At 32.9% G+C, this 288358-nt stretch overlaps 2 protein-coding genes and 1 long non-coding RNA gene across 7 annotated transcripts; 2 read left to right on the top strand and 1 right to left on the bottom strand.

Annotated features, from left to right (window-relative positions):
- Window positions 1–1320: 1320 nt before the first annotated feature.
- On the bottom strand, window positions 1321–11829 carry LOC143231521 (uncharacterized). Its single transcript, XR_013016963.1, has 3 exons — window positions 10832–11829; window positions 5308–5393; window positions 1321–2371 (listed from the first exon to the last, which is right to left on the bottom strand). It is a non-coding gene; the product is annotated as an uncharacterized LOC143231521 (long non-coding RNA).
- Window positions 11830–58645: 46816 nt separating this feature from the next.
- Window positions 58646–134105, top strand: LOC143232415 (protein timeless-like). 4 transcript variants are annotated; one of them, XM_076467860.1, is made up of 23 exons: window positions 58646–58969; window positions 79149–79243; window positions 80085–80146; window positions 80833–81016; window positions 81584–81750; window positions 82746–82806; window positions 85361–85414; window positions 90739–91550; window positions 92137–92206; window positions 96849–96961; window positions 98176–98292; window positions 98482–98588; window positions 99032–99224; window positions 100967–101029; window positions 103089–103224; window positions 104328–104443; window positions 104921–105095; window positions 115062–115136; window positions 116403–116589; window positions 117666–117722; window positions 122161–122361; window positions 122919–123051; window positions 131526–134105. In XM_076467860.1, exons 2-23 carry the CDS (start codon window positions 79163–79165, stop codon window positions 131602–131604), a joined length of 3243 nt encoding a protein of 1080 aa, XP_076323975.1. In that variant the 5' UTR covers window positions 58646–58969; window positions 79149–79162; the 3' UTR covers window positions 131605–134105. The 4 variants fall into 4 exon arrangements, with proteins under 4 accessions (XP_076323975.1, XP_076323974.1, XP_076323972.1 ...); XM_076467859.1 differs by lacking the exon at window positions 58646–58969 and adding an exon at window positions 77199–77574 and having other exon boundaries at window positions 104924–105095; XM_076467857.1 differs by lacking the exon at window positions 58646–58969 and adding an exon at window positions 77199–77574.
- A 19188-nt stretch (window positions 134106–153293) lies between these two features.
- Window positions 153294–263933, top strand: PolA1 (DNA polymerase alpha catalytic subunit). 2 transcript variants are annotated; one of them, XM_076467855.1, is made up of 38 exons: window positions 153294–153431; window positions 154393–154499; window positions 155137–155233; window positions 155548–155619; window positions 156352–156476; window positions 160432–160577; window positions 161259–161584; window positions 167321–167341; window positions 168008–168134; window positions 171334–171488; window positions 173551–173663; window positions 174610–174726; window positions 184437–184511; window positions 185214–185352; window positions 187506–187543; window positions 190946–191065; window positions 191369–191453; window positions 192001–192155; window positions 194648–194764; window positions 194878–195062; window positions 198627–198756; window positions 202005–202118; window positions 207642–207741; window positions 212154–212275; window positions 213209–213352; window positions 214714–214836; window positions 215207–215239; window positions 215983–216075; window positions 219056–219261; window positions 220667–220799; window positions 221178–221309; window positions 224941–225016; window positions 225381–225479; window positions 225868–226049; window positions 226225–226350; window positions 226717–226833; window positions 240489–240570; window positions 263464–263933. In XM_076467855.1, exons 1-38 carry the CDS (start codon window positions 153416–153418, stop codon window positions 263610–263612), a joined length of 4497 nt encoding a protein of 1498 aa, XP_076323970.1. In that variant the 5' UTR covers window positions 153294–153415; the 3' UTR covers window positions 263613–263933. The 2 variants fall into 2 exon arrangements, with proteins under 2 accessions (XP_076323970.1, XP_076323971.1); XM_076467856.1 differs by lacking the exon at window positions 167321–167341.
- The last annotated feature ends 24425 nt before the right edge of the window (window positions 263934–288358 follow it).

The raw sequence follows: 288358 nt of genomic DNA, 5'->3' as shown, positions 1-288358 counted from the left end.
TAAAAACTAACGTGACAAACACGTAAAAATATACCTATTGGGCACAAGACGTATGAATTATTGCATCGAAAATACATGGTGTATTTACATGTTCAAATAAACGGTAATAGCCTATATCTGATAAAAATTAGGTTTACGGCCTTCTAAAGACTGTAGAAGATAAAAGAACTGCGAATTTATTTACATTACAAATATATGTATATTTCATAAACATTGATTTCTCATATAATAAAATGTAGCACGAAAATAAAAAAATTATCTTGGTATAACTAGATTTTTTTTCCCCTGTCTCTGTTCCGCCTTTCTTCTTTGTTCTGGTTTTCTGGCTGCGGCAGGTGTAAGTTGTAAGTAGGACTTTAAATCTTCTGTCAGATAATGTTAAAAATTTTGAATTTTTCCAATTTGCGTTTCTTACTGGTTTTTGAAGAACCTTCTTTTTTTTTTCTCTGTACTTTTATTTGTCCAAATTTCTGGTCGACAATAATATTGTTTGTATTGATCTGTTAATATAAAGTCTCCTCTGCCATTTATTGCCCTTCCATTATCCTTATATTATACAATATACTCCATAATAGCAACATGTAATATAACTTCAAAATTTTCGGGTATTTTTCCAAGCAAAGAAACATAGTATATAGAACGTATTCATTTTAAAGGTGGAAGAATTCTGGTGCAACTCGAGGATATCTGTAGGAAAAGGGTGAGAACTGAAAACAATAAATAGTGTTTTTTTTTGTCAATAGTTTTAAATAGATCAAATTCTTCTTTGTAGAATAAGCATGTTCACATTTGTTTCTTTAAACAGCATACTATGACTTATATATTGCTCCATTTGTACTAAGTCACGAACCACAACGTTGCTAAATGTGATTTTTATTATTATTTTCGCGACGTGACCGGTTCCTGGTGTTACCTATTACACAAATACATTTTCCTTTAATCCAGAGATCCACCATCTACGTATGTTTTGAGATGTTGCAGAATAATATGTGTACTAAGAAACTTCCCATAAGCAAGCATTCACCTGTGATGCTCTGCAGGTAACTGGAAAGATACAGTATTGGTGGTGCCATGATCAGCTGTGTCTGAAATACTTTAAAGGTTAGAGTCTTGATCACGAGTACAATAATCTAACATTGTGTCTTGTGGAGATTTTACGTCTACTTTATCTGTGTTCGTATTCTTGTGATTCGCGTTATCACCCAGATCAATAACAATTTCAGTAGAATATGACATAGATCACAAGGTTACGAAGTGATTCGGTTTAAAATTATAAATCCTGTCTGGGTTGCTCAGTTGAGACCACATTTTTGTAACATAGGGGTGTTAGAATTATTGATACTATCTTACAAGAGGATGGTTCGTATAGAAAATAATAAAATGCTGCAGGGGACAAATATGATCTGAGCTGAATGCATAGCTGCACTGAGAGCATACGTATAAATCAAATCAGAGAAACAGTCCTGTATCTGAGAGAATAATACACAACATTTTTATATGGTGGGATAAAGACTCGTATATCTTTGATAACATCAAGGTAATTAGAGAGATTTTCATCACAAGATTGTGGGTTGGAAAGCAATCCAAAAAAGTCAATAACTGTAAGAAGAGATGGTTATTTTGATGCTCAAAGAATCTTCACGGTATAAGCAGCTCTCATCACGAGGTGAGAAATCACGAAGCACTACAGAATGAAACGTATAGAGTACTTCACTAACAACATTGTCTTCTTAACCAGGTCCCTGGCATGACCTGATGGTTAACGCGCTCGAGTCGCAATCTGATGGTCGCGGGTTCGAATCCCCGTCATACCAAACATGCTTGCACTTTTAGCCGTGGAGGCGTTATAATGTTACGGCCAATTCCACTATTCGTTAGGTAAATAGTAGCCCAAGAGTTGGCGGTGGGTGGTGATGACTAGCTGTATTCCCTCTAGTCTTACACCGCTAAATTAGAGGCGGCTTGCACACGCAGACAGCCCTGATGTGACTTTGCGCAAACATTCAAACAACAGCAATAACAATCCTCAATAGGCGCTGAATTGACCTTACTGTATTTTTATCCAGCAAGTTGACGTCATACGCCTCCAGTAGAAGAGTGACTTCTTTCAGCTGTTCGAAATCTCCAGTTTATATATGTATATATGAATGTATGTGTATTCACATTTCAAGGCATTTGGCAATGAGAAAATGTTGTTCGGTTTGACACATGATGGGCATTGAAATTTTATATCAGACATCAGAACACATCTTATGTGGACACATTGTTTACATGAAAAGCATTCAACACTTTGGGCACATTGTGTATAGATACCGTGCTTTAGCTGTTGGCTTTCTTAGATTTTCGTTCATTCTCTTAAAGTTTCTGACATCTAAAAATAAATTTTGATTAATAAACTTTTCATAATATCATTCTGTTACAACACTAGATAAAAACGGTAGCAAAGTACAAAGTATATCTATTACAGTAAATATATATATATATGAAGGTTAACAGTGTATAAAGTATATCCATTAGAGTGTTATATAGAAAGATTACAAAATATTATGTGAAAATGATTTAAGATAAAAATAATGCTTAAAGATCGAAGTTTTCATGAATGTAGCATTACGTAATACAAATGTGATATAAAATCAATTTCATATATATATATTTCAGTTTATTTTCGGTCTATTTTAATGTATTTTTGTTATATTTTTGTCGACTAGATAAAACGTATAGTCTAAAACGTTACATACCTGCTCATTACATTAACTCTTGCACCCTATGCAGCATATAAACCCAATTTTCTTTACTAGAAAACAAAACACACGACTGAAAATATTGTGTTGTCAAGGCCCGGCATGGCCAGGTAAGTTAAGGCGTGCGACTCGTAATCTGAAGGTTGCGGGTTCGCATCCCCGTCGCACCAAACATGCTTGCCCTTTCAGCCGTGGGGACGTTATAATGTGACGGTCAATCCCACTATTCGTTGGTAAAAGAGTAGCCCAAGAGTTGGCGGTAAGTGGTCATGACCAGCTGCCTTCCCTCTAGTCTTACACTGCTAAATTAGGGACGGCTAGCGCAGGTAGCCTTCGAGTAGCTTTGCGTGAAATTCAAAAGCAAACAAACAAAACATTGTCTGAGGCTAGGCACAAACTTACATAATGGGTTATCTGTGTTCTATGCACCATAGGTATCAAAACCCAGTTATTTAAGTAGTAAATTCGCAGGCATACTGCTGTTCCACTGGGGACCATGAGTGAAAATATGAAGCAAATTCAAAGTACATAAGGATAGTTAAATATAGTTCAACTCAAATGGATAATTTGGAACTTAAAATGGACAGGAAATAGACAAGATAAGCAATAATAATGGTAAAACATGCTGTTATTTTAATTTGTTTTAAATTTATTGTGAAATGTAAACTTAGTTTTATCTATATCTCCAAATAGCATAAATTGTTTAAAATTATGGATTTTTTATTGCTTAAGAATTCTTATAATAATTGTTTGCATACATCAACTTTAGAAAATGTATATTTTTTATGAAAATAACTTGCATAGAAACACTGTTTTTAATACTAGATGATAATTTCATTTCACAAAATATCACGTACAATTGAGCCAACAATAATTCATCTTCTTCATCATTTTCTTTCGAATTTCAGTGTGAATACATATCTAAAGCAAAATGGTTCAACCTACACTTTGAAACAATAAAATATTTTTAAAATTTTCCGTCTTAACAATGTTACGTATTACAATTTAAAACAGCCTGAAACTGAGTTGAATTATAATTTAAATTTAGAAGTTAATTGAATATTGATATGTATCATATTTATGATATTTGCCAACAATATTTTAACAAATTAATTGTTGTACGTTTATTATTAGTGCCCACGTTTCTTTCAGTAGTTTTCTTTATTGTCTGTGACGTGTATTCTTAACTATATATTGAGCAAGTCCCGCCTGTTCTCGAAACAATACTTGTTTGACGAAAGCGCGATAGAACATTTTTGAAAATGTTAGAGGCTCACGTGACTGGAATATATAAAATGCAACGTGCCGTGAGACAGAGATCTTATTATTAAAAAACTGCAACCAGTACGCCATAGGCTTAGGAAGCTATAACTGTCATTAACGTCTATTAATCGGAAAAAATACAGAATTGGAAGTTCCCAATTTCGAGATTTATAGTATGTCAGCTATAGCAAACCAATAATATATACTGCGTCTTGACACTTTGTGTCGGTTAATTTTATAAGCGTGAGGCGTGTTTCTAGAAATTTCAGCTTGCACAAAATATTAACGATATGTATTTACAAATGCATATAGTACATTATTGATTCTTATACTCAAGAATCATCTACAACTTTTGTGAATTAGCGGGAATTTCGCAATAGAGATCTAATAATGTAAGTTACGTACATTCCTAAATAAAAATGTAACTTACAGAAACATCAATATTAAAATAAATATATGATAATAGCTTCGAACATTTGAATCAAACATCTTCAAACTTATTTTGTTTCAATATGTTTAGTTAAAATTATATCAAAAACAAAATGTTCTTCGCGTATTTTATTAACCCTATGGCCCGGCATGGCCAAGCGTGTTAAGACGTGCGACTCGTAATCTGATGGTCGCGGGTTCGCATCCCGGTCGCACAAAACATGCTCGCCCTTTCAGCCGTGGGGGCGTTATAATGTGACGGTCAATCCCACTATTCGTTGGTAAAAGAGTAGCCCAAGAATTGGCGGTGAGTGGTGATGACTAGCTGCCTTCCCTCTAGTCTTACACTGCTAAAGTAGGGACGGCTAGCACAGATAGCCCTCGAGTATCTTTGTGCGAAATTCCAAAACAAACAAACAAACAAAAATTAACTCTATGTATACAGGCTCAATTAGTCATTTTACCTACTTTGTATCCAATAGATAAAATATTAAACACTATAAATTATCCCTTATTTCTAAAACAGCTGTAGATTATAACAGAAAATTGCAATTATTTATAATAATGTGGTTTCAGAAGTCCTTATACTTCAGTTATTCAGTTTAGAATAAGAAATATTTTCACACACACATAAAACAGAATGCACTAAAACTTATAAAATTTCTTTCCTTTCTCTAATCTTTTAATTGGTCAGATGGACCTTTAGCTTAAATATTCATTGTACATTAGCACAAAAAACGTGTACATAAGGTATTGACGAAACTTTGAAAGAGTGAGTAACACTTTTCATATATGAATATTCTTGTCGCTAAAAAAGTTTTAATAATTTGTTAGTAAGGACTACACGGTATAAAGAAACAGAAGCCAAACTTACTTTTGAGAGTTTCTTACACTGATGTTATTAGGAGATGCACGAGGATCGGAAACTGTGGAAACATACTTTGTCATTCAGTATCGTGCCTGTACTGGAAAACGGAGTTCCCAGAGATTATTTGAAAGGTTGCACTAGGTTTTTCCTGAAGATTAAACATAACTTCATGATGTGTGTGTGTAGGAGGGGTAGGTTAAAACACAAATCTGAATGTGAGGTTTTGTGTATATTTATGAGCAGAATTCATTACAGATGGTGTCTATGACTTGTTTAGCGATAATAAAACGGCAGCATACAATTCGCTTTTTCAACGTAATATATTAAAAACATGTCAAACATATATATCAATGTTACTTACACAGTTAAGCACATCTGATGTATCCAAAGTTTTAAATTATTGTTTCTTTTCGTCAAGCGTCCACACATGTTGGTTCAATTACTTTAGAACCCAGTTGATATGGCGAATTATTTTTCTCTACTCTGTTCTATACAGTCAGTGATAAATTTTCGCTACCCCACTAATTACCGCATTCGTATTCAGAACTTTAAGTAATTATCTTTATGTCAAACGTCCACACAGGCTGGCTAAGCTACTTTAGAACCCAGTTGACAATAATTATTATTCTCTAATATGTTATTACAATATGATTTGTGATTATTACACTTTAAACGTCGCCAATATACACTCTTTATGGCTAAACTTACAAGTATAGTACGGATCTTTTTTACTCTCTGTCTTAAGCTATGTCTTTGTTAGGTATTATAATTTATTTTAGATGAGTTTACAATTTATTATGTTTCTTATGTTAGCGTATTACTATTTGAAATAACGGGAAATTTGAATTTAGAAGTTAGTTAAATATTAATATGTATTAAATTTTGGTATTTGCCAACAACATTGATACACACAATTTTCTTTTTGAACACAAATATATTATAATATACAAATATAAAATAATACACTTTATAATAAGGGTTATTACTAATACTTATTACAAATGATGGTTTATGTACAAGAGTTTTACGAACTTGCAAACAATATTAAGGCTTATATGTGGTCTAGAACAGAAAATTTTATCGACAGAAAATTAAGATAGACCCGTTGTGGGTGCGTAATAAGATTGACAGCCAAATTCTACTAGGCCTGGCATGGCCAGGTGAATAAAGCATTCGATACGAAATTTGAAGGTGGCGGGTTCGTATTCCTGTCATACCAAACATTCTCGCCTTTTCAGATGTGGGAACGTTTTTTGTTACGATCAATCCCCTAATTCGTTGGTAAAAGAGTATCCCAAGAGCTGGCGGTGGGTGGTGATGACTAGCTGCTTTCCGTCTAGCCTTACACTACTAAATTAGAGACGACTAGCACATATGTCTCTTGAGTAGTGCTGCATGAATTGTCTCTGGAAAGGACAATGGTATGTATACAGACTTACAACTTTAAAACCCAGTGTTCGATTACAAGCCATGGACAGAGCACAGATAGTATATAGTGTGTCTCTGCACTGATAAAAAAAAATAATAATAAATGTAATGTGTTCACAGAAGCATTTAACTCATATTTCACATTATCAGAAATTAATGTGCGGTGTATTTCGTACATTTCGCTTTCTGATTACGAAATATCTGTTTTGACGAAAACGTATTTTGAAACTTATGTAGATGTCGTTAAGATTGTAGACACTAGACACTACAAAGCTCCTTGGCTGAAGAAAATGAATTAATATGAAATAAATTGAAAGGTCATGAAAATAATAAAGCATAAACAACATTCTAAATCCACTTATATTTTGAGTGTTCAGACCAATAGTTAGTAGGTGTCTACATTATGTGATCTTATGCTATACAAAGGTTTTAAGACTCTTAAATTATTTTTCTTTTTTCAATACTAAAAATAAATGGCCTCATAACACCAAATTATTGTTTTCTTCGGTAATTGGATACTTAACGTTTCGCTTTTTAGTTTTTTTCAGGAGCTTTCACTAAAACGTAAACCGTGACTGACATAGTAACGTTTCAAATAGTTTAAATAATAAATTCTTTTCGAATGTATAGTGTGTTTTTATACCGTGTGCTTTCGACATATTAAATAGAAAAGCGTGTTATTCAAAGAAAAGTATTGTTGAAATAACTACTTGCTATTTGTAGTAATAAAACCTTATATCAAAGTTAGAGATTGAAAGAACAAAAAGGTGAAATAAAATATTATAATGATAATTATAGGCGACATCCGTTGTTCCTATTTATTTGTGATCGTATAGTCGTTCGACAAGAAGAGCTTTTTTGAATTCTGTGTCAGAGTACGTGGTGGCTTTGATGTTTTCATGTCTAGGTTACTTGTAGGTGATTAGTTGAGAAATGTTCTACAACTGAGCTTTTTTCATGTTGTTGTTTATAAAGGGAGTAAATATGTTTTTCTGACATAAATGACAGCACAAAATAAATTGATAAGTCCAAGTAAAAACTTTTTCCAGTTTATTTTGTGCGATGTTGCAAGAAGATGCTCTTTATCAGGCAGTGAGGACCATGTTGGTATCATTTATCCAAATTTTTCGTCTCACGTCCTGTAAACTGACACTGATGCATGAATATGTTTCCCTCTTTTATGTGTAGGATTCTTCCGGTTTCCTTTCCTCTAAGTACGTATGGTGGCAGATGTTATATTTGTTACCTATTATGAATTATCTCGGATCAGTCTCTGATTTATTGTATTACGTATGTTACGTATTACGATTTCAAATAGCCGGAAATTTTAATTTTAATCTATAAGTTAATTAAATTTATATATCAAATCTATGTTACTTGTAAACAGGATTAGTACACAATTTTCTTTCCTAACACAAAAATATTTTAATATACAAAAAATACAATTTATAATAACGTTTATTACAAATAGTTAATACAAATAATTATTTATACGCAAAAATGTTACAAAATCACAACCAATATTCAGTCTTCTATCAACGGTCTAGGTCCACAAGACATAAATTACTTTCATATTAATAAACAAATCCCCTTAACTTGACGAGAATGCTAACTAGTTCTATTATTGTGTGGCCTAACATGGTTTACAAGTTCAATTTTTATCTAGGAAGATATCTAATGCCCTCGTAGAAATACTAACGTCTGAAGCTAACTCTATCAAGTTGAAAGCTACATAATGTTCGAAATCTACAAAGGTTCCTAGACAAATACTGTAGTTTCCCGATTAATAAGCATTGATCACAATTATAACTCCTGAAGCTTATAGTACAGGCTGTAGATGACCAATAATATTCTAAAACTGTGTCTCTGCTAGCTTTTATACCAATTGCGCAAGATTCTCGAACGTCATCAATGTTTGAAGACACGCTAATATTTTCGTAACCTACGTATGGTTTATTCTAGCTCTCAAAATCCTCTACAAATTTAAAAAACAGGCGAGTTGTTTTTGTTTTTTTGGAATTTCGCACAAAGCTACTCGAGGGCTATTTGTGCTAGCCGTCCCTAATTTAGCAGTGTAAGACTAGAGGGAAGGCAGCTAGTCATCACCACCCACCCCCAACTCTTGGGCTACTCTTTTACCAACGAATAGTGGGATAGACCATCACATTATACACCCCCACGGCTGGGAGGGCGAGCATGTTTAGCGCGACGCGGGCGCGAACCCCGCGACCCTCGGATTACGAGTCGCACGCCTTACGCGCTCGGCCATGCCAAGCCGAACAGGCGAGACTTGGACAATACGCATCTAACAATATACGTAACATACATCAAACTAAAACAAGCCTAGATATTAAAATAAATGTATAACAGTAAATCTATCAGACATTTTAGCTGGAAAATAACTTTGGACACAAACCACACGTTTATTTTTAAGACAATGGGTTTTATTACATTGTATCTTTCTTTAGAGTTGGACCTGGACGTTCTATAACATTAATAGGCAGTTAAAATTTCCTGATTGTAGTTGAGAGGTATTATTGTAAGTTAGAGGTGTTTTCTTTGAAAGTTTTCCCTTCTTGTTTATCTGTGTTTTTTTCATGATGAAAGTGCGATGCTGATATTTTGTACATTAGTTTGATGTACAAATCTAGAAGTGACTTTAGTTAAGAGCATGTGCTGTTCTTGCACTGTAGTTACGAATGTTTCTTTTTAAGTATCAAATAATTACGCTTTTATTGGAAGCTTTAGAAAGATAGGGTTGAAGTTAAGTTGTTTGTTTTTGAATTTCGCTCAAAGCTACACAAGGGCTATCTGCGCTAGTCATTCCTAATTTAGCAGTGTAAGACTAGAGGGAAGACAGCTTGTCTTAACCACCCACCGTCAACTCTTGAGCTATTCCTTTACCAACGAATAGTGCGATTGACCGTCACATTATAACGCCCCCACGGCTGAAAGAACGAGCATGTTTGGCGTGACGGGAATTCGAACCCGCGACCCTCAGATTACGTAAGATGTAGTAATAGCGATGTTCTCGATGAATGCAAACTCCTATAAAATATAGTATGGTTTAATATTTAAACAGTTATTTGACATTTGTGAGTACTTGCGTCCTCTTATAATTGTCAAACCGTTGGACCGATTCTCACCTAATTTGGCATGTAGCCATTGGCTGAAAGGGTGAGCATGTTTTTGGTGTGACGACGATTCGAACCCGCGACTTTCGGATTTCGAGTAAAGTGCCTAAATCACCTGAACATGCCGGGCCGAACGCGTAGGTTACCTGGTTAATAAATGTATGTCATCAAAGCTGACGAACTTTTGAAAACAGAAGTTCTGTCTCATGTTTAATTTTTACTCTTATTTTATTCTAATGTATTAAAAACACAACATTAAAGAAAAGTGGTGTCGCAATTAAACAGAAACACTAAATAAATATTTTTGTATTAAAATAATTACTCCCACAGTAGCATGTCTGCGAACTCACACCGCGAGAAACCAGGTTTCGATACCCGTGGTGGTCACGATAAAAATAGCATATTATGTATCTCTATGTTGAAGTCCAAAAAATAAAGTAATTATTTAAGGAACAAATGTTACTCCATCTAATCTTTACTCGCCGTGGGAGCGGGTAGAGTGCACCGAACGAGAAAAGAGGCCCTGGCATGGACTAGCGCGTTAAGGCGTGCGCTTCGTAATCTGAGGGTCGCGGGTTCGCGCCCGAGTAGCGCCAAACATGCTCGCTCTCCCAGCCGTGGGGGCGTTATAATGTAACGGTCAATCCCACTATTCGTTGGTAAAAGAGTAGCCCAAGAGTTGGCGGTGGGTGATGATGACTAGCTGCCTTCCCTCTAGTCTTACACTGCTAAATTAGGGACGGCTAGCACAGATAGCCCTCGAGTAGCTTTGTGCGAAATTCCAAAAACCAACCACCCATCTAATCTTTCATTACGTAAGCACCTGTTAATAAGAAAATAACATTTTCTAACAAATAAACTCCACGTCAGACTTTCTGACACGTTGCGACACGTTTTAAACAATTTAATGATATATTTAAAAATTAAAAGATTAGTGTGTTTTATTTCAAAACAATGATTATTAATACCAATATATCTGTCTTCTGGTGCGGTATCGGTCAAGTATACGGCCTTACAATGCTGTATTCCGAAGTTCTGTTCCACGAGGTAGTAACCTTTGGATTTTTTCTAGGGGGGGAAATACTTTTATCACAACATGTATGAAATCTTCACAGAAAAAATAAACTTCTTGAAATTATTTTCAAACAACAAAGCATGTAAATAAATCGTAAATGATAACTTTTAATCCACATGTGAAGACTCTCCATTTGTCAAGCCAAGATTTAGCAAACCAAATATTCGTTTATTTTTTCTCTGAGCGTCTGTATAATTGTCACCAAGTGGTTAGTGGCAAATAGTCTTTGACAGTGAGCTTTTCGCTCGTAGCTTTAGTGACACGCTTTTCACGCTTGGGGTGTAATTATCATTAATCAAGCGTTAATTTCGTAGGAGAGCAGAGAAATTACTGCATTTTCTCTGTGATTTTCAATTAATTAATTTGCAGATTTAAGCGAATTTCATAGCTCAGTGATTCTAAAACTTTTAATAAAAACTTTAAACAGAAAAAAAAATTAAACCCTGGAACTTCATGTTTGAACTTTAACATTTCGCTAAGGTATACTCAATGAGCGTAAATGTGTGGGAGTTCAAAATATTCTCTATCTTCTAGGTACGTGAACACATAAGGGCAATTGTATAACGATCGTTTTCAGTGAGATTTCTTTTATCCACTCAGATGTTGCAAGGTGGCCTTTTCAGTAACTCATATACTTGAAGTGGAAATGCTAACTGAAGATAATTTATTACACATTGTTAAATAAGTCCGAGTATATTTCTCATTCTCCACGCTAAAGTCGGTTCTTTAATTATCGTGTTCAAATTTCGTACGATAGAATTTTTTAAAGCCATCAGTTCAGTAAAAGACACTCTTCCACTTAGATTTTCGTTCATTCTCTTTAAGTTTCTGACATCTAAAAATAAATTTTGATTAATAAACTTTTCATAATATCATATTACTTTTTGTAATATCTTACAACACTAGATAAAAAAATAGCAAAGTACAAAGTATATCTATTACAGTAAATATATATATATATGAAGGTTAACAGTGTAAAAAGTATATCCATTAGAGTTTTATATAGAAAGATTACAAAATATTATGTGAAAATGATTTAAGATAAAAATAATGCTTAAAGATCGAAGTTCTCATGAATGTAGCATTACGTAATTGACGATTCAGGTCTACGACGAGCAAATTCATTCTGAATTGATATTGTCGCACACCTCGCTTGAGCTAGCTAGTTCAGTTGGCCTAACACCGCTTATAATCTGACTTTTACCGTTGAAGATGTTTAATGTCCTCGTAGAAATAATAACGTCAAAAGTTAAACTGAAGTTAAACAGTTTAGCATTGTACAAAACCTATAAAAGTTCCTGGTCCAATTCTGTAGTTTTCCAATTAATAGGCGTTAAACGAATTATATCCTTCCGTGGCCTATAGCACACTGACTGTAGCTGTCCAATAATAGCATTATTAATACTTGTCTCTCAGCGCTTTGGTTTCTATATATCGATCACGCGAGTTTCTCGAACTTTCAACAATGATCGAGCACGCCAGCGTTTTCGCAAAACAAGTATTCTTGATTCTTATTCTCAAGACTCTTCTACAGATTTCGAGATCATGCGTGACTTATACAATACACAGCCAACAATATACGTCGCAGGCAAAAAAGAAAACTACACTGAAATAAATGTAAACAGTACACGTTACGTTCACCTTCAATATCTAACTTACTTGCACTAACTTTGTCCCTTATATATATATATTTAACCCAACTGATGCCTAGAACTTTCTACAAGTTACGAAGCGTTAAGATGTAGCAATGTTCACTTAAATCAATGAGAGAAATTCAAATGGTTAGAAAAACATTACGTCAATTGACACTAATTTAACTACAGAACAGTTGTCATAACTATCTCATCTAAAAACATCAGATACAACACTCGCGGTTTATAATTATCTAAATCGTGGCTCTCGTATTAAATTTAAATGTCGTGTACATTTGACACTGAATAACTAATGTATCAGTGCAAGTCGATTTTTAACTTCCCAATTTTAGAGACATGAGAGAGCTGGAATCATATCATACTGCTAGATGAGGCAAAGATCCTGATCAAGTATTCCCAAATGACACAACATCTTATAGTTTCTGAATTTCAGCATGTTCTTCTATGATGCATCAAATGTAAAACACTTGATGAAGTAATTGTGTATATTAAATGTTAGCACCTTCATTGTGTATTTAAGTAAGTCTGGGAAATATTTCGGCATTAAGATAGACTCGTTGTGGGTGCGTAATAAGATTGACAGCCAAATTCTACTAGGCCTGGCATGGCCAGGTGAATAAAGCATTCGACTCGAAATTTCAGGGTGGCGGGTTCGTATTCCCATCATACCAAACATTCTCGCCTTTTCAGATGTGAGAACGTTTTTTTGTTACGATCAATCCCCTAATTCGTTTGTAAAAGAGTATCCCAAGAGCTGGAGGTGGGTGGTGATGACTAGCTGCTTTCCCTCTAGCCCTACACTACTAAATTAGGGACGGCTAGGACATATGTCTCTTGAGTAGTGCTGCGCAAATTGTCTCTGGAAAGGACAATGGTATGTTTACAGACTTACAACTTTAAACCCAAGTGTTCGATTACCAGCCATGGACAGAGCACAGATAGTATATAGTGTGTCTCTGCACTGATAAAAATAATAATAATAATAAATGTAATGTGTTCACAGAAGCATTTAACTCATATTTCACATTATCAGAAATTAATGTGCGGTGTATTTCGTACATTTCGCTTTCTGATTACGATATATCTGTTTTGACGAGAACGTTGTATCTTGAAATTTATATATTTCAGTTTATTTTCGATCTACTTCAATGTATATTTGTTGTATTTTGGTCGACTAGATAAAACGTATAGTCTAAACCTTTACATACCTGCTCATTATATTAAATCTTGTACCCTATGCAGCATAAAAACCTAATTTTTTAATAGAAAACAAAATACACGACTGAAAATATTATGTTGTCAAGGTCCGGCATGGCCAAGTGTGTTAAGGCGTTCAACTTGTAATCCGAGGGTCGCGGGTTCAAATACCGGTCCCACCAAACATGCTCCCCTTTACAGCGGGAGGGGGGGGCGTTATAATGTGTTTGGTCAATCCCACTATTTGTTGTTAAAAGAGTAAACCAAGATTTGAGTGGTGATGACTAGCTGCCTTCCCTCTAGTCTTACACTGCTAAATTAGGGACGACTAGCGCAGATAGTCCTCGAGTAGCTTTACGCGAAATTCAAAACAAACAAACATATCACATTGCTAAATGGGTAGTCTTTTAGGCAAAAATCAAGGAACATCACGTGATTATTTTATAAAAATCTACAAAACATACATCAGACCTACAACAGAATAAGCATCTCCTGCCTGGATAAACATAACACAAACACAATTACAGAAACTACAAAGAATACAAAACTCAGTTTTAACTTCAGCCTATAAAGTACCACGCAGAACTTCATCGACATTCATGTACAAGTATGCAAATATAGAAACAACATATGAAAGCCTCTTGTATAATGCACTGAACTACTTAATAAGAATTGGCATAAAAATGACTTAATGTGTGATCTCGACAGATACTACGCACCTCTCTCATATAAATATATATTTAAGAATTATAAAACAAGCTGACCACCACGCACTAAATACTTAGAACTAGTTTTATTTTATTGTACTTTACTTTTTATTCTCTTTAGTAATTCATATATATGGAAAAAAAAAGATTATATACAAGTGAAGGAAAAAAAACACAAGAAAACGAATAGAAATATAAAAAAACTTTAAATAAAAAAGAGGGCAAATGAAGACTATACATGGGCATTGCCCTAAAAAGGGCCTGAGTACGGTGTAATACTCTGGCCCAAAGTTCTACTCAACAGCATACTCCAAAGAGTAGACGACAACAAAGTAAGGGATGGAGGAAGAGGTCTCGTGCACCTGACCCTCCTGGGTATTCAAACAATTAACACACCCAATTACCCACACAGAAGAAGCTAACTAGGTAATATTTATTCTTTAAACTTTCTTTGACTTCAGACATCTGCAATATGCAAAATATAAAACAGAAATATCTTAAAATTTGAATATAACAATACTAAAACGTTCGTTTGAATTTCAAATGATTTTTAATATATAAAACAAACGTTTAGTTTTAGTTCCAAAGTCAATAAATTTTAAAATATTCTTGAAATTTTTTATAAAAGTTTTTCTTTTATCTCTGATTTCAAACTTTAGAATTTAAACGACATGTCAGGGAAATGATAACAAAGTTTTATATGAACTGCTTTTGTCCTCTTATAGGTGATTTTAATTACAACAGTCTTTAATATCTTCAAAGATTATAATGTTAAAAGTTTATGTTTTAAAATCGTTTGTCTTGACATTACAAAATTAAAAGTTGAATAACTTATAAAAACGGTAAATAGTTTATAGTGTATGTATTTAAATATTAAGTTATTTTCTAACACAGTCAATCTTTGAATGAAATCTGAAACTGTATGTGTATACTCTTTCTTTTAGTTTCCGTGCTCTTTGATGTTACGCCTTTGTTTCGTACTTTCATTTCTTAAGCACGTTCTTAATATCTCAGTGTATTCAGTGAAATCAAACTACTTAGAATCATTCTTAAGACTAGAGAAAATTCATTTTATAATACCAATCTATTCACGTAAACAAAACAGTATGAAATACTGCTTGTAGAAGACACTGGCTGTTTAGTAGGAAGAGAAGCATTAATACATAACCTTAAGATTGCTTTAACGTATTTAACGTAAACATCACATACTTTTAAAAGACATTCATTCCGAGATTTCTACTATTTAGTTATTGCTTAGATTTACACTCAGCGGAATGTTAGTGGTTAATATTAATATTTTTATATCAATGAATAGATGCACTTGTGTACATACCGAATCGTGGCTTCAAAATCTGGTGGAACACGCAGACTCTTCAAACTATCTCTCCTTCCTACATGAAAGACGATAATGTGCGTTTCCTTTGGATTTATTGAATCCTGCTTAATTGATTTCAGGTCTAGTTTCATGCTAGCAAGACAAATAAAAGTACCCCAACCACGTAGTAATAAGTTGTACACCAAACAAGGACACGTAACTTGTATTAGATGTTTTCTTAGTTTTATTTGTTTGGTGAATCAAATTCCGGACTTTGGAGTTGTAATTCTGTAAACTAACCGCTGATCCTCTTGTGAAGTATTAACCATTGGATGTTTCTGTTTCAAACTGTACATATGAAATTAACTCTTGTAAACCTGAACTACACTAAAGTCCATAGAGAGAAAGCGGAATTTAAAGTGAACGAGTTATCTTCAGAACGCTGGAGGTGATATAGGTTAGAAAAAATTGAAAACATATTTCGTTAGCCCATACTAAACGTACGAGTTCGCGCCCATACCAGCCTGTATCTTATTATCTGCTCACTAAGAATTCAGGGTAGATCTTCTCATTATTAAAAAGTTAGAGAGACTCTTTGATCTTACTTCATCCTTGTGAAGTGCTCTCTTTATAATAACCCATGTGACCACAGGGGTGAAACAGTTTCAATTCAATTTCAGATTGCAACCTGGAACAGAAAAAAAGTTTTCTGAATGTAACTCACAAGATTGGTTTCTCTGAAATACCTCTGAGTAGCTAACATAACGTAATTAGAGAAATTTCTAGATTATTCCGATTTTTTTTATTTAAAATATATTTCCCACGTCACCGAGCGTCAAATTACCTTCCCATGAGTATCATAACATTTAAAGGGTGTGTGTGTTTTTCGTATAGCAAAGCCACATCGGGCTATCTGCTGAGTCCACCGAACCCCTGACTTTAACAGTATAAATCCGTAGACTTATCGCTGTACTAGCTAGGAGCAGCATGTAAAGAGCTCAATCTCAAACATACATTGTTCGTAAATGTTCTTCAATTTCCAAAACGTATATACATAATTTTAATTAATAGAAGAGGTCCAAAATCATAAATACATTAAAGATGCTACATAAATTAAAAGGCTCATCAGGATACGAGTTATAATTTGGAATATAAAACAAAGTATTAAAATGAATCAAACATATATATATACAAATATTCTTTACGCTGTGTGTTATCACAGTTGTATCTAGAACTTTAAATATTTGTCTCTTTTTCATCACAATCCACAGAGTCTGGTTTAGTTACATTATAACACAATTTGGCAAGACGAATCGGCTGGGATGACTAGATGTTTAAGGCACTTGACTCGTATTTCAAGGGTCGTTGGTTCGAATCCCCGTCACATCAAACATGCTTGTCCTTTCAGCCGTGTTGGCGTTATAATATAACGTTCAATCCCACTATTTGTTTGTAAAAGAGTAGCCCAAGTGTTGGCGGTGGATGATGATGACTAGCTGCCTTCCCTCTAGTTTTACACTGTTAAATTAGGGATGGCTAGCGCAGATAGCCCTCGTGTAGCTTTGCGCGAAATTCAAACCAAACCAAGACGAATTATTCTTCTTGATCTATTACAGTGTTATTACAGTACTTTCTGTGATAATTTTACTTTAAAATTTACCGTAATACGCTATTTATGGCTAACTCATAATCGTGCAGTCTATATCCATATGTTTATCAAACCTGAACAACATTTTGGACCCATATTTATAGCCTGGCAGAAGAACAGAACATTCTACACCAACACTGCGACATATACTTATGCAATAATATTCAATTAAAACAATGAGAAAACTTAGAAGGCTTAGTAACATGAAGCAGTAATACAACAATCGCTAATTCACAACAACTGAACTTCAAGCTATGATTCAAACAAAGTTAAGTAAACCAATCTGCGATAAGCTATCGCTTCTAAAATAACTAAATTTAACACTAACACTTCAGGTATATTAATCATAATACTCACGTTAAAAGTAAATTGAAACTTTCGTATATATTTAACACACATGTTGAAGAAAATAAACAAAAAGTAGACTTTATCTAAACCACATTCTTTTTAGACTTGCCTTCTTGTATGCTATTCATAAACTGTATAAATTTCCAATTAAATTTAGATTTATTTCCAGTTCAGTGAAAACAATTATTTAAAAAATCGGCCATTTTACTGAATATTTTTTTAAATAATAATAAAAATAAACATATTTTGGATAGTAAAAAATAATAAACATTTTTTAGGCCACCTAAATAACTGTCAACAAGTGAATAATATTCAAACATTTTACTTTAATTCTCTGTATACGACACAAAAAGATTTAATCTCAGTTAAGAATTCATTAATAGAACAATATTCTAATCCTTTAGCAGTAGTGTAAAAAGTAACTTACCTCTAAAGTTTGTGTATTTAGAATACTAATTTTTTGTCTATAATCAGATGTTTGAAAAACAATTGGAGCTCCAATGGGATATAACTATTTTACTTATAGAGCAGATTTATCTTTGTGCTTATGAAAATAGATTTATCGAAAAATTCATAAATCCCAAGTTTTTGCTTCAGGTTATAAAGATATAGACGATTTAATTGGTATAAATAATCTTGAGACAAATATTTTTATTAACGATATATATTCAGTACAATCATTAACAGAAATTACTTCAATTCCAGTCGTAGAGACACATTATTTAGATATAGAACTTAATATAATCGATAATGATATTAACTTTAATCTTTTTCGTAAAAGATATTTTCCAATATACGACCTACCTTTCTTTTAATATTAATATCACACTCATCTGTTATAAATGCTGTAACTTTACAATTACTGAGATTTTGTAAAATATTGTAATAAATTAAAATAAATCATTATTTATGTTGAAATATTGAATCAAACATATTTAACGGATTCATTGAAAAAAACATGAAAAAATATTAAAATATTTTGTGATAAATATAATGATGTATTAAGTAAATATAAAGAAGCAAAATGTACAATTTTTTATTAAAATTTCAGGAAAATAAGCATTTTCAGTTTTTAATAATGTCGTTTTAACAACTTGACACTATTTTTATGCATATATGAACACCATTATCGCATATACATATAACGACTCAGCTAAAGTCTAAATATTGATAGTTACAGTAGATTGAAAGTAAATTTCATTTAAAAAACTGCAAATAGGGATAATGAACAAGATAAGCATACAAGGTTGAAGATATTATAGACATTATTTCTACTCAAGCAACAAGAACCTATTTTGACTACACAAATACAATTATAGCTAACAGCATGAAATCAAAATAGGGGTTTGTAGGTTGAGTAAGTAATGCTTACAGTATCTTTTGCTTTATATGATTACTTTGTTTACTATCCCTATTTGCATTATTTTTAATTTTCAGTTGTTTTTTTATTCACTTTATGCTTCAAACCTTAAACTTGCTCGTTTTCGTTTTTGCGCCTGCATTTTACTTTAAGCTAGCTATCTTTTTAATTCTATATATTTTTGAAAATAAAAAATATTCTTCTTTTTACGTCCATCATGGAAATTTATCTGTATAATAGCAAAACACACCTATTTGAAACAGTTTAGTTTCGTTAAATACTAAGTTAGTGTACGATGCTCTCTTGCGAAACAATGAAAACCTTTGGATTGGCTTCTTGTAGATTGAATGGCTATTGCACCTGATATCATTACAAGAATGTTATTATTGATAGTGGTATTACATGTATAATCGCTGTGACGTATGGTGATCAACAAACCATGTGTTTGGTATATGTTTGTAAAATGGATATAGCTACTATATTTATATCTATATGAAGAATCTGTAAATACCGGATTGAAGAGACTATTGTTTGTTTGTTTTAAATTAAGCACAAAGCTACACAATAGGCTATCTGTGCTCTGTTCACCACGGGTATCGAAACCCGATTTTAGCGGTGTGAGTCTGCAAACATTCCGCTGTGCCTTTGGGAGTCAGAGAATACTAAGCACTACTGGAATGGTATATAGACTGGATTTTGATTGTAATACTCGTGCCTATTTTTGCTGTAGATAGGCGGAACAAGAAGAAGAAGTAAAATAACAAATGAACGATCACTATTACAAACCATGGTTAATTTAGTGATTTAAGACTTTACGAATTACCATCAGGAAAGCTGGAATGCGAACATCAGGAGGTAAAGTTGTATTACATACCCAAGATATGGAACCTTATTTTATTCTGTTTTCATATTTCTTTGGAGAGCAGTCTTCTTCTTATCAGTGGCGGCGCCAGGATATTTTCATTGGGGGGCTGAGGCAAACTGTGGAGGGGCTTCCCAAAATGCCATCAATATGAAGTATAGATGGTAAATTATAATAATGTAAGTACCAAAGTACATTTCAGAAAGGTGTGCTATTTTGAACTGCGTTTTCAATGCAGTTTTCATTGGAAACTCATACTCTGATTAATAATTCATTATTACAAATCATCTGTTTATGAAAATATGCGTATATGTAAAAGAGGAAATGTTTTCCATATTTTATGAATATATCTAAGTAACAATATTTTGGGGCTGAGGGGGGCTTGGCTCATTTGGGGGGCTCAAGCCACCCCAAGCCCCCTTTTGCGTCGCCACTGCTTCTCATAAATATGTGTAGGAAACACCCACATCTTACTCACCTACCTTATTTTATTTTTCTTAATTTGTGTTAATATTCTTTAACAATAAAGACTGGCGAATAGAGGTTAAGACTGAGAGACGTTTGTATTCCCACTACATTGTGAGTCCTACTTCCGCAATTATCTCCAATAACCACGGCATAATTTATATACTAAATTTTAGCCTGTACCTTGCCAATCTAATTTATGCAGTGCCTAAATGTCTTTCATCACACGTTCTAACTTGCTCTTTTTAACATTGTTCTTCATTTTGACGACAACATTTGCTTAACCGTTCAACAAGTAATTTTCTAAACAAAATGGTATTTCTCAACACTATCAATTCTCTCATACAAGAAATTACTCGTAGCGGAGGTAATGCATCTTTAAACACACTATAAGAGAAGAAAATTATATTTTGTTAAAGTTTTAAGCTTATATAGAATTACAGAAACTCTATTCATTATTAACACTTTTGTTTTGGTTAAAAATAAAGAAAAATAATTCAAATGCGCTAAATTACATGATTGCTCTCGTTGAAATATAAAACCTAATGCTTACCTCACTATATTAATTTTCACGTAAAATTAACACGAAAAACAAAATAAATAGAAAGTTGACCCTCCTTTACCGATCTAAATGTTGAGATATTATTAATATACTTGAATCATTAAATTCGTCAGATTTTGATAAAGAACTAAGTGTTATATAAACACAATATATTATCAAAACGACAGATAAGAAATGTGAACAGTCAAAAACTTAAACAAACGCAAGTCTTAAAAACAAAATGATTATGAATTCAAGAGTGAGAGAAAGGAATATGGACAGTTAAAATAAAAGTAAGCAAATTTCCAAGTGTAGCTAAAATTAACATTCTCCCTATAACGCAGCAAGTATCTGAGAGTGTCTGAACGAAGGAAGATATTGTAGGCAAATAGAATCTAAAGCAACTTACTTTCTGAGTAATAAATGAAACAAAACTGTACAGAAATAAAACTAAAGCAGGCAAATATACAAAAAAACAAATAGCTAATAATAATAATAATAGCTTAAACGATGGAACGATAGCGTTAGCAATTAAAGATAAAATGGGCAAATTTCTAAAACAGATCGAAATCAAACGTAATTAGGCTACATTGCTTAGGCCCGGCGTGACCTAATACATAAGACACTCAAGTTGCAATGTGAGGGTTGCGGATTCGAATCCCCATACACCAAACACATTCGTCTTCTCAGACGCGGGAACGTTATTTTGTACGATTAATCCCACAATTCGTTAGTAAAAGTGTAGCCCATAAGTTTCCAATGGGTAGTGATGACTAGCTGCTTTCCGTCTAGTATTCTGTACCATCCTGCAAAAGAGCAAAATAAAATTGTTGTTATGAAGAATAAATTTATTTGATCCATAACTAATGTGCAAGAGTTTCATGCAAAATATTTTATATATGATATTTTTTCTATACTATTGGAAATTAAATAAAAATAAATTAAAAGATATTCAAATTTTAAGATGTATAAAATTTGTATAATATAAAATCTTACAATTCAAACAAGCCAAAATTGTCCGTCTCATCTTCTAGACTTTTTTTGCGGCTCGCAGGTAAAATGAAGTGCCCAGGGTTTGTCTTGATCCCCGACAGGCATTCCGGAATATGTCTTCTAGGCTTCACACATTTTAGCAGATGCTGTCACAGAGTACTCTTTCGCTCCTGTCTTGATACATTGGCCACATACATAGCAGAATGCATCTGGAGAATGCTTTCAGCTTCTTGATGCCATCTCTGATAAAATCAAATAGGTGTATGTGTTCACTTAAGTAGCCAGAGTGGTAAGCCCCAGTATATATATTACTATGGAAAGTTCTAGAAAATTCTAAAAGGTTCTTGAAAATTCTCGTAAGTTCTATAACATTCTAGAAAGTTCTTGAAAATTCTTGTAAGTTCGAGAAAATTCTCTATCAGCTACTCAGCACTGAATCTACCTGGAATGTTCTGGAAAATGGGTAAATTTGAAAATTTCATTGCCCAGGTCACAAAAGCAAAGTTTGAAAAGAAAATTAGGTCTTTTCCATTTACGTTAGGCATAAGCAATTGGGAAATAACACATTCTGCTCAGGAACAAGAAAAAGTAAAAATTTTGTTACACAATGTTCTCAATCGCGCATCTTTTCGCGCAACCAGAAACATTTATCGAATTACGTGGATTGAGATCTTTTTGTTTTATAGGTATGAACTAATTATTAATTACATTCTTAGCAAACTAATTTTATTATAATTCTCTCAACAACACGTTACTACAATAACATACACCTAATGATTTTCTCTGAAAACAAATATATATGTATATATGATTTCTTTTTTTCTTTGTTTAAGCACATACTTACGTAAAGGACTATCTGCGATCTTTTCATCTTGAGAAATCAAACATCGAATTTTGGAACTAACACGTTGAGTGACAAACATAAGGTAACAATAACAGTTTACACGGACTCTGTGTACTGAAGTAACCATCGTTTTCGATCATGAAAAGATTATTAGTTCAATCAAAATGGTCGTGTCAATTCTAATAATTTAGTAATGCCCAATAAAAGCTGAAGTAAATGAAAAGCGGCCCAGCATGGCCAGGTCCTTAAGGCATTCGACTCGTAATCTGAGGGTCGAGGGTTCGAATCCCCATCTCACCAGACATGCTCGTTCTTTCAACCGTGGGGGCGTTATAATATTACGGTCAATCCCACTATTCGTTGGTAAAAGAGTAGCCCAAGAGTTGGCGGTGGGTGGTGATGACTCGCTGCCTTCCCTCTAGTTTTACACTGCTAAATTAGGGACGGCCAGCACAGATAGCTCTCGTGTAGAGAATTTCTTTGTGCGAAATTCAAAACAAACAAAAGAAAAGCAGTACTCACCAGATTGTCAAGATTACGACATTAGTATTGGGCGTACCATAAAAAAAATAGTGTTGTTAAAAGTAACATTCTCCTTACTGAAAATCTGTAGTAGACAAATAAAATAAGGTTTAGTTGTAGCTTCACTTTGGTTTACAAAACATTCATACGCACTTTACAGATGATATTTTGCCACCTTCAGCACATTACAATATGTAAAAGTTTATATTCTAAGTAATATTAATTTTATGTATAGAAATTTTTAGTTCGCGGGCTGCTTGCCGCTCTCTTTCGACTTTATATCACTTAGGTTTTGGTGTTGCGTTCTAGAATTTTTTTCATGACTTTGAAAATTTGTGTTTTGAGTTTGTAATCATATTTTTATTTTTAAGTTCTTTTCGCACATTTTTGTTTTGTTTTTTTTAATTAAGCACAAAGCTACACAATAGGCTAACTGGGCTCTGCCCACCACTGGTATCGAAACCCGGTTTCTAGCGTTGTGAGTACGCATACATTCCGCTGTGCCACTGACGGGCGTTTTTGCACGTATCTCCTTTCTTCATGCTATTAATCCTTTAGAATTCACCATCTATAGGATCAATTTAAAAACAAAACAATCGTCCTGGGACACAGTCAAATGTTGCATAAATGCAGTATTTTACAAATTACCTCAAAAGAAAAGTGATTAACTTCTATTGTGTGCTATTTTGTCATGTTGAAACCGGAACTTGTTACAAAAGTCTGATTTTGCAACACAGGAAACGTATTTAAATCAATACAATTCTGAAACGAAAATGGAATTGATTTGTGTTATTAAAAAATACAAATGCTTATAACGATACAACAATCAATGGTATTAGAAATCACACATGTCTGTGTTTGGGCAACACTGTTTAAAATAAAATAACACAGTATTTGTGTCAGTTTACAACAAAACGTATAGAGCACAATAAAATTCCTACAAATTTGCAAGATAATTCAGAAAAACAGAAACATTGCGATATACGACAATGAATTAAGTTGGAACTCAGGTTTGCAAGGAAATACGGGCTATTAATCCCTTAGTAACCCAAACAGATTTACAACAGTTGCACTAGAATAATTGATTTCGTGCTCGAGTTGTGTAAAAGCATCATTTAGAGGAATCATGTTCAAGGTAATCCAATCTTTGGTGAGTGAATGAACACGATTTTATAATGTAAAGTAATTATGTGATATTTTTATATGTTTAAGTATTAAGCAATCAATTTTAAAGGAAATGCAAAGCAAATGGGAAAGTTAATAGGCTTAAGAGAGATGGCACGACGTACTCGCGCCTAAATGCATCTTCACATTAAAACATGTCTTAAGACATCAGATAACATTACAATCAACTAACAGTTCCAAAGTATAATCAATTGATGAATGCAGAATTCCCGATCTTAAATACTTCACAAAATTATTTTAAGATATAGAAAGCAGGTGGGGTTAAACAGCAATTTTGTTTAAAAATAAATAAACAGTTTACATTATTAACGTTTTTAGATGAAACATATGGGTCTTCAATTATTTTTTGGTTTGTTTTTCACCTCAAATAAACTATGTTTGATTTAAACACAACAAATAATTTAGGTCACATGAATAACAAACTAGCCTAAGGTTTTTTGATGCGTTGTCAAAATCCAAATAAATTAGGAAACTTCCTTTACGTTTAATGCGAACTTGACTTGACTTTAATAAAACTAGTCACAGATGTCTTACTCCCTTGAACTCCCTTTCGTGTAAGTTTAATAACACACAAACTCAAAGTGGCATAAAACACGGCTTCAGATTGATACGAGAAACTCGTGATGAATGAAGTTACTTATAACTGAAGCTTCAAATTAAACTATATAATTATCTTATACTACTATCTTTGAGATGATAATTCGTATATATATCTAAAATAATGTTATTATCTGGGCCTGATTAAGACGTCAATGGACTTATAGGTAACGTCAGTTCTGTTTATCTCCTTTATCTTAAAATCCGCTTTTTCTTAACCCATTAAACTTTCATATAGAATTGTTTTTTGTAAGATTATTTTAAAATACTACAGATTTTAACTTGAAAAACTTGAGTAGGCCTGTTAAGAAATACTATGGGTCCCTTGACACTGACTTATTTTGATAATCCGGCCTCTGTCTGTTATCGAATCAAGCACATATACACATATAATATCAAACCCTTACCTTAGGTATATCAAGTATGACAGGTGAAGGCAAAATACTCCGTTGGCTCAAATTCCTAGTTATTGAATATTATTGTTAAGTAAATTGTACAGAAATAAAATGCACTAATAAAATAACTTAGCATTTATTGAAAATAAACTATATTTATTATTTATAAATTTATCTCGACCAAGAATATTGTTGGCAAGTGTTAACATACCTATTCTCATAAAGGTAACAATAAAGTCATTTTTAAAAGCAGGGTTATTGGTCATCGATAAACATTTATTCGCCTTTGCGCCATTGTTTTTTTATGTTCAATAAACCTGAAATTGCGAACACTGTAATAAAATAAGACAGCAAAAAAGATACAAAAGTTGGAATCAAATAGAAATTTCTAATCATCAAGTTATGAGGGTGACGGTCAAACTCTACCATTCGGTGTGATAATAGAAGCAAATAGTTGGTGGTGTGTAGTATTCACAAAGTGTCTTCCCTCAAAACTGTCACTTCAAAATCAAAGACGGCTGTCACAGACAACCTTTACCCACCGTGGCCAGGTGGTGAGGGCTTTCGATTACCAATTTGCGGGTCGTGAGTTCGAATCCAATCCCACTAAATATCGCCATTTCAGTAGATGGGACATTATAAATAAAGTATATTACAGGCCCAGCAGGGTATGGTAGTTATAAGATACGCAAATCCTACTATTCGTTAAGGAAATAGTAGTTTAAGAGTTGGCGGTGAATATTGATGACTAGCTAGTTTCCCTCGAGTTTTTCATTGCTAATTAAAGATGACTGGGACAGATAGCCCTCGTGTAGGTTTGCGAGAAAATTCAAGCCAGACTGTCCTCTAGTAGTTTATCGCGAAATTTAACAAGCTAAACAAGCAAGTTGATCAACAACAGAAAAATAAATTCTACAACTAATGTATTCTATTTTGAGCGTCAATACTTTACGCAACAATAAATTTACTATTTATTATTGTGTGAAGTGTTGACCAGTACCACTGATAATGACAAGTAATTCTATAAGTGAGCTTTCCTATTAGAAAGATAAATCTGTCCTAACTAATATCTAGCCAGTCTTTTCTGGATCAAGCTTGTGTACTCTAGTTCTAATATCTTCATGATATAGCACAATGATAACAGTCTCTTATTCTATCAATTTCCTATAGTCTTATGAACTTCAATCCGATCATTTCTTGATTTTCCTTTATCAAGAAAAAGTAACTTAGGAGATTATCTTAGCCAATCCTTTCAGGAGAAGCTCTTCTTTCCTGTAAACCATCTTAGTTGTCTTCTTCTGAGCCATTTTCAAGATTTCATTATCCTTTACTATAAACAATAAACAAAGTGAAGCCTAACAAGTGATTTGACTTGAAAACGGCGTGTCTATAAATACAACTTAAAATTCTATTAGCTTTCCTACTAGCAAAAAACATTGATTGAATGGCTTCAGTTATTTATCCACTACTATACCAATACATTCTTCTTTAGCTGTGCTATTGAAAGGATTCCGTCTATATTAAAATTGTGAACGAGATTATGGTAAATTAAATGCACGAATTTATATTCTCAGCAGTTAAAGATCGTTTGTGAAATATATTTCCAGCTTACCAATAAATTAAAGTCATTTTATAACATCTCAACATCATCAATAGAGCTAGAAATACCTAAATGTGTAATGTAATCACCAAACTTTATTAATTTGACACGTGCTCGTAACAATTTTTATACCAAAATTATATACTGTTTAGTAGATTTATTTTAAATTTAATGCAGTTTGGTATAGTATTTCAACTGCAGAAAGAACAGATCAGTGGATAACAAATCATATTAAAATCAGTGGACCATTTGACCTTCATGACAGTCCTTCTGCCATCGCTACTGAGAAGATAAAAAAAATTAATCTACTATTTGTTACTCTAGAAATCATCGATTCTTCTTGTGAATTTTCTTATTAGAGAGATAAAGCTGTTTTAACCAGCCTTAGTCAGTTTTTTGAGATCTGAAATTAACCAGAAAGGTACACAATGAACCATCAGTGCTATGCCCACCACGACTATCAAAACCCGATTTCGAGCATATAAATCCGCAGACTTACCGTTGTGCCACTGGGGGCCATGTGAAACTGTGATAGACCAAGTTCACAACCTTCTATTTACTTTAGACTCGTAATTCGAGGGTCGCGGGTTCGCGCCCGCGTCGCACCAAACATGCTCGCCCTCCCAGCCGTGGGGGCGTTATAATGTGACGGTCAACCCCACTATTCGTTGGTAAAAGAGTAGCCCAAGAGTTGGCGGTGGGTGGTGATGACTAGCTGCCTTCCCTCTAGTCTTACACTGCTAAATTAGGGACGGCTAGCGCAGATAGCCCTCGAGTAGCTTTGTGCGAAATTCCAAAACAAACCAAACTATTTACTTTAATAAAAGGTAATTTCCCAAATATTTTTCCACCTTACCAATTGGTCCAAATCATTTTCTAATCTCTCAAAATCTTTAACACAACAGGGTTCAATGAATGTATAAGTAAATCTCACTACTTCACTAATTATGTCCATAATAATGTTATAAATATTATTAAGAAAAAACAATAACCCAAGCATTGATCCCTCTAGTAATAAGGCTCTTATTAGACTGGACGTCATTAACAATAATTTTTTTACTTTTGTTTTCCTCATACAATCATTTACAATTCAATTAACTTGTCTTTTCTTGATCACTACTGACACCTTATCCAATGCATTTTGAAAATCAAAGTATACCAAGACCACGTAATTTTCGTTATAAACATAACGAGTAATATTCTTGAACAAAGATAATAGATTAATAACTCGCAATTCACCTTTCTGATATCATATGTCAACAAACTTGTTTGTGAAGCTACTTGTATCGTACTTTATAGAATTTTCTTACATAAAAGTGTTACTAACTGACCTACAGTTCCAAGGCAATTTCTTTCAATGCCTTCAACATAAGAATAACATTAGCTACTTTCCAATCCACACGCACCTGCCCACTGTATGTTGATTTTCCATAAAGGGAGAATTTCGTATATTTGACCTTTGATCTTTTTTGAAATGTGTGTGAGAATCTTGTCTGGCATTGATTATTTATCTTTCTCAATATCTCACTATTTCTATTTCCCACCAAAGTAGTAATATCTTAAATATTTATAATGGAATGCATAGTGTCAGGAATATTAGAAATAACTAATATTCTATTTTAATAACATCTGAAAGGAAATACATTCAACATAAGTCTTGTGAACATCTCCTTTTAAGGCCACAATTCCCAAGTTAAAATTTTGTTAGCCTTTAAAATACTTAAAGTCCTGAATAAAAGTTTTAAATTTATCGTGTAGTTATTTCGCACAAGTTATAATTTCTTTCCTTCGCCAAATCCCTAGCTTTTCTATAGTTTTAACTCTTCCGGTTTATCTTAAACTTAATAAAGTTATCTTTATTTATCTCCTTAAATTTGAATTAAGTTTAATCTTCTGTGATATTCTTTCTCTCTTTTTATGAGTATGTCTATCTTGAGTTAAAGTATATTTGATTAATCTATTTAATATGACATTTTAACTAATTCATCAAGTCCAATAATGTAAAATATTGTCTCATGGTGTTAATATTGACTCACCCATAGTTACAGCACTTCAACTCGCAACCATATCCTAACAAAGCTCTGTATACCTTTGTAGACAAGAGCATCGTCTACAACACTCACAGTCAACAACACCAGTGAAATTAGTAACTTAAAAAGAGACAAAACAGGTTCCATTGGCCTGACAAGAAGACTGGCACCAGTCCAGAAGTTAAGATTTCATAGAAATATTTGTGTATTACTGAAATACCAAATCTTAGTTAAAGTGTATTTCGCTGAAGATCCAATAGACTTACTTGTTGCTCTAAGCATATCTTAGTGTCTTTCACTATTAAGTAACTGTCAACCTGTTCTCTAAAATTTAAGTTCCAAAAATTTCCATTAAATTAAACTATTTCAACTAGAGCTCTAAACATATTTATCTCTTATATTCTTAACATTATAAAAATAACGTTTTATCTTATTCTTGTATCTGTCATTATGTTAATGTTTAAATTTATCTTTAAACTGTTATTTAACTTGTTATGCTACAAGATTAATTCCACACGTCTCTTTGATCTATCTGTCCTACCAATTTCTTTCCTTTACTACCTTATCAAAACCAACTTTAATTTAATTAATAAATATACTTAAGAGGTTCCCCAAATATACTATTATTTAACCTGCTTAAGTGAAGCTTATCTTTAACACTTGATCCAAACTTTTCTCTAAGCTATCCTGCAGATCCAACGAGTCTACTTGTTGCTCTAAGTATATTGCACATGGTCTTGGATCCTACCAAGTTAATCGTTCTTTAATCAAACCCAAGAGAACACATTCAAAAGGGCTATACGTCTCTTACCAATCCTCAAACTGTTAAGAGCTTTAATAAAGTTTTAATCAGTTCTTACAGTTTATAATTTCAAAATACACTCATTGATATTCAGTTTAGTACCAGCAACTAAGCTGTGTGTGTGTTTTCTTATAGTAAAACCACTTCGGGCTATTTGTTGTGTTCACTGAGGAAAATCAAACACTTGATTTTAGCGTTAAATCCGTAAACGTACTACTGTTCAAGCGGAGGACAGAACTAAACTGTCAACACTATCATATTTTATAATTTAGTACCCGAAAAGCAGAATATAGTCCTAAGCTTTTTTTTCTCCCTACAAGAAATAAGTTTCAATACATTCAGAGATAATCTCTCACTGTGTATTTTTATTCATTTAGTTTATCATTACAAGATTCAAAGCTATATACAAAAGTTTTACAAACTTAAAAATTATACTAAGTCTCTATCAGGTTTAGCACTAAATATTGTATTGACAACCCTGCTCCACGACGAGCGGTTTAATTCTGGATTGATAACCGTACACTTCTCTTGACGGTTAGCTAGCTTGAAGTACACGTAAGTCTTTCACCGACGATAATATTTAATGTCTTCGTAGAAATACTAACGCCTGGTGTTAATTTACTGAAGGTAAACAATTTATACTTTTCAAACCTATAAATGATCCTGGTCAAATTCTGTAATTTTCCAAATAACAAGCGTTAATTACAATTACTGCTTCCGCGGCTTATAGTATACTGACTATAGCTGTCCAATAATATTCTTAAACAGTTTCTTCGCGCGTCGACGTATAATCTTTAAGCGGAGTTCTCGAAAGCTCAGTTGGCCTAACAGTACTGGTAATCACTAGCATTTTACATACACCCTGCATTGTTGATTCTTACGCTCGAAAATCTTCTGCAAATTTAGAGAACAGGCGGGGCTTTCATAATACACAATTAACTATATACGTTACATGCATTTTCAAAGATATAATCAACTCAAACAAACATAGATATTAAAATAAATGTATAACAGTAAATCCGTTACAACTGATTCTGGCACTGTGGAAGTATGAAAAGGTCGAATTGCTTCTGTTGTTAATCCAAGCCTGTTTCAAATTACAAGGACGACATGTAAAATACATTCTATAAGATTCGTTGAAACGCCTATGTTTCCAGAGTTTTCGAAGACCTTATACAGAGAAAGATGTATATAGGACACATTTAGAGGGGAATCTTCATTGTTCTATGTCGGAACAGAAAAACTATCACAGCAGAGCGCTTGAGGCAGCAATGGGCACCAGATTCAGAACTGGTGTTAATCAGAAACAACATCTTCATTCACAGTTGTGGTTTTCCTACGACTCAGAAACTGTTATGATAAATATCTCCTGACAAAGCAAAAATAAAATAAATAAGTTTTTTTTTAAGTTGAAGAAAGCACATAAGCTCCAGGTACGTCTTGGAAACCAGAAATCTCATCTGACAACCTATTTCTCAAATCCCTTAAAACACCTCCAATAGAAGTTTGTGTCTTTGATCTACTTAAAAATGCATTTGTATGTCGCAGACTTGAAACGTTATTTAGTTTGGTTAAAGATTCATTCATGGAGTAGAATAACACAGAAATAACTGTTTCCCGAAGAATTCTAATATCCTGGGAAAATTTCTGAAGATCCTTTACTAAGAAACAGTTAAACTGGTCTTCCAAAAAACAATATTTTTAGTACTATGATCTGTGAAACTTAAAAAGCGTTTTCAAAAAGTGTAAACAGCCTTCCATACTTCTTTCATATAACTATATATAAGTTGGTATTCTATTGTTAATGCTGTAGAATTTCCGGATCAAACAAATAATCTGACAGCCATACTTAACTTCGTTAATAATGTCTCAAATAAATCCACCGAAAACACACAAAGTTCTGCTTGTTTATTGTATTTCGGTCATAATACTATAACACAAGGTTCAAAGATCTATCTGTAATTCGTCGAACAAATTTCACCTGTGGAGATGTTATAGTTATGGTCGTAATTGTGAATTAATTTTTGTAGTAAAGAATAGTTGCATAAATGGTAGCTTTTGTGACTGGTTGTCAACTGTCGATAGTCCTAATTTTGAGATAACTAGGTCTAAACTGCTTATAGTGTTCTATGAACCAGTCGTTTAGACTAAGTATCACAAAAAATATCATTCACATTAAAAGTATTCATACCTAGCTTCCCAGAAATGCACGTTATAAAAACTGTAAAGCAGTTGTTTGTTGTCGTTTCACCTGTGCATCCTTAATACTATTCGTATCTAGGCTTTATGTTTAGGGTAAAATTAAAGTTTATACTTTGATTCCTTGGAAAGTTGTTTAGAGTCGAAGTAAACAGCTTTAGCGCATTAATCACCATTAGTTTTAGTTATTGTCGTAAATAGTTGCTTTCAGCTGAGTTTGATGTATTGACATCCATAAGCTGTATCAACCGTTAATTTTTGGTTAAGGTCGTATATAGCTATTATTAGCTAAGTTTAACATTACAACATTTGTTAAGTTATATTATATTTTTATATTTACTTTCTTTCTCGTATTACGCTTCGAGTATTTGTGCACACACAATGCATAAATGTTATACTTATGCTATATATATAATGTTATAACATTTTATATAAATGTTATATAAAAGCTCTTCCGGCTTTTAGAGAAGACTGAAATATACTTTTTACTTCCTACAGTAATCTTGTGTGTATTTACTACAGGTGTTTCTTGGGTAATTCTAAGAACACATGAGTGAAGTAGAGGGAACTATGCTAAGGCTGGCTGTAAACTTTTTAAAAAGAAGCTACGTTTGGCTACTTGTTTTCTTCTTATTGCGTTTAGCTTGTTAATTATAATGACCAAATCAGGTATTATATGATTTTATTGTTTTTCATTTTTTCCATTCTTTATCTTCATGGGTCTCAGATCTTAGTTGTACTGAGAAAGTCAATACATCTGACTAGTCATATCTGTTTACAAAACATCTTGTATTAATTGTTACACCTAAGTGTACATTGTTTCTATAGTAAAGAGCCATATATTATAAAGATTGTTAACTTAGAATTTGTATTTAGGACTAAACCCAAATACCTTAAACTAGCCAAACCGCGGTGAGATATTATTAGGTTTATGGCAGAAAATATTGTTAACGGCATGGGTACCCAACTGAAACAAAGGCGTTCCAGTATTTATGGGTATAAACGCAAGAAACGTATGCTTAATTATCTATTCTGATGGTCAGGTTAGGTTTCAGTTTATCTTAAAGTGCGTAGCTTACTATAATCAGAAGATATTATTACTTATTAACCTGATGAGTAAACTGGAATGAACAGCAATTGCCTCTTGTACAAACACAAGTATAGAATATAGAGTTTAAAAGTCTTCCGTCTTTCATCTTCGTCTTGAAACGTCGTTTTGTTTTTACAACAGGTAGTTGCCATCAATTCCAGTTTACTCATCACGAATACTCTGCCTAAACAATCTTTGACAGAATACTTATTCATCTTTAAAAAAAAAAAAAAAACACTTCAAATTAACGAAGAAATGTCAAAGTTCAAGAAAATATTCAAACTCGAAGACCACAGTTTAGACATAAATCTAGTATTCGCTCCTAACACTTTTGTAGCTTGCTGCGCTAAAATCGCAACTTTTAATAATTTAAATATTCTAAAGTTTAGTTTGCACAAAAAAGAAGTCTGTATAAACTAATAACAGTAACATTTGAAAAAGGTTTCACTGACGTACCTTTTGAAGCCTACGTATTGCATCATTTAACAGTTAAAAACACATAAAGTTGCCATAGAAACAGCAATCAGAGATTGACGTACGAATAGATAGTCACTGAAGCTGTAGCTTATTGCTTCAATGAATCACTTCCTTTCCGGATTCGTTTCGTGACGATAAACATGAAATTTTATTTTATTTTATGAAAATGTAAAGAACTATACATAAATAAATTAACATCAATATAAATTTATACTAAAACAATTATTTTCATTAAAAGTTATCAACTCTTATGTAAATAATAAACAATCGTCTAACAGAATTTCTCTTTGAGTTTGATTGTTTATTTAGAAATTTCGTACAAATCTACAAAGCTAATATCTACGTATAGAGCTGTCACTGTCCTTGATACTAATTAGAAAGCAAACAGTCAACAGAGCTGTCACTGTTCTTAATATTAACTTGAAGGCAAACAGTCAACAGAGCTGTCACTGTCCTTAATATTAACTAGAAGGCAAACAGTCAACAGAGCTGTCACTGTCCTTAATATTAACTAGAAGGCAAACAGTCAACAGAGCTGTCACTGTCCTTAATATTAACTAGAAGGCAAACAGTCAACAGAGCTGTCACTGTCCTTAATATTAACTAGAAGGCAAACAGTCAACAGAGCTGTCACTGTCCTTAATATTAACGAGAAGGCAAACAATCAACAGAGCTTCACTGTCCTCAATATTAACGAGAAGGCAAACAATCAAAAGCATCCACTGCCAACTCTTGGCTTTTTTTTTGGTCTTGTCCCATATTATGATTTAACCGTCACTCTTATAACACACACACAGCCTAAAATTGGAGCAAGTTCGAGCACACTAACCACTTGTCCGCGCACAGCCAATAGGTACACTGAAACATAATTACGTAATTTTCAACAGTTCTGAGCCATACTATACAAACCAGTTTGAAGTTCTTTGGAGAGAAATATACAAAGAAACTACAAGTAAAGAAAATTTTTTTTAAAAAAAAAGGAAGTAGCTGAAGGGATGGCTAATATCAGTCCTTCAAACAGTACAAACAAGATATAGCATTTGTATCATATCAACATAATAGCACAGACAAGAATTAGCATATAGTAATATATATATAAAACTATTTAATCATTAATAAGCTCAATTTATCTTATTTTTATCTATTAGCATTCTACTACACTATGTGCCTGTGCTATCATGTAGGGATGATGTAAGTGCCATGGGGTTCCGACTGTAGTATTCATTAAGTATCTATTATTCGCTTGTAATTCCTGTTTCACTCTGTACTTAAGCTTTTGCTAAGGAAATACATTTTTCCGTAAGAAAATAAAAAGCCAAACTAACTTAAAGGAGCAATGCTAACATTGTTTACACTAGAATTACGGGTTTTTTCTTACTAGTAGTTTATAATACTGAAACTATGTCTTTTCAATGAATGCGGTCGACATCATTGTTTTGATTATTGAGTTTTCAAGAAATTCAAACATGTTGTTATGATATACTTGCAAATGTTGGCAAAACTTATGACTCAGTCATTACATATATGTAATTGTAAAAGAAAACGTTGAATAGTATTGCGAAGTTCTAATGACCTTTTGATGAAAAATCAAGAACATACCTAAATAGGTAGGGCTACTGTCTGTCTGATTATCACTAAATTTGCTCACAGTAACTTTTGTGTCCACATATAAATATTACTTTGTGAGTCAACCGATCTTAATATGCATATATAATATAGACATTGAAAAGTAAAAAGTATGTTATATTTTCATATGGGGTTCATTGTATTCCTAATATACAATTAACAGAACTTGGAAATCACGTCAGTTTAAATTCGTGCACAATGATATCTATGGTACAAACTTAACATTAGTTTTTCAAAGACGAACTTCTAATGTATTATTTGTTTTAAGGCAGAAAATAACGTTAAAAGAGAAGATACCCAACTGATGACTTGGTGTAAGTTCGAACATTATAAGTTTTAGTGTTCTTGTTACATGTACATGTTGGAAATAATCAAAGAAATTTAGGTGTAATTCGCATACAGGAGTCGTAAACAACACGTGGTCGTAAACATCTGAGTGGTCAATTTATTATTAGTAATATTACAAAAAATAAAAAACAAAAGTAAATAAGTTTAACAAATACACTAGTAATTTCTATTTGTTTTAAACAAGAAATACGCATTGTCCTTATACTGCAACAAGTTTCTCAGATTGTTACAAATGTTATATATATTACTTTCTACAAGTCATATAAGTTGTTTGGTAGCCATTTAACCTTATTTTCCATATAAAGGCACAAGCTATTTCGTGTCGACAATATTCATATTGAGACTTTGTACAGGTCAAACCGTGGTTGCAGGTGTTTCATAAGCCTCATTTACCATCCAGAGGTTGATTAGCTTGTTTGTTTGTTTTAGAATTTCGCACAAAGCTACTCGAGGGCTATCTGTGCTAGCCGTCCCTAGTTTAGCAGTGTAAGACTAGAGGGAAGGCAGCTAGTCATCACCACCCACCGCCAGCTCTTGGGCTACTCTTTTACCAACGAATAGTGGGATTGATCGTCACATTATAACGCCCCCACGGCTGGGAGGGCGAGCATGTTTGGCGCGACGCGGGCGCGAACCCGCGACCCTCGGATTACGAGTCGCACGCCTTACGCGCTAGGCCATGCCAGGCCCGGTTGATTAGCCACAGTTACTGCATGACGATGAATTAATCTGTTCAACTGTTCTTTTTCGTATTCGAACCACATGTTGGATAAGAACCTGTTCGTATCTATCAGTAAAGGTTTTCGACTCCACTGAATGAGACACAGCCTACACTTGTATTTGTCCCCACTAGATGTTCTGTAATAATTATGATAAAGTTATTCTCTTTGTCGTCAAACAAACTAACATGAATTGTTAGTAAACAAACTGAATTTTTATCCACCTGTAAGAAGGATCCTCCTTACCTTTACTCAAGCCATTGTTTGAAGTCTAATGCCTTTTTCAGCCTTTTGATTGATCATTTCTCATAAGCTCTTTTGTTGGTTTTTTTGTTTGTTTGTTTGGCAACTACACATCCAGTAAAGTTATTTCATAGTAAAATGTACCTTACTGCTCAGGAGGTAATTTTTATATTGGTACTTACAACTACAAGATTTGTACTAAACTGTCGTATGTATCGGCAAACGTATATCCTGAGTTACTTAAGATCACTTTTTCAAAGTTTAGCATTTCTACTTCGATATATCCTAGTATCAAATATATTAATTTCATTCACCCAGACTTTGGTATTTATACGTTTACGATGCGGTATTCCTGCCTTTGGAGCCATGAGTGCATTCATTACATTATTGACACAGGATATTAAAGCAGCATTATTCTTGTGTAGCACTATCTTCTTGGTTGTATGTCATCCGAACACAGTGTGAATTATCAACATATGAATGAGCACCTGCGACATTAATTTTCATAATATAGGCGAAGCAGTCTCTTTATATCTACTACTTTATATCTTATACTAATTTTGTTTATTGTTTCAATTTTTTTCATGCACACTGAATGTTGTAAGTGTAAAGTATATAAAGTTTGTCTACAGTTTATAACCATATGTATGTGTATATCAGTAGTAAAGTCAGTGTGGATGCATATTAATAAATCGTTGAGAGTCTTTCAGAAACCTGTAGCAATAATAAGTAATTTTATTCCATTAGTTTTTTTTTACTCTTGTTTCTTTGTCTCTGAGTAGAATTCTAGTTTCTTGAAATTTTAATTGGTCACAAATAATTTTATTATAATACATGAGCTCATACTAGCTTATAAGACAAAACTAACAATCTGTTCAATGCGATCTGGAAACTATTTAAATGTTATAATATATTTAGCAATATACTTCATGCAGTAAGAAACGCATTTCAAACTATCACCATAATACTTATTATTAAAGTAAGTCGATCAACATCAAAACAGCCTTTTTCCTCTTTCTTATGATCTCACACATGCTCTGGTCTTCTTATATTCACAAGGGGTTTCTGATTCATTCTACTATTTCACTCATGAAAACAGCTAGCTGCTTACTTCAAGGAATGTTTGAACTGTGTGTTTTCAATCATTTCTAATCCTTACTTATTACAAGAGAGTTTCCTAGTTTCATAGAAAAGCGTTTTGTAATTATATACTCCTTTGTCTCGAACCGTTTAACATTCTTCTGTATGAGCATCGCTTTTTAAGATATCACTGCACAACAATTTTTTTTAAGTTTTGCTTCCTAAAAAGTTTTTGCTGATTGTGACAGGTACCTGATGGATTTGCACAAATATGGTTTTGGTTTTACTTCACCACGTAGAAACACTGAGAAATAGACAGTTAACTGTTTACCGGCAATAACGTATTTAATTGCGTTTATGTTTCTAATACGCTATTAAGTTTAACATAATTAAAAGTGTTTTACTCCTGATTTTCGTTTGTATTCAATGTCCGGTGCATCACGTTGCAGTGTCCAACAGTAGTGAGCAAGCATTAACGGATTCCAGTTGTTCTGATATCGTTTTTCCATTGTAGCAATGTCCTGGTGAAACCTTTCACCGTGTTCGTCACTGACAGCACCAAGATTTGCGGGGAAGAAGTCCAAGTGTGAGTGGAGGAAATGAATCTTGAGTGACATGTTGCACTTCATTGTTTTGTATGCTTTGAGAAGTTTGTCTTCCAGCTGAATGTAATGTGTGGCTCTGTAATTGCCAAGAACATTGTCAACAACGTCTTTGAAGGCTTTTCAGGCAATTTTTTACGGCCCAACTAACAGATCATCGAACCGCTTGTCACTCATAATATGTGTGATCTGAGGGTCAACGAAAATGCCCTCTTTGATTTTGGCTTCAGTTATTCTTGAAAACATCTGTCTTAAATAACGAAAACCTTCGCTTTCTTTGTTCATTGCTTTCACGAAATGTTTCATAAGTCCCAATTTTATGTGAAGAGGAGGCAAAAAATCTTTGACGGGTCGACAAGCGGTTCATGCCCACATTTTTCTGTCCTGGAACTAACTTTTTACGGAGTGGCCAGCTTTTTCTAGAATAATGTGACTCTTTGGCACGACTGTCCCATTCACAGATGAAACAACAGCACTTTGTATAATCGAGCTGCGGTCCTAGTTACAGAGCAACGACTTTCAGATCTCCACAGATATTCCAGTTGTACTTGCTGTACTGGATGTGCTTCAGCAAAATGTTCATGCTGTCGTAGGTTTATTTCATATGTGCTGCATAGCCAACAGGTATTGAAGGATGAGCGTTGTCATTGTGTAATAGAACAGCTTTGAGGCTTAACATTTATGGATTAGTAAAGAGACGCCACTCTTGCGAGTCATGGTCACAACCCAAAGCAGAAAACAATCCTTTGATGTTAACACAGAAATAAAGACTGTCAACTTGTGCAAAGAGTTTGGTTATATCATCTTGGCGGCTTCGAAAAACAGAAATTTTCGTACTTGATAACAGCAAACACCATTCCTGCAGTCTCGAACCCAGCAATTCGTCTCTTGCTTTTAACAGACTAAAATCTCTGACCAGATTGTTTAATCCTGACTGTGTTATGAGATGTGGATCGCCTGGGGAACACGGTTCAAAATCCGGATCAGTGTCACTGTCAGTTCCCTGCATTGCAGTTTCTTCATCTGGTTCGTCTAAGGTCCATTCCTCTGGTGGTTTCGAAATTGGAAGACTGTCGTCATATGGCACGGGTCTCATAGCTGAAGGCAGATTAGGGTATTCAATTGACTTTTTTGTTTTTGGAAGAGAAACCAGACACATTAGTCAAACAGAAGTAACAGTCCGTCACATGATCTTTTTGTTCCCGCCGTATCATCGGGACAGCAAACGGCATTGTCTTTTGAGTGCCTTTGAGCCAAGCTCTCAGAAAGGCAGTACATGTCACACAATAAATGTGAGGCGCCCATTCCTGGTCTTGATCACCAATTTTACAGCCGAAATACAGATGATATTCTTTCTTCACAAGAGCAGTCATTAAGCGTCTCTGACATTGACGAGACATATTGCCCGACACCAATAGTCCTGTAAAACGTCTATAACATCTAACTCACTTGTAACAGTGCTTCTGAGCTAATGCTATATTCCGAAACAATACGTACACACTATATGGTCTATATTAATCCAATGAGCAGCTGAGACAATGTCAAGCGGGCTCAGGCTTGCCCAGGCATGTCCTGACTTCATACTTCAACAGAACAGATTCCAACTTGGCCTGATTTCACAAAACATTGTTCATAGGTCTCCTACAGAAACGAACCTTTTTGGACACAAATATAAAAAAAAAACATGACAAAACTGAAGATTTCGATGAAACGATACGTGATGGGCAAATATGGATGTGATTTTCGTGATCAGCAGCCAAAAATCTATAAGGAACACCCAACAGTGTTCAAAAAGCAAAAACTTTGTTGTGCAGTGTATTCGTTCCAATCATAAGATTTCTCATGCACTAGTAAATATTTAGAAATTTGCTATGAATCAACTGTGACTTTCAAATCTTACAACACGTTACTTTATTAGAATATTAGTATTGTGTGTATACTATATACAGTGTACCTGTTATTCAATACGTATAACTAGCATGTCAAAACCGACTGAACAAGTACCACTAAACCCACCTCATAGTATATTCTAACCTCACATTTCGTAGCTAACTGAAGTAAATAAATTTTCGAAATCAAACTTGACCAATGAAGAAGCAAAACAAGTGCAGTGAGCCAGCCAGACGTCGGAAAGTTCCTTTGTAAACAAATCAAAATTAAGATAATTCATGAAACATGAAATTCGTGGCGTAATCATAGAATAACTATTGGTAAGTACCATTTAGATTAACATGGAAAAGCCATTGCGTTTCTAAACACTACGTTCTAACAAAGGCTTTTACGTCATGTTGCTCAGCAACAAAAATATAACCTAGTATTGTTTTTTCAGTCTATAAATTGGAATTATAAAATGAAATATATATATATACAACAAAACTTTATTATACCAACAATCACAACACTTATAAGATTTCATGGTACACACACCCTCACGACTCCCTTGCACCATTGTCACTAAAATTGTAATTTTACAAACAGTCATTGAATATTCTATCTGGATAAATACAATTTGGTCTTTAACACTCCTCCTATTTCGATAAATCAAACGACACCAACGTTGTAACTGTATACGATATAAAACTGAGAGCACTCGCCTTCAGTATTGTCGGTTCAAGCTTTCAGAAACTTCCTGTGAAGCTGTTTGTTAATACAGATAAAATTCCTGAAAATCATATTGTTAATTGAAATGTTTAACAAACCTTCATGTTAAAACTTCACAAATCTTAATGCTAAAACTATGCTCTAAAGGCTTTTACAAGATTTTTATAATCCTTATTTGAAACTGTCACGAACGCAGAGATAAAGGCCTTGAAAATCATATCGCTAATTAAATTAATTAATAAGCCTCTATGTTGAAAAGTAAGAAAACACTAATATTCTAATGGTGGAAAGCATGCTTTTTAGACTGTAACAAACGGATTTGTATAATTTTTTATACTTCGAAGACATGTGTAAAACAGATACAGTATATAAGTAAAAGCTTAACATTTAATTTGTTTGTTTCGAATTAAGGTACACAGTAGGCTATCAGTGTTCTGCCAACCACAGGTATCGAAACTCGGTTTTTAGCGGTGTGAGTCTGCAAATATACTGCTGTGCCACTAAGGTGCTAACATTTAATAATTTTACTGTAGTTTTAAAAACTTCCATTCCATTATCATAACCTTATTATCAACAGGTTTGTAGAAAAAATACTCTGATATTGTTTGTTTAGTTTGTTTTAGAACTTCGCGCAAAGCTACTCGAGGGCTACCTGTGCTAGCCGTTCCTACCTTTGCAGTGTAAGACTAGAGGGAAGGCAGCTAGTCATCACCACCCACCGTCAACTCTTGGGCTACTCTTTTACCAACGAATAATGGGATTGACCATCACATTATAATGTCCCAATGGCTGAAAAGGCGAACATGTTTGGTGTGACGGAACGCGAACCCGCGACCCTCGGATTACGAGTTGCACACCTTAACCCACCTGGCCTACTCTGATATAAGACGAAAGAGAATCTCTAACATTTCATATTTTCATTACAATGAAAAAGAAATTTCCCGACTGAGCTTACGAGTTCTATTTAAAGTTTATAGTGTGATAATTATACTATCCTGATTATTCAGTGCAGTCAGTAATTATAACAGACTACGACTGTGTAGATATAGGACATTACTACCGTCGTAAACAAATAACACTCTTTCAATGCCATGCATTCCTATGGTTTCGTCACAACGCTACGAAGGTACAGTCTTTGATGCGACGCGTGACGTTTTTTTTGCTGTTGTTGATTAAGTGCAAAGCTAACAGCTGAAAAATAAGGATCGTTGTCGTTTGTAGTTATGTACAAAGCTACATAATTGGCCATATCTGTCCACCACAGGTATCAAAACCCGGTTTCTCTCGTTGTAAGTCTGGGGAACAGAAAAGAGAGAAAAGCAACTGGAAAATATGCTCAAAATACTCTAATCATGTAATTCAGAATACCGTAAAGCAAGTGCTAACTTGAGGGTATAATAAAGTGAAACTGAGTTCGACCGTAACCTACTGACTAAAGAAAGTCTTTGTGTAAAGTGTATACTATAACTGTTTCGAAGTTGTTGTTTTTACCGAAATTAGTCGGTTTTGTTCATTTCTGTGGTGTACCTTTATCTACAGATACGTTTCAGCTACCTGATTGTTTGTTTTTGAATTTCGCGCAAACCTACTCGAGGGCTCTCTGCGCTAGCCATCCCTAATTTAGCAGTGTAAGACTAGAGGGAAGGCAGCTAGTCATCACCACCCATCGCCATGGGTAACCCATTGGGTTACTATTTTACCAACGAATAGTGGGATTGACCGACACATTATAACGCCCCCACGGCTGAAAACGTGAGCATGTTTGGTGCGACAGGGGTGTCAACTAACTGGTGTAAGATCTTGATGTAATGTAAGGATATCAACAGACATATTTTATCTTCTAGATTAGCCCTCATATTAACAGTTTCTTTTAATATCAGAAGATAAATACGCCACATGAAGTAATTTCATATTTTGTGCCCGTTATAAAAATGAGACTGAAAGAACTCATTTTCTGCATACGATACATAACCATAATTAAGGGAATTAATTGTCATATTGTTGATTATTTATTATATTTTAATTTTTACTTTAACTCCTATATTTTTAGGAACCATTTTTAAAAAAACAAAAAGTTGATAGGGTCCTCTATTAAGGTAATAATTTATATGCTGGGTGTTTATCACTACCCAGCCCTCCAGTGGATCAGCGGTATGACTGCGGACTTACAAGGCTAAAAACCGGGTTTCGATACCTGTGGTAGACAGAACACAGATAGCCCATTGTGTAGCTTTGTGCTTAACTCAAAACAACAACAACATCACTACCAAGGATAAGTGTTTTAATATAAATAAAAGCCATTTATAAATTTATGTGTATGTGTAACAGTCATGAATCATTTTTGAAATTCTAGTTGAACCATTCTTTCTGATTTGATGAGAATCTACTTGAAGATTGTTTTCTTCTTGACGTACGATTGTTTTTATTTTCCAAAAAAGGGGAGGAAGTTTGATGAACAAATCTTGCTGGAGGAAGAGCGTGGACCCTCGGGAGCGGGCCCCCTTATACTCTAAGCCCGACTTGGCCAGGTGATTAAGGCACTCGACTCGTAATATGAGGGTCACGCGTTCGAATCCCTGTCACACCAAACATGCTCGCCCTTTCAGCCGTGGGGGTGTTATAATGTCTCGATCAATCCCATTATTCGTTGGTAAAAGAGTAGCCCAAGAGTTGACGGTGGGTGGTGATGACTAGCTGCCTTCCATCTAGTCTTACACTGCTAAATTAGGGACGGCTAGCGCAGATAGCCCTAGAGTAGCTTTGCGCGAAATTCTAAACAAAACAAACCTTGTACTATAATAAACACTGCAAGGCGAGGTGGAACTGTTGATGAGGTTATACTGATATAATCTATCGTGATTTTATCCCAGTCTGTCACCATACGACGCTGCAATTCATTACAATAGCTATTTCTGGATCATGGTTAGTAATTTGCTGGCTGCGTTCTACTCAGTAGTTTTCAATGGAATTAGAATCTGGAGACTTTGCTGGCCATGACAGTCTTGCAGTGTCCTCCTGATTGACATAACCTTATACTGTGGGCAGTGGCATTGTCATCTTGGAACACAAAGTTATCGCTAAATGTTACCTTAGCATATGGCAGAAATAATATTTCCATGAGATATCTGTAGAAGCCACCATTGACGTTTCCCTAGAAAATAATGATAGCAGTGAATAGATGCCCAAACATGTATTGCATCACTTCCTGTGCATTCCCTGTAAGAAATACAGTCTTTTTTTTATCTATTCTCCAGGCAGATGGCAAACATAAATCCTATCATAAGCTTTAACATGCCGGAAACAAGATTCATCTGAAAAGATGACAAATTACTAGCATCCTAACACCAAGTTAATATACTGTCTTTCTTAAGTAACATAGTGACAATGGTCAGTTCTGGTTAATATCTATTTGTAGGTAGCCTGTTTTGCACGATTACCTTGTTTGATCAGTCTCCTAGACACGATTTTTCTGGATACCCTGAGTTGAAGTTATTCATGTCATTCGTGCCAAAAGGCGTTCCAAGGCTTCTTTCGACCTTGACATATTAACCTGGACAAAACATGGTAATCTTGAATAGTAATATATCGTCGTCTACCAGTAGATTTTCCTGGAACAACGTTTCCTGTAGTCCGATGGCGTTTCCGGATTCTGGATACAGAACACTGTAGTTACCGCACTGTTCCGGCTTTATACCATTTCTCGGCAGTCAAACAATTTGACATCCTTTCACTTCTAATTCTATAACCACAGAAAAATTGTTTGAACAAAGAGTTGATCTGTTTTGAAAAATATTTTACCAAACTACTCTCTTTTATACAAAACAGGTGTATGTGTATTTTGGCAAACAAATGCTCAAAACAACTTATACAGACCAGAATAATAACTCGTACATGTTTGTATGATTGTACCCTATATTCTACTTGAGCATTTACTCAGTAACTACTTCCTGCATGTAGACAATAACGTTAATATAGAACAGTATGCAAACATTTTGGCCAAGATTGTACAAACATACAGCAAGAAACCATATCGGGAAAATTACATGAATCGGTATATAAACTTACACCAGTAATGCGGAAGATTCGTAAAGTGGATTGCGTGAGTCATTCTATAAAATATAAATGCGAATTAAGAAGCTTTATAGGGAGGATCACCAGAATTGCTTTATAAACGTAGATTTAAAAGACATATAGGAATGACTACCTCAGTCATTCTATAAACGTAGAACCCTACTGCAGAAGTATTACATCGATGAGTCATTCTATAAGCGTAAAACGCGAATTCACGAGATTTACAACGAGTATTACCTCAGACGTTCTAAAAACCGAAATGTGGGTCTAAAGAATTAATGGAGAAGATTTCTTATGTCATCCTATGAATTTCCAGTACGAATTCAGGAACTTTATATGAAATTTGCATAAGACGTTCTGTAAAGTTACAATACGAAGTTAGAAGTTTTTTAGTGGTAATTATTTTAGTCTTTCTATAAATTCAAAATGTTAATTCAGAAGATTTATATGAAGATTACCTGAGTTATTCAGTAAAGTTAGATCACGAATTTAAAAGCATTATAGCGAGAATCACCTGATTCATTCTATAAACTATCAATGTAAAATTACAAGAAATTTTAGAATAAACTTAAAATAAACACAGAAACTCTACAGGGAGAATTATTTGAGTCATTCTATAAGCTTACAATAAACTCAGAAACTTTACAGGGAGAATTATTTGAGTCATTTTATAAACTTACAATAAACGCAGAAACTTTACAGGGAGAATTATTTGAATCATTTTATAAACTTACAATAAACACAGAGACTTTACAGGGAGAATTATTTGAGTCATTTTATAAACTTAAAATAAATACAGAAACTTTACAGGGAGAATTATTTGAGTCATTTTATAAGCTTACAATAAACACAAAAACTCTACAGGGAGAATTATTTGAGTCATTTTATAAACTTACAATAAACACAGAAACTTTACAGGGAGAATTATTTGAGTCATTTTATAAACTTACAATAAACACAGAAACTTTACAGGGAGAATTATTTTAATTATTTTATAAACTTACAATAAACACAGAAACTTTACAGGGAGAATTATTTGAGTCATTCTATAAGCTTACAATAAACTCAGAAACTTTACAGGGAGAATTATTTGAGTCATTTTATAAACTTACAATAAGCATAAAAACTCTACAGGGAGAATTATTTGAGTCATTTTATAAACTTACAAAAAAAACGAAGCTGGAACCTATATAAGTAGGATTACCTCTGTCGTTATATAAACTTACAATGCCACTTCAGAAAATTTATAGATTGGATTACCTCAATTATTCTGTAAACAAACCTACGATGCAACTTCAAAAACTTTGAAGCGACGATTACCTGAGTCTTTCTAAAAACTATCACTACAAGTTCAAAAGCTTTATAGAGAATACTATCCGATTCACACTACAAACATACAACCAGAATTCAAAAGTGTCTTGAAAGAGATTATGTGAGTAATTCGATAAACTTAAATTACATTTTCGAAAGCTTTATAGAGAGGATCATCCAAAGCACTCTATAAACGTAAAATAAATTCGGAAGCTTTCTATGGAGGATTACTCGAGTCATTCTACAAATTTTCAAAGTGAATTCGAAGCTTGATAATGTTGATTACCTGAGTAATTCTATAAACTTACATCGCTAGTTCCATAGCTTTAAAGTGAGATTACCTGAGTCATTCTGTAAACTTACAACTGAAATTTAGAAGCCTAATGGCGAGCATTACGTAAGCAGTTCTATAAAATTAAAATGTGTGATTAAAAGCTTTATATGGAAGATTACCGGAGTCATTTTACAAATTTGCAACACGAACTGGTGAGCTTTGTAGTGATTATTTCCTGGTTTATGCTATAACTTACAACCCGAATCCCGAAGCTTTATAGAAAGGATGTCCTGAGTTATTCTATAAACCAACTACTCGAATTCAGAAACTTTATGGGAGGATTATCTATATCATATTACAAACGTATACACCCCCTTCTGTCCCTGGTGGCTCAGCAATAAGCTTGTGAACATATAACGTTGAATATTCTGTTTCGATACCTGTGGCGGGCAGTGCACAGGTAGCTCATTTCATGGCTTTGCGCTTAACAATAAACTAACTATTAACTTATAATGTTCTCTCAAAATTAATATTCTGTCGGGATACTTTGACTAACTGTAAATTTTAGACGATCTTTAAGATGGTTTTGTATTATTCTATTTCGTGTGCCATACGTTTTTCACTTATTCAATAATTTGTGAAACATACAACTAAATTTTTTTTCAGTGTGGGAAAAAGCATTTTACTTTTAATTTGTTACTCCATTTGAATGACTATTTTTTTAATTCCAAGAAGTTTATCAAAACCACAATGATTTTTTACATTTGCTTCAACTATTTTGAAAATTTGAATATTGAAACAATAGAATGCACAATGAATACATAATATTTATAATATCTACAGTCAGTGTAGAAATAAACATCAAAGTAATAATAATTTACGTAACTAGAAACATAAAATTACGTCAGTTTTTTTCTTTTAGGAATATTTTGCTGGTATGTGTACATATGAAATAAAACCTCTCATCTCTTTATGTTGAAAACCTGCTCTAATTAAATTTCATTATTGTAAAAAGAAACCGAGTGAAAGTTGAAAAATCAAAAGATACAGCAAATTGTAATACATTTATTCGAATGACGTCAGTATCAAATATTTAATATTATTAGATAAGTTATATAGGATCTTATTTCGTTTTTTCTTTGGGTGTGTGTATCATATACAACCCATGATAAAGATATCATTTTCTAATGGACTTCACAGACAGGTAGGTTAATAACGAATAATTATAAATAAATGAAACTACCGTGAATTACGGAGAACTTTCAAAAGTGTTTTATTTGCTTTAACTTTCAGCTTTACACCTTCATTAAGAGTACAAATTTACTGTAATAAACTCTATCAGTGTTATACCTGATGACTCTTGTTATTGTTATTAATATTACAAAGTTCGTAGCACATACGTAAGCAATATAATATAAGCTTTATTGTTATATAGAGAAAGAATATTTTACATAGTAAAGGGGAACCCTATGCAGGAGATTTTAATATATTTATTCAAACTGAGTAAGTTTTTGACTGAAAAAAATTATTTAAATTTTAAAAAATAGTCATACACTTTATTTGTGCGTTATTTGTTTATATTTTTATATGATTCCTTGATTTTTCGATTTCAAAAATCTTCGAATCTTGTGAGATTTTAAATTCACTCCTGGTCTGTATGATTTTAGCTGAGAGATCGGTCATTTTCACTGTTTCGTGTAACTGTTTATAACTGTTTATTCAGTTAATTCTCTCTTAACGTACCGTATCACCCATGTTGCTGGAGAACACTTGTACCGTATGGTTCTGTTTTTCTCGATAATCTCAGAAGGTTCATGGTATCCTTCTTTCATTGAGAGACTCCACACCATAAACACCTTGAATGTTTCATGTAGTTTCTGCTGCACTGTTACCTTTTCAAAGTCATAAAGCATTATGTGCTTAATGTGCTCCTCAGACACATTCTTCTTCATAAGGGTTTATTTGATTAATGATCTGAAAAAGTGGAGTTTGGTTAGTTTCTTTAATTTGTCTGAACATTTTTATACACGTCCTACTACATATTTTAGTCATTAAAGCCTTCTATAAAGACAGGAATGATGATGCACTTTCTGATGATTATTAAATTTTCGGACATTACTTATGGGATGACCTGATAGAAAAGCGTAAATTAAATACAAACGATGTCCTGTCTTTCTAATTTTACTAAATTACGTACAGGTTATTACTTAAGTACAACTTGCTTGGCGTTTTCGATTTTATTTAATGTTCCCGCATAAGATTAACTTTTACTATGTAAGTTATTGTTTTTTATATAAAAATAACGCTTACAAAGCATTGTTATAATAGAAATGATCAATGCAAGATAAACTCTTGTACGTGGTTTAATTATTCAAATACAATTATCGTAATTGAATATACATTTCGTAAGACTTTATCATTAGGCTTACCATATTTTAGCATCACATTTTCTTATCGAGCCCCTTAGGGATTTTCAAGAAGAAGAAATGTGTAATAATATTATTTCAACCACATTATGTTCTCCATATCTGTTGCTGATAACGCGTTCTGTTTAATCTAAAGTTCATCAAGCCGGCTTGGACACAAAATACAGTGGTGATTAGAGCACTTTTTTATTTTAGGCATTTTCACAACAACTGTTATGGTGTGAACACCGAAAAATGGTTCTAATTAATTACACTTGTCACAAAATGATTGTATTAATCTTTGTGTTCCCGCCTCCCTGATGAGCTCTGGATTGAGCGAAACATATAGTCGACAAGAGTATAGCGAAAACATTGTGGTTGAAAAGCTGTAACTATACTTGTCTTAGAAAATAATCAGTGATGACGAGAAACCCAGTTGTTGAGAAATTTATATGCAAAAACGGCTCGTTTGGGCTGAGAAAACACTTTTACATAGAAGAGCGAACAACGTTTCGACCTTCTTCGGTCATCGTCAGGTTCACAAAGAAAGAGGTAACTGACCGGAAGCTGACCACATGTTTGAAAGGGGTTGTGTAACTGTGTGTCGAAATGTAGAGGGCGGTATTAGATGTTTGAATATATAATTTTATTTATTTTATTTTATTAATATAGGTATAAAGGCGTTCCTTTATATTGGTTTATTTTGGGTTTAAGTTGTTGTATAAGTAAGGCTTCTTTAATTTTGCGTTTGTTTATGCTTGTTTCTTTATTTAGTATTTGAGTGTTTTCTATGGTTATGTTGTGTTTATTTGACTTGCAGTGTTCGAAAACGTGTGAAGGTGACTTTTATGTTCTTTGAATCTGGTTTCCATTTTCTACTTGTTTCTCAATATAGAAGTCGTGGCAGTTATCACATTGTATTTTATAAATAATGTTGGTGTGGTGTTTGTCAGTGTAGTTTTACATAGTATAGACCTCAGTTTTGTGCCGGGTTTTTGAATAAATTTGGTATTAATTGGAATGTCATATTTTGTTACTAATTTTTACCAAATGTTGGTTATTTGTTTGCTGATGTCAGGAATATATGGTATACAGCAGTATATGGTTTCGTGGTTTTTGATTCGTGAGCTGTATTTACTTTAGTTGGTTGATTTTGCTTTCTGTCTAGATGTGTGCGTATAATGTTTTCTACGGTTTGTGGAGGAAACTTATTGATGTTGGTGAAGTATTGTTTTTGAAGTATTAGACAAAATAAAATTATATATTCAAACATCTAATACCGCCCTCTACATTTCGACACACAGTTACACAACCCCTTTCAAACATGTGGTCAGCTTCCGGTCAGTTACCTCTTTCTTTGTGAACCTGACGATGACCGAAGAAGGTCGAAACGTTGTTCGCTCTTCTATGTAAAAGTGTTTTCTCAGCCCAAACGAGCCGTTTTTGCATATAAAAGTCTTAGAAAAGATGTTCACACCATAACAGCATAGCTTTCTTAATTTGAGTGATGGAATTCATTACAGAAAGTGTATACTTTTGGTGAAGATGTAAAGCCGAACCGTCTAGCAAATGAAACAACTTTTATAAAGAACTTCTGAAGTTCACAGTAGTTTAATTTATTCACACTTATATGAAGTAAATTATGGACAATACTAAGTACTTAAAATTAATAACACATAACATGAATATTTTTAAGTGTTAAAAAGCAATAAAGTGAAAAATTTAACATGTATTTCTGATAATGAAATAATTTCTTCACGGTCATTCAGAGTTCGAATTTTTTGTATTGCAAAATGACGCATAAAACTTCATTTCTAGTGGAAAATATAGGTTACGAGTTACAGCAACTAAGAAATTTTTACAGGCATGTTCTTCGAATATTCTTCGATGGCTCAGTTATGAACTTGATAGCCTCTAACGTTAAAAGTAAGAATTAGATCCCTGTGGTAGGTAGTATATATATCCCAGTGTGTAGCTTTGCGCTTAATAGTAAATAAACCTTTCAATAATCTATAACATTCTGATATACTTAATCAGATCCAGTGTCTAAAAATAAAGAAATCACTGGTATTTCACCATCTTTAAAAAAGAAATATCCTCTATTCTTTTTGGCCAGGTGGCTAAGACACTCGAATCGTAATCTGAGGGTCGCGGGTTCGAATCCCGATCTTATCAAACATGTTCGCCCTTTCAGCCGTGGGGGTGTTATAATGCGACGATAAATCCCACTATTCGATGATAAAAGAGTAGCCCAAGAGTTGGCCGTGAGTGGTGATGACTAGCTGCCTTCCCTCTAGTCTTAAGCTGCTAAATTAGGGACAGCTAGTACAGATAACCCTTGAGTAGCTTTGTGCGAAATTTAAAAAAAAAAAAATACTCTGTTGAAAAGTCGTTAGAAAACATTAATTGGCAGCTTTCGAAATTTTGGTTGGTTATAATTAAGTACAAACCTATAGAATGAGCTCGAATCATCGCGAGTATCGAAACCTCGTTTCTAACGTTTTAAGCCCGCAGACATACCACTGTGCTACTGTGCTAATTTTATTTTTAGGTAACATATTATTTCTATTCTGATACTTATAAAATCTACACTTTTATAAGTTAAGAAAAGAAGTTGAAAGATGTAAGCATATTGGTGCCATTAGTTTCTGTTTTTACCTTCAATTTCATTTATAACAATTGACATTACGGCTAAAACAATGTCAAAATTAACAGATTTGTTATCAGATTTCTGCACTGATAAATTTATCTCATTTGTGTTACTTGTGTTTGAGGTTACGGTTAAAAACACTGTGTGCAGAATGCTTACCTAAATGCTACATTATCCATGTTAAACAATTTACTATTTTATATCACATTATTACCGTAAATCGACTTGAATAATTACATTTTCAGGCCATACAACGCAACGTAAGTTACTTCACTAAATTTTAATGTTCAATGGTTAACGCTGCTCAGTTATCTTCACTAAAATAATGTTTTCTTAGGTTAAGTCCTGATTAAAGTTCAGTTCATTTGTATTCGGGGATTAATTATATTGAATTTAGGATGTTACTCCCTGCTTTCTAATTAATGTTTTTTTCATTGGGAAGTAGGCGCAAGTCAAATTAAACTGAGCTTATGTTCTGATGCTGAACACGTTTATCTTGAAACTGTATCTAATATCATGTATCTCCTGTAAGATATAAATATCAGATTAAAGAAACAAAATACTGGCGTTAAGCTAGACAGTATTGTGGTATAAATAACAAAATAATTGTACAATGCATGAATAAAATTACTAAAGAATGATTATGAAATATCGATTTATGTCGATGTTATTTGTTTTAATACATACATGTAAACTTAACTTGCACTTGACTATTTCATACAGGGTGTTTTACAAGCCATGTAACTACAGCTTTTTAGGAAACATGAGATGTAAGTGATTAAAATCTTATCATCCAATGTCAAGTAAGTTAGATGTTTAATCACAAATCTTAGGCTCCAGAAATAAGAAGAAATATTTGTTTTACGTAATGTAATAAATACACAACATAATGTTTTTGTAATTTCAAGGAATCTTGAATAAGACATAATTATTTTCAGTTGGTTAGTTGTAGCTCGGTATTATCTATGTTATTTGTTAATGAGACTCAACTGATTAAGGTCCACTCCTTGACCAAACTACTGTGTCTTGGAAAAATATTCACCTCTACTCGTAATGTCACGTGCTGATGAAATACAAATAATTTAAATATTTTTGTTAATGAATTTGTTTTCATTCACAACTTGTCAAGTAAATAGGACGCTCAACTCGTAATCTGAGGGTCGCAGGTTCGAATCCCCGTCGCACCAGACATGCTCGCCACTTCAGCCGTGGAGACATTATAATGTGACGGTCAATCCCACTATTCGTTGGTAATACCGAGGTGCGTGGTTATGACTAGTTGCCTTCCCTTAATTTTACACTGAAAAATTAGGCGGCTAACGTAAATACCCCTCATGTAGCTTTACGCGAAATTCAAAAACTAACAAACAAGCTAAAGCAGATAGCCCTCGTATAGCTTTACGCGAAATTCAAAAGCAAACAAACATTATTCACAACTCTTATGATCAAACTTAACACTGTTAGGTGCAAAGGAGATTGAATGTCAGCAAAACCTGCAAAAAATACATACATATATTGAAATTTGCAGATTTCATAAGTATTCGATCCACTAAGTACAAACTTAGTGGAAGCGCCTCTGTCTCCGATTACTGCTGTAAATCTTTTTGGATGGTGTAATTTTTGCCTGTTCTTCTTGGAAAAATTTCTCCAAATCTGACAAGTCTCGCCGTAAAATTTTCATTGGATTCAAGTCAGGACTCTAACTGGGCCACTTTCGTCTTTTGAAACCATAGACTATAGTTTCTTTTCAAGCACATTTGCTTATATATTAAGAGTAAAAAAAATAACGAGGTTTTGTTTAAGGCACAATGAAAGGTAAGCTTTAGTATTAGTTACATCTGTCAAATTTGGTAACAAAACTACCATCGTCAAAGCTAATGACTAGCCCTAATGGTGACAACTGTGTTACTGAAACCAGGTGGCTATAACAAATTATAAAAGGTTTACTTTTCACTGTGTGGTGAAAAAAACAACACTTTTTTTTACAATTTTACTCTTTATACACAGCGATGTTTGTGGCACCCAATTTAAAGCCATGTACTCTGTTTGATAGATAACTCTGTTCTCTATCAAGTCAAAATTATAATGCACCTTTGCTTCAATGACCTCCCAACTCCAGAGTTGGTCATCTTTAAGATATTTCATGATACTCGGTACTAAAACATCCAAGTTAAGTAGCAACTGTTGCATCATCTGGTCCGTGGTACAGAAATTTCATCCACAGATCAGCTTTCTCTCTTCCTCTGTATCATACATTTTGCACAAGAGAAAAATACTTAAGGAATCAAACAATAAATATTGGTGATTTGCAATATTTCAAGTCTCTAGATAAATAAAAAAAACAGTTACCTAATAACCACAACGATGAGAAACTCACCTAGTATATATAGTAGCTGTAGCTGTGCCACTGTTTGTTTGTTTGTAGTTAAGCACGAAGCACACAGAAGATTATTTGTACTCTGCCCGCCAGAAGTATGGAAACCAGGTTTCCAGCGTTTAAGTTCGCAAACGTACCATTGTGCCACTGGGGGGTAATTAATAGTACCATCATCACCTGGTATTCCGAGATTGTCATCCGTACAAGTACCAATCAGGACCAACATAGTATATTAAAGAACAAGATTAATGGTTTAGACCAAGTAAAATAGACCGATGTGGCTTTGCTATAAGAAAACACATACACACAAGTAAAATAAGAGAGAGGACACGTGGTGTAAGAAAGAACAAAACTGAATGGTACTTACAGAACACAAAACAGATAACAAAAGAAATATTTGTTGGTGTTCTAGTGTACGGAGTCACTACTGCCAAAGGCTAAAAGAAATAACTCAATACACTGCACTTGAATAAAAAAATCATTATATGCAAGGTATTCAATAAAATAATAGAAAATAAATTTTACTTGAAAACTGGGGGTTCGAAAAAAATACAAAAGGGAATTACACCCACGATAAAGAATTATAAACAAGTATTCCAAAAGATATTTGATTTTTTTTAAATAGAAACCAGGATATTTTGTGCAAGTTCGTTGGAATATTGATATTTTCGCGGTAAAAGATTGGTTTTACTATTAATCATTACAGTCATTTTCAAAGTTATAAAGTAAAAAATATAAAAATAGACTTGAAATGTGATGGACAAATTACAGTTTGAAAATATTTCAAGTTCACGGGGTAAGCCTTTATTCTTTATTAGTAAAGTAAGAGTGCAAAAGAAAATGAAAACATTTATCACATGATCTCTATTATCAACATAGTTTGCCACAGTTCATCGCCCTTACAGAACACAAAAGGATGATAGTGTGACATCCTGTGGAAGGCCAAAGAAAAACAAAAAAGATAAATAACAAGGTAACAAAAAAGTATGAAAAACAAGTGAGATAATTACGGAAAAAAAGAAAATATAAATAAAAGTATTTAACGGGAAATTAATAGGGTTAAATCCCTTAATTAAAGTAACTTTTGAAAGTAATCGTGGAAACAAAAGCTAGAAACTACAACTGCAGAATTACTGAGTACGAATAAATGTTTAAATAAATGGTGAACAAATTTAAAAGGCTCGCAGTATTACAACAGTATGTCTGTGAACTTACAACGCGATAAACGTGGTTTCGATACCAGTGGTGGGCAGAAAACAGATAGCCCATTGTGTAGCTGTGTGCTTAACTACGAACAAAGAATAAATAAAAGTGAAACCCAGCGTCTGAGACAAAATTTACGAAAGAAGGTATAATAAATTTATAGGTGATATAAGAAAATAACTAAAAAGACATAACAAAGACATAATGAAAACATCAGCCAAGTAAAGATTTCTTATGAGTTTAACTATCAGCTTCTTCGTGACTTTTATTATAGTAAAATATATGGCATTCTTTTTGTTCAGCTACGTATCTTTTATTCCTTCACGTCAGTGACTCAAGGATACGTTTAAAGAGATTACACAACTAAACAGTGGGTTTTGACACATACGGTGAGTGCTCATTGTGTTGCTCTGCGCTTAAGAACAAACAAAAATCTACGCATCAAACATCTAGTAATTAATGTCATTACTGATCAACTAGTAGTTAAATGAAAGGTTACTGTAAAATATAACATTACATTAAGATGTTTAACAATAATTACAAATTTACTCATTCACAATAACACCCAAAAGAAAGAAAGACAGCTACACTATGTGTGTGGTAACAAGTGAAAATTAAGAATTCAGTTTTCAGCAAATTTATATATTAGTAACTAACTAAGAGGGTTGTTTGTTTGTATTAAAGCAATGCCACTTTGGATTATCTGTTGTGTCCATGGCAGGTAATGGAATCTCGGATCGTATGTCTCACCGGAAAACTAATCAATAGGAAAAACTGTAAGCCACAGACTTTCATATTTATGAGCCTATCTCAGATACACAGCACCTATCATACCCTGTCTCTCATTAGGTTGATAGCATAACAAAAAGTCAGACGAGCCATTCCAGGGAAATCAAGTTAATTGTTTTCTGACAATTAAAGTACGGTCAATTATATGCCTGTACCCTGATGATATTTCATCTTTTAACTGCTTTAGATTGTCTTTAGTCAGGTGACACTGTATAGATGTTTTATGTAAGTTTTCTGCATGTAGTGTGACATTCTTGCTAGCCAAATGTCAAAAGTGAAAGCTTAAACAATGCCATCGGCTAGAAACGTTAAATCCTGTGTATGATACCACTACGGAGAGTCGAGTCCGTCTCAAGGGATGGTTCAGGTACATGTACGATTTTGACTAAGTTTGAATTGTTTTCTCTACCATAAATGTTAACTAGATTTGTTCGTTAAATTTCGTTAAATAAAAACAAACTGAAGGCTAGTCCCTAATTTTGTAGTGATAAACTTGAGGGAATGTAACTAATCAACACCGCTAACTCTCGAGCTCCTCTTTTAGTAGTGATAAACTTGAGGGAATGTAACTAATCAACACCGCTAACTCTCGAGCTTCTCTTTTAGTAGTGATAAACTTGAGGGAATGTAACTAATCAACACCGCTAACTCTCGAGCTTCTCTTTTAGTAGTGATAAACTTGAGGGAATGTAACTAATCAACACCGCTAACTCTCGAGCTTCTCTTTTAGTAGTGATAAACTTGAGGGAATGTAACTAATCAACACCGCTAACTCTCGAGCTTCTCTTTTAGTAGTGATAAACTTGAGGGAATGTAACTAATCAACACCGCTAACTCTCGAGCTTCTCTTTTAGTAGTGATAAACTTGAGGGAATGTAACTAATCAACACCGCTAACTCTCGAGCTTCTCTTTTAGTAGTGATAAACTTGAGGGAATGTAACTAATCAACACCGCTAACTCTCGAGCTTCTCTTTTAGTAGTGATAAACTTGAGGGAATGTAACTAATCAACACCGCTAACTCTCGAGCTTCTCTTTTAGTAGTGATAAACTTGAGGGAATGTAACTAATCAGCACCGCTAACTCTCGAGCTTCTCTTTTAGTAGTGATAAACTTGAGGGAATGTAACTAATCAACACCGCTAACTCTCGAGCTTCTCTTTAGTAGTGATAAACTTGAGGGAATGTAACTAATCAACACCGCTAACTCTCGAGCTTCTCTTTTAGTAGTGATAAACTTGAGGGAATGTAACTAATCAACACCGCTAACTCTCGAGCTTCTCTTTTAGTAGTGATAAACTTGAGGGAATGTAACTAATCAGCACCGCTAACTCTCGAGCTTCTCTTTTAGTAGTGATAAACTTGAGGGAATGTAACTAATCAACACCGCTAACTCTCGAGCTTCTCTTTTACCAACGAATAGTGGAATTGACTGGCACATTATAAGAAATACAGGGTTGAAAGAACGATCGTGTTTGGTTGTGGGATTCGAGCCCGTGGCCCTTAGATTGCGATTCAAGCGTCCTAAAACCCCAGTCTAGCGCTGAATTCTGAACAATTAATGGTTTGTTTGAATTCTGGAAGTAAATATGTAATCCTCGACTCTTTGTTCCATTTGGAAGTACGCGGAATTTTACATATCTTTGTCTTCTCTCCCTAGTGGCTAAACGATAAGTCTGCATACTTACGACACTAAAAATCGTGGTAGACAGAGCAAAGTTAGCCCACTGTGTAGCTTTACGCTTTAACAACAACCAACATCATCTTTTTCCTGTAAAAGCTTTTTACAATATCTCTTTGAACCCAACGGCCAGTATAAGTCCACCTGTAAAAAGTGGAGCCTGCAATGCATTTTGGGAAATAGATGCGATGTACAAGACATTTGAATAAATGTTTTGTTTACTTATTTAATTATCTTTGTGATTTTTTTCCCTATGTTTTCCGTATTCGATGTATTGTCCACTTTGTGTGGTTACTTTTACACTTATATGTTGGTTATCAGTGACCCTGAATACTAAAGTTTTAATGGCTCACATTGTTTATATTCCCTGTTGGTGTGTTTATTACAAATGGGTATTTGGTTCCGTAAAGGACACTTACCTCTACACTGTAGTGGTTTGTTTAACATCACGAAATATTGATCGCAGTCCCCGCTGTGAAGTATCTAGTAGTAGAAAAAGAGCGTCACGCGAAGAAAATGTGAGATAAATCGCATATGAAGTTGCATATGCGCAGTATAAGTTGTACAAAGAGAACAAACTGCGCACGTGTAACTTAAACGCTCTTTGGTTGTGAAATTGTGTTGCGCATGCGTCTTACAATTATTATGTAAACATAAAGTGTTTCGTACATGTTACATTGATGGGCTGTATAAATAATTATATTCTCAGTTGTTCAGGAGTAACTTTTCCGTTTTTTGTACAAGTTACTTTTTAGTTTCTACGAGTTCTAGAAATGGTCATTTCTCCACATGTCTCTTTTAATTTAGTTAAAATGAATATTGAGCTCAAAACTTTGTCGCATACTGTATCTCAGGTTCAGTAGAGTCATAGAAGTCTTCACCCAAACTTAGGAAAATGTATTGACAGTAAAGAATTACTTTATTTAGTAATACAAAATTTGCACAAAACTATATAATAACTAACTGCGCTAGCCGTCCTAAATTTTGAAGATATATACTAGAGGGAAGGCAGATAGTCAACATCATCCATTGCAATTCCTAGGCTGCTACTATGTGATCCAGTAGTAGAATTTGACCGTCACCCTTATAATATACTTAAATCTTCAAGGTTCGGAGCGCAGTTGTTGTTTTGTTATGCTAACGGAATGCGAACAATGAACCTCCAGATTCATAGTCCAGCACACTAACCACTGGATCACGGTACGCCTAGCACTTAGTGAAACTGTGAGTACTGTTTAGATTATGTGGTCATTAACAAGTGTTAATTGAGATACGCATTTGATATTTTGTCACATTAAACTTGTAACAAATATATTTCAAAATATCGAGGTTGGTCAACTCTGTGACAGGCAAAAACTAAATGTGAAAATAAACCTGTTATTCATTTGTCGTTTTATGTATAGATACATAGTTTTAAAAATATATGGAAAGTTTATTAATTCTAATGTTATTGCTCTAAAATTTACAATTGAATAATACCGTATGTAAAATAAGAACGTAGGGCTAGAGTTTATCTCATTTTTTTTCATACACTGTTTTGCTCTAAGCAGTTTCCAGTTTTTGACCTCAGTGGCACATATGTCTGCAGATGTGTACTTCTAGAAAATGGGTTTCGATACCCGTGATTGACAAAGCACAGATAGCCCTTTCTACAGCTTTGTGCTTAATGACAAACAACAACAATCTATTTTTAACGGTAGGTCTTAATATTAATAACTAGGTGAAACTAGATTCTCACTAGATTTCAAAATGAGAAAAAAAAATATTAAGTACGTTCAAGGCTTCAGTTCATTCTTTATTGAACGGAAGCGGAAATGCGAAGAGAAATATTTAAAATATTAGAAACAAATTCGGATATCTTGAACTACAGTCATTGGTCATACTTATACACTGTGAAAGAAAAGATCCAGGCCTTTCTCGTGTATATTTTTATCTCCTGGACGTGAAATTCATTTAACTTAAGATTAAGTCTGAGGCCTTATATTGCTTAAGATCGGGCTTCAATACCAGCGGTGAGCACAGTACAGATAGCCAATTTTGTAGCTTTGCGTTTAAAAACAAACAAACTTACTCTCTTGTGTGTTTTCCAACGGGTCAGTGTTAAGTTTAGGAACTAAAAACGCAAAAATCTGTAGTTCCATTTCCCACGGTAGACAAAGCCCAAATAGGACATTGTGTAACTTTGCACCAAAAAGAAAACAATAACTAACTCTCCTAGGTTTACTAATTTGTGGGAAAAGTTACAGTTTAAAGTTACTTACAACGATATCTTCGATTGCAGTTAACTATTTTGATGACAGTCGTATGAATGAAAATGTTCCCTTTCAAATTCTTAAAACCAAAACATCATCAAAATTATTAAAAATTTTTGAGAATAATACAGAGGTCCACATAAAATTACATAGATCACCACCTTAGTTTTAAGAACAAACTCATGGATTGACAGTTTTAATAGGAGCTTAAAAAATATATAAATTCAGATAGCGATGAATTTCATCTATTGGTTGCGCCTACCAAAAATCAGGATCTCAATTTCTCGTAGGCATCAAAACGTTAATAGTCTACTGTGTAACTTTAGACTTTAAAAAAAAATTAGTAAACACAAAGACATGTGTATTGAAGCCAGTAAGAGACTGGTAGTTTTAATACAATATTAGTTGAATTCCTCCTTGGCTATCGGGCTTTGCTTTCACTAGAATATATAACTTTGAAATTATGTTAATAAACTGTATGCTTTATACTATTGTATATAAATGTGTTGGTGTTTGTTTTGTTTTCTTTGGTAGGGGTATAATTACTTTTAGAATATTCAATGGAACAAGTTATCTTGCATTCTATGAATTAGTGTTTAGTATATAAAAGTGTATCGTTTTTAACCATTGACGTCGTTTAATTGTGTTATTTCTTTTGAGAATACTACTGTTATTTCCCTTTAACAGTTTTGGAAAGTTTGAATTTGCTATTTTAACACTGCATTGAATAATCCCATGCAGTCTACTTACTATTTTCTAATCCTGGTCAAAAGCAATTAACTTTCTTCTAAGTGAGAAGTTTCGTAAAAATACATTTATTTTACTACAAGTCCAGATTTCTGTGACTATTACTTCTTAGAAATGGGACCAAAGGCCACCTGGAGGGATCACCTGTTTTAACCACTCCCACCACTTTGTAGTAGTATGTTGTCTGTTTGTCAGAATACAATAAAATGACGTCACATAAGGAGGTTTAACGTTGCAGTTTGTACTGTCGTGACGTCAGTAAAACGTGTACATGCCGTGAATTATGTGACGAATTATGCATTCCATGAACCACAACACAGCATGACTTACGAGCTTCAAAAGCAATAATTTAAAATATTTGTTACTTTTTATTTTGGTTTTATCTACTCTTGAAACAGAACACTTTCTTGGACCATGCAAAGTACATCCATGTTTTGCATATGATAATATTCCATATGATGTAGGATCTTATGCTCTTTGTTCCATAAGTATTAATGAGATATGTAGAATGCAGTGTTGTACTTTAAACAAACACCAGTGATTGATGTTCACGGTTTTATTCAGCCTCTGAAAACTGTTATATTAAAGCATTGAAAAACAACTGATAACACAGGTAACTTATTATAAGATTTTATTATCCTTTCAGCTCTAATACCTATGCTTTGAGACATTTTCCAAAAAAATAACTTTACAATTTTAACATAAACGTAAGAATATAATGAAACTCGCCAACTTTCGTTTAATATGTTTTTAATATAGTAAAACCTGTCTTAGCCATACACTACATAGAACGGAAATTTGTACAAGTCAGAAATATCAACATTTTTCAGCATTATCTTAAGATTTCTCTTATAAAAAGCCCTCTACATGGCGGAACCTGTGTAACTCGGACGGAAAACTATCTTTCACCTACCTCATCTTTCAACAAGTAGGATTGGGCAAAAAAATGTTTTTGATTAAATATTAATTTCTTATTTCATTAATAATTTCTTTAAATATAAATAAATTTTTGTTTAATTAATAATGTCTTTAAATATTAATAAATTCTTGTTTGATTAATAATGTCTTTAAATATTAATAAATTACCGGACATTTTGTAACGGTACATAGTGGTTAAATAAATTCTGTTCTTTTTTCTGCCGTGATTATTCTTACAGTTGCACCCCGCTAGTACGGCGATAAGTCTACAGATTTACAAGGCTACAATCAGAGGTTCGATTCCCTTTGGTGGGCTGAGCAGGTAGCCCAGTGTGGCTTTACTATAAGAAAACAAACATTTTTTGCAGTTAAATTAGATTCATGACTTGTAGAAATATATTTGTCTTTTAAGTGCAAAATTCTACTCTTCAAATAATTCTCACAAGAAAAATAAATTCCTATCTTCCCTAATTTTAAACTTTAGGGAAAATTTAGCATGAGTAATAGGGAAAAGTGAAAATCCGCGCTGTTTCAAAAATTTAAGGAAGAATCAACTTCCTGTGTAATGGAAAGCGAATAATAAAGCTTGGATGACAAGTGCTATATTCGAGGAATTTTTGAACAAATTAAACAGAAGAATGGAACAAGAAAATAGGAATATTCAACTTTTTCTAGATAATGTAACTTGTCACCCAAAATTTTAACTTTCAAATGTTCGTTTAGTCTTTCTACCTTCATGTACAACATCAATTCTACAGCCACTAGATAATAGAATTATACAGTGAAAAAAAATTGTAATACACAAAATTGATGTTTCAGTATATTATTGTAAACATGGACGACTGTAAGAGAGCATCTGAAATGACCATGAAAATTGACGTGTTAGATGCAATTGCATTTTTAAGTCATTCAATCAAATGCGTAAAAGATAAATGTGATATAAAGTGCTTCCGAAACTGTGATTTATTCTTGATAATGGCGGAGTTTGTGGAGAAGTTGTTTGTTACGACGATTCTAGTGAAATCCAAACTGATTGAGAAGATTGATGCAGATGATTCTGTGAACGTGGAAAGTTTTGTGAACGTTGACAAGAATGTTTTAACAGAAACTGATGATATTGATTTAAAATCTATAATAGAATCGCAAGATGGTAACAGTGTGAGAGATTCAGATGAACAAAATGGAAAAGATAGTGAGGAAATAGAAATTCCTTCGTCATCGCAAGTGTTAAGTTGTATTAATGCTATCAAACTCTATGCAAAAATGAACTTCATGAAAAGACCGTAGAATTTGCGTTCTCTTTTAACCGCAATAAAAAGCCCATTAAAAAAACGAAACAGTTGAAATTGGACACTTTATTCAAATAAATTTGATTAAGATTTTGTGTACTTATGTATATTTTGAATGTCTGTTTTTGTGCTTATTCTAATAAGTATAACATAAACAGTATAATAACTTTATTCACAAACATCTTACTTCCCTTGAGTCAAGAAAGTATAACGTTCGGCTCAAAAATTATATATAATTAAGGAAATGCATGTTCACTATGTCTAAGCCGGAAACTTTACTCGGTCCCGTGCGATTCCGCCTTAGACAGGTTTTACTGTATATACATATATATTCAAATGTATTAGAAAAGCACGATAACATCCTGTTCCCACATTGTAGTCTTACTAAATTCTAATTATATTTCCCAGAACCTACATTTTAATGGTACACACGCAACGTAAATGACTCACGTTATTTTGTAAATTATTTTAAAGTGTAAGGAGGTTATTTACGTCAAACTGCTGCTGAACATGACACGTAGTTCAACATGGTTTGTTATCATTCCATAAGAACTAATATCCTTACCATACACGTTTATCAGTTCTGGTACCTTATCATTTTTCAGAATGTCACAAGACACTCGTGGCAAACTAACTATTACCAGCAAGACACTCGTGGCAAACTAACTATTACCAGTGCACCAAATCTAAACCATTTAAAACAGACCCACAGCTCTTCATTCGAAGCATGTTGAAAGTGAACTTCATGTTGTCTTAAACTCAGTTTTTTTCATTCACAGCGAACTATTAGTAGCAGAAATGATGACTGTATATGACACTCTTTTCCACTATTCTTCATCTCAGTTGCAATGATTGTAAAACTGTAGAGGATGAAGCCGTACATCATTCTTGGCTTTGATGAGCAGTTTATGGGTTGCAACACTTTTTTATCGGGGGGTATGAGGATGGAGGAGCACTTAGTCCTGAAATATGTTGCGTAAAAGTGTTTTATCCTCTTCTATAAAGTTGTTTCCTAATATCAGTTTTGCGTAATTATGTCATAAGTTTCAAGTGTAAGTTTTTAATACTGGATAATAATTACAAATACATTTGACAATTAACTTGCGCTGCTTGGTCTCTCAAGTTTTGTTTTGTATAACAGTTTGAAATTTTATCTCTGAAAATTACGACTTCTGGATCTTGTATCCGGCCATGTGACCAAGACACGATGTCATTATAAGTTAATCAGTGAATATACGCATATGATCTCAATGTCTCTCCCGCTGTAGTTGATTGTTTATTTATTATTAAGCACAATGTTACACAATAGACTATCCGTGTTGTGCCCACTGCAGCTATCGAAGCCCAATTTTTAGCATTATAAGCTCTTTAACTTACTGATTGGTCACCAGAAGGCGTTTTGATTGACTGTTATTGATAATATAAAATACGTAAGAAAATGTTAAAAAACGTTAAAGTATTAAATACAAAATGTTTGTTTTAATTTTTAAGTATGTTACATACATTAAAAATAAAGACCGTAATAAATTTTATGACAGCACGATACAAGCTTCACATAAATGTGATACCTTGTAGTTTGTTTCCTGCTAAGCACAAAGCTACATAATGGCTTATTTGTTACGCCCACCGCCGTGACTGAAACCTGATATTTGGCATTATAAACCTTCAGACTTATCGCTGATCCGGCGAGGTGGGTGAGGAAGCTAGTGCTATATGTTAGTAATTACTGTAACACAATTGTTTGGTGATTCTCATAAAACAACAAAATTCATACTAGGTACAGTTTACATTTAGAATCTACAGATTATTCAACAAGTTATCCAATAACTGTCGAATTTTTACAGCGTTAAACTGAGTAAAAGGCATAGATTTACAAAGAATAGATTAAGTTTACCAACTACAAAAGCTGTAGTACTGTGCCATTTAAGTTATTGATCGATAAATACGACTGAGGATTAGCGCGTGTGGTGGGCGGAGAACATAAGAAGAAAAGATAAGGAATCATGAGCTCTGCGACACATAATTGTGTATTTCGTGGGTGTCTTGGTTGTGTTTCAAAACTTCTAAGTTAAAGACAATTTCTTTCAAATCATGGAGGAATACGATTAATGTTCGAACTATATAAATAATAAACACTTGATATCACGTGGTAATTCAAACAGTTATCTTGAAAATAGATATTTTTATGAATGCTTTGTTTGTTTGTTTTGGAATTTCGCACAAAGCTACTCGAGGGCTATCTGTGTTAGCCATCCCTAATTTAGCAGTGTAAGACTAGAGGGAAAGCAGCTAGTCATCACCACCCACCGCCAACTCTTGGGCTACTCTTTTACCAACGAATAGTGGGATTGACCGTAACATTATACGCCCCTACGGCTGGGAGGGCGAGCATGTCTGGCGCGACTCGGGCACGAACCCGCGACCCTCAGATTACGAAGCGCACGCCTTAACGCGCGAGGCCATGCCAGGCCCGTTTTATGAATGCATATAAATCACTTGTATCTTATTTAAAAACAAATTAAACTTTGTTTTTGGTTTCTTTAAAAAAAAACATTCGGAACGTGTGGAATGATGATTTTCTCTATCTTTTAGTTATTAGCCTAATTTCTAATTTTCCTTTAGATTCTAATTTGGAAGATTCTCTTCCCCTGATTTCTCTAGATCAGTGCATAATCAATTGCTGTTATGTTTGACCGGTAATCTTAGTTAGAAATGTTATGTATACTTGCGAGAGGTAATGAAAAACCAACAAGTTTCGCGTGAAAATTGGTTTGTCTTATTCACCCAATATCTTTTTGTTTAAGATAAGAAACATAGACAATTAACAAGTGATAAGAATTTCGTATGCAGAAGAGTGAAAAAGACGGAATCGCTACGTGAATGTACAGGTATACAAATTCCATAAAAAAAACCTAGCGTGGGAGCAGTTTCATTTTCTCCCAGTTCGTGCTTTCATTGAAAAAGAAGGAAACCTATGACGCTACTCCTTGTTTATTGATTTTACTGTTTTACGTTCCTACAGGCGGATACCTAAGTTTCGCTGTAGTCTCCTTTTCCTTGATACACGCATCTATTGAAATTCTTGCTGGCACATAATCACACGTGACTATCAGTCACATGTAATGGGAACGTGAGTCATCAAACATGTACATATGTTATGAATTTTGTGATCACATAAATATGTGTATGTGGGACAAATTAACATGTATAAAGTTGGCTAAAGTACATCTGATGATCTGTTCTAATGTATTATTCTGATACAGGAGTGTGTTTTTTTAAAACATTTAGGAAAGCTATAACAGTTTTTATATTTGTGTTTTATGAAGAATTTTGATAAACGACGTTTAAGTAAATAAACAAAAGCTATACAAGAACTATCTCTCATGGCGATCCCTATTTACAACTGAAAGAATGAAGAAAAAATAGCTTGACAACACACCTTGAGCTAAAGGCGTCATGCAGCTAAATCTTTTGGAGGATCACAGTTAGAAAACAAAATACGTTTATTACCAGTATTATCAATATGAATATACCAACAACAATAAGTGGGATGTCTTTTACTTTTCACATTATTACATCTCCTCTGTTACTTTGATTAACTTATCTAACACAGATGAATACTTTGAACATTTTTAATCAAAGGCTCGTAGATGGATTTTGAATTATTAAAGTTGTATATCAAACACTGGGAAGAGGCACTAGTCTGTGAGCATAACGCCAGTACCGCCGGTTACTCTAATCGAATAGTAAGATTTGAACATCACTCTCAAACGCGCCAGTGTTTTTGTTTCTAAGCATTTGTTTTGGAATTTCGCACAAAGCTACTCGAGGGCTATCTGTGCTAGCCGTCCCTAATTTAGCAGTGTAAGACTAGAGGGAAGGCGGCTAGTCATCACCACCCACCGCCAACTCTTGGGCTACTCTTTTACCAACGAAAAGTGGGATTGACCGTAACATTATAACGCCCCCACGGCTGGGAGGGCGAGCATGTTTGGCGCGACTCGGGCGCGAACCCGCGACCCTCAGATTACGAAGCGCACGCCTTAACGCGCTAGGCCATGCCAGGCCCTATTTCTAAGCAACAGGATGTAAATCTTGAAGAGTTAGGTCACATTCGGCGGTTACAATCAAAGGTAATCACTAAACCAATTATAATCTTCAAAAAGTGTGTGTTTGTGTGTGTATTTTCTTATAGCAAAGCTACATCGGGCTATCTGCTGAGCCCACAGAGGGGAATCGAACCCCTAATTTTAGCGTTGTAAATCCATAGACTTATCGCTGTACTAGCGAAAGGCCTGCAAAAGTTGAATGTTAGCACCTTGAACTAATTTGACCTCTACTGAATTAAACAATGTATATAATATTATACATAATCCATTGGATGCCATTAGTTTAACAAAGATCATTTGTAATTGCTAGGACCACCGTTTGCTATCTTATAACGTGTTGAAAAGTAAGATATACTTTTCTATACTTTTATAAATGAAAGTTTTCAGGTTGGATATGTAATCCAAGAAACGTTATCTAACAGTAATTCTTTTGGTTTTTATCTAGTTATTTGTGACTTCTGCTATTGCAGCACCGAACGCTGTGCAAGAAAAGCATGAACAAACACATTGTACATCTTGATCGTGTTGATATACCAATGAACAGTTTCTGTTGTAGCTAACAAGTTACCGATTGCAGCAGTTTTCTGTAGCATTTATTTTTTCTCGTAGCTTGACTTCTGAGTATAAAACATAAACTTCGAAGTAATAGTAGAAATGAATACTGACATCCTTACTCGGTGAAACATTACAGTAAAATCCCTCTCTGGGGTGCAGGATTTGATTACTTTATAAACACATGTGTGGTTTAAATCAGACGTTTTAAGACATCGGTCATTTAGTTTCACAAATATATATGTAAAAACGGCTCGTTTGGGTTGAGAATTTTTTTACCTTCGAAACGTTGTTCTCTCCTTTAGGTAAAAAATTTTCTCAACCCAAACGAGCTGTTTCTACATATATATGTGTAACTGCGTGTCGGAATGTAAAGGGCGTGCTCAGATGTTTGAATATATAATTTTATATTATTTATTATATTATTTTTAATATAGGTATAAAGGTGTTCCTTTGTATTGGTTTATTTTGGGCTTGAGTTGTTGCATAAGTAAGGCTTCTTTAATTTTGCGTTTGTTTATGTTTGTTTCTTTATTTAGTATTTGAGTGTTTTCTATGGTTATGTTGTGTTTATTTGACTTGCAGTGTTCGAAAACGTGTGAAGGTGACTTTTTATGTCCTTTGAACCTGGTTTCCATTTTTCTACTTGTTTCTTCAATATAGAAAGTCATGGCAGTTATCACATTGTATTTTATAAATAATGTTGGTGTGGTGTTTGTCAGTGTAGTTTTTACATAGTATAGACCTTAGTTTTGTGCCTGGTTTTTGAATAGATTTGGAATTAACTGGAATGTGATATTTTGTTACTAGTTTTTGCCAAATGTTGGTTATTTGTCTGCTGATGTCGGGAATATATTGTATGCAGCAGTATATGGTTTCGTCATTTTTTAATTCGTGAGATATATTTACTTTTGTTAGTTGATTTTGCTTTCTGTCTAGGTGTGTGCGTATAATGTTTTCTACAGTTTGTGTAGGAAACTTATTGATGTTAATGAGCTATTGTTTTATTTTGTCTAATACATCGTTAATTTTATCTGGTGAGCAAAGTTTTATGGTTGTGTTTATTTCGTTTCTTAGTATGTTGAGTTTTTGTTTTATTTCATGTACTGAGTCCCAAGGAATATAGACCAGTATGGGTGATTTTTCGGTGAACTTCTGTTTTAAATTGTGTATCGGTTTTTGTAATTTTGAGGTTGAAAAATGATATTTGATTTATTTCTTCCTGTTCACATGTGAAGTTAATGTTGGGACGTATAGAGTTAATGTGATTGAAAAAATTAAGTGTGTTCTGTAGATGTGAATCCCGCAATCGTGTCGTCTACATATCTGTACCAGTATAGTGGTGGATGTAATGCTGTGTTAATTGCTTGCGTTTCAACTTGTGTCATAAAAATATTTGCTAAAACTGGTGATACTGGGTTGCCTATGCTTAGGCCGCACACACCTATACAAAAAAAGCAAAATCAACTAACAAAAGTAAATATATCCCACGAATTAAAACAATCACGAAACCATATACTGCTGCATACAATATATTATCGACACCAGCAGAAAAATAACCAACATTTGGCAAAACTAGTAACAAAATATGACATTCCAGTTAATACCAAATTTGTTCAAAACCAGGCACAAAACTGAGGTTTATACTATGTAAGAACTACACTGACAAACACCACACCAACATTATTTATAAAATACAATGTGATAACTGCCATGACTTCTATATTGAGAAACAAGTAGATAAATGGAAACCAGATTCAAAGAACCTTAAAAAGTCACCTTCACACGTCTTCGAACACTGCAAGTCAAATAAACACAATATAACTATAGAAAACACTCAAATACTAAATAAAGAAACAAACATAAATAAACGCAAAATTAAAGAAGCCTTACGTATACAACAATTCAAGCCCAAAATAAACCAATGCAAAGGAACACCTTTATACCTATATTAAAAATAATATAATAAATAATAATAATAAAATAAATAATATAAAATTATATATTCAAACATCTAAGCACGCCCTCTACATTTCGACACTCAGTTACACAACCCCTTTCAAACATGTGGTCAAGCTTCCGGTCAGTTACCTCTTCCTTTCTTTGTGAACCTGACGATGACCGAAGAAGGTCGAAACGTTGTTCGCTCCTCTTCGTAAACAATTTTTTCAACCCAAACAAACCGTTTTTACATGTATATTTTTCTCTAAAAGTGGGTTTTCTCGACATCACTGATTAGTTTCAAAAACTTGAGATTATATACAAAACAAGAAGTATTGAATTTCAAGGAATCCCTATAAAATAATGACCAAAACAAGGAATTTGTACATTTAGGATGGCATGGAACAAAATGAGTGGTATTGTATATCCAGGTGTATGTTAACACCAGAACAGAAAGCATTGTATATCAAGGATATTAGAGAAGATAGAGACCAAATCAAAAAAAATTGTGAATCGATATTTTTGTAAAAGGAATAACCAAAAGTAAAAGAATTACACTAACTAGGACGTTATTAAGGTAGAACACAATGAGTACAGTCTGTCCAGGATGTTACAAAAGACAGTAGCAAAGAAAAAGAATAACCCTCTATTACCACTATACTGTAAAAACTAGTAATTGTTTATAATGCCATTCATCATATGTAACAAAATATTAACTAGATTCTGATCCTGAAAGTCAAGCTACAAACATATTGCATGACTGTTTCTGAAAACTATGTGTACGAAGTCTAAATACTGTGCTTATCTTTAGCGTTATAAACCTATAGCAAAATTTATCATTTCTTTCAAGATAATAATTGAAAAAATATATTTCAACGACGTTTCGCCACTGCAACCTCATTGTGGCTAGCTAATACAAAAGCTTAATGATATGAAAACTTGTTAACTTATTTTACTTCCTACAAAAAGAAAATGGTAAAAACAGATTTAAACAGCATGCTTTCTACAACAGTGCACAAAAACAGCAGTATACTAATAGGAATCAAATATCTCATCCAACCACCAACATGTATATAATAAAACTTCGAAAAGAGAAAGTAATAAACGCCTTTCGTTTTTTTAAACCATATTACGAGACGTTATAGATTAAATCTGCCATACGGCCCGGCATGACCTGGTGTGTTAAGGCGTTCGACTCGTAATCCGAGGGTCGCGGGTTCGAATCCCGCTCGCATCAAACATGCTCGCCCTTTCAGCCGTCGGGGCGTTATAATGTGACAGTCAATCCCATTATTCGTTGGTAAAAGAGTAGCCCAAGAGTTGGCGGTAGGTGGTGATGACTAGCTGCTTTCCCTCTAGTCTTACACTGCTCAATTAGGGACGGCTAGCACAGATACTCCTCGAGTAGCTTTGTGCGAAATTCAAAAAACAAACAAACAAAACAAACCATTTGCCATAAAAACACATTATCAGAAATTATTAGAACAATATAGATTTATGATAGAAAAAAATAACAGATCCGTAGTTTCAAAACTGACTTAACGTCACAACGGCAAGGAAGAGATTGACGAAACTGTTCGTATGTCAAATAAGTTACAAATGTAAGCTATCAATTGTGGTTATAATGAAAAGTAAAACATTGTTGAACAGTTACGAAAAGATGCTCTAATAGCTTTCCAAAGAAAATGATATATATCTTCAGGTCAACGCTATGTCACTTCTAACGAAAGATTCAAACATTGCCTTAAGAAGAAAGGCAACAGATAACATTTGTATAGAAATTTTAACATTGCTTGAAAAGGCTATATACAGTGTCTACTGGAAACAATGTCATCAAACTAAAGAAAAATTAAATGCCTCAAAACAGCACTCAAAATTTATAAAAGACACGAATGAAACCTCTGAAGATACTCTGAACGATGTCAGTCCATCCATTACTAAATAAAAGTCCATAGAAGATATAAGTCATTAGAAAGAAAACCGGAATTACCTATTAACCAGCAATCATTCATTTGACTCAAAGAAATATTAACCACCAAAACATCAACGGGCACAGGATAAAAAAAAATCTTTCTCTAACAATAGATGAAAAATATCGTGATTGCATATAAAATCATGAATAAAAGATAACATCTCACCAGCAGAAAAGGTTGTTGTAAAAGAATGCCAAACATACAACACTTTAATCATACGAAAATTCGAGAAAGATAAATATTTGGTAATCTTAACTACAAAGATTTACTTACGTTAAAATAGAAGAAAATCTTCAAGATACATCTACCTATGTAATTTTAACCGAAAGTCCGACCAATATTGTTGAAGAAGAGGTCGAAAAGATACTCAAGCATCTTAAACAAGATTTTTTTTTCTGGAAAAGAATACAGAATTAAAACCTTTCCATAATCACATACCAGAACTATATGGAGTCCCTAAAAACCAGAAACAGAAACATTATTGGGATTATTGGCTCATTTGTTGAAACCTTATTTAAAGTTCCAGTAACACACTTATACAATACAAAAGAGCAATTAGAAAACATACGTTTTTCAACACCAATAATAAGCGACGACTCCATCTTATTTACCTTAGACATAATCGACTTGTACTCATCCATATCTGTAGACGAAGGCATATATGGCGTTATTAATTTCATATCTTCACTTAATTTTTTTTTTTCAGAATAAATCATCTTAGAAATTAGCAGCATAAAGCTTAATTTTGTCTTGTCCAACAGCTATTTCAAATTCAAAAACACTTTGTATGAACAAAAAGGGGGAGATACAATGGGTAACAGAACGGCAGTCACATTTAAAATAGCATTCTAGCATACACTAGAAACAAAAACCACTGTCATATGTAAAATCACCACAGGTTTAACTCCAAAAGTGTGGTACAGATACATCGAAGACATATTTGGTATATGGAACCATGGAAAATAGATAAACTACTGAAGTTTTACCACTTCCCAAACAACTGAACACATCAAACAAGTTAACTCTACAACTACTTAACTCAGAAAGAAACTTAGCCATCTTAGTCATAACCCTAAAAGTTTAAGTCGTACAAATACAGAGTTCTATATATTACAAAAATGTAAGAACACGATGTTTCTTCGTTATACATCACATATGCAAACCAAATCAAAAAAGGAACAGTAATGGAAATAATGCACAGAACAAATCGAAACTGCTTCACGTTTACTGTCACTCAGTCAATATAAAAATACTTTAAAAATTTACTATTGGAAGACGAATATCCAGACAATTACATTGATATAATATCTTCAAGTTGAGAGTAAACAAAAATAACACCACAGCAACATACTCGAAACAAAATTAGCATACAAAATTATCTCTACAGCAAGCATTTCTTTTCCAAACAACATAAAAACAATCAGTATTTGAAAAGTAACTAAAGAATCCTAACTTACCACCAATATAACACAAAAATCAAATAGAACAATGAAAGAATTATTAGTTTACTTTTCGTGTTCACAAAAAAGTGTGCTTAGATATATATTACGCATGAGGAAACGAAGAATGACAAAATAAATCCACAACATAAAGATAGAATACCCAATCATACGTAATATATACGAGAAACAAAAAGACTGTACACACGCGCGCGCATCTCGGAACGTATCAATGCGTTATATTTAAATATGAACAACACAAAACCATTATAGCAGAACACTTCCTACATAAAACACGGAACCTCATATATAAACAGTTAAAATATATTTACAGCTTCTATCTGAAACAAATACCAAAGATTTTAAAAAATAAACTATAAAGAAGCTTTATACTCATGAAAGAAAACTAATCACAAATAAAAAAAAAAAAAACAGGGGATGGCAGGTGTAACTAAGCTCCCATTCGAACACATACACAACCATACCAATTATCCTTAATATTACAGCCCGTACATCAGTACTTACGTACGTTAGCATATTAAACAATGTTACAAACACTTTTCGGGCCCGGCATGGCTAAGCGTATTAAGGCATTGGACTCATAATCCGAGGATCGTGGGTTCGAATCCCGATCGCATCAAACATGATCGCCCTTTCACCCGTGGGGGCGTTATAATGTAACGGTCAATCCCACTATTAGTTGATAAAAGAGTAGCACAAGAGTTGGCGGTGGATGGTGATGACTAGCTGCCTTCCCTCTAGTTTTACACTGCTAAATTAGGGACGACTAGCGCAGATTGCACTTGAGTAGCTTTGAGCGAAATTCAAAACAAACAAACAAATAAACAAACACTTTTCAGCACTGTACTGCTCCATCTTATCTTAGATATTTGCAGTTTCAATAACAAGATATGTAACTGTAGCTCCTTTTATATACATTGTTAACACTGATAGTTAAATGTGCATCCTTTTAACATAAGGCTGTATTTCCTAATCGCCTCAGTTTTTTCATTTGTGTATTTTGCGATAAATCATAAAAAATATTTAAAACTTTTTTTCGTTTTATTTTTTTAATAAGCAATAACTGTTATGTGTTAATTCATTATTCAGTGTTGTTCTGCAACAAGTGAGAAGAAAAACGTTAATAAGTAATAACAGAAAATAAATTGGCACGTCTAAATGAGAACGTTTTTACTTTATTTTGTGCGATGTTTCGAACAGACGCCCTCCATCAGGCAGTAAAAATTACCATACTATGGAATTGTTTTCACTTAGATCTGTGTCAGTTTATTATTTATTAATATGTATCCGTATCAGATGTTAGTACAGTATTATAATTAATGGTGATTTAAAGTCTTTTTCACTCACCAGTAAAGTAGCTTAAAATAATAGAGGTATTTAAATAATGTCAGAGCTGTAACATGTATATGTAATCATTAAATATTAGGTTGAGGAATAATTCGTGAGCGTTTTTAATAATTTCATTCAAGCATTACATGCAAGACTATACAATACTTCAATGCATGAACACATTACACCCAAAACATTTATTATGATACTTTATTTCATGTAATACCTAGGTATATAGTGTGCATTGTTTTACACGAAATTGCAAGAAATTAAATGCGAAAAGCAGATGGTGTCGAAAATGCTCGATTTTGTCCACTTGACATTCCATTTAATGAGCTGAAAATGAAAGCAAAAATTAAAGACATATGAAAATCAAACACACCATCTATTAGAGCAAAAATTTATCTACCAAATGACATGAAATATTTTGCGAAAGCGTTTCATTTATGAATATATTTTTTTAACTTGAAAAAACCCTCACGAATTATTCCTCAACCCAATAGTAAAAAGAGGCCTAGCCGTATTGGTTTGATTTGCCAGTCTCAGCTGTGCTGGTAAGCCATTAGTAGGGGAAACGGCTGTCCACAGCAAAGGATGCGGCTTAACATTGAAAGCATTAGACCTGTGCGTCACAAACTCTCCTTTGAATTTTACCTTTGGTGAGATTGAAAATTAAGTCTGTAACATATGTAATCAGTATTATAGTTAGTATCATAATGTTAGATCAACTGGGAAACAACAATAACATTTTGAGTGTTGTAAAACCTCGTTACAATAGACTCGAAAAATATAGCATCAAAAGTCTACGTATGTTTTCATATCGATCGGTTTTGCTCTAGCCTCGAATAATTTGGAGTGGCGCAACGTAGTTTAAAATAAAAACAGTTTTTTTTTAATTATCTGGAGAGTGAAGGTAGATTTTTTCTAGCTTTATTTCCAATATAGTAAAACTAAATTACTGTAATCTATTTTTTTTTCATTTAGACTCTTAAAATTAAAGATTACATTATTTTGAAAAAGTAGCATTTTGTAGTCTCTAGTAACTTTGAAACTTAATACAGCCTGGATAGAAGTAATAAAAACATGAAGTGTAATTTTACATGTAATTGTATCAAAGTGAATTTTGTTGTACAGTTTCACGTATCAAATGTATACTACCCATTTTAAAAAAAATTTGTTAGTTCATGTATTAGCTGGAGATATCTGAAAATATATGTAAGGTCACCCATGCAGAAAATTATGTATAATCACTCATGAAGTAATAAACTAAACAAAAACTCAGTACAGCATTTTACAGTTAGTTTATGTAAGTAGTTTTTACATTTTTAACTTAATTAAAAACTTAATTATTTAATGTATAATTTAACTAAAGTAACCATTGACATTTATTGATGAAAATGTAATAAATTTCAACAATGTATAAAAGATGACACTTTACCAATGAAGTGAAACTTATGAGAGAATATAAACGCTACTTTATCTTATTGGTAAGAAGTTTGAACCAAATCTGAACATTTACTTACAATCGTTATTACACGAATCCATACGTTTTTCATAGGGTTAAATTTTGATGTTTTGTAAACAGTACAAAATCATTGAGTTTGCAACTGGGGTAAAAATGTTGTATTTACATCTCCTTCTCTATTATTTTTAACTCGTATCACAATGATCGTTTGATATCAACTTGGTATATTTTAAGTATCTTATGTTATCACCACTAAAAGGCTCCCAGTTTTATTTTTATCATTTAAAAAGTAATTATTTTTACCTGCTTTTTTAAATTTAAGCTAAAGCCTATTATCGTTACATTTTCAATTATTATATTACTGATTGTGAACATGGTAAAGTTAAACTACTCAGGTATCCACATATGCACACAAAAAGAAAATCTTTTCTGTCGCTGCTTACAAACTACAGCTAATCCAAACTGCATAGCGAAATCACTTACAGTTTTATGTAAAAAAAATATGTTAAGAATGTTTATTTTAAAATAAAAATAATACATACGAATTAGTATTGTCGCAGAAAATGTCTTCCATCATGATAAACGTAAAATTTCCATAAAAATTATGTTCAAGAACAATAAAAGTCATGTTAAACGAAAACACATGAACACAGTTGAAAATGAGATATGCTATAAATATAATATGATACATACTGAAAGAAAGTGTTATTTAATGAGTTCTAAGTAATGAAAATGTAGTTTACAAACTACGACTAACGCAGACTCTTTAGCAAAACCACTTATTTTTTCAACTTTACTCATTTTAATTCTTTTAAGTTACCTTTTAATTCAGTACTGTTATCATATTAGATATTCCACAGATAACAATGTAGCTGATTTTAAAGTATGTGTAGTACACTGAAACTGCTTTGTTTTCACTCGCTGCAATCTACTAAAAATAAGTAATATGGTGAGCCTCACAAGTAGAATTACTGAAAATCTCTACAGTGTACACTTTCAAAGTATTAATTTAGTATGTTGGCCAACTGGAACTTAGTGATAAAATGAAATCCACACACTAGTAAGTTGTATTTGTTTGTATGCGGAAACTTATATGTATCATAAGTATATTTACATTTCGTTATTTAAAATCTTTGTTTAAAACAAAATTCCATTTTTCTTTCTTTTTTTTTAAAAAAAGAAACAAACATCCCTCTGTAGTGCTAGCTGAGCCATTGAGATATAATACCGTTGTTGACATTTTTTATTTTCAGTAACTATTAAAAGACGCGAAGTTTCTTACATTCTCCTATAGATGGCAGAGCTAAATCTGTCTTACTCCAATTCGCTACCTCTACCAATTTATCCCATTGGCTACTGAACATTAATCCGACGTTGAGCTTGATGCTACATCCAATCGTCTTTTAGACGCTTTTTTGTGGGTGGAATAACTATGGATACAGAAACAGCTTCAAAATCTGTTCTGTGTTGCTATAAGATATCAAACTGGCCGGAATATAGCTGTGATTATTCACAAAATTAGGAAGTTGTCTAAAACTACCGTAGAAATCTAATGAAGCTAGTTCAAATTAATTTAGTTTGTAAAAGTGAAGTATTCGAAGTTTTAAATATTTTCCATATCATTCCAATATTTAATATAATTTGAATATTACTACTTTATAGTAAATTACTGTAAAGTTTGGTAAAAGGCAAACTGATTGACAAAAAAACAAGAATTTTACTAAAATCGTTTGTTTTTTGAGAACCATATACTGATGGTTCAGAAGTCTGGTATAAATATGACAGGAGTTAAAGGTAAGAGTTTTTTTTTTTCAAAATAGCTTGAATGCTACTTTAATCCGTCGAAAACGTGTGAATGATTGAAATTCATACAGTTTTAATTTAGTTTGGAGGATGGGACGGCTGGGATGTGGTCTTTAAACATTGTGTTACTCTAAACAGAAGATACTAAGCTATCTTTGAGAGTGATTCTTTAGGATAGATATTGTTTGTAGTTCACTGTATATAAGAAATTTTATGTAAAATTGTTGCAAGTTTCGTATTCCAAAGGAAAATTAATACAGTTTTTTTTTTGTTACACTATCAATTGCAATACATCTTGTTTACTTCTTACATGAAAACAAAATGGAAAATAACAGAATTCTGAGGGTTTATAGAGTAACATTTGTTCAATTAATAGATTTCTAAATAATTTTTGAGCAGGAAGTATTATTTTTTCATCCCATTTCTTATATCTCTAGCAATTTTAAAATTTGTGTCTAGCTTTTATACTGGCCTATTTTGAACTTAAGAAGCTTGTAGATTTTCTTGAAGGTGATCAAAGTGTATTTATCTATTATATATTATTAAAATTTCATAATTGTTTTTTTATTGACAAGTTTTCACTTTGGAGGTGCTTTTCTTCCTGTAAAACTAAAAATAAAAAAAATTTGTCAGTGTTTTATTTTGTTTTATCCAGTAATTCTAAAAAATTACTTATAAAAAGTTTCTTATATTTGCTATATAGCAGATCTAGTTTAGTGTACTCCAAACTGCTTCACCTGTTCATCTCATTGGTCACTGAATATTAAATCCAATTTCATGCTTTATGCTTTATCCATACATTTTTAAGTTGTTTTTTTTGATGGGGGATGCATTATTATGGATGTAGTGACAGTTACAAAATTTCTGTTTTGTTGTTTTGAACTTTGAAGCTAGCTGGATTTTAGCTGTATTTATTCATACAAGTAGGAATTAGAGAACTTCATAAGAATTCTCTAAAAGCTGGTTATGTTCTTTAATTCATGTTGTTTGTAAAAATAAAAGGTTTTACGAGTCACATTTTTTATTATTATCATTTTATGCATCATTTATATGTTACTACTGAGGCTTCAAGTGTGTTTAGAATATTGGGACCCCTCTGATGTCAGTAAATTAGTTTATGCGAAAATGTAAATTAATATTGTAAAATTACTGCCAATTTTCTATTGTAAAATGAGTGTGTAGGTGGTCTGTGAAAGGCAGTTCACTGGATTTTTTAATTGGTTGATATTTATAGATATTTAAAGACAAGTTAATTTTTTTTCTGCTGTCTAGAACTTGCTTGTCATTTTTTTTGGTTTTTTTTAGTTAGAATATTTGAAATTTGTTTAGTGTTAAAGTTATTGAACATTTTTAAAAGTATACCTACACTTATGGGACTCTAAAATAATGCTGTAATATCTCCATGTTAAAACTCTCCATTGTAATAAACCGGTTATTGTGTAATTGTCATGAATCCATCAACAAACTTGATTTGAAATGAAACTTGTCCTTCAATTTTCTTTCCCAACCATAAGTATTTTGTATTGAACTTTCATTTATTTGCTTGTATTTTTGTCTGATTCCAGAATCATTGGAAGCAATGGAACAAGAGCTTCATCAAGAAGAATTAGGTTCCAGGAATGTTCGCCTTAGTTTTGGCATGTCATGTGTTGTCCAAAAGGTATGATGATTGGAGGTTTTGGAAATGGTTTAAAAGGACACTGTTACATTGTGAGTGTTTTTAAAGGAATATATTATTCAATACACATAGTTTATTTGCTATATTGAATAGTTCAGAAAACAAGTTTGGATATCAGTTATTTTTATTAATTTTCTAACAGTCCTCATGTGAATGAGATCAATATCTGTAGTAGAAACAATAGTATATGTTTCTATTTTATGATGCATTTCAAAAATAATTACCAAGGACAAAATTTACTGCAATTTAGCATGGGGGGATCTAGAGACTCCAGTGGCCCAGCAATAAATTTTAAAGCTTATATGGGTAAAAACCAGGTTTCAATACCTGTAGTGGGCAAAGCAGAGATAGCATATTGTTTTGCTTTAATCTTAACTACAAACAAATGAATAGATAGAGGGCTGAATTTTCTGACACAAAAGATACATGTACATAAGATCATTTATATTTTAAATAAATATAAAGTGGAATAAATTTCTAATTTTTAAAAATTTTATGCAAGGTTATTTGGAATCAAAATTTGTCTCAAACATTAATTTTTATATACATTTTTATTCTACAAAATTATTTTCAAACTGGGAGCTGAAAACCACATCTAACTGTACCCGTGTTTAAAATGTAGTGTAACAATTTATATCTTTACTACTAAAATATATATGTTTGTTGAAACCTTTAACTTCATTATTATCATTTAGGCTAGCTGTATATATATTGAATTTTCTGAAAAATTTAAAAATGAATTCAATCTAAGCTTCTTCACTACATAAATTAAATTTCATATTTCTTTTTTGTGTTTTACTTTGATTTTTTCATGTTTTTATAGGATTTAGTTCCAATTTTAGTCCATGAAAAATATGACAAGGACATTTTTAAAGTGGCTGTGAGGTGGGTAAATGCATATTTAACATCCTACAGAAGTTTCATTCCTTCTGAAAGCTAACATTAATTAAAACATTAAAATAATAAGATTATTTAACTTTGTTAAAAGTTATGTGTAACATACAGATTTTCATTACCCTTATTGGAATATTTGATAACTATAGATTGTTATGGAGTTTTTATTTTGTATTTCTTTACACTCTTTGATCTTCAGAAAAATGTTGTAAACTGTATTTTTAATATTATAATTTGTTTATTAGCTAAAGGGTAGAGAATGCCTAAAAATTTCTAAGGATGTGACATTGAGTTTTATCTTGTATATTCACAACTAAGTTATAAATACAAGATAGTTGTCAATTGTAAAGAGCAATTTCAACATAAATAATGAATCAGTAATTGTATTAACTGTTCTGGTTACTTTGTACAAGTATGGTTTATTTGTTTCACGTTAGTTAATGTAATTTATAATCTAGGTCTACAACAGTTTATGGTAGTGTTCAAGTTTTTAGAAATGTTAAAGGAGGAAATAAAATAATTTATTATAATTACATGAACTACACATGATTTATTTTCAACAAATTACAATAAGTGGCCAACAATGCTACAACAATATAACAAAAGTTCTTATAACTAGAAGATGTTTAAATATATTTCTTGTTCTTAGTTATAATAGTTTATTCTTTTTTTGTCAGGTTGTTGGTGAATCTTACACTTCCTCTTGAATGCTTAGTTCCTGTTGACATAGCTTCCAAAACACCCTCAGGAAAAAGTACCATAATTAAACTCCATCACTGCCTTTTGGAAGGAAGAAAAGCTTTCCTTGATGTACGTTCCACTGCTGCAGTTATCAAAAGCATTAAGGATACACTTCTTACGGTAGGATTTTTTTCACTGGCTTCTTGTTGGCCTAGTTTAAAATTTGCTCAATGTTTTTTTTTCAACTTCATTATATTTTATTATTTATTATAGATAATTTTTATTATCTCATTCCTGAATGAAAGCTGATTGGGTAAAAAAATAAACTGTAAAACACTTGAGATTCTTGCCAGTTTGATATATTTTTAGAGCCATATAAGAATTCTGGTAGTTATAATGATGTTTAACTTGTATTACAAAAATTTATTTCTGTCATGTTACAAGTAACTTAATTTTCATCTTTAGTGGCAAAATCTGCTTTCAAAATATTAAGTATAAACTTAAGATGTAAATTAAAATAAGATAGCTTTTCATGACAGATAAATAAATAAATTATCTATGGTTAGATTTCATTGGAATAATCTTAAACATTGTTTTTTCTAAATGTCACTCACAAGTACCAAGAAAAAGCAAAAGGTTTTACTTTTATTGCAACCAACATAGCAAGCCAACTGTTTAGTAGCTGTCTTAATAGTTTGCTTAAGAACAATGCTGCTTTTCCATTTTTTATTTTGGACTTTCTGACAGGAAAAAGAAGGCTCATCTCTTAAAGAATCTGGGTCTACCTTTGTGAATAACTGTCTTCTGTTACTGAGAAATATTCTTCACATACCCGATAAAATTGACACTGTTAAATATGGTGTAGATGAAAGTGTATTTCTGGAATGGCAGAACATTCAAAATAAGCTTGTGTGGTAGGTAACAAGTTTTGGTTATGTTTTGCATCATTAACTTTCAAAGAAATAACCAAACCAAAATAAATAAAACACCTAAATCTATTTTGATGGTTGATAACAAGATAAAATAACATATACATCACAAAATACAAAATGTTCCTTCACAATTATTTAGTGAAAGTTACATATTTTGTGTATTTTTTTACAGCCTCTTGAAGTCATATTTAATAGATTTTGAAAAATAACTGATTTGAGTTGCTATTTAATAAAAAATTAATTATAGGAACTGTTGCTCTGAGTTTTCCTCCTAACTTATAAGACAAAAGGTATAGTGTTTTGTATTAATAGATTTAGAATTGCTGTAATAGTCTATGCTACAGAGTATGCAAATCCTAATCATCACCAGCTTTGTTTATTACATTATAGGGTACTTTATCATAGCATAATAATGGAAATTCCTAACTGGTCATGGATCATAATTTTCTTAATAAATCTTTTCTAATTGTGAAGCATGAAATTTTAACATGAAAGTTAAGATTTGTAGTAGTTCATTGTTCTTTTGACATGAGAGTTTGTATTAGAGAAATTTAAAGTTTGTAGACATATTGTACACTTAAAGTTACAAATTTAAAATTCCTGCAAAATATTTAAGATTGTATTTTAATATGCACCACAATTTCTTATTTGCATGGCTTTTGATTTGTAATTCTCTGATTTCTGAAAAATCATAAGGTCAGTAACATATAATCAATGTTGTTGGGTAACTTCAATGTTGCAAAAAACATTTGCCTACCCACATTTAATCTATTGGAATTAGTAAAATTTTGAAGATATAACAAATAAGAAGGCCCAAAGCTTATGTATGTGCTAAAATGTTATTGTTTACATTAGAGTAGTCAGATATTCATAGCCCATTGTATATAATTAGTCCATTTCTTAAGTTTATTAGAAAATGCTTCACTTTTAGGTGAATACTTTGAGAGTGTTTAATACAGATTGAAATTATTTTTTAGGAATTTATTTGTTCAAGGACTGGATGAAGCTCTGTTGTTGCTGGTGAACAACAAACACAAGGTATGGAATTAAAACATTGCTGTGTATTTTATTTCTTCATGCAAATCTGTAAAATAATACTATCTACATGATTGAAAAGCTTTCCAAAGCTATCTTGGTCATTTCATTGAGAATATTGTTTTTATTCTAAACTATAGTATTTTGTTTATTTCGATGTTTTTTATTTATCTTTCCATTTATGTACAATGTATTTGCATTAAGATCTAGGTGGCAAATATAATTTATAATTCAGTGTTTTTCTTATTACATTCTTAACTTTGTTAACATGTATGTCACTAATACTGTTTGTATTTATATTTTCATAATGTAATTTATTAATTTCAGCTTCTTTACACATTTCCCTCATGACCTGTTGACCTTGTTTATTTTTTGTGGGTTTCTTCAGTGTTTGGTTTACACAAAAATTGGAGTTAACTCATTGAGATATATTAAGTAACATTAATAAGGCACATTGTCCTTTCTTTTGAAATCAATGATCTGAACTTCTAAATTAAAATTTATTTATAAGATTGTATTCAGTTTTACAATGTTAGTTATATTAAAGAGACATCAACTGTTCATATCCTTAGAATGAACAACCTCAGAAATTTCTAAAAATGATGTAAAATAACTTCCAATAAAAATACTTTGTATGACAGTGGTTCAAAACGTGTTTGAAAGTATTCATTGGAAACAAAGAAATGTCGACACATGAAACACAACTAAACAAAGTGCTAAAATGAAAAAAAGCCAACACAATTTCAAAAACACTTTATTCCTACCTACGCAAGTTCGACTCACGCATACCACAAGTATATGGTATCCCCAAACCTCATAAACCAGATTGTCCATTATGACCAATAATGTCCTCATATGAATCGTTTAATTATAATCTTGGTAAATACATAGCATGGGCATTCTCCAAATATGTAACATCAGCCAGCACATTTATCAAAGACTTTAAATTTCAAGTCTAATCTTAATCAACTTGATCATAAAGCCTTAATGGCCAGTTTCAATATTATATCCCTCTTTACAGAAGTCCCAACAGCTGAAGCCTGCAAGACAGCCTTAGAACTCTTTATCCGAGACCATAACCCATCAATAGACATTCCCAGCAACCAATTATCAACCCTCGTAGAATTCACCACGATGAAGACAAACTTCATGTTCAACAACTACAACTATATACAAACAAATGGCACATGAAACAACACAAAAATTCAACATACTAAAAAACCAAATAGACACAGCCATAAAATTATGCTCACCAGATAAAATTAACAACGAATTAGACAAAATAAAACAATGCTTCATCAAGATCAATAAGTTTCTGCCACAAACCATAGAAAAAATTATATATACACACTTAGACAAAAAAGCAAAATCAACCAACAAAAGTAAATATCTCTCACGAATCAAAATATCACGAAACCATGTACTGCTGCATACCATATATTCCTGACATCAGCAGAAAAATAACCAACATTTGGCAAAAACTAGTAACAAAATATGACATTCCAGTTAATACCAAATTTGTTCAAAAACCAGGCACAAAACTGAGGTCTATACTATGTAAAAACTACACTGACAAACACCACACCAACATTATTTATAAAATACAAAGTGATAACTGCCACGACTTCTATATTGGAGAAACAAGTAGAAAAATGGAAACCAGATTCAAAGAACCTTAAAAAGTCACCTTCACATGTCTTCGAACACTACAAGTCAAATAAACACAACATAACTATAGAAAACACTCAAATACTAAATAAAGAAACAAACATAAATAAACGCAAAATTAAAGAAGCCTTACGTATACAACAATTCAAGCCCAAAATAAACCAATACAAAAGAACACCTTTATACCTATATTAATAAATATAATCAAACATCTAAGTAAGCACGCCCTCTACATTCCTACACTCAGTTACACAACACCCTTCGAACATATGGTCAGCCATCAGTCAGTTACCTCTTTCTTTCTTTGTGAACCTGTCGATGACCAAAGTAGGTCAAAACATTGTTTGCTCCTCTATATAAAAGTTTTCTCAACCCAAACCAGCTGTTTTTTTACATATTTAGAGAAACGTCTTACTCTTTTAATTAATTTCTACCTATACATGTATAACTTTTGATTCAGCTAAAGAGCTTTATACATGGGTGAGCTTAGGAATATTCTTATTTTCCTAAATTGAATTAGTTTTGCTGAAAAATTATTTACTGTATTATGCACATAACAAGCTTATCCTGCTAATTTATTCCTGATAAGCTTTAAAGTTTTAACCTGTCTGAAGTTTTATACAATGCATAATATTACAGTTGTTTACTTTTCTTCAAACTTTAATTTTATTATTATTTAAATGTCTGCTTCAGTAACTATGTATTCCTAATTTAATATAAATCTGTTTAACTGTTGACATTACAATGTCCTTTAATTTAAATTAAATATTAATATCTGAATATTAACATCTATGATATTTTTGTTGTTTTAATCCACAGTTCCAAAATATAAAAATGCTAATTTCATTTTGTATTATCTTTAAAGTAAGTTTATGATATCCATTTTCAGGAGAAATGGACTTTATCTATTGTACAGCTGATTGCTCTTCTATATAAGGATCAGGTAAATTTCTCTTTTGTATTTTAATGTACAAAGTATGCAAGTTACCACAAGGAACATCATTTAAATCCCAATAGAGGGGTGGCAACGTTTCTTGGTGTTCCAGGGACCAACTGGACACTCTTGGGTTTTTTATTTTTTGACTGCAGCTGCTTTAAACACATTCAGAAATTTTGTGAGATGTGCATTTTTTCAGCACATTTTCATTCATCTGCCAGAGATGCACTGTACTCTGTATGGCAAATCAGCAGTCAGTGGTTTATAAGTGAAAACATAAAAATCAGTCTATATTGGGAGCATTTACTCTGCTTATTTCCTATATTACTTAATAACCATTCAGATAGCTTAAACTACACATTTTATGTATATAATGTTCCCAAAATAAACAAATTATATTAAGCATGAACAGGGAAGCTGTGTCATTTTCCCATACCTAAATGGTTTTCCCTAACTATCACCCTATTTCTTGTTAGATGAGTCTACTAAGTTCCAAAACACACTTACCATCTGTTGACACTATAGCTATTCTTTGACATTGACTTTGTTTGTATAAGCATTGATCTTGTATGCTCCAGTCTTTTACACCTCATTTAAATGCTTTTAGTAACACCTAACTTGCAAATTTCCCCACCCTCGTCGATGTGCCCTCTATCCTGGTACTGTATATAAGAGCATTACTTAAATAATGTAATTGTGTTCTGTTGACAAAATGTTAGTCACAGTTTTCTCTGGCAAAGTGTTACTCGATGTTTGGATTGCTATTTTTATGCTACCTTGTGGATTCAGTTTCAGTATAATTATAATTAAAAAAACAAACTAAAAATACCTAAAATCAGTTGGATGTGATATTTATAGGTATGAATTCCTGTTTTCACCAAGGCACAAAATCTGACCTCTCCTCCTTTGTTATCTAGTGTCTCTCTATGGTCAGGAGGGAGGATCACTTATGGTAGGAGCTGTCCATGTTTTGATCCATTGAGAAATAGAAACCTTCATTTGGCTTGGAGTGTTTTGTCCTGGGCTTCTGAAGTTATCTTTTTTGTTGATCTCAGGGAGATTTTCAATTCTATTTTCAGATTACTTTCTTTACTAAGTCAACTTCTCATGAGTCTGGTTTGGATCAAACTCCTACTTCTTTTCTTCAATTACTCATATGGGTTTGTGAGAGTTTGGGGCTTTTGTTTGTCCACTTTGAGTTTACTACCCCGTTGTTGGTGGAAAAGTTGGGAGAGATCATTTAGTTTCTATTCCTTTACCCGATTTTCCCAGTTCAGACTGGGAGTTTCAATGTTTTATTATGAGACAGAATAGGTAGACCTTGTTCCCTTGTTTGACTGTTTGCCTGTTTTGATTTTATGCCTTTTGGTGGAAGTATATTTTTTGGCTGCTAATATGTTGATGCTATCAGTTGCAGCTGTTGGCATGCTTCTAGAACATTCTCCCCTTAGGCCCTACCATATCCTGATAAATTCTTTCTTTCTGAGTCTGGTAATTAGAAAGGAGGATACATCCATATCTACAATTCTTTTGACATCTAATTCTCACCAATGCAATTGATTGTACTCTGGTAATTTGTTTTGTACTGTCAGGCTTGGAAATGTTTGTGATCTGCTTTACCTTCTTTTGTAGTGATCAACTGGACTCTAAATTCATTGAGATTGTTAAGCATCTCTTGATTTTCCCCATTTCTTTAGAGATGGATTCACTGATATCCATTTTGCATATTTTGTTCTTTACAGATGAGGTATCTTCTAAATTCATGTCATCAGGTTCAGCACATTTTTCTTTTGCTGTCCAGTTCTTTTATTCAGTGGGGAACATTTTATGGATTGGTATTCAAACTTCTCCAAAAGATATTCTCTCACATTATTTACATGATTGGGTAGCTTTCTTCTGGGAGTTTTCTATTACCCTATGGCTGTTTTAACATCTTCTGGATAACAAGGAGGGGGAAGTACTTTTGTCACAATCTTGTCTCTGTTTTCAAGGGTCCCTTAAATCTTGCTTTCACTGGTTTCTTCCCACTTTGTGGTGAGTGCTCCCCAGACAGTGTGCTTCTTTCAACCCTGTTCCACACTAGCAACCCATTTGATTACTCTTACTGCTGGTTACAACAGACTCTGAAAAATTGATGTGTTCTATAAGACCATCTAGGTATTTAAAAGATGGTATTAACATATTATCATGGATAACCACTCATATACTGCCATGAGTAAAACTAAAGGAGATTCTGCCTGTCCCTTCCAATCATCAGATTGATTGAATAAATTGGGATTTGTCTGCTTTTAAAAATTTATCCCTCACACAATATTCTACTTTTGGAGCTAGAGAGTCCTTACTACACTCAGTTTCCAGTCACTGAGGTGGTGGATAAAGGCTTTTCTTCCAGGTTGTTAGAATGGGTTCGTCCACTCTTGGAGAAGAAAGCAAAATTGGGAGCCCTCAAACTTTGGTCCCTGGTTTCTCTTCCCAAATATCAGTCAGAGTGGCATCAGCCTTCATGGGATTCTACTAGTAGTCAAAGGCATGCAATCAATGGAAATAGTGCTTCTCCTAAGTATGGTTTAAAAAAATTTAGTTTTTAAGTATCAACTAAATATGAGATTATGAACTTGCAGTTGATTCATATGGAAGCACTCTACTATACCATACATAATCAGTAATCATTTTGTATGGGCAAAAGCACTATTGGGAAGAATCTGGACTAGAAATTGCAAAATGCTTTTTTTTTTTAATTGATATTAGCTGTTTTCCTACTAGAAAAGACTTTATTTCTAACTAAAAACATTTTTGTTACATAATATAGTCTTTAACACATAAAATGCTTCTTACACAAATAATTTTCTGAATAAAAAAAATTCAAATTCATACTTGTATTTAAAAAAAACAACATATATTGAATGTTACATTGGCTTCCTCTGTGACACAAAGGAAGCTCATCTTACTTCGGAATACATGCAAAATTGGAACTTATTAACAATTTGTTATCTGTGTATTAAATTATTTAAATCATTATAAAATTTAAGTGAAATAAATAATTTATAAATAAGTTAGCATTTTGTAATTACTATTTTATAATTACAATGTACAATAAACAACTTAAATAAGAGAAAAAATAATAATTTATAGTTAATTTTCTTGTGATATTTGGAAACTTATTTTTTTTATGACCTTCACCTCACACTTGTGACTGTTTCTTACCTTTCTAATGTAGCATGATGTGCAGGTACTTTGAGCATTGTATTAAATGATACTGTTATTTTTTGTATTCATAAATTTTTTGTAAAGTGTCACCCTTCAAATTTCAATATGGATTCATAGGAAAAATTGTAACTGTATTATTGAAAGCTTATTACTGAAGGAGTTTGGTATAAAACGTTTTGGTGATAAAGAAAGCATCATCAGAAATGGTAGACAGATGACAGCTCTAAGCCTGACTGGAAGAATTATGCAGTGCATTCAAAAATTCAGTGTAAACCAATATGACAGGATATCTTGGTTAACTGCTTGTCCTAACTTGCAGAAGCTTCTCTGCTGGCCGTGTTTATTATTTTTGTATTCCCCTGTTCTATGAAGATGCTTTCTTTATGGATTGTGCCTGCAATGGCCCCTCTATCTTTTCTATGTGGGATTATAGCTATAGTGTCAGCAGATGGTAAGTATTATTGGAAATACATTTTTGGTTTAAGAAAATGCTATCTTCCTAAACATACTTACCTCTGCTGACACCCTGCCTCCTCACTAAGAGCTGGTGTAAGTCAAAAAAACATTATTGCAGTATTAGCTGGGATATTAAACACTGGAACATGCAAGACCAATGCTTAGATGAGCAAAGCTAGTGTTGAAGAATACCTATAGTGACAGTCAAGATAAATATTAATGTTAACTTTCCTGAAATGATAATCTTTATAAGTGGCACTGATGTTGTGTAACAGTATAAGGATACTCCAGCAAATTAGCTAGTATAACTTTGTACTTATAAAGTGTTGTGTTGAACCTATTGAACTCACTGGTGAAATAGAATGTAAACACTTGTTTTCTAGTTCACATCAAATTTAATTTGTTGCCACTGTTATCATTCTTCAGTTTTATGAAATGTAATTTTATTATTCTTGATATCCTCCTGTATAAATTGTTGTTAAAGAATGAATGATTAGTTGATCATATGGTTAAAATTGTAGTTGAGATCCAGTGTTTAGGCAAAGTCAGTGAAGTATATTTTGTTATGTAGAACTGTATACCAAATTTTCACATGTTAGTATCAACTGATAAATGTGTCACCTTTCAGTTATGTGAAATAATAGTCAATAGTTTATATCTGTAAATTATACTATTGTACTTCACAGTTGGAAAAAGTGTAGTTGATTTAAAAGCAATCAGTTTAAAACTTGGTTAAGTTTTTGTTGCTTAGGAAATTTTATTGATGAAATGGTTGTAATTTATGTTTAACAACTTTTTTGACAAATCATGATTTAGTGCATTATTAAGTGATTTTTATTTTCACAAATCATGATTTAGTGCATTATTAAGTGATTTTTATTTTGGCAAATCATGATTTAGTGCATTATTAAGTGACTTTTATTTTGACAAATCATGATTTAGTGCATTATTAAGTGATTTATATTTACCTGTGTTGCCTAACACATTTATTTTTCAATCTGCATTTTACAAATTTATAATTATTAAACTTAAAATAATATTTTAATTCAGACAAGTCATTATGTTTGCAAAAACTCTTCACTAGATTGTAGATAGAAATAAATTTTGATAACAAGTACACATGATAAACAAAAAATAACTAATTAATAATTAGACATATATACATATAAGCCCAATGAAATTTTGTATATGCTTATTTTAAAAATAAAATATAATGAGAGGGTTATTTTAATTAAAATTTAAATAGATTATTAATTTAAATCATAAAATATGACTTTTTTAATTATTTTAGATTACCTAATTGTCTTAGTCAGTAAATGTAATGTAAAATAATGTACCTCAACCAGTAACTGTAATGTAAAATAAAGTACCTCAACCAGTAACTGTAACATAAAATAAAGTACCTCATACTGATTAACAGATTGCATATTTACCATTTACAATAATTTCAGCTCCCTCTGATCAAGCAAGTTCATTGAAAAGAAATGTTATCCAGTGGAACAGATTCTTATGTTTTTACTAGGTGTAGGTTCATTTTCTACATGCAGTGTTATAATCTGTCATTTGAAAATTTGTGTGCAAATGAAATTTAATCCACCTGTTGTAATACTTCAAAATTAATGCCATTCATTATTTATGCTCTTCTTTTTTTGTTGTTTTTCCTAAAGCACATTTCCAAAATTCAACAACTCCTTACATTAGTGTCATCAGGATCAGAGAGTTCAGGGGAGGAAACAGAAAGTGATACTTCAAAGCATTCCTCAGTCACTCTGAGCAGTGAATCATCTAATAAAAAATCTAGTCATAGTCACAGTAGCGACTCTGGTTTTATACAAACTTCTGATGCTTGTGCTACTGAAAGCTGCACTTCATCACCCACCAGCAAAAACAGTTTGTACAAGTGGGAATCTTGTAGTTTTTATGATGAAGAAACAAATAAGTCAAGTGGAAGTGAGCAGCAAAACTTGAAAAATGGTGTTGATCATGCAGAAAATTCGTTGGCAGAATGCACAGCTGTGTTGTTACCAACTTATTCTTCAAAGGAAGAACAAATTGAAAATACAGACAGCTCTTCATCAGGCTTCTCTAATGGCCGTTCATCCTCTGATGATGAAAACAAGAAACAAATGCCACAGAATATTCAAGTAAATGATCATCGTCGAGAAGCACATCCAAAGGCAACTGCTAAACACAGAAGTGTACACTCTTCCCTAAAAGAAGCAGAGAGTGATTCCAGTAATGAGGATGAATCTGTCGTCAAGTCAAAGCAGCGTAGTCACCCACCTGTTGGAAGAAAAGGAAAAAGTAACAATCCAAGTTATGGAGTAAAATGCTCTCCTTCTGTATGCTTTGAAGCTGCTCTTGCAGCGGCTGCAGCTAAGGGCAAAAGTTCTCTGAGGGATTTAGTCTGGGACAAAAGAAAAGATGTGCGAATCCTACATGATATATCAACTCATAGTCCTTCGGACGATGACATCAGGTTTGAAATACTTTGTTATAATATGTACTTCTTAGTCAAAAATGTTATTTCTTAATTTCTGTTGAATATGTAAAGTAAGATTGTACTTTTTTAAGAGGTGAAATTAGTCATTTCTATAAACAAAATTGTGAGATTTTACTTTTTGAATGGATTAAGAAGTTGTATTTCATTTTGGAACTTGATTCAAAGCAACCTGTAACTCCTTTTTTTTATCTGTTACAAATCATTATGCAACATTACAGTGTATTATAAAAACTAATGAACAAAATGTCTCTTTAGTTCTGTGATTGATGAAATGTGTAAAATGAATACAAAAGTAAAAAAGGATAATTTGTTGTACACTAGAAATAGCTTATCTGTAAATGAAATTAAAGTTAGATATTTTTAGTAATTAAATGTTTAGTAATATCTGTGCTCTGAAATGTAATAAGTACATGTATATGTAGCAACTGTTTCAACATTTTTTGATATTCTACATACCAATATTTCATTTGAAAAAGTAATATTTCCTTTTGTGATTCAGTGCTCATAAGCAGTTAAACACATTGACTGACTAGATGCTAAATATGCTATTTTTCTGTTTCAGTAACCTCATGAAAGACTTCACAATAAGTTTTCTTCATAGTGGATTCAACATTTTGATAACAGACCTGATGGTAAATCTTCTCATTATTGTAACATAATCAGAAAGATACATTATATATCAAAGTTTCTGTAGTTAACTACTTGCAGTACACACTCATTTTACATGTTTCTGAATTGAATGATTTAAGATGGATATTCTATTCATTTTAAAACAAACTAAAGATAAAACTGTAATGAAAGACAGTTAAAAGTTTTTAAATATGTAACAGTTGAAACTGTACAGATATAGCAAAAAATACTTGTGATCTTGTTAGGTTTTCAGGGATGAAGAAATGCTACTCAGTTACATTGGTTTAATAGCTCTTCTAAGCTATAAACTAGTCAAAAAATTGTATAATTTAAGTGTATGTGTTTGACAAATGGAAAGAAAGCGCCTGTATATTTCATTCACCACCTGGAACAGAAACACAATGGGACATCTTGTGATGAAAGTTGATTTGTACCATTTGAACTGTACTGTAACTACTGAGCAACTACAAAGTAACTTGCATAGGTTTGCTAGTAACTGGCCTAAACTTATAATGTTGAATTGTTGTAACGCATTTATTAAGAATATCGTTATATGTTTTCAAAATAACACTTACACTGATATCTCAAGTATATTCAAGCACTTTAACAAAATATTGTTTTAACATTGTTTTTGCACTTAACCTTTTTTTAAATGATTAGGTAAAAATTAGTGAATGTAGCAATAACAAATTAGTTTATTTCTTCTTTAATTTTAGCTACTCCCAGAAACACATTTACACAGTGGTACATGTAGGCCTAAGCTTATGAATGATAGTCACAAAGACAGAATAAAGATGATTACTAATGTGCTGATTTTGTCATTTACATTGTCACGTCCATCTGCCACAGTGAAAGTAGGTTATCTTAACTGTAAGATATGGCCATACTTTCCCAACCCTTTTGGATGTTTCCAGTGTCAGCAGTTCGATCACTCAAAGACATCGTGTCATGGTTCTATAACATATGCTCATTCTGGTAGCAAAGACCATGACACTTACAAGTGCAAAATGGAACCATACTGTATCAACTGTAGTGGTTCAGACCCCTCTTACTCTAGTTTTTGCCCTAAGTGCAGGAGGAGAAAGAGTTGCAATGCTTGAAGACTGTGAAGAATATATCCTACCAAAAGGCTCAGAAGTTATTGTTCCCCCCACTCTATCTCGGATATGTACTGATGCACTCCAGTCCACTTTCACAGTGGAAGTGCAGACAGATCTCTCCATGCCTTCACCAGAGTCATTTTCAATCATCTGAAAAATCTTTTAGCTTTCATGGTTAAAAGAGTTGACAAGTATACATCTACTCCCACCTCTATCCCCACAACTCCTTCTGGTAGCTGCCTAGCTCCACTTCCTTTGGCTTCCAGTTTCGGTGTTTCCTTGGGTCCATCCTCTTTTGTAGCCCTAAGATGTAAAATGATTATTCTTTCATGCCCTCAGTCACTGGAATATTTGTCTGCAGACAAGGATCTGCATAATCAACCCAGGGCAAGATAAATGGAGGTTGATAGACTTCTGTCCAATAAAGAAAAAAAAACATGATTGAAAACAGAAGGGGTACCTGCTCCATTCTCCCCCACATAAATAAAAATGGCCACTTTGATACAGTAGAACAGTTGGGATTTTCGTTCGAATATAGATGACATTAAGAATTTGTTTCTTATCATCCTGTAGATAGTGGACAGAGGCTGGACATGCCATTAGTAGATTATTTCTGCAAAGTCAGAGTTGTCTGCACAGAAGGTGAGACAATGAGTACCCACAGGTTAAGAATTAAAATTCATGGACCAATACACCATTCAGGATAGAAAGATTTCTGAGGTAATACAGAGCTGTATGATGGGTTGCTGTGAGTATATGTCACCCTGGACCAGGGACCAACTACTGAGGTCAAATAAATCATACTTTCAATTTTCAATGCAATTGCAAGAGAGGGCATGGATCAATTTTTGAAACCTTCACAGCAGGCAGGTCACTGTTTGGAATAGATGAATCCAAGAGCAGACTGTGCCTAATTTTGAGTTTAAGTGGTCTGTCTCTCAACACAGTTAACCATTTGGATGATATGAGGTAGTTAGTCATATGCTCATGGCTTATGACAGCAGATACTTTATGATGAAGAAATACTTGCTTACTGTGGCTGTCTTTATTAAAGTGCCTTTGCCTTTGTATCACAGGAGGATCACCATCCAGCTAAACAATGTTTTGCTGTAATTGTTAGTGAAGTTTTAAAAAATATACAGGTGTTTATAGCATGTTGAGTAATGTTGTTGGAAGAATATGACTTTGTCATAGTTCATTGCCTGAAGTGTGGGTGGACTATTTCAACACACAATGTGGCATTGTCCATTCATGTAATATCCTATTCGTAGAAACCATATTGGAGTTGAAACCATGACCATCTCAAACATAGTGAAAACCAGCCATGATATAAACAACTTCATTGAAAGATGGATGCTGAATTTAACACTTTAGGAGCTCCAAGATAAGCAACTGAAGGGCCTTGACCTAGCAAAGTTTTTACTCCTTGATATCTAACAAGGTTAAGACTGGCCAGTATTAGTAGAGGAATTTAGCACAGATGCGCATAACCTGTAACAGTGTTACCAGCTCACAAGGTGTGGCTCTCTAATAGTACTGCAATTAGAAGTTCCCAGAGTTTCTTGGCAAAATATATTCTGGAGTTCACAGAAGACAAAGACCAAGACATAACTTGCACTTGTACTAACATTTGATAGTGACTTTTCTGGCCACAGGTAAGTCAAGATATTTCAACACTGGTAAATAGCCTTTGATATTGCAGGTCTATTCCTAGAGACTGCAAAAAGTCACTATAACATACTCATGATCAATACTATTTCTCAAGATGGGCCAAAACCTATCCACTTATTGATATGGTAGCATAGATCACTATGAATGTATTAACTGAGAACTGGATAACATGATTCAGAGTACTAGAAAAAATCCATATCAACTATTTGCTGGGTTATGTAAAGTGTTGGGTGTGATGAAGACCCATACTGCACTGTATGACCCCAGTGCACAAGTATGTATACAGAATTTCCATTTTGTTTACTTGACAATAAAGATCATTGTAATTCTTGTTACATTTGTATAGTCATTAGACATACACTCTATAAATACTCAGTTATCTATCAGAAACACTTTCCTTATTTCCAAAATGAATCTATAATTACTTGCAGATCCATCCATTGGAATCTTGTTGGAAAATGAGCAGTTTTTACCTATATATACCACAAGCTAAGAGTTAATATTGACAATCTGTATATCAAAACATACATATTTAATTAGGTCCAACATGGCCAGGTAGTTAAGGCACTCGACTCATAATCTGACGGCCGTGAGTTTGAATCCCTGTCACACCAAATATGCTCGCCTATTTAGATGTGGAATTATTATAATGTGATGGTCAATCCCACTATTCGTTGGTAAAAAGAGTTGGCAGTGGGTGGTGATGACTAACTGCCTTTCCTCTAGTCTTACACTGCTAAATTAGGGACGGCTAGCATAGATAGCCTTCGTGTAACTTTGTGCAAAATTCAAAAAAAGAAACAAACATTTGATTAAATGCCAAGACCAGTTTTCTGTATTTATAAACACTTATTTTGTAAGAAAGCATACATGTAATTGCTTCTGTTGACTTTGTTAAAATATATTTATTTTAAAATATAATGAATCACTAGAAATTGGTAAGCAACTGTATTGCATAAACTTCATAATTTATGTTATAATGCTATTTTTATGACATCACATATTAGTTATTTTTCAATTAAATTTGATAAAAATTAGTATTAAACAACATTTATTTGATTCATGAACTAAACTAAGAATAAGGTGTAGGCTAACTTCTCTTTTTCACATAAAAAAATTACATTGGAAATACATTATGTTTGTACCACAAGATTTATGCCTTACAAATTATTTTTGGTCTGAATAAAGATATATAAATAGTTCTATATGTTACTGCTTAAAGTTTATTAGCATTAAATATCTCAGTCATTTGGATGATGACAAGTAAGAGGATTGTATAAAACCACCAAAAGTTAAAAGAATTGAAAAGAAACACATCAAACTTACAAAAAAGAAAGGAACTATTGTACTAAAGAGAAATATAAAAGAAACTAAATTAAAGTATTTGAATATTTGAAATAATCATAAATGTTCTAGTTAAGCTATGATCTATATACAGCAGCTGCAATAGAAATGTAATTTATATAGGAGTACTTAAGAGGAAGTTGGTACTGTTCAATATCAATATTTATTGGATAATGGCAATAAAATGCCTCACATTTTTCATACGTTGAATTTAGAGAAGAACAACTTTATCTGAAGAGCTGAATATTTAAATCCCCCAACTATAATTCAATTGCTGTTTTAAAACTGAAATATGTTGTTTATAGAATACAGTAATAATTATTAAAATAGTTTAACATATAAGGTTTATGAGAAATTTGTTTTCAAGTTTAAAATTATACTTCATGATCTAGTAAAGTAACACATATCTTTTTATGACAAAGTTAGGCATGTGACTCTATAGACATTATAAGATATTTTATACTTTTTATGTTAAAATAATTTATGTTCAATTTTCTAATCATGTTGTGTTTCTTCTTGTTATATTTAGAAAGTGCTGTTGAAACAGGATGGACCTGTTCTAGATAAGTCTCACTTTCTGTGGCTTCTTACCTACTTTCTTCGTCTAGCCACAACCCTAAGTCTTGGACTACATCACATCAGGTCAGCATAGAAATGATAGTAATGAAAACCTTAAAAGTATATCATTAGTCAAAACATAGTAACTGTAAAAATGATGAAATGTGAAATGAACAAGTGGTAATTTTAAATTTAGAATTTTAAACCATTGTGTCAGTTTTTCAAATAATGGTAAGTAGTCACACTTTGTGCAAACAAACTTCTGTTTTATCAGTAAATTACAATTCTGTAGGAGTAGGGCACTGTGCATTGCTTCATCAAAATTGAATTGAAATTGTTAATTATAGTATATCAACATACCAAATACAAATATGTTTCTTCTAGTGCAAAAGAAAGTAAATTTCAGTACCATTTAAAATAAATTAAAAAACTGAAGATTTTTTTAGTTTTAACAAAATATTCATGAAATAAACTTATAAAACTGTTATGACTTTATATTAATATTGTATCACTGAAATTATAAGGCAGATTACAATCATTTTTACAGATTAGTTATTTTTAGTAATAGGAAATCATGGCTTTCATCAAACTTTACTTCCTATGGATTATGCTGTTTCCATGAGTGTGTTATTCAAAGTTATATATTAAGCAGATAGATTAGCAGAATGGCTTAAGTACCAGCCTTGTTGGTAGAATGATGAATTATTATTATTACACATAAATAGGACTGGCATGGCCATGTGATTAGGGTGCTCAACTCATAATCTGAGGATGATGGGTTAGAATTCCTGTTACACAAACATGCTCACCCTTTCAGCCATGGGGGCATTGTTATTTGATGATTAATCTCACTGTTCATTGGTAAAAGAGTAGTCCAAGAGTTGAGAGTGGTTGGTAATCACTATCTGTCTTTCCTCAAGTCTTACATTGGTAAATTAGGGATGGCTAGTACAGATGACCATAATTCAGCTTTGTGCGAAAATTCAAAACAAATAAACATATAAACTGAGATGTGGACAGACGTAGCTAATAGTCGGTTTAAGTGATACAGAAATAATGTACTAATTTGGAAATTTGTGATGTACTTTCTAGTGTCAAAGTCATTTTACATCATCTGAGAATTTACCTCTTGATTTGTTACCATAATCTATGCTGAAAGATTTATTTATGTATGCATCTTTTTCCAAAAGGTATGAAAATAAATTATATTTCAGTGCAGTTTGATTTAGAAAATCTTAAATATTTTAAGATATCTCTCATTTTTAATCAGATATTTATAATTTTTATAACAATTTCAGTTCCATTTTGTCTGTGGATGTCATTGGTTATTTGGCTTTTGAAGGTGTATCAATGTGTGAAGAATTGCAGCTTCTCTGTGGAACACAAAAAATGGAGCTCAGGCCTCTGTTAAGACGGTAACTTTGCTGAAATTACACATGATGTTATTTCTTTGACACTGTATAAAGAATATGGAAATGTGATTTTCAAATTTTATGTAATAGCTTAGTTGAAATAAATTTTAAAGTATTATGACAATGCAATAATTAAAAAAATTTAATAAAACTGATGAAATTAAACAAAAGATGTTCATTTGGATTCTTCAGCATGCACCTGCTTGTTACTGCCTTACGGGAAATGATAGCGACAATTGACAGTTACTGTCGGAAGCCTATTCCTCGACGAGAGAAACTTGTTTTTCAAAAATTGAAAGGTGAGTTTGATTTTTTTTAATTTTTATATTTTTCCAACTTTAAAAGAAAGTACTGGATTGTATTTATACGAGTTAACATAAGTTTTTTTTGACATTTGTATCGAAATGAGGAAATAAAAAAACATTAGTTTAATCTCAAAAATAAACCTCAGAATATTACACTTTGATTGTGAAAACTACTTAGTATTTTCCTGGTATCAAAAGAAAATTATCTTAGTTTCTATAATTAATTTATAGTGCTTAATCAACTATTTTAGCATTAAAAGTACGTGTGCTGTAGCTTTTGTTGATTTACAGATGATATATAATAAAGTTTGCAATGCTAAAGATGGTCTTGAAAAGCTGCTCTGTATTTCTTCATACATATATTGCAAACAAAAAGCAGTGCAGCTTTACTGTAACTGATGTCTTAATGCATAATAAAACAAGCTTTATTTTTGCAGGACAACTCGTAAAGATGAATGACCTACGTCAACTTTTACTCCTTATGATTCGAAACTACAGTCCGTTTATTCACACCAAGCAATATTTAGTTGATGTTGTCACAACCAATCACACCCTTCTTGTACTATTAGAAAGAGCTGTTAATGACGAAGAAATTCAAGCAGATTTTGATCTTCTTGGTCATTTGCAACAGTAAGTAAAATTTACACCAGAGTCAACTTTACATTTTGGAACAAAGTTGTTAAATTAAATTAATACATCAATTTCATCCTATCATTGAATAAACATTAGGATTTCAACTGTTGTATCTAATGTACCTGTTATATAACAATATAGACTTTAGCAAAACAGTATGTTTCCCTTATATAATAGATATCTCACTGAATGATATAATATTGGAGAAAGTAAGTAAATATACAACACTGTGTAAAATAAAATAAAGTTTACATCTACTGTTGTGTAAAATAAAATAAAGTTTCAGTTCAACTTTTCCTCGCTTGTTAGTTTAAAAAAATGCCAACTTTCATCATTACAGAAAGTCACTCTAAACTGAACCCCCTTACTGACATCACATGCACTCCAGAAAATTGGAGTGGTCATTATAAAGTAAACTGAATGTGTTTCTCTCACTCAGTTAGACTGAAGTGTCAAAACTTGTTTTCATACAAACTTCTTGTTTCAGCAGTATTGGATGGAAATGTAATTTAGTAGTGAAGATGTTTCATGATCATTTTGAAAGGTTTTTAGTAACACATGAGTCAAGTAAAAAAAAGGAAGCACGATTACTGTTTTGAGCATTATAATTAACAGTAACTTAGAAAATAATTTATTTATCTGAAAAAACTGACAATTTGTTATTTCTTACAATATTACTTACCTTAATAAATGAAGCATTTATTGCACATTTTCTGAGCACCAAGATGATGAAGACCTTGCTTTTGGTAAACCCACCTTGAGTGGCATGAGGAATGTAATGTCTACAGTGATCATTTCATGTGCAAGACTCATTTGAAGAACAAAAGACAACTGATAAAAGAAATGTAAAAAGCTCTTAAATCGTGTGACATATTTAAAATCAGAGCAATCAGGGCAACACACCGATGGGCCCATCATATTGCAGGTCTCCAAAGTAATATAAAAAACTTACATTTCTATACCAATAACTGATCAGTATTGGTAGGCTTCTTAAGAAAATTGCACTGAGTAGTTTGATGTGTTAAAAATGCTTTTCTCTCAACCATCTTCCCACTGTCAAGAAGAGTTAAAGCATCAACAATTATGTTTGTGGCACAGTGATAATGATAAAGCCTGAAAAACATTCATTTAAGCTCAAGCTAAGTGTTGCACATAAGGCATGACTCAGCTGAGGCAGGGGATGCAAGAATTGCACAGAATAAAACCTGCACTATTTATAGGTAATGAGCTTCCAAAATTTAAGACATAAAATGGAATGGCCTATGTAGCAAGACCAATCTCACATGCACATAATTTTGGTGCTTGTGTAATCTTATTGCTGGCACAGGAACGTAAAACATAGCAATGCTGATCATTTACAGTAAAGATAATACACTACTCTGTATAGATTAACATGCAGGAGAGGCTCAACCTAAAGTAATCTCTATATAAGCTATAATTAAATGCAATATGGAAGTAATCTTTAGCTTGAATGTGATACACAGAGTCATTCATCTAAGAATGCAGCTACAAGTCCAAATGGTATAATAATCTCCACCTTAAGAAGCTTACACAAACCAACTTTATTATTATTTAAAATAATAATATTTTATGGTCCAAGAAATGTAAGAATAACTCAATTTTTTAGTTAATATGGTTTAACATTTGTAATTAAAGGAACATTATTAATACAATAAGATTATGGACATTTTGTTATGTTCACTAGTACTATGAATGAAGTATGTTTTGTAATCTTTTAGATTTTCTACTGTTAAAGTAATGGAACAGTATGGAAGAGTGTTAGAAGATTTCAGAACAAATAGGTGAGTATTTAATAACAACTTATGTTTTATGTTTTCAGTTTATTTACAGGATAGTTTTACATCAAAGGCATATCATATAACTAAGTAATGCTTAGTATGTAGAAATGAGCCAAGAAAAAATGCTGCATTCAGTCTATTACTAATCTATGACACTTACAAATAACTGTTAAATATGAGTTATAGCAATGTTTGAGCATCTAATTGTCATTATCAAGTACTTAACAGCTTGTGTAACAGTATGTTTGTCATATTCTTCTACCACACATATTTTTTTGGAGTAGTTAATAATATGGAAACCTACCTACTACTTAGCATTTATTATTTCCATATTTCATAAATAAGCTACATTTCAGGTCACTAGATGGCAGTGAAAAATGTTCATATATAACGACAGTTTCTGACTTTTCATTACTCAAATATTATATCTGTCAAAACAGTATTCGTAGAACTAACTAAGGAAAGAAAGAATAATTGAAATTAATATTCAAAGTATTTATACAACTGGCTGATGTGTGTTCATATTATTGGTGTCTGAGTTTAAAAACACCAGTTTGTTAATTATCAAAACAATACATTATACAGTCATCTACTTTTCTTCAAATACTCAGTGGGTCCAAGCTTGGCAGCTGTGTGTGTATGCTTTGCCTTCGATCTGCATGATGTTTTTCCTGTTAATTGATATAACTATGGTACGTACTCATGTCAGTTGTGTGCACATGCAGTAAGATGGGGTGAAGTTGGAAGGTGTGGGTTTTGTACATTTCTCTTTAATATTGGTCCATAACTCATGGGTACTTGTACCATGCTGAAGGAACCATTTCAACTTACCTTGTCCCCACTGTAATATAAAATTAGAGAAACTAATAAAATTAATATGTATTACCATTGAATTATGAAAATAGACCAATATTCTCTTATCAACCTATCTCAATTAAATTGTTTTAAGAGAGAGAACAAACAAGAAATAAAAAATGTTAAAAATAAAAAGAATTAAGTATGATGTACGGATGACAATGTGAAAAAATACAGAAACAAGGGAGAGAGGACTAAACCAGACCATGCAAAAATCCCTAACTAAGTAGCCAGTAAGTACTTAGTCAATCTAACAAGCTTATTTCTAGCATTATTCAGTTTAAATGCTTTTATTCAAACCTGAGTTGATGCAACTGACAGGAATTCAACACTTAGTTGAAAATTAAAGTTATTCTTGATAAAATTTGACTAGTTATATAGTGACTTTGTATGTGTTTTCATATTCATCCTTACCTTGTTTTTGGGCTTTTAGCATCACCATTTATAGAGCATATTTAATTATTGTAAAATTTATTTTTTATTGTTTGTATATAAATAACAAATCTGTTTTTTATGAAAAGGGGTTATTATCAGAAATATTGAGTGGCCTATGTGAACAAAGCCTAAATATAAATGGATAGAATTTTATAAAATTTTCTCTTGGAAATTTCTTCCTCTAGCATGCTGTATGTATAAAATTATATTAAAATCTGATGATCTCCATCATATTAAAATGAATGAGAAGCAGGCTATTATTTTAAGTTTTTATATTCGTTTATGTGATGTGAATGTTTACTTTATATCCACAACTGTTCTCTCTGTTTATCTCTATGAATATATCTATCTAACTGAAAATAGAATTGATTTTTTTTCCTAAAGAAAAAATGAAGTTCTTTAAATTGAGACTGCAGTCTTACCAGCTTAAAGTATAATTAATCTTATTTCTCATCTCGGTGGTTGTGAGATAATCCAACATTGTTGTCAGTAATAGAAACTAATTAATCTAAATGGTTAAATAAGCACTAAAAATACTTTGATTCCTACAATAGTTAGCTTGTTTGCAATTAAGCATAAAGCTACACAATGGGCTATCTGTGCTCTGCCCAACACAGGTATCAAAACCCAGTTTCTAGTAGTGTGAGTCTACAGACATTTCACTGTGCCACTGGGGTGACTGATAGTTAGCTTGCTCAGTCTTGAGTTTATCTATGTTTGTATGGACATGTATAATAAAATTATAAACATTGTGAATTTACTTTTCTTTTAGTGAATATGTTAATGACTGTGTCTTTACAATGATGCATCACGTTGCTGGTGACTTGAATTCTCCTGAATCACTTTTCCATCCTATAATTCTGAAAACCTTCTCACAAATCATAGAAGAAGATTGGAACATTTCTGAGGTTAGAATGCTTACATTTGGTGTTAAATAAACAAAATATTGAGAATATTTCTTGCTAGTGTAAGTATTATGTAACCAATGAGTGGTGTACATGTAATGCTTATTCAAATAGAAAATCACTGAAAAAATATAATTACTGTAGATTAACTATTTCTGTAAAAGCACAGTATGAATTCTATAGATATTGTAATTCTTATGAATTTATAGTTTATCAGATATGGTATTTGAATGACGATATTCTGTTCTTGAGCTATGTTTGCTTGTGGTCTTTGTATTAATGTAGTTGTATACATTTTCTTGTAACAATGTGTTTACCATATTTTCAAAATTAATTCATTAATCATTGTCCTAAACTTTTATTTACATTGGTAAGCATAATACCTTTGTATATGTATATTTTTGTTAAACAAGGAATTAGCAAATGAATTAGACAAGATTTGTAGAATTTTATTTAATAAAAATTGCTAATTTATTTCATTAAGCTGGAATTTATTCATTAATATAATAGTGTACATTAACCAATAATGAGTTTACTAGTTGTTATATTCTGTGAAGAAATATCTTAAATAAGGTTATTTATTATAAGCATTATTGTATGAGAGAAAAAAGTATTATATTTATGTATATATACACACACAGTAAAATTTAACAAAAATTACAAGGAAAACCATGTTATATTTATTGTATTTTTTACAAGCAAAAGTTGGGACACTACATGCAATATACTGAATAAACCATCACAGTTATAAAATTAACAATTATTTTAATACTTTAACTAGTCTAATATAGGTTACTTAAATAGTCCTTCAAGAATATTTTGTTGTAAACGAATCTTCTTTTAATATTAGCATGTTGAAATACTACACTTAAAGTCTTTATAGAAGAAGTGTTTAGAGCAGTCATGAAATGTTAAACAAGACTGTCAAACAAGGAAATCTTTATGCTAATATATTAACAGAAGTAATTCAGACAATGTTCTCTACACAGTTATGAAGTCTCTGTAAAAGAAAAAGGTCCAGATTTTTAAATATTTTATGAAATGTGCTGTTTTAACTCTCAGCAGTATTTCAGTTTTTGATTGAAAAACATTTTATTCACATTTAGTACCAAAATGACCTGATGAGCTATGTCATGAATAAGTTTGTTCGAACTGCTCAGCGTACTCCACAGACCTGTGTACATTCTCTTTTTGGTCACGATATCAATACTAGAGATCAAAGGTAATTGAGTTTCTAAGTAGAGTATTTACTTTATTAAAACTTGTATTATTTCACAGTATTTTAAAATGTTTGAACTGTTATAAGAATAATTAATCTCAATAAATATTCATACCACATTGAAATGAAAAATTTTAACTCAGTACAAGAGCAACAGTCAAGAGTTGCCCAAGTGCATACTTTAGATTCAAGTACATGTTGATGCATGTATGTATATATGTATGTACAAGAAATCAGTTCTCTTGGTTATTTATAGAGAAAGTAGTATGATTGAAAAGGGTTCACACATGAGAAAAGAAAAACAAAGTTGTGATAATTATTCTGTAATTTAGAATTTTTTCCTATTTTTGTTTATAATTTAAACTTATCAATTTTTAAGAATACTTAACTGTCTAAAGATATTTATATTTTGGTTTCAGTGGGTGTGCTTATTTAATGATTTTGGATTTCCATTGTGATCTTTTAGTGATTTTTTTTCAGTAGTAGTGGAGATGAAAGTGATGAAAGCAGCAAATCTTCTGACTGCAGTCAAAGCAATGATGCTAACTCTTTGTACTGGTATTACTTACAATTTGAAAATGACCCAGACCCTATAGGAAGTATTGTGGAACATTGTGCTGACAAGGATAAGAATTTTCCATGCAGTAGAGAACAGGTCAGCATTTTTGTTTTTGAATTTCAGTTGTTTCCCTCATTAAAAAATAATAAACATACATCAGTGAAACTGTTCCTTTTACTTCAAAACATTTTCATGTTAATAATTTATAAGATATTTCATCTCTACATTTTTCCCTACAGAATGTTGTAAACAATAGTTGAAGAACTGTTATCAAAATATTTGATAGAAAAATAAAAAGTCATAATTTATAAGATATTTCATCTCTACATTTTTCCCTACAGAATTTTGTAAACAATAGTTGAAGAACTGTTATCAAAATATTTGATAGACAAATAAAAAGTCAGTCTTTGGAGTCATTGTGGTGGTTAGTAGCCTGTACAATTACTTCACTCTGACTAGCTACTAAATTCCTTATTACTATTACTAGAAACTAATTACTAATCAGTTTGTATCCTACATTTGGCTACTAATCTGCTGCTACTTTCAGGGAAGTCCTAAGAACAGCTGTTTAACTCTCTCAATATGGATTTGGTCAATTTGGTTGACCATGTGACCTCTTTGTACTTGTTAAGTCTTTTTTTATATTTGATACTTCAAATATTCAGTATAGTGTGTACATCTTCACAAACCTTGGCAATCTTTCAGTTAGTATTGTATGTCTTTTACATACAAAAAATCATATTTTTAGTGAAGCATTTTTAATAAAATAAAGATTTGTCCATGAATATATTGAATAGTTCATGTGCAAGGTAATTTTCAGGTTGAAATTAAAAATACTTTCTTCATCTAAAAATCTTAAATTTACTTTGTGTAATCCCTAAGACCTCCTAAATGCATTTCAAACTTGTTTTTTTTATCAGTAAATCTTTATAATTTATCTTTTATTTTCTGTACCATATCTCAAAGTATAATTGGTCAATTTGACCACTATTGTAACCATGAAAAACATTTTCTGCTGATGGAACTCAAGCTTGCTCTTCATTGGTCAGGCAGTAGTTCAGTTGGACCTGATAATATTGACTACACAATGTTGCGCTATCCCTTTCCTGCCTCTCTTGCTATTCTACTGGTTGTTTTTAACTGGATCTGGCAGGAGAATATTTTTCCTGATGCTTGGTGCCATGCTATTGTCCTCCCTTTTCCTAAGCCTGGGAAGGATCCCAAGATTTCTTCAAACTACCGACCAATTGCTTTGACAAGATGTCTCTGTAAAACCTTAGAGAGGATGGTTAATGCTAGTCTTGTTTGGTTCCTCAAATCAAACATTCTCCTCTCACCCAACCCAGTTTTGGTTCTGACAACATCACTCCACCCTGGACCACTTGATTCTATTTGAAATGTCAATCAAGGAAGCCTTTCTCAAGCAATAATATCTTGTTTCTGTTTGGGTTTTTTTTTACCTGGAGAAAGCTTATGATGCTATATGGGGTATGACATTTTGCAAGACCTCCACTCATGTAGGTTGCACGGCCATTTGCGCATTTTCATTTTAAAAATTTTAATGTTCTAGCAATTCCACTTTTCCTTTCTTTCTTACAGAAACTTGGAGTCCCTCAAGGCTATGTCTTGAGTGTCACACTTTTTATTATAAAAATTAATGCCATCAGTAGACAACTCTCCCTACAATTGCAAATAGTCTCCATGTCGATGATTTCCACATCTTGTGTTAGTCATCAAGCATGAGATTTATTGAACAGCAGCTACAGACTGTCGTCAATTGTTTTCTTAAGTGGACCACAGAAAATGATTTTATCTTTTCTCAGTCTAAAACTGTTTGCATGCACTTCTGCACCCAACAAGGTATTCATCCCAGTCCTGAGCTCCATTTTTTCCCATGATTTCTGAGTCACACTTCTTGGGGCTTATCTTTGATCATAAGCTGACCTTTATTCCACACATCAAGCAGCTATGTGTCAAGTGTAAAAGGGCACTGAATATCTTCCGTGTCCTCTCTTCCACCTCTTGGGGAGAAAATCGATGTTGTATGCTAAAAAATCTATCGTGCTCTCATTCAATCGAAACTGGACTGTGAGTCTCTGGTTATGGCTCTGCCAGGACCTTGGTCTTGAAGATGTTGGATCAAGTTCACCATCAAGGGCTTTAGCTCTGTACAGGAACCTTCTGCAGTTCTCCAGTCCAAAGTTTGAGTGCTGAAATTCACGAACCTCCTGTGCACCTTTGTTGTTTGCAAATGTCTTTACTATATGCTTTAAAACTATGATCCTTAACACAGCATCCAACCTGGGGTTGTGTTTTCCTTCCTCAGTTGGCCCTGTTTTTTCAGAACAGACGGTCTGCCATTGTTTTTTTGGCCTTTGTATCCAGGTGCAGTTGGATGAATTAGATCTGTCTTTGGATAACATTGCTGTATTCACAGGTTAGTTCATTTCACCAATGGACTTACTTCCATTCTCAACTGTAACCTTTCTTTGAGTCATATGAAGAAGGCAAATGCTCTTGATTGGAAGTACTGCCTTCTTTTTGCCAAACATCTTTTGAACCATCCTTTCATTCCCATTTATACAGATGGTTTGAAATCAGTTGACTCTGTGGGATCTGCTATGGTTTATTGTGGTTCAATAGTTGCACACAGATTCCCCTCTACAGTTTCTGTGTTCACTGCCAAATTGTATGCCATTTCTCATGCCCTGGATCACATAGAAGCTATGAACTGTACTGTTTGTTCTGACTCACTTAGCTCTCTATTGGTCCTGGAATCACTTCATGTTAGTTCTCACCCTGTTCTCATCAATATTTAAAACCGACTGGCCCATTTCTCTTTATCTTCTACTTCTATCATGGCCATACCTGTCCCATGCAGTCCTGTATTCAAGGCTTGGCTCAACACCAGTTTACAGTTGATTTGGAATGAGCAACATGATTACAAGCTTTTTCAGATCAAACTTTCTATTGCTCTTTGGCTCTCTTGCTTCCATAAGAATCAGAAGAAGGAAGTTATCCTGTCTAGGCTACACATTAGTCAGTTTTTAATTCACCATTTTCTTTTATCTGGGACTGATGTACCAATGTGCGGTCTGTGTGACACTCAAGTTACAGCAGCCCACATTTTACTGTCATGCTGTCATTATGTCTGTGAGTGACAGCACCATTTTACACATATTTTTACCATGGGATCACCCTTGACGTTGGACAGTGTCATTGGCAATGGTGACATGGTCTACCTCACTTGTATTTTTAAATGTCTAAGGACCACTGGCCTTTATAACGCTATTTAAGTTTTTAATTCGAAAATTGGACTTTGTTTTGTTTTAATGTGATTCTTTTTTATGTATTTTAATAATTTTTTTTAATTTTTACTTTTTTACCAGTTGTTTGGTGCAGATGACCTAGTTGCTTTGCACCATTAAACTTCAAACAACCAACCAACTTCCTTCTACCATCTAAGCATTGGACTGATTTATTCTTGCTTACTCCAGTTACCCCACATAATTGGCTTAGCAATATATGTCTATTTACACTCACCACCTACATCAATGCACCCTCTATCCTGGTACTGTAAAAGAGCATCTCATTCAGATAATGTTATCACTTTTTCTCATCAAAATGTCACTTATGGGTTTCCCAGTGTTACAGTCGTTCAGAGATACCTTGGATTTTTCTATGTTACCTCGGTGATTTTTGTAATAAAAAAATTCATTTGGCAAGCCAATTTTTGATATGAAAATCCAGATTATTGTTTCCAGCACATCCCTAACTGCAACATTACCCCTCAGGACATTGGTACACAGTATAGAATCTGTCAATTTCCAAGAGTTCTGCTGTTCAGTCATATTGTCACCAGCAACATTTGTGATTATTATATGCTTTTGGGATCTGCAAGAGCTTAGTTCCAAGAATTTTTGGATTTGTGGTAATATTAACCATAAATGCACGAGCACTACAAGTCCTTAAGTAAGAATTAGTCATGTAGTTCACGTCTTCACCACCATTATCTATCTAACCTGTAGGGTTTCCATCTAATACAGATTCTCAGGTTTTAAACCTTAGTTCTAGGACTATCAGAGTTTGATCAGTCTGGGAGTAGTGAGAACATCATGCTATGTTCTTCCAGAGTTTTATTTCTCCAAGTTGTTAGACCTAAGAAGATAGAATATTGATGTCTTGTCATCAGTCTTTTTAATGTATATCAATGCCTAGATTCTCCAAGATTCACAAATTACTCATTCTTCAATCTGAGTGGCTTATATATACATACTGAAATTGTGGATATCCAAGTTTTTTGTATTTAGATTCTAACTACACACTTCTATAGTGGTAGCATCCCACCACGATCAGCATTTTTGTGCACAAGGGTCAGGTATTGGAGTTCAGGATTTATACCTTAAAATTAGCATCAGTTTTACATGGTTTCTGCCAAATCATATGAGTTTTTTTCCCTGTCACCTTAATTCCATATCACTATGAACACACAATTTCACAGATGACTGATTGCTGTTGGCACCATTTAGTCAACTCTCAGAACATCAAACCCTAATGCTACTTTCAGAAACATCCAAAGCAGGTTTCATTTCCAGATCTGAGACATTTATTCTTGCTCCAATTCAGCAGATCATCAGTCTGCTTTTTGTTTAATCATGTCTCTCAGTCAGACTCAGCTAACTTCTATCCAGCTCCAATTCTTACTCACCTCTTCTTTTCCCACTGCACGAATGGTTCTTTTTCTTTTAGGAAAGTAGGCATCACTCATAACCATTGTATCTTTGGGATAAGAGCACAAGAGATCCTTTTAGTGGTCTTTATGTGACCAAGGAATAGTAAACACTGACTTACTGGGTTACCCAGTTTTATTATTCAGGATCATTCTTCAATCTTAAGGGGTTGCTAATTTGGGATATTAATAAGATATTGGTTCCTCTGCCACCTCCTCATCCAGAGTTCCATCTTCTCATGAATGCTTCACTTTAGGGATAAGGTGCATATACCAACAATCTTGAATGCAAGGTCTACACATAGACAATGAGACTACTTCAGACAGTTTTAGTCCTTCTTGTTCTTCAAAAGGCAGTGCCTTATGATCTGGGCTTATTAAGGGGAAAATCAAGACAGGATGAGATTGCAGTTCTAGGCTTCCTTCCAATTCATATGTTACCCATGTTACTAACTATGATTTATTTAAATCCATTGTCGACTCCTGTTGATAACAACAAATTGACAGCTACACCCTGGATTCTGGTTCTGCAGTAAATTTAGGAGTGTCCATCTATTCCACTTCTTAGGCCATCTCTTTGGAGGCTGTCATGATCTGACATGGTACACCCGGATATTCAGAAGCTCAAGCTTCAGGCATAGAAGTTATGCAGTCTTTTCCACAACATCAGGGTTTAATTTCTAAGGTTACCATGTTTTTGGCTCAGTCCTGCAATGGATATTTATCAATGGACATGACACATATATCAATAAATGGTATATTGAGAAGGGGCTGAACTCACTTCAGTGTGCCAACTTGTTTTTTGACCCAGCCCTTTGGCAAAGGCTTTTGCATCTTCCACAGTTGCTCTGTCTAAGACAGTCTTATCAACTACCATTTTATACTTATGACAAAATATTCTTTGAGTCCCCAGTATCCTTTGTATTCTTCATGTTTCTTTAGGTTCTTTGTCCCATATGACCATTCCAGTTACCTAACTGGCATATTGGGAGTGTCCTGGTAAGTGGTGAGTGTCATGAGACAGATATTGCTAAGGGAAATGAAATGGGGGGTATAAATGACTGAAGCAAGTGAGAAAAGTCAGATCAATGCTTAGATGGGCAAAGGAAGAAACTCTAGCATTCAGGTAATAGCTGTAGCATAAGAAGAAGTCAGTATTATTAGAAAAAGATTTTCAATTTAAAAAAAATGTTAACTTTTGTATTTCATTTTATTGTATATAATTTATATTATACTTGTTTCTGTATTATCCTGTTTTATTGTATGGTCTTTGTTTTTGACATAAGAGGCTACTCTAGCAAGATTATCATAGAGACTTCTACGTCTGTTGCCCACTCAAGTGGCTAAGCAGTAAGTCTGAAGGCTTATAATGCTGAAACTTAGATTTTTATAGTTGTAGTGGACACAGTGTAGAAAACACATTGTATATCTTCATGCTTAACAACATGCACATATATATCTGTTATACTGTTGGATTTCAACTTTTATTGTAAATTATGTTTTTGCTCTTTGTTGGATTTTCAGATCATTTTCTATTTACTAATTACCGTTATACTGTGTTGTAGCATCTGAATACTGTTCTGGCTTTATGTTATTTGCATATCCTCTTTACTTTTTTTTGGGGAGAAACTTTTGACTTAAAAGAGTATAGTTATGTGCTTGTAATTTTGTTTTTGTTTATTCATAATGTTTATCTTGTTTATGTTATTTTTCTACTTTCTTAGTATTTGCAGTATTACAAATCTTGTTCACTCTGCAGACTAGGCTGTCAATAATACCAATCTTTACATTGTTTAGATCTATAGTAGAAGTATTTATTAGTATCTGTGTGTTTCTTGTAAACCCCTGTTGTATTTGAGCCATGTGTCTTCATAAAATTACATGTTGGAATAGGAGCTTATCTATTTTTCTTTCTCTTGTTTTAAATTGTATTGTCAGTTGTTGTATGTTCAAGTATTTCATGAATTCTGGAACCTCATTTGCAATATATGATCATATGGCAAATGTATCACCAATACATCTAAACTAAATTCTGTGTTTTAGAATCCTCGAGTAGCTATTTTAATGGTGTCATCTGCTTGAAATGTTCCATTAACAAGTTACTTATAACTAGTGACAAGAAAGAACCCACAGATAACCCTTTTTGTTGTTGTTAGCACTGAGTTTAATATTGGAAGTAACTTGTGTTGATGCAGAAAGTTATGTGTTCTGCTATCATACATGTTGTCAGATGGTTGCATTCCTTGATGCTTATGTGAATTTCAAGCTGTTTCTAGAGTATTTGTGGTATTTTAAAGGTTGGTGCATTAATTAATAGGTTGAATACATTGAAGGTGATCATTATATCTTGTGATTTTATCATAGTTGCTTCTTAATTCAGTAATAAGGTTTTTAACATGTGACAGTGTTTTACTGATTAATGATAATATTTATATGTGCAAGATGTCCAGTTAAGGATGTACTAAACAATGTATTCTCCATCAACTACAATCACATTGTTAATGTCACAGTTTGATCTTATAAAAATAATGCTTAATTGAACTTTCTCACAAATTAAGTAGGATATTATAATTTGAAAATACCTTGCATGGATTTTTGCAAAAGACATAGCCGATAGTAAAGGTTCTATTCTCAACAATATAATCTTCACACAAAAACATAAGAAAAAAAACAGATAGAAAAAAATACAAAATGCATGAAATATTATAAAATACACTTAATAATAAAACACTTTCAACTTCTGATTATTTATAAATCACAACACTTATGAGTTCTTGTTGGATTTCGTAAACAAGTTTACATCTCCATGTTCTTCAACATTTGGCTTTTTAATCTTTAGTTATCTTTTATTATCAAATCAAGCACTTATAATTCAATGCTGGATGATTAGTGGTATTAACAAAACATTTGATCAAAGTGTATTTGCATAATGACTATAGCCACCAAGACAAAATCTTATTGACACCCATTATTAGTCATTTATTTTGTTATGAAAATAACAGTACACTTAATTTTAAAGAATTTGTCCTACCATCATGTTTAAATAAGCTCTAAAGAAAGCTGAACTAAACAATAGGAGAAAACGTACATAATACTTAGGCATAATAATAAAATTACAAATATTAATGGATACCATCTTGCAAGGGGTGTCATGATGAATTTCTGTAGTTATCTATGAGATGGAAAATGTAGCCTAGTTTTCATATTGTAATATCAGGATGTACTGTATGTTTTCCACCCCTGTAGTTTAAATTATATATTTTTAATATCCAGATTTTCGTTATTCTACAACTTAGAACACAATGGGTCTTGAGAAAGTTATTAACTTTCATTTTTTTCCAAGGGCAAACTAGTTTAAGAAAAGATTAGGCACCTTTTTGTCTGGTTTTTCTGTAGGACTAAAATGAATACCTTTTAATTAGTGAGCCTAGTTACTTTTGTCAGTAAATAAGACAGTAACAGTGAATGCACTCTCTTTGATCTTCATATTCTGTTGGTCAACTGATCTGTCTTGAATCACTATTTCTTATGTCAAAGACTGAAATGTTTATTGCCATATTTAAAACAGTGTCTGAGAGATTTTTTTCTTCAAAAATACTGAGAGACTTTCAGCAAATGTCTTTTATTCATTATCGACACAGAATAGAGCTAAAATATTTTACCAAGGAATAAATATGAAGTTCCATTTTTATTTAAGCAGTGAGAACTTTCAATGTATTTAACAGTTTGGTGTATTTTTATGTTGTATTATTTTAAATTCTCATGCAACATTAAAGTTAACCTTCATTTTTATAAAAGTAGGAACTATTTGACTTTTGCCATTAATTTTTTAGTTAAGTTTAACTAAAAGAGTGAGCCTTGTATAAGATAAACTTGGTTTAACTCTATTGTTTTGTACTTTAAACTTTGGAATATTTTCCTATTAGCATTTCTATTTTATGTTTTTTTTTTGTTTGTTTGAAGTTAAGTACAAAGCTACACAAAGGGCTTTATGTGCTCTGCTCACCACAGGTGTTGAAACATGGTTTCTAGTGTAAAAGTCCACAGACATACTGCTGTACCATTGGGAGGGCTTCTATGTTTCACCTACAGGACAAATAACTTGTATTATCAAGAGATCGTTGTTCAATAAAGCCTTCATCATTCTTACTAGTCTGACACCCTTGTTACAGATACAAACACACAATCACTAGCTCTACTCTAAACTGTAGTACTCTTTATTATATTGTAATGCCTGGTTGTTTGAATTATAAATTGTGCAGTTTGTTATTAAGTGTTTATACTTTGTGTACATTTATGACAGTTTTATTCTTTGTAAATCAACCACTACAACTTGTTGGAAAATATACACTGAGATCTATGAAGTTCCTGGTATTAGTGGGCCTAACTCCTCTTCTTTGCTGGTCATTCTCAGGATATTACATTATGAGTTTTCTTTGATTATGTGTGAAGTGGTGCTTTGATGTATTCTTGTTTATTTGCATATTTCTGTTCCAAGTTCCTTTTGATATTTCATAAGAAATAGTTTCATATATTTCTCTGGTTTGACTGTTGAGAACTCTGGTTAATTGCACAGTAGTTTTAATAAAAAGTTTCAGCATGTAATCCTAGTGACTACTATCACAAACAGTTATTATCAGATTCTCAGAACTTCCTTTAAAGCAGTATATTATCAACTAAAGCATAAAATATTTGGAAATTAATATATTATAATTATAATAATATAAATATTTATTAACTAGTGTAAAATTTATATGATCATATAGGCTACTAATTATGACAACAGTTGATATATGAACATCATAGCCTTGCTGTAAGTAGTTCATTGGAAATAATGTTGTTTGTGTTTGATATATGGGCCCTCTTTTCAATAGGAAATCTTAGGACTAAGAAACTCAAACTTATTTGTCTTTAAAATAGTAATTTTTGTCTAGAAAACCACAATCGTTTCCAGTATGTTAATTAACAGCATAAAAACATAATTCAGTTAACCAATATTTTAGTACTGATGGCAACAAAATTATTAATACAGGAGTTCATGTTAGAATTATAACTATATTGATGCACTTTATTTGTAAAAAATCAAACCTTTAGTAAAGTTGTTATTTTTAATATGAAAAGTTCCATTTGAATAGGCACCTTCATTTGTTTTTACTTTAAATTTAAAGACCAAAACACAGAATATTTCTGTATGTAAGATTGTGATATGTCATTTATGTGGAATTCTTTGTGAGATGAACATTGACAAGTCACTGTCAAACTTCAGCAAAGTATAAGTTGTTGATATACAAAATGCATTAGCAGACAGACATTAAGCATTTTTTATTCCAAAGGTCTTGTGGCACTTGTACAGTAAACGTATTGTGAGCCACAGTGTCTATGAAGTCTTGAAAGAAAAAGAAACAAAAGTAAGTCTTGGTTTTATTTTTCAGATTTTTTTAGAAACATTGGATATGTTTCATAAAGGACAAGGGTAAGACATCCTAACACAAGGTGACAGCAATCATAGTGAAAAAAATCCTGTTAAACTTTTTTTTTTAATCTAATGTATTCAGGTATTTATTACTACATTTTTGTGTATGGGTAGCCCTAAAATTGTCATGTGCAAATGTAAACAGTCATTTTTCTAAGAAATATGTTGTACCTAAAATGCAGAGGTGACAAATGGAAGCTGTAGGTTATACTTTATATAAATGTCAGTGTTGCATGTTGTATGTTTTGTGTTTTACTCTTGACATTAGTTGAAACTCCCATGAGTTATTTTGTTTGGAAAAATCAAGATTATTCTGTCAACAACCAGTGAGCTAATGCATGTAGTCTAATACGTGGAATAAATTATTCATATAAGCTTCATGCTTCCATATCCTCTGTGTATGTTAAATCTTTAGAAACCCTCAGAAATATTTTATAATATTTAATTATTCATTATTATTTCTTTATAATTATAAAAGGCATGTTTACAGGCAAAAAATATTTCTAAAAATCTTCAATGAAATGATTAAGAAAATACAAAAATAAAGATATACAAAGAAATTAAGAGAAATACAAAACAACCAAAATTGTTTTAGAGCTTTTTTTAAACAAATACAAAACACTTAGAAAAGACAATAAAAAAGAAAAAGTGGAAAAATGGCCTTATCTTGGTGGTGAAATGTAGCCTTACCTCACTGAGAAAAACTAGCACCACCATTGCAAGAAATAAGTCTCTCTTTTATATTGTTCTTAAAATACACTTGTACATAAATATGAAACATATATCTATATATTACACAATATTTTAATACATTTATGTATCATGTGAAAAATTTCCTCTTATACAGATAAATATATATATTATTATTATAGTTTACTTCTCAATATTTATCTGTTTTTATACAAGTATAGCATTCATAGGAACCCTTTATTACTAATTGTGATTTTTAGATAATTATATTTCTATTAAAGTCAGTTCCATCATTTATCTGTGATGATTTTGATTTATTCATTGCAGATTTTCAAGGTTTAAATTATAGTAACTGTTCTTTTAATTTCAACATTGGGTATTGCAAGCTGTCACACACTGATGGTTTGAGTATTAGAATAGCTAAAGATGTGTTACACCACAGAATGTATTAATATGAGCTGTTGCAGTGTTTAGAATATATATGTAAAGCATTTGTACTTGGATGATTCAGTTTGGAGATCAGCATGATAACTCAACAAAAAATATTGATGTGTGGGTCAAGGAAAAATGCAACTCTGATGAAGGTTCTGATACTGATGAAATTAAACAACATGTAGCCAAGCTCTGTCAAGCAGGGTTGAAACAACACGTTTTATGGTTGCAGAATCTTCTACTAGAATCATGTTATGTTAAATTAGGTAAGTACTGAACTTCTACCATTCAGGAAGAAAACAAGATGACCTTAAGGAAATTGTTTTTAATGTAACACATGCAAAAAAGATTTAAAAATTAACTGAAAGATTTAGTTTTAGTTTTTAGAGTATAATGCATCTGCACATAAATTTGATGTCTTCTTTTTATATGTTAGTCCTGATATCTCCATTTATAAATACAAAATATCCCAATTTCTATTTTATTTCATCCTGGATGGATATTTTAACATTGTAATGCATAAAAAAACACTTGAGTGAGTAGAATCATATGCCAACTTGCACTTCAAACACACCAAGGACAATGGGCAAAGTTTAATCTATATTATCCCTTATAAAATACATTTATATATTAATATGGGCCTAAGACAAGCAAGAATTCTTTTTAAGCCAAATATCAATAACTATTACTTACTACAGTTGGTTTCTTTTTCTCTCTTACATTTTTATTTTTAATGAAAACAACTACCTGTTCTGTTTTTTTCATAACCTAGAATCAACATCCATTTTTCTAATTAATCCCACTGACTAAAAGTAGAAAACCTGTACATACCATACTTTTGGTCATTCGTACTTCATGGCTGTTAAAAAACTGATGTTCTCACAATCATTGATAATGATACAGCATCAGCTTCCAGTACAGAAGGTAGGTGCACCTCACTGGTTTTTTTTTTTAAATGCATTAAAACCTGGATACTAGTAATTTAAGGAACTCATTGAGATCCAGTCATTACAAAAAGACTTACTTTGAAATTTCTTTAATTATTTTATTACTGGGGTTTCTTTTTGGCAGAGCAAAATTTTCCAGCAAGTAGCAAAAAAAATCTACACACACAGCTAGTTGAGAGAAAGAGAGACCTAAATGTATGTTAGATAGGCCGAAAACAGCAAGGATACCAAACGACTTAAGGCAAAGTGGCCTTAGAAACTGTCTGTGGTTTGCTTATTACTTATATTTAAAACTAACTACTGTTAGTTGTAATTTTCATTGAATAATTTTGATAGCTCTTTAGGTAGAAGTTATTACATAATTTAAAAAAAAATCTCTTTGTAACTTCCTGTAGCTTTATGGAAAAACAACACTTGTGATATTGAGCATCCAGTCCCACTATACTCAACATGTAAGTACATTTTTTTTCTTCATAGTATAGCCTTATAAATATTTTGAAACTAACGAATGTTTTAATAGTTATAACAATATACATCTGTAATTCATAATTATAAAATATAAATGTAAGTCTCACTTAATGAAAGTTCAACTGCATCTTATAAAATTTTGTCACTATCATTACGTACACAAGTGGGGTAACATTTTTTCATACATTATTATATATAGTTTAAAAATGTACTCAGCACCAAGACAAAAAACTTACAATTCGTTTTTTTTCACTTCAAGGGAAATCTTAAGAATGTTTGTGTAGCAAAAGTTGCTTAAATTGAATATCTTATTTTTAAATAAATTACAATGAAATGTTTATTTAAAACTGGTTGGTTTGATCATTATACATAAAGTGCCTTTGTCATTCTAAGTTGTGTAAATAACACATAACTAGAAGAGGCTTATGGAACACTCTTATGAATCTTGTAGTGGGGGACATTTCAGATTCTACAAGGATACAATTCAGGAACAACCTGTAACAATTTCCAATGCCTCTTGAAATATGTAGTTATGTAAATTTGATTTCATATTAGAATTGACTGTGAAAGTTAGCATTTACTTTGTCTGAAAACATATTTCAGGTGGATATCTCACTGCAATACAAAGAGCTATTTCTTTACACACACTGCCATGTTCTATCCCTACAAATAACATGTATTGCATCCACCTAAGATATGAACATAAGTAGGCTATAGCTTTTCACCAATAGGCTAACACATCCTCTAAGCACAGTAATTCCCATAAGCACTAACATATACACATATACTAATTCTTGATGAGGCAAATGAAATGCATTGGAAGTGGGGTGGAAATTTCTCTTCTATTCCATTAGAAGAAATGTGGTACAAGGAATTTGCATGGAGTAGAACATTAGAGGGATGCTTGGATTGCATCATCAAGCAAACTCATGTGGAATTAGGTCCCACAGTAAGAGACAATGCAGTGGATTACTGTAGTTAAAGACAGTGTGCATTAGCTAGATGTGGTGCAAGTAATGAGATACTAATGTGTCAGGGGTTGTCCACATCCCTGCCAACAAGATCTCATACAAATAATATTGGTGGCTAGAGACAATGTAGGTCATGAGGTAAAAAACAGTGTTTGGAGACATGAAAAATAAGCAAAGGGTCATAACCCATATAAGAAGAAACTAGCCTGTTGGGGTGTATAGCCTAATTGGGAAAAGTGAAAAAAAATTGCTGGAGGAGGAGGAACTTCACAGCATGAAAATGTATTAACATGGGCAATGTAAGTGAGATAATAATGAATAGACTGTACAGAACAGTCTGGGTGAGAAAGACCCTATTGTAAGGATAGAATGAATGGAGCTGTTAGGGGAAATGACGGGCTTTTTTCATGGTAAGTAATGCAGGTGAAGGCCAAAATAAAAGTGAGTGGCAGGTTTTGCAAGGGAAAAAGGTAAGAAATATATCTGAAGCGTATAAAAGAAAGTTGAACCTCACAAGACACAGAATATCCTCAATCAGAAATGTAGAGGCTGGGATTGAATATAAAATGAATGAAGTGAGAAGGATGAGGGGAGTTGGAAAGGCAATGATTATAGGACAGTCATAATGGAAGTAAATATACTAAAGACATCAGAGAATGGAGATACTACTCTGTGGGAAGAGTTCCAGTCTAGGGAATATAATCCATTTATTACTGGAGCCTAGGTTGTTACAATGATAGATTTACAACTGAATCTGATGGTCCTGGGCCCAAAAGAAGATGGCTAGTGCCAAGAAAACGTAAGTCCCAGGAGTGAGTACCTTCCTATCAAGAGAAGGAAGAAACAACAGAAAAGATGTCTGAATGGATCATGGTATGAAGACCAAACAGACAAACTAAAAGGTGATGGCAAGTTTGAGGATGAAGAAGCAGAAAAATGACACTCCTAGAAACTAAATGCTGGAAATAGATCAGGCATCCAGAACTGCTCCAGAACACATGCAGTGTATAGGTAGGGTCATAAAATTTACTATTGTCAAGTGCAAAGCCTATACATGTTGCCATCTGTGCTACATTTACCACCACAAGAAAACCCATGTATGTAAACAAAATGTGTCCCTGGACTGATTTCTAAGAACTGGAGGAATCCAAGCAGATGCAAGTCTAGGTTAAATAGGAAAAGCGATATCCAAGGTCATGTGGAATCCAGTGAGCCACCAAAGCTGTCATAGGTGAAAAGAAGACAGTGTATTTCTGGAAATATCTTCCTTAATAGGCCAGGAATCACTAAAGAATACATGTCTGAGCACATCTAGTGGAAATGAGGGACTCAAGAAGAGAAAGATTTTCCTAAAAAGACCCAAGCAAGAATTAAAGAAAACATGAGAATTCTGGTATCAAACACTTCTTACCATCAAGACAAAGAAGTAGGCTGAGCTTGTCTTGCATATGATATAAGATAGAAATACCTAAGTTAATGAAGCACGTGTTTCATTAACTGTAAAATCGAGCCAGCTCTTCCAAGTGACATGATTTCTAACAAAGAAAGGAGATTACAATGGAGGAAGTCACATAAGACGAGAAAGTAGAAGCTAAAAATCCATAAAGAAGAAAAAAGACCTCAAGAATATAATAACTTTGAGCAGAAATGCATAGGACCCAATGGAGAAAAGATGGGGCAGTAGCCAACATAAAAGGAAGGTCTGAGAACCAAATGTTTGACCATTGTAGATATACCAAAAAACGTAAAAGGCAAGCAGACAAGTTGGGATGTGGATAAAATATCTAAGGCTGTGAACTGTACCATCCACCATAAGGGAAAATATCCACTAAAGAATAAAAAAATGCTCATCAGGATACACCAAAGTGGAGTCAATAAGGATAGACTGATGTCTGGTTGACAATCCCCCATCCAAGAGTAAAACCTCAGAGTGGGATTGATAAATTATGGCATTTGAAATGCATGAGGTAAAGAGGATCATGGTTAGTAACAAAAGTTAGAGACAGAAATAAAGCGACCCCATTAGTTCTTTTACAATGAGAAACTTAGTTGGGCTCCCAATCATAGGGGCAAAAAACACCATGAGCACAGATGATCCAAGAAGTTTAGGATAAAAGTGGAATTAATGTAAGGAAGAATAAAAATATGCATGGAAACAAGTGTTGAAACACAAGATTGGGCAGGCTCAGGTAAAGGAGTCTCTCGTTGTCATTACAGTATTGTATGACTGATGTAAAGGTGTTTCAAAAACTGTTGGAAATGCCAAAAATGTGGTAACATAAATGCATATTCCAGTGAATTCACAAAACTAATGTTTTAATGATCTCTTTTTGGAAAATATGTAGAAGATGGTCTGTTTTTATTTGATTATTCCTTTTTATTAGTTGGAAAGAAAATGAGCCAGGTATGGTCATGGTGCATAGACTTAATCAAGACCTTGAATAAATATTAACAGATAGTTAAAACAGTAAGCACAAAGATTGCACTAAATCTTACGAAAACAAAAGATAAGTCTGAAGACAAGTAGCATCAATAAAAGAATGAACCTGTGTTCATATACTAGTTCTCATGGTGATAACTGTGCATGGAGGATGTGTCATCTGATTTTCTACTGAGTGGTGCTATAGTTTAACAATGATTACCTCACAGTTTGACAAATGTAGGTGTGGAGGCATTTTTCAAGGCTCGTAGAATGTGCAAGAATTAACACAGCAGTGCTCATGAGTTAATACCTCTTCATGGTGCAGATAGATTAGATGCATTTGTGAATAATCTTTTTTCAAAACAAATTATGTTAGTAGTATTGTTGTATGCACATATGATTTTGGATTTATAGTATAATATTGCAGAAACAGTTTGTGTATGATAATTTTACTAAACATTAGTCAAATGAGAATTTATCTCTTCATCTTAAAAAATGTTTCCAAATTAGTTAAAGATGCAAACTGAAACATCATTATTTTCCTTGAGTGTGGAATAAAGTAATTTAGAATAAATATATAACTCTTTTTAAACTCAAACAAAAATAAAAATGTAAATTTTATTTTAAGATATTTTCTTCTTTTTTACCAGTATACCTGTGTCATATAAATAAATGTATTATTTTGATAACAGATTTATTGAAGAGCTTGAACAATTAAAAAAAAAAGAATTTTCCCCAAGCTGTGAATTTATATTTGTTGCTTTTTATTCAATACAAAATTACACAATGAACTGTTTGCACTTTACCTGTCACAGAAATCAAAATGTAGTTTTTTAGAGTTATAAGCCCACAAACATACAGCTGAATTACCAGAGAGCAAATACACACTGAACAGTGGTGAAAAATACTGCATAAAAATGCAGCATATACAGAAATTTCCATAATAAATTGTCATTCTGTGAATATGTAGTTTTTTCTATGTAGGAGCTGTTTAAAACTGTAGACTGATATTTTCTCCTTTATTTCTAGTATTGAAACAAAGCATTATGATCGTGGCCTACAGTGAAGCTCAGGAAGCTGCTCTTCACTCTGATTCATTCATTCAACTGTTGCATAAACTAGGTTTTCATCTTCCTGCTGATGTGGGGCGTGCATATCCCAGAATACCTTGCTTTTGGACAGCTGATGTCTTATTCACTGTAGCCACCAGACTTGGGCCTGTAGATCCTGGTTGGTAAAAGTTTTACAAAGTTAATTAATTATGTTTTTAATGATATATGTAAGGGGAAAGAGTAGTAATGTTTAAGATTTTGAATATCTGACCTCACCAGCTATTTTAAATCTTAAACCATATATTGGCAAGTGATGGAAAAACTAAACTGTTTGAAATCTTTTGTCATCTAAAACTATGCAAAGTTGTAGAATTTAAAAACACATTTTCCCATGGTAAACAACAATAACTACAGAGAGAAGATACAATTATAAGAAAGGTTGATAATAATCTAGTCCAATTCTAGAGAGAGATGTGAAAGCAGGTATTAATGTCCAAATTTTGGCAATAATATTCACAAATGAAACTGATATTAATTGGTATTCATATTCTAACTTGAGTTTTTCATTAATATTTTGACTTGCTGCTTAATGTTCAGAGTTATCCTTTAAAGTACCAAATTTTAATGTGAGACTTCTGTGATATCCTATGTGGTATTAATATCTTTTATTTTCTATAAGAGCATATTAAATAAACAAAAAAAAAGACAAACTGTTTATCAGGATTTTGTCTCTAGGTGGGATAAAATTTAGTCTAGATAGCTTAGAAGACTACATTCAAGAGCTTCATGGTTCTGAATATTTTCATCCATCATCTAGTCAGGAATCCTTTAACCCTCCAATCAATCATCTCTCTTCTGATAATTTAAGGTGAGACACTCTGAGAATTAAATGCTTGTCAAATTTAAGTATTAAAATTTATAGTATTTCCAAATACCAGTCTTCTATATCAGTTCAAATTTTTCTAATAGACTAGAAAGAAAAGTTTTTCACGAAAAATATCACAATTTTCCAGTAGTTTGTTTTATAACTGTTGGTAGTTTTACCATTGCATACATACCCATGCTACATGTATCTGTTATGCAATAATAAAACTGGTCTCTTCTCCATAAAGAATTTATTTAAGAAATGCACATCTAGTTTCTTCTGACAAATTTTCTTTCAACAAACTATATACTTATTTTCATGTGTGTTAAAGTTACTTTAACTCTTCACTGTAGCAAACAACAGTATGACTATAGCTGTGGCACACACCACTGTTTAATCACGTCTTATCATTCTCAGAGTGATACTGTAACATATATTTTACTTCAAATGCTTGGCTTAGCATTTCTAGTAATATATTACACTTGCTGAGCTCAGTTTCATTTTTTTTTCAGTTTCAACTTTGTTTAGTGTCATGTTATAGATTTTAATATTTACATTTTAAAGTATTTGTTATTATTCAGATAAAGTTTACCTTAACACTACTAGTGAAGTTTCATCACCAAGTATTTTTTGAAGCATAGCAGATATTGCTATATGGATTATCTCCATAAAAGAGATACAATTCTATCTAGAAATCCAGTCCAGTCGTATTGGAGCTGAAATACTATATTTTGTTTACTAATTTGTATTGCACAGGAAAAATAAAAATAAAAAAAGTAAAAAACTTTTACTTCACATTCAACACTGGGTAGTCTGATTTTTGAGACTAGTCATCTTTCACTTATAGATAGATACATGGCACAGCATGATAGTATTACCTCTGTGACTGTTTTTTCTTTATGTCAAAATTGTGCTGATGATCAGCTCACATGATTAAGTTGGTAATGTTAAGGAAAATAAAAATAGAGAGTAGTTAAATCTAGATATGTGTTTCTGTCCATCATATATGGCAATAACAGTCTTTGATGTCCTAACATTATTTGACTTTAGGAGATTCACTTCCAACAGTTATTATTATTTCAAGTTATTTACACATATATGTATTGATTAATGTTTTCCTTATATTTCAAATACCAAAGTGAAAACATTATTCAATGAATAGTATAAATAATTTTAAAAAAGCATTATTACAAATGAAATTAAATAAATAAATGAGTGTTCATGATATCATTTTGTGTAAAAAGAATTGTATTATTCATATACAATAATAAACTTATCTCTGTAATATATTTTAATTGCAGAAAATAAGTTTAATTTTAACATTCAGGTTTGTCATATTTAAAATTGAAGTAATGATTCATGTGAACGTGTATTACGTATGCTTTAAGTATTTTTTTTAATTTTAGTGATATAAATTAATAAGGAGTATACATGTCATTGTAATTTTTAGCAACTTTGAATAACTGGAACATATTTCAAATGTTGCTAAATTTCTTAAAATTTTATCATTTGTAACAGCATCTATAGATAAATCTTAATGTCTTTATTAAACTGTGATTATAATGTTATGTAGTAAGAGGTAAAAGACAGACATATCCGTGTAAAACTTGGAAAATGCATTATTTTTCTGAAAACACTAAATGATAGGAAAAGTTAACTTTAAAAAAAACATTACATACAGAAATATCCTACTGCGTCCAGAGAAACTGTTATAGTTGATAACATGTTCTCCCCAGTATCCTTGTCCATGGTAGAATCCTGCATGCCACATGGCACTGAAGGCTCAAAAAGGAGCCTGGGATGTATTTCATAGGTATCCCACACTTTAAAACTGCATTGCTTTTCAGTGGGCCCATGCACATGCTCGGCAGATCAAGACATCAAAGCCAGAAGGAATCTTAGATTAAATGCACATCTAGCATCTCTTCTACCATCAGTTTCAAAGTCATATTGGACAAGATTCAGAAGGTCAGTGAACAGTATACTTCCACCTCTCTCTTGATCTTGATCTCTGATGGCCAGGAAGTTGCTGATGCTCTCATTGAAAGTTTTTCTTGGACATCTATCACTTCTGCTTCTTCCTCCACCTTCTTAGCCATGAAGACTAAGGCAGAGATATTACTTCTTTCCTTTTGGGCTGATCATCTCTATGACTATAATCACCTCTTTATACTAGAGGAACTCAAGCTTGCTCTTCATTGATCTGGCAGTACATCAGTTGGACCTGATGATATTCACTATGAAATGCTGCAACATCTCTCTTCTGCCTCTCTTGCTATTCCTCTGGTTGTTTTTAATTTGATCTGCAGGAGAATGCTAGTCCTGATGCTTGGTGCCAGGCTATTGCCCTCCATTTTTCCAAGCCTATAAAGGATCCCAAGATTCCCTCAAACTACCACCGATTTGCTTTGATGAGCTGTCTCTGTAAGATCTTAAAGAGAAAGGTTAATGCTCATCTTGTTTAGTTCCTCGAATCAAACAATCTCCTTTCGCCCAGTGTGGCTTTCGACAACAGCAACTCTTTTCATTATAAAGATTAATGCATTACTGAACAATTCCCCCCTACAGTTGCAAATGGACTCTATATTGACAACTTCCACATCTCTTGTCAGTCATCGAGCATGAGGTTTATTGAGCATCAGCTACAGACTGACCTCAGTCATTTACTGAAGTGGACCACAGCAAATTGTTTTACCTTTTCTCTCTCTTGAAAACCATTTACATGCACTTTTGCCACCAATGGAGTATTCACCCCAATTCCGAGCTCCATCTCTGTAAAGTTGTGCTTCCTGTGGTCCCTGAGTTAAAATTCTTGGGGCCTATAGTTGAGCATAAATTGACTTACATTCCTATCACCAAGCAGTTAGGCATTATGTATACAAGGGCACTGAACATCCTCTGTGTCTTCTCTTCCACCAGTTTGCAGTCAACTTGGAGTGAGCAACATGATAACAAGCTTTTTCAGATAAAACCTTCTATTGGAGTTTGGTCACTTTGTTTCCATCAAGATCAGAAAAAGAAATTTATCCTAACTAGACTATGCATTGGTCACAGTTTCTAACTCATCATTTTTTTTTATCTGGGACTGATGCAATAATGTGTAGTCTGTGTGATACTTAAGTCACAATACCCCACATTATGTTTGTGAGTGACAACACTATTTTAAACATCTTGGAAAGGGACATTGGTGATTCTGACAGTGACCACCTTACAAATGTTTTTAATTCTTTAAGGACCATTAGCCTTTTTAATTCTACTAAAGTTTTTATCTGAGATTAAGCCATTGTTTTTGTTTTAACTTAATTTCACTTTACACTTTATAATACATAAAACTCCAAACAACATTATTCTTGGAGAAAATGCTATCATTGTTTTGCCATTCACATTAATGTATAAAACATTCAAGTAAAATTTGATATATTAAATTAAAATACTTTTGTAGTCTTTGTTAACTTTGTATGTGTTTTTTTAATGAAATTCATCTTATACTTTGTTTATAAATTGAAAGATTTTCTACTATTTATCATTTTTTTAATAATGGTATTTTACTTCTCATCTGTTTAAGAATGGGCTTTTATAATCCCCAGTTTTAGAAAGAATATGTTCTCTTAGAGTTTGATTGAGCTAGCACGTATAACCATCACTTTATAATCATTTCTCTTATTCAAAGTAGACATCTAATTTTTCTCTTTTATAATTTCTGTTTATTTCATGAACTTGGGGACATTATCCCAAATAACTGTGCAACTATTCACACTATAAATATCGGTTGTAATCATATCATTATCAGTATTAAAGATAAAGCATCTGGTACAAACCTATTGAAAGTCTAACAACAGTGGCATGCAACATTGTTTCCTTTAGCATGGAACTGTATCATTCTAATATGCAAATACTACATACTTTTTTTTCTTATAGTATATGTAATTTCTGTCTCTAAATCTTTAACTTGTTTAGTATTCTTATTTGTAATATTCTAAATCTGGTTGAGTTTCTCTTTTACATTCATCTTGAGATGTTACTTCTTTTGTAGTTTAAATGGTCAAGGAAATTAAGTATTATTGCTTAGGATAACTGCATTGTATCCTTCCTTACCATGTGTATGGAAATACTTGCAACTGTCACATGCAACAGATATATTTTTGCATTCTCCTGCCCTTTTTTGATTGGTGAACTACAGAGAAAATGTGTATTGTGAATCTTTTAATACTTTTGTACTAAACATTTCAAAATTTGAAGAAGACATTCCATTTCATATGTAAGAACACAACGACTCATTGACAAATTTTCATCTCTTTTTGTCATTCTCTTTTATACCTGCTTATTTTTCATTTTATTTCAACTTCATTTTACTTTTACACTAAGTTGTATTAAATTTGACTTTTTATTTCAATATAGTGTTTTATATCCTTTCTTCTAAGCTCATCACTATTATAATCACATACTATTTTATTTTTACTTTAGAATAAATCATTTGTTTCATTCACTGCTGTGTCTCATCTCATTCATTTTACCTTCAACAAATTGCCACAACTGTCATTCTACATATTAAATCCATGAACCTGTTGTTTGCATGGATGCTGAATGACTTTGATCTAGGTTTAACCTTGAATTACCACAGATAACCATGAGCAAACAAATGTTATGCCTGTGACAGCATCTAATTATTGTGAAATTGGTAGTTGGTTTGTATATTCAAGTTCTCCAAGTTATCTTTTCTATCTTGGGCTTCTTGGGAGAAATCTTTCAAGAAATATATTTGCATTCAGGAAGAGCAATTTACTGAAGAGGATAATAAACAGCTTGATCATAGATGTAGAACAGAGGAACCTTAGTTAAATTCTTTTTTGGATGCTGAGTTTTTTCATGCACTACAACAGAGGTTTTGGAGCTTTATACTGTATCCGACTCTCCCCCTCTGATTTCAAATGCACAGATGGAAAGTCATCAAGAAGACATGGGTAACTGTGGATCTGATTAACTAAACTGGATAAGTCTTTATAGTGAACCATAGACATCATCATTTAGTACAACTGATGCTTCCATATTGGACAATGATTTTGTAATTGGCTAGAGGTAAGTTATTGTAGGCAAATCAAGTTTACCAATCCATCTCTTCCAACCTTCTAAAGACATGGTTAGTACATGATTCACCCTTGTAGTCCACATATAATGTACTATGGATAAGCTAGAAGCTCTCTTCTTTGGAGAAGAGCAGTATTAACTCTTTGTGCCAACTTGAACTTTCTATTCAGTGGGCTTGGGTGGTACTATGACAATGTATTCCTTGTACAAAATGTCAGAATACTGCACTGATAATTAATAAATTAAAGTACTAGTTCAACTTGTGTTTTTGGTGAGGTAAGAAGTCTCCCCAAGAAAGCTAACTTTTGCAGCTACAGCATACAAAGATGAAGAGGCAGCAAAATAAATATAATAATTTTTTTTTCATAGAAAGTTCAAAATTTATGAATATTTCTAAATGATAAAATAACTATTATGACTATTATTTCTTTTTTAGTAATTCACATACAGGTGCAAAGTAATAGAGTCAACTAAAATGCTGGTTACTGCCATCCCTCCAAAGTTCATGTGAAAAATTAACAACTCTTGTTGTTGCTGACAAGGTGTGGGACAGTATATGTGATACTGTATCCCAAACAAAATTTGTTTGATAAGGCTTTTGCTGCATTTATACCATTGTAGACTCTTTGCAACTGTTCTGCAATTGTATTTTATTTAGTTTTTAATTTTTGTGCTGCTCAGTAGAGTGTCATGTTGGTTGCTGTGTTACAACAGCTGAAGACCAGGCAGTTCAACCACTGTGTGTTGGCACACACATATGTGTAATTTGATTTCAGTATGTTATAGAAGGCTGCCAAGATTGCTGCCATGGAATTTACTTGCTTTTAAATAGTAAAGATGAAACTCAGAAAATTTGATTATACATAGATAGTATGGAAAAACCTCATTGTATAGTTGAAAACTTTAAATGTGGATTTCACCAAACATCACCTCATACTGAAACTTTTTACCTATATCTGAATAGGTTGAACAATCTGATGTCATATTTTCTTTATCTTTCAAATGGTTCAGAATGGTAATTAGAATATTTGTTATTACACTTTGAATAATGTGTGTGAATTAAGTTAACTGTTATTTTCATTAGTCACCAACATGGAAAGTGTTCTATCCTTAAAAGTACAACTCAAACCCAGCATACCATTTATGATTAAGTCTGTAGAAGCTACTAAACTTCCAACTCCCACACTCACGGAAATCAGTCAGTGTCTGCCTGTTTTCCATAATAATAACACCAATGGACAGTGAAGCAAAATAATTGTTGAAGGGGTCGAATAGTTATTCAGAGTCTGACAATCTCCATTGTTCTCACAGGATAAGCACATCAACTATACTGTCCACTAGGAATTTGGGTACCCTCTTTTCCAAAACCCCAAAACTCTGGTCATAGCTAAAGCAACAGTTAGAGAAGGAAAGATAGGAAGATGTCATTGGCATTGAAGACCTGGTGGTATATAGCTTGTCTGTTGGAATGATACTCAGTGAGACATCAACACGAGGATAAAACCTGGGCTTTCATTTTACAAGTACATAGGCTAAAGAAGCCCAAAGATATCTACACTGCACTGGTAGGTGGGAGAGCCATGGGAGAACCCCTGCATGGTGCTAAGAAAGACTCCCATTTTACAAGAAATAATAAGTAAGGTAAATAAGCACAAAACATAAAATAAATGGCATTAGCTGTATCTACATCATAGTTGTCAGTTTCTGCAAGTTAGTCATCTCTGGCTGAAAGATTTGGGATCCATGAGCTACCCAGTGGACATCCAGTCAATGTTACTAAAAGAGACTGATGCCCAGGCAGTGATGTGTTGGTGGGAGTTCACATTTCAACAATAGGATTATTGGCAAGAGAAGGAGTGAAGTAGTACCAGAGCCTCTGAGGAACTCTGCTAAGCTGGAAAGCCCTTGCTTAGCCACAACAAGCACTGAGCTGAGACCTCAATCTTATTGAAGAGATAAGTTTCAGAAAAATAAATACTAACTGCTGCCCTGGATAACCTGCTTATCATCCTTCACTGATCACAATGGAACTAGCTTCTGTTTGTAAATATATATGTTTGGTTTATTTCCCAATATGCTCCCTTCTCAATAAAATATATTTTATAAGAAGCAAAGCTGCATAATCTTTATTGGAAATTAAGTATAGCATTCTGTTGCTTTACTTTTGAAATTAATTGAATCTGGTATATTGAATGCCCTGATAGAGTTTGTTGTATGTTGTATATGTTTTGTTTAAGAGATTTATTATTTTGTAGTTCATTTTGTGCATGAGTATTTCATTTTTATTTGTATTCATTATTTGTTTAAAATTTGTTTAAATTTTTTTAACTTATTCTATACATCATTTCCTTTGTATTTGATATTTTGTTCAAGTGGTCTATCATTTTCTCTAAAAGGCTTTATATATGGGATGTTCTGCTTTGTTCTTCATATCAGTTTTTCAAGATATTGTTCAAATTTTATATATGAAGAACTATATTTTATGTGATTTTCTTAGGGTCAAATTCATCATTTCAATGTTTCTTTGAAGGATATTATCTCCACATTATTTTTAAAGGATCATTTTGTATTAATCATTCTGATTTTGAAGAATTTTACTTTATGCCTGTGATTTGTTTAATCAGTGTTTGTTTTCCTCTTTATTATTATTATTACAATTATTTTAGGTCTAGTTTGGTCCTGTTTAATTTAGTTAGTGATTCTTTTTTTTTTTTTCATTTTGTTGTGTTGTTCTTTTTGCATGCTCAAGGGTTAAGTGTTTTTATATGCTTTTTTGTTTCCTACTTTTTCTTGATCTCAGCCATATTTGGTACTGTGTTGTTTGTCTTGTGCTATTTTGTGATGCTCCTATTCAGCCTAACCAAAGTTTTCAATTGTCATGTAGTTCTAGCAATTCTCAATGTAACTTTTTAATTGAAATAAAACTAAATATGCTTGAGGACTAACACATGAACCCAATGTATCATGTGCTTATTATATCATACAACTAATGCAAAGCAGTTAAAATAAGTTTTTCTTTTATTGAAGAAAGACAACTTTTTACAGCTGAAGAAACTAGAATCGATCAGTAAATAATTACATTTGGACTAGTTTTACTAAAAATCGTTTTTGTTTTATATCTTCTCTCTTTCTCCCTACTATATGTTTTCTTAAGATGACTTTTAGAGCTAAATTATCTTTTTAAAACTTTAGTGTTTAATGGTAGTTTGGTTAACTCACTGTAGTAACCTCAAGTTTTGTATTTTGTCACTGTTTATGTTGTTCTTGACTTACTGTGTAAGAAATTTAACTGAATAATCCAGTCTTGCATATTTAATATTTCATTGTGGTTATACATACATCCAGCTGTTTAGCAACTGTAACTGTCCGTTGGCTTCACTCTTCCTTTACAGCTCGTGGTTGGATCTAGAAGAACAGAGTAAGAAGGAAGATTGTGTTCCTGAAATCATCAACTCTACACAACCACATTGACCCAGTTATCCATGAACATCTATAATTGTGCCAACATGAACATCAAAATGGTTCAGCATGTAAATGAAGTCATCAAATTCATGTATAGAGGACCAAAACAAAGAGAGGTTTCATCAGTGATAATAACCAGCCTGTATGAGCAGTAAACAAGTCACCTAAATAAAAAAGGGTTGGCTTTTTAAACGTATAACAATAAATCTAGTACGTGATATAGTTTGTTTTTTTCAAGTATTTAGTAAGAAATAAAGAAAAATAGCTTATCTTCCTAAGCTTAAAAATATCCCAATATGTTCCATTCTCATTAAAATATATTTTATAAGAAGCAAAGCTGCATAAACTTTATTGAAATTTAAGTATTGCATTTTGTTGCTTTACTTTTTAAATTAATTGAATCTGGTATATTGAATGCCCTGAAAGAGTTTGTTGTATGTATTATGCATTTTCTTTCTGGTCAAAGAGGGATTTTCATTATTAAGACTTAGCATTTATGGTAGAATATAGAAATATGTGGAAATTATTTATATGATGTTGGATTTTTTCCAGCAATGCAGCCATATTTGTTACTACTTGTCAGTGTCCTCAAAATTTGCATAAACTCTATATATGTGAAATTAATGATGATGTATTTTCAAAACGAGAGAGAGAAATATTAGAGATCTATGGGCTGTTGGTATCAATTGTACTTTTACAAGTATTTGTCACACTTTATTAGATTGATTCTGTCTTATATCTACAAAATATTTGTTGTAACATTTATTTCTCTTTCTGATTTTTGTGCATTTAAGTTTTAACTTATTAAGCACGTTGGTGTGGTCTTAAACGAGAATTGAATTTAGTTAAGAAGCTTTGTTAGAGTCATTAAAAAGTTATGATGACAGCTATTTTAAAAGGTTAAAGATCATTTGAAACTTTCTATTATTGATAATTCAACTAAAGTTATTGTTCATTAAATATTTATTTGTCTAAATTAATACATCAGTGGTTATGTTTTGAAGCGGAGTCATATTTATCAACTGCATATTCGTTCTAGAAGTACAAAAAGTTGATATTTTGCAAGACTTTGCTTTTAAGTTTTGTTTTCAAATACACTTATATGTATTTATTTAGTCCTTCTGTATGTGAACAAAACATGTTGCTTTTAAGTAAGGGTGTTTCCTGGTGGGTTAATCATAAACTTATGGACTTAGAACTCAAGAATGTGTGGTTCAATTCCTTGCAGTGGACAGAGTGAGAAAACCACTTGTGTATCTTTGCACTAAGAAAACGACACTGAAGAAAGAATATCATAGGAGATATTTTTATCAATTAAATTTCTAAAGCTTTGGGAATTGATCCATGTGGGTAAAATTTCTTATTTTCTAATTAATTTTCTTCCTCTTTCTTGAGATTTGTTTTATTTTAAAAATGCAGCTGTTGTAAGCCATGTAGGACCCAGAAGACAGATATTTTGTTCTGCTGGGTAGTTGTACTTATGCAGTTAAGTAAGAATGAATGAGACAGTGCATATGTGTGTAAAGTTTAACAACATGTTCACAAACCAAAGATGATAACTTTGAACAGTAGATTGTAAAGATATATCTGGGCTCTTCCTGCCTTCTGATTTTAAGGATCGTTGTAATTATCATAACTGTGTAATGTTTTATTCATTTTTGTATTAATGTGTTTTATGAATAGAAGAGTATGTCTAGTTTTGTCAGTTTTTACCTTCATTTTGTTAAATAATATCTCAATGTGTATCATCACTGTGCTCCAGTATTAAATGTGAAATGACCAAAATTGTTCTTTGATAATATATTGTGTGTGAAATTGTATGTTTGTTGTGGAGGTATTATATTTTTTATGGACCAAAATGAAAGATCAAATCTCACAATTAAAAGATGAAGCAAACCATCATTTAAAAAGTACAAAAAGGTCTGGTCTGTTTGGTATTTTAATCACATTTTGGCCTTCTTTTACCATCATTAAACTTAGGAATGTTGTGTGTTATCTTGTAAGTATATTATTTACATAAACTGCAGAATCACTTCATCACACTATTTTACCAACGTTTATGATTATATTTGAAGTGAATAAATGGCAGTATTTTTTTAGAAAATTCATCGTTGAAGTTTTGAAATTTTTACATGGTGAGCTATTCATTACTTTCATGACTCATATGACACCTGAAAAGCTCATTTTATGGGAAGTTGCAGCTCACAGTCTGCATTCCTCTTCTGTTATAGTATTGTCAGCAGCATTGAAATATAGTGAAGTAATAATCCACCAATATTCGATTTATTTGTATTATGAACTGTATAAAAATAATTTATTGAAGAGTTTTTCCAAGTAGTTATAAAGACTATAATTTGTTTTTTGTGTAACTTTGATTTGATAGATTTTTAGATTATATATTTTAGTGTCTTATGTTTTTGTATATTTAGAATTTGAGCAAGTGTTATTGTACTATTTGTCAGAAGAATTTATATTGTACATTATTGTATGTGGAAATAAAACCATTCACATATCTGGATCTTTGTATTAATTTGTTGCATAAAATGTTCACACAGATGGAGAGAAAGTATTAAACAGATTAATGGATAAGTAAATAGCACTTATCTGTAATGCCTCAGACTACTACATATATATTACCACAGAACTGTGTGGATGAAGGACATATAATATTAATGGTACATTCTTTACAAATGAAAGAGAAACATCTTCTAGGGTGATAAATGTTGTATCTCAGCCACAACACTTTGCACACTTTCCATACATGGTTGAAAAAAAACTAATGAATACTGTCTACAAATGAGTATTCATGATCTATGGTAGAAGTACAGCATCTTCAATTGCCAATGATATTCTATATGATGGCCTTGTATGAACTATTGCTCTGCTGTGCAACTTCCACTGCAAGAGGTTTTTGCTCATTACACTAAGGCCAGTCTTTGTCCTCATTACATGTTTTATTTATTTCACCAGCAGTAATGAGTGACAGTTTCGAAAAGCCCATATGAGCAACCAAAAAGCAAAGTCCATGTCAGATGCCTACAAATGATGTAAGTTTAGTTTTCATTTGTACTTTCATCCTTTGGTATATTAACTTAGACATGTGACTGAATGCCTTGTCTTGAAGGAGCCATACTAATTTTAAGTCCAGACAGAAATGAAGTGATTTTTAAGAGATTAACCATGAAGCAAAGAATTAAATCTGTTTACAACATGATGCTCTTGGATATTGGGCCTTAGGGTAAGTTTTTCTTTGTATTACAACTATGAAGACTGTGAGATAAAAAAGAGAAGGCTTCAACATTTAAATGTAAATCACAATTACTTAACAATGCTTTTGCAGGTTACCAAGTAAAACGATACATTATAATATAGTAAACAATAGAATAAAGGAAATAAATTATGAGTGTGTGTGTAGAACCAATAAGAGCAAACAAGTGATTTTATTTAATGAGATTGTACCAGTTGTGTCCCCCATAACTTGTATGTTATACTAAACCCTAAACCCAGGATACAAATATACCCTGAAGTTAAGTTTAAATACAAATTGAAAATAAAGTTATTACGTTGCTTTAAAACTAAAACTCCAAGTTCAAACATGGGCATCTATCCTCTCCCCCTTGTGGCATAGATGCAGTCACTTCCATCACAGTGTTAGATATACATGACTGATCATTTTAAGTTTAGTATGAAATTAGTATTCAATTTATAAAGTCCAAACATTAAAGTAAGTTATTTTGAAAAGCAATAGTTGGGGCATGTTTGCTTATGTAACTGTTTGTGCATCATTTGTTAGGTGCTCCAGTAGTTGTGAATTGATGTCATGTAACTTAAACCTTCTAAATTTCTCTTATTGCATCATACAATACTTAGTAGTGTGTAAAAAGTTCTAGATTGCTGTCCAGAACATGTATGTTTATTTATCTATATATAAACATTAAACAATTTGGTATTAAATTTTTAATGTCATTCCTTGTTGTTACTTTCAATCATAGTGCTGTGTATTTAAGGTGTGGTTATAAGAGAAACTTAACAAAAACTACTTAACATTTATTTTATATTAAAGTCAGTATTTTTCTAGAGTCCTGATTCTAATTGCCTATTAACAATTAATAGCTCTGAAGCTACTTATTTCAAAAATTAGTGAAAAAACAAGATATAGACTTGGTGATCATAAATTTAGTCATAAAGGGTGTATAGTGGTGATTTTTAAATTGTAATAATATCAAATTGTATTTTAATAACAGTGTAAATAAGAATAATTTTTATCAGTTCAGTTCTTAGGTGACTGAACCAGTCTGTGTGGACTTTTCACAAAAATGTAATTTATTTAAAGTTATGGTTTCAACTGTGTAACAAATATCTATATACACATATGATTTATTTTAATATATTATTTTAAAACCAGTGGACTGTGTGCTGTTTGTTTATTGTTGAAATTTATTGCTAACAAGTTAGACACCTACTGTAAAGAACTGCAGCCCTATAAAACCTAAGAGTGGTAAGCCAGCCCGGATTATACAATGGCAAACAGCAGTAGAAGTAGACATGAACAACAGTGCAGCTGATCCTGGTGGCAAAAATATTGTAGATAATAACCACACCATATAACCATGTTGACTGACTTAGGTAAGTGGATAGAAAGAAGTGAGCAACTTAGACTCAAAAATAGTGATCTATGAGAGCTTGTTAAACAAGAACTATAGAGAGAAGAGTGTCAAAATAGGAGAGGCTGAGAAAATAGAGAAAGAAGAATATGAGAGAAGAAGACTGGAAATAGAGAGAATAATAATATAAATTGAGAAAGGAGAGAGGAGAGACCAGAAATAACATGATAGCAGAACTGGGACAAAGGTGACTGGGCAGTCTGTCTCAGCCCACTTTTCACAGGAAAAGGTCCACAAATCTGTGCAGGCATGACATTAGAAAATGCCATAAGCAATGTCAAGTTAAAAGTGGCCTTGGTGAAATGCTATAAACTGTCTTAGAAATAGTTTTGCCAGATATTAGGAGAAATCAAACTAACACTGGAGAAACTGTATTTCAGTTTGTGACATGTCTACAGTAATATTTCACAAAGTGACTTGGCATGACTAAGTGTGAAAATAATTTTAAAAGACTGGCAGATCTACTAATACATGAACAATTCATAATCACTTGCTCAACTAACATGTCACTCTTCCTAAAGTACCGAGCATAAAATAATGTTGATGAGATTATCGAGTTTGTGGAACAATATATGGATGCCCAAGGTGGGAGTATAACAGGGAAATCCAAGAATAACCATTAAAGTCGAAACAAAGTAGCATGGTACTACTAAAGGTGACAAGAAGCAAACAGGCAGAAGGGAGAAGAGATGCTATGCTTATTATAAAATATGGCACATCGTGAGTAAATGCAAGTCTACTATACTTTTTATAAAATCAAGCACATTGTGAGAATGTTCTAGTCTGTCACAATCAAACAGCAGCAGAAATCTCAACATAAAGCAGCTGGAGTTACCCACATAGATTATGCTAGCAAGAAACAATAAAAGATAACTGTTACTATGGATGCTGTTGCCAGAAGAAACAGGATGGAGGCAATTTGTCAGAATCACCACAAGAATGAAGTGCTATCACCATGATTAAACAGTGCATGATTGATGGCCAGCTCAAGTTGGCAAATGGATGAACAGTGCCAATAACAATCAGAGCATGTGACAGAAATCATGAGGTTTCACCAAACCACACATGCCAGTTCGGTGAAGATTATGTCAGAAACAAGAAGGTAAAAGTCCTACAAGACAGTGGGTGCAGCAGTGAGAACCAGTATAGTATCTGATGACCACATGACAGGAAAATTACAGTCATATGAAAAAGTTAGGACACCCTATGAAAGACTGTGTATTTTTGTAACATTTTTGGATATATAGATATTTAATCTCAAATTCAATAAGACTGAGATTCTAGAAATGTAACTAAACAATTAAAACTGAAGAAAAGACTTTACAAGATCTGTAAATATAATTCTACAAAAATGCATATTCTAACTGAGGAAAAAGTTAGGACACCCTATTTCCTAATAGCTAGTATTACCCCCTTTGGCTGAAATAACTGCAGTGAGATGCTTCTTGTAGCCATCTACCAGTCTCTGACATTGGTCTGAAGAAAGTTTGCCCCACTCCTCAATGCAGAATTCTTTCAGCTGTGAGATGTTTGAGGGGTTTCTTGTATGTACAGCCCGTTTCAAGTCACCCCACAGCATTTCAATAGGATTAAGATCTTGGCTTTGACTTGGCCATTCCAGGACTCTCCATTTCTTAGTTTTCAGCCAGTCCTTGGTGGATTTACTGGTATGTTTTGGGTCATTGTCGTGTTGCAGGGTCCAGTTCCGCTTCAGCTTTAATTTTCATACAGATGGTCTCATATTATCCTCAAGCACCCTCTGATACACAGTAGAATTCATGGTGGATTCTATGATTGTGATCTGTCCAGGTCCTGCTGCAGCAAAGCAGCCCTAAACCATGACACTTCCACCTCCATGCTTCACAGTTGGTATGAGGTTCTTTTCCTGGAATGCTGTATTTGGTTTACGTCAAACATGTCCTCTGTTCTGGTGTCCAAATAATTCAATTTTGAACTCATCTGTCCAAAGAACATTATTCCAGAAGTCCTGGTCTTTGTCTACATTCTCTCTGGCAAACTTCAGTCTGGCCTTGATGTTTCTCTTTGAGAGCAAAGGTTTCCTCCTTGCACACTTCCCATGCAAGTTAAACTTGTGCAGTCTCTTTCTGATTGTAGAGGCATGCACTTTCACGTCAACAGTAACCAGAGCCTGCTGTAGGTCCCGTGATGACATGTTAGGGTGTTTGGAGACCTCTTTTAGCATCTTGCGGTCTGCTCTCGGGGTGAACTTGCTTGGGCGACCAGACCTGGGCATGTTGGCAGTTGTTTTGAAAGCCCTCCACGTGTTGACTATTTTCTGGACAGTGGAATGGCTGATTTCAAAATCTTTTGGGATCTTTTTAAATCCCTTACCAGACTTATAAGCTGCTACAATTTTCTTTCCGAAGGCCTCAGACAGCTCTTTTGCTCTCACCATGGTGCTCATTCTCACCTCAACAGGCAGAAGCACACCAAACTAAATGTCTGAGGTTTAAATAGAGCAAGCCTCATTCAAAATGCTGAGCAACGATCTTCTAATCATGTGCACCTGGTGTGATACACCTGTGTGTGAGTTGAGCCATTTTAAGTGGGAATAAATGTGGGGGTGTTCTAACTTTTTCCTCAGGTAGAATATGCATTTTTATAGAATTACATTTACAGAAGATCTTGAAAAGTATTTTCTTCAGTTTTAATTGTTTAGTTATATTCCTATAATCTCTCAGTATTGTTGAAATTGAGATTAAATATCTATATATCCAAAAATGTCACAAAAATACACAGGCTTTCATAGGGTGTCCTAACTTTTTCACATGACTGTACATTTCTGTGTGCTGATTGATAAAACAGTGAAAAAGTTTCACTTAACAAGAATAAAGATGGATACTCCATACTGTGTGGGAGGTTTTGAGGTTAAGTGTATGAAGAAACACATGTATGACTTGGTGATCAGCAAAATACCAGGTAGTAGAAATTTGAAGGAACCAAACAAAAAGAAGACTAATAAAGCATCTGCAGTCACCACAAGAGCTCTAGATGAGAAAAGCAAGGAAGGTATAAAGTCTTGAAAAGTGAAATCCCAAATATATGCTAACAGAAACTGAAGGAAGCACAGAAGAAAGATCCTTCACTGCAAAAACTTTGGAATAGTGGCAGAAAATGGAACACAAGACAAAAGAGAAGAGGACTTGCAGGGGATCAAAAGAGAATCCTGTACAAGGTCTATCAGTGCAGTTCTTCTGGGGAAGGTAAACAGATCGTAGTGTCAACAAAATACTTAACTCAAGTGATGAAGCTGGCTCATTAGTCTATTGTAGTAGGACACTTAGGAGCAAATAAGATGGCAGACAGAACCACCAGCAACTTCCATCTGAGGTCATTGGAGATTTAACCAGATTCAGCAGGCCATGTGACATTTACCAAAAGACAATACCTAGAGGGAAGGTAGCCTAGGTGCTAATGGGTGAGATACCTATCATAGAAGAATCGTTCAGCTGAGTCGCTATGTGTTTGATCAGACTACTGTCACTTGCATCTGACAAGGGCAATTGTTATGTACTGACAGTAGCTGACCATACAACACATTACCCAGAACCCATAGCATTACTGAATATAGAGACAAAGAAATTAGCAGAGGCACTCTTAAAAGTTTTCTGCATAGCAGGCTTCCCAGAAGAAGTCTGAGTGGCAGGGGAGTTCAGATTACCTCAGAGCTGATGAAGTAAATATGCAAACTCATCAGCAATAGGCATTTCTTTACCACTCCATACAACCATAGTTGTAATGGACTTTATGAGAAAGTCAATGGAGTCTTAAAGAGTATGCTGGAGAGAATGTGCTAAGAGAAACCCCATGACCAGGACAGGTACCAGCAGGCACTATTATTTCTCTACTGAAATGTCCCACAAGCAAATATAGAAATTTCACCCTTTGAGCTGATGTATGAAAGAACTGTGTGAAGTACAATGCTGACATTGAAAGAGTTGTGACATGAGAATAGTCAGAAGTGAGAAACCCATAACAGTACATGTTATATTTCAGAAACTGACTGCGGGAGATTTGTCAACCAGCTCAAGAGAACTTTTATGCAGATCAAGGGAGTCAGACACTCTTCTATGACAAGAATGCCAGAAGGTCTTTGTTCTTCTACCCATGTATAACAACAGACTCGCCCTGTAGTGGAAAGAACCTTTTCAGGTGCAGGAAGTGGCCAACAGAATGTACTATAAGGTAAAAGTGGGCAGGAAGACCAAGGTATACCACTCCTATCTGTTGAAAAGGTACTTTACATGGCAGATGTAACTGTCATAAATGCAGAACCAAAAGACAATAACTTTGTCATATAAGATGAAGAACTGGGTGGAAATAAAAACACAAAGATGTCAACATCAGTGAATGGGCTGGCAATCAGAAAAAGAGCTATGAGATCTACTGTGCCAGTATGCATATGATTGACAGATAGATGAGGTAAGATGGGGTTTATGTAACACAAGATAGAGATCAGGGATCTGGTCAAGGTGAAGCCCCATCAGATGTTCTATGTGATGAAAAATCTGGTAAAGCAGAAAGTTGAGACTATGTTAGAAGCTGGAATCAATAAGCCTTTAAATTCAGTTTATTGTTCACCAGTGGTGGTAATTGTGAAAAAGAGGGATGGCTCAAACTGCTTCTTCATAGGTTTCCAGAAGCTGAACCTTATGACGAAGTTTGACTCTAAACTTATGGACAACCCAGAGGCTATTATGGTAAAACTAGATGGGACCAGCTTCTTTTCAAAGATTAACCTCAGCAAAGGTTATTGGCAAATCTAGATAGAAACATGATGCAAAGGAAAAACAGCATTAGTGACATTACATGGATGTTACCAGTTTAAGAGGGTGTCATTTTGGTTAGTCAACTCAGCACTGACATCCAGTTACATGATGATAAATATGTTGTACTAAAGCACCAACACTAAGCATTATGTGGATGATTCTGACTCACAGCCAGATGGAAAAACCACTTGAAGAAAGAGAGTTGTTCAAACAAGTGAGAGCATCAGATCTGATTATCAGACAGTTTAAATGCTATATTAGCTTTTTTGTGCTGGACTTTAGTTGACATCTGGTAGGTGACCAATAGATTGTCAAAAAAAAAGAGAAGCTAATCTTGACATCTGGTGGGTGACCAATAGATTGTCAAAGAAAAAGAGAAGCTAATCTGCATACAGTTCTGATGACCAACCAGTAAGTCATATTCTTCCTATGATTAGTGGAATACTACAGGAAGCTCATCCCAAACAACACCACTGACAGATCTGACCAAAAAAAGGCTAACCAAACAAGATGAAATGGTAGCATCCACAGCAGCTGGCATTCCAGAAGTTGAAGAAAGTGTTAGGAAGTTTGCAAATTCTTAGAATGCCAGACTTCAACAAACCATTCACCATTCAGGCTGATACTTCAGACATTGGAATTGAAACAGTACTTCTATAAGAACATGAAAATGGACTGTTTACAATAATGTAAGTACAAAGCTGTTGAGTAGTGGGAAGAACTACTCTGTGATCCAGCAAAAATATCTGCCCATCATATTTGCCATTTAAAAGTTCCAAAACTATCTCTACAGGAAGGAGTTCACCATCCAGATGAACCATTAGCCCCTTTTATACATCTTGTGATGTAAATTGACAGTGTAAGGATCATGTGGTGGACATTGTGTTTCCAGAACTACTGATCTGAATTAATGCCATCAAGGCAATTGTTGGTGCAGAATATATGAGTGGAATTTGTGCATGAACTAAGAATAGTTGGAGTAAATGGTCTGTGAGGCACCCAAGAGTCTTCCTAAGATGGCAGATTTGTGGCTACAACAATGTGATTTGGGTATAACCCTAGAATCTTGCACAACAGGAAGACAAGTTTCCTACAGTAAATTCTCATTCTACCACATACGATTGGAGACTTAACACTCATCTTAATTTGGGGGTCTTGGGATGCCAATGCTATCTTATGCTTTTCAAAATAAAAACAGAAGTACACTGCTACAACCATCACAGGTCATTGTTTGTGAGGTGAAGCAGAGCTCTCCTTTGATATTCATGGCTACAACCAAGGAAATAGTATCACTTCCAGTAATGTTTTGTACAACCAATAACTTATTATTACCTGCACTCAGAAATAGGGGCACAACATCTGATGTTTAGGTAACACTTGATTACATCAATGACTGGGGCAACTACAAAATCCAACTGGGTTGTTTTTAAGGTTTAAAATGTAGATGTTGCAAAGAACTCAGGCATTTATGTACATAATATGTATTTCTGATATGAGGAGACTATTCCATTGTGGTATCAGTAGAAATTTGAGTATACCTCATTGATAAGCTCATGAAAAGACTGTCAAGTTAAATAATGTAACATCATCTGGGTGATAGTCATCTACACTCTAACAGAGACAACTTCTGTGAAGAACCTGCTCCACCAGAGGCTACACAACTGTAGGTACATACCAACACCTCAACACAGTCACATTGGATAACAGAATTGGGAAGGCATTCTTGAGCTTTTTATGATGGTTTTGCCACAACAACTACCACTTATATATGTCCTTCAGAGTGGCACTCAGGATGAGAAGACTAAAACAACTGCTTTTGTTATGAACTATTAGCTTGTTTGTTTGTTTTTTGTATAGAACATACCAGAACATCTGAAATTGTTAAATAATTATTGTTTTAGCAACCTAGATTCAACACAATATATGACTGTGTTTATGGTCATGTGAGATGGACTTCAGACAGTACGTGGTCACTTCCAGTGATAACTAGTGAAACAGTATTTAGCATGTTAAACCTGGTGTCCAAATACTAGCAAATCAATATAAATGGCAAAAACAGAGCCAAAATTATTTATCTCACTCAAAACTGATCTGTACAAATTCTATTCATTCCACAAAATGGGTTAGTTTCTTTTGGGCAACTGATGGAAAAGATGTATTGTTATTCAGTCACTGATTTCTGTCTACTAATGAAATCCTGAATATGCTTCTTCAGAAGGTAAGAAAGGTAAGCTTCAAATGTAGTCAAAGGAACTTTGTGCTTGAGCATCTGCCAGTAGAATTCTTCAATTATATTGTATGAATTGTTCTGCAAAGATTTCAATAATGAGAGGTTTACCCCAAAATTGATTAAATTGCAAACTCTTTCTTTATTAACTTGAAGATGACCTAAGAAGGCTGAAACATTGTTATCTGCTTTATTTTGGTAAAAGTGTTCATACTCATACCAGCCGTCCTGAGATACATCTTTACTTTCAAGTGGTTTTCTGGTCATCACAAAACACTTTCCTTATTATCCTCATTCTGACGATTAATCGAAGCATGTTATAACACACTATAAAATGAATGGTTGCAAAGTTTCCTAATCTCAACAGAACAATCTAAAATAAACAGCTGTCATACATCATGATGGTTTAGTATACAATGACAAAGAAGTTGATTAGTGGTTATTTGAACATTCTGATATTCGTCCAAGACATGCAGTTCTCTGTGGATATGATGCAATAAACCTCTTTGTGTAGAAGTTCCATAGTGCCCATAGAAATATGCCAAGTATGAGATACCTACAATAGTTGATAAATTAGATTAAAGTTACACTGCCAATCTACAACTAGACAGTCAAGGACCTTGTATGTGAAAAAGATTTAATGATTTGCCATGGAAGAATAAAAAAGACAAGAATTGTTACAAAGTTGAAAAAATTAAACACTATTTTGAAAGAAAGATATGAAAAGCCAGCCATGTGGGTGAAAGACTCTTCTGTATTGTGATACCTTCCATTTACAAAGTAAAATTTATAGCATTTAACTGTGAAGTAAGATGACAAATATAATGAACTTACATGACAAAAGGTTTAAACACTGAAGAAACTTAACATCAAGTTTTGACTCATTCAGGACAGAAGTTAATATATATCAAAACTACGTTCACAGTCCACGTTTTCTTTTTAACTCACTAATTAGAAAGAGAAACACAAGAATCCATAAATACCACTGTTTTATGTGACAGTCCTAGAACAATCTTTTATACACAGGAAAAAGTATAGAGAAATACACATATCTGTGATGACGAGAAAACTCACTTGTAGAGAAAATTATATATGTAAAAATGAGTGGTATAAGTAGAGAAAGCACTACATAGAGGAGTGAACAAGGTCGAAACATTGTTTGCTCCTCTACATAGTGCTTTCTCTACCCATAACAAGCTGTTTTTACACATATAATACATCTAGCTCATGAAACAGTTTATCCTGTTACAAAAAATAAAATCTCAATTTGCCTTTTAGTAACACGACTTCCATTATTTTGTTCTAAAGAATCTCAATCAGCACTCAGAAAAATTTTAACTTTTTGTTGAGATGAAATATAAACATTGCATGAGAGTGAGGTTTCAAGTATTTGCATAGCAAAGTTTTATTCCTTATCTTAGGCTTGTTACCCATACAAAAAACTTAAGAGCATGGCATGTGCACTATAATAAAGCACTAATGAAGTATATACTAAAAAACTAAAAATTAAATATGTAAGATAAACATTTTAAAATAAAATGCTAAAGAAATACATGAACGTAAATCTGGTAAATTACACAAAAAAGGGAGATATATAATGGAAGGAAATTAAATAGAAACAGTATTTTAAACTATATTTCCCATGTTTTAATTTAGATATTTGTTATAGAGTGAGTGACAGAAGGATCTAAAAAGACTGTAATCTTAAGAGTTGGGAAATGTCAGATCAAAAAGAATGAAATTTAATTTTAAAGTTGAACAAAAAGTAGATACATAAGTTAAAAAACAACAAGGAATGAGAAGAAAATTAAACAATGAACATGAAAAATGAATAAGGGTGTAGAATAATGTGAAAAGTGTAAGAAAATAACTGAAAGAAAGAAACATAATATTTAAGAAATAATCAAAGAAAGAAAATCATAATGTAGACAAGGTGGTGGAAATGCAGATAGGTTACAATAGCAAGTTAAAATAAGTACAAATGCATATCAAGTAATCACAGAAGGGCTAGAAAGACAAAATAAAAGTATGAAGAGAAACCAGTGACAGAACAAAACATTTGGATTGGTCAATGCTACGGTCAAACTAGCTACACCTCTTTATAGATCTGCCCAAGAGTTCCAACCTAAAACACCATTTACTATTAAATAGAGAATAGGAGAAACTATTTGCCATACAGCTTTAACTATTACTACAGTACTCACCTGGACTAGTCCAGCTCAGGTCACCCTCAAATTTAATTCCAGAATTTAGTTGACCAGTGAAACAATTGACTTATTCAAGAAAGCTTTGTTTTATCTTTGAATGTTGCACAAAGCTAGCTGCCCCTAATTTAGCAGTGTAAAACTGAAGGGAAGACAGTTAGTCATCATCACCCACTACCAACTCTTGGTTTACTTTTTACCAAAAAATAGTAAGATAGACCATCACATTATGAAGCACCCATGGGTGAAAGGGCAAGAATGTTTGGTGTGATAGGGATTCAAATACACAACCTAACCATCTGGCCATGCCAGGCCAATTAAGAAAGCAACAGACTGTGATGAAAAGGCTGTGTGTGAGACATATTAGTTTCAGTTCTAAAAACCTCTATAGAGTGAATAGACAAAATAGTGAATTACAAGCTATTCTTCTTGTTGCCAGTTTAAAAGAACTAGGTTTAATTACATTAAGTAACCTTCTATCTGAGGGCCATAAAATGATAAAGCATTGGAAGCTGCCTTATCAAATGGGCACACGGTGACACACCAGAGTGAAGTATCCAAAACAAGGTTCTGGAGGAAAGAAGAAACCTTAGCCCATCTTGCAAAATATTTGAAAAAGCTTTCCAATGATTTTACCCAAATAATTAATTTAAAATGATAGAATTCTTAGCACATAACGAATTTAAAGATGCCATAAGAGATAACGTTATGACAATTATGATGGGGTAAATAGGCATACATCTTTCAAGGATATTTTCCAGTTATCATTGGAATTTGGATATTTTAATATTACATACAAGCAACTAAAAATACCATTCACAAGTTATGGGATTGTCAGATCAAGTAGTATTGAAGTGCAAACTTGACAATGTAATAGTTTAGAAGATAAGTTACACAATTATTTAAACAGAATGGAGGACCTACACAAAATGACAGTAATATATAAATAGAAATATAATTGGAAAAGACATATTGTCATGAACTACAGACAGAAATTTGTAAAGAATAAAAATTTCTTCCTGAGAAAAAAAGAAATTTTATAAATATGGAAACAAGATAATTATTAGCCATGACTGTGAGGAATCAATAATTGTTAATAGTCAAAGGGACCATGTTAGGAATGAGTCTTCCAGTCCAACTGGATAAAAAAAAACAGTAATTAGTTGAATGTGTGGGACAAACCTCAGCTGTAAATACCTCATTTGTCTTTGATGATAAAAGAAGTTAATTATTTGAAATAATGCAGTCTGACAGTTTAATATTTCATTGATTATATGCTTTACAATATGTTGATTAACACAACATTGTTTAAGTCAACTTAGAAGTGAAAGAGAGGTGGTTACATCCAGTAATATAGAAAAAGACAGATTGTTGCAGCAAGGGTATGTAAAGTTCCAGTGAGAGGAAAGTTGTAAGCTACCTTTCCCTACACAGCTCATGCTGTGAAGGTAATTGACTAATTTATATGCAGAAAAAGTGCTTCCTATGAAACCACTTCATGCAGAGATTTGAATGTGATGTTAGGCTAGCATTAATGAATTTCATATACTATTACACTGAAATCCATATGCATTGCTTGATAATTACAGTATCAGAGAGGGATCTTGAGAAAAGGAAGTTATTGTACCACCAAAACATGAAATAGTCATGACAGGACTTATTAGTTATAAATTTACATCTAATGACTGAGATCTAGTAGGTTAAAATACTTCAGCATATCTGTGTGGATTACTGATTGGAAAAGAAGCTCTTGTGGATCTAAATGAAAAGAATTTTATCAACACAGTGCAACTGAAAATTTAAGGCAGGTTTGGATGTAAAACTGTACAGGTAGTACTTCTATCACAGTGAATATTAGAAGTGGTCAATGCTGGGGAAAGATGGAGTAAGCCCAGTGTTAACATAAGGATAACATACTAATTTGCTTACACAAGAGATATATAACCACAGCTGTAGTAGTTTACAGCTAATCAGTACCATATATTACATTACTTGTTGTGGCTTTCGAAGAGATAGCAGTTTTAAAGGAACAAGGAGTGAAAGAAACGAGTACTCATCCTTGGACATAATCTACTATACTTGTGAAGAACGATGGATCCTCAAGGTTCTGCATAGACTAAAGGAAGGTAAATGAAATCACAAAGAAGAATGTCTACCTACTGCCAAGGATCGACTCTATCTTGGGTCAAAATGGTTTACAACATTAGATCTTAAGAGAGAGTATTATCATGCAAAGCAAGTATTGAGAAAACTACTGAGGCAAGTTGTCGTTAAGCTACCCTGGAATATTACATTCATTTATTTGGTTGAAATAATTACACAAGAGAAAATCTTTGATAATAGTTATGAAGGGCTGAGAAAATTTCTGGCTCATTAAGGAAAGAGAACTTTTGGCTAAATTCTTAGTGAAAATTGTTTCCTGAAAAGATGAGTTCCTTTGAATACATAGTCAATGTATGTAATCTATGTAAACCAAGCAATCACATGACCAATGGCTCACTGCATATATATATATATGATATGAACAAATTTAAATACTCATGGGAATTATGTGATTCGACAATGAAACGTTGAGTTTCTGGTTTAATGCCATTAATTGGTTTTAAAACAAAGGTTTTTAAATGGGTATTAGAAAACATTGTTCATTTGAGTATTTTAATTATATTTACACAAGAATCTTGAATTTTAAACATTTAATATTCAGTTACAACTTTAACATTGTGCATGACCTAGGACAAAATCATGGAGGCCTGACATGGCCAGGTGGTTAGAGTGCTTAACTCACAGTATTTGAGTCCCGGGTTCAAATCCCCATCACACCAAATGTGCTCGCCCTTTCAGCCATGGAGATGTTATAATGTGACGGTCAATCCCACTATTCATTGGTAAAAGAGTAGCCCAAGAGTTGGAAGTGGGTGGTGATGACTAGCTGCCTTCTCTCTAGTCTTTACTGCTAAATTATGGATGGCTAGTGCAGATAGTTCTCGTGTAGCTTTGAGCGAAATTCAAAACAAACCAAACGAGAAAAATGGAAGTAAATATAGATTATCTTGAAGACCATGTGTTAACAAAAAATGTGAACATTGTGAAAAAATGGAAACAGGAGATAGAAAAGACAATCTTAAGTACAACAGACTACAAGCTAAGATGGTGCATCGAAGGAGATAATGAAAAGTTAATGTGGTCCAACACTCAATTGAAAATGTTTAGGCTAAGGATAACAGTTTGAAACCAATTATTTGGTGGATCAAAAATAATGAAAAAAAAAAAAAACCCTAGAGGAAAGCATATCATGTCAGAGGTGTGAAGATGCCATTGGACATAAGCAATGAATCCAATTGATGCTTCCACAGCCTCTACATTTCAAAGCACTACATCACCTATACAACTTTCCATTATCTGGACCATTAGGTTTGAAAAAGATGTCAGAGAGAGTAAGAGAATAATTGTATCAGGTTGTTTGCCTGGGACTTGTAATTGTGATATAACTCATGAACTGTGCTGTGAGCAGTAAAATCCATGAAAGGAGCAACAGTGGTGTGTTCCATTTATTTCTAATCTTCACTATATTGGCATTCCAAACTTTTTCATGCAGCCTTTTCAGTCAACCTGATCTTCATCTGATGCTTCACTTGTAAAAGTTAGAACTAACAGATGTCTAAATAAAACCTACACAGTGTCCAACTAAAAACAGTAACAAAAACCATTAGGAATATAATAAGTTGATCCATAAATATTATATTCTACTCATACAACTCGTGGTCAGTAGTTGGCTAGGCACTAACCTTCTTTGCTCTCTAATGGTCCTCATACATTACTTCCACAAATCAAAATCAATTCTATAAAAACAAAATGCTCCACAAATATTTTACTGCAAAATTACATCAAAGAGTGAGTGGTGAAATCTAGTGAGTGTTAAGTATATAATACTTAATAAACTCTAAGTCTCTTTACTAGATAGCTCAGAAAGTAAGGATCACAATATTCTTTCAGCTATTGACTTTTCGTTCAGATGACTGTACTAGTTTTGTTTTTATTTGTATCTATGGCAAAGCGATGTCTCTTCTTCCTTTTATTTAGCAATTTGGAGTTGCACATTTTGCCAAACATCAAATTCTCATTCATATTTGCTTAGATATTAGATTACCATAATAATGGCATCACTGTTTAATGCTACTTGAACAAGAGGTTACTGTTGGTGAATGGCATGAACATTTCTTTTCTCATCATGGAAAGCTCCTAGTTGATTCAGGGTATACCATCCAAGTAAAGTAATGGTAATTATGTTGCCATGTGGGGAATGAGTCTTTTTAGCAAAGATTGTATGCCAACACAGATAATCTTTAGCACTTTCAAGATGTCAGTCCAGTATGGGACTTCAGGAGCACTGGATGACAATCTCTACAGTTTATTTCAAAACTGTTCTAGTAGATAGCAACATAACTACAATAGATAACACCTTATCACAGATTTTTAACTAATATCTCAAGCTTTGTTGGTCTGAACAATAATGGTTGATGATATCAGCAGTTTTTGATGAAACAGACTGTGGTTTAGTGAGTAGATAAAGTGTGAAGGTCTGAAACACCTGACAAAGTGCACATAAGCACTTAACATTCACTAGAGTACTTTTCTGGGACATCTAGGATCTGTATAATTTCAGTCTTAGATCTCTTTAGCTCTTCTCTTGTCTCTTATAGATTAAGACAGAATGAAGAGTCACCAGTTGAATATCTCATATTAATGAACACAACAGACAAAAGTAACACTGTAGAGCTGAAAATACGAACAACTTACAAATTTTGTAACAATTAAGTTCTGGTTGATAACATCAAAATTTGTTTATTTGAGATAAGCCATAATAATTTCAATGATAACTCTAGAACACAATTATCTGATCTACTAGTCAAACATTCGAGGACATAGTATGTGGAACAAGCAAAAATAAATACAATATATTCGAAGCAAACAGGCTGTGACATGCTGAGTTGAAAAGTCAAACAAAATATATTTCAAGATAAAGTAAAGATGACTCATATAATCAACAGAATTAGTAGCTGGAAAGATGAAACACAAGTGAATCTTCAACAACAGGTACCGACTCTTTCAAAACAAGAATGAAGCTGCTGTCTCTTTTTGTCTCTGTCTCTAAAGCTAGAAAGGAAGCTGCCAGAAAACTGTCAAAATTAGGTTAATAATGCATATTATTTTTTTAGCAAACCACCACAAAAATTAATTCACAAAAATCTGTATTTATCCAGCCATTATATGACAGTTTTAAGGCAATTCTTTCTACCAAGGAAAAAATAGTGTAATTCATATTTTCTATGACAGTACATAATTTACATTATCAGGCTTTTCTACACAGAATAATGAGCAAAACCTTCTTGATTGATATATTACCTAACTTGTGAAAAAAGAAAAAAACAATATGATGAATATGAAAGATATGTGAGTAAGATAAAATAGTAGTTTTTCCAAAACACACATCTACATGAGCTTGCACATTAATAGCTATAAAATACTATTAGATGTTAAAATAAAACAACAAAACCTGAACATTGAATCTGGATACGGTGTTGATACCTGCCCATAATGTGGAAGTGACACATCTCAGGCTGAACTGATCCTTATCACATTTTATGAGAGCTGTGTCTATCAACCTGAGTTGCTGTAACTACACATCATGTATGAGCACTTTGAGCACATGGACAAGCTAATGACACACAGCAGTGATGAACCTTTCATTCACTGGTCAGATCATTAAATTGGAATTGAAGTTCCAGAAGATAGCAAAAGTATTTTGTATGATTTCAAATCATGTGGTGACTAAGAAAATGTTGTCTAGTGAAGCAAGCATTACTAAATAAAACAAGTAAGCTAAGATAATTGAATGTATCACTTCGAAAAATAGATATTTACTACATATTTGAAAATGGTTGAAATAATTTAAAAAAAAAAAATTAGGTGAGCTCACTTAGACAGGATACAAAATAAAATAAAAACATATTACCTTACTCTATATTAGTGTACCACTTTCTATTAGAAGTTTACTAATGTTGTTAAATTAAGCCTTGTTAAATGAGTAATAAAATGAGTGGTCCATTGATCACCGTTTCATGAATTCATTTTGAAAATTATTCTTAAAAGCCCATGATATATTTCCCAAGATATATATCAATCATAGTCTGTTGACTTCTTGATTGGCTGACACTGTTGAAATGGGCTGCTAAATTATGTAACTTGTTGATAATGTTATGTGACTGGTGTACTCCAAAAAGATCTTGCAGGCACAGCAGTGGTAGTAACAGGTGTAGATCAGATGAATTCTCTTTTATTTGGCATAGTTAATAGTATTTGAGATTATAATTATTAGAAGATGGGATAAGAAGGATAGCTGATTAACCTTACATTTGCAAATTAAGTTTTATTCTGGCACTAAAGCTTTACTATACATTTCTTATAGTTTTTAAATTATGTCATTTTCTTTATGCACTCCTTTGAACTTGTTTTTATAGTTCTTTTCTATTTCTTTAATTTTTGATGTTTTTATTATAATTTTATGTATTTCCCTTTTCACTTCATTTACGTCCTTCTGTACTTCACTTTTTCGAATTTGTTTTTATAATTCTTCTTTATTTCCATTTTGACATTTCGATACGTTTCCCATGGCTTCCTTAATCACGCGTTTGATCATATTGATTCTTGTTTTTAATATTCTGCTAATACAACCGTTTCAATTAGTTGCTAACTTATCTCTTAAGTAGTGTATTTTTCGCACCTCAATAGTACTTTAATAAAGCACAAATTCGGGATTCACAAAATGAATTAAATGATTAACTTTCATGAAAGTTCTAACCACTAAGCCACGACCATCACGTAATGTCTATACTTCCTACAAACTTACACAAACAATATGATGGTAGAATATTCCTTGACGAAAGCTTACAGCCGGAACGTTAAACAAATAAAAAAATGTCAAAGATTTTCGTGAGTTCATGTTCACTTCATTTATTCATAATTATGTGTACTATACTTCAGTCAGTGTTACGTAATTAAATTTTTGACAGCCTGAATAATGTATTTATTTATTTAATGCAAAGTGACTTTTAACGGGTTGTTTGAACAAACATATTTATTTCTATGTGTTATGAAAATTCTAACGCTAAAATCCCGGATTTCGATACACATGGTAAGCACAGATGTTCGATTATGCAGTTTTGCATTTAACTACAACCAAACAAGTGAAGTTCTTTGCGTTGATATATAAGTAGATCGTCCTTCTTTTCCTAAACCTGAAATTAAACTTAGTTATTTAGAAATGCGTCAGAAAACACAAACTAAATTCAGACTATATGTTTGAAATTAAGCACAAAGCTATGCAATAAGCTATCAGTACTGAGCCCACCAAGTGTATCGAAACCCGATTTCTAACGGTGGTAGTCCGCAGATATACCGATGTGCCACTAGGAGCTATTTTGGTATAAAAATACAACCGTTATTTTAACTGAGTTGAACCTTGTCTGTATGATTCTAGTACTGTAGTCTCTAAAATGTGGTGCAATTTTAAATATGAAAAGATTTGTATTTGTAGTCATGCTTTAAAAATGTTTTTCTTAATAAAATAAAACTGTAAGATTTTAAACAAATAAAAATAAATAAAATACATATTAAAAACAAATGAAATGAAGTTCGTGGTGAAATTCGGCTTGCGTTTAATCATCTTGAAATAATTGTTTGACAGTAATAAAAAAATAGTTTTTCGTAAAATTTATAATTTATCAGATGTATAACATACATCTATACCACCAGTCTTCGCGCCAAATTCTTCGCGCTACAAAACTGTTTGTTTACGAAACTTTTTATGTGTGATGTTGCTTTAAGATTTTGTTTGCGAGTGATAACGTGGTGCTGATTTGATAAACTGAAGTTAGGATGGATGTTAATACTGGTATATGTGAAATTACATATTTATTTTTTGCATTATTTTAAAATATCGGTTGAAATAATTAATTTTAAATTTATCATCAGTCGAATATTCTAATTTCTAGATGAAAACCTTCATAATATAATTTAAATATATAATTATGCCAAATATCATTATGTAGTAACGGGAACATTAATTTTGAATTGCGTTCTGATCGGGAGCCGATTTTAAAACTTAATTTTTGATATACCTTAATCATGATTTTTGTCTTACTGAATCTTATTACATTTTTTATGGTGAATAGTAACATCTGGGTAGCAATTGTTAACGTCAGACGTGAAGTAACAAAATAAATGTATATTTCAGTTTGTTGCCGTTAATACTAGTACTGCTAGTATATTGTACGTCCTAATCTTTACACAAAATTGTTATGAATTTAACTTTATGCTATATATAATGTGTAAAGATGCAAGAATTATTCTATATTCCACCACTGGATTCACTCTACACAAATTTTTCGTAAACTTATGAAGCTTCACTTAGAATATTGTGATTATGTTTTCTGTTTTAGGCTTGTTATTGCATACATTTTAGCATTACCAACGTAGAAAATGTTTTTCTGGATTATTAGTTGCACAAGAAACCACTTGAGCGAGATATTTAAAATTTTATGATGCTTGAGTAATATGTTTCTTGGTGACCTGAGTAATGAAATGAATGAGTTGGGAATGTAAATTTAATGTTAAGATTTATAGGTTTGGCCTCATGTTCCAGACTTTGTTTTTGATAATACTATTTATGAATTAGTTTGTGATTGATTGACTTCAATGAACTAAATTAACTATACTATCAAACTGCTTCTCTCAGTTTTGTAAAATGATTTTTTTAAAGCAAATCAGTGATTTCTGTCAGTAAATGTACATTTGTCAGTTTTTTTGTTATTAGGTTCTTTGTTCATAAGCATTAATGTCTTTCTTTATCCTAGAGCCTTTAGTAACATCTCGAAGCAGACGACAACGTGTTGATAAGTACGGTCGGCATGCAGCTCTAGAAAAGCTTAGGCAACTTAAAGGTGGGAAACACAAATATGAAGTGAGTATGTTTGTTTCTTCAGTACTTCCATTGAAAGATCTAAATTACAGAGCAACTTTGATACTTTCTTTTTGAGATGTTTGATTCTTAATTTTATAAGTTGTAATGTGCAGTTTTTAACTTACAACAGTATTTTTAGACATATATACATATACACACGTGTACATAGTAACTGATGATTTGCTAAAGCATTTGAGTTCAGAAATGATCTTGAAATAATCCTAAGTGAAATTAAAGTGTTTTTTTTTCTGACAAATTAGCCAAACAGTTTGAAGATAAAACAACAGTGTTTTTGAAAGAGTAATTCACTAATTACTTTTGATTCCAAAGAGAGACATTGACAGGAAATATATAGTAAATTAATTATCTTTTTTGAAAAATGGTAAAGAGCCATCATGAAATCATTGTGTAAAAGAAAGAAAAAAGCTAATTGGTTTTTTCCATTACATTTTCCTGTTGTGTAATTTATCTCATTTTCACATATTCATGGGTAATTGTTTGTGTTCTCAGTAAATTTTTGTAATTATATAATTCATATTTTTCTTCATAAAATCATTCAAAAGCTCTTAATATATAATTTCCTGTGTATGTATAAAGAGGTTTCCTACTTATAATCATTTAATTTGTTTTGGTTCAGTTGAAAGATGATTTACCAGTGTATGAAGAGGTTGCAGAATCTGAGTATTCCAAGCTTGTACAGTCCAGACAAGAAGATGATTGGATTGTGGATGATGGTAGGTGGTATTTTTTTCATTAATATATAATGGAAATATAAGTTATTTGATTGGTTTTTGTTTGTTTTTTTTTAATTGAATTTTCAAAGTGAAGTAGAGCCTCAGTTGTGCAAAAATTTTACAGTTGTAATATTTTGAAAGAAATAACATAAATAAATGAAGTCTACAAATCAGTTGTATTATTTATAAAGGGCTCATAGCAACACAAGACAATAATTTACACAGTTTTTATTTTATAAAAGTGAAAGATGTGGATGAATTTTGATTTCCAATTTTATTTTTTATATATCTTTGTTTGGGGAAATAACTTTCAGATGGTTCTGGGTATGTAGAAGATGGTCGAGAAATCTTTGATGATGACATCAATGATGAAGTTGATGATAAAGGTAAGATAACAGTATTAGTAAATAGCTATTTTACTTCATTAATATCTTACTGGCAGGTTGTGTAACTAGTGCTGTGAATCATGAAGTTAATTTTTTAGTACAATGATGTAACTTCTATAAAACCAGTACTAGTTATAATACTTAAAACCTCTAGTCTCTGAAAATACAGTGTGTCCGAGGTTTTCCTTCAGGAACTTATCAAATTTATATGTAAAATTCAGTTATCTTTTAACAGTGCTCCATTCATCTGTCTCTTATCAACAAAACTATATATATATTAGATTCAGACTTAAAAATATAGAACAATTATCTTAACTGTACAAATCACATTAGCGTATAGGGACAATAGCTTTCTTAAGTTGTATCAGATTTGTGGATATGTGTTATCTTACATTTATTACATAGGCACTGAATTCAATAAGATAACTTCATAAAACAGGTAAATTGGGTATACTTCAACAATTTCTGCTGGGATGTTATGCGACAGGGTTTAGATGATAAAGTCATATTAGTGAAGCCTTGGAGTCCTTGATAAAAAGTGAAGTGATAAAAAGGTTTATGCTATGTATTAGGTATTTCGTTTTTTCTGTAATTGATTGCTGTTTAAATTTACTTTTGTACAGATATAATTGTAAAAATCTTTTGAAGATGTCAGTATGGCATTTTAATATTATATCTAACTTAAAATAGTTTATTGGACAATGATAAGTATATGATTTTGTGGCATTACAGATAAAAGTTCTTCAAATGAACGCAAAAAAAGATTCAAACCACCACCAGCACGGAAAGCTGCTCAAAAAAAAGTCTGTGATATAAAAAGTATGTTTATGGCAGCACCTGCAAAGAAAAAGACAGAGGTACAAGTATTTGATTTTTGAGTTCAAAATTTAGTGCATATTTGGAACAGAATTAGATTTTAGTAATTTAATATAACTACTATTTATTTTTTTGTTTTTTCATAAATTATCTGGAAATGTATGTGCATGCCTGTTTAAAAACACACACACATGCATTTTTGTAACAAGAGCATTGAAGCATCTTCTGTACAGAACAGGCTGAAGATGAAGTTCAGATGCTCTGTGAAAACTGAATAAATACTGTTTAACAAGAATTTCCCTTGTGTGAATTCCTGTACATGGTAAGGGGACCTCCCAGGGAAGGTTCTGTTCTTTCAGTTTACCTCCTAAATATCCACCCACGTTTTTGCTGTGCATGGTGACCTGTGAAGGGGAGGAGAGGATCCTGGTGGTTGAGGGGTCCAACCCTAACACATTGGCCTTGAATTCCTGTACATGGGTGGCCTTGGGGTGGCCACCCTTGGGTCATTTGGCTGGCCTACTTGGGCTAGGATCAATCAAGTACCAGTGTTGGATGTTCTCAGCAGGTGTTGTGGACATTGTATCTGATGCTGATGTTTGGGTATAGTGCTTACGAAACCCTGGCATTGCTGCATTGTGTTTGTTTGGCATTGTAGTGCATCCCCTTGTAGGGCTTCATGGTGGGTGGGGTAAGTGGGCACCGAAATTTCCCTTTTTTTATTATGGATCCTCCAAATAAAAACTTAAATAAAGTAATGAAAAAACTGTTGATAGGTAAACGACCACGTCTTGAAGATTCTGAGCAGTAATCTTCAACATCTGTTACACCTATTGTACCTCACTTTCTTATCTTATATTCTCTTTCAGACAAACCTTTAGGGCAGATGTCTCCCTTTTTCATTCAGAGGAGACTAGATGAACTTGCTGGCTCTCCAGAGTCAGTAAAGAAGCTTCAATCTGGTGACATATTTGTGGAAACATTCACATCTCAACACAGTGACCTCCTCTTGCATTCAAAGGCAATTGGGGATATACCTCTTGAGGTTACACCTCATGCTACTTTAAATTCATCACGAGGAGTTATTGTTGAGAGGGATTTTAAGAATGTCTCAGAGTCAGAGATTCTACCTGTTTTCTCCACCCAAGGAGTTTCTACAGTGAGGCGTATCTCCACTCGCAAAGATGGAATTACAATGCCGACCAGTGTTCTCATTTTGACGTTTATATCACCACGTTCACCTGCCACCATCAAGGCAGGTTATCTAAATTGCAAGGTATGGCCGTACATTCTAAACCCTCTCCGATGTTTTCAATGTCAGAGGTTTCGCCACTCAAAGACATCATGTCGTGGTTCCCTGACATGTGCTCGTTGTGGTGGCAAGGACCACAATGCCTATGAGTGTGAAAAGGACCCACATTGTGTCAACTGCAATGGTTCTCACCCTTCCTACTTTTGTTCTTTCTCTAAATGGTTGGAGGAAAAAGAGGTGCAGCTTTTGAAAACAACATAACATTACTTATCCTGAGGCTCGGAAATTGCTGTCCACCACTTCATCTTGGACGTATGCTGCTGCACTTCGTGTTCCACCACTACAGTGGGAGTGCAGACAGATCTCTCTGGTTCTCCAAGAGAATCGTTCTCAAACCAAATGAAAAGTCTTTTGACCTCCATGGTTAAAAAAGTTGATGAATCAACTTCAACACCCATCTCTGTCTCTAACATACCTTCTAGCAAATCCCAAGATTCACTTCCTTTGGTACCAGGGAAGGGCATTTCCTCAGATGCATCTTTTTTACCAACCCCAAGATGCAAAATGATCATTCGTTCATGTCCTCAGTCATTGGATTCCTTTTCCAACAGCAAAGACCTGCCCAATCGACCCAGGGCAGGATCCATGGAAGTCGATAGACCTCCTTCAAATAAAGACAGTAAAGAAAAAAAGACGTGGACGTAAACAGTAAGGTTCTCCACCAAATTCACCTACACATAAATAAAAATGGCCACCTTGATACAATGGAATTGCCGAGGTTTATGTTCTAATCTGGATGACACAAAAACACTGATAGCTTCCTACCATCCTGTATGTCTTTCGTTACAGGAAACATTTCTGAAACCTGTCAATACAGTCACCATTTGGCAGTTTTCTTTGTACAGAAATGGCAGGTTATGTAATGGACGAGTGCATGGAGGGGTAGCAATGTTGGTTAATCAGCATGTGCCCACCCTGTCTTTGCCACTCAATACACCCTTGGAGGCCATAGCCATCAGTGTTTCCTTAGGTCATACTATCACTGTTTGTTCTCTCTACCTGCTGCCTGGAGAGACCTATGATCAATCAGACGTCAAATAACTCAGAACCAGGACTGGAAAGGCCAACTTCAGGTGGCTTTTGTACATACCAATTTTTCTTCCTTGCAAGTTTTGATAATTACAATTATGCTACAGAAACCCCTTTACAACTTGTATTACTGTAATTTTTCTCTTAATGTTGTAGGCTACATGTAAACATTGGTTTTATGCTACTTATGGTTTTTTTTCACCTTAATTTCCTTTTATGAATTTTACTAAATTTACTTTAATTTTAACTTTTTACTGGATGTTTGGTGCAAATAGCCTAGCTGCTTTGTGCCATAAAACACTAAATCAATCAACCAACCAACCAACTTAACAAGAATTCAAATGTTAGACACAGAAATTTTATTTTATGTTCCAGTCCTACAATTGGAATGTGGGGCAGTGTTAAGAACAGATAATTAAGAAAATTAGAAATAAGTAAATGTATAGATTCTGTGTAAGTTTTTTAAGGCCAAATACACTGAAAAATAATATTCAAGCTTCATTTTCTGTGGAGACAGACAGCTGTAAGAATTAAACACACTGATTTGCAGATAGGATTGTACTTGTTGACTTCAAGATAGAAATTAACTAAGAAAAACACCTGAATTCTACAAATAAGCTTGATCTGTGTGTCTAGTTGACAGTGTCACCTTGTGACTTTAGTTCTTTCAGTACATTGATCAGTAGTAGCATGCACAGTAGTGATTTGGCCAACAAAATATATTATACTTGCTAATTCTTTTAATCTTGATTATTTATGTTATTACAACATCTTCTTAGACAGAATAAACATTATCTACTATAGAGAATAAAGTAACTCGAATGGGGTGATTTGAATGACTTCCTATACTATATGGCTCTGCTAAAATTGCATTGAAACTAAATTGGAAAAATGTTTAAAATTTCTATGTAACTAAATTAGGTTGAAAACATATCATATGCCTGCTCTTCACAACATTAATATATATAATTGCAAACAAGATAGGTATAAACCTAATTCGGATGACTTGTTTCTGCTTAAAATAAGTCCAAAGTTTGTCTTTGAGAGATGAAACTTATCTACTCATTTTGTGGATATAACATTTAGAGCAGTGTATCTTAATCTTTTTTTCATGTCATAGAGAATTTAATATAAATGCTGTGGACTCTCTCCCCCCATACATCCACACACACATACACACAAAATAATGGAAGGAAAAAAATCATTTTTCCCCTGTTTACGGACCCCCTTTAGCCTTTTCATGAACCATTGGTTAAGAACCCCCAAGTTTGAACACATTCTTCAACATCCTGACCATCAGTAAATGTTTTATTCCTTGTTTGTATTTCAAGGGTTGTGCATAAACTGGAAATTATTTTTATTGTGCTTTTAATAAGGTGAATTTAAATACATGCAAAATTAAAGTTCAAAGTATTTTTAAAAATGTATATTGTTCTTCATTTTAAAAGTTTTAGTATAGGTATGGTAATTTAGTGATTAATAATGTTAGTATGCACTTCTCTAAATCTTGGACAGTCATTTTAAGGAGAGCTATAATAATAGTGCACAATTAAGCTGTAGACTTACAGATTAAGTTGAAACTCTCTCAAAAGATTAATTAATTTTTCTTTGTAAAGAAAAAAATTAAAGATTGTTTTTTATTTTTGTGACTTCAGAAAGAGGTGAAACTGGATGATGATGAACTGTTGGGTAGTATTATTGAAGAAGTCCATAGTGGTAGTATAGGCTCCTCTGCAGTTTCTCCTAAACCAACTATATTGAAGAAAAAGGAATATCATCAAGCATCTCCTCAGTTAAAGAGGTAAAAACACAATATTTGGAATTTTTAAGTTTATTATTTTTAATTGTTTATAGTATTCCTTAATAAAATATTTTTGAAACTACAGTGTAAGACATATCCAAACAGTTTTCAAACATCCTTTGTCAGCCTTATAGTTTTAATGTTTGTATTCATTTTCTTTGTTATATTAGAAGCTGAAGACCAAATGCATAAATGTAATGTATTGTGAATGATGTTCATTTTACAAGTGAAGATAATTTCCATAATGTCATCCATTTGCAGGATAAGAATGAATAAAGTTAATTAAATAATATTCTATTGATGTATTGTTGAAACTTGTTTAACGGGCAGTAAAGTATATCATTAGCTAAGCTGAGTAAATAGGTAAAATGTAGAATAAGAAGTAAATATGTAATACATAAAGCATGTTTTTTATATGTAATTTTTCAGAGTTTGCTCAAAGTATGTGGTGATAAATCAAAAAATTGTTTTTAATTACCATAAAGTAATATAAAATCACTAGAAAGTCTTTAAGACTAGGTTCAAGAAGATATTATCTGTCTAAACTTTCCTTTACCACTAACAAGAATTACCCTTTCCCTCTGCCTCTAAACTTTTTATGAAACTGACTTCAAATTTAAAATATTTTTATACAAGTCACTTTTTTACAGATAAATTGTATTTTTTTTATTCAATCTTCAGAGCTGTCAATCCATTTGCTATAAAAACTCCAGTTCGAGCTCTACAGTCAAGAGAATTGTTAAGACCCAGAGCAGTTGAATATAACCATCATTTACCAGAAAAGTCAGAATTCAAGGATGGAAATACTTTACATTCAGAGTCTCCTTCTAAAAAGCTTTTAACAGGAACCTTTTCCAATGAGAAAGTGACAGAAGTCACAAAAACTAAGAAGTATGTCACCGAGCAACAGGAAGCCATAGTTGAAAATGGTGGTATTTCAGATATTGAGCAGTATGACTCCACAGATCTTATGGAAGAGAATAATAAAGCAGGAAATTGTATCGAAGGTAAGTGCATGTAAAGGTATATTCCAGTGTCTGAAACCTTAAACTAGGTAATATCTACAAGAAAAGTATCAATCTGCAATGCTAGGTCTAACAAATATGTGTAATATACTTTCCTGTAGAGATAAAATATTTTCTATTATTATACATAAACTAATTTTTTAATGAACAAAATTATTTTAAAAACATTATATTTACATTAATTATAAGGAGGAATTTAAGAATTTTATGGAGTTTTGCATTCAAACTTCCAGGATTTGTGTACTTCAGAGATATAGAACATTTCTCAAATTATCCAAAAGAAGTCACAACATCATTGTCTTAAAGGTTGAGGATAACCTTTAGAAGAAACAAACTTATTGTTAGCTCACACGTGAAATTAACTAAGAAAAAGTGAAGTTGCAAGTTTCTGGTGATGTATCTGAATACTTAGGAGTTGGGGCTCGGCATGGCCAAGCGTAGTTAAGGCGTGCAACTCGTAATCTGAGGGTCGCAGATTCGTATCCCGTCGTGCCAAACATGCTTGCCCTTTCAGCCATGGGGGTATTATAATGTGACGGTCAATCCCACTATTCATTGGTAAAAGAGTAGCCCAAGAGTTGGCGGTGGGTGGTGATGACTAGCTGCCTTCCCTCTATCTTCCAAAGATTGATATTTGTCATAAATTTCACTGTTATTTTCCGACCTGTGACAAGAAATTTGGATGAGTCTTTGTCATTATGCGTTCCCTCTAATTTGACTGTTATTGGAGGTTTTAGCACCATTTCTCTCCTTGTCCTGTCAAGTTTTTCTAGTGGCACCATTTTGGCTGGGTTGGCCTTGATTTTCACTCCTCCAGTAGCTTCAGGAGTGTCAACATTTTCTCTGGTTATTTCATTTTACGTCAGCCTTGGTCAGACGTAATCATCCAGAAATCAATGTTCTTTGACTTCGTGCCCAATTTTTATGCAGTGCATCCCACAACATCAGAGATTGTCTTTTTGGGTGCATCCTCATTAACACAGTCATTTAGTATTCTTCTTTGAATGTTTGTCAACAGAAATGATTTACTTATCATTAATGGTCTCTCAGACAAGGGTTTAACCCTTTTCATCCCACTTTGCTACATGTCTCACTTTCTAATGTGGTTATTCGACAAAGGTTTAGTGCCTTTGTCTATTGCCCTCTATAAAGCTGTCTTAGGTTGCTTTTCAGTTTTCTAAGAGAATGAAAGTTCAGAGTCCCAAGTTTTGTCATTACTTCTGAAATGGTTTCAGGTTACCTATCCTTGTAGGCTTTTCTAGGTTCCTAATTGGGATGTTAACTAGTTCTCCATGGCTTATTTTATCCACATGTTTAACCATTGGAATAATTTTCACTGTATCAATTTTCACTTAAGACTTGTTTTCTTCTGTTTTTGGCTAGTGGTCTTTGACATTCAGATGTATTTGCACTTTATGCTCCCAGGATTTTTTCTATTCCAGTTATGTTCTGTAGTATCCAGTTTGTTTTTTTTTCTACCCAAAACTTAGCAGCTAGATAAGGGGATAAAGCTTTCCTTCCTATTCATCTTTACTCCTCTTCACATTTATATCACAACATAGATCCAGATAACTTTTAATGTTTGGTTCAGGCTCTGATGGGCTCAACAGATAGTCCGATGTGGCTTTGCTATAAGATAAACACACACTCAGACTCTGGTATGTTATGTGGCATAAATTGAGATCTTATTGTGTCACATGACTTATCCACTGTCACTTTGAGAGGGTGGAATTGTCATGTGCTTTATATGGTTTATACAAGTCTCAGCTCATCATGTTTGACATATCTGTATTTCTGCCAGTTTGGGTGCATTGATCACTGGAGGGAATTTATGTCACATTATTTACTTGAATTAGCAGCTGGTCACCTATTTACATGTCTTGCTTAACTGAGGCCTTGAACTTTCTGCATGCTGCAAGACACTATGAGATAACAACACTTGCATAGCAAGAAAAACTTAGAGGTTTTAAGAAAGATGGTATCAACAGTTGAACTACACATACAATGAACAACTCTTAATGAGTTTCATAAAAATTGTCACAACTATCTTCTTTAATATAATTACTTTGTTATTTTTCTGTGTGTGCATTTGTTTTTCTTTAAGCAAAGCCACAAATGGCCATATGCTGTGTCCACTGATTTTAGCATTGTAAATCCACAGACTTACCACTGTACCAGCAGGGGTCTCTTGTTATGAAAACTAAATAATAATGAAATATTAGGTTACTAAATAATAACTCTTATAATAAGCAGTCTTGTATATCCAACACAATAACAAGTCCTGGGGCCTTGTCAGCATGGATGTGGTCTAGGTGTCTCTTGTGAGCACATAAAGTATTTCCAGACCATTTGGGTTGGGTTTTGCAGAAGGAACCAGTTTTTAAATAGTTTTTCCATCTTGTACATTTATTCTCATGATGTTAATTTGGTCTCCACTGCCCACATTTTAGATTTCACATTATCTAGGCAAAAATCATACCTTTTTCAGAAATTGTGTAAATCCTGCTAATGTTCTATACTATGTCCCAATTTACATGTTTTCTATACAGATACTTTCTGTGGGATCCTTGCTATCACTGACTCCACCACCTGGTCAGTGGTAAGTTTCAGCTGACCTATGAGAGTAGATAATTGTGTTTTGGAAGTTTACAAAATTAAAATCTCTGTGGGTGATATAGTGGGGTATAAAGATTGTAGGGAAATATAATCCATACCAATGTTTCAATGAGTAGAGAAGTTTGTTGGGATAAATCATAAAGTGTTAGGAGAGATAATGGTTACTGGAAGTACATTTTTTGGTACGGGAAAATGTAAACTTTCTGCACAGACATATTTTAGAGTACTTAACCACAAAGTATTTGTTATCTGCGAGTGTTCATGCTCAGTGTATTTTAATTTTAAGGGTTGAAAAGTTGTAATGAATCCTTTATTCTACATAAAAAATAACTGAAGTTCAAACTTCCAACTCGACAATATAACCTTGATAGAAAATATTAAGAAAAATAATTCAAAAGAAACAGAGCCTAAGTGTAAATTATCATAACATCTAAATTATAATACAATACTTTCAAACCCTGATTAATCACTTGTATTTTCTAACTATGTTTGAAACAATATCCAATCTTAAAACTTTGTTCTTTAGCATTCTGGGTTATACTCTCTTAATTGCTTTTTTATTTGCTTCCAGATGATGAGATTATAATTAACTGCTGAATTATGATTGGTTATTGACACAACACTCGTTCAGTTTAATTACATGGGACACTTAACTCATTCACATTACTACTTAGAACAAACACCTCACTGTGAGAAAAATGTTACTTAGTGTGAACTTTCATCATCCTTGAACAAACTCAAGAGACAGTTAAATTTAACAACATAGAGAAAAGTAACTAAAATGTAACAATAATTAACAAATGGTAAAGGAATACAGCTTCACAAAGTTATGCTCTTAATCCAAACATCATTAACAGAACAAGAAACTGAAACACTCAACATCCAAAACAATATTCCTGATACTTATTTATACATTTAGTTATTTCAATTTGGATACAAATACATAGCATGATATCGAATGACTTCATGCTTCTAAGTTTTTACAATATTTTCAGACTTCTTGAGTGGTCCATAAGGTTGGAGCAAAGAAATAAACTTTTATTAGCCATAGAAACTTCCCTTTCAAATTAGTGAACTAACATGCTTTTGGCTTCAGTCTCACATATTATTACCTTTATATTCAATATTGTTATTTAAACTAATTGCTGAGCATAACTACATGTTATGTTAGCATTGTCTGGATGGTTAAAGGTAGGTAGATGAGGCAATAAGAAAAATGCTTGGTCACAGTACATTGTATGTAAGACAGATACAAACAAAAATGTGAACGTTTGATTATCACAGCTACTTACTTCTTCCTTGAAAAATTATACCAGTCCATTACACTCATATTTGTTACATTTTAACATCCTACTGTCAAATTACATAAGCATTATTAATTTTTGATATTAATATAAAAATTAACAAAAGAAAACTTTAAAAATAATAAAATACAGTAATAATTTTTCTGAAGTGTGAAGATGTGGATCCATAGACTTTCCATTCTGTATAAATGATTTCTTATTTATCCATCATATCTAAGAGAAACAGAGGGTTGAGTCCATTATCTTAAAACAATTCAGAATTTAAAAATCATCAAGCTACAACTAACTGGTATAAAGTTGAGATGGTATACAAAATGTATAATAACAGCATTTGTTTGATGTTGTTAGATAGTTTGTTGCTACTGAAAATTGGTTGTTTATGGGAATAGTATGCAACAACACTTTCTGACACAAAATATTTGTACACATATTATAAAGATTTATTCAGATTAGGGATTTAGAATTTCCAAGTTGGAAATATTCTTGTACTTCATGGCATTGACAATGGAGCTGGGTGATTAACCTATACAGTAGACTACGTATAAGCACTGATTATATCAGTTAATGTCATGTAAAGTAACTGATTACTCAAAATTATGATCAAATCTGTTATCAATGTCACAAAATTAATCAACTATCAAAATTGGTGTTCACTGTTCTTACTGTTTTAGATTATTCCAGCTACTCATGTAATTGAAATAATACCATTGTGGTTTCTCATTATTTTGTATTAACTCAAGGTTGTTCAAAATTAAAGAATAGGTTAAACATTGTCAAGTTTTCTATTTATATTTTAAGAGGACATTTCCAGATAGTACTCTTTGTCAGTGTGTACAGCTTACAGGAAAGGTGTGTATGCAGAATTTAACAAAATTGCATGTGTAACTTTTTGAACATGGAATGTGAGATTTCTCTGCCAAATAACATCATTTACATAAATCTTACAAGTGAAGAATACATGAAATAAAATGAGATTGAAAAATAATATGAAAAAAATCAGAATCCATAGGAAGAAAAGCATCCATTTAAACCAAATGGTTGTAAGGTCCCTAGATTATAGATTAATCTCCTTTTCAGTTGCTTGCTTTTGTGAATGTCTGTTGGAGCACTAATAAGTCCCAGAATTAAAAGTCCTCAACTGTTTGATTGTTGATGATGAAATGTTGACCTATAGGTATATCTTTATTCCACAGTTTAATATGGTTTAAATGTTTTTATGCTTAATTACCAAGTCAACATTGAGTTTGTTCATTGTACAAAGTATTGCATTTTTTGCAAATTATGCAGTAGGTGATACATTAAGTAGCACATTCAAAGGATTGTCTTATGTTGGATTTTTTCTCCTCGTATGTGTGGTTCTTTTTATATGTTGACATGTGACACACATATTTTGTTTACATGTATGAGTGCCCGTAGTATTATTTTGTTTAAGTATACTGTGCACCAGGATTTATCTTAGGTTTTGGGTGGGTCCTTGGAAATAGATTAAGAGGTAATAAGGTCATCAGTACATACTGTGTAATTGTTTAATATAATGTCTTTGATCTTCTTGTTGGTCTGATAGTATGTTAGCACAAGTAGAATATGATCAGCGTTTTCTTTCTTGGTAGTGTTGAGTGTTTGCTCCTGGGTATATGAACTAGTTTTGGTGGCTGCATCATGGATGTGAGAATTAGAGTAATATCTCTTATTTAAAAAAAAAAATTCATGTCTTTGGATTTTGATTCATAATCATTTCATGCTTTGTATAGTCATGGAAACCATGAGTATGGTATTGACTTTTTTTTTTCCTTTACAGGTGGGGAGGTTCAAAATATAGGTACATGTATAAATTTGTTTCTTTGTAATATATAGTAGTGGTCAGATGGCCATCTTTTATGTATATTAATGTTTAGAAAGGGGAGTGTTGTATTGGACATGTAACAACAATACATCATTGTAGTGATATACTGGATTGATTAAACATTTCAGTATATTCAACAAAGAGGTTGGCAAAGGTAGAATGCATTTTAGTTCCCACAGCAACTCCACAGATCTGTTACCATTAAAAGTAAAGATACTAATTGTAAGTACAAGTTTGGCTAAACATATAGTGTATGTTGGAGTGTCTAGTGTTGGTCTTTTTGCAGTGAAATTTATGGTTGTTAGATAGAGCATGAATGAACATAATGACATAGACTGTTATGATGTACAAGGCTCCAAAATTGTTATAATATGACATACTTAACCTCTGTATTATGTCTTTTTAAACTTATTAATGATATAAGTGAAAGTATGCACAACAGAAAAGTGTTACTTTTGGTTTTACTGCTTTTTTTTCCTTGTGAAAATTGCATGATTGATTCATTTTTAGGTTTATTTCTGATTGTAAAAATTTTATAAAGTTTTAGACATTTTAATTAATGTTTCATTTTTACCTAACATTATTTTTTGTATATAAAAAATAACACAATTTTGAGAACTTATTTTAATTAAAATTAATTAGAGTGGGAAAAGGAGATGAACTTAGATGATGTGAACATTGAAGAAGCTTTCTCAGAACCCATGGAAGTAGATGATGCAAAAACATTGTCAAAAATGAATTACCAACCTGATGTTAGAGTGGAAGAAGTGTAAGTTAGGATTTTTATGTATTTGTTTACATAAATTACCTAGTAGTCTGGCCTAGTGGCCAATTCAGATGACAAATTTGGTGTTAGAATGGAAGATTTTCAAGTTAAAGTTATGTATTTGTGTGCATTTTCATAAAGTAGGCATATTTAGCAACCAAGGTAGTTAACCAAATTGAGGATAAAACAGAAGATGTGTAAGTTAAGCCTGTGGTGCATTTATGGACATTTTCTTTTCTTCTTGGAGGTAATCCTAGATACTAAGATAAATCAGGAGGTCCTGTAGACTTTCAAGGGGGTAGCAGGAAAGAGTTAGTTAGAATTGCTGTATCAAATACACAAAATTCACGTTAGTGTTAAAGTACATAGTATGTAGATTAATTGGGATGGGATACTCATTGAAGATGCAGAATATTATTGTCTTGTAATAAAAAAAAGTTTGCAATCCCCTGAGATCAATGACCATGCTAGTGTTAGAGATGTGTAAATTAAGCTTATGGTGTACTTTTATTTTCACATAGTAGGCAGTACTAGTAGCCAAAATAAATGATGATCAGTCTGGGTTTAAAGTGGAAGATGTAAGCTAGATCTGTGATGTACTTGTGTATGTTTTCATATGGGAGCTAGGCTTAGCAGCTCCTCCATTTGCTGATTATTAAGATTCAGTTCAGCCAAAGAAAAGTGAGATCTCCATGATTAGAAGAATAGAAAGCTTTTTCTAAATATTTTCTTAATTCAGTTGAAGTAGTTATATTCATCATTTATTTTAATGAAATAAATTATTGAATATCTATACTTTTACTCACTTACTTAACTGTCTTTATACCAAGTTATCTGTGTAAAGCCTGTTTATTTAGGATAAGTAATTTTTTTAAATTGCTATAGTTAATTGCGTATGCTCAGTACTTACTGAGCGTGGGTATTAGAGGTTACATTATTTTCTGACACAATAATACTTTACCTCACAGTTTTCTCTCACCACTTGCATTGATACTCCCTTTTACTTTAGCTATATTAATGTAAAATATCTGTATACTAACATACAAATGATGATGTAGTAACCATCAATAAATAGAAGTGCTACACTTCCCATGTTGTAACTAGCACCCTCTAATCTTGTAGATGTTAACCACTCTTCTTGTGGTTTTGATTAACTTACTCAAATGTTTTTACTTTCTTGATTTTAAGACTTTGAACTTCTTTTCTAAATCAGCTAAATTTGTGATTTAGCATTTTGTTCATGCTAGTGGAGAGTAACAAATTATATTTTTTGTTTATCTTCTCTCCTTCTTCACTTCTGAAACGTTTTGTGCTTGACTTTTAATGTGATCCCAACTTCAGCTGCTGCTGCTACTGCAGTGGATTTCCCAACCACTTACATGGAATAAAATCCAAGGCATTCTTCACTTTTTATTAACTTGATTAATCAGGTATGTTATGTTCTGTCCTTATCTCATTTTCCCAATAATTCCGCTCCTGTCCTACTTGGGGACAAGTCTTTGGATCACTATTTTGTCTTTCCTTCTTCCTTGTGTATTTGGGTTTGTGCAAGTTATTTTCATGAAGCAAATGCATTTAGGGGTCATTATTCCTTGACTTCCATATACTATGGATAATCTTGCTTTTGCTTATCATTGTTCTGACTTCCATTATTTAGTAACCTCATAACATTTGGAAATACTTCTCCCTTTGTGAGGATTGGATACCAATGTTTCTCTTACCTTTTCCTTTCTGAGTTCCAGCTTCTCAGACTTTGGAAGCTTGGTGGCAATATCCTGTTGGGCATTATTTATGGGGCATCCAATGTTGGTGACTGCATTCTCGGGTCAAGGCTCATGGAGGTTAAACTCCTTCTCTTTGGAGGTCTTTTGTTGTGACTACTTAGGTTCTGAAAGTTGTCTCTGTAGGATTAGAATATTGTGTGCTGTTGAAAGTTGAATGATTATGACATTACAAAAGATGGTTCTACCATGAAGTCATGAACAGCTTGATTTAGTGTATTTGAAACTGTAATGTGTGTAACAGATTTATTGAAACACGGTTCCACACAGGAAATAAACTGTTGTCACAGTGAAGGATTGAAGTATAAATTAAGAAAACAATTTCCTGTTCTAAGTTTAAAGATTGATTCTTTTATAATAAGAAACATTTGTGTTAAAAAAGTTAAAATATGGTACTTTGTATACTTTATTTCAGTATGATTATAGTTTGATTATTGTTTTGTTTGGTAAATGTGGTTGGCTCTATGTGGCATGGTAAAATTGGTTTATTTGTGGTTCAAAGAAAGTGCACTTTTTGACAAACATTTTCATAAATGAAAATAAACTCTGAGACTTGAACCAAGGATGTTTGGCTAACTGGCCCATTACTATTAAAACATTAGTTACAGTGAAGTGTAATTTCAGCATCATTGACACTCATCAAGGCTCTTTGGCAGATCCTACATTTTCTCAGGATTTTTAACTCTAGTTTATTCTCATGCCTGAAAGAAAAGCTACTTTGTCAAACTATATACATCTGTGAAAGGTAGTAAAGTAACTCAGTGTAAAAATTATCTAAGTTACATATTATTAATTTCTTTAATTTTAAGGTGCCTGAATCAAACTTGTATGAAAGCATCAAAATTTCATTTGCAATATGTATTCTCTGTATAGCTAATCAACCACAAAAGGGCATCAAAATGGAGAAATATATCTGCTCCATGCAAAAGCTGCAAAGTATCCTCGATACACAAAAACAAGTTCGACAAAATATAATTACATCACTATGCAGTATATAAGTTCCTTGAGTGGTGATACTACAATCTGGTCACTTAATGCTTATCATTATTCATATCTTTAGTATTCATAGTAAAACTTGTGCCATGTTAAGAGTTCAAAGCATGTTTATCTTCACTGATGTTTATTGAAAAGACAATTCAATAATAAAAACTTCTGTAAAATTAAAAGCTTAAAGCATTTTTATTATTGCTAATCTTTATTGAGCAGGAAACTTCAACTTTATTTCAGTCTTGCTTAGATTAATTTATATTGATACTTGTATGTCTGACATCAATTTAATCATATTTGAATAACTTGCAGTTGAGACCTTTATGTACTTGATGCATAAAATGTTTGCTGCCTAATGGTACTTTTGAAGATGTCTGTTTCAGTAGTAGCTGTGCTAGAGTGATTTTTGGTGTTTTTACTTCTCTTATTTGAAGGGGTGATATGTGGGAAGGCCCATCAATTCCTGTCCCTTCTGTTATTGATGTACGTGTGGATAACTCACAATTACCAGTAGTTACCAATGAAGAAGGACAAGAAGTGCTGAGATTTTATTGGATTGATGCTTTTGAGGATTACTATAAACATCCAGGTATTTTTAGATTTTTACGAAGAATGTTTTATATTGTGTATAAAAATTAAATGTACTTTATTCTTAAAATGTTTAAAACTTTAGTAGTCATTGTTTTAATTATTTTTGATGCACCTTTTTGTAAAAGGTGAAATATCCACTGTGATCATGTGGTTATTCAACAATAAACTTACTAAACTGTCAACTGATCTCCACAAAAACTAAAGGTAAAAAGACAAATGTAGCATATAATTACAGGGGAAATGAGAGACAAAAATCAGTGCTTGAATTGAAGTAAAATAATTATTTAAACTAATTATTAAATTATAAAACTGTTTCAAGTACCAGGTAATTGAAAGGAAAAAAAAAATGAAACAGTATATTCAGATTAAAGTGAAGAGGGAAAATACACTGACTTGCAGATAAAACAAAAAAATAGATACAGGGCATGCATGATTAGCATGTACAGAATTGTTCATTCAGTGAAGGAACTCTTAAAGTGAGCAATGGCTACCTTAGAGAAAAATGAAATACATTACCTAGAAGTTGGATCAAATTTAGTGTAAAAATTCCAAAACTGCAGTCATAGTATATATTCTGTTTGAAGCAAACCAATTAGAAAAAAGGCACCCAAATGTGGAAATATATGTGTTTCTTGGAACAAGTGGAAGGTAAACACCCATATACCAGATCAGTTGGGCAAAATGTAGTTATCTCATGAAACAGTTGATAAGTGCTCTGACTGAACAAGTTGCAAAGAAGTAATACCTTAGGCTGACTTTATTTATCACACACATCTTAATCAGCTTTAGTATGTTCCAGATTTGAACTTAGAAAAATTTAAGACATATGCATGAGAAGTGTTAATTGTTGTAACTTATTTTATTTGGTGGGTTCTTTTAAATTATTTTATGAAAATATGTGTAAAGTCAAGTCTATGTAATGACACAAATTTAGTTTATTTCTTGTTTAGCATTGACTACAGGTTACTGTTACGTGTATAAGATTGTAGACCTGAGTTCACAAATGTTTTCACTTTCAACAATAATTGGCTTGCTAATGTTACTATGACTAATGTATAAATCAATTTACATGGACAACACAAATTATTGCTAAATTAACTGAGAAGATACAATAACTAACACTTAGCTGAATATTTCAGTAATTTCTTAATCACTGAATAAACTGGAGCTAAACTCAATGCTTCACTGATTTTTATATTTATAATATATCCTTGTTTTTAGATCTTTTGCAAAATCTCTATCATTAACATTGTAGGTGTTCTAGGGCTTTTACAAACATATAGTGTCATCATCACCATTTTAGTACTCTCTCTATCAAGTGACTAAAATAAACTTTGAAATTATAATTTACAACAATAACTTGCCAGAGTACAATATGAATACTACTCTACAGCTTCTTTAGGTTTCTTCCCACCAATTGAATTGTACATTTTATATAAATTTCAGTGTATCAAATTATTATGACACTTTAATATTTGTATTCACATTTCTACATTCAGTGTGCAGTTTTCACACTGGTGTTTCTTTTTGTATAGCAAAAAGGCTATTTTTACATATAACATCAAAATTATTTATGCATATGTTTTAAGGAAAATTTGCAAATTTTTGGCATCTTTTTTTTCTAAAATTAAGAATCCAGAAACTCAAGTATTTTAAATAATTTCATTACATTAAAGTATTATTTTACGAATGTTAGTGTTGTAGGAAGGTAATAAATTATGTATTATTTTTATGATATATAGATTTTTATAGGTCTATCTACAGTTCACAAATTAAGTTTGTTTTTTTTACTTAAAGTGGCAGAAAGATTACTAACTAAAGTAATATTTGTTTGTATACAAATATTAAACAAGTAATACATATTTAAGGTCATTTCTTTTGAGACTATCTCATCTTTCTACATAAGTGCAACTGTCACTTGAAATTGTTATTAAAGTAAAACTCATTTCTGTTGTTTCATAAATTATGCTTTGATAAACCAATAAAAGTATGAATGTGTGATTTTTTCACCTTGGATTCTGTAAAGAATGAAATCTGACTACTATAGTTTTTTGTTTTAGGAGTTGTTTATCTATTTGGAAAAATCTGGATTGAAACAGCAAAGACTCATGTCAGCTGCTGCATATGTGTCAGAAACATTGAACGCAGAGTCTTTCTGTTACCTAGACTCACAGTAAGTTAGAATTTACTGCCATACTTTAAAATATAATTTTACACTTGCTGTGACATTGACTGTGTCAATAGTTTTATTAGTTTATTAAAGTCATCAACACTTTTGAGTTATTCTTTGCATTTTATAATTTTTTTAGCAAAAAATTATCTTTTTTAAAGTTTTGTCTTAAAGAATTCTGATCTCCAAAATTCTGTTAAACAAAATGAAATGTTTTTAAAGTAGGTAAATAAACTATTTCAATTATAGATTTTTTCACTTGAGTTTTTGTATAAAAGCAAGTTCAAAGTTTATAAGTGACTTCTGTATAGTTTAAAATACAAAAATTCAAACACATATTTAATTTTTTGTGAAGTACTATGTTCTGCAATAACTCTTGCCATCAAATGATACTTATATATTTATGAAAGTTTTGTTCACATAACATGCATTGTCTTAGAAGATTTTTCTGTTAAAGTAAAATGTGTATAAACTCAGCATAATTCCATCAGGAAGATAATGAAATTATGTTGATATTTATTAGCTTTAAAGGATTCAGGGTACATGAAAAACTTTAGAAAATGATTACAATTGTTTCAGATATTTGAAGAATTTATCAAAATCACTGATTTGTGAAAACATGCTATTCTTGTAAAATAATACAAAGAAATATAGTTTCATATAAATTAAAATATGGTGAAGTACAATTGAAAACTAATCAGTGATGTTTTCATTTACAAATTATATATCTTTGCTAAAAGCAGATGGCAAAAATATTTGCATGCATTGTATAGAAATAAAATATTCTTCCTTCATTATTAATTACATACTATTGTACAAAAATGTATTTCACAATATAAAAATAGAATGGTAATACACATGAAATTTTCTTGAAGAGCTACACATTTCTTAATCATAGCTCTATTTTTTCTTATATTTCAATGTTTTCTGTTTTTTCCTCAAACAATAGCATGTTGATCCAAAAACAAAACAAGACACAGGAAAAGCTGTTGTTATGAAAGATGTTTACCTGGAATTCAATGATGTAATAGCAGAAAAGTACAAAATTAATGAGTTTAAAACAAAGGTAAGAAATGTATTTTAATAATAGTAGAATTAGTGGCATTTTAGAAATTGGACTAACATTTTACAATAAAATATATTTATAATTCTGCATAGTTTATTTTTTTTATTGAAAAACTTTAATTTTAAGTTGTTTAATTTGTCTTATATTAATTAGCTATGAATTATATAGTTATGAATAGCTCTTACATGGCTTTACATTTTCTCAATTTATTTTGCTTTATGCTGTTTCAAGAATTATCGGATTAAGCCCTAAAAGATGATAGAGGAAGGAAGTTTTTTCTATTTGACAAAATGAAGAAACTCTTAATGAAATTTTAAAAGCAAGTTTAAAAAAGTATGAATTGTAGTTCAAAGGATAGAAATTTTGGTAAAAAAAAATAGTGAATTATAAATAAAATTTTGAAAAATATAAAAAAAAATATTTACAGTTTATTGCCAGTAATATCCTTGAACATAAATAAGATTTTTTGAAATTTTATTTTGTATAATTTTTAGTATTAATTATAAATTTAAATTCTGGTTAAGAATTCTCTTAAAGAAAAAAGTGAACTATTCAAAAGCCTTCAAGTTTTGTATCTGATACAAATTTAATTTATGTATTGATAAGTTAGTTTAGCTTTTGATATAACTTGTATATTTTGTACTACTTGTAAAATACATTTAGTACAAATGTAATCCTCCTGCATTGTGATATTTAAAAACATTTTTTACTAAACTACAGATATAATTTTTGTTGGTTTTAGAAATTAGATCTCCCCCTTTAAGAAATTAAGAACACTTGTTAACAATTTAAAGCTCAGTTTCAAATGAGATCAAAATCATTAGATAACATACGTATCATATTGTTTAAATGACGTTTACATCACCTTAATTCTAAAAACTAATTGTTAAAGAAAGTGTACTTGAAAGTTATGTAATTTCTAATTCTATAGTAGTTTTTTTAAATGATTTAAAAATGAAAAAGATTTTATACACGAGTGATGAAGCTAATTTTTATGATCAATGAATTGTATGAATTTAGTAAATACTTTACAAAATATATTATTTAGATTTAGAGATGAATCCTATTAATTTGTTAAGATTTTGTTTAGGATTCATTTAGAAAATTAAAAACACAATCAAGCAGTAACACCTCAGGAGTTGATTGTATTGAAATTAATGGTTGTTTTATTCATCACAATATCTTGTAAGTAATAAAAAACTAAAATTACCTTTCAATAGTAATTCATTAATAGAACATTTAAATAATAGAGATTTTATGTTTATCATTTTATCTTTTAGAGAGGAATTTGAAAATTAGTTCTTTCTCCCTCACCTAACTTATATCAAGAGTTTTGTGAACTACATTGATTTTTACAAGATCATTTACTTACAGAATACCTGTTTTCTGTGCTAAACTGGATAGTATGTGCTGGGAGAATGTCTGAAAGTCGTGTTTACCTTAGTTTGAGTTTTAAGTGAAACATTAGGCTGTGCATGAAATGTAACTATTGTAAATACAGTCATGATGTTTTACTGTTGAAGTGAAAACAGGAATAAAAATTAGCTGTCACTTAGCATGTATCCATTCTTTCTATTCTCAAATTGGGCATCCATCATATTTGTCCAAATCCAATAAGAAAAATGTTTTTGGGAGTGCTGGAGCCAGAGAAAAAATACTAGTACTACTAGTCTCAATCCAAGATTACCTTGTGTATTTTTATGTTTCTACTGGCTGATTGACAGACAGCCAACCAGTTGCAAAACATCTTAAAGTGCATTGACAGACATTTAAAAAGGAACAACATAGAAATAAACTTTAAATATTTTGCCAACTACCTTTAATAATTATTATGTTCTTGCCTACTTGCTTAAAATTACTTAGAATAAATGTTACTTTGTCCTCGCATGTTACTGTTATGTGTAAAATCAGTTAGGTGGATTCTGATTGGACAGGTGTATGTGATATAATAAAAAATGGGAGGGAACAGCTATAGAACAAAATTCTTGAAGTTTGTGAAATGAAAATATTTTACATATATACTGAATATCACAAATTCCAAATGTGATTTTCAGTCTTGTAAGTTACATATGTCTTATAAGGTGTGTTATCATATTGCAGTAATCCAAAGAATCTGGACAATATATATGTGTTTCATAAAGTATTGCATTAGTTTTATAATATTGATGTTTAGCATATTTTGTTAAGTTCAAAAAAGCTTGCTATTAATAATTTATACTGTTTTATAAAATTTAAATTTTAAGACTATTAAAACATTTTTGCACTTAAATGCAAGCTATAGGCTCTGCTCAACAAATTTCATTAACCCTTTCGGGCACTGAAGAAAATATTTTAATGTTTGGCATGGCGCTGAATATATATTTTTGATACTTCAACTAATTATGGTATCAGTACTAAAAGCATGATATTTCAGCAATAACTCAGCAAAAGTCCCTGCAATTTTCAGTGATTGTACCCACTACTATATATGTTAAATTCAATCCATAAGAATAACAGGAATCAAGGAAGACACCCTGATACACAACAAAGAAGTGCCATGTAAAGTGCAGTAATTTAGTATAAATTGTATACAATTTGTGCAGCAGCCCATCGATAATCTTTGTGGTTATGATATATCTCATGGCATGGTGAAAAGCACATGGGGAGATTGCACTGTTTGCAGAAATAATTAGTCTGCTTTCTTTTCCATCCAGCTGTGTATCTATCGCTGCAAACAGTACAATCAGGTTTGTGTTTTTTGTCCTCATATTGTCCAATACTATGTCTTTCCACAAAGCGCTGACCTTGTCAGTACTTGGTTTTCCTTTTTTGTTTGGCTTTGCTGACATATCCCTCCAGCAAATATTGAATAATCTACTCTCTGAATAGTCTTGGAGATACCATTGCTCTTGCAGTCTGCACAATATATTATATATCCATTAACAAGAGCTACTTCTCTAAGCTGATGGTAAATGGTAAAATACCACTTGGTACTTTTGTGTGAATAGATAAAGGTTTCCAGATTCTGGTCCATGATGTCTACTCCACCCATGTGTTGGTAGTATGTTTCAGCAATCAGTGGTTTTCTCACATTTCTGTATCCACCAGGCTCTCTTCTGGATCAAATTCTTTTATCTGTGGTGCCATTTGTGGAAATGGTCGATAAAAAATGCACACGTTTAGTGTCATGCCAAGCACATGCTACTATATTACCACCACGCATAAATACCAGAGGATCTCCTTAGCTAAGACTCAATCTTGTAGGGTGGATATCTGATGGCATGTGTTTCTGTCCAGTCTTAACTGTGCCACAAGCCCCAGTTCCATTCATCTCTAAGGTTTTGAATAAAGAAGATGAAGAATATAAAAGTTGTCCATGAAGACTATACGTCCCTTATTCCAAAACTCCTCCAGTAGATTCAAACATATAGTCTCTGTAACTGAGTATCCAGCTACAGGAACTATGGTATTTTTCCCACAATATATAATAAAGTTCAAAGCATATCCAGATTTGCTTTTACACAATGCAAATTGTTTGATGCTCCATCTTGTGGGTACTGCTCCATCAGTATGGTAAATACTGTTTGAGATGAACTCTCCATTTGAATTTGATGATACTTTCATCAGTGGACAGCTCACGTTGTGGGGCATATACTGCAAGGTATTTTTAATTCACAGAAATTCATCAGATCCTGAATTTTTCACAGTGGATCATAATTTGGATCTCCACTGTTTGGCCAATCATGCTCATTGTTAGCAAAATGGAAAAATGATGTCAGGATTTCATAACAATCTCGTGGCATTACTTCTGTAAATGGCACACATGTTAGCCAAAAGGAGCCCCAGTACTCTTCCATTTCATGTTTCTGGCACAATCCCATTGCTATTTGTAGTGCAATATATGCTTTCAGTTCATTGACATCGGTCTCAATCCATTTGCTGTATCAATCAGGACTCCTGTGCGAGTGGTAAAATCTGGCAGCCAGTCAGATTCAAAATTATCAGTGTCACTGTAATATTGCCAAGGAAAAGTTGAATCCTGGTTTTGGGCTTCAGGTTTATTATCACTTTATTACTTCTCCTCTGACTTCTCCTTGTACCTCTAGACCTCCGGGAATATACACTCCTTGATCATCCACGAAGACCACCACTGGAAGTGCTAGAGGCATCTACAAAATGAAAAAAAAAAACCTCTTGTACATAGAGATATAGCACTTTGCCGACATTCCATGTATGTATGTTATATTTATATATTTTCCTGTTGACAATATATGTAAACATAGAGAACTAGCCTTGGTCAGTCAGTTTATGCAATAAGTTATATGATCCTAACTACACCATCTGCTTACCTAAAGTAGGGGCAGATTCCAGGCCAGGAATGTCTTCATTATCACTCGTCCGTTACAAGTAAGCTTTCATTATCATCTGGCTCAAACTCTGTGTCACTCTCTTCATCATTAAAAATAATATTGATTACTTCTTTAGTGGTATAAGCTTTTCCTTTCGGCATTGTAACAACGTTACAAGTTAACAGAATATGCAAGGAAGGTGTCTTCTCAAACAATGAACAGTATGATCTACACAGGCTAGAAAACAAAGAAACCACGTGACCTCCGGTTTAAATACCTGCTGGGAATCCCAAGTAAACAGTGAATACACATGATTCTAGCCTCAAGTGGGTCTAAAGGTCCGGATGAATATGATAATTAACCACGAGGGTATGTTATTTACAACTTGTCAACGAAGATCGCCTGCCGTGCTGAGCCTTCAAGTCAACTGAGGTCGCCAACCTCGCCGAAAGGGTTAAAAAAAAGAAAATGTTACAAAAAGTTTTGTATCTTATTAATTTAATGCATTGTCTGTTATTACATTACTGTGTTTTTTCAACAATCAAAATTTAGTTGCAAATATGGCATTCACAATAGCCACATATTGGTTTGGAATTGAAAAATACTTGTAGTAGTGTACTTAGAGGTTCATGCTTGAGAATACATAGTGTTTCACATCTGCCTTCAAAAAGTACTCAGTTTTTAATTGATTGATTAATAATTTACCCAAGTGGAAAATGATATGCACAACACTGTATTTTATGAAATGATCAGTTTGTTCTTAGGTAATCTAATTATTACAATTATAAATATGTATGTGTGGTATGCTAACTGATCTGAACTTTTGATCACTGGATCATAAGTTAAAATGTTCACTGATCATCTTAACAGTGAATAATATGATCCAGAATGTATCAGAAAGCACTTAGATCTTTCTGGCCTCCATGTAGCCACAGGGGCTGGGATTCAGGAACAGCCTGAAGTTCTATGTGCTTTCTTCATCCCTGTAAAGTGATCAGAAAGTTAAGTTGTCCAAAAACATTACAAATCAATCAAAATGGGACAGGAAGACTTCAAAGAGAAGAGGGGAAAAAAAGAAGATGATTTGTTCATCTCATTGCAACCACTTCTGTTGTCTTAGATCATTGAATGGTTAGCAAATTTGCACATGGTTGATTAGACCTCAACTGACAAAAGTCATAAGAAGTAGTTAACATTTTGTTGTTTCTACTAACTGCATAGAATGTCCTAGACATCCATCTTGAGAATGTTGAACAACATTCTATTAGTGCAACTTAATTGAATATTGCCAGAAGCAGAACAATCTGTCAAGATCAAAATGGAATATTCTAATAAAAAGTATCCTATTCCTTACTCTGAGAAAAGCTTTTTTCAACACAAAAACAAAATCTTGAGATTTTTATTTAATGTTTCAAAACAAGAGATGAAACCCTAAACTTGTATGTAAAGTATTATATGAAAAATTTGACTAGTCTTCATTCTCCTGCTATGAAAATATGAACATTTCTGTACAATCAGCTTTGAATTTTACAATTAAAACTGTTTTAGAACTGGAGCTAGACATTTAATCTTCTGAGATACCACATCTCTTCACACGGTTATACTATCTCCACCTTACTTCTACCTTAGATATTTGTTTGCAATTAGCTTTTAATGAATTTCTATGTAATTTTACAAGATTTCCTTCTGAATTGTGAAACTGCATAATAAATACATCATTATGCAGTAAAAGCCCTCTCCATCAACATGAGAGTTTGAAACAGTTTGTATACTAAGGACGAATGGATTGATGATGGGTGGTGTCAGACCATATTCTTTCAAATCAGAAATATCTTCAAAAACTTCAAGGAAAAAGATGGCTAGGCAAAGATCTTATAGAAGGGAGGAAACAAGTTGGATCTGCAAAAGGAAAGCAGGGAAAAGGCAGAAATTAAACATACCATAGTAGAGAAGTGAAGAAAATAAGAATTACTTACAAAAATTCTCTATTCTCAAAATGAGGAAAAGGATTGCCTGAAGAATGTGCTGCAACTGAAACTCATGGCTGTATAAGGAAACCCACTATCCTATCCACAATAGCCATTACATCATTCTTGGGCAACTTGCTTTCATAAACGATAGTTGATACATAATGTGTATGAAGAAATTTTATGATGTAGTTGTATATTCATAGTTCGTAGGGAAAAAAAGGAGGACATTAGGTTGTTTGAACATTACAAATCTTATTAAACTAAAAAGGAATAAGCATGTCTTATGTATTCAGTGTTGAGCAGAAACGTGAAAATTCACAATTGCAAATGCATAAAAGAGAGTTCTTGCTTGCTGACTTTTCAGTATAGGAAAATGTGGTCACTCATTGCACTGTCTCTGGCAAAACAACCTTTCCAGCTGTAGAAATGATGGTGATCTTAGTGGTGTCTTTGGGTCTCTTCATTCTGAATTTCTCAATCTCTTTTCTCTTTCAATGGAGTTCAGTGGATCATTGCCACTTCCCAGTTCATTGCTGCTGGAGTAGCCTGTGGAAAATCGTCACTGATTAGGACCTCACTGCTGGGGCTTAAATAAGTGGTGCTAGTTGGTTAGAAGTGAAACGGAAGTGACATTGTCATTGTAGTAAGGTCACACTCTCATATAGCTATACTTTTAACATGCCACTTCTACCCTCTTCCTGTTATATGAATCTGTAAAATTGAGTTGAGATGAACACACATTATAATGCTGTGCCATTCTTCTGCTAGAGCCTGTTCAGTTAAGGCAAGTACATTACACAGTGTGTATCCTTCTGCAGATGTCATCTGTTCAGTTGAGTTAAGATATGCACACACCATACTACTTTCTATAGCATGACTGTTACGCCATCATAGTGCAGTTGATTCCAGTCAAATAAAGTCTAATGGTAATGTTCAAGTGAGAGCACAAGGTACAGTCTGAATGCTTCCCCACCATGCTACACAAACTCAGATAATCATGTTTTTATTCCACCCATGTCTACGACACTTAGGATAAGTTGCAATGTCTCATAGGCTTGCCTTCATGCAACCCCTGCCACCAAGTGTCACACTCCATGAGCTTCTTTTGTGCATTTTCTTAAGTGAGTTCATTTAGATATTTTTGAAACAGCCTCTCCACCAAATCATTGTGGTATTCTAGCTTAACTTTGGAAAGAGATGTAGTGTTTTCATAGATGGTTTTCTTTTTCTTACCTGAAAATGTATATATAATAGATACCTCTAGACACATTCCCACTCATTCTTCTAATTTCTGGTGGGCATTTCTTACATGCCTCATTAAATAATGAAGATTCACGAGTTCAAGTGCATAGAGGGAATTGGTGCTCAAGGAGATGTGTTGTATACAATTGGTGAAGGAGATTTGCTGCATAATTATGTCATTATACTGTAGCAAAATTAATGAGAAAAATCTCATGAGATTAGGCAGAACATTAAACATTAGTGGCATCTACATCTATAAGATCAGAATGCAGGAAAGATAGCTTAGCTGCATAAGGAAGTGACCATTTACTAAAAGTACCAGGAAAATTTTAACTTTAAGGTTGTTATTCAGTTATTTGTCTACTATTAATTCTCACACAAGAGTAGTTATAGTAATCAAAAACATTAACTGTAATTACTTGATTGTTTACATAAATCATAACACCAGTCAGGTTAACTGAACAACCTTTAGGTAATCAAAATGATAACGAAAAATTGTAATGGAAATACTTTTATTACTTAAATAATTGAAACAATCTAAATAGTAATATATATGGGATTTTCAATCCTTTATAACTGATGAGACTTGAATAGGTGAAACTGCAGTCTACAGAAGAGCATCTGGTAAACCGAAGAATGTATTAGGTCTGTATATATCGCAAATTATATTTTTAATTTTGTATTTGGTGTAATATGTAGTACTGAAATACTAATAATTGAAATAATACTTATTCAGAATTGCAGAAAAGAATGGAAAGTTCTCTATGATTATATCATTAATTTAGGATTAAAACTGAGTGATTAATGTTAATTCTTTGATTATCAGACTCATTAACTGATTACTGTCAACTGGTTGATTATTTTAACAGAAAGACTTGAATAATTGGAAATACTAATTGTGGTTAGTTGATTACTTCCATGAATCATGACACAAATAGATGAAGCTGAACATCCTTGAAATAGAAAACAGAAACCATACTGACAATCTTTTAATTAGATGATTAACTTTCATAACATTAATTGAATTTATCATAATTTTGGTTAATCAGTAACAACTGAAGAAAATACTTTAAGAATATGTGAGAAACTGTGTAACAAAAACAATTAAGATGCATAGTGGTTGATTGTCAAAAACATTTTATCAAAATACTTTATAACCATACTTTATGCTTCATGCTGTAAAACAAATTTGCACAAATATTGTATTTAATTCACCACCATGGATTGTATGTAGTCATTGTCATTGAAACATGGTTTATGTATAGAATCATCTTGCTGTGCATTATTCACAATTCATGATAATTTAAAATTTTGAAGTGTTTATCAAATTAAAAGAAAAGATAGAAAAATTACTGCCATACTTTTAAAACTCAAGAATACTGAGCATTTTGTTTAAAAACAGTATTGGAAGTTTTTCTTGCAATACTAGATTTCTTCATCTGTGACTGAACATACCTGTGCCTGTTCCATTTCTTGATAAGAACAAAAATATGAATTTAAGCAAAGTCATTTAAAAGATATGGTTAGAAAGTAATAACCTGTTGAAAAACGATTTTGTGGAAATATTTTGTTGGTGTTGTTGTACATGGTTTTCACACATTCATTGGTTTTTTTAATTTCTGTCATAAACAGTGATGTACTTTTAATACAGGAAATCATAATAAACTTTGAATTTCTCTGGATAATACAGTTTTTGAAACCTATATAATGCACATATATTTAAGCCACTTAGGATAATTAATAATTTAAAATATGTTAACAAATTGCATCCTAATTTCTCCTGTAAAAGTGACATTTTTGAATGTGAAACTTCTGTATAATTTTATATAGTTTCAAAATTCCTAAATATTTTTTGTATATAAAAAATGTTTTTAATGATTCTTCCATAGATGTTTTCTCACAAACCAACAGTTACAGTGGTCTATATTTTCTAAACTTGTTACATACAGAATGACAAACACTCAGGAAAAGTATTCCTCATAAAAATTAAAGTAGGTGATATGAGTGTATGTAGTCACTAGTGAAGAGTACAGAAGCTCAGTACTTGTTTTGTCCAAGATATTCATTCTTATTTCACATCTCTATTAATTATTAAAGATAGTATTTACACTTCATCATTTGTAATCATTTTAATATGTACAAGTCCATATGTATCTTTTATTTTTCTTAGAAAAGTGTTAAGAGCTATGCATTTGGAAAATGTGATGTGCCAGATGAAGCTGAATATTTAGAAGTGCGTTATTCCGTAAGTTTATCATTTGTGTTTCATCTTCTTCAAACGTATTTTACAAAATTGTATATTTTTTAAATAAAAATATGGAAAATGAGATAATTTTATCTTATTTACTCATTAACTACACTTAAATTTTTGTAATTTTACTAGTTTTTTGCTTTATAATTTTTTCTTTGGAAAGAAAGAGTTGAAGTATTTTTCAACTTTACTTGAATAAAACCCTTTTAATTCTTGATGATGAGAAACCCACTTGTAATACAAATGTTTCTCAGAATGGCTGGTATGGGTATTAACACTTATTAATGAAGCAGAGAACAATGTTTCGACCCTCCTAGGTCTTCTTCTGAGATACAAAACCCTTTTAAGTGAAACATTTAAATCATTTTCTATTGTGAACAGTAAAAAAAATTTTGAATCCAGTTCCTAGACATTATTATCAGTTAATGCCATGTCTTTGAACAAGTTGAAATAAGTCATACAATTTCAAACTCATAAATATTGAAAGGGTAATGAAGTAGCTGTGATGTATTTTTTTATGGGGAATCAGTTTTTAAATTATAATTATTATTTTAGGAAGTAGCTTAGGATACTTAATTAATACATTTAAAATATGATTATTATATTTATAGTATTTGTAGAAAGAAAGATATTTTTGCTGTGAAAATTGCTTATTTATACGTTATATTACACAAATGTACATATATTTTGCATCAGGCTAGTCTTCCTGCTCTTCCTTCTGACTTAAAAGGAAACACTTTTTCCCATGTATTTGGAACTAACACATCTAGTTTGGAACAACTACTGTTGGATCGTCGAATGAAAGGGCCTGGGTGGATTGATATCATTTCTCCGCGTGAGTTCAGCAGTAGCTAAAAATTTAAATTATCTCTTTTTATGTATGATAGTTAAGATTTAATAGTTGATTAATGGGAAATTTTTAGTAGAACAGGTTTTCAAATGATTGAAAAATCCCTTAAATTATGATAAAATTAGGGATATAATATATACTATATTTAATTTTTATTTACCTATTTAATATAACGTATGATTATGTAAGGGTATTTGTAAATATCATGTGGGTTTTTTTTTATGTCTTAATACAAAATCATTCTTCCTTAAAGTTGTTGTCTGTTGTTTGTTTTTAAGTTAATAATTACATTTTAATAGAATTTGTAGATTTTTATTGTACTCTTAACCAAAGCTCTTAAAATTCTTCTCTAATTTTTCCTAATCAAATCTATTGACAGCAGTACCATAGTGACATCTCTTCATAAATACCCAGTATACAGTGTCTTTTTCCCTATTTTCCATTTTATTTTTATTTATTTTTTTCTTATTTTTCGTTTTGGGATTTTTCCACCAAAAATTATTCCCAGATCACAAGAAACTCAAATATTCCTATTCCTTTGCAACTCAAAAGTTGGACATAAGTATGTTTATGGTTAACCATGACTGCATTACTGTGAGACAACAACTGTGAATTTCTCCAAGTAGTATTTAGCCAGTAATTAAAGTATTATGTCTTACATGAGTGTAATCTAACATTGAATTCATATTGTATCAATTAGTTTATTAAACTGAAAATGTAATAGAGTTCAATGGATTTAGGACAGTTAGTGTTAATTTTTCAAACTTGTACATGTAACTCTGCTTTAGTAAGATAATTGGAAAGTGTATCAGGTTACTCAATTATTTGGTTACTTATTTAGGAAAGCTAATTACAAGTTATGAATGTGTTTTTACACACTGAGTACATGTTAAAGTTTTTATATTATTAATAATTTTTATTATAGAATGAAATAGTAATATATCATCACAAAATACCAGTCATGTAACACAAATATAATGATTGTGATTAAATACTAATGCACATTCCAAAAGAAAGTATACGTCACATTGTTCACATGGATAACCAGTGCTTCTTATATGAATGCTGCAGTAACATGAATCAAATAAATACATACTCCACATTTTTAAAATAGAAGGTATTAGAGCTGTGACTTTTACTAATGCTTTTCAGTTAACTCTCTTGCTATTGGTTGATCAAGGGGCATGTACCACAACGTTTTAGATTTAGACATGGATCAAAGGAGAATAAAACAGTAGTAATAAATATAAACAGATGTTACAAGCTATAAGCTATTTAGGATAAACAGCTTTACTTTCATATTACAATTTGCAACTATTCTAGAAAGAAAAAAGTAATTTAAATTTATTTGTTATTGTGGTTACATAGTTGGGCAAATCAACTGAATGCCTATTGAGTTAGAGTAGAGAAAAATACCAAATAAAATATAAAGTTTTACTGGAAAAACTTTTGGTATTTGTTTAGGAGGTTTTAAGGATTATGAAAGTTAAATCTAACAATTTTTGGATGAAGAAATGCACTTTTTATTTTTGAAATTAAAATTAGTTTGCACTCAAAGCAGTCATCACTTTTATCCCATATATTCATGTTGAAATTTTTAATAATAATGCTTAATTAAAATATGATTTTTTGTGCATGAATGAGCTCTTAATGTTTTCTGTAAATATGCCTAGTTTCATGACATAGAAGTTATACAGGGTCAGTCATATAGATCGTTCCCTTTAGCAAGGGGTTAAGAGTAGATGCATAAGTGACAGCTAAATTCAACAGAATTCTATTTTTGGACAGTTGTAAATTAAAAATGGCTATGTCAGAGGCTTGATATCTCTGAACTGGCTATGTATCTCATGTGTAGCCCATTCATGGTGAAAATGCTTTGTAAGTAAATATACCAACTACTCTGTAAATACTTCCAAGGTAAGCAGTTGTTAATGTGTTAGAAAAAAATATTACTAATTTGGAAAGTATATACTGGAAGAATAGTATATAAAACTATATATCTGTCAAATGATTTCAGGACATAATGTTTTGAACAACAGTTGTAATAAATGTTTAAAATGATGTTGATGGGATGTTTAATATTTCTAGTGCTTTTGATGCTGAAACTCACTCAATTTCTAAATTTTGTTTGGTTTCAGAAATTTCTAACCCTCCTGTAAGCTGGTGTAAAATAGAGGTAAGTTTTGTTTGCATATGTATATCAATAGTCTGAATGATGTATAATGAATATTATACAGAAGGTTGACTATGCTATATTAAATCAATTTTGATCTTGCACAACACTAGTCAATGCCAACATGTTTTTTCATGCTTGATCTTGAAAATAGCCCTGCAGCCTAGTTTCCATCTTAAAAGGCTTCTTCATAAGAAGGTTATTTTCCAAAACACATTCCTTCTACTTACATACTTTTAATAATCTATTTGCTTTACAAGGATGATGGTTTCCATGGCATTAGCATGAATACCTGTTTCAGTTTTTGAGATATGCAATGGTTGAACAGAAGATATGCCTGGAAGCCTTATCTTTGTGAACCTTTACCCTGTTGGTCTAATTTCCAGACAGAAATTTTTTTTGACTTTACGCATTGTTGCCTGGCACACATGGACAGCTTTTGCCAATAAATTTTGTTACAAAATACTGCACTTTGCTTACCATGTAAGTGGTATGAATAATTCTAGGTCTCTTTCTTGAAGGTCCTGTTTCTCCAAGTTGATCCTTATTTCTTTTTTTTCCAATGTCATTAAGTACAAGGAATATTCCCTTTATGAAAGATTTAAAGTTCCTCAATCTCAACACATCCTTATGATCTAAATGTATGAATATTTTGTGGAGACAGAACTGTTACATACCCTCCTTAAAAGCAATCCATTTTTTGTTACATTCAACAACCTACAAAATACTAAACAATATCAAAATGTACTTCTGATACATGGCATTCCAACATAACTCTATATCACTTATGATTGTCGTGTGATTTAGTGATCTGCTTATTTATAATTGTTTTAATGTAATATACACCAATCTCTAAGCCATTTAGTAATGATTAATTTTAATGATTATTTTAGTAATATTATATTCAGTGTTTTTAACCATGCTGGTCATGCATTACATCTACATGTGGTGGCATTGTGTATTCAGTGTGTTAATGAAAATTTATTGATTTGACAATTAATTTAAACCAAATTTGTTACTGAAGAGCATTGTAACTTATAAGAATAGAATTGCAAGTTGTCTGTGTGTTATTCTACAATGTTAAATTATCTGTAGCAATGATGTGTATCTCATTTCCTGTGAGGCTGGAAGTGGAACAATAACCTCTGTTTACATAACTGTATGATATTAGCATTTTATAGTTGAATACAGGGGAGTGTTGTGTATAGACCCAATTTTTAATAAAAGAAAAAATTTCTAAAAATTATATATGAATTACTTAAAGACTTTTAAGTTTTTAGCCAAAAATGCTATGGGTTAAGAAAATACTGAGTAAATGAAAAAATTATAAAAATTTGCAACAAGCATAAAAGAAAGTAGTCATAAAGTAGCATATATTCACATAGGTGAATGAAAAATTTAAGCAATTTACAAGATACAATTTTAAATACATGAAGTAAAATAGTGAAATGTCAAAGAGAGAATATGAATGTTTGTGTGTGTAGATAAATTCAAAATCTGTGCAAATATGTAATATCTATTCAACCTGTTAAATCTGAAGCCAAACCAAAAACTGAGTACATATGAATTGTTATTTTCAGAGTGCAAACAGAAGTTTAGTATATAAAAATTATGCAAAATGTAAGTTTTAAGATTGTGTAAAATTGTAAAACTAAAATCAACCATAAATATGTATGTCTTTAATATGAGAAAAACTAAAACACCATGTTAAAAGTGCTCTTTCAGTTGTATTGAACAAACAGTACAACTCACAGTTAAAAATAAAAAGGAGTACATTAAAACATATAAAGAATGTGAAATCAATAAAATAAAATAAAAGTCAAGTTTTGAACATATATTCTTAATCACATTGAACAAAAAATTGTATCATTAGCATCATCACATGCAATCAAACTGAAACCAATATCACAGTTATCAAAGAATCTGAGAAAGTCGATAGTAAACATATTTTAACTGAAATTACCCTTGATATACCTTCTTTCAGATTTAATATTAATTTGTATATCTCTGTTTCTCTGATGTTGAAAATAAATACTAAAGTACATATCTTCAAATATGCAATTTTTTTTTGTTATTTACTAAAAATTGTTCCTCTTATCTCTGTTAGTAACTAAAATTCACAGTGTTGCAAATATTAATTACAACAGTGATAAAATAAGACTGTTCTCTTCTTACTGCCCCCTGCTAGTACAGTGGTAAGTCTATGGTTTTATAAAGCTAAAATCGGGTTTGATTCCCCTCGGTGGACTCAGCAGATAGCTCGATGTGGCTTTGCTCTAAGAAAACACACACACTCTTTTCTTACTTCATTTGATTTTTCCCTCTGTTGTTTCAGTTAGCCTTTACATGAGCCTCAGGAATATGTATTCCACAATTTGTAAAACATTGACTTAGTGCTTTGTGTGTTTGACTGCAGATGAAAGGGTCCAAGGCTCAAGACATTATCCTTTGAACATGATTTACACTTTTAGTTGTTGATGTGTATAAAAGAGACATTTAATCCCATTATACAATTCAAGAAGTTGATAAATTCCTTGTAGTGATGACAGATGCTGTTGGATGACTGCTATCCTTCTGATCATTATTTAAAATTTATGAGAAGCAATTAATTAACTCTAGGAGTCATGATCTGGTCATTTAGTCTTAAGTGTTTCATAAATTCTAATATTAGTAGCATATGTTTCAAACTGAAATCAGTACAAGGCTTCATCCAGATAGGATTCTTATTTTTAAGTAAATTTTTAACTCTTCATTATAAGTAATTGAGAAATAAAAATTATGTGTTTGAATCATTTATCACTATACAATTAATTTTAAAACTTAATTGTTTTCCTCAGTTATTGCATAAGTGAAAATAATTACCTTACTTTAATTTACCTAATTTGTATGGTTAGTACAGTAAAACAGAGATGGGATATTTAGACAGCAGTGTTCAAAATATTTGAATCCTTGTTATTATCTACAAAAGTTTTCTCTATTTGAGACATTTAAGTAGAACTTTATAACAGCATTGTTTCCTTGTGTAATTTCCTTTCTTTGTTAAAGACTGTTTACTACATGCATTGTAGTTTTGATTTTTAGTTGGAGTAGTGTTTTCAGATTTGCAGTTATTTTAAGCAGTTGATGCATACACACAATGTAAAACTCACCATATCTGTAATATAAATGTGATTTGTTATGTGGAATAACTATTACCTTGTGTATGAGTTTGCAAGATGTTATTTCATTTCCTTCAGCATGATCATGTTTTTCTTGTATTATATGTTAAAGTATTTAATTCTAAAATGAACATGATTGTATCTGTCATTAATTTTAGATTTTTAACTGATGTTATTTGCTGCTGGTACAATGAGAATAGAGGAATCTTCAAAGGTATTAAAGTTTTTAACTTTTTCCCTCATATAGGCTATTCTAACCAAACCAGACAACATTGTAGTTTTGCAAGGAAGTCTACCCCCACCACCTCTAATAGTTCTTTCCTTGAATCTTAAGACAGTAATCAACAATTCCAATCACCAGAATGAGGTAAAATGTAATTTAAAAAAAAATGTGTAACTTGGAATTATTGCTCAAAAGATTTATTTACTTTAAGGACCATGAAATATTCCAAGAGCAGTGAAAAAAAAGAATGCATTTAAAAATAATCTTTGGATATATTGGTATTCATACATCTATTTCCTGAGCATTTTCTTCTACTGTCAAGTATATCTTTTAACCCATTCATTGTGGCTTGGACATATAATTTCCAGTGCACTGTGAAATATACACCCCAGTCCCAGTGAAAGGGTTAATAGAAGCATATTAAAAATAAAGCATTTGTCTTCTTAGATTGTTGCAGCAGCTTGTTTGGTTCATCATCAGTTTCCCATAGACAAGGCAGCACCTTCACCACCATTTCAGACACACTTCTGTTGTAAGTATTTCATCATGATCTTTCCGAAAATTATTTTGTGTCTCTGAAAAACTTGAATAACTATAAATCAAAGATATTTGTAATTTCAGTCATGCAGTTGTAAAATAATAGTCTGAAAAAAGTATTTCAAAAATTGCAAACCTGATTTTCAATATTAATATTTTTAGGTTGCACATTTTATCTTATATTTTTTAGACTTAATTTTTTAACTGCTATAACAATTATGCTAACTTTTGGAAGTACACATTTAAAACAAAAAGTCTAAGTATGATTCAACCTTTAATTTAGTTAGACATACAAGTTCCCTAACGACCTTTACTGGTGGATTTTTAGGATTTTTGAGCTATTTTAACAAATGGAATTTTCATGCTATTTAGTCACTCTTTTTCAACACTGTAAGTATTTCCAGTACATTGTTTTCTTGTATGGGAGCAAATGAAGATGAAATGTTAATACAATAAGTTATTAAAAATACAGTAATCATACATTGCACATTAGGTAATTGTACTGAAGTACAAGTAATCTTTTCATAATTTCTTGTTTTTAGCTATTACCAAACCAAGCAACATCATTTTTCCATTTGATTTCAAAGATGCATTAGGCAAGTACAATCATACAAAGGTGGAACGAATGGACTCAGAACGTGCCTTGTTGTGTTTCCTTTTAGCTAAAATTCACAAACTGGACCCCGATGTTATTGTGGTGGGTAGTTAAAAATCATTCTCACACTCTTTGAATTGTAATTTCATGTACAAAAAAAAGTAAAACATCAGATTGAATTTGTCAGGTGACCTGTACCATGTGGAGTATACCAGAATTAGAGCTTGGAGAAATTTAAATTTTGCTTTATAAAATACATATTATGGAAGAGTAATGTGAATGTGTGTGTCTGTGTATCTGCATATTAGAGTGGTATAAGAGTAAACAAGTTTAATGCAGAATGTAGCTCCCATTAGTAACAAAATCAAAGAAATCAGAATCACACCTGCAGTCAACTGTGCTAGTTAACTTTTAACTAATGGAGGTACAGGTGGCATTGTGAAACACAAACAACTGGAAGCCACATTACAATTTTCTTAACAAACACACTAACACTTTTTACTTTTAACCCAAACAAAACTCAACCATATAGGCATTAGTAAATTTCTAGAGTACTGTATAAGAGTAAGGACACAAAGTCAAAAATTAGATTTCAGGCCACTTTCAAGGAACAATAAAAGGTAAATCCCAGATGAAACATTAAAATGTTATTAATCTTTATGTTTAGTCCAACAGAAACTCAGAAGTGTTTCAGGTCAGTAAACAGTTAATATTTTGTGTGTCCCCCTTTTCCTTTAATAACTGCAGACAGTCTCTCAGGCATTGTGGCATCATATTTAATCAAATAGTCCTTTCTAATTTTACTCCAAATGTCTCACCCTCATAAAGTTTCTTTGGAAGTACCTTTTGATTTGTCAAGTTTTTGATATATCAAATCTCATATCTTCTCAAATAGGTCGAAATTAAGGTTCTGTGGGCACCATTGCATCATCTGAATGACTCAGCAGCTTTTTCTTAGCTAAATAATTTGTTCATAGGTTAGATGAATGTTTGGGGTCATTATTCTCATGGTAGTAGAGTTCTTTACCAATAATATGCAAACCACGGAGTCTTTCATGATGGTACTTGTGCTGGTTCATTATTCCTTATATTTTTCAAATATCTCCTGTTGCCTCAACTGAAAAGCACCCTCAAACCATTACATTGCTTCCCTCATACTGCATGATATATGCATTGAGGTAATCACCTTTCACCTTTCTTCCACTAGACATACAGCCTATGCTTTGAACCAAATATTTCAAACTTGGACTCATCTGTCCATAACACCCTTTTTGCATCAACAGTCTAGATCTTGTACTTTTTAGCAAATTTCAGTCTTGTGAAAATATTTGGAGATTGAAATAAAGGTTTTATAACTGTTACATGACCAAATATCCCATTCTTTTTTAGTCTTCTTGATATTGTAGGTCTGACCACTCTTATGTTATTTGGTACATGGTCGTGTATCTCATGCTTGAGATCAGTGGCAGTCTTCCTTATGTTGCAAATGCTGTATAAATGAAAATACTTAAGATCAGGATCATTCAGTTTAGATGTTCTGCCTCATCCTCTCCTATCCTCAAATTTACTTGTCTTGGTCTCATGATCTATGATGTATGTAATAATGTTTGGGTAGGATTTCAAGTCTGCAGCAGTTTGTCAGAAATTCCATCCAGCATCACGTAAAGATTTTATGGCAGTTTTTTGCTATACTGAAAATCCTCTGTTTTGGGCTATGGACAACAAAACTTAATATTTAGTGTTAAATACTGTTTTTATCAAGTTTTATTTGTGGAGTGCTATTAAAGTTATTTCTTTTAGCACATACTGGTAACATATGCTAGCTCTTTGCTCTCTTATTTCTATATAGTTAAGACACTACATGGAGTACCATGACAGTTATTTAAGACCCTAAATTTAGTACGTATGTTCATTCAGGTAGAACCCTTGTAACATGCCCTTGAAACAAGTATATAGGAATTCTAAAGAATGATAACTATTCTCACCTTGGCTCATTCAGTTGTCAACAGGAATCAGTAAAGCATTACTATAATGTTGAAATTTACATTCTGTAATGGCGTGGAAGAATTAGTCACGTAAAATGGAAAGAATGGCAAAGTATGTTTTTTGCACAGCACTGTATATATGCCATAAATTTAGGAAAATCAAATATATGTTAATTAAATATGATTTTCACTTAACTTACTTTTATACTCTAAAATAAATAGCACTAACACAGAAATGATTTATTATACATGTTTGGTACCATGATGATCAAACTATTTCAAGAGTCTAGCAGTGGTTTGTGATCAAGTATTATTTCACATTTTTAAGTGGTGACATCTCTAAATATATTATTTTATTTTCAGATATGAACAACTAGTATTTGTTGTGATAAATTACTTGTTAAATATTAAGACTGATAAGTGATAGAACTCTTTTAAGAGTTGATACTTGTATAAGTACTTTTCTTTGTGTTTTCTCTGGTTTATTAAAGAATATAGAACTATATTTAACATAAAACAGTAAACTATAATTTTTATGCAAAGTGGTGTTGAAGAAACAGAAAAATAAAATATTTTCTGTGTTCTAATTAATAATTTTTATATATTTAGGGTCATGATTTATATGGATTTGATCTTGATATTCTTCTTCATCGAGTAAATGCTAACAAAATCCCACATTGGTCCAGAATTGGAAGACTCAAACGATCTGGAATGCCACAGTTAGGTGTAAGTTGAATATACTAACTAATTAATATTTTGTTTTTTGGAGAGCACTTACCTTAGATATAATTTTTTTTATTTAAAAATTTTTTATCTAATATTACATTTGTTTTCTGTAGGTAACAGGGCATAAAAATACATTTGTAGAAAAGAGTACAACCTGTGGTCGTTTGATCTGTGACATCAAAATATCAGCCAAGGAACTGATTCGAAGTAAGAGCTATGACCTTTCTGAACTTGTCCATCTTCTACTTCGTAAACAACGGCAAGAATTGGACACTGATACAATAAGGAGTATGTTTGGGTGAGGATATCTGATATCTTTTTTTATATATATTTCAAAGATTTATACAATTTTCTTAGAGTTGTAGTGTTATTTTAGGATTTTTAATGTAATTAAATATAAATCTGATAGAGCATATTGGATTAAACCTTGTTAGGTATTTAACTTTTATGTAGTTTAACTATGATATAGAATTAATTTTTCAGCTTTCAACTACTTAATATATTTTCTACCTAGGAATTGAAATGGGATATTTTTATATATAATTATAGGCATTGATATTTGTTTTTTTTGTTTTTTTATACTGGTAAATTCTGAGTAGTAGTTTTTTCGCACATGATTACATGGTAAAGTTCTGTGAGAAAACAGAAAATATAGATCCATATTTCCTATAGTGATATTATTACTTTTTAACAAATTTCTCTATATTTTACTGCTGTATAACACTTATTTTATGATGTAAAAATGGAGCTTTTAAAGTTACTATGGGTTAATATTATTAATAATCAAAAAAAAGCAAGCTCATTATACTGATACCATCTAGTGGTTTTCAGTCAAAAAGTGGTTTGTGAAGTTTGGAGATTTGTTAAACTTTGCATACAAAAATAGTAATAACTGTAATGATAAGTAGAATGGAAAAGTAAATAATTTTCAAGATGTTGATGTCTCAAACAACATGATGCCATAAAGTATAAAACTGAACTTCAAAATAATATTTGACCAACAGAAATTTTAGAGTAGAATCTACTAGATTTGTATTTTTAATGAATTGCCTCTGAACTAAGAGTAGGAATGAATAACATCTTGATCTCTGTAACTGAGGCTTTATTAAGTTACTTATTAAACTACAAATATCTCATTAATACAGTTTAATAAATTACATATTAACCCTTTTGCTACAGACTCAGTATAATATACGAGTTGGTCTACATATTTGCTTACATTAAATATTTGCACTATAACTTTTGATACAGCATGTGTCTCCTCACAAAATGTGATAGACTCTTAGTAAAGATTACAAGTATTTTGTATACAGAAAAATCATATTTTTTAATGAAATATTTTTACTAAACATTTGTTTTAAAATATAGTCTGTTTTATTAGTAGTCTTGAGCACAAAGTGATTCCATTTTATGATTAAAAAACTATTCTTTGTCCCAGAAATCTCAAATATTATTTGCATAATCTCTAGAACTTCCTAAATATATTTCAAACGTTTCCTTTTAGTAAGGCTTTACATTTTGTGTTATTTTCTATGCTCTTAACTATGTGGGGTCTGTCAGTTGACCAACTTTGCAACTGTCATAAAAGAAATTAGGAAATCAATATAAATTTTGCTTTTCTTCATGCAAGAATGACTACATATTATAACACAAAAATACAAATGTTTAGTCTAAGTAGCTTAAGTCTCACAATGCTATATATTTATTATTTTTATTATATTGACTCTTCAGTTAACATAACTTGGATTGAGGCAGTGCAGATGCACTCGTTATGTATGAAACTGATCATTAGTGTTCCCTGTCTTGGCTGTGTTTTAGTGGACTAGTATTTTGTAATAAACAGTCACATTTCAATTATTATACGCATATAATATATATATAGATTATTATATTTAGAAATAAATTATTAAACTTATTTTTTTAAGATGCAGAATAATAAATCAAGAAGTAAAGCAAACAATTATCTCTTCTCGCTACGACCTTCATACTCAGTTGCTGCTGGACATAGGTTGCTGAGCCTTTTAAAATTTTGCATGTGGAGGATATCAAACAAAATCTTTTTTAGGTTTTATATATATATATATGGTTGAATAAACAAAAATATAAATAATTACACTGGTGCCATAGAATTTTACTATACTTTATTAAGCTGTGTAACTAAGGTTTATTTATATTTTAAAAAATATGAAATTTGGAGCAGACTAAAGACACAACCTACCCCAATGAAGTCTTGGATTGGAAGAATACAGTAGCCTTTTCACAGATTAAAATGTCTGCTCAGAACCACCCTGGGGCAGTTTTGAGCTGTTGATTTGTTATTCACATGTCATATACTGAAGTAAGTGTTTGTAAGGGATTGTTTAAAAAAATTGAAAGAAGTGAACCAGGCCACTGTGTTTAATTCAGTATATGAGCCATATCTCAGCAAAATAAAATGATATGAGGTTCTTTTATATTCTAGCTTAATAACATCAGTAATTTGAATTTCTAATTTGTACGAAACTATAGACTTAGTATTTTGACATCACAAACATCTAATTTTAAACAGTGCTGCATTAAAAATACCACATGACTCTCTAAAATTTTTATGGTCTTTTATTTTTTAATTTTAAATTAAGAAATTAACACATATAATATAGGTTGAATTATTATATACAATTTGATTGCAAACTTGACATAAATTCATAAAATGATTTACATTTTTATTGAACTACTATGTCAACAAATGCAATGACATGTCCTTTGACCAGTAGCAAAAGTGTTAAACTGTATTAATGGATATTTATAGTTAGTCTGATGTTTGTAGCAAAGTCCTTCATGAATACTCTTTTTCCTCAAGTTAGATGCAAGGTGTGATGTCATCTTTATGGTTTCTTGTGGAGAGAGAAAGTACAACTTTTGAAACTCGTATTTGTGATGTTCTCTGTTTGATTCTGTGTTTGTCCATATGTCCAAAGTCCATAAATTCACAGCTTTGATTGCAGCTGATGGTTAATCTTAAGGAAGAATACTTCTTTTGACTTTATTATCTTCCATAGTAGTGAGTGCTGAAGATAGGTTGTTGATTCAACTGATGATATGGATGATATAGTTATTCCAAAATAAGACAAATTTTTGAGGATGCAGTAGGCTTGTGGAATCTTGGTGTTCTTGTAATCTTTAATTGACAAGACTATTATCTCATGGAAAATATCTCTTAGCTGAATGTGACTATAAGATTGATCATTCTTGCAGTTGAAATCGATAATAAATACCAGCACCATACAACATTAGTAAAGAAGAAGGTTAAAAAAAATTATTCTTTCTTAAAACATTTCAGCTCTGAGAAAGGCAGAGACTTTTACAAAATTTAAACATCCATATTCTAAAAACTTGTCACCATGCAGAAACCACAAACTAAAATTTCCAGACTGCATTGGCATGAACAGTTACATTAATGACATCATATACAAAACGTGAGCAATAAAGCTCTCTAGAAGGACTGTGCCTCTAACCTCCATGAAAATTGCAAACCTAGTTTTATTAGTTCAGTTTTGGTTATTGTTTCTCAATGAGAGTAGTTACATATTTAACAGTCTCTTCTGTGTGCAGTGTTTCTTAATTAATCACAAGTATGCAAGAGTTGATTGAATTATACTTGTTTTCCTATCTGAAGATTAAGTCTTGCAAAAGTGCATTAGCTTATAAATAAGTTAAACCCTATTTGGAGGTGTTCAACATGTTAAAATTAATATTTCTTTCACGCATGTGAAACATTAAAATTAGTGCCATATTCAGAAATTTAAACATGTTAAAAGTAGTTAAATGTTATGGATTCTTGTTATGGTGATGTGTTTATAAATACTGAATTATTTGCTTGTAGTTCTTCAAGACAACTTCTCCGTCTGATAGATCTAGTTATGCAGGATGCTGACTATGTTTTGCGTCTAATGTGTGAGCTAAGTGTTCTTCCTCTGGCTCTACAGATAACAAACATTGCTGGAAATTTAATGGTAAATATTTTTCTGAGGCTGATTGTATTATGCATTTCTTTGTATGTTGAAACAAGGCTCATAAGAAAAGGAATGTGATATTTTGAATTCAGTTTTAATTCTGTAATGGCCTTGTGAAGTCATCATTGATCATTGTTATCTGATGACTTTTTAGCCAGAAAAATAAATTTTCCTTGCAACCTTAAACAAAAGGCCATTTAAAAATTGATATTTTTAAGGTGAATGTATGAATAAGTGAAGTATTTTAAAGTATATGATATGGACAAGTTTTAAAGATGGAATCTTGAAAATACCACAGCTTTCAACATAGTCTTTATGTTTTTTTTACCTTATCAGGTTCATGAATGACCCAGTAGTTTTAGTTTTATACTTGGTCAATAACTAGAGGAAATGAACATTTATTTCTAATACTAATGCCACAGGAGAAATGAAAAACATTTTGAAATTTTCCTTCTCTTTTCCAAAACAGAAACAGTGGAAAGTGAAAATAAATAAAAGTTGTATGAGTTTCTAGTACATTATTAGTTTAAAACATTATATTCTAATTTGTATGCACTTTTTCCTTCATAAAGCTGGGTGGAGTGTAATAATTTACCCCTGTCTGATCATCCATCTGTCGTAATCAAGATAGGATGAGTGGATTTTGACCAAGTTTATGCAGTAGGTACTACATACAATACAAAGTTCTAGACCTACTTTAGTGCAGAATGTCACTGCTACATAGAAAATTTTCCATAAATATTGTGGACATGATGTTTTAGTGCAGTGTGAACAAGGTTTGACCAAACTTACGTGACAGGTACCATATGCAAAGCTTTAAATTGATTAACTTTTGATGATCAGAAGGTCAACAGTACATTGAAACTTTTCCCCAACACTGTGGACATAATATATCTATATAGGATGAATGAATATTGACCAGACTTATATCATAGGTAGTACATACAAATTCTGTACTTGATTTTCTTTTCATCAGTATATTAATGGTCAATTATATGTTAATGAAATAACTGTCACATTTTTATTGCTGCATGAAGGTTATTTCACTATTGTATAAAGTAGCAGAAACACCTATCCACCAGGCAGTTACAACTGCTAGTTTCTGAGAAAGAAAACCTTCTGTGGACTTTTCTGGAATTCTCTAACAATTATAAAATGTGCTCATGCTTGGCATTCAATGATGTTCACCATCCATGAGAAAACGAATTTTATTGAAATTTTAAAAATAAGCCATCATTGTAGCACTACACCACAGAGTAGGTTTTATTGAACCATTTGTTTGTAGAGCTAGCCTGGCATGGCCAAGCGGGTTAAGGTGTTTGAATTGTAACCTGAGTGTCATGGGTTCAAATCTATGTCACACCAAATGTGCTCCCCCTTTCAGCTATGGGGATGTTATAATGTGATGGCCAATCCCACTATTTTTTGGTGAAAGAGTAGCCCAAGATTTGGCAGTGGGTGGTGATGACTGGTTGCCTTTCCTCTAGTTTTACACTGCTAAATTAGGGATGGCTAGTGCAAATAGCCCTTTAGTAGCTTTTTGTGCAAAGTTCAAAACAAACTTGTAGAGCCAGTTATCAATGAAAGTGCCTTGCTTTTCTGTTTCAACACTCATGAGATTTTTACTAAAGAAAAACAAATAATTTTAAAGTTATTTTTTTGACTGTTTTATATTTGAAAGTTAATCCTTTTTGTAATTTTTGTTATAAAAATATTACACAGTTATGATTGGTGGTGATCAGTGTGACAGTTTCTGAGATCTGTGTTTTGGAAGTATACGTCACAAACTGTTATAATAAAACAGACATTTTCCAAAAGTTTTAATGTTTGACAATATACTATTACAATATATACATATTGTAAGCATAAAAGATTAAAATTGTGGTTTCTTTTCAAAAACATTTGAGTCTCAGTTGATAAATGCATATCAGTGTGGTTAGGTATTAAGTATATGTGCCTGTTAAAATATATATAATAACCAGACATAGTTGTGAAAATTTTATAAATAAAACAAATCAATTTTTTTATGTAAATATTACATGTTGTTTGTGTTCATTAGTTAGTATATTTCATATTTTAAAGAACAATGTAACTTCCCTAATTTGTGGTATTGTATATTTATTGTCATTCTGATGTACCAGTATAAAAAAATGATTTTTTTAAATATATATATTAATTATAGTTACTAGATTAATGTTCCACATACTTTTAACAAAGAAAGCTAAAGGAAAAATTTGAATTATTTTATTATTCTTTATGTTGTTATCACTTGAAATACAATATTAAAATTTGTCTTAATATATGAGGGCTGTTCAAAAAATACGCGGACTGACGTCATAAAACAAAATGTACTTTATTTAGAAGTTACAGGTCTGGGACTCCTTCAAAGTACTCTCCTCCCCAACGCACACACTTATCTCAACGGTGTTTCCACTTGTTGAAACAGTCCTGGTACGCTTCTTTTGTAATGTCCTCCAGCTCCTTCGTCGCATTTGCCTTAATCTCGGGAATCGTCTCAAATCTTCTTCCTTTCAAGGGTCTTTTGAGTTTGGGGAACAAGAAAAAATCGTAAGAAGCAAGGTCAGGTGAGTAGGGGGGGTTGGGAAGAACAGTGATCAAGTGTTTGGCCAAAAACTCACGAGTTCTGAGGGCTGAATTTCGCAGCAACGCAGTGCATCTTCAATTTTTTGGTCAAAATCTCGTAACAAGATCCAACTGATATCCCACACTCTTCAGCAAGCTCCCTGACAGTCAGACGTCGATTTGCCCGCACCAGGGTGTTGATTTTGTTGACGTGGAAGGACGTCCAGGATGCTCATCATCTTCAATGGACTGTTGACCATCCTTAAAACGTTCATGCCACTTGAAACATGCCGTACACTTCATAGCAACATCACCATAAGCCGTGTTAAGCATAGCAAAAGTTTCAGTTGCAGATTTTCCAAGTTTAACACAAAATTTCACAGCAAGTCATTGCTCCTTTAGGTCATTCATTCTGAAATCCACCAAACGAAAAAAATCGCACTTCGCTTAAAACCGCGTAGCTGATACACAAATGAAGATATCTGCAATCGGGAAATGGCGTCGTAATCAGCTGATCTGTGTGAACCTAGCGACACCAAATGGAATTTCCCTGGAACCAACTGGAGCCGCACAATTCAAACAGTCCGCGTATTTTTTGAACAGCCCTCTTATATTAAATAATTTAGTTTATTTATATTTTGAATTATAAACGTATTTGGCTTCAGACTAGAACACTATTAGGAGGAAGATCAGAAAGGAATGAATTTCTACTTCTACATGCTTTTTATGAGAAGAATTTTATTTGTCCTGACAAAACTTTAAGAAAACAACAAGCAAAAGTAAGTTATTTAAACATCATTATTATTTGTACTAAAAATGTCAAGTGTATTTTAATAAGAAAATAATATTTTTAATAATTTAGTACCATGTTTTTAATAACTGGTTTATGTATTATAAAATTTATATGAATTGAAATTTTTACTGATGTTATAGAATTTAAATATTTTGTAAAATTTTAAGAATAGTTATTGTAAATAGTAGGTCATAAATAGTTTGGAATCTGGATTGTTTTGGTTTTTAAATTAGTAACTTGTTTTACTAAAACAAGTTTAACTTGAATAATTTGTTTGATTGAACATTATAATCTTAGGGTACAAGAAAACTAATCACTTGAATGGGATTTGTGAAACAATTATGGTCTTGTAGGTAATGAAAAATATCAAGTTTTGAGAATAGTGGAGTTATTGTTTTTGTACAGATTCTTACATATAAAAAATTGGGTGGTTTTTATTTGCAACTAACAAATTATATTGCCATAGAAACAGAAGATTGCTTGCTGAGAACTAGTATAGAACATGCAGTTCTTTTATCATAATCAGTGATTTAATTTTATCCATTTCTGTTCAAATTAAAATATAAAGTTTGTTTGGAAATATGCTACAAGATGTCAGGAATATTGAGTAAACTTCTGTGATCTACACAGTTGAGCTAGATAAATGGTAGTGTGTACATGGTGTGAGATATTAGTCATATGCAAAAGATAATGCCATATATTTAATTTTATTAAAAAATTAGATCATAGAAAATATCTGCCATAAAGCTTCATGTATTTGTAATCAGATGAAACCAAACATTTTAAGATAAAAGAGTAAAACAATTCTTGTAATAAAGGCAAAATGTTTTTATAATGGTAATTTACTCACAGGCTCAGAATAAATGCTTGACTGTGTGCATTACTCTTCATTCTCAATCTGTTGGACAAACGAATTTGAAAATATGTTGCTTTAGCTTTATGAACTGATCAGCCTCAATAACTAAAGCATTATGAATTGAGCCAATGAAAGAAAGAATATAAAGTAACATGAGGAAACTTTAAAAAAAAAAAAATCAGATGAGGTCACACTTGTGATGATTTGGACAAACAACAAATACTGTTTATGACAAGTACAATAAAATTTTAAAGTTTGGAAAGAGAAGGGGGAATTAATATATACATAATCTAACTAGCTATAATAATATAGAAAGTTTTCAAGCTTCAAAATGTTGAACGAAAATGGTAAAAAGTACAAAAACTGAGTTATTTAAAATATGTTTTGGTGCATATATATCTGATTTGATTTTATTGTTTATCAGGATTTCTACCAACCTGCCCCCTACTGTTCTGGATTTACAATGCTAAAATCAGGGGTTTGATTACTCTCAGTAGACTCAGCAGATAGCCCAATGTGGCTTTGCTGTAACAAAACACACACTCTACCAACCTCCCTTAAGTCTAATTATGTGCCCAATGTGTAATGCCTTGTCTACCTTACATATACACTAGTATCATTTTTGGTACAAGTGAAGAATCATTGGAACTCTAGGTGGGAAAATCCTGTGAAAGAATTAAAACAATAAGATTCATCATATTTTCTCTATGCTTATTTGGAAAAGTCACTTACTTATATAAAAATTAATTGAAATGGTGACATTTTGATTCACTCCATAAACACATATTTGGCAGTTTAGGCAGCTTTATAAGTACAGTAAGCTTTAGTTTTGTTCATCTGATACTATGAAATAGTCGTTATTAATATTCAGACATATTAAAGGTGGTTTTAAACAGGCAGTTTTATGGCCAGCACTTTGGTTTATCACTACCCCTACCTTTAAATATTACCATACTTAACAATAACAATTTTCAGGTTTATATTGAAATGTTTTTATAGATATTGCTTTTCTGATTTACCAGTTAATCATGCTAATGGGAATAGTGGGAATTTGATCAAAGCTAGTGAAAAAACTAAATCTATTTGTCTTGGGATAGCTGATTGAAAAACGTTATCATGCTCTGAATTTTACAATTTTAAGAGAGGGGATATTTTTCTCAGTTGACTTTTTCTTATCAAGAACTTGGTTAGCTGTTATTTGTCCTACTTGCTTTCATTTTGGCTAAATAAGACAACTTATTTAGTCTAACCTACTGTAAATCACATGACAAAACATGGACAATAATTTCTGTGTGGATAACTAGAGTGTTGGCACAGCTAGTGCCATAGTAATTTTATACCAGATTTTTTCAGGTAAGCAGTTATTTTAATTTTTTCAGAGTAGAATGAAAATTGAATGAGTGAATTTGTCAGTTGTGAAAAAGTTACATACATTTAAGTTCTGTTGGAGATTTTTAAGCATTGGAATAAAAATATTGAAAGAATGGAACAAACATGTCAAAAAGGTAAATACCAAGAAAAAAGGTTGTATGTAAGAGTAAAAAAAATATATATATGTATTCTGATACCCAGTTGAGAGTTAAACCTATTAAGTATTACAGAAGAAGTCAACATTTTGATATGTGATTAAGAGTTAAACCTATTAAGTATTACAGAAGAAATTAACATTCTGATATCTGATTAAGAGTTAAACCTATTAAGTATTACAGAATAAATCAACATGAATAAGCAGAAGATTGTGAAAGATATCAGTGATAGTCTACTGTATTCCAAAATCTGGACTTGTTATTAAAGTAAAATGTTAATTGTGATCAACTTTTGATTTTTGTAGTAGTAAATATGTTAATTGCCAGTGTTCATGATAAAGCTGGAAGAGCATCCTTCAAGTAAAGATTCAGTAAAGACAGATGATTAATTTTATATATGTGCTTCCTTCTTTTAACAAAACTTAAGTTAAACTCCCTTGGATTTCAGGTGTACAAAAGAAATTAATGTAAACTTTCTTTGTATGGCAACTTCCATATAATAGGACCCTGTAGTTGAGGTTTTCAGAAGTGATTGCATTCCTAAATAATTCATAACCCATTCATAACAGGTCAGGGGTTAAAATGGCCATGTCATAGCTATTGTTGACTTTCAATCAAAATTTTATTGAGCAAGTATTTTATGAATGTATGTCAATAAGTTTGAAATCCAATTGTGTATTATAATTCAAATTATAATATATGTGTTAATTTCTTAATTTAAAAGTAGAGCATAAAAGACCATATAGATTTTAGTGAATCATGTGGTATATTGAATGCAGCACTGTTTAAAATTAGATATTTGTGATTTCAAAATACTAAGTCTATAGTTTTGTACAAATTAGAAACTCAAATTACTAATATTATTAAGCTAGAATATAAAATAAGAACCTCATATCTTTTTATTTTGCTGAAATATGGCTTATATACTGAATCAAATACAGTAGCCTGGTTTACCTCTTTCAATTTTTTTGAAACGATCCCTTATATACTCTTACTTCAGTATATGACACATGAATAACAAATCAACAGCTCAGAATTGCTCCAGAGTGGTTTTTCTCAGACATTTTAATCTGTGAAAGGGTTACCACATTCTTTCAATCCAAGACTTCATTCGGGTAGGTTGTGTCTTTAGTCTGCTCAAAGATTCATATTTTTTAAATCTAAATACATTTTAGTTACTAAGCTTAATAAATTAGTAGAATTCTATAGCATTATTATAGTTAGTTATGATTTTTTGGTTATTGAAATGTATATATAAAACCTAAAAAAAAAAAAATTTTAAATTGATATCCTCCATATACGAAATTTTAAAAGATGCAGCAACCAAGTAAAAATGTAATAGCAAGAAGAGATAATTGTTTGCTTTACTTTGATTTATTGTTTTGTATCATATGAGAACTAAGTTTAATAATGTATTTCTAAATATAGTAATTTATGTATATAATGTATAATAATTGAAATGTGATTACATTACAAAATACCAGTCCACAGGGAAGACTAACAGTCAGTTTTGTATTACTGGGTACATAACATGATTGAATGTGCACCACGTTAATGCAAATTATGTTAACTGGAAGGCCAGTTAATAAAAAATAATAAGTATGTATGTAAATATATAGAATATATAGCATTATGAGATTTAAGCTCCCTAGAATAAACATTTGTATTTTTGTGTTATAATGTGTAATTATTCTTGCATTAAAAACATTTATATTTATTTCCTCATTTTTTTAGGATGGTTATAAGGTTGGTTAAGTGACAGACCATATGTAGTTAGAAAAAATAACATAAAATATAATCTTATTGAAAACAAATGTTTTAAATTTATTTGAGAGGTTTTACAGATTACATAAATAAAATTCGAGATTTTTGAGACAAATAATTTTTAATCATAACATGCACTCAGTCTATTAATGAAAAGACTTATTTTCACAAACCAATCTTTAATAAAAGTATTTCATAAAAAATGATTTTTTGTATACTGAATACATGTAATATCTACTAAAAGTCTATCATATTTTGTGAAGATACACATGCTGTATCAAAAGTTATAATGCAAATTCATAACATAAGCAAATGTGTAGACAAACTTGTTTATATTACACAGAATCCATATAGGAAGGGTTAAATAATAATAAATGAAAAAAATAAAAAAAAAATATTAACTATAGTGTGTGTTTCAACAGTGAAAATAAACAACAATCTTCTCATTAAAGGAAGGGATCACTAACATTGTTACAACGTTTGAAACCATTTTGTTTGTAATATAAACGTTGATTTTTTAAATTATTATTTTGATGGTGGTGGTGTTTTATTTGTAATGATTTGATTGACAATCATGTATTATCCTTTAGTTTTTATAGAATGAATGCTAATTGGCTGAGTGAGAATTATTTATCAATAAAATAAGTAAGAATTCATTAACAGGTTATTTTATAATCTGTTATTATTCTTCCAAATATTTATGACTACGAAAATCATTGTTACATAACAAGAGTGAATCTGAGTATATCTTACTATCATTCAGATGATCTCTTTTAAAACTTGTTTAAATAGTTCCATAATTTTGCAGAACAAATGTTTTTTTAATTGAATTTTTAATGTTTCAATTCCAAAACAAACCACTTCAAATCAAATATTTGATTACTTTCCCTTTAACATATCAGACAAAAACATGTATCTCTAACAAGTCATAAAACGTATTTAACACATGAATAAAAAAGTTCTCTTTCAGCTCAAAATAAAACATAAATATCTTTTTGTAAATTGGTAGACTGAATTTTATTTAAATTATTCTGAATATTTTCTTATCTGAGGTAAAAGTTTAAACTGTTTAAATATTAGTACAGTCTTTATTTCAAAGCATTTGATAGTTTCAGTTTTCACTTTTAACTAGAGTCTGACCAGTTATATGAGGTCCTTTTCCAAAAATTTAACACAGTATTATCATATGCATTTTTCACAGGTCACTTGACAGAATCATCATTACCAAATAACTTAAGACATTTTCTACATTAAGTAACAGGTTCATTAATTCTTCTCATATTATCTTGAATCTTTTGAACATAAATGGTCAGTTTGTTTCATGACATTTCATTTTGTTGAACTATATTAAATGGTTAAACAGGTAGAATATCATGAAGATGATGATGTTGAAACTGGGAGAAGCAAGAAGAGGAAACGGAAACCAGCTTACACTGGAGGACTAGTATTAGATCCTAAAAGAGGTTTTGTCTTTCTCATTCATTGTTATAATTTAATATCGATTATTAGATTTTTTATATAAATATGAGCAACATTGGTAGTCTTCAGGGTAGCATGAGATAGAAAGGTTTTTGAAAAATGAAAACATGTCATTGCTTTGTTTTTATAAATAAAAGGGTCTTGAATTTAAGTGCCAGTCATCCAAGAAAAATGCAGGAATAATTAACAAATAATTATCAGGTTATATATAAAATTGTAAAATGAGTGTAAGTATGTGAATAAAATTACATATGGAAAAAAAGTATTAGATTTCACTACTAATCTAATCTAAATCAGGTAATATAAAAAATGGTATAGTAACTCTAGGAAATGGGCAAAACCTAATAGCAAAGAAGTTAGTCAATTTAATTTCTTTCATATCCTTTATTTTTTTTTTTATGTATTGTAGTTAGTGTCTATTTTGGATTAGTTTTGTTTTTCTTAACTGTGGGTTTGCTTCATTAATATTTTACTGACATATACCAATTTAGTATCTAGAGTTGTGGAATAGGTAAAGTACTTATCTGAACACTACAACAGTGAGAGACTTGTGAATTTGGTATGAAAAAGGATAGATATGATGGAATGCCACTAGTTGAATGAAAGAGACAAGGCTTGATGTAAGTATGAACAAAACAAAGAAAAACAGAAAGTGAAAAGATACCGTTTGTCAAGTTACAGGAATTGGTACTTCCAACATGGTGGTCTCCTTCCACTCACAAGAATTAGTTTTCTCATTTTGTGCTGCCCTCTACTGTATTTGCAAATTTTTTTGATGCATGCTACAACCCTTCAACCCTTCCTCTGTGGGAATCTGAAGTTCCAATACAACCCCCATGCAAATTACTAAGTGTAATCTCTCATCACAAGTAGGAGAACACTATTTTTATATGATTCCTTCTACTCATAACCACTGAACCATTACTTGGCAGTGCTTGTGTGCAGATATATTTCTATAAACACTTATTACCCTAGAACTGGTTTAACTTTGTTTAATTTCAGTTTTTTCTTTTAATAGCATTTGATTTACCCATATTTGCTGTACACTTTTGTTAATTTTGTATCATGCATGAATTCCAGAGTCACTGTTCCCACTTCAGGTTCCTACCACTTGTCAACTTCTGTACTAACAAATACAGGCATGACCTTTGTTCGTGGGGAAATGAAGCACTATATGGAACACACGTTCAGTCCTATTCATTCCTTATTATTACTGTACTTTTCAAAGCTTTTACAGGTGTAGACTAATGATAATTTTGATGTTTGCTGCACCTTCCCATACTTTCCTAGGTATCATTTACCACCTGTGGCTATTCATCTGACTTTGGCATGATTGTGAAACAAGGTATGTTTTAACTGATTCTTTCTTTTCTTTCAAGGGGCCCTTGCTTAAGCTACACTTTGAATCCTGCTCTGTGATGAGTAGTATCTCACAAGATATTTTGTCTTTACTTTGTTTCACTTAGGTGGCTATAATCATTTGTAGATATACTTCTGTTTATCTGCATTGTGGGCCATGTTGATTCCTATATCTCCATGGCTGTACACTCTCATCCTTGAGCTGGGGAGTTTCACAGGATTGTTCAAGTGTAATTTTTTTGTGATTCTTGTGTTATAACATGTCTCTTCTGGCATGTGCACCACCTATGGACAGCATGGCTAAAGCAGAAGGGAAATGCTGCCCATCCATGTTATATTTTGATTGAATAAACCTGCATGATCTGGTTTTAAAACTAGGGTTTCTTGGTCAGCCATTGCACTCTCTCCAGTATTGCAGACTCTCCAACACATTTTTCCTTCTTTTTCTTCCAGTAGAGAATGGGAGTCTTAATCACTTACCAGTTTCATATTGCTGAGTTGACCATGAAGGCAACCTGCTGGATAGGTTCCACACAAATGACTATAACTGTTCAGTTCAGAGCAAGACAGTGTTCTGCCAGTACAGAGAGAGTTGCTAGATCCTCTGAATGGGTCATCTTCCCTAAGTTGATATGCCCAAGTGCAGTTCCTCCTAGCCTGACATGGATGCCAGTAACTGGTGAGTGAAGTATTGGAGATTGAGTGAACCATTCATGTAAGGCCTTGTACAGGTTTTTGATTGCTTTTCTGTATAGTTGGTCATAGAAGCTTTTCATGGGATATTTCTGCTTCTGCCCTGGGATTTCCTTCATTATGAGGCTGTTGACCACCTCAGTTGTTTTGGGCTTGTTCATGGTTGCAGGGATCAAGTGCATATGATGGACTTCTGTGAGATTCCAATGACTGTTTCCCAGGTTTCTGGCATTAAGCCACCCTATGAGTTCCTGGAATCTTCTCATAAGCTTTCTCTGGACTCTAGGACTTGAATTGAAGACAGTATAGGTTCTCATCCTATATTCATAAAAATTTCAGTACCCAAGAAATTAGGTTTTGGATGTAGTTGACTTGCCAAATGTAGTCCTTCACACCCTAGCCACTTTACACCTGAGAGCACATCATCTCTTGCCCACCTTTCACCATGTGATTTTAGTGATTCCACTTCTTTTATGTCTCTTTGTTGCACCCTCCTTTCCCAAGCAGTTGTGTTCTCTTCTTGGTCAACCATATCTGACCTTCCTGATCTTTTCACTTTTAATGGCTCAGATTTGGTGTGCTTCCACTCCTCAGATATTGTCATATGTTCCTCTTAATTAAGTGGAGCTGTATGGACACTTGTGGAGGATACATCTGTATTTCCGTTGCACCAGTCCCTCATCCAATTCAGTATGGGATTCAAGCTAATCTTGTGAGTAGAAGGAAATTACCATGTCAGAAGTTATAACTTACCTAAATGAAAACTATATTTCCAATAGGCACTTCCCTCTGCTTACAATTCTCACCCTTCCTCCTGACTATCTACTGGCACTTGTGTCTTCCAAATGAACTGTGAAGTGATAGCTCAGTGGTGAAATGTAGAGGGAGTCACATGTCATGATAGTATTGCTCTCCTATTGGTGGAGAGATGATGCATAATGATTTCACAAGAGAAACTGAAAGACGTTTTGGAACTTTAGATTCCAACAGAGAGAGGGTTGAAGGCTTATGGCATGTGTTCAAAAAATTTGCAAATAAAAGGGCAGCACAAAACAACAAAAGCTAATCTTTTGAACAGAGGGAAGTACCTATTGGAAATAGATTTTCATGTAGGAAAATTATAACTTTAGTAGCTGATTGAAATTAATGGAAAGAAAGGTTGTATTTAAACAGATTAAAATAAATTAGAAGTGAAACTGAATATGAACTTGTTAGCAGTAGAAATGGAAGACAAAACACAAAGAGGCAGCAACTGGTAGATCATGAGTAGAAAACATAGACAAGATTACACATTGCATCTTGAATCTGTCAAAGTTGAAATAAGATCTGTCTGAAAATGTTAGAGCTTTCACTCATAATCTGCATGTTTTGTACAGTAAACCATTCACAAAACTGGATTGTTAGAATATGAGTGTACCCCTGCTTCATGTTACAATCATAATGTAATCTCACACTCAAAGTGGTTTTGAGTATAACTAGTCCATGCAACAACAGATAACATTCTTGATTCATTCATACTGTAGAGAATATGAGGTAAGGTTGCAGAAGCAAGTGCCCTAATCCACAAATGAGTTCTAAATCAGAGTTCTAGAAAAAAATTAAATATTAGGTACATTATATTTAAATATATATTACAGGAGAGTGAGACATACAGTATAAGAATGCGACATCTTCACCCATTATCTTTTAATTGAATGTTACGTATAAAATAAATATTAAAAAATTACACCAGGTGGTGTTCTATCTCTTAAAATTGTTAGTCAGATTCATCTTGTTTAATGATATTTATACATTTATTAAATGATGTAACAAGTGTTGACAGAGCTAAGAAATTATCTGAATATTTTTCATAAAACAAAGTGCAGATAGCTCTTGTGTAGCCTTGCATAAAATTCAAAACTATTAAACAAAAATTATTGTTATAATTCAAACAGAGAATAATAACAGTTAAAATATTGCTGAAAGTAACAAATTTGTAAAGTTTTAATTTAGTTCAAACAGATTTAATTATCAAATTTCATAATAAATTTCAGTGCTGTAATTGTTAGTAGCTTATTGGTGCATCTAAACCTTAATATCTAGAATTGCCCTCTTATTCATCTACTGCTACTACATTTAGCTAGTATGTAGTATTTGAGTTTACAATTGAATTTCAAAGCTAACTTACTCTCCTTTTTTGTGCCCAGATGTGACTTAAAATGCCATATAAATATTTTCATCTATTTATTTTGATTAATGTTAAAAGTGGCAAAATTTTAATTTTATAAGTATATATTTTCTACCATTTTGAAAATTTTATATAAAAAGTAATTTAATATGTTAATAAGTTTTGTGTTTGATTCAGGGTTCTATGACAAGCACATTCTTCTTATGGATTTCAACAGTTTATATCCATCAATTATTCAGGAATACAACATATGTTTCACAACCATTTCACGTGATTCAGCTGGTTTTACCAATGACGAGGTAAACACTGTGTTAACTTTTTTCTTTTTTTATGAACTGACAGTCAGTTTATATGGTTGAAATCATTGTATTTACACACTTTTTTATGCCAGGGGACATTAAGGATATGTCAGTCAACTTTTTTCTCATCTCATATTTTCTGTCACTTGAACAGTTCAGATTAACTGCTGACAGTTTAGTATAACAGATTGATTTAATACTTTAAAAAAAAGTACGAGTAAATGAAACTACATATTTTTTTCATTACAGTAATTTTAATTTATTATCAACAGGAAATTTGCTAATGCCCTTATTTAAAGAATATTTGCCAATACAGAAAAATTAATACCCAAATTTAATATTCTATTTCTTAAGATTTGGAACATACTTATTTTAAATTTGAAAACTTTCAATCTTGTACTAATGGTTTATGGTGTTTTAAACACTTTTCTTTTCAAAGATTTCGAAGTTATGTTTCCTGCTTAACTGTTTGAGAGTAAACAATACATTTGTATTGAAAGCTAACACTAATATAAACAATTCTGGTTACTGAGTAAACCACAATTATATTTAATTTTCTTAGAAAAAGTCTTGACTCAAATTATGTTTTAATTATGAGTTGTCTTTGTGCATTTGAGAAAATCTTATTTTGTGTTTATTAATACATTGTTAAATCAACTAATTTCATTATTGTTCCTGTTTGGTGATGAAAAGGTTTTTTGTTTTTTTCTGTTTATGCAAAGAAAAAAATTGTAGAATAATTTCTTATAAAGTTAATTTTATATATCTTTTGGTTCCTAACCACATTTAAAACTTTTATTCTCGTGATAATAATATTTTGCTGTTCTGTGTTAGAAACAAAGAAAAGTGCTTTATGTTTTGTTACAATTAAGTATTTAATAGAAGCATGAACAATATTCATATTTGTAAGTACAATTTCACAAATGTGTGTAGGAAGATGAAATCCAAGTAGAACTTCCAGACCCTAGTTTGGAACCTGGTGTTCTTCCAACTGAAATTCGCAAATTAGTTGAAAGCCGTAGACAAGTTAAACAACTGATGAAAAATTCTGATCTCTCCACAGACCTCCAACTTCAGGTATGAATTTGATATATTAGGTTCCATAGCATAATAAGGCAGGTTAACTAACTTGAGGATGGGTCGATATAAATCCAAATGGACGTTCTACACAATAACTATGTATACTTTATTATAAAATTATGATATAAAAATCCCATGTTAAGTTTGCAAACAGTGATGAATTTCATTTATTAAATTTTTGATGGTTTCAAAAGGGGAGCATAAGTTTTGGTTGTTAGTGCTAGGGACAAAATTATTTGACTTTTTAACATAAATTATATATTACCTGTACTTGGTCAACCTTGATACATTATTTCAGAACTAATGAAATAAGATTGAAGATGCTTTAGGAAATAGAAATACCTAATATATTTTCCTATATATCAGTTCTCTACTTTGCCAGGTGGTTAAGATGCTCGATTCATAATCTGAGGGCAGCAGGTTCAAATCCCTGTCATACCAAACATGCTCACCTTTTTTTCCCATGGGGGCATTATAATGTGATGTTCAATCCCACAATTCATTGATAAAAGAGTAGCCCAAGAGTTTTCAGTGGGTGGTGATGACTAGCTGCCTTCGCTTTAGTCTTACACTGCTAAATTAGGGACAGCTAGTGCAGATAGCCCTCATATACCTTTGCATGAAATTCAAAAACAAACAAACACTTTTCTACGTAATTGGTTTTTGGCCTTGTTTTCTTATGTGTTACAGTTGGTTTCTTTTAACAAATTTTTTGAAACTATTTATGTATCAAATTAATTGTGTCCTCAACTTTGTTGGTTACAAAGCCCATAGTAACATGAATCATATAAAAGAATGTGAAGAAAAACACCATAAATATTACAGTTAATTCCACTAATTACTGCTTGTACTTTACTATCAAAATTAGTATATTTTTGCCAGTTCTTTAAACATGATGTGATTGATAGTTCCAGTGAAATAAAAGAAGAAGAAAAATTTTACATACAACAGTCAATGGAAACATACAAATGATATCCATTAGTAACCTATTTCCATAACATCTGATTGGTTCTGTTCACATCATTTACTAGTTACCTCATGGCTTTTAATTACCCAACATGCACAAGTTAGTTTCAAAATGAACTGATAGTGTCAGTGACCAGATACTGGTTCTGTATACATGGGCTGTCTCCCAACAAAGACATAACCTTGCTGATGTACAACTGATGAGATTATGTTTTTTATTTCATCTTGAAGGTTTACAGTATGAAAAATGTTGCTAGGAAAGATAGAAAACTTTTTAATAATTATACTTCTCCACAGCAGTGATATTTTCTATTTGTTTAAAACAAGACATGCTAATAAATAGTGTTGTGTAACATATCTATATATACCTGAAGTATTTCTTTGTTTGACAGTATGATATCAGACAAAAGGCTTTAAAACTAACAGCAAACAGTATGTATGGCTGTCTGGGATTCTCCTTTTCTCGCTTCTATGCCAAACCATTGGCTGCTCTTATCACCAGCAAAGGACGTGAGGTAAGAGTATTTTTTACATGTGATTAATTATACATTAATAGTATACTGAAAATATTCCATAAAGTATGAAAAAACTATATGCTTTTCTAAAATGCTGGAATCCTATATATGAGGAGAGATTTAAATTTATTTTGTGAATATAAAATTAATGATATAATTACCCTCCAATCAAAAATTCTGGTTGTACATTCATTGTTTCTACTTTTTTTAGTAAAAAAGAGAATATTAATTCTTTCTTTAAAATGTGCATTTATTATGCCTAATTTGTTATCTAGTCAGATTTATATATTAAATAATGAAGATTATATTGAGTAATTCCATTTTTTTCTGTTTGAAATTGTGCTTTAATAAATCATTTTGTATTTTGTAGATACTTCTGCAAACAAAAGACCTTGTGCAGAAGGTAAGTCTTTGTTTTTCATAGAAAAATAATTTTCTGAGAGGTACTCATTTGCCATTGAGTTGAAAATGTTAAACAGTTTATTAATTATACTACATCAAGACATTTAAGAAATTATAATTGCCTAAGTATTGAATAAACTCAATTTTGAGTGTAATAAGAAATTATCAAGAAATGTTAGGTTGAACAGTACAGAAGTCTTAATATGCTGCCTCATTTGGTTTACCTATCTGTATATGAGATAAAATTGTTAGGGTATTTCATTCATTTATCAGTCGTGCTAATTTAAAGTTTTTGTGTATGATACATGGATGGCTCAGATAAAAGAAATAGTTGACTAATAGTTAAAATATGTGATGTTTTGAATTCTCAATCCTCCCCCCTTAGTACTGTATGTTTTACAGAGATCATGTTATACATTATTTCAGTAGAAACTGAAAATAAAAATGGTGATGGATCTGTCACAAAATTAATTTTTGTTCTACTTGAGATGCAGCTGGCTTATTTCAAAAAATAATTATTTAACCTCTTTTTTTCTTATTTTAATATCTCAGTATTATTTTAAACCAAGTATTATATTTTAATATCTTCTGTTAATTATTGCAAATATTTGAGAAGAATCTTGTTCCAAACAAATTCTTTTGTGTTTCAGTAATTTGCTGTTGGAAAATATTTCTTGATAATACTGAATGTTTTTGAAACATATGTAAGAACATTTTAAGTTGAAACTTTGTGTTTATTTTTAGATGGGTTTGGAAGTAATCTACGGAGATACAGATTCTATCATGATTAACACTAACAGTACTGACTATGAACAGGTTTTTAAGCTAGGAAATAAGGTAATTACCTTTCTATTTTCCTATTTAATCTTATGATTAAATTAGAAATTAAAACATGTTTAGGAGACCTAGCCAAGAGACTTGTGATACTTTCCATAGAAAAGAAAAACAAAACAAACAACAGAAAGAAGACAACTTCGACAATTTTATTGACATCCAAAAGCCAAACTTCCCAGAAAAAATTAAAAATTAATATTTTCCAGAAACACCAAAAAACAACATCTTAAACGATTTTTTCAAAGAATTTTCTCACATAACCACCTACATAATTTCACAAAACAGAAAGCTAAAACACAATCTTACAAAGAGACATTAATTCCATTAAAAACCTAAAACAAGACAAAAACATAAAAATTCTAAAAGCAGATAAAGGAAACGCTATAGTCATAATGAACACAAATGAATACATCAAAAAAATGAAAAACATCCTATCAGACAGGGGCGTAGATCCTGGGGGAATGGGTGGGATACATCCCCCCTTCATTTTAGGTGGAGGGTATGGTGCATACAATCACCCTTCCCCCTTTACAGTTTGGTCTGTTGAATTGATTTATTGCATCACAGGCCTACAAATTTTGTGTTTGTTCTTGTGATTCTCATGTTCTTACCAATCGAATTACATAATTAGGCATAGATGTAGGCTTTTTCAGTAGCTGAAATGTACATCTTTAATATAGGCGTGCTTCTAAGCCTTTCGATCTAAGCAACAGTTTGTAAGTTTCAGTTAGTAAGCCTAAGTATACATGCAAGTATTGTGGCAACAAAATTACTCTGTGACTGCATGTTTAGAGCTTTCAGGTTCATGTAATCAGAGATTACCAATTTGCAAATTGAACAGTCCACATAAGTGGTTGCAAAAATCATTCCCCCCCCCCAATCAGGTGTAAAAAAATCTATGCCTCTGCTATCAGACACAAACAAATTTAAACCAATACACACAAATCCAACTAAACAAAATACTACTAAAAATAAAAAAAGTCAACACAATTTCACAAACACTTTATTCCTACCTACATAAAATCGACTCACGCACACCACAAATAAAACGGCATCCCCAAACCTCATAAACCAGATTGTCCATTACGACCAATAATGTCCACATATGAATCGTTTAATTACAATCTTGGTAAATACATAGCATGGGCATTCTCCAAATATGTAACATCAGCCAGCTCATTCATCAAAGACTCTTTTAATTTCAAGTCTAATCTAAATCAACTTAATCATAAAGCCTTAATGGCCAGTTTCGATGTTATATCCCTCTTTACACAAGTTCCAACCACTGAAGCCTGCAAGATAGCCTTAGAACTCTATATCCGAGACCCTAACCCAACTATAGAAATTCCCAGTAACCAGTTAGCAACCCTCATAGAATTCACCACGATAAAGACAGACTTCATGTTCAACAACCACAACTATATACAAACAAATGGTTTAAGCATGGGCAACCCAGTATCACCAGTTCTAGCCAATTTTTCATGACAATAGTTGAAATGCAAGCAATTAACACAGCATTACATCCACCACTATACTGGTACAGATATGTAGATGACACAATTGCAGGATTCAGATCTACAGAACACACACTTAATTTTTTTAATCACATTAACTCTATACATCCCAACATTAACTTTACATGTGAACAGGAAGAAAGCAATCAAATATCATTTCTTAACCTCAAAATTACAAGAACCGACACACAATTCAAAACGGAAATCCACCGAAAAATCACCCATACTGGACTATACATTCCTTGGGACTCAGTACATGAAACAAAACAAAAACTCAACATACTAAGAAAGGAAATAAACATAGCCATAAAACTTTGCTCTCCAGATAAAATTAATGACGAATTAGACAGAATAAAACAATACTTCATCAACATAAACAAGTTTCCTCCACAAACCGTAGAAAACATTATACGCACACACCTAGACAAAAAGCAAAATCAACTAACAAAAGTCAATATATCTCATGAATCAAAAGAATCACGAAACCATATACTACTGCATACCATATATTCCCGACATCAGCAGACAAATAACCAACATTTGGCAAAAACTAGTAACAAAATATGACATTCCAGTTGATACCAAATTTATTCAAAAACCAGGCACAAAACTAAGGTCTATACCATGTAAAAACTACACTGACAAACACCACACTAACATTATTTATAAAATACAATGTGATAACTGCCATGGCTTTTCTATTGGAGAAACAAGTAGATAAATGGAAACCAGATTCAAAGAACACAAAAAGTCACCTTCACACGTTTTTGAACACTTCAAATCAAATAAACACAACATAACCATAGAAAACACTCAAATACTAAACAGAGAAACAAACATAAACAAATGCAAAATTAAAGAAGCCTTTCTTGTACAACAACTCAAACCCAAAATAAACCAATACAAAGGAACACCTGTATACCTATATTAATAAATATAGTCAAACATCTAAGCATGCCCTCTTCATTCCAATACTCAGTTACACAATCCCTTCAAACATGTGGTCAGCTGTCAGTCAGTTACCTCTTTTTTTTCTTTGTGAACCTGATGATGACTGAAAAAGGTCGAAACGTTCACTCCTCTACATAAAAATTTTCTCAACCCCAAACCAGCCATTTTACATATATAATAATCTTATGATTATTCATATTGTATTTTAATTGAAATAAAACTATGCAACAATTTATATAATTGTAATTTTTAACAATTTAAGGTAAGTAGTTAATTAGTAACATTTTAATATTTTATCAGAATGCTGCTTTTCCATTTTCTAGCATTAGTTCAAGAGTTATTTTGAAAAACAAAATATATCACAAGTGTCACCTTTATCTTCTGAAATGTTTTGAGTTATTAGATTATTTGTATTAAATATCAACTTATATCCATAAATATTGGACAAAAATTTCTCTGTATGTTTGGTTAATTAGAAGTGACATTTTCTTTTGAAATCAGAAAGTCATTTTTTGTAGATCAAAGGAGAAGTCAACAAACTATACAAACAGTTGGAAATTGATATTGATGGTGTTTTTAAGTCTATGCTTCTGTTGAAAAAGAAAAAGTATGCAGCACAAGTGATTAATCGATTACCTAATGGACAGCTGTCATGTTCGAAGGAACTTAAAGGTTTAGACATTGTACGAAGAGACTGGAGTGGTCTAGCAAAGCAGACAGGAGAGTGAGTACTTTATATTAAGTAACAATTTTTGAAGTTGCTATTGAAATAGTTGAGTATAGAAATCTTTTCTTTTTTCTGCTAGAAACTAATTGAAAGCTTTGTTTGAAATAACTGTGATGCAGTTTCACATTTATTGTTAAGACTGCGGTGAATAATTACTTATTTAATTTCTGTTGTTTTTATACAGTAAATATACTCAGTTTTGCACTGTTGCTGGTATATAAAGTTGAGCTTACAACATAGCAGTGCATATAGCATAACTCATGACCAGTAATATTAAAGTTGTTTATGCATTAACATATGGAAATTTGCTAATCAAAACTGAAATATTTTAATTTTTAACGATGTTTTTCAATTTTATTTATAATACCCAAAGAAATCAATTTGACTGCTATCTTAAAGTCACTTTAGCACCATAAGATCTAACTAATCATAAAATAAGGTATTGTGATAATTTTCTATCTTTTGTGAATCTACTGCAAGTTGGTGTAAAACCAAGATCCCACTAAAGTTTTCTTCAGAACAGCATAATACAAGTAGTAACTTGATTTCTGTATACTTGATTTCATACCAACAGCTACAAAGAATAGTGTATGAGGGCCTAGCATAGCCAGGTGGTTAGGGTGCTCAAGGGTAACGGGTTCGAATCCCTGTTACACCAAATATGCCCACCCTTTCTACCATGGGGGCATTATACGTCACGGTCAGTCCCACTATTCGTTAGTAAAGGAGTAGCCCAAGAGTTGGCGATGGGTGGTGATGTCTAGCTGCCTTCCCTTTAGTCTTACACTGCTAAATTAGGGACGGCTAGCCCTGATAGCCCTTATGTAGCTTTGTGCGAAATTCCAAAACCAAGAAACAATACTGTATGAGATCACAGCTATACAAAGAATTGCTGCATTTTGTGTGTGTATATATATATATATATATATATATATATATACATAACATATAACCCTCTAACTGATACAATCTGACCCTTTAGAGTTGTGTAGTTATAGATGAAGAAAACTCATTCTTAAGAAAAAATACTGTTTTATTTGTTATTGAACTACATACTGTTATTGAGTTGGTAAAAAAAAAACAGTATTGATTCAGTTGCATATGGTTTCATTTATGGGTTTTTGATTATTTAGTAAAAGTAAATACAATACCCAGTTCTCTTTTTTAATGTAAATTATTTACTTCTTCAGTAAGATTTTACAGGTTACTTTTGTTGATAGATCCAGCTCACAAATAAAACTAAAAATTTCAAAAAGATCACTGAGTTTTCACTTCTCTGGTTTCAGCTCTTAACTATTAGTTTAAGCCTTTTCCAAAACTGGATCTTCCAAAATAAAATTGTGCATCACTGATATGTATAATGAATGTGTTTTAATTCTCACGTAATTTACTTATGTTTTAGGTTTGTTATTAGTGAGATTTTATCAGACAAAACTAGAGAAGATATTGTGGAAGCAATACATGCACATTTATTAGAAGTTGGAAATAAAATCAGAGATGGAAAAGTTCCTTTAACAGAATTCACCATCACAAAGGTAAAGAATTTTTTATTTTAAAGCTGAGTGTTCAGGATTTTTTAGATATGGCTAAGAATTTCTGGAAAGTTTTTACTTAGATCTCAATCATGAACATATAATTTCCTTTAAAGTTTTTTAATGTTTGTCAAAAAAAACTTACTAAAAGCTTTTTATATTCATGACTTTTGTCTGTTAAAATTCTATACACATATTGTTGTATTAAAAAAAAGGTATTTCCATACAGACTTCATAATTAAAACATTCTTTATTAAGTACATATAAATTGTTATGTTAAATATATATATAGACTAAACAAAATTTGTATTTCCAAAACAACTCATTTAAAGTAGTTTTATAATTATCAGTACTAATAAAAATTAATTACTATTTGCTCAGCAACTGACAAAAAATCCTGAGGATTACCCTGATAAGAAGAGCTTACCTCATGTACAGGTGGCTTTGAGACTGAATTCTCGAGGGGGAAAGAAACTTCGACATGGAGATACTGTCTCTTACATTATTTGTGAGGTATATCTTGTCAGGTTGAATATCTAGATAATACTAAAGAAACTTGAAATGCCAACAGTTTGAGGGGAACAAATTTCAATCATAAAATATAATTTTTTCTCCCTTTTTTTTAATATTGCAAAATTATCACTTTAAATGAGATTACTAGCAAAGTATTTATCAGCATATTATACATATAGTATTTAGAATTTTTCCTGGATAGTTTTGTTCTTAAACTAGTGAGATATATAAGGGTATGGAATATACTTCTCCCAGTTATGTTGGTTTAGTATGCATGTAGATGTTACACTAGTTTTGTTTATAGACACCAATAACAACAAAATATAAAATGTTCATTTAAAAAACTATGAAATACAATTTTATCTGAGGCTAAACATGTCAGACAAATAAAAAGAAATGTTATTCTTTTGCAAAGCTAATTAGGACACATGGTGGAATTTTTTTTAATATACATGTATAAATTCACAATATAAGGAACACAAGAATAGTAATAAATGCTTCAATATTGAAATCTGTAGCATGAACTAATAAAAATTAATGCAGAGGGGGAACAGAGGGTTGGTGAGAAATAAATAATATATTAAGTTTCTATAAAATTGGGAACGGTTCAAAGAACTTGTTTATGAAGTATATCTTGTGAAGTTCTTAAGAGGAATGATGACTGGGACACCATATGAGGATGTAAAGCTATATTTCTTAATCTTTATTGTGTAAAGTCACAGCAATTATTGACATGGAGAATACAATAATTAAACATAGGAGTTACTAATTACAGGTATTAATTTTGCAAATATTAAGGATGAAAAGGAAAATATTTTTCGAAGGCTACAACAGTATGATATATTAAAGGACACTGGTCACTAAGACATTTTTTTTTCTTGTTAGTATCATAATTATCACAAATGAAATGGTTCTGTTGATTCTACACTGTGTGAAAAATAATAGGGAGCCTAATAAATTTGCAAGAAAACTGATTCTTATAATTTTGCATATATCTAATTCTAAAACAAGCTGGCATATTATGGCATCACTGTTGTTGTATCTGCTCATTCTGGTCCAGTATTTGATTGGAGAGTGTTAATGTTATATACAGCAACTAAATAATTAATATAATATATTTTTTTTAAAAATACAGTACATTACCTCTACTCAAATAGCTATTTCTGTTTGGTGCTGCCCTCTATATGCAGTTGTTTTCATGCATGCAAAAAGCTTTCTGCCTCCCCTTCATTAGAAATGTTGGAAATGTATTTTCAGTTCAGTTCAGTTAACTTTATACATAACATGTGCCCTGTTCTGGAGTCAGAGGGGTTTGAGATTCCCTCTGGTCTCTTAAGCTTGAGGTGAAGACAGTATGATTCAAACCCCCACCTCTGCATGAATGTTGGTTCCCAGCATTGTGTGTTTTGAATGTAATTGACTTGTAAAGTGATTTTCTGTCATACGCTATCTACTCTACATTTGGGCACACTTTCATTGTTTTCTACCGCTTTCTGTTCATACCACCTCAATGCACACTTTGAACAGTTTTAAACTGTTTTCTATAATTTTAACTTTGTGAATCATGCAAAAAATGAGGGATGCTACTAGTAAGGCATAAGGTTGTAAGAAGAATGTTTTGGAATGCTTAATTGAACCAATTCCTATCATCCTTTTGATGAACATGAATTCAAGTGTCTGCAATTAATATAAACTAAATTATAGAAGAGGTTTATGTCAACAGTTATTACTTCATAATGCTCCTTTATCCAGTACATCTTGGCTTTGAGCCTTTAGGTAGATAAGAGATTTCTTCAGCCATGGGTTCATTTTACATTTTTTTGACAGTGGTTCAAACTGTTGTGGTTGAATGTTGTATACTGGCTTACATAGCTTGTCATCACTGTATTCTCTGTCCATGATCTGATATTGACTGGTATTGACACATCCCTCAGGAACCAAGGGGTGTATTTACACTACCATATATTGAATATGAAAAGTAAGCTCAATCCAGCAAATCCATAAGAGGATGGTTTTGGACATATCTTTTTGAGACAATTTCAGTACAGTTTTTGTTTGTTAATTGACAAATTTTTAAGTGAAATATAACATCCTCAAGTATCTGTAATAGCTAATACTAAGGTCTACCCATTGGAAGTAAATTCAGTATATATCAATAAAGCCACATTTCAGGCATTATTAATTAAGTAATTGCCAATCTTTTATGATTTCTGTATATTACCTTTTTATGTTTAGTTTTCAATTAAGATATGAACAATTTCACATGCAATTTGATATGAAAGGTAGAAACATCATGTAAACAGTAGGATGTACAGACAAGAACACTCTGAAAGCAGCTACAGGCATAATATTACACTTGACTTACTGCACAGTGTGTATCAAAGTGGTTTTAAACAGTTCCTTAATACTTGTGTCATTTGGAGACATGCATGCTTCTTCTGCCAGACCATTAAGTTTGTGATGAACTGATGGATTTCAGTAACCTCACCATTTTATATCACTTTTTTGCAGGCTCAATGCTTAAATAGTTTTAGCTAATACAACTGTCATTTAAATTAAGAAAAACTGGATTTGGTAGTTTTTTTTTCAACAAAAATGTTCCACACTAGCTCTTGAGGGGTCTGTTAAATTTAACTGTCACTATGTTGATAAAAGTGTGCATGTCTTCATATTTTATAATGTTACATTCACAACTTAGATAGGCTACTGTATTATAAAAGTATATGAATAAATGTGACATGAAAACACTTACTTAAACTTTTTTTAATATCTGAGTTTTAATTTGTTAATTTCAGAAAGAAATATTTGAAAAATTCTCAGTCTGTATTTCTCTGTGTCATTTGGTATGTCTGATCTGAGATTTCCAAATTTCAGAAAGTTGTATCTTCAATAATAAGCTTCTATAATTTACACCCAATTAATAACACATGCTTAATACAGTTGTATAATTTTGTTGGTCATTGAATAATAATCTTTAATTTTTTGTGTGCATATGTCATGATCTTGATTAAATGTGTAAAGGAGTATTTTGACTTATTTAGAATTTACTTAGAATGCCATATAACAGTTAAGGGTATTATATTCCAGTGATTGATATTTGTTTGTTCCTGAAATAAATGAATTTTATTTTTGGAAGTCCCATTTATGAGAAAAAATTAGCCTTATGCAAAGATTGAGAAAAGAGTTAATGGACTCCTACTGTAAGTTATTGCTTTTAACAGGAGACTCCTGTGAAAAGGTTGATGTTGGAAACTGTGAAGGTAAATAAATTTTAAAAACTGAAATATGTTACATCTTCACAGAATGCAAAAAGAAGATATTATTTTGCTATGGTTAATATTAGGATACGGGAAATAAGAGATACAAAGTTTTACAAAAAAAATGTTATTATTTAGGAGTTCCTGAGGCTGTACAAATGAAATATGAAGTTGTAAGATGAGAATAAGTATTTTTATTCTTAGTATAAAAGAATTTCCAAGTGTGTGTTTCTTTGAACATTTTAAAATTCATATCTTCAGCCATAATGTGCTTAGAATGAAATATCTCATCTCAGTTGTCACACCATTCTATAAATTTGAAATCTTTATTCAAACTTTCAAATATGTATAGTTTTTTGTATAACTGTCCTTAGGATGGAAGTAATTTAGCAGCTACGCAACGAGGTTACAGTACTGAAGAAATAAAAAACAATGAAAACCTGAAAGTTGGTGAGTTCCATTTATATAATACTTTAGTGTTCATTAGCTCAGTTTTTGACAGTTTGCAAACAAAATATATTATGAGCCTAATCTTTAGCATTCTCCTCAATATGTTTTTTTAGTTAAAGAATGTGTTTTTTCAATTTCTCTGTAAACGTTAAAAGTGTAAATGGTCACATCTTACTTGGATTGTTGGAAGTATTAGATTCTTGTTACAGTGTTGCAGTTTCATTGAGAAGTCATTAAGATTTAAAAAATTTTTTTTTTCCTTTAATTATTCATTTTCAGTTAATTTAGTATAACATTTTGTGTTTAAAACAATGAACATTTTTATAAATGAATAATGCACGTTAATAACTGTGTGTTTCTTTAGATGTTCAGTACTACCTTGCAAATCAGATTCATCCCGTCGTGTCTCGACTTTGTGATCCAATTGAAGGAAGTGATTCTGCTACCATTGCAGAATTTTTAGGTAAGAGTACCATAACTTTGTTTTCTGGCTTTCTTAAAATTTATGATAAATTTTATAGATGTATTTGAATTTAACTTAAGATGATTTTATATAAACATTAAAATATTATAGGAGTTTGCATGTACACTTCATGTAAGTTTAATGAAAAAAAATTACCTATTAACTCTAACAATATTAGTTTTGAATATAGAATTGATTCATATTATTTGAATGGTTTGGATTATTTGTAAATTGCTAAACTTTTGAGTAGTAATGTTTTAAAAATAATGTACGATTTTCTTTAACAAAAATAGGTAATAAAAACCTTTATTTTTAGATAATATTTATGCTTCTGAATTATTTGTTCTACATTTACATACATACACACACACGAGTTTGGTATGTATAGGTCTTGATCCCAGTGGTTATCAAAAGATACAGCACCATCAGGATGATGATGATGATGCCTTACTTGGAGGAAAATCACAGCTAGATGAAGATCGTTTTAAGGACTGTGAGAAATTGTATTTTACCTGTCCAAATGAACAATGCAGAGAAAAACTGCTTGTAGAAAGCTGTTTCAAGAACAATGTAACTATTTCAAATAATGCTGTTGAATTCTGGGACCTTTTAGTATTAAATCACATTATTTGTTTGATGTTATTTACTTGTTTGACATGAATACTGTATTTACTTCAATCATAATTATACAACCAGAAGTAAAACATGACTGATACCATATTACTGGTTGTGATTTCTATCTTAGGTTTCTGATGTCAATATTATGCTTCAACAATGTTCATCTTGTCAGACTTCAGTGATGAACTATTGTGGTTATCTCTCTAATCAGTTGACTAGAGTCATTCGGAGTTACATTCACAAGTATTATCAGGTAACTTTTTATTTCAAAAATATTTTGCCTTCCAAATTATATATATATATCCTCATTATTCTTTGTATTGGGTTATTTTGAACTAGTGTTTTTTGTGTATTTGTGATAAAAACCTGTGTAACATGTACTGCCTTTATTATGTAACTTAAGTACTTTAAATCAACTGTCAAACAGTAAATTTTAGAACTACATAGTAATTAAATTTTAGAACTTTTCATCTAAGGTTCTGAATAAAAACACTCTTTAAATTCTATTTTATCCATCACTTGTTTAGCTGATTTTCTAGTTAGCAATAATTGTTGTAGATTTATGCATACCATATCAAACATTTTAGTCTTTAATGTTACAGTGATATTTGTTCATTAGGGTTGGTTACAATGTGAAGATGTCGGTTGTGGGTACAGAACAAGAAAACTTCCACTGAAATTTACACGAGGAGGGCCACTTTGTCCAGTTTGTGAAAGAGCAACCATTCATCCAGAGGTAACCAATGAATTGTTACTTTACTAACATTTTGCTGTTTGTTTGCCTGCTTGATGTTCATTTTAAATCTTAATAGCAAAACATATCAATTCATGTTTTCAAGCTAGGTTGAAGTAGTTTAATATGTAGACTCCCTCTGAAGTGTTTCCTCATTTAAACTACATCCTATTGCATTAAAATGTTGGTAGTCTGCCGGCATGCTGTATTCTCGAGCATGTAATTTGATAGTGAATTTTGGCTCTTTTGCTTTAATTGTCTGTTCTTTGTTGCTTTGCATGTTTTAAAAGCTTTAATTTTTTTTTATTTATGTAGCCTAATTTTCATCAAGGACAGTTATATATGTCAATAATATGTAACTGTTTTGAGCAGGAATTCTATCCTTAAGTCTAAAAAAAAACCTTAATTCTAATTGTGATTTGCAAATAATTCTCCCATCAGCATATTAATAATATATCTTTATAACCTTTCTTTTTTTTTTCTTTTTACTTTAAACTAATGGTGTGTTTGATTAGGTATAGTTGAGCACGGTTCAACAGACAACATGGCACATTATAAATGACAGTTTCCAAAACGTGCTTTTGCTGACACTATAGCTATTCTTTGATCTCCATAGCTTCAGCTTTGCCTGTTTAAGCATTTGATGTTTTGTTCTCTTGGTCTATTCTTTATACCCCATTTAAATGCCTTTGGCAGTATCCTCTCTGCCTATGTTACATCACTCTCTATTTTGTATATAAGTATCTCATTCAGATAATGTTTTATTTTTTTCTTGACAAAGCATTTAGACAAGGGTTTCTCTACAAACGTGCTACCATAACTAACATACTTGACTGCAATTTTAATGTCACCCAGTGGCTTTTATTAGTATCTAAAAAAAAAAAAAAAAATTGTAACATGCTATTTTCAGGCATGTATTTGCAGGCTACTGTTAACAGCACAGAGGCTGATTGGTCTTTCTCCATTCCATTTCTAAGATCTACTGTCTCTCAAACACTTTCAGTTGAGGTTATCTGTGTTATGATTTGTTATGAGATGGAGATATAATTCGGTCTGGAGGCATCTGTTTATGGGGTTCTGAGGTGGCTTTTGTCAATGATCCAATACATTCTGCTGAGAATTTAGATTCTCTTTTTTTGGCACCTTCATTTACTAGGTTGGCTTCTCACAAAACCAGTTTGGATCAGCCACCTACTGCTCTTTTTCTTCAGTTAGTTATTCAGGTTTGTTGAATTTTTCCTATGAATCTACTCCCTCTTTGATGATGAAAAAGTCTGAGTGTGAATATTTTGTTTTTCATCTTTCATTGGATGTTGTTCATTCAAGATGGTTTGCAACTTAATTATGCCTTGTCCTTCACATTTGACTGAACAGCATGCTTTAGCTTACTTCTGCCAGGAGGATGTATATTTAGATTCTCAAAGACTTAACGTTCTTTTGAACATGTGGGGTTCCAGACAGAACCCTCTAATCACTTCAAACAGATTAGTTTTTTAATACATTTCTTACTGTTTTGAGATATTTATTTGTCTTTCACATTTTCTTGGAAGCTTATCACCATTCCCCACAGCAATTTGAAAATGAATTGGGTCCTTTGTTTACTTCTGCATTCGTCCATTTATCAGCTTCATTTCTTTCTTAGGTTTCCTGGTTTATATGTTGTTGAGAGTTATTGGTTAGAGATCCTTTTTGGAGGGTGCTCATCTACTTGCCATAGCCCTCCAGGAGTTACACAAGGTTCCTTTTTTCATCTCTTGAGGTTTGTATGTATCCTAGAGGCATTGGAATCTCGAATTGATGTCACCCATTTGTATTCTTGCTTATCATCATTGGCATCTCAGCTCCTGGCGATAGTGAGATCACAACTGATCATGTGCACCAAATTCTGCTCCTTGAGCTATTGGTGTTCCAAACAGATCCCATCCAATCTTCATGGCTTCTCTGTTTGGGGTAATTGTTGACAGTAGAATTGGTGACATCCCAATGAAGGTGAGATCTGTGGGAGCAAGGTTACATCATTTTCTGATCCACCTGGAATTCCTTCACCACAGATTCACTGGTCCTTCAGGTCCTGGCAACAGATCTGGTCATTCAGTTCACTTCACCTCCTCCGTTTTTCTTCAAATATGTGGTATTTCCATCTCAAACAAATCCATTAAGTTGGATCATTGTTTCAAGGCAGTCAAGGAATTATTTGTCAAGGGAGCTGTTCAGAGAGTAGATCTTGTTCTTCTGAGATTTTATTTCCAGTTATTTGTTGTACCCAAAAAGATGGGAGACTGGAAGCCAGTAATCAATCTATCTCATCTCAACTAGATTTTAGATCATTTCTTCCTCAATCTGTGTTGGCATTTTCCACCAGATCTGTGGATTACCAAGTGCAATTTTATCGATATTTATCTCCACATTCTCATAGTGAAGTCATCCAACCAATGCTCATGTGTTGTGTACAAGGGTCAGGTTCTGCAGTTCAGGACTTTGCTTTTTGGACTAGTTTCTGCACTATTTGTCTTCTGCCAAGTGGTAAGAGCTTTCCGTTTAATCACCTTCATGTCTGCGCCTGTGCACTCACCAACTGCTCTTTTTTAATTTACATTAAAAACTAAGATGAACGTAAATAAATTACTTAAATTTATTGATGATGTCAAGGTCCTGGATTTTGCTACTAGGAAGAGAATTTGTATCAATTAGTGAATTGGGCAAATAAATGGCAGATTTGTTTTAATCAGAATAAATGCAAGATATTACTTGTGGTTTTCATGAGTTGAATTATAAGTATAATGTGAACTGGAATAATTTTAATAGTATAATGAAAGAAAAGGATCTTGTTATAATGGTTGAGCAGTCTCTTAGGCCAATCAAGAAGTGTACCGTTGCTAGTGGTATGGAAAACAGGATTGTAGGTTGTGTCTACAGAAATATTGAATACAAGACTATAGAGATTAGCCACATTTGGAGTATTGCATTCAGTCTTGGGCTCCTTACCTTAAGAAAGACAATGAATTCTTGGAAAGAGCCCAGGGAGGGCTACTAAAATGATACCTGGGATGGAGGGATTGTAATATGAGGAGAGATTAAGATCGTTAAAGTTGTTTTCTCTCTCTCTAATATAAATAAAAGAAGAAAAAAAAAAAAAGCAGAGTTGAAATCTGATTGAAGTGTTTAAGATTGTAAAAGGAATTGGTGATGATGATGCATCAACATTTTTCATTCCTAATGGCAAGAATTATAGAACTAGGGGACACAAATATAGATTTAGGAAAGGTAAAAAACATCTTCAACTAAGTTTTGATTTTCAAATAGGGTGGTTGGTCAATAGAATGGGTTGCCCTCACATGTTGTGGAGGCAGTAAATTTGAGTAAGTTTAAAAGAAAGGATGATAAGGACGAATTTTATTTGTTTTATTATTTAATAGTTTTGATTTAGTTTAGAGGATGGGACAGCCCATATAGACTAACAGGTCCCTTATTGTTCTTAAATATTATGTTATAGCACCATTTTTGTTGGTAGAACAACACATCCTGATTCTTCTTTCAGAATCAAACAAGGCTGTTTTTTATATGAAAGCCAATTAGTCCATTCTCTTACCTAATCGATACATTGTCTATCTAGGTGTCTTTTTCAACACTTATGAACAGGCAGTCAAGTTCTTATGTCTTATTCACCTACTGCACAGATGGTTTATTCTCTTGGGAATGTGGGCATCACTCTAATCTTTGATTCCTTTGGGATGAGCTCACATGCAGTCCTTTCAGTGGGTCCCTCCATGACCAGTAAATGGACCATCTAGTCTCTCTAATAATGAACAACATCTTAGATCTGGAGTAGTGAGTGGATCAGAACAGTATTACTATTGGTATTTCTATATCCTGTGATTCATCACTTCACAGTTGCCTTACTTTAGGGATGAGGTGCATATACTAGTGGTCAGGAAGTACAGGATCTGTGGAGAGAAGACTATTCTTTCTTCCGTATCAGCATTCTAGACTTTCTTGCTGTCCAACAGGCTATGGCTCAGGGATTAGGTCTGTTGAAGGAGAAAATAATCATAGCTCATCCAAACAATTCCACAGGGGTCCCCTCGGTGTGGATTCCTGTACGTGCTGAGGGGACCTCCCAGGGAAGGTTCTGTTCTTTCTGGTTATCTCCTCTGGGATCTAAACATCCACCCACGTGTTAGCTGTGCGTGGTGACCCATGAAGGGGAGGAGAGGATCCTGGTTGTTGAGGGGTCCAACCCTAACACACTACTTTGGCCTTGAATTCCTGTAGATGGTCAGCCTTTGGGTGGCTCCCCTTGGGTCAATCGGCTGGTCCACTTGGGTTAGAGTCAACCAAGTACCAGTGTTGGAAGTTCTCAATGGGTGTTGTAGATATTGTGTCTGATGCTGGTGTTTGGGTATAGTGCTCACAAAACCCTGACATTGCTGCAATGCCCTTGCATGACATTGTAGTGTGTCCCCTCGTAGGGCTCCATGGTGGGTTGGGTCAGTGGGCACCGAAATTTTCTTTTTTTCTTATGGATCCTCTTAATAAAAATTTAAATAAAATAGTGAAAAAACAGTCAACAAGTAAACAACCACGTTTTGAAGACTTTGATCAGCAATCTTCAACGTCTGTACCACCAGTTGTACCTCATTTTCTCATCCTACATTCTGTTTCGGAAAAACCTTTAGGACAAATGTCCCCTCTTTTATTCAGAATGGACTGGAGGGACTTGCTGGCTCTAAAAAGTCGGTAAAGAACCTTCGATCTGGAGACATTGGTTGAAACATCCACATCCCAACACAGTGAACTCCTCTTGAATTCAAAGGGTATTGGGGATGTACCTATTGAGGTTACCCCTCATGCTACCTTGAATTCATCACGAGGAATTATTTTTGAGAGGTATTTGAAGAACATTCCCAAGTCAGAGATTCTTGCTGGTTTCTAAACTCAATGAGTTTCTGCAGTGAGGCCCATCTCCACTGGCAAAGATGGAGTTACACTGCTGACAAATATCCTCATTTTGACATTTACATCACCACGTGCACCTGCCACCATGAAGGCAGGTTATTTAAATTGCAAGGTATGGCCGTACATTCTAAACCATCTCCGATGTTTTCAATGTCAGAGGTTTCGCCACTCAAAGACATCATGTCGTGGTTCCCTGACATGTGCTCGTTGTGGTGGCAAGGACCACGATGCCTATGAGTGTGAAAAGGACCCACATTGTGTCAACTGCAATGGTTCTCACCCTTCCTACTTTTGTTCTTTCCCTAAATGGTTGGAGGAAAAAGAGGTGCAGCTTTTGAAAACAACTCATAACATTACTTAACCTGAGGCTCGGAAATTGCTGTCCACCACTTCATCTTGGACATATGCTGCTGCACTTCGTTCCTCCACTACAGTGGGAGTGCAGACAGATCTCTCTTGTTCTCCAAGAGAATCGTTCTCAAACCAAATGAAAAGTCTTTTGACCTCCATGGTTAAAAAAGTTGATGAATCAACTTCTACACCCATCTCTGTTCCTCCCATACATTCCAACAAACCCCTTGACCCACATACTTTGGTTCCAGGTAAGGCATTTCTTCAGATACATCTTTTTCTCCCACCCCAAGATGCAAAACATTTATTTGTTCACATCTTCAGTCACTGGAATCCCCTTCCAACAACAAAGACCTGATCAAGGGCAGGATCCATGGAGGCCGAAAGACCTTCCCCGAATAAGGACAGTAAGGAAAAAAGACATGGTCATAAACAGAAGGGCTATCCAGCCAATTTGCCTACATATATCGTTAAAAATGGCCACCTTGATAATACAATGGAACTGTCGAGGTTTACGTTCTAATCTGGATGATATCAAAACACTGATTGCTTCCTACCATCCTGTATGTCTTTCCTTACAAGAAACATTTATAAAACCTGCTGATACAGTCACCTTTTGGCAGTTTTCTCTGTATAAAAATGACAGGCTGTGTGATGGACGAGTACATGGAGAGATGGCACTATTGGTTGATCAGCATGTGCCCACCCTGTCTTTGTCACTCAACACACCCTTGGAGGTTGTAGCCATCCGTGTTTCTTTGGGTCATACCATCACTGTTTGTTCTCTCTACCTGTCTCCTAGAGAGACATATGATCAATCAGACCTTGATGCTCTCGTTGAACAGTTGCTGTCTCCCTTTCTAATCCTGGGGGTCTTTAATAGACATCATCCCCTCTGGGGAAGTTCTGTTATTGATAGGAGGGGTCACTCTGTAGACCGTATGCTCTTCGATCACAACCTTTCTCTTTTCAATACTGGTTTTTCCACTTATTTTCATGCACCTAGTCAGTCCTTTACTGCTATTGATCTCTCAGTTTACTCTCCTTCATTATTCTCCCATTTTTCATGGAGGGTTGACAATAATCCATGAGGCAGTAATCACTTTCCAATACTTTTGAGAGAAACTTGCCATGGTCGATGCCACTTTACCCACGTGCCTCGGTGGAAGCTGGATCAGTCAGACTGGTCCACTTTCGCTGCTTTCACAGAACTTGATCCTGCTATCGTCTGTCAGCCATCAATAGACGACTGTGTGGCAACAGTAACTGACTGTATTACACATGCAGCTGCTCAATGTATTCCTAAAACCTCGACACCTTTACCGCTATATCCACATTCATGGTGGAAACCTGCCTGCCACATGGCACAGAAGGCACCAAAATGGGCCTGGGATATTTTCCATAAATATCCTACACTTTCAAACCGCATCGCTTTTCAGCGGGCCCGTGCACATGCAACGTGGGTAAGACGTCAAAGCCAGAAAGAATCTTGGATGAGTTCACAACTGGCATATCTTTTACCACCAGTTCCAAAGTCATATGGGACAGGGTTTGAAAGGTCAGTGGGCACTACACTTCTGTCCTCCTCTCGATTTTACTCTCTGATGGGGGGCCTGGCATGGCCAAGTGTGTTAAGGCGTGAGACTCGTAATCTGAGGGTTGCGGGTTTTCATCCCCGTCGCGCCAAACATGCTCACCCTTTCAGCCGTGGGGATGTTATAATGTGACAGTTAATCCCACTATTCATTGGTAAAAGAGTAGCCCAAGAGTTGGCGGTGGGTGGTGCTGACTAGCTGCCTTCCCTCTTACACTGCTAAATTAGGGACAGCTAGCACAGAGTAGCTTTGTGCAAAATTCCAAACAAACAAACAAATACTCTCTGATGGCCAAGAAGTAACTGATGTCCGGAGTATCACCGATACTCTAGGTGAAACCTTTTGCCAGGTATCTAGCACTTCTGCTTGTTTCTCCACCTTCATGGCCATCAAGACTCGGGCAGAGTGTTCACCTCTTTTTCTTTTGAACTGACTATCTCTTTGACTATAATCATCCCTTTACACTGGTGGAACTGAAACTGGCCCTTCATCAGTCTGGCAGTACATTTGTTGGCCCAGATGATGTACATTATGACATACTGTGATATCTCTCTCCTGCTTCTCTTGATATTCTTTTCATTATTTTTAACTGGATTTGGCAGGAGAATGTTTTTCCTGATGCCTGACACCAGGCTATTAACTTACCTTTCTCTAAGCCCGGGAAAGATCCCAAGATTCCTTCAAACTACCATCCAGTTGCTTTGTCGAGCTGTCTCTGTAAGACCTTAGAGAGGATGGTTAATGCTCGTCTTGTTTGGTTTTTCGAATCAAACAACCTCCTCTCGTCCACCCAATGTGTGTTCTGACAACAACACTCCACCATGGACCAACTAATTAGACTTGAAACGTCAATCAGAGAAACCTTTCTCAAGCAACAACATCTTGTATCAATATTCTTTGACATTGAGAAGGCTTATGACACAACATGGAGGTGTGGCATTTTGCGAGACCTCCATATATATGGGTTACATGACCATTTACCCATTTTTATTAAAAAAAATTTTTTTAGCGGACAGGAGATTCCAAGTTCGTGTGAGTTCGACACTTTCCTGTTCTTTTCTACAGAAACTTGGGGTCTCTCAGGGCTGAGTTTTGAGTGTCACACTTTCACTATAAAGATTAATGCCATCACTGAACATCTTCCTCTCACGTGCTCTATGTCAATGACTTTCACATCTCGTGTCAGTCGTCGAACATGAGATATATTGAATGGCAACTACAAACTGCCCTCAATTGTGTACTGAAGTGGACTACGGTGAATGGCTTTAATTTCTCTCTCTCTAAAACCGTTTGCATGCACTTTTGCTGCCAACAGGGTATTCACCCTGAACCTGAACTCTATCAGTGAAGTTCTGCTGCCTGTGGTCAATGAGACCAAGTTCTTTGGGCTTATCTTTGACTGTAAGCATACCACACTTAAAGCAGCTACGGGTCAAATGCACAAGATCACTGAACATCCTCCGTATCCTCTCTACCACCAGTTGGGGAGTGGATTGATGTTCTGTGTTAAAGATATATCATACTCTTATTCGATCAAAACTCGACTATGGATCACTGGTCTATGGCTCTGCCAGAATCTCAGCCTTAAAGATACTGGACCCCATTCATCATAAATGACTTCGACTCTGCACTGGGGCTTTCTGCACCTTCGCTGTTTGCAACTGTCTTTACTGTATTCTTCAAAACTTTGTTCCTACCCAAAGCATCCCACCTGGAAATGTATTTTCCTTCATCGGTGGGCCATGCTTTTTCAGAACAGACGATCTGCCATTGCTCTTTTTGACCTTCACTTCCAGGTGCAATTGGATGAATTGTGTCTGTCCTTGGATAACATTGCAGAATCCACTGGTCAGCCCATCCCACCATGGCTTATTACAGTCCCCAAATGTGACCTTTCTTTAAGTCATCTGAGAAAGGCAGATATTCACGATTGGAAGTATCGTCTTTTATTTATTGAACATCTTTCAAACAATCTTTCCATTCCAGTTTATATGGATGGTTCCAAATCATGTGACTCTGTGGGTTTTTCCATTGTTTGTTGCAGTTTGGTGGTTGCTCACAGAATCCCCTCTATAGCTTCTGTGTTCACTGCTGAACTGTATGCCATTTCTTTTGCCCTGGATCATATTGGAGCTAAGGAGTACTCCAACTGCACTATTTATACTGACTCGCTTAATTCTCTACTGGCTTTGGAATCACTTCACGTTGGTTGACACCCTGTTCTTGCTGATATTCAAAACCGACTGGCCCATACCACGTTGGTATTCACAGGAACGAGCTTGCAGACATGGCAGCTAAATTTATCTGCTCTGGCACTATCACCGGTGTGCCTATTCTATACATGAACTATGGTCCTGTATTCAAGGCTCAGCTCCATGTCAGCTGGCAGTCAACTTGGAGTGAGCAGTACGACAACAAGCTTTTGCAAATAAAACCGTATATTGGACTTTGGCCGTCTAGCTTCCGTGAGGTTCAGAAGGAAGAAGTTTTTCTAACTAGACTACACATTGGTCACAATTTTTAAACTCATCGCTTTCTTTTATCTGAAACTGATGCACCAATGTGTAGTTTGTGTGACACTCAGATCACTGTAAGCCACATTTTACTTTCTTGCCATCGTTACGACTCTCAATGATGGCACTATTTTAAACATGTTCTGTCCCAAGGTATGTCCCTAACATTAGACAGTGTTATTGGTGACGGTGACACTGTCAACCTTGATAAAGGTTTTTAGTTTTTTAACGGTCATTAATCTTTTTAATATCATTTAAGTGTTTTATATTTATTCATTACACCTTTTAAGAGTCACAATCTCTCTAATTAATTTGAAATTGGAAAATGGCCATAACATTAAATAACTTGACACCAGGACTGGGAAGGCCAACTTCAGGTGACTAACACTGCTGTTTGAACTACCCGTTAGTTGTCCTGGCGAGTTATTATTACAATTTTGCTCCATGTCTTTTAAGACCTTTATTACTTTACCTTTTGATAATGGTTGTAAAGACACATAACCCAGAACCAGGACTGGAAAGGCCAACTTCAGGTGACTGACGGTGGTTCTTGTACTTACCTGTTAGTCTTCCTGGCAGGTTATGATAATTACCATTATGTTACAGAAAGTCTTTTACAACTTCTTTTACTTCGGTTTCTCTCTTAACATTGTCAACATTGGTTTTATGCTTTTTATGTTTTTCAATGCTATTTTATTTTACCTTCATTTCCTTTTATGAATTTACTATATTTACTTTATTTTTACCTTTTAACCGGACGTTTGGCGCAGATAGCCTAGCTTTTGTTCTCATTTTGAGTCTCCTATGATTGATGCATTTGCTACTCAGTGGAACTCTCAATTACAATCTTTGGTCCTTGGTACTTCATCCTAAGGCTGTGACAATAGGTGCATTCAGTCAGGACTGAATAGTATTGCACTTCAATGTCTTTTCCCCCAATTTTTCTGTTACCCAGAGTTCTGTTCATAATTCAATCCACTACTTGTTGGGTATGTTGGTAGCTGAAGCTTGGCCAGCCCAACCATGTTTTCCTCTTCTATGATATCTTCAGAGTATCCACCTCTGCCACTTCCTCTTTGGTCATCTCTGTTGAGTTAATCTTGATCTCTTATTATACATACAAACATTCCCAAACTCAAACTTCATATATAATGATTATGTGATCCTTTGTGCTACATCAGGATTTAATACTTAAAGTTGCCTTGTATTTGTGTCAATCTGTTTGTAGACCCACAATGACCATGTATCAGTGGATATAACGTACTTATCATTAGTAGTGTCTCATGAGAAAATTGAGTCTTCTTTGCCCAAAAGTGCTCACCATTTCTCATTTGTTGGCTTGGCCTTTTGACAAGGATCTGGCTTCTTTCACTGTCATTTTATGTAATACATTTTATCGACTACTTTTCATTTTTCTAAATGTTAGAAGGTCTTTGAATCCCCTGTGCTTTCTAGCCTTCTCAAATCATTTAAGAGTCCTTCATCCCAAACAGCCTTTTCAATTACCCAATGTCTTTAGCAGCCCAGTTAAATTTCTTGCTGGAGGACATTGTGTGGTACAGTGTTGTGAATTTCTCCAAATACTTTTTCCTCACATTATTTACACAATCTGCAGTTTTTTTTCTGAGGATGTTTAACTATCATCTGTGGTCATTTTGACCATGTTCACTAGATTATAAGGGGAGGGAATACTTTTCTTCTTCTCTTCTTGTGTTTTTCCTTTCCAGAGTGTTTGAGCGAGCTTCCTCCATTCTTGGAGCGGAGGTCAAAATTTGGGGCTCTTCTGCCTGGGTCAGTGGATATTTTTTTTTCCAAATTTTGGTGCAAATGGAACCAGCCTTCACAGGAGCCTACTCGTAATACCATTTTAGATTTGATTTAAAGTATCGAGTTGGGGGGTGCTTGATCCTTCTTTTTTGGTCAATATCAGTTTAATATATTGTTATTGGAAGGAAATCCATTATATTCTTACAATTCTGAATGCAAAGCAGTTCCATCCTATGTCTTTGGTTGAATACAGTGTTTCATGTCTTCTCCATAATTCTGAGAACAAGTGGGGTCTTCCTTGCCCACTTGGCTGGAGAGTGAGGATGAATGCTCATCATTCCAAGGAAGATGAGTTTTGTTCCTTTGGTTGAGTGAGACAAACAATCCTGTCATTTCAAGCCTGAGGTTGATGCCTCTTAGATTTCTTTAAGTTGAGGATAAAGTTTGTCTGCTCCAGTGTTGCTAAATTTCTCATTGTTTCCAGTGGTTTGGAATGCTTCATTCCATGACTACAGGTCAAAATATTATCACATCTATATCTATATCTAAATTTTTGATCCAGTTGTCTTAACTACCAGCGTGGGATATAAGGACCAAGATCTCTGGAACCTGAGCTATCTGGTTGTGATAATCAGTTGTGCTGTCTTTACCCTTGATGGAAGAATTGTGCTCTGGGTTAAAAACATACCTGTTCTATATATAGTGTTGTTTCCTAAACTCAAACACCACTGTTTTGGTATTTCCTTGATCTCTATGGATGCTTTCTCTATAGGTAATATCCTCAATCTGTCAATGAATGGTAAATGTGTTTTGGAAGTAGACATTTTATTAAACTTAAAATGTATTTCTGATAATATTTACCTCCATTGATAGTGTGCTGTCCTTCAGATAAAGGGTGCATTGACATAGGTGGAGAAGATATTGTCAAAGACATTTATGTGGGTTATATAAAAGACAGCAAGCATGAAATAAATTCAATGCTTAGTTAGATGGCCAAAGCTGAAACCCTGTAGGTTGAAGAATAATTATAGTGTTGGTGGAGGTAAGTATTACTGGAAGTACATTTTAAATATAGGTAATTTTTAAGTGTGTTTTTTCACATTTCTTTATTACACTGTTTACAAATTTCAGCATAATTTCATTCTTTGGTAACACAGCTTTGATTTTCACTAGCTATTTTGTATATATTTAACATTACTGCATGACTGGAAAGCCCTGTGAATTTATACAAAATTAATATGTAAACTGATAAAAGTAACGGTATTTTTCTGGCTAATAGTCAACTTTAAACCTTATATATTTGTTTTTATCTTAGTGTATAAAAATGGATTTCTTTAAAAATTTAATACATTCATGTAATTGGTAAAAGTAATTCAAAAATAACATGGGACAGATATATAAAGACAGTAAAATTATCACCAAGATACTTTTATAAACAAGAAATTCATATTCATCCAGACAGTTCTCACCTAAAATAGTTTATGTATCACTTCAGAATAATCTAGCAAAACTGGGAGATAACATTAAATGTATAGAAATACTGTCAATCTTATCATAACAATGACCATTGAACTTGACTGTTTAGGTAACAAACAAAAAAAACTTGAGAACTTTTTACTTCAGTACACAATCAATATTCAATTTATGTTCATAAACAAGATCACATTTCTATTTCATTACTTCATTAAGTGGAATATTTGTATATAAAATATTATATTAAAGCTAGCAGATGCAAAAAATCATATTTTTAAATCTCAAACAAATGAAGCAAATTCAGAGTTGTCCTGTTTAATGTTTTTGACAAAATATTTATGAAAAAGAACTAAAATCTCCTACCATTTCATGAATAAGTACATTAGTGTTAGATATTATTACATCTGATTAAGTCCATTTCACTTTGTTAAATGGGATTTTAGCAGTTTTGTCACTTGTTACATTTCAAAAGCATGAAAATTTTTGACAAAAATGTTTGACACTCCTAGTTAGTCAATTTTTCAACTTAAGTTAATGAAGCCAAAAATGTCAAACATAATTTCCTTATTCTTAAGCACTAGTCAATAACAATGTCTGATCATACCAAGCTATTTACATAGATCAGAAGAAATATGTATATAAATGAATGTAGCTAATTAAATAAAATGTCAAAACTGTATTATTTACAAAGATTAGAATACATTATTCATCACCTGTGTACCCAAATATAAAAATGTTGAGATATAAGAAAACGTTAGTTGTGTTTTCCATGTATTATATTTTTATACTTTCATGAAAATTTTTTAGCTTTAAAAAAATATCAACATTAAAGTATTGCATAATTTCTAGGCATAAAAACTTACAAGTATTTATGTTCATTATATTACTAATTCTGTTAATCTGTTACAAATAATAAGATTGTTATTAACCCGTAAAATTATTTGTGTTAGCTGTAAAGCTCACAATTCTAAGTTTATTATAGAATAATAATTTTATTTTGCAGTATACTGATACCCAGCTCTATCAGCAACTCAGCTATTTCCAGAATCTATTTGATTTGAGGAAAGGAACATCAGAGAAAATGTGTGAGTATTTAACCTGAAACAAGTAGTTGAAATTTAAATATTGGTAAGTTTATATACAGAGTGAATCTGTGATGTTCTTAAGTAAAGAGCTATATAGAAATAACTCACAACTGCATTAACCTCAGGAACACTTAAAATACAACGGGCAGTTAATAACACATTTGATGAATGAAAGTCACGTCATTACACTGTAAGAACTAAGTGTTGCAAAGAAGTTTTAGTTGTACAACAAAACAGCTGTACTCACCAATACAGTTGCACTTGTATTACTTCAATTTATTTGGCTGACTGTTTCATACCAGTTAACCCAAAAGTATTTGAAGTGGCTTTTACTGTAAGGAGAAGAAAGGTCCAATCCAATGACCCATGCAGGACTAACCCAACTGTGACCATTCCAACACATTTTCAGTCAGAAAATGAAAAAAAATAACACTTCTCTAGCCAATCAAACACAAGATTAAAAGGCAACTACTCTGTATTCTTATTGGATTTGCAACATGTGAAGGTCACTTTCCACTAATTTCTAGTCCAACAATACTACATAATGTAAGGCTAATGTTCTAAGGGAAAATGTTACAATTTCAAGGTACATAACTTTCCAGTATCATAAGGATAGAATTAAATAAAGGCTAGCAGTTATTATAGTGTAGTTATCACATTGCAAATGTTAGTCATCACAGTGGGTTTATTTTGTTTAACTGTGAAACCTATGACTTAGGTACACATGGATTTGGAAATTAACAGTACATTATTATGATTGGTAACTGATGAGTAACTTGTGAATAAAACCTCATGACACTTAAAGTTACAAGTCTAGACTACATATTTGAATGAATTTAAGCTGTGAATACTTTTGTTATGTGTAAAGTTTTGTAGTACACACTTAAAATACAAAAAGGCCTTGTTGTGTATTTGTTAGGTTAATTTTTATCCTGTTTGTAGTTACAGTACATATTACTCTACACCTAAATGAATTGAAAATATTTTACTGTAGTTAATTTGTCACAATTTACTTCTGTGTATCAGTTATTGTTGCAACTCTTTCATTTGTTGGTTTCATTAAGTATTCTTTAATAGCTTAACAAACAGTGTTGGTTTTGTATCTGTGTAGCATGTATTATTATGATGCTTTTCATTTGGTAAGAAAAAATTAAGCTTTGAAAGCTTGATGAACCATTATAAAGATAAAATCATATGAATGTGACTAGTTGCTGCTGCTGCTTTTGTGTGTCATTAGGAAGCTTTAGTAACATTATTGTATATATGTGTATGTGTCATTATAAGGCTGTAATAACTATTGTATTGTGTGTGTCATTATAAGGCTGTAAAAACTATTGTGTATATGTGTATGTGCCATTATAAAGCTGTAAAAACTATTGTGTATATGTGTATGTGCCATTATAAAGCTATAAAAACTATTGTATGTATGTGTGTGACATTATAAGGCTTTAGTAACCATTGTAGTATGTGTATGTGTCATTGTAAGGCTTTAGTAACTTTGTTGTATATATAAGGATCGTTAAGTTTGTGTAGACATTCATTTGACTGCACGTCTGTTGGTGAACTACTAATCAACTTAGTGTTCACGTGTTACTGCCTCATGTATTTGTATTTTTGATTCCTTTACTTGTATGTCATCTTTAAGGTTGCTTCCATTGTGACTGTTCTACCTCATGGTGGTAATGTTTATTAGTTCTATTTTACATGTGTCCTGCTGTGTCTTGCCTACTGTTGTCTGTAAAAAATGCTTCATAACACATACGTGATATAAATGGTCTAAAAATACAAAAGGGTGATGATACAAGTGGTTTAAAAATTAAAAGGGTAATGATATAACTGGTTTAAAAATTAAAAGGGTAATGATATAACTGGTTTAAAAATAAAAAAAGGGTGATGATATAAGTGATTCAGAAAATAAAAAAGGGTGATTAAAATGCACAGAATGATGTCAATGATAAGAACAATGAAATCTGTAAACATTTTTAACCATTTGAGAACCAACAATCAGGATATGCCCTAATTTTATCACTCATTTCCCAGTTGGAAAAATTCCAGTACATTATTATATCACCAGTACTATCAATAACTGATGTGAAGATCATCCTAATTCATTTTTGATAGTTATTTTATGAGGGGTAACGTCCTTAAATTAAGATAAGTGGTTCGTGACTTATATTTTTAATGCGTAACTAAATAAGTCAGAATTAAGTAAAATACTTCATGTCATGATTATTTTCTTTCAGCAGCAGCAACTTTGCAAATGTTAAGGAATATCCATGAGAGTGAAGTAGTAGAGCTGTCTCATGGTATTTATACATATGCTTTGTTTGTTTTGAATTTTGCTCAAAGCTACATGAGGACTATCTGCGCTAGTCGTGTAAGGCTAGAGGGAAAGCAGCATGCCATCGCCACTTACCGTCAACTCTTGGGCTAAGTTTTTACCAATGAATAGTGGGATTGAGTGTAACTTATAATGTCCTCACGGCTGAAATGACTACTAGTGTGACGGAGATTCGAATCCATGAACCTAAGATTAGGAGTTGAACACTCTCTCCAGTATTTGTAATTAGTTTTAACATTTTCTTTTTAATTTTGTTACCCTTTAATCGGTTCTAGACTGTTTTTTATCATACTCGGATGTATTCTGTTCCAAGGAACTGTAGCGAAATTTTAAAACAAGTGACTTATATTGTTGTTTATTGATATATATATATATTTAACTTACAGTAATATATTAGTGTGCTGTTACGGTAGTGTTTTAAATCAAGAAATTATTGTTGTCTTTCTTATTTCAGTTCCAAGTATTCTGACATTAATGTATTACTTTAACGTTTCACCAACCACAGAAAAATGTAATAAGGTTTTAACAATGGTTTATGTTAGTAATTACAACTAACAAACGAATATTACTTTATCTTGCGTTTATGAACAGAAATTTCTAACAAAATTCAATTATTTTTTTAACTGAAAGTAAAATTTACTTCATACTTTGTTTTATCACTGCGACTCTCTCATCACGTAAAATACGTCATAGAATGTTTATTAATAACTGTTAACAGTAGTAAAACTGCAACTCACAAATGATAAAAGCTTTTAATTACAGATCCTAAAACCTACACACTTTCTGTTGATTTGAGTTACTAGACCCAGAGCTGAAGAGTATATAAATATTTCTACAAATTTAGAATGAATTAATACAGAATAATAACAGTTACTTCCAAAACGTTTTCAAAGATATTTTTAATAGCCTAAAGAAGAGGAAAAAAAAGTGTGTTTACGACCGTTAGCGCTAAGTTTTCGGACTAACAGTGTGCATAGTTTGGGGTTCGATTTTTTGCAGTAGACATAGCGCTGATAGCACACTGTGTAGCTTTACTCACAAACAAAACCCGGCATGGCTTGGTGGTTAAGGTACTCGACTCGTAATCCGAGGGTTGCGGGCTCGAATCCCCGTCACACCGAACATGCTCGCATTTTCAGCTGTGGGGCATTATAATGTTAAAGTCCATACTACTCTTCATTGGTAAAAGAATAGCCCAAGAGGTGGGGATGGATGGTGATGACTAGCTACCTTCTTTCTAAGTGTAAGCGTTGCTAAATTAGGAACAGCTAGCGCAAATAGCCCTCGTGTAGCTTTGTGTGAAATTCTAAACAAACCAATACTCACAAACAAGATCTTTCTTCTGAACAGCTAGATAAATTTTCAGTTATTTACTGCTAATCGTATCGAAGATAAACTTTTTCTGAAGGTAAAGTTGGCAGTTTAAATGTCAGTACTTCATTTCACTTATTGAAGTGTTACCAGACTTCTAAAATCAGTGATGTCGAGAAACCCACTTGTTGAGAAATTTAAAATGCCAAAACGGCTGGTTTGGGTTGAGAAAATATTTTACATAGAAGAGCGAACAAGGTCGAAACGTTGTTCGCTCTTCTATGTAAAATATTTTCTCAACCCAAACGAGCCGTTTTTGCATTTTAAATTAGACTTCTAAAAACCCCACGTGAACGCTAGAGAAACATTGTTCACAAGAGACATTACAACTAAAATTAGGTACAGTAATATATGAAAAGTACGGGCACAAAAAGAAAAGTTAATGGTTTACTGGCGTACTGATATGTTCACTAAATTTACACAAGTACGGATAAGGAAGTTTGCTTCAAGAAACCATGCGTCCATAGCTGGTATGTGTACGATGTAAAATAACTATTTATAGAATGTTAATGTAATATATACTAGTAGCTCATATTATCTAATTATTTGTGAAAAAAATAATAGTAAAATAATATACGCATAGTTATAAAGTGTGTTGTGAAGATTCCTCTCGTGCATCGTGTATGGAATCTGTGGGATTATGCATTCTCTGGTAAGATAATATTTTAATGGTAGACTGTGTTTTTGTTTGCACAAATATTTTTAGTACTGTAATCTACTATGTATGTCAAATAATACTTAGAACACATTATTTTAACAGTTTGAGTATGAAAGTTAATAAAACTGTCGTGAGAGGACTGTTTATATTCGACACAAATAATCTTTAAAAAGAATGCCAGTTACACAGATATTTAAATAGCGACAAAACAAGATATTTGAAAAGCTCGTTTGAACGTTGAGGTTTGTAAATGTTTGAAAGATATGATTGCTTTGAATGCGAAAAGACTGCATTACCGAATAGAAAATACAAAATCCCATAAGTGTTTGTATTTTTCAATTTAACAAAGATCAGTTCTATGGTGTCATTCTCTCCAGTCATTGTATCATTGTTTGGTGTACTGTTGTGATTCTTAACGTTCTCAAGAGATGGTGCCACATGTCTGTAAAGATTTCTCATGATTTGTGATGTCGAGAAAACCCACTTGTAGAGAAATATATATGCAAAAACGGCTCGTTTGGGTTGAGAAAATATTTTACGTAGAAGAGCGAAATATGTTTCGACTTTCTTCGGTCATCGTCAGGTTCACAAAGAAAGAAAGAGGTAGCTGACCACATGTTTGGAAGGGGTTGTGGAACTGAGTGTCGGAATGTAGAGGGCGGTGTTAGATGTTTGAATATATAATTTTATTTTATTATATTTAATATAGGTATAAAGGCGTTCCTTTGTATTGGTTTATTTTGGGTTTAAGTTGTTGTATAAGTAAGGCTTCTTTAATTTTGCGTTTGTTTATATTTGTTTCTTTATTTATTATTTGAGTGTTTTCTATGGTTATGTTGTGTTTATTTGACTTGCAGTGTTTGAAAACGTGTGAAGGTGACTTTTTATGTTCTTTGAATCTGGTTTCCATTTTTCTACTTGTTTCTCCAATATAGAAGTCGGGGCAGTTATCATATTGTAGGGCCTGGCATGGCCAAGCGCGTAAGGCGTGCGACTCGTAATCCCAGGGTCGCGGGTTCGCGCCCGCGTCGCACTAAACATGCTCGCCCTCACAGCCGTAGGGACGTATAATGTGTAGTCAATCCCACTATTCGTTGGTAAAAGAGTACCCCAGGAGTTGGCGGTGGGTGGTGATGACTAGTTGCCTTCCCTCTAGTCTTACACTGCTAAATTAGGGACGGCTAGCACAGATAGCCCTCGAGTAGCTTTGTGCGAAATTCCAAAACAAACAATCACATTGTATTTTATAAATAATGTTGATGTGGTGTTTGTCAGTGTAGTTTTTACATAGTATAGACCTCAGTTTTGTGCCTGGTTTTTGAATAAATTTGGTATTAACTGGAATGTCTTGTTTTGTTACTATTTTTTGCCAAATGTTGGTTATTTGTCTGCTGATGTCGGGAATATATGGTATGCAGCAGTATATGGTTTCGTGATTTTTTGATTCGTGAGATACATTTACTTTTGTTGGTTAATTTTGCTTTCTGTCTAGGTGTGTGCGTATAATGTTTGCTACGGTTTGTGGAGGAAACTTATTGATGTTGATGAAGTATTGCTTTATTTTGTCTAATTCATCGTTAATTTTATCTGGTGAGCATAGCTTTATGGCTGTGTTTATTTGGTTTCTTAGTATGTTGAGTTTTTGTTTTGTTTCATGTTCTGAGTCCCAAGGAATGTATAGTCTAGTATGGGTGATTTTTTGGTGGATTTCTGTTTTGAATTGTGTGTCGGTTTTTATAATTTTGAGGTTAAGAAATGATATTTGATTGCTTTCTTCCTGTTCACATGTGAAGTTAATGTTGGGGTGTATAGAGTTAATGTGATTGAAAAAATTAAGTATGTGTTCTGTAGATCTGAATCCCGCAACCGTATCATCAACATATCTGTACCAGTATAGTGGTGGATGTAATGCTGTGTTAATTGCTTGTGTTTTAACTTGTGTCATAAAAATATTGGCTAGAACTGGTGATACTGGGTTGCCCATGCTTAGGCCATTTGTTTGTATATAGTTGTGGTTGTTGAACATGAAGTTTGTCTTTATCGTGGTGAATTCTATGAGGGTTGATAATTGGTTGCTGGAAATGTCTATAGATGGGTTAGAGTCTTGGATATAGAGTTCTAAGGCTGTCTTGCAGGCTTCAGTGGTTGGAACTTCTGTAAAGAGGGATATAACATTGAAACTGGCCATTAAGTCTTTATGATTAAGTTGATTTAGATTAGACTTGAAATTAAAAGAGTTTTTGATGAATGAGCTGGCTGATGTTACATATTTGGAGAATGCCCATTTTATGTATTTACCAAGATTGTAATTAAACGATTCATATGTGGACATTATTGGTCGTAATGGACAATCTGGTTTATGAGGTTTGGGGATGCCGTATATTTGTGGTGTGCGTGAGTCGGTTTTACGTAGGTAGAAATAAAGTGTTTGTGAAATTGTGTTGGTCTTTTTTCATTTTTAGTAGTAATTTGTTTAGTTGCGTCTCGTGGTCTTTGTTGGATTTGTGTGTATTGGTTTAAATTTGTTCGTGTCTGATAGGATGTTCTTCATTTTTTGGATGTATTCATTCGTGTTCATTATGACTATAGCGTTACCTTTATCTGCTTTTAGAATTTTTATGTTTCTGTCTTGTTTTAGGTTGTTAATGGAATTAATGTCTCTTTTTGTAAGGTTGTTTTTTAGTTTTCTGTTTTGTGAAATTATGTTGATGGTTTTGTGAGAAAATTCTTTGAAAAAATCGTTTAAGATGTTTTTAGGTATTTCTGGAAAATTTTTAATTTTACCTGGGAAGTTTGGCAGTTGGATGTCAATAAAATTATCTAAGTTGTCTTCTTTCTGTTGGTTGTTTTTGGTTGTTTTCTTGTTTTTGTTTTTTGTAGAAAATATCGCAAGTCTCCTGGTTAGGTCTTCTAAACATGTTTTGATTTCTATGGTTGGAATGTACCTAGGTGCTATTGCGAAGTTGAGTCCATTGTTAAGTAGATGTATCTCGTCTTTGTTTAATTGACGGTCGGATCTGTTAATTATGAGGTTAGTCAACGGTTTGTCGTGTTGATGTCTTTTCTGTTGTTTGCATCTTAGTTTTTCTAGTTTTTTTGTTGTGGCAGATCTTTTTGTCTGTTGTTCTTAGTATTGATTTGGTTTATGTTTCGTTGTATAAGTCCGTAAATCTCTGGTTTAATGTAGTATGCCAATTGATAGTCTAGGCTCATTTTTTGTTTTTGTAAGTCATGTAGTTCTTTGTATTTTGTGTTCAACATGGCTTTAAGTAGTTTTTCTGTAAATTTTGGATAATGTTTGTGTATTTATTAAAATTTTTTGAAAGTTTTACCTCTACAAAATTAGGGGTTAGTTGTTCCATTCTACATTGTTGAATGAAATAGATGTCATTTCTTCTATTGATAATTCTTTGGTTTAAATTTCTTAGTTTCTTAACGATCGTGTGAGCGTGTACTGTTAATAGTGGTGTACGGTATGCTAGTTCAGACATAATGGTAACAGGTAACATCGCCCTCTACATTCCGACACTCAGTTACACAACCCCTGTGTAACTTGGTAATGTGGTCAGCTTCCGGTCAGTTACCCTTTCTTTCTTTGTGAACCTGATGATGACCGAAGAAGGTCGAAACGTTGTTCACTCCTTTGCGTAAAATATTTTCTCAACCCAAACGAGCCGTTTTTGCATATATATTTCTCAACAAGTGGGTTTTCTTGTCATCACTGATTATTATTTCATCACGACGATTGTACGAGAAGTGTAAGTCTGCGTTTTTCTCAGTGTATTTGTACTTACCTGTTACAGTGGCTTCTAAAGGTTTTCAAAACATCGCAATTTTAAATAATGTAATAAATTAACAGTCTGCATGCCATGAGCTATAGAGTAGTTTTAGTCGAATACCAGGTACATAATTCCATATTCAGTAAGAGTTCATTCAGTGGTTGTCAAAATCCTTATTTGTAATTAGTGCTTTAGCTTTACGTAAACAGCCATTGATACCCTGACAGGATCTATTGTAAAGATAATCCTAGCTCTATATTACTGCTAGTGAGTTTTCAGTGAGATTCCAACAGCTGTTTTCTTTCAATTTTCCTGTGTTCTACCTTTTAAAAATTAACTTCTCCATATGATCTCCAATATTCTGTGAGGTTAAGAATTGGCCTCTTCAGCATAGTTACGTTGATTTATTCATGTACATTTCTCCAGGTCATATTTGACCATCACTTCTCAACTGAATGGAGCAGATACATCAAATAAGATGGTGCCAGACATTCTTGAAGTTGGTGCAGTCTACACATAATCTGCCCTCTTTCAGTATTCATGTACTTCGGGCATTTGAATTCATGTATAAATTAAATTTGGTTGACTTCCCACATGCCCGAGAACTCGTGTATTTTTGGCAGGATATTTTGAACATAAGAATGAAGATCTCTTTCTGAACTACCTCGTTTTTATTGGGTTTTTTTCATTACATTTGTTATTATCGTTTTTAAACACCATTGAAACACATTCCTATTGTCAATGGCTGTTAGTATTGTCTCTGTGTAAGGTTCATTAAAATGTTAACATTCTTAAATCCGAGCTTGTCGTGATGGTTAGTGCTCCAACTGAATCTGAGGATTCATGTCTCGCCCCACACCAAACATTCTCGCACTTTCAGCCGTGAGGGCGTTATAATGTGACGGTCAATCTCACTATTATTTGATAAAAATAGATGGCGATGGGTGGTGATGACTAGCTGTCTTCCCTCTAGTCTTACACTGCTAAATTCGGGACGCCAAGCGCAGATAGCCCTCGTGAAGCTTTGCGCGAAATTCAAAAACAACTTGTCTCGCCGTCTCTTATCCCCAAAACACGGTTTGAACCTTGAGGTCGTGAGTCTGCTATGAGAGTAGCAGTCAAATCTCATATTCGATTAGATTAGCCCAACAGTTGGCGGTGAGCATTATTGACTAACAGCTTTTGTTAAGGTCTGTTTGTCAGCTCAGAATTAAAGACACCTGTGTGCAGATAACCAAACCCATTACGTTCTTTTATGGGGTTTTTTTCTCTGTGTATGGGTAATAAATATATGAACACTGAGTAATAGCACATAGCGTGTGATTATCAGTGGATTGTTTTGTTACATTCCTTCCTTAGCTGATAATTTACATTCTCAAACAAAGAAACTGAATTTATAAACCTTTCTTCTTTCTTTAGTAATAAAACGTACTCTGATTTTTTGTGCTAATATATACTATAGAAACTACAGATATTTATGTTCTTATATTTCTAAATCATGTCAGCTCTAAACTTGTAATTTTGTGTTGTTGGTTTTGGTTTTTTTTGCCTAATCCAAATAGTTTGGTTTTCTTACGGCTGCCGGTCGTAGGAGTCTTGTCGATTAGATATAAATATGCCTCATCTAGCCGCAGATATTTTTTTACTGGTTGGAGAATCAACTTTTACCAGTGATGGTTATGATACCTTGTTTTTTGTTTTAAAGTATGGTAATTTAAAAAAACGAAAAAAGTTACCAGAACGAGGCGTAAAACACAGTCATTAAATCTCTCTTTCCTCAAGAAAAGTTGGTTAAGCCTCGTCAAAAACTGATTTCCCTTAAGATTGATTTGGCCTTGTACAGCGCGTGACTTTAATGTCAGCTCGTGCCGCGTGTCACCGTACTGTATGCTCGTCGGTTTTAAAACTGTCAACGTTTTTACAAACGCTTAACGGCAATTTTCAGTCTGCCTACACCACTAATTTTGTTGCAAAAAGTTGTCGCCAGTTGATGGCGTAAAATTGTCCGCTGCTGCCTGTTTCTAGCCTGTGGCCTGGGGGTAAATCGTGTTTAAAGGCCAACCTTTCTACCATCAAACCTTCACCGATTGGTACTTATTGTCTACTATTCAAGATGGCGTTTTATTATGCAAGGAGACCTACTAGGGGTTTAAGGCAATAGTAACCCAAGACTGAGAATTCATTCACAACTGTATTTCTTACGGAACTGTGTGAGTATTAGCAGTAAAATTTAACTTAACGATAAATTACAAGGATTTTAACATTTCACAATCTCATACGGGACTTTTGTAGAATAACTGAATGAAACGAGATGAGACAGGTTATAACCATGGAATGTCATCTAATGTTAGAAAATTCCCTATATTTTTTTGTACTGTGTGTTTACAACGGTTGTTAGTTACCGTTTCTCGCACGAAGTTATATTTCGATAATTCTAACAGCGCCCTTCTGCCTGTACAAAAATCTTATATTTCGTATGTCAGCTTAATTTTTGTGAAAGTAGGTGACGTTGGCTATTCTAATTCGAAAAAAATTTAAACATCGAGATAGTTCAAAGTAATGACACCAGTTGTCACCGTATTTGATTACACTTTGTAAGGTAAGTATGTATATATAGCGTCGTGAGTTGTACATTTTTTAATTTGAGTGTATATTTATAAAGTAATCGTTAGGTAAATTATTAACTCAGTATTAATTCATTGTTGCGATTTTATGTTTAGTTTATTAAAGTAGTTAAACATCTTTAAAATGTAATTAAGATTTTAAAAAACTGTCCGACCGCGTTTTTCGTTGTTGTGAAACACAGACTATGTTTAGCGTTATATAATTACTGACTGATCGCTGAAGTACTGGAAGCACCCGACCTCGTTGAAGAAGTGAACGTGTGAGACAGAGTAAGGTTACGTTTACGAGACCTTAGTGATGAAAAATGTAGGTAAACAACAACAACAACGTCCGAACTCTTTAACGAACGTTTTTAACAGAAACCCTTTTGGAGAAAATCGATTTGAAAATATCTGTTTATGTAATTAAATATAAACGTAAAATGTGTCGCAAATAGAAACGCAAAGATTGATAAAGCTAAAAAAGACTATTGATTAAACAGATTCACTCCCAGATATCATGTGTTACTGTTCTCTTGGCTTACCGTTTATTTTGTAGAGAGTAAATATATTTTTATCTCCATAAGCTCTACTAAATAATTGTAATAAAAATAACTGAAATGTTAAAATCCTTGTGATTTGAAACGGATGCAAACGTTTCCCAAGTGCAGCGTTTTAGTTCACTGATAGATTTTACATGTATAGCGGACCGTGACGTGTGTGCGTATTGTTTAAGCTGGCCGCATTCCGCGCTGCGTTTAAAAAGCTGCGCACGCAGATAAAGCTCAACATTCACTTTTGAAATGATGATAAAACAGGTATCAATAATGTTGATGTACATTTTATTTCGCAAACAGGATATTCTACACTAAATTGTTAATTAATTACACAGTCACTCACATTTCAAAATGTTACGCAACTTATAAAATAAAAACGTGGATTTAACGTACGTTATTGTTAATCGGTTCTTAGAATGATTGAAATGTCCAACAATTACTTTTCGCTGTGGGCATTATAAGTAAACCAGAACTTTGGCCCAGAATGAAACCAAGATAGCAACACAATTAACTTTTTTAAAGTCCATGAAATAATTTTAATTCCTAGATTAACTTAAACTTGTCACTGCGAACGGGTACTTTTAATTATTACTAAAGATAAGTGTTAGATATGTCGTAGTTTTAGTGTACATATCTTCTTATTAACGAATATTATTGGATTAATAGCAATAATGTTTAAACAGTATTATTATATACAGTATAAAATTAAGTGTGTTAAACCATATTTTGTTGTGTATTTTACTGTAGAAACGTTTTATTGCCATAATTCTTGAAGCTTTAAAATTACCTACAGACTGTTAATAAAATCAAGTTATTGTTGAAAACATTGATTAATGTTGAACATATTGAGCATGTTGTCGAAAAGTAGACCATATATGCTGTATAGCCCGTATTCAGGTATTAATTTACAGTTAATTATTAAATAGGCCCGGTATGGCCAGTTCGAATCCCTGTCACGCCAAACATGCTCGCCCTATCAGTCGTGGGGGTGTTATAATGTGACGGTCAATTCCACTATTCGTTGGTAAAAGAGAAGCCCAAGAGTTGGCAGTAGGTGGTCTTACAGTGCAAAATTAGGGACGGCTAGCGCATATAGCCCTCGTGTCGCTTTGCGCGAAATTCAAAAGATAAACAAACAGTGTTCGTGGGTATCACAGAGGGTATTGTAAGATATGATTTAGTCAACGTTTCTTCTGGTGATTGTTTCTACTAGGTACAGTGTTTTTATTATCGGGAGTCTTTAATTTTGTGCTTAACGCATAGATTAATTTATTAATCTTCATTAAATTTAATGAAAAGTAAGTAATTTGAGTTTAAGCTTGTTCAATGTCTGTTCTTAAAAAGTTTCCTGGTGGGACAGTGGTTAAGTATTCGGATTTATAGTACTTAAATCAGGGTTTCGATTCCCCTCGGTGAACACAGCAGATAACCTGACGTGGCTGTGCTATAAGAAAAACACATTTCTTCTAAAGGAAATGGATTAGTTTTATTGATAATTTTAAGAAGTGGTCATGTTTCTTTGTTTATCTGATCTAGCTTGTTTGGTCATGTTTCTTTGTTTATCTGATCTAGCTTGTTTGGTCATGTTTCTTTGTTTATCTGATCTAGCTTGTTTGGTCATGTTTCTTTGTTTATCTGATCTAGCTTGTTTGGTCATGTTTCTTTGTTTATCTGATCTAGCTTGTTTGGTCATGTTTCTTTGTTTATCTGATCTAGCTTGTTTGGTCATGTTTCTTTGTTTATCTGATCTAGCTTGTTTGGTCATGTTTCTTTGTTTATCTGATCTAGCTTGTTTGGTCATGTTTCTTTGTTTATCTGATGTAGCTTGTTTGGTCACGTTTCTTTGTTTATCTGATCTAGCTTGTTTGGTCACGTTTCTTTGTTTATCTGATCTAGCTTGTTTTTGAATAAACATTTCTTGGCTGTTTTATAATGATTTACGTTTATTAAGATGCCATTCTATGTATAAGTTGAAAACAGAATCTGTACATAACCTGACCTGTAGGAAGAACAGTTTGTAATTTCCTGGCCTGCATTATATTTGACTATAAGTTGCTTGTAGATTTCTGACCAACGTTATAATTACCTTTTAAAAACATAAGTTAGCTTGCGGGTTGTACAAGGATATTGTATATAACCAGAAGAAGCAGTCAAATATAGTGTAACATATTTTTTTGCCAGCACGTTATCTTATGCACAGATGTATTCCACAGTTCCATACAAATCTTTTATCATCTACAGTGTTGTATTTAGTTAAATCGTTTTTGATTCCAGAACACAGGAATACTCAAAAAATCCAAAGAATTGTTAGTTGTTTTTACTTTAAATACTTTTGACAAAAATGTAGTTTTCTAATCTTATGAATATTTTCACGGTTTTTCTGAACAAATCCAGATTCGTGGAGTAAACTGAAGAGAATCGAATATTAGATTTTAACATTGTAAATCTGTTAACGTTGTAAACATGGAGTACTTTCAGTCTAAAATTTCCCTAGACGACGTTTCCCTGCTTAGAGAATGTTGAGTTTTGGTTTTCGAATCCTAGATTTTAACTGTAAATCTGTTAACGTTGTTAACATAGAGGACTTTGATTCGAAAATTTCACTACCCGAACGTTTGCGTGCGTATAGAACTTTTGGTTTTGGTTTTTGAGTTTAGTTTTTATTTGTATATCTATTTATTTTAAAAATGTGTGCTGTATCAATTCCAGAAATTTATCGTATAGTGCAGTAATATCAAACTTTATTAATTTTTCTTTAAATTGTTCCAGCTCAAATGAGGAAAAGAAAAATCCCAACATTTCTTCAACATTAACATTGAACGGATTAAAATTTTATTAGTTTTAAACATTTGTAACGTCATGAAATTGATGCTGTTCCAACTATACATAAAGATAGATGTAGATGAGATGAGGCTTAAAAATATTTTTGTAGAAGATTTAGAACGCTTTCACTTTTACAACATGCATACAGATTGTATTTTCTTTTGATGTGTAGTATACTATGCAAGGATACTAAACGCGTTACTTACAAACTTTTAAAAAGTCTAAAGACAGCATTTTCGCAAATCAAGTTTTCTATCGTGTCATAGTGTTTGTGATTACTTAGTTTATGGGGCGCTTGTCACGAAACTGTGATCACACAGTTGGATTAAAAAAACAACAGTCACTGAAAAAGCGTAATTACCACTTTCAGGCCTAGTTTTAAAGCAGGGTTCAGAACTTCTTACATTTATATCCAATGGTTGACTAGTGCTTACGTGGGTGTGTAGCCTCGTGTTTGAAACGTAGAATGGATTGTGATTAGTAAAGTCACATCAGGCTGGCTATGAACTGCGTCCACCGAGAAGAATCGAACCCCTGAGCTTATCCTTTTAAAGACGGGTAACAGGAATTGGTTTAAGGGAAAGTTTATATAAACTAAGAACTTTGTTCTTTGCCCTATATTAATATATTATATATATATATTATATTAATATATATTAATAACGCTGTCTGGTTGTAACCGTTTTTCACTGTATTAACACTAATATCGGACGAAGATCTGATTCCTCCTGCTAACTAAAGATATTTATCCTGATCGTTAAGTAATGTAGCTTAGAATAAATTTAAACGTGTCATGTAATTTAAACAGGGATTTTTATCAGTACGTGTACTACGTCAGATTAGTAAACATATAGAGCAAATTAAAAGTGTGTACTTAACTGGCTAGTATCTAATAAAACACAGAACAACGTTATTCTCTGCTTTAGTAGAAAGTGTTAATATCCATACCAGCCGTTCTGAGATACATTTTTATTTCCGGTGGGTTTCTCGTCATTAAGAATGACTGGCTAGTGACTAAATCGGTGTTTAGGAGAAAATGAAGTGAAACGGCAGCCTTCAATATAACGAAAACCTTTGTATATTGTAAGTTATGACGTGCTGCCATTAATAAATTATATACAACTATTGTTCACGTTACACCGTGCATAAACTCACTAGCAAAAGTGAATGATAATATATTGAAAGCGTGATTTCAGTGTATTGTTTTTAAACCTGTTTAATGTAAGGTAAGCAGGTAAGTTTGTTTATGGATACAACGTAAATATTTGAGGGCATTTTACTTTGCTGATTTCAAACAATAAGAACTTAGAGACAGTCAGAGGAGGAACACAATTTGAGTTTGTTTCTTATAATGTGCGACTGCTTTGTGATGAGTAGTTTGAGATGAGACAACTTTCCCCTATTGGAATCTTATAAATTATTATTTAAAAAGTATTTCAATGAAGTTGATAAATGTAGCATTTATTTTAAATTAGATGACGTCCAGTTTACCCTGTTTTGGAGATTCTTTTTATCAAATCTCATAGGTGAAATGGTTCACGAACACGAGGAGTGCATATTTTCGATGCCTAAAAAACATGCACGTCTTTGTTTTAACTAGGAACGACATTTATAATAAAATAAGGATCGTTTTAAAGCTTCATGACATTAATCTTGATTGATAGAAACTGCATTCAAAATTAAGGTGGCCGTCTTATCCCACCTTCCCTTCCAGAAACTGACAACAGTGATAAAGTTGTCAGTGGTCGTATGAATTTATTACGTCGTTCATAATTCCTTTTGAAAAAACCCGTTTTAAAATAGACCGACTTATCTAATTCATCAACAACTTCAATATCAACATATATTTTGTTGTTGTTACTTACCATAGAGATATGTACGTGATTTATGTAAACTATGCAGGAATAAGCGCATAGGCCTTACATCCCTTTCTTCCATCAACAGAGGTGTTCTTTGCAACAACCTTGATTATGGGCTATTGAGCTGAAACACAATGTCCACAGCAGGACGCTTTTTCACAGTGGTTTGTAGTTACTGTTGTCTCCCTCTTGTTTTACACGTTCTCAGTCGACGATTTCTGTGTAAGAAACTTAGAATCACTTGGGAAAATAAAATCAATGGATTTCTTGTTTACTCTTTCATCATGCGGAGAAGCTAGCATATGGTCGTGTGGATGAATGCTTTTGTCTTGATGAACTATATTTATTGTCATATAATTAATTCAAAATTGATGTTAATTTACTGTGTTAAGGAAGCCAATACCATAGTCTGAGAGTATGTGGTAGTTACCATGAAATTTTTCTGGGCTCCTTAAACGTTTAAATTACCGTCATAAGTTCCTTGTAAAAACCAGCGACATGCTTGTTGCTGTTTTTGAAATATTGTATCACCAGTAAGACGATAAAATATTGTCTAAACTTTTGTTGCCAGTTAAGTAAATGTTCTTCATTTAGTGTTACGACAAACTTTCTAAAGCTCTGAGGGAGTTCGTACTTTGGTTTCAGTGGACTACTGTATTACTTAAGGTGATACATTTGGAGTTTTCTCTACGTCTCTGAAGTGATTTCTACGGGTAGTGAAATGATCTGTTCTTTCCTTGTTAACATCGAATACCACTTCCAGATGTCAAAATGACTTGTCTTGCATACTTTATCGCGAAATAGGATGCTTTCGATGGTGAATAGTTTTGTGATGTAACTGTTTCAGAAGTGGCTAATTTAACCGCATCTGTACTGGAAGAACAATTCAACTGAACTGCAAACAGAGGGTTAGGGTTTTTAACCTTTATTGTTGCACGCCATTAATATTTTTTACATATAATGTGAACAAACTTTAGCATGTGTTTTAAAGATCAGTGTTTTTAAATGACTAATTACAAGTTTTTCATAATCTGAAACGAATGTGCAACACTTTTTTCGATAAAATATAAAAAGGGCACATCCATCTCCGAAAATAGCATGAATTCGTTATAAGATACTTAAACTATTTCTTTAAAACGTATTCTCAACTTTTTAATTAGTGATAATTGCAGTTTTTATTCCTGTAAACCTTGCAGAAAACATTTACTTGAAAATGAAATTAACTTTCGCGTAGTGTTTTCTGATGTAAAACGCGGCTGAAACAAACTACCGTATGTGAGTTCACGAACGAATTCATTGCGATGTAAAAGAAAAAAAACCCAAATTGGTATTATCAGTAAATATAAGTGTAGAACAATGATCGGGTCTGTACGATATGTGTGCTTAAGTCATTATGGAATCTCTCCTACGCGATATCCTATCCTGATATGTAACTTGTCATCACATATTTCTTTTGCTAACTAATTGTTTTTACTTCAGATGTGCACATTGTTATCATAAAGTATCTTGGTGAGAGGTGTTATAAGTTCGACTGATAGTGTCTGTGGTTGTGTTCTGGTTGCTGGAACTCGATCAACAGCTTACATACAAAGTAACTATATAAAGAACTAGAAATTGTGTTTGTTACCTCGACTCAGTATGATAAATGTTACGAATCTTTGCCCGTGGAGTCTCAGGTTGTAATAAGACACCTGGTTCATTTGTTGTTTATTTTTCAGTGTTAGTCAAATACAAATGGTGCATATGACATTGGTTGAATATCAGCAGGTAATGACGTATTTATTATTTGCTGAGTGTATGTGGAAAACCAAAACGAAGATTATATCAATAATTGTACTAAATGCCGTTCTTCGACTTTTGCGAGTCAGAACAAGGTTAAAAAGTATGGTATTAGGTTCTATAAAATTGCTGATTACGCAGAAAAAAAGAAACATTATGCGACAAAATTTTAAATTATGCAGCCCTTACCTAAAGCATAAATAAATGACGTGTAAGAGGGTGTTAGGCATAATTTACGCAATTTCACGATGTTTAGTAACTTAACATTTTTGTGTATGAGGTAATAATAAGTCACTTTTAGACATTAGACTGTTTGGCTAGCAGGCATCACTTACCTAACAGCCCGGCATGGCTACGTGGTCAGGGCGCTCGACTCGTAATCTGAGGATCGCGGATTCAAATCTTCGTCACACCAAAAATGGGGCGTTATAAGTTACGGTCAATCCTACTATTCATAGGTAAGAGAGTAGCTTAAGAGTTGACGGTGGGTGGTGATGACCAGCTGCCTTTCCTCTAGTCTCACACTGCTAAATTAGGGTCGGCTAGCGTAGATAGTCCGCGTATGGTTTTGCGCGAAATTCAAAAACAAACAAACAATCACATGCCTAGAAACATTAAAAAACAAGTCAATTTCTAAACCTGTTAACACTGACCTAATCTTGTCTTTACTGAGTCTATAAATTCAGACATTGATTATGCAACAGTGATGTCAAAGTTACGTAATCGCACGAGTTCAGGGAGCTGTAAATGTGGCCATTCAAAGGAAAAATTGTTTTTGTATAACTACGAAACCATCTAACTGACGCAACTGGAAAGATTAGCGTAAACTGTTTGAAGCATAGACGTGATTTTAATAAATCAAGTAAGGGAGATCGTTAAAGAATGTTGTCATATTTTACAGTTTAAAGTGTCAGCTTCAGATATTTATAGAATGTAATAAGCGTGATAATATGAAATATAAGAAGATATCTAGATATTGTGAAAGTTTGTAGTTTAGACATGTAAAAGAGGGCGTTTTTTTAGTTCTTAAGAAACGTCAGGTTAAAATATTAGTTTCGCAGTTTATTTCTTCGAATTTGGCTGTGTGTTGTTACGTCTCTGAAGAGGAAGTTTTTCAATTGTTTTTCTTCTAAACACCTTTCAATTGATGACCGTTCCTTCGTTTCATGACGGATTGACTTGAACCTTTTAGGGTTATATCATGTTCTAATACGCCTTTTTTAAATTTATTTTAGGGATTTTATGGTGTAAAATGTGAAACAACCCAAACGTGTATATTCTGCGCTCCTCTGCGGTTACACTTGCAGAAATCAATATGAAAATAACCACAAATATAAATGTTCATGCGATGGACACGTTGACGTAAAAATCAAGTTGAATTTGCCCATTTTGCGGCTTTGGGGAAATTATTTGGCCGTACTTTGCATAGAATTAGGTTAAAAGACTTTTTTCACGCGTTCCACACATTGACCAAAAAAAATAGATTTGTTAGTTTTTAGTAATTATAGCGAGGGCAAGATGCCACCAAATTCATAAGTTTTGGGTTTATTTTACAATTATTCCAGTGTATTTCGGGGTTTGGTACAAATATACTTTTTTACATGATCGATTCACATAAAAAAAAATGTAGAATATACCAAATTAGGGGGAGGGGTCAAAAAGTTAAAGTAATTAAATTTTTGCCTTTAGTTCAATTTTATTTCAGTAAGGATTTGGGATTTTCGTGAACTTTTCATGTTTATATCAACCAGCTTATCTGGGATTTAATACAGAGATACTTTTCTGCAGATCCCAAGCAGTGATACAGAATTTTCTGTTTTTCTAGTGTAGAAATTAGCCATATTGGGATTGTGTGTCGGAGGCATGTTGCATTAGCCCGCGAATGTTGGCGTATTTAGGTGCAAAGATAATAAAACTAAGATATTGTTTTTGATTCTTTTCCATTTTATTATAAATACTTTTACAATGAATTTCTGTTTATCTTGAAACAGTTAGTTGAAACTAAAAATGGAATATTTTTTGAAACTGGTTGTAAAAAATATTTTAAAGTAACTGTGATCTTTTTAGGATAATTTTCGGTCTTTTGAAAACGGTAGGAAAGATCATCTAGTATTTCGGAGTTGTAACAGTATGTGATGTTTACTTGTCATCTAAATACATGAAACCTTTTATTTCGTCCTATTGGTTCCCCAGCTGGTACAGCAGTAAGTCCACGGATTTATAACGCTAAAATCAGGGGTTCGATTCCCCTCGGTGAACTCAGCATATAGCTCGATGTGACTTTGCTATAAGAAAGAAATACAGTGGAACCCCTCTAAAGCTGCCACCTTTGGGTATTGAGACAAACTGGCCTGATTAGAGGAGTTCCACTGTACATAATTAGGGATTATGTAAACAAAAAAGGGACTGTAATTGAATGACCGCTTTCAAGGGGTGGCCGCTTAAGAGGGGTTCCACTGTATAGGGTTCTCACCGAACAGCAGTTCTATGCAGTAATTAAGTGTACGTTTTCAGGTTATTTTAATTACATCACTATCCCAACAGAAAATAATTAACAATTTTTTAAAACATGTGACCTTTTGCTGAAGAAAACAAGAGGAAGATCCATGTCTTTCTTCATCCTGATACACAGTTTTGAAATACAGTGGAACTCCTCTAAGCGGCCACTCCTCAGATTCGGTCACCCCTTGAAAGTGGTCATTCAATCAGTCCCTTTTTTGGTTTACATAATCCCTAATTATGTACAGTTGAACCCCTCTAATCAGGCTAGTTTGTCTCAGTCCCGAAGGAGGCTGCTTTAAAGGGGTTCCACTGTATACTGTTATGTGTTAAGACGAGAAGGACGCGAAATTCGAACTCAAATTCTTAGGGTTTTTTTTTTTTTTTCACTGTAAAGACATTTAAGTTTGGTCACAACTAAGTGTTGCCATGGAACCCGAGGTTTTCACTCTTGAGCATGAATTACCGCTTTAAGATTATTTTTTTATTAACAAGCATAAGCGAAACTCGATATTTTAAACTTCCTTTGTGTTTCTGTTGCATCTTAAAAAGTGCTTTCGTAACCAATTCTGAAATAAATAATAATCATTAACTGTTAATCTGAGTGAAGTCCTGTCACGAGGAAAACATATTCAAACCGTTATTGTCTGAAGGTATGATTTTCAAAAGTAAAAAAAGCGGCCTTTTAATACTTTCAAAAATAGGTCTTCGGAGTTGTGTACGTTTTATGAAAGGATTTTCACAAATTTATTTAATTCATAGCGACCCATAGATTGTTGTCACATAAGTAATTTATTTACTATGCCAGATGCTCATTTTATTCTACTTTTGTGTTATACGTAAGTTATTTTGATACAGTAGTTTGGAAGTTTTAGTGTTGATTAACTCCAACTGATGTTAGGGTTAATGCCACATGCTTAGTACTTTGTAACCTTTCACTTTTCATCATACTTCACGAATACAATAAATAAACTAAGACCCTTTGAAGTACTTCATTATAATGTTAAAAAATCACCCTGTTCCTTCATAGAGCTCCTCTGGCAAAGCAGTGTGTCTGCGGACTTACAACTCAAAAACCGGGTTTCGATGCTCGTTGTGGGCAGCGTGCAGACAGCCCGTGATGATTTTTGCTTAGCTTCAAACAACAAGAATCCTTCATAAATTGACGAGATTAATAAACGTTCATCTCTAGAGTATAAAAAAACATACATTCCAAGAAAAGTTGTAAAAATCGTTTGTATGTTATTCTAGGTTTGTGTAAGGTTAATATAAGTAATCATCTTCCGATAAGTAAAGTAGCATTTTTACGATTTTCACACTTACTAAAACATGGATAAACTTGCGAATAACACATTGAGCGTACATTTTTCCCGACACAAAATAATGGCTTCCGGATCATGCCAAAATATGTTGTTATTTTTGGTTTATTTTTCATATCGGGGAGGAATAATCTAATTTCCATACCTTTACTGTAACATATAGTAGCTGCATAAAAATGTAATTAGTATGGATTTGTAGGCAGAAACCAAAATTGTTTTAACGAATCATATCAATACATTTCTTATGCCGCGCCCTAAAAGCTCTCTGTGATTGGTTTTTAATACACCGAGAAATAAAAAACTTATTTCACTAGTGCACCTAATTTGCACAGTGGTCTGTTGTAATTATTTTAATAGCAGTTTCCTGCTGTAGCAGAAGAAATGGTGTCTCGTTTTGTTAACATTCTCACAATGAAGTACTCTCGAATAAATGTTTTAAACAAAACCGAGAAACGGAAAGGCTTTGGACGTTAAAACGAATAGTAGGGTATAATTACGAGCAAGAGAGGCGTGGTATTAGCATCCCTTTTTCAGCAAACTGCACCAGGTTAAATTAATATTTTTACTATGTCGTGGTGTTGAATTGACAGAAAAACAGAGCTGTAAGTCCTTTGTAGTAAGCTGTAATTGAATATTTTTTGTAGGGAAAGGCAGGCCTACCTTCCAGGATAAGTTACAGTTTATACCCGTGATGTGTTGGAACAGTAATTATAGCACTAATCACCTTTCGTTTAAGTTTTTTTTTTTCCTACATTTAACAAACTGAAATTAGAACCTTGTTAGAAATTTCATGTACATGCCAAGCTTGGCGATTCAGATATAACTTTATAAATTTGTATTAATAATCCTTAGAAAGAAACAAAACTGACCTTTACACTCAATCTCATGACAGTCACACGTGTGACCTGAATTACTTTGTGTGTATCATGTGAAGTTTGAGTCTTGGTCATGTGACGTCAGAAAGTAAAAACTTAATTCAAAGATCCAAGACAACCAAGAGTATAGAAACAGGTAATGAGTAACCAGCGGAATGATTTTAAACTATCTCGTAATTAATAATAGAATCTTTTAATCAACAATATATTGCACATAAACATTCTCTAAAATAACGGTTACACGGATCGAAGAGAAAACTTAGGTTTATTTGCTGTTGTAGGAAAACAGTTTTTTTAACGTATTATAATGCAACCTTAATTCAACTTTTAAAAATAGTTTGATAACACTTTTATCTTTTGAACTTTATTACACAGCTACTGTTTTCCACAGATTAAGAATTTTAATATACATACTAATATTTTTTTTTAGTTTCTCGTTTTCCTCCTGAGGGCGAATCCCTCTATCGAAGACTGAAAGCAACTGTTGATAAAACTCTTAAGTCTAATGCCTATGGAGTGGTCAACTTGGATAGACTCTTTGATGGACTTTATAGGTGTAAACCAACGGTCTGCAGTTAACGCATACACTCGAAAGAAGAAATAAAAGGTATAATACAGAATGGGCACGTGTTTTAGTGAAGTGAAGAGTGCATGTTCACAGCTGTGTGGATTAACTCTTTTAATTTTTAAAAAGAATAGAACCAATGAAAATGTCGAATTTTGATTCTTTTAATAATAGTATCACTTGTTAGTTTAAAATTATTTATTTTTTATGGATATTGAAGTATTATGTGATAAACTGTGACATGGATCTTAAAGGATAATTTTGTATATGTTTTCAATACCGAGAGGGAATGATAGTACTTCAGTAAGTGAATAAATATTTTGTCTCAATGCAAATGTTTTCTGTGTTGTTTATTTTAGGAATTGCGTCACGTGTAACTGCTAGTTTATAGTTAAAAACACCAGAGGGGTGGATCAAATAGCTCTTTTCTCCACTCCCGAAACGTTCATATTTATACTTTCTATTTTAAATAAAAATAACCTACACTTCTAAAAACGTTGTGTTATCTAAGCAAGAAGTTTTGGTAGTGTATATTTGTACAGACCGTTTACATGATACCATTGGGGCCAGGTAGTTAGGTTGCTCGATTCGTAATTTGAGTGTCGCGGGTTCGAATGTCCATCCCACCAAATATACTCGCCATGAAGGTGTTAGTAAAAGAGTAGCCTAAGACTTGACAGTGAGTGGTGATGACTAACTAGCTGCCTTCTCTTTAGTCTTGCACTGCGAAATTATAGACGACTAGCGCAGATATCCCTCGTGTAGCTTTGAGCGAAAGTCATACCAAGCAATAATCTTGCACAGTATAAGAAGGAGAGTTAGAAAAGGCCACAACGAACAGTTATAGTTAATACTAGTGTTCTACCCAGCTTATCACATTTGATAAGGAATTAAACCACACGAGAAATTAGATTTTTTTCATCCTTGGTCTGGTACCAAATTCAAATAATGGAAGTGAATATATCGTATTAGAGATGGGTTGTTTTGTATAGAAGACAGAGACATGCATAAGTAATCTGAAACACTCGCGTGAAACTTATAGAATGACTTTTTATGGAATTGATTTTCCTTCTGTTTAGAATTTAAAATTGTGTACTGAAATTTGTAAAATAATGGAAATCATTCCAATCTGGATAACAGCCGTGCAATGCTATATTGATATAATCAATTGGTTTTAAAACTAGTTACCTATGTTTGAGCCAGCATCTGTTATTCCTGCTGATGGGTTATAGTGCTGTAAAACATGATAAACCCTAGTATCTAATTTTAAAAATGCTGTTTGCTTCCTTTGGTCATTCTGAGGATGAAGATGACCAAATTTACGTACACTACACCACCAATTTGGTTGATTACATTCACTCGTAAGTCGTAGCTCTGAGTATGGCTTCACAACTTGTATCTCCCAAAGTTGAAGGTAAACTGGGATGCCACACATAGAGCGATAAAGAGGAATGTTCATGAGGTGAATCTTATCAGATTAAAACAAGTCATCTGAAGCTGAATATTATTCATCCTGTGTCGTTTTAGAAGAACCATGGTGAAAATATCTGCAGAAACCCAATAAATATTTCTTACGAAGAGAAAAGCAGAACACAATTAGTTTCTACAGATCAGAACCACATTGTGGAAGACACTGGATACGGTAAAGATTCCTACACCTTAATTTCAGTGTTGTTTGAAGAAGTACGATATCATGCTACTATTCATTTATTGAAAGTTGTAAACATTTAATTGCTTTGATATGTAATACAAACTTACTGATTATTAATTGCATTTCATAAGTTTGATTGATAGACTTCTTGTAGTGTTTTGTTGACGGAAATATCTGAGTGGTTTTTTTGTATTTTTTGTTGACAGGATGAATAATCTGTTTGTCTATTTGATTTTAATTAATTACAAAGTTACACAATAGGCTTAGACTATCCGTTTCTCTACCCACATCAGTACTGAAACCCGACTTTTAGCAATACGAGTCCGCAGCCATACCGCTGTGCCACTGAAGGGCAACGGGTTGATTAATAACACCAGCCCAAATTATGTTTCATGTTTTGGAAAAGAAGATTGTTAAAACTATAGAATCGAGTGATATATAGAGTTTTTTAAGGTAAGAAAATAAGTGTCAGTCATAAATGGCTAGTTCCAGCTTGATGCTAATGTTTTAAAGGGCTATCTAATTAGGTATTTGAAGAGTTTGGACTTCATAAAAAAATTACAAAAATATACTGGTCTCTAGTTGGCAAAGTATGTATGTTTTTCTTATAGCAAAGCCGCAATGGGCCATCTGCTGTGTCCACTGAGGGAAACGAATCCCTAATTTTAGCGTTGTAAATCCGTAGACTTACCGCTGTTCCAGCGAGGGACAGTTGGGAAAGTTTGGGAAATGCTGAAATAGAGAGAAGGCAGCTTCTCAACACCATCCACTGCCAATTCTCCGAATACTCTTTACCAACAAATAGAGGGATTGACCATCACATTGTAATGCTACCATAGCTGAAAAGGTGAGCACGTTCAGCAATAAATTGCAAGTCGACAGTTTTATCTACCAGGTCATGCTAATCCCAGAAACTAGAGTACGAAAAATATCTTGAAATATTCTTTTAAGTTTTACGAGAAGCATAAAGAGTTAGTTAGTATTTCCAAAACAAGTGCTATTCACCATGAACAAATTTTCATCTAGTTTTATTTCTTAATTTTGGAGAGAAAATGTAATTAGGATATACTTTGCTCTTAACTTCGCGCGATTAATTTTTATAATCAGATATTTTATAAGTGAATAAAGAAATTAAATTCTTTTCACCAAACTTTACATTTCATTTTACCCGAAAAAAAATTTGACAAAAAACATCTCAAGTATGCACTCATGTTACCAACCTCCAGTGGCACAGCAGTATGTCTGAAGGCTTATAACTCTAGAAACTGACGTCAGACACCCGTGTTGGGCAGAGCACACTTAGTGCATTCTGTAGCTTTGTGCTTATATGTGAAAAACAATTTATGTTGTTTACTAGTGCCTCCAAACAGTTTTATTTGTTTAGAGTTTTTATATCTATCGACAGATGGCACTGCCAGTTTGGAATTACAGAAATGAATATGCTGTATGAATAAACAATTCGAATGTTTTGAAGGAAAAATAAGACATGTTTACTGCTGAATAACCCATAAAAAAATAAGTTATAGACCATAGTTACATCTTTAATGCTCATCTAAGCAACTATTACTATTACTTGTTTATTAGAAGTCAAAGAATATAGTTACGTCCATTTTGTTTACAATAACCAACATTGATTGTTCGTGTGAACTGCATGTAGATAATTTCGCGTACGTTGACGAATGCACAAATTTTTATATGTTTCTCAAAGAAGACTGCAAGATTAAAAACACTGGAACTAGAAAAAAAGTTACTTATTTGGTTTCACTAATGCTATAATATTCGAGTTTGATTGTTGTTTTGGCTACAGTTAAGTTAAATATTACACACATGAACTCTGATACTTAAGCATCTGAAAAGCATCATCCGGTGGTCAGATGGTATTCAAACCATTGTTGTCTTTTACTACTCCTAACGAAATACGGTATTCTCTTGTTATAACACAATAAGTAAATGTAAAGTTCCTCAGAATGGTCAAGTTTAAAACAAACAATTTTGTAAGATAAGGCCAATATAGATGGGTAATAATGAACTGTTACTGTAATAGTGTTACAAGCAGAAAGTAAGCCGTTTAACATTTCTAAATAATTTGAAATTAAATATATTTATGGTTCAAACTTGCAGGTTATGTATTATATAACAACAGCAATTTTCTGTTTTAACTGAGTAGTCTAAACATAGAATAAGCCGTAACAATACTATTATGAACATTTCGTATAGTGTATAAAAATTCTTTGGTTTTTGTTAAACACAAGACTTCATAATGAGTTATTTGTTGCTTTAAAAATGTTAAGTCACTTAATGTTTTTCTGGACTTCTACAATTGGCATATCGTGCAGAACTAAATATACCTTAATTATTTCTTTTCTGTTTTTGTTTGAAAAAAATCAAAAATAAAAGAAGTCTTTGTTAATTTTGTTTTTCTCACACTGATAAGAAAAATGAAGGTTATGAACCTTGTTTTCGTTGCTTATCCTCCGGGTTTGGGCTGGTTCACATCGGATGTTCTCATAAATATAAATTAAAGGTAATCTGCGCGAACGATCTCTAATTTTGTTTTGAAAGGAAGGTGGCTAATCAGCAACAACAGCTACTACCGCTTTTGGGCTACTTCACTCCATATCAAAATTTTGTTTTTCACATTATAACTCATGTATAGCCTCAAATGCGGAGCGCGGTATTTCTGTTCTTCTTTTTGCTGGCACGGGGCAGTGATAGAGAATTCTCTGATCCACATTCTGGCACGCTAACCATTAATTATACCTAACCAACCTGTAAATCAACCAGGGCCAAATATTTCTAAAGATTACATTGTATCACAGCGTGAGTGTAAAATGTTTGGGTGGAAGCATTGTAAAAGTTAAATATATATATAATTAAGTACACATCAACTAGTATCATTTGAAAGAGTACCTGTTAAACTTTAGACGTTTCATATTTCACGAAAATGAAATATTAAATGGAGTATAAAGTCTCCTTGCGTCTGTAATTTATTTGTTACCCTTTATTTTATGGAAACTCCTATTGAGAGCTCATGACGCTGCAACTAGGGGTTCGATTTCCGTGTTCAACATACCATAGATAACTCATTATAAAGCTTTGTGATTAACATACACCAAAAAAGAACTTAAACTATCTTTATACAACACATAAAATTATCGTAGTAGTATTGTAGACTAGCATCATCGAGAAAGTTTCCAATGATCAAACACAACTTGTGTGAAAACGAAGCAAAATTAACTTGCCTTTGATCTATTGTTTACAATTATTACAAAAACACTTAGGGTAACTTGCAGTAAATAAACATTCAATTTAACCTTGAACGACAGTACATTATTGAAAAGAAGTCGCACTAAACAGCTTTAAATTTGGAATGCACTCCACTGATGAAGAATTCCAGTAAAATAGCATTACATTTGGTAATACTCTAAAAATGTTGCAGTACATAAGTGACACATACGGTAATCCACAGCGATCGTAACCACCTGTAAGAAAATTGCACTAATTGCATTAAGTTTCATTATCTTCAATGATAGCACTCCACTGAAAAGAGGTCGCTGTATTGTAGCATTACATATGATAGTCTTCCGTAAAGTGTCAATACGTTTTCACATTGGTTTATTTGCAACGATCTTACTTCATTCTAAAGACATTGCAGTAAAAGAAGCTTTACGTTGTAGTTTCAAGTATCATTTTGCACTGAAGAGAAATTGCAGTAAAGTAACTTCATGTCTTATAATCTTCAATCATTACGTTCTGTTAGAGAGAGGTTGATATAATGTAGCATTTTATTTTGTAATTTTCAGCTGTCGTAACCAATGAAGAGATACATCAGTCTAATAGCAATACCTTTGGTAATAAACTTCAATCTAATAGCAATATTTTTGGTTATTATTATCATCTGAAAAGAAACAAATTTAGTAAAGTAGAATTACATCTTGAAAACATTCAATGATTATACTATATCGAAGACAGATTGCAGAAATAATAGCGTTAATTTGTTAATCTTGTTTGTTTGTTTTTGAATTTCGCACAAAGCTATACGAGGACTATCTGTGCTAGCCGTCCCTAATTTAGCAGTGTAAGACTAGAGGGAAGGCAGCTAGTCATCACCACCCACTGCCAACTCTTGGAATACTCTTTTACCAACGAATAGTGGTATTGACTGTAACATTATAACGCTCCTACGGCTAAAAGGGCGAGCATGTTTGGTGCGACTGGGATTCGAACCCGCGGCCTTTAGATTACGAGTCGAACGCCTTAAACCACTTGGCCATGCTGGGCCCATGTCAGTCTTTAATTAAAACATTTTACTTAAGAGAAATTGCAATTTCCAATGAAAACAGGTTGCACTAATTTAGAAATGCGTTAATAAACTTCAATCGTCAAACTCCCGTAACAAAAAAAATGGGGTAAAGTAATATTATATTTTGCAATTTTCAACGGTTACCCTCATGAGGAGAAAATGTAAAATAGCAGTACATTTGGTGATCTTTAATAAACATACTTCACTCAAGAAAAATTGAATGGGGTATGCTTACTAAAGGTAAAGAGGCAAGTTAGCTTTACATTTGAAAGATTATACTTATGGAAGAGAAGTTACCAAAAATTGCATTAAATTTATGACACTTTAATGATGACACTACAATAAAATAGCATTGCTTTTGGTAATATATGTTGAACATCTCAGTACTATAGTAAAGTAGCGTTATATTTCAAAATCTTCAGTGACCATTTTGCAATTAATATAAATTTCAGTAAACAGTAAAATAGCATTACTTTTGGTAACATCTGTTGAAGGTCTCAGTGAAGAGAAATTTCAATGAAATAGTGCTGTATTTGGTGATTCTAAATGATCACACCCCACTAAAATAGGTGGCGGTGAAGTTACATTACAATTGGTAATTTTTAATAATCGTATTTGAATCGGAAGAAATCACAGTAAAATAGCATCGCATCTGGTTGTTTTCTAACATTGTAATACTTCATTGAAGAGAGTTTTCTGTAAAGAGGCAATTCATCTCGTGGTCTTCATCATCACACTCCAGTGAAGATGAATTTCAGTAAATAAACATTTCATTTGAGAATATTTAGTTATTACTCTCAATGAAGGGACGTAGAATAGATTCATTAATCTTAACTGATCGCTGAGAGGAAATTGATTTATTGTATAACTAATTGCATTTAATGAATTTCAACGATCACACCTCTTTAAATATAAATTACAATGAAGTAGCATTAGATTTGTAAGTTCCAATTATCATACTCTAGTAAACATTAGTTGCCGTAGAGTTTCATTACATCTGGTAATCTTACTCCATTGAAGAAAAATCGAAGTAAGGTATCTTTACCTTAGAGAACTTTCGTTGAACATTCTCCACTGGTAAAAAAACTTTCAATGATCTTTTTTTACTGAATAAAAATTACAATAAAGTAGCATTACGCATTACCCATTGTTATTTTCATTAACCATTCTGCACTGTGCGTACATTGTAATGAAGTGGTATCGCATCTGGTAATCTGGAATGATATCATCTTACTAAACAGAATCTGAATTAAAGAAGTGATACCTTTATGGTAATATTCATTGTTCACACACCACTTCAATATTACATTCAGTATAATGTTATTGGAGTTGATGCGACAATAAATTTCGTCTGTTTTTTATATTATCACTTTAGCATCCGTCTTATTTTGGATTTTTAAACCATAGATAATATCGAATTCTCTAACAAACTCCGTGGGGGGGGATGCAAGCTATTCACTCAACCCCCCAGTCATGATCAGGTGGTTAGAGTGCTCAACTCGTAAGTTAAGGATCGCGGGTTCGAGTCACCGTTACAACAACTATACTCGCCCTTTCAATCGTTATAATATGAGATCAATCCCATTATTCGTTGGTAAAAGATAGTCCGAGAGTTGGCGGTGGGTGGTGATGACTAGCTGGCTGTCTTCTCTTTAGTCTTACTTTACTAAATTAGAGATGGCTAGCGCAAACAGCCCTCGTGTAGCTCAGCGCGAAATTAAAAATTAAACACCCTTTCCACGTTAATTGTCTAGCTCATCTATTACTTCTGTAAAATTAGAAAAAAATTCTTTATAAAACATAACCAATAATTTTGTTGTACGGTGCTAACAATTTTCCTACCAAATGGAGTTCTGTCGAGTTTCCTTACATGTTGTTAACATTTTCATTGTCTTGTTCCAGTTTTTTAAATCATTTTTACTAGTACCTGCTAGGTTTGATTATTGTGAATTAGTACTTTTCTATACATCAAGTTTATTCAGAAAATTATATTTCATAATATTTTTGTAAGTATTCTTTGGATTATGTTACACTTCTCCATCTCCGCTGAATGTAAGTTTTATGTTTTTTTACTGTTAAGAGCAAAGCTGAAGAGTGGTCTAGCAAGATGGTATTGTGCCCACTGCATAGATCGAATCTCAAGTTCTAGCGTTTAAAGTTTTAATGGTCTTTCTTTCTGACCAACTGTGTGTTATAGTAATATTGAACCGATCCAGTTATAAGTAACTGGGAACGTACACTGTGTTTTTCTTTCTTTCTTAAGAAAGCGGGTCACGTTGAATTACAATACTCAGGAAAACACAGACTAATGGTAATTCAATACTTCATTCTAATTGTTTCTCCTTTAACCAGTGAAAACTTCCCTGTCTTAACATCAAAAGTAATTTTTTTCTAATATTAAAATACATATAAAACTGAGCCTATATCCTCCCAGTGTTAAAACAAATATTAGAAAAAAAAACTATCTAATAATGGCATCAGCTTGTAAATGAATGGACTTTAGCATCTTAATAGCGATTTTCATGAGATACCATTCCAAATCTATAAATAGGGCACACTACTGAAACTGTGCCCGTCCTCAGCGGCTTAGCAGTAAGTATGAGGACTTCTGACGATAAAAACCAGGTTTTGATAATGTGATGGGCACAGTACAGATAAACCACTGTATAACTATGCTTAATAACAGTAAACAAAAACATCGAATCATTACAATTATTCCACAAAAAGAGCAGTCACAACCTCGCAAATGCTCAATTCACTGTGTAGTTCTTGATAAGCGCAAAGCTGCACATAATAAGTTATCTGTGCTGTGTCCATCAGGGGTATCGTAACCCGTGTTTTAGCATTATAAGCCTTCAGATTTAACGCTGAGCGACTAGAGAGCTCGAGGTACTAAATGGTTTAACCTGTTTTGAATTTTCGCGCAAAGATACTTGAGGGATATCTCCGAGCCGTCCCCAATTCAACAGTGTCATACCAGAGGACTGCCAGATAGCGAACAAATCACCATCTACTGCCAACTCATTTACCAACACACAGTGAGATCGATTATCATATTATAATGTCTCTTAGGTTGAAAGGGCAAGCAGCTTCGGTGAGATGGATTCGAGCCCGCAACCCGTAGAGTCTGTTAAATGTATAAGAAATATATAATCGTTTTGTTTGGCCCGACATGACCAGGTGGTTAAGGCGCTTGACTCGTAACCTTAGGGTCGCGGGTTCGAATCCCCGTCACATTAAACATGCTCGCCCTTTGATCTGTGAGGGCGTTATAATGTTACGGTCAATCCCACTACTCGTTGGTAAAAGAGTAGCCCAACAATGGACGGTAGGTGGTGATGCCTAGCTACCATCCCTCTGGTCTTACACTGCTAAAGTAGGGATGGCTATCCCTCGTGTAGCTTTGCGCAAAATTAAAAACAAACAACCAAAAACAATCGTTTTGTCATCGATATTCTAAACATAATTCCAAGGAATTCAGGGTGAAAATGTTAATTTAAACTATTTCTTCGAAAACTGCCGAAGTCTGTCTGGAGGGGGTCACTTGTTTTAACCACTCGCACCACAATATAGTAGTGTGTTGTCTGTCAGTCAGCGAGTAGACATAAGAAACACTTTAACGCTATAATTTGTAGTGAATGACGTTAATAAAACTATCGCTTGCCATAAATCACAAGTAGAATTATGCACTCTGTAGGCTACAATCAAGACATGTGAACTTCAAAGGCAAGAAATAAAAATATTGGTCACTCATAATTTTAGTTTCACTTATTCTTCAAAGAGAACACTTCAGGGACCCTGCGAAAGTACATCTAGTCTTAGCTTCTTTTAACCAATCAATTAATTTCGTTTATATTTTTGTCTTTGCAGAAAAAATTAGTATAATTTTTTTACATAAGATTTAAGGAGTTGTGTACATTACAACATGAAATGAGGGGAAAATAAAGTAAGTCGTTTTTTTTTTATTGGTTCTTAATTAAAATTAGAAATTTAATCCACGCGTCACTTTAAACGTAACTACTTTAATACGTTTTCCTATACAAATATAATTTTATTGAGTAATTTGCATCTTACAGTTCGCAAATTTTTGAGGTCCGCGTACAAAAAAAGTGCATGAATAAAAATGACCTACGCAATTTAAATAATTGTTACCAAACGAAGGTCGTAATAGAACGACACGTGAATAATTACAGTCGCATATATTTGCATAAATGAGCTTGCAAACGCACCATCTTTTCCAATTACCTACTTAATAAAACAAACGCACGTTGATGGTAGGGCTAATCCTATATCACGAAATATCTAATGCTTTACAAAATGACTTTTATTCTCTCACTTGACTCACAAGTTGGGTGAGCTGACTCGCTCCTTTGTTGAGGATTGTTAGCAAATACTTCGGTCACATGATTAACCTATGTGTGCATGCTGTGAGCATGCGCCATCAAATTTCACCGCATAAACGGTTCGTTAGTTTCGTGTATATAGATATGCTACTTAGTGTCGTGAGCAGTTTATAACTTCGTCTAAATAGCTCCGAGTGAAAAGATTCATTATTTGCAGTCAATAATCTACTTTTATGTCTTCACTTAATTCAATCGTCGACTGTTTGGACCCGCAGCAAATCTTTATAAAGATTTGTTATTCAGTTCGTACACTCATTATTCTGGCGTCTTGCTCGTCGGCAGATCGCTTTACGGCCTTCCTTTGTTTGTTGCCGCACTGTCGATTGTTGAATTTATAGTAGATGTTAGCAACGTCAGAGTGGAGCTGTCTTTCGTGGAATACAGCTTTATAACCGGTCGCTCATCACGAAAAACCGACCGCATGAATGAAACGATTACCGGCATGCGAAGTGCGCCCTGGGCAGCTTGGCTGGGGTTAAATTGGGCATTTCAGTTCTGACCATCCAGATTGTTACGAGTAAATGATTCTATGTACTGTAGGAAAATTAGAGGCCCACGGCTTCTCGTGCATCACAGTTAGGTAGGACCACTTTTGCTAATTAATCCACGAGCAAGGCGACCCATTGATCAAATACGGAAAAAAGGTCGAGGTCTAAACGAATGCAAAGATACCGCTCGTGTGTCTAAGTTTCCAGCACAGCAGGACGCCAGCATGCCTCTAAAACCTGTGAGGGTGGCCCGGTACGGCCAGAAGTTAAGTAACTTGTAAATTATGTGTACGTCACGAAGAGGGGAAATATCTTTACAGTCAACGTACAGACAGCAACTCGGTGACAACCTGATCCGTTCATGATATTAATTAATAACACTTGAATCCGATTCCGGGTGTTTAAATAGATACTGGTATTAAAGTTATATTAATTTGATCTCTATATTACCTTTACCTACATGATGTATTGTTTACCCAAACACACACTTTTAGCTCATCACTTGCATCCTTCTTTGCTGGACTTCGTGTGTGGACTACGTAACTGACGGATATTTCTTCGTCGATTTTATTCATTTTGCCAAATTAACGCTAATCCGTGTTATCCCCATTTTATTGGCATAACGGTAATTCTGCGGACTTATAACACCAAAAATTAGATTTCGATACCTGTTGTTAGCATAGCACAGTTATACCATTGTGTAACTTTGCACTTAAGTACAAACAAACAAATCGTTCTAAAAGATGGCTATACCTGCGAAATCCTAATTTAAAAATTCGATTAGACTTATGAATTGCTTTGAGCTTGCTATCCTAATCCTTATTAATTTAATTGCTAGGCAAACATATTAATTTTATCCAATGAAATCTGAGTTTGCGATGAGAGTTAGCTTTTTCAAAATTCGCCTGAACAGAAATATAAAACGCAAAACTAAAACGTAGCTGGATGTAGGGCTAATTAGAGGGCTGAAGTCCCCAGATTTTTAACCATCTTCCCTGCTCTGTGCGTCACATCTGATTCACAGAACATAATATGTATCATATGTGATAAACACCCGTATTTATTTAGTATGTAACTGCTTCTCTGGAACGTGGCAATGAAAACTGGATGTTTCAGTTTAATAGATGAGATTGGAAGAGGGCTTAAGCGATATGCTTCACTCGTACCTTAAATAACTTTTATAATAGAAATTTATAATGATTTTAATTACATCTATCTCAGTTGTTTAGAATTTAGCCTCCACTATAATAGAGTAGCTACGCGCATGATAAAGGGGAAAAATGTTCCCAATTTTTTTTTTAACCCACTAAACCGTTTCTAACTGCCACCACCTGTGAAATTGGTTTGTGGTTGATAAGCAAACTAGATTTCTTGAAGATGATAGTATTTTACTGTATAACAGCCAGTGTGCATTACGTCACACACCCCTCCAGTCCAGCGGTAACTCCACGGAGTTACAATGCTAAAATTAAGAGTTCGATTCCCCTCACTGGGCTCAGCAGATAGCCCGATGTGGCTTTGCTCTAAGAAAACACATACGCATTACGTCACGCATGATTTCTCAAAATAGGAAGAGTCGTAAAACCCAGGATGCATTTATACAGATAGAATTGCTCAATTACCGTTTGTTCATTATTATTTCTGTGATAGAGGGCCATGAAAGAGGTGCCGTGAAACCTTGAAGTGTAATGAGAGTTGATATAATAAACCTGAAGTGAAGATGTAGGATCACATAGTCTAGAGCCAAATACATAAAAATTGTCATGAAAGTAAAAAATAGATTCAGTTTCAAACTTGAATCGTTTCTGAATTAAGCTGTTTTCTGTTATAGTGTGTTTTTCTCATAGCAAAACCAGCTCGGGCTATCTGCTGTGCCCACCGAGGGGAATCGAACCCGTGATTTTAGCGTTGTAAATCCGTAGACTTACCGATCTACTAGCGGGGGGCTTTCTGTTATAACTCCCTCGTTTTTAATTATAAACAAATCTGTTTAATCAACAGAACTTCTAAATTAATAAATCAAGTTTTTTGTGTTTTTTTTTTCAGTTTTGTTGTTTATAATTTTTTTATATACTGAATGATTTTAGTGTATAAACTAACCACCACATACTTTTTCTGAGCAACGTGACATTAAAGCTGTTGTTAGAACGTAGTGTTACCAAAACACACTTCTTTCTTTATACATTAGACGTTGCTAATCTAACCGATTTTTATAATAATTATTCTATGAATATTTCACGAATGATCAGAAAGAAATTTACCGAAGGTTAACATTGGTATAACGAGGATTCGAACTCAGGAACATCAGATTGCGAGTCGAAATATGTCAGCCCTTATTTAGATAAAGTTGATTTGTAAGGTTTATAATTTTGAATTATCAGGCTACTCTGAAATATCTGGTCTTATAGGTGCAGTATTCGTAGGATAAACTTGGCGCTCGCGCAATAATTGAAGCTGTATCTGCATGATCTACAGAACGATAATGACTGTGGTTTGTTATTGGTTAAATATATGAGAGACAAGCAGCTCGGTGTGAAGTTAAGATAAAAACTTTATTCACTGGAGATAGAAACGAAGTCGGACAGACACTGACTTATTTGGATGTTGGTAATTATTGTGTTTCAGTATGTTACTTAAATTAATTGAAACAATGGATAAAACTGTATGGAAGTGAAAATTAAATAATAATAATAAAAACTATTTACGCAAAGAAAAGTGTGTGGTTAAACGCAAAGTTACATAATGGGATATCTGTGCTGTGCCCGCCGTGAGTATTTAAACCAGATTTTTAGTGTTATAAGCTCTCCAGAACATTAGTCCACGATGAGTACTGAACAATCAGCAACATTGTTTGCTTTGTAATTCTAATTGAATCAAACACTATTTTATTACCGATGGGTCGTCAGGGGACGCTACATGTTGTTTATTAGCGCAAAGCTACACAAACAATGGAGTAATGGTGTTCTGTCCATCGCAGGAAGTCAAACGCCAGATTTTATCATTTTATAAGTCCGTAAGCTTATTCCTGAACCACAAGGAGACAACATAAACTGTGAAAAAAGTATTAAAATATATCGTCCAATCGTAAACTGTTACCACTAAGTCACAAATAGAAACAGTGAGAATATAATTCATACTACGTCATAACTATATATATGTATAACCTTTTATTTAATTCAACGAAAGAGTATTAATAGAAATGAACATCGTGTTTCTGATTTAATTTTTTATTGAATTCAAACAATTGGTTAAATGGTCTTCTATTGTCAATGTTTTTACAGTTTTGTCATTTTTCTCAAAAACTCTAAAATATTTTTGGTGTGTTTGTGTTTTTCGTATAGCAAAGCCACAAAGGGCTATCTGCTCAGCCCACCGAGGGGAATCGAACCCCTGATTTTAGCGTTGTAAATCCGGAGAAAATATTTTTGGAGTTTTCCGGACAAAGTCACATTTAGAAGCTTACTGTTATAACTGATTATTGGTTAATTGTTTTAATTGTAAGTAAAAACCTACGGATGTCGTCAAATGTATATTCTATATAATAAATAGCTTATAACAGTTTCATATTGAAGTAGGAAAAAAAACTTTTACTAATTAGCGGCTGCTTTTAAACCAGGAATAATATGTTTCAAACTTCAAATCGTACAATTTCCATTAAAAAGATACAAAGAACAATAAATGTGCATTCTTAACCTACGGGCGCGGGGTTAATCTGATGATAAAGCTCTGAATTTCGGAGCTCCTTCAAGCTGTAGGTGTGTTATAAGAATAACGGTCAGTTCCTTAGTGTAAGTAGTGGGTGAAAAGATGCTGTTAACTGCCTACCTTTCCTTTAGTCAATAATTTCCTCAACATGTTTTAGAATTTCTCTATTTACGACATAAGGATTATGAATAACACGTTTTAAGTTGGCAAATTAACCATGTTCAGCTTTCAAAATATTTAATACTTCCCCACTCATTAGAAGAATGGTTCGTTTTTATTTTAAATTTTGATGACATCAAATTCTCCTTGCTTTCATTAGCTTTAGTGAAAAGATAAAACTCCAAACCTTTGGAATAAATTCCCAATTACTTTCATTTTATATTAATTACAAGTAATTTTTTTATTATTATAGATAGGGGGATATAAGAAAAGGCTTAAAACAATACGAATATGTCAATGATATTTGATGCTTTTTCTGTTCTTGAGTGTCTAAGGTAAGCATAATAAAATTCAAACCTGGTGTAACTGCGGTACCCGATACAATAGAACCTCGATATTAAGAGCGCCCTTCGGAATGCGTCCAAATTCCCTCTATACCCTATAGCAAGATGCCCTTAATATCAAAAATGAGTCAAGCAAAGCTGAATTTCGTATTAACCGTACTAAATATCTGGAATTTAAGGCCCCCTACACGGGTGTTCGTGAGTTGCACGTTGCCATTGCACGAAGGGTTGTCAACAGGAGGTCTCAGGGGGTGGAATAACTGTGCTATTTTTACATTATCGGATAGCAGCTTTCAAGGTACTTCTCTTCAGAGTTTGAACTGTGTAACGGACTTAATATTATATTACTATTTTAATATCTATGTGTGATTCAGTTTAATATATATTTAAAAGTGCATTTAACTTATACTGTTGACTGTGTAATTCACAAGTCCGTCTGTTCTCCAAATTTGTAGAAGATTCTTGGGAGTAAAAATAAACATTTGTTTTACGAAAACACACTATAACGTTTTTGAAACTTTGAGAGGTTGGCATGATTCGTATAAAAGCAGAGAGACGAGTATAGAAGAAGATTATTATTAGTCAGCTACAGTCAGTGAGTTGTATGCCTCAAAAGTTACAATTGTGATTAAAGCCTATTAATCGGAAGACTATAGAACTGGATCAGGAACGTTTGTAGATTTCGAACATTACAAACCGTTCAACTTTAGTGAATAACTTCGAACGTCAGTATTTCTACGAGGGTATTAAATATTATTGCTGGGGAAAGTCACCTTGTTCCCACTGAAAGGCCAATCAAGCTAGCTTGCTTAGCGAGTGTGACAGTATCAACTCAGAATTCATTTGCTCTCGTGGACTTAGGTCGTCGAAAAAAAATTCAGCACCAGACCGGATATAAAACTCAGTATTGTTTGTAACTTTATAAAAATCTTGTATATAAGCCATCACACTGTAATAACTATTAGTAATAGTTACTACAAATAAATTGTATTGTAGTTTGTTTGTTTGTTTCAATATTAAAATTTATTTATGCTGAACAAGAAGATTGCGTATCAGTTTTGTTGGCAAATATCATAAATGAATATCGATATGTACCGAATTTAACTTCTAAATTAAAATTACAATTTTCGGCTATTTGAAATCGTAATACGTAACGTACGTAACATAATAATAAATCGGAGACTGGTCCGATATAAATTATAATAGAGTTACGACAGAAAGTGTTCCTACACCTGCGTCGTGAGTAGTGTTTTCCTCATAACCTAAATAGTATTACGATTAGGATAATGAAAGTAAGGTGTATTATAAATATTATACTAATACACATCTACATAATTTTTTATGTAAATTTAGCGACAAGTAAACTGTTTATAAACAAATAACCAAACATAGAAGGGACATAAAGTGTTCGTGCGTCTGCTTTAATGGTCAATTGTGTAGCTTTTCAGGTGAATTACTTGGCGCAATCTCTCCTCATAACCCTCTAGGATCGTTTGACAGTACTCGACTGGTATTTTCTTCCATTCTTCTTTACAGAAGGCCTCCAACTCTTGCAAGTTTTTCGGATGACGCTGATGAACCCTGGTCTTCAACTCATGCCAAACGTTTTCAATTCGGTTGAGATCACGTGACTGCGATGGCCACTCCAGAACGCTTATATGGTTCCTCTGCAACCAGGATTGCACATACTTCGATGTGTGTTTAGAGTCATTGTCGTGCTGGAAGATCCAACGATGCCCAAGCCGCACCGGGAATGATGCTCGATATAAGTGCGTAATATATCAACGTACTCTTCTTTTTTCATGATTCCGTTGACGCGGTGAAGGCTGCTTACATCAGAAGAGCTGAAGGAACCCCATAGCATGATCGAGCCACCTCCGTATTTAACTGTAGGGACGATGTTATTTGGAAGATTTCGTTCCCCCATCTTACGGAAAATATGGTGAACATCATTGTGACCGAAAAGCTCGATTTTAGTCTCGTCTGACCAAAGAATACTCTTCCAATAGGTAAAGGGTTTATTTACATGCTTTAAACCCAGAAGAGCGTAACATGTTCGTAAATGTAGATGAGCTTACTTCAATCCCAGTTTCTCTTACCAGTTTCTGTACGTCGTTACGTGTTAAACGAGGGTTCCTACTAACTTCCTCTTGGTTCTTTCTGGAATTTTGGTGGGGCGTCCGGAACGATGGAGGTTAGCAGTTGATCCTGTAAGCTTAACTTTGGCAGTTGTGCTTTGAACAGTAGATTTCGGCACATTAAGTTGTGTAGCAATACCGGAAAGAGACACACGAGACTTGTATTTTACAATAATTCGGTTTTTTAAATCACAGTTGTTTCCTGTTTACCATGATTACCAAGCAGATAATGACGGAGACTGTGCTAAATTGCCGGAAGTACATTTTTTCCTGGCTAAATTCCAATAATTATGAGCCCAGTGTCTAGTTTTGGAATGGTATAATGTAGTTTACTCGCCAAACTAAACAAAATTTTTTCGGCAATATCAGTGTTTTCACACGTTCTGAACTGTACGAACACTTTTTGCTCCTCCTATTTTTGGTTATTTGTTTATAAACAGTTTATTTGTCGTTTAATTTACATAAAAATCTATGTAGATGTGTGTTAGTATAATATTTATAAGATAACCTACTTCTATTAGCCTAATCGTGATACCTTTTATGCTATGAGCAAAAAACCACTCGGGACGCAAGGGTACGAACACTTTCTGTCGTAACTGTACCTAAAAAATAAACTGGGGGACTCGTCCGAGATCTGTATCAGATCCAAGTATGGAAGTAGTTTCTCCAGATCACTTGTGTTGTTGATTAGCTCACTGATAAAAATGTTAATGTATTTAGGAAGGAACTCAGACCTTTTGTGTCTGTTGTTTCTGTGTCTATAGGACACTAATCCTATATCCATCCATATTCTACGTGATGTGATATTGAGGCAACTCGGTCATTGTTGTTAGAAGGTTTGAGTTCTGCCATTGGTGAATCTGTTATTACCCAGGGTATTGTGGGTATCTTTGTTAATGTTCCTCTTCATGACATGTGTTTAACATCAGATCTAGTTTCATGACTAGTTGTGGTTGGAGTAAGACCTACTCTATTAATTAAGGGTGCATCGTTATTGTTGGAAAACAATCTGGTTGGAGGCGGGGAATTGTTGCCAAACCCAAAATGGTTAGCGATCCAATCACTGTTTCATCTAAGAATTATGTTTCCCTCGTGTGCTGTGACTCAAGCTCAGGATTGGAAATTAAACCAAAAAGAAATGATAGACACATGTTCAGAGGACGACATTATAGATTTATGTCAGAAGTTTTTTTAATCCGACGTGGATCTTGTGAATGATTGTCCTACTGATATGTCTTTGTTGATTGACAATGATAGACATGAGGGATCTAGTTTATCTAGTGAAATTACATTTGCTAGAAGTGAACTGATCACTGAGTAAGAAATGAATCCGCAGAACTCTTCACTCTCAAAAGATGAGCTGGAGAAAGTTCTAGAATGGTGTACTCATGAGGAAATTAAAACCACCAAATGTGCTTGCTTCAGAGGAATTGACTGTAGTTTATCCAAAAGCATATGATTCTAGAATATTAAGAGTTGCACATGAATTCCCCATGTAATGTCATTCAGGTATCAACAGGACATGTGGCAAAATTATGATACATTTCTTTTGGATGAAGATTATGCAGAATGCTTCTCAGTTTTGCAAAACATGTCATACATGTCAATTGGTAGGAAAATCTATCCAGAAAATTTCCGTTGCTTATTTGACACCTATCCCAGTTTTGAAGAACACCTAAGTCATGTGATTATTGATAGTGTTAAGCAAAAACAATAGCATTTGTGTTTGTTTAAGCACTTTCACGTGATATGTAAATTTAAGGTTATTTCTATTGATTTTGTTATGTACTGTTACGATTTTTGAATTATATTTAATGTATTTTTATCACTATATATATATATGATTTACAGTCTCACGTTTTACATTTTATTTACTGTTATACATTTATTTTAATATCTGTGTTTGTTTCAGTTTAATATATATATATAAGTGCATGTAACTTGTATTGTTAAACGTGTATTACGAAAGACTGTTCTCGAGCGTAAGAATTAACAATGTGCAATGTGTGTATGTAAATACCAGAATTGTTCTCTTAGCTAGAATTTATACAAAATTTCCTCTCAAGCTTTTACAAAAGGTAACCAACGTAATGCGGCGAGATGATTGTATTGTTGGTTTACTGCAGCCAGTATACTATAAACCTCGGAAGCTATAACTGTGATGAACGCTTATTAATCAGAAAACTATAGATTATTGACCATGAACGTTCATATATATCGGACATTACAAACCATTTAACTTCATTGAATGTACTTCGGATCTTAGTATTTCTATAATGACATTACATGTTGTTGTCGGTAAAAAAATTACGTGCTTTCAAGGAAGCAGCTAACTAGCCGTCAGAAGAAGTGTACCCATGTATCAACATAGAATTAATTCGCTCTCCATGAACCGTTGACAAAAGAATCAGTTGCAGATCAGATAGAAGACTCGTTATTGTTTGTAAGTTTTTAAAACTTGTTTGTATAAATTATTATTTGCAATAACCATTATTATCAATTTTATTATTGTTTTTTGTAATAAAATATTTGTCCTAAGTTTGTTTTGAATTTTGCACAAAGCTACACGAGGACTATCTGCACTAGTAGTCCTTAATTTAGTAGTGTAAGACTATAGGGAATACAGCTAGTCATCACTACCCACTGCCAACTCTTGGACTGCTATTTTACCAAAAATAGAAGGATTGATCATCACATTATAATGCCCCACAAATGAAAGTGTGAGCAATTTTGATGTGACGGGGATTCAAACCAGCAACCTTCAGATTACGAGTCGAACCATCAAACCACTTGGCCATGCTGGGCCCAGATTTGGGTTAAGAAAGAAAATTGTGTGAATCAATTTTGTTAACAAATATTATAAATTTGGTACATATCGACTTTCAATTAACTACTAAATTAAAGTTAAGTTTCTAGCTATTTGAAATCGTCCGAGATAAATTATAATACGTATCAACTGTTAAATATAGGAAAGGATATGTGTAATTTGTCCGACTACTCAATTCTAATGGTACGTACTGTCCTGCCAAAATATTGTGGACATCTCTCTAAAGGAGTGATAAGCAGCAGGTTATGAAAAGAAACTTATTGGTGATGAATACAGGTATGTGTCAGTTAATACATCATTAATGTTGAAACTCATACAATATGGCAAATTGTCAAGAAGTATAAAAACTTGAGTAGTAAGATTCATTAAAAAATAAGATTTTCTGATTTCTTTAACCTCCTAATAGCTTGTGTTTCAATACCGAACCTCGGCAGATAACAGATAGCCCACTGTGTATCACTACGCTTAAAAACAAAGAAACGGTTATAGATTCCATTATATAAATAGATTATTCTCAACTGAAAATAATTTCATAGTGTAAAACATTAAATATGGCACCCACTTCACATTGTAGGACTAGAGAACAACTTTTAATTAGATTCACTAACATATTTGAATAGAGAATTCGTACACAGCAAACTAACATGCTACGTTTATGACACAAAAGAATTATGAATTTCATACTTTTTTTAAATTTTTTGGCACAACTCTGGAGTTATTATTTTAGCAACAAATAGTGAGATTGAAAGTTACATTATAATGTCCTCTTGGCTGAGAGGGCTAGCATCTTTAGTGTGACGGGGATTCGAATCTGCGACCCTCGGATTACCAGTCGAGCGCCCTAAGCACCTGGTCATACTGGGTCCTATAAAATAGGCAGAACCCTATACAGATATCTTGTATTGTACATGTACGAGTCAACTAAGAATACATAATCCCGCACAATGTCTTGATCATGTACGAATCAGCTAAAGACGCGAACAGTATTGTGCAAAAGTGTTAGAATAATGTCAAAGAATACATTTCAATCTATTTTCAAAAAAACAATGGAAGTCAAATCACAGGTGGAACATCAACATTTTATTAATCTTCATATTTAGTATAACAGAAACTTGATGGAAGTGCTCGAGTTCAACAAACACTTTATATCTTCTGTCTCCCATTTAGCTTTAATAACTGCAGACAGTCTTTCAGGCAGTGTAGCAACATATTTATTCGAAGTGTCCCTAGGGATTTTATTCCATATGTTTCTAATGCATTCCCATAAAATGTTTTTTTTTGAAAATAATTTCGAGTTGTTAAGTTTTTGATCTATCAAATCCGAGATCTGCTCAATTGGGTTGAGTTTGAACCATTACTTTATTTCAATTACTCCAACAACTTTTTTCTTAGCTAAGTAATTTCTGTATAGGTTGGATGAAGGTTTGGGGTCATTATCGTCTTGATAGTAGAATCCTTCATCAATAATACACAAACCACTGGGTGTACATACCATAACAGATCGGTATTTAATGTACTGTCATTGGTCCATCATACCTTTTATTTTGCAAATATCTGTTGTTGCATTTTCAGAAAAGTACCCCCAAACCAAGAAACTGCCTTCCACATCCTCTCAGATAAGTGATATGCATTGAAGTAAGTATTTTTAACCTTTATTCCACCGAACCAAATATTTCAAACTTGGACCCATCCATTCATAACACCATTTTCCAATCATCAACAATCCAGTTTCTGTACTTTTTTAGAATATGTCGGTCTCTTGACGATATTTGGTGGTCAAAGTAAAGGATTTTTAACTGTTACTCAACCAAATATTCCATATTCTTTATACTGTAGATCTGGACACTTTTTTAACATTTGGTACCTGGTGGTTCATCTCATGCTTGTTATTAATGGAGGTCGTCCTTCTATCGTAAATGCTACATAAACGAAGATACTTAACATCAGTATTAATAAGACCAGGTGTTCTGCTTTTTCCTTTCATATTTTCAAATTTATCTGTCTTGGTCTCATGATCTAGGGTGTACTTGATAATGTTTGTGGAGCATTTTAAGTGTGCAGCAATTTGTCAGAGTCCATGCAGCATCACGTTAAACTTTTACGTGAACTCTCTGCTCTACTGACAATTCTCTACACTTTGTACTAGCTTCTTTCTATATAATTAACACATTGCATAGGACTATAACTGTTGTTTCAGATCCTAAATTTGATCAGTATGTTTATTCAAGCAGAACCCTTAAGACGTGCCTTTGGTACAAGTATAAGGGAATTCTAAAAAAAAAAAAAAATTATAAGTATTCTCACCCTGTCTCATTCAACTGTGAAGGATCAGTTGAAATTTACATTCTGTAATGGTGTGGAAGAATTCGTCTCATTAAATGCAAAGAATGATAAAATTTTCTCTTGTCCTAATACTTTTGCATAGTACTGTAATAGTACATAGTACTGTAATCCCAAATGTAGAAGTCAACTAAGGACACATAATCCCACAAAATGTCTCGTACGACACATGAATAAAAGGCTGCGTTATAAATACTGATTTCTGAGTTGCTTTTGGTACTTACAACTTTTCTTTATTACTTACAACTTAATAAGTGTGATGATACTCTATATCCTACCACCATCTTTTTTACAGAATTGTAGGTTTCCTAAATATTTAAGTACGGTTTGTTTTCCCAATCAAATTATGCTTTAAACAGGTTTAAAGACTGTGTATAGACTGCTATTTATTCTTTATCATTTGATAACTCAGCTTACACTACAGAAAGTCGAAATATCCATGCATGTTTCAATGCGTTTAAATGTTATACAGTAATTTCTTCTAAAGAGAAAACAAATGCAACGACCTTGTTGACCTATGTAGTCACGTGAATAACCATCATGATAGAAACTTAATAGTTCCATTTACTCATGTTCTACAGTAAGAATAAACCCTGAAACACACTAAAGAATTGAAAAAATATCAAGAAGGGGGCATAAAACGCATGATATCTCCGCATATCACAAACTAAACAGTAATCCATATGTATGCTTATACGTTTAAAATATTTTGGTTAAAAACAGGCGCTAATAATCTAAAGTAAGAGAATCAAAATTAGCCACGAGGGTAACTAAAAGTATTAAAAATAATATCATACAAACAAGTAATATAACTTGATAATAATTAAAAAAAATACTGAACTAAATGAAAAGACAATATATTGGCCAATTATATTAGTAGGTAATTTAATTTCCTGGTCACATTTCATTGGTGACTTTTACAAGGCCGGATTATTTATTATAGATGTCTATGATTTGTTGGCGATTCGATTACGTTCAACAATAAACAGATAACACACAATCCACTTGTTCTGAAATAATATACTCAAAACAAGTGAAATGTTTTACAAAAATTCGTTACACTATTGATTATTACAGTTATATTCAGAGTTTCAAATGGATGTCTCATTTTCATCAACGCTCATAAAGAAGGGATCAGTTACTTTTCAACACCATTTAACATCACAAATTATTTATTTTCTCCTCTGTTGTCACAATACAATCAGTGATAACTTCACTACGTTACCCCATGGGTTGCCACAATTCTATCGAGATCTTTTAATAATTCTCTTTTACGTCCAAGGTCCACACAGCATGGTTCAGTTACTTTTTAACCTGGCCCTGTATTGCCAGGTGGTTAAGGCACTCGACTCGTAATTTGAGGGTCGCGGATTCGAATCTCCGTCACACCAAATATGCTCGCCCTTTTAGCCGTGGGGGTGTTATAATGTGACGATAAATCCCACTATTCGTTGGTACAAGAACAGCCCAAGAGTTGGTGGTGGGTGGTGATGACTAGCTGCCTTTTCTCTAGTTTTACACTATTAAATTAGGGACGGCTAGCGCAGATAGTCCTCGTGTAGCTTTTTTGGGGTTACAGCTTCTTTCTTTGAGTAAATTATAGGAGTAATAAGGGAGTTTGATCAATACACTGCGGCCTTTGTGGGTCATGAGGATCCCTTGTAATGTAAGGCTTTCCTATGGCTCAGCAGTAAGTTCTGAAGGCTTATAGAGCTAAAAACCGAATTTCGATACCCGTAGTTGGTACAGCACAGAGAGCTTTATGCTTAACAACAAATAAACAAATCTAATGCGTAACGGATTTACCGTTATACATTTATGTTAATGTCTACGCTTGTTTATGTATAGTTTTATTTTTCGCAAGTGACATATATTCTTAACAGTCTTGCGGAAGTCACGCCTGTTTTCGAAATATCTATAATGTTTTTGAGTGTAAAAATCAACAATACCAAAAATACTTGCTTGACGAAAGCGTGCCAGAACATTGTTGAAACTTCTACAAACTCGTATGATTCCTATAAAAAGCGGCTAGCCGAGAGACGGAAAAGAAGAATATTATCGGACAGTTACAATCAGTACGCTATAGGCCTAGGAAGCTCTAACTGTGATTAACGCTATTAATCGGAGAACTACAGAATTAGACCAGGAACCTTTATAGATTTTGAATATTACAAACCGTTCAACTTTGATGAATTATTTCGGACGTTATTATTTCTACGAGGACTTTATCTTCGCTGGAAGAAGTACGTTTGTAAGGGTGTAAGATTAGCTTAAAGAAGACGTCGTTAGCTCAGGCGAATTGTAACAAAATCAACTCAAAATTAATTTGCTTGTGGTGGACCTAGATCATCGACGAAATACTTAGTTCTAGATCAAATAGAAGATTTAGTGTAGTTTGTAAA

The sequence above is a fragment of the Tachypleus tridentatus genome, chromosome 11, assembly GCF_004210375.1.
Source record: "Tachypleus tridentatus isolate NWPU-2018 chromosome 11, ASM421037v1, whole genome shotgun sequence".
Lineage (NCBI taxonomy): Eukaryota > Metazoa > Arthropoda > Merostomata > Xiphosura > Limulidae > Tachypleus > Tachypleus tridentatus.
This window is presented reverse-complemented; position numbering and strand designations above follow the sequence as displayed.

Excerpts from the sequence above, each read along its gene's own strand:
- LOC143232415 (XM_076467857.1), top strand. The coding sequence starts at position 77,535 with ATGGTTCAGAAGTCTGGTATAAATATGACAGGAGTTAAAG. Across the intron at positions 80,147-80,832 it reads ATTTTTAAAGTGGCTGTGAG|GTTGTTGGTGAATCTTACAC; the intron begins GTGGGTAAATGC and ends TTTTTTTGTCAG. Across the intron at positions 116,590-117,665 it reads ATCATGTTATGTTAAATTAG|CTTTATGGAAAAACAACACT; the intron begins GTAAGTACTGAA and ends AACTTCCTGTAG.
- PolA1 (XM_076467855.1), top strand. Across the intron at positions 171,489-173,550 it reads GGATTACTATAAACATCCAG|GAGTTGTTTATCTATTTGGA; the intron begins GTATTTTTAGAT and ends TTTTTGTTTTAG. Across the intron at positions 225,017-225,380 it reads CAATGAAAACCTGAAAGTTG|ATGTTCAGTACTACCTTGCA; the intron begins GTGAGTTCCATT and ends GTGTTTCTTTAG.